Source organism: Calonectris borealis, chromosome 7, assembly GCF_964195595.1.
Source record: "Calonectris borealis chromosome 7, bCalBor7.hap1.2, whole genome shotgun sequence".
NCBI lineage: Eukaryota > Metazoa > Chordata > Aves > Procellariiformes > Procellariidae > Calonectris > Calonectris borealis.
Genome location: NC_134318.1, coordinates 10,186,268 through 10,474,625, shown reverse-complemented (window position 1 = coordinate 10,474,625; position 288,358 = coordinate 10,186,268). Strand labels below are relative to the sequence as shown.

The 288,358-nt window shown below is 43.0% G+C and overlaps 2 protein-coding genes across 3 annotated transcripts; both read left to right on the top strand.

The window, feature by feature from the left end:
- Positions 1-50,014: 50,014 nt before the first annotated feature.
- CABCOCO1 (ciliary associated calcium binding coiled-coil 1) lies at positions 50,015-104,628 on the top strand. The gene is made up of 8 exons (XM_075155418.1): positions 50,015-50,056; positions 58,304-58,416; positions 61,311-61,480; positions 64,652-64,796; positions 69,815-69,887; positions 100,364-100,486; positions 100,881-101,021; positions 103,781-104,628. The coding sequence occupies exons 1-8, from the start codon at positions 50,039-50,041 to the stop codon at positions 103,856-103,858; spliced, it is 861 nt and encodes a 286-aa protein (XP_075011519.1). The 5' UTR covers positions 50,015-50,038; the 3' UTR covers positions 103,859-104,628.
- Positions 104,629-146,290: 41,662 nt separating this feature from the next.
- ARID5B (AT-rich interaction domain 5B) lies at positions 146,291-266,989 on the top strand. 2 transcript variants are annotated; one of them, XM_075154273.1, is made up of 10 exons: positions 146,291-146,329; positions 146,555-146,815; positions 160,031-160,256; positions 195,264-195,494; positions 230,727-230,839; positions 237,294-237,498; positions 239,862-239,914; positions 247,574-247,671; positions 260,277-260,475; positions 264,371-266,989. In XM_075154273.1, exons 1-10 carry the CDS (start codon positions 146,309-146,311, stop codon positions 266,519-266,521), a joined length of 3,558 nt encoding a protein of 1,185 aa, XP_075010374.1. In that variant the 5' UTR covers positions 146,291-146,308; the 3' UTR covers positions 266,522-266,989. The 2 variants fall into 2 exon arrangements, with proteins under 2 accessions (XP_075010374.1, XP_075010373.1); XM_075154272.1 differs by lacking the exon at positions 146,291-146,329 and having other exon boundaries at positions 146,513-146,815.
- The last annotated feature ends 21,369 nt before the right edge of the window (positions 266,990-288,358 follow it).

The window sequence follows — 288,358 nt, the reverse complement described above, 5'->3', positions numbered from 1 at the left end:
AGGGGCTCTTGTAGAACAGGATACATAAGATTTGTCAGTTCTCTACCTAAAGTCCCTTCCAGTGTCTCAAAGACAGACAACACAGTTTTGACATGCTTGTTGGAGGATTTGAGGAGAGAGGTAACTTCTTCACAGAAGGAGCTTTTTTATTTTGACTGCACCAATTAAAACCAAAATCTTTTAGAATAAGCCCATTAAAATGTAGAGCTCAGAGTCTCAGCCCAAAGAGAGAGCTGCCATATTCAGAAGTTCTACAAGAATGGGCCACAATTACAGTTACATCAGAAAAACCTTGCTTTACTAATTACAGCTAGTCTGTGGGTTTTGAGTTTGGTGTGTTTGTTTTCGGTATGTGGGAGGTTTTTTGGGGGGTCTGTGTTTATTTGGTGGGGGTAGGAACCAGAGAAAGAGAGGTGAGCAAGGACGATGGAGGCCTGATGAAGCTGTCCAGAACTACTTTTACTGCACAGAGGTAGTATAAATCATATGGTAAGGTATGTTAGTTTGAAATGCAGCCCAAAATGCCCCAAAGCTCAGGATCCTAATTTACAGTACTGTATGAGCTGAAGACACTTTGCCAATTCTTTCATTCCTATGGTGAGTCAGGAAATATTTAGTACTTTTCTTGAGAATATTGTGAAATCTCAGGCTTTTCTTAAAGTATGTCTGACTCTGGCAGGAGAGAATTTTGCAACTCTGAGATTCAGAAAAACCTTTATTCTTTAAATTCACAGAACGTGTGGGGAGGATCTGGCTCCTGATCCTTGTAGCAAGGAATGTTGCCTTCTGTGACCCTGAATTGCCACGACTGTGGTAGAAGTCAGATAGGTAATGCTTACTCAGCTGTGGTAGATACAGGAGCGCTGAACAAAGTGAACCCCGGGTGCTACAGAACTGGAAACTGAAATCGGTATGCCCAAACTGAAGCACCAGTATGACAGAGTGAATGGCACATGAGCATATGACTTATAAATTGTAATTTGGCATACTTTGAGGAAACATAATACATGTAAATTATGTCCACATTCTGAGATACTGATGTTGCAATATAGATGGATGGTACAGTAGTTTTGGACTGCTCCAGTTTCTGCATAAACTTTCTATATATATTTAACTGATTAACTCATCTTTATGGCTTGACAGGTGGTGATTTGTGGTTTTTTTTTTTTTCTCTTAACTATCTTATGCATGTTTGATGGCAATAATTAGCTACAAGTCTGTGAACTGTCATGCACAAACGAAATGGATGGTTTCCAAATATGATACATTTCTAGAATGGAGAAGGTTCCACCAAAAAAAGAGACAGGGTTTTTTTTATACTAGTTGTCATTATTTATTATTTATGAACTTGTTTATTACATTGATAGGACAGTGTGAGGACGACTATACCGGTACTTCTCATTTATGATTCTCATGTTTTGTCATTGTGCATTAATAGCTTTCTTGACAGCATTTTGTTCTGCACAGTATGTTTAATGAAACTATCCCAAACTGGTTTACTGCAGATCACCCATTCAAAGCATTAAAGGGTAGTGGGACTGTGATTTGAAATAAGATGCAAAGTTGAATAAATTTCCTAGCTGTTGCTTCAGACGCTGAGAAGTCAGAGGAGAAAGTTGTTGTACCAGACGTAGAAATTAGGTGGTGTTAGCGTGTAATAAGAGGTCGGTCGTAGCTAAATTAGGAGCACCAAAACAGGCACAACTTGAGATACACTGAAAGAGGCATCTGTAAAGGAAGAAGGGAGCCTGGACAAGGAGAGCTAGACTCTGAAATGACTCATGTGCTGACTGCTGCTGCAAGTTCAAGAATCTTGCAGTGTGGTGGCTGGACATGCATTCTGGAACTTGTAATAACAGTCAGTTCATGAGCCTGACAAGGAACCAGAAAGGCAAGACGTGGCTGAGACTTCAGATAAGGCAGAATTGAAACTGTACTGGAGATGTTGAAGGGCAGATTTACAAATGTAGCAGGGGGTGAAAGAGGGCAGGATTGTTTAGGATGATGTCAGTAGTGAAGCATGAGTTAATATATCTAGCAATAAATGTAGTACATTGTGCAGTATCCTAAAGGAACATACTACATACTCTGGAGGATGCAGATGAACTGTCCACCCATTCTTGGCAAGCTCCACAGTTTTGAAGTCCTACATACCAAGGCTACAAAACTGAACATTTAAAGAATGAGGCATTTGGGAACTGAAACCAGAGCTGCATTATGCTGTAGATAAATATGTTTACAATCAAAGAGTCGAGTAAAATAAAGGAGAAAAGAAAAGAAAAAAAAAATTTAAAAAAAAAAAATAGGCAGAGTTGGTTTCTCATGATCTGGAGTCCCTGGCTCTTCCTTTTGTATTTCGAGGCAGTTACCTGAAGGAAATAGAGAAGTAATAGGATTACTGATTCGGTGGTAGCAGAGATGTTTTACAAACTCAGCTGGGGGTGGGGTGGGGGGTGTTGGTGCTTGGTAGTGGTTTTGGGGTTTTTTTTGTTGGTGGTGTGTGGTGGTTTTTTGTGGGTTGTGGGGTTGGTTTTTTTTTTTTTTTTGCAACCAGCTCTACTGCAGGTTCGTGCAGGCCCTCAAACTCATCCTTTTTCATCTTCCTTCTCAGTAACATGAATAGCTTTTTAGTACCAGCTTTTTAAAATGTTTCTCTCAGTAGTGCTCCTGACCTCTTCTCTTCAATCTGTCACTACTGGAAGTTAGTGAAGGGGGAGGAGGTTATGCCCACACTTACTCCTGATGCCATTTACCTCGTAATTTGCACGAATATCGCATTCCAAAAGGAGGATTTTCTTTGTTTTAAGAACAAGACATTTAGTCACTGTTACCCATGTATCGTACACTGGTAATAAAACTGGTAAGAGGAGAAATGTCACAGTAAAGCATATTAAGTAAGGGACACTTCATAGAATATGGAAAATATCATCATAAGTCAAAATAATTAGCCTTGAAAAATTGACAACTGCTATTGCTATAAATACAGCTGCACCAAAGAGGTTAAAAAAGATGTCTCCATGGAGGTATTTAAAGGTATTTTAATACTTCTGTCACTACAGTAACTACATGCCATCCACGGGTGCAGCCGTAAAATGTTCACATGTGTGAGAAAAGAGCTAAATATGAAATATCTAATAATAACATAAAAATCTTATGCATCTTTCTTTTGCCAGGTATTTCTTATATAAAAAAGAAACATCCTTTAAAATACAGGGTCTCTGTCCCTGGCAAACTTGCAGGGACTTAAATGGGTGGTTCTGGGTGGGTTCATTCCATTTCTTGCATTAGCCTCCAAGGGCAAGCTTTTAATGGAGTTTTGATCTCTCGTATTTGCATGTAAGCAGCTTTGAGCCCTTGCAGCAGCGTAGGCAAAGCTGGTCGATGGGTGTTGCTCAGGGACCTGTTCTAGACATGATGTCTACATGAGCAAAGCTACCACCATAGGAAAGGCAGATGTGCTGTAAAGCTTTGGCAGATAAACCATTGCTATGTCATGATGGTGTCTACTGGATTGAAAGTGGTTTAATGCATTGTTGTGTGCTGGTCTGGAGCCCCTAAGGAGGGAAGCTAAACATCAGACTGAACACAGGTTGATGAATCGAAACCCTCTTCTGGCTCTTGAGGAGATCTAGACCAGGAAATCCCTGCAACTGTCTGGGGCGAAAGGAAAAAAATCCCTGCAATGGTCTGGGTATGGCTTTACCATTTGTCATGGATGATACTGCATCACCCCAGGTTTTCAAGGACAGTCCTGTAAGCCAACATTACATGTAACGAAGTGATCAGTTACTGTGAAGTTACAGGTTGAGCCTGGATTGCTAAACCAGAGACCAGTTTTCAAACACTTCCTTATAAATAAAATACTGCTGGCCAAGTTTGAAATAATGTAATGTAAGCTTCATATTGCATTCCTAGAACAATCTGGACTTGGGCCAAGAGGTGAAACTGAACATGCTTTAGTAAAACTCTGGGGATGATCCTATTGGGGAGGGACTCACCCTGGGCTTTGACAAGCACTCTCCAAGCTTAACCCAGTTAGCTAGTCTGAGGCCTTCTTGGTGGATACTGGTGAGAGTCTGCACCTCCAACTAGAGCAAACTCTTTCCATTCCAATCTTTGTCCAGCTGTTGCCTGCAGAGGACTGGACTAGGCTATACTATGAAGGTGACACACATCCTGTTTGTCTTTTCCTACCTATGACCAAACACGCTGTCCCAATGCCATGCCATTGCAACATGGCATAGTTAGCTTATGGTTGAAGAACAGATGGGAGAAGCTAAACTTAAGCAAGGTGGCAATGACTCCAGTTAGCTGGTAAGAGCATTTGTAGATGCCCTTGTGATGAGACACCTTTGTAGGGGAGCTCAGCAGTACCTCACCATAAAGCCTTGTGAGTCTCAGGAGCTCCGAAGAGCACAGGAGCCTCCTCACCACCATGAGCTCCCTGAGCACATCAAGCCCATCTTCTCCACTGTGCTGACTTACTGTTTGGCACTGCATCAAGTTCAACTCCTCAGCCCTTCTATTCAGAGACCCACAGCTTAGGCTTGGGCCTGCTAAAAGGCAGCTGACAGCTCTGTGGTTGACAACTTTCTCTTCAGACCTAATGGAACGTTCTTATGATCAAGATACAGGCCTGTGCCAGAAAGCAGACTTTCCAAAGGGGGCAGTGTAGGACCACGTTATAAACTTCCCCAAGAGCCAGGGACCCTCACAGATATCATATCCTGCTCCAAGTGCAAAATACATCTCTTTGATCTTGGTTCCTCTAAGATAAACATGTAGCTGTGTGCAGTTTTTTCTTTTAATTTCCTACCAAAACAAAACACTTCACCGCAAAAGCTTTTCCCCTTGAGGGACGAGAGTACTAATGACACATGACAGATGTTAGTCATGGTTGCTTCGTACACTACTGGAAGGCACTTGGGTGCTACGGAGATGTTTATGGCATAAGAAGTTTTAGAATAATGCAACTGGAGCTTACATTGGTATTTAAAGTTAATCACTGGCTTTCAGTTTTTTAGCCACTGAGTTGACAATTATTTTCAAGCCGTGTGAAGGGCAGATCTCAGGCAGGAAAATAAGTTATTTTTCTGCCCGCGATCAGTGCATTAGCAATAGATGATTTATGTTCAAGGGAATTTGAAATCCAGTCCTTAATGGTGAGGTATGAGAAGTGCATGTGTGTGAAGGGGGAGAGAAAATTCAAAGAGCTACTGAGGGAAGCGAGTCTCTAATGTTCTTCCCTGGCCCACTTGCGGTGTTGATAAAGATGCTAATGGACCTCTATTGTGCATGCATCTATTTTGATAACCATAATGCAGGGGGAAAAAAGCATTAAGTTGAAGTGCTTGTTCTCCAGGGTATTTAAAAGCCAAATCTGGGTTTCCAGCTTAAACACTGGCTTCAGAGATTAAATTCTAGATATTGAGCATGCGGCATGACCCTTGTCAGAGAGGAGCTTAGGGCCTATTCTTAAGTCATCTGACAATACCTAGGTTTTAGTTTTATTTATTCTAGACTGGGTAAATGCAAACACAGGCAAGACCTGTAATATCCCAAAGGGAAGTTCCCATCTAATCATAAAGGTCAGCAATTCTTATATACAACCTAGTCTGTACTGCATCTCTCTTTCCCAAAGCCTTGCCAAAGAAGATGGCTTAGCTACTAGCTAGCAGATTTGGACTGTCATTTTGGTTGAAGACATATAGCACAAAGTTCTGCGTGCCTCAGCAGGAACATCTGTTTGGCAGCTGCTTCTGGTTTCAAATCAAATACCACATCCTACCTCCCCACTGTTACTAAGAACTGCAGATGAGAGGAGTTAGCTGTGGCTCGCTTCCAGTTCTGTTGTGTGTTCAGCTTACACACCAGAGGGACAACCAGTAATGCAGAGAGCACTCACCAAACTTGGCTTTTTAGCTGTCAGATAATCCACAACGTGAAATTCTGCAAGAAAATTGAGTATCTGCAGAAAGTACTTTCAAGTGTGTTTGAACTGACCATTCATTTTCATGTTTTGAGGAGATAAGGCCTCATCCAGTATCATGGAAGAGACCTGAGCACTTCTCGAGTCCAATAAACATGGAAGCAAGTCTTTAAATGCCCTGTGAAGAATCTACCTGCTCATAGAATGACACAGTGTTTGTTGCTATTCTTATTTCTTCTCTGTAAGAAGAGCTATCTCTGTAAAATGGCATTGAAAAAAGGACTTGTTGCTGGGAGTATTTTGATTCCGACTTGTTACCACATCCACAAGGGCTTACCGCATGATCAAGCGATTTCCCAGATCCCAGCTTGTAGTCAGTCCAGGCAAGAGCATCTCCCACCACTGCCAGCAGGGTTGCGCTGCCCCGGGGGCTGCTGGCTGGGCAGGGCAGGAGCAAGCAGGGTGCTGAAGCCAATGCCATCGGGCCTCAGCCACAAGTCAAGCTCAGCTCCCTCCTGCGGAGGAGCTATAGATTGCAGAGGGCCGTGGTTCCTCTTTGCTTTTCTCCCACCTGGCTCTGAGGTCTATCTGCATAGTTTGTGACTTATGGCCATGTGAAGCTTTTGCTGTGCTGGCTGACACCATCAGCAGTTATGATCATACTTCTGCAGTTTGCTGGTGTTTGCTGTATTTTCATGCATGCAAACTACATTTGGTATAACCTAATTTTCTATAAGTACTGTATACCTAACCAGATCTTTGCCTGCCTAACACCAGGAACAAGGAGGAATCCAAGGCAGGGAGACGACTAGGGGATGGAAGATGGTTTAGAGAGAGAGGGAGGAGCTGGGGTGAATTCCCATCATGTTTGCTATATATGAACCCCAGTGCTATTGGTGCATGGTTTCAGATACCTCTCAGATGGTACGTACAAAAATGTAGCAATTCCTGGCATGTACCACACTCTGCTTGAAAAATACAGTATTAAATGGTTTGTGCAATAATTCGGGAGTAAAGACTTTTTTTTAAAGAACAAGAGCTGATATAGGTGATTTGCCCAAAGACCAATTGGATAAAAAATTCCATTGTTCAATTCTTTGGCTGTTGTAAGTAAGCGCTTGTTTGTCTAGTTGTTTGCTAACAGTTGTTTGCCCAGTAGCTTGAGTTCATTTGCCTCAATGAGCCTTCTGGGTGCACAGCAACTGCAGAAATGGGTAACAAGTAGCTGAATGCAGCTTCTTCCACTGCTCTTGTTCAGCCTCTGAGAGAAGTACTTGCTGTTAAAAGGAAACTTCAGTTCAGAAAAGATGGGGGATATGAACAATGGGATTGGGTTTCAAACTATATGAGATTAGGGTAAATGTTATCATTAAAAGTACTTTTTAAAACAGAGCTATCTCTGAAACTAATTAGCAAGGGCTTTTAATTGGTGGGGGCATATTTTTAAGGACCTCTTCTTTAATCTTTTATGGTAATCAGGCTCTCACACTTACAATTCAGCAGTGTTCTCCATACAAATAACTAGTTAAAATTCTTAATTAGATTATAGTGACTATAGGAAAAAGTTGTTCTAAAAGTAAAATTGCAGACTGTTATGACTAATGCTGTGCAAATTAGCGTAAAGTAGCTCAGACCAAATTATCCCTGAGAGTTTGCAATTAGGAGCACCTGCTATTAGTGCACTTGCTAAACTTTTATCAATTAATCATTACTTCCTCGAATAACAAGAACAAAACTGAATGTTGTGAATATTGTGAGAATGATTAATTGCTAGTGGTAAATTGCTGACTAGCTCTATTATTACTTCTAATTTAAAGATTTTCAGAAATGTGTCTATCAGTTTTATGAATGCATAAATTACGCTAATGTACTCAGTATCAGTTGGATTGTTTTTGTCCTACTTAGCTGGTAGCATCTGTTCTCAAACTTATCTAAGTCTCGGAGACTTTCAGAGAATGAACTATGTAACAGAACATTATTTTTACCTTGATATTTTTTCTCTTCTCTTTTCCAAAATGGACCCTAAACTCAGACTCCTAAATCCTAATGCTAGGAGACTAAATCAATGGCTTTATTAATTATTTCAAGTATTGGGTTTAGGGTAATTCCCATCATCTGAAAACACTGACCTTTGACATTTGAAAAAATATTTAGTGTTGTTAACATCACTGCCTAAATTTATCTGTTTGTCCCAGCTTTATGGAACAGAACTGTCCTGCTTCTTCTTCAATACATACATTAGTAGATGAGGGAGTATTGTGCCACTGGTGTGTAACTAAAGTGGATGGTTTAGGCTTTCATTTTTCAAGAAGCCTCTATTTCCATGGGTCTTAGACATTCTGAAAAGGTCAGTGAAGTAGAATACTATTTAATGGTTCAATAAATGATGTTATTTGAAGCCTTTTTCTTTACATTAACTGGGGGTTGGAGTAGATCTTAAATTTTGCCAATTCAGGAGTGCTTTTAGTCCTGTGTAATCAGAGGCATTGCAGCTTTAATATAAATTGGAAAAATCTAAATTAGAGAACACGTCATTACAGCTGTTGAGTGAAACAAAAGCAGATTGCTAAAATGCATGATATTATGTTACCAGATTCATAAGAAATATAGGAAAATCTGGAAATTATCAAGAAATACATGAAATGCTATGAAATGGCTAGAATTGTTTATCTTGGCTGTTCTGAGATGAAGTCACTACATGGATAGAACAACTCTGAAATGCAGCTTGTGAAAACTGCCAGAAATTAAGATTTCACAAAGTTGGAAAAAAAGGTTCTAAATCAGTTAGCAGGGGAAGCAAAAAAAAAAAAAAAGCTAGATATTTTTGACATGCCTCAGAGATGTAAATGGAGAAGGTATGGGTGAAAGGCTCTCCTCATTCCCAGACCATCAGAGCTGTAAGGAAGAACCACTTTCTGATAATCCTTTAGCTTCCTAGAGAAAAATGTACTTGTAAATTAAGTCTACAGTTTTTACTATATTGCTGATGAACAGGTAGTGCTAGTAAATATTGCTTAGATTACATAGTCCCTTATAGTGAAATGGATACAATAGAGGAGCAGCAGAAAACATGTAGCTACCATTTAAAACTAACCTAGCGCCTGAAATGTTCTCAAAGCTTTATGAACATAATAAATGAGATAATAATAGCCTCTGTCCTAAATCTTGCAATCAAGAGCCTTGATATGGTGTCGTGGAAATTCCTACTGAGAGCTCATGGTGAGAGAAGCTTAGTGCCCCTCTATGAAGCGCCCCCTCATCTGGAGCACGGGGCTTCCAAGCAGGAGCCCAGCTGGAGACTGTGCTACTGCAGGCAAGGATGGCAGGAAGGCAGGCAGGGGAAGTTATGTCTGCAGGGCCTTTCTAGGGAGTAAAAGCAGTAGATTCTGGACCATTTCTCCCTACGGTTATTTAGACCTTAATGGGGGTTGAAGGGGAAATTAAGAGCAATGAGGCATTTCTGTGCAGTTACTATCAAGGGAACAATTGAAGTCAGCCATAAGCAGCCATGTCATCCAAAGCCATGTTCCTCTTCTCTAATGCTGTTCTGTCCAAACATCCGCATATTTTTAGGATCCTTTGTATGAGAGTACCCGGCAGAGCAGGTCTGCTGTAATGAACTCGCTGTTGTAGGCAACGCCTACATTGCATAAAGTGACTATTTGGAAGCAAATATGATGCTTACATGAGGTGCTTATCATGTTTCGATAATATATATGCACAAGTTTCAATTATTTAATAATGCAGTTATAGAAATTAATCTAAACTTAGACTTGAGGCATGTGAACCATGGAGGTGCACACTGGAGCCCTGCGGGGGAAGCCTGGCAATCATTAGCACAGAGGTGGCCATGTAATGCATAAGCATAGTGGCGGGGTCACTAGCAACACCCTCGGGAAATGCAATGAGAACAAAATGTTGGCATAATGAAATGCAATATTCATCAGAGATTCCCCTTGATTATTTCTCCTATGATTGATAAACTGGACAAAAGTATAGTTTCAGCAAACAGCGATGAAAATTACAGAGCACCTAATGAAGGTCATGTTCAAAAGCATGAAGATTTTTGCTGTTTCTCATGCTGACTTTTCCTTATCTCCCAGCTTAAAGGCCAGGTACTTTTGACAAATTAAAATTTTCTCCTTCTACACCTTGTCAAACGTAAGACAAACCGAATTTGTGTTTTTAAATGAGCCATTTTTATAAGGTGGTTGTGTGCCTGCCCTCTCCTTTTTAGTAGCCTCAGGGTCTGTAAACTTGTTTTCTGCCTTTCACTCCCTGTATTGACCTCACTCTTTCACCGCACAGCTTTAGCAAATGAAGCTGTTTTATGTATGATACAGCGCTGAAGCCGAAGAAGCATCTCCTTGGTTACTTTGATATACCCTGGATCCCACTCATATTTGCACAATGCTGCAAGTAATAAATAGCTTTGGTCATGATGGGTGACTGCCACCGTAACTCTTACTCACCTGAAGCTGCTACCACACCATAATGAAAGAAATGGGTGCTACTGGCTCTGCTCGGTAGAAAAAAAGTCTGAAATCCTTGGGACAGCTGCTGAACATAGCAGTACTGATTTTAAAGAAGCTGCAGTGATTGACATGAGTTGAGTATATAACCACATAAGCATATATAGGTCACTAGGGAGCTGATGTTTCAAACACTTCTGCTAGGCATTCATTTTGGCAGTTTTGTTGGCCTAGTTGGGAGCAAATAATGAGAAAAATAAAGTGATTCAAGTGACCACTGTGTGGTACTTTTCTCTCTCTGCTTCTCTATATTTACACAAATCATCAAATATTTAGTTTTAGTCATTCTAGATGCCTGTTCAGTCCCTTCTCTTCTAAACATAAGGCAGGAAGTGTCACAAGAGTAGATATTTCTCATGAGAGTTTCAGCATTTCCCCATTTGGACTTGGTTGAAAGTTCTGCTACAAAAGCTATTCTTGTCATACTGCCACTAGACCACTAAAATTAGAGAGAAAACAAATAGGTATCTTAACAAATATTTCCCCAACGATTGTAATGCACGTTCACTTTGCTCTAGTTTTTAGACCAAAGAATGCAGCTGCTCTTCCTTTACTAAGCTAATTCCCCACATTCTGACTACTATAGGCTTCTCTTTGCCATGTGGCTGCATTTGAGTTACGCTCATAGCTCATTTGGAATGAATAAATTGTAGTTGAAAGCTGGCCCCAAAATGCAGTACTAGAATGAGGGCTGTGCTTTGCCTCTTTTTGTGTGTGTGTGTGTGTGTGATTCATATGCAGGGGAAAAGTCAATATAAATGTTGGTGGGCGCATACCCAAAAAATCAGCTTTATGTGCCAATGCTTTTCTTGTTCAGTTCTGTTTCTACTGATCTGACGGCAAGTGGTGATAAGAGAGCTCTTGTATTTTTCCAGCAGACAAAGGGCTACTTCTTTTGATGCTACACCAGCACCTCCATTTCAAGTCATGATAGGAATGTAATCGGAATCAGAGGTAGTTATGGTCCTCAGCTAGCTGGCCGTACATTCAGATTAGAGCTAGTTGGCGTACGTTAGAACAGCCCCATCTGTATGCTAGACTGCTCCAACCCAATCTGCTAAGATGGATTGATCCAAACCATCAAGGGCTGAGAGCAAACTCTTCTGCCTGGTCAGGGAGCATCTGAGTATGAAGGAAAAATTGTTGTACTTCAATGATTTGTTGAGAATGTTCCTGATAGCTTGCAAACAATCGTGTATATGTCACCATTCATATATATGTTAACGTTTTGTGAATCTAACCTTTGGCATTCTTTCAAAAACTGCAGTGGTGGTTGGATCAGTTTTAGACTTATACAAACAAGCCTGTTTGGTTTTTATTGTTCTGTACCAAATAACCGTTAGTCCATTTTGACCAAATTTAATGGAATGATGGAAATTGGGGATCATCAAGTTTTTACATGTTTCACCAACCAGGAGAAAAGCTGTCATGTCACTTGTTAGATACCAGAGAAAGTCACAGAAAAGTAGGAACTGCTACAACCAAAGTTTGCATATGCCTTCCCCGATATTGAAGTCAATCAATTGCAACACACCAATCTTAAAGAAATGGGTTTGTTACCCTGCTAGTGTTCCTCGGGGCTGAATAAATTGGTTTCACAATACTACCCTTTCTGATCTTTTTCCTGTGATAATTTAATTGTCGAAAAGTTGGTTTTTACAGAATGTCTCTTGGAGATTGTCAATTGCTCAGTATCACTATGTCTAAATTTGTGGAAATTTGAGGCGGTCTTTGAAATACTGTTGTAGTCGCTTAGGACACATTTCAAAGACTTCCACAGCACTGCAGAGACTGAAGTACATGACTTATTGAGTAAATGTAGCTCATGCTAATTATGTGTGGACCTTAGTTTTAGCAATGTATGGTGTTTCCTGTTCTGAGAGATCAGTGTGGTCAGTAAAAGGCTGGTTTCTTTGAATGTAGGAAATAACTGAAATTCAAAATTGGGTATCATTATAATAGACATCTTAGGAACCCCACAGAACAAATGAGATTAGGTTATGTGCACAGGCCTTGTTAGAGGTGACTGACTCTATTCTCTTCCTGATAAAGTTGTTTTACTCGCACACATGCAGTGCTAAGTAATTGCCTTATATCATTAATCCATTTTTCAGTACGAATTGGTCTCATTAAAATTGGCTAGTGAGAGTTAATATGGCAAACTCTTCTAGAGAAATATGTTGCTGCATGTAAACAGGCAGTCTTAGATCTGCCTTTGCTGGCTGGCAAGGCAAAAATTGCAAGTATTCTGTTCCAGCAGTAACAACTACACTGCATATACCATGCCACAATGTCATCACTTCTTACTTACAGCAACATGGTAAGGCTCGCTGATATTACCAGACCTCTGAAAATACCCTGGAAATGGTTAAATTTCACAAGGACAAACTCTGTTCCACTGTACCCCTGCAAGTCATAAACAGCAAGAATGTTGTAATTTCTCAGGTGAGAGAGTTAAACTGTGGTGAGTGTCAGGATGATTTATAGATCTTGATTTGTTTAGGCAAAGGGCAGTGTGTCTCTGTGTCATGTATAGGTTGTGCATATCTGCAGAGACAATCAGTATTTGACTTTACCCTGTATTCCTGAGTAACTCCGTGCTCGGTACTGTTTGCCTTTAGCAAACATTCTTCACTGTTTTGCATTAAGTATTTCCAGTGATTGATAGTTTTCTTGTTCAAGGATTGATAAATGTGAATCTGCTTTTCATCTTGGCCTAAAGGGACCCTTGATGGAGTGGAGCTTTTAGGGTTGTTTTTTCTATAAGCTTTGAAAAGAGACGGAAAGACTTGATGTTCAGTCACTGGGGAATGCGAGTTATAACGTGTGGCTCGGTCTATCACTCATTATGTAGCGTAATCAACTAAGTGACCAGTTCTGATGGGAATAAAAATGCTGTCAGTTTTCTTGGAGAACATCAGTGGATGAATATCCTTCGGCAGACTTCTAGCCATACTCCAATCTGAGAAACAAACTATGCTGTCTTTATAAGTGAAGAGCAAAATCATGGGAGGCTTGTAGAGAAGCAGTGGAAAAAAGAGCAGTGCAGAGAGGGCATCTGTGTGCAGATCGGAGCAACTATTTTGCCAGGTCTTCAGTGGTAGCGGATTTTGAGGCCTTCACTAGGAATAGTGGTTTGAACTGTAGAAAAGCCCATCTGCAAGGTTAGATACGTGTGAGATCTAGGAGTCAAACCAATGGGGTCTGTCCCAACGGTACGTGATGAGAAGGGAGCAATGCGGGAGGGCACACTGATACACAGCGATTCCAGCACCAGCCTACAAGGCACCTGGCCAGTAGTTGTAGTTGTTGCCTCCTCGGCAAAAGGCGACTCCAAGCCTGACTGCTGCTTTCCTCCTCCAGCCGTGCCCTGCAGTGTTTGCCCGGCTGGCTCTTGAGCTCCCGGCCCCCGCTGCCTGCCTCAGCGCTGGGCTGCCGCCGGAGGAAGGCGGCCCGAGGGCAGGCCTGCAGCACCCCGGCTCTTCTCCTCGCTGGCCCTGTCCTGGCGGCCAGCCCAGCCACGCTGCGGACAGTCAGCTGCTTCCAGAGAAAGCTGGGGAAAAATAAACAAGGAAAAATATGAGACAGACTTGTTTGAAAGTAAGGGCAAGGAAGATAACTAAGGTCCTGCAGTCCCTTGCCCCCAGGGAAAATTTGAGGTATATGAGTAAGCTTGGGGACTGTGAGCTTTTTATTTGTGGTGATACAGGGTTCAAAAGAGAATAACCTGTTTCTCAAAGCTCTGTGCCATGTATCTAGGGTATAGTTTTATGGAATTCTGTGATTAAAAAAAAAAAAAACAAAACACCCCAAAACCACAAAAAACCCCAAACTCAACAAAAAAAAAACCCACCCAAAAAAAAAAACCCAAAACAACAAAACCACCAGGAAAAAACTAAGTCTTAACATGATGAAAAGGGGTTCATATCTGTGCCCTAAAACTGAAATATGCAGGCCTTGGAACATCTGAATATAATTTGGAAACAGTGTTCAACATAAAAGGAAACAATCAAATAAACAGATATTAAGGCTTAACATATAAGATGCTTATTTAAACCAAAACATCCAGGAAAATTTTAGCAATGAAAGTGTTAAGTGAAAGTGAAGAGAGAGCATTTAAAGGAAAAAAAAAATGCCTTATGAAGTTACCAGGATAAAAATCAAAACCTTCTGAGTTTTTGCATCATAAAAATATAAATGAGGAGTATTTATTGCTAAGCCAATTTAAAGACTCAGCTGAACATTAAATACACTGTTACACTATCAAAAGGAGGTTAGCCATGGCACCAGTGGAGAACAACTATAATTCTTCAAGCTTAAGGTGGCAGCTTTGCCTAATACCTGTAACCTCTTCCTTCTGCTCTGATGGATTCTGCTTTCCCTGCTGGCCTAAGAAATCTCACGTCTCTTATTGTGAATCAGGAGGGGGAAAAAAGCAACCAGAGTGGTAAAAAAGTTGATTACACATACGAAACAAACAGTGAATAATGTAGCTGCTGCTGACAGCAGGCAATGAATAATGAAATAAATAATGAAAGGCTTAGTTTCAATATCATGCAAATGATATAAAACATATAAACAACAGGACCCGGAATGAAAACATCTTGAAATGGAGGTATACCGGGGTGGGGAGAGAGGGAAAGAAAGTGTCTGATATGTACCATACTAGCTTAAATGGAAACGTTCCCCAAACTAATTCTATTGCCCTTGTTTGGCTCGTTCACTTTTTGTTTTATTTTGCCTTTTACCCTCATCTTATTTCCTGCCTGAACTTTGTGTCTGGAAGGAAGCGGTAGTCCTCAGAGCCACACGGACTGCAGTTATCACTGTAGTACTGCGACTGCTTTCTTGGAAGAGAAAAGTAGCACATTAATGCAGGAGCTACTCTGGGCCAAAGGAACCAGGATTGTCGTGTGTGGGAACAGTGAATCACAGAAAAGGAATATACATGTGTTTCTCGTTTCCCTAGATGAAGGGACACCTTTTTAGGTACTATTTGAATGGCAGTGATGAAAGAGGACTTTCAGGTTAAATTCAAGTACTCCAGTTTCCTGTATACAATGGTGGATATGAATTTGTAGTGGGTATCTTGCCATCCATTAGGTAGCAAACTTGTTTGCTGTGGAAGGAAATAGTATCTTTTGAACCCTTTTAAGTTGTCAAATACATGTCACGACGTAAATAAAAGTTAAAGAAAAAAGTACTGATAGAAGTTATAGAAGAAATTATATACAATAAGCATCTCAAAAGATGTTTTTGTTTTGTATAGCGGTGGCATTTGAATTTCTCAAAAAGCAATTTCTTTAAAATATCAGGTCTGAAAAACTTTTGGTATGGAATTTTAAAAATGCATCAAAATTTTGAAGTTTCACAATGGATTTTCATTTGGGGATTTTCATATTTACGTGATGTGAAACTAAGTGATGAGCTGTTTTTCATTGCAAGGAGCAAACATTGTGATCAAAGAAAGGAAAACCACATTTGCATTAGAACCAAGAACTAGCTGCTGTTACTGACTCTTTACATCCGATACAAACAAAAAAATTGCAACTATTATGTCTTAATGCAACACTAGTAGGGAGCATGTTATATTTGCTATTATTGGCAAGCTGTGAAATAACACTTATAGATCAATTTACATTACTTTAAGCAAAATATTTCCAAGAGACACTTTTTAAAAATAATTTAATTTCAATGTGCTTCTTTTTCCTCAATAGCAATTTTTGCTAAGGTATGTTTTTATGTTGGGGTGAGAAGGCAGACTTTGCTAAAAACAGCATTGCCAAGGACAAGCTTTTATGCATGTATTCACATATACGCAAAATCTAATTGATTATTATCAGAAATTAGTCTAATACCACAGAAATCCACGCAGCTACATGAGATGAAACTGGCAGGTGCCACCCAACCCTTAAGCCTGTGAACAGAATCAAAAAAGTAACCCACGTGAAACACTGTGAGTCGGACTCTCTGAAGGTTTACAGCAAGAATGGCCAATTTTTTTGCACACACTGAGATATCTTTTGTTCCCATGCAGGTGATGTGGGGCTGGACACACTGTGCTGTCTTTCATATCCCAGCACCTGACCCAGTAACCTAATATTTCCTCTCCCTACCCTAATAAGGTGCTGAATTTATCCCCACACACATCCTTTTTCTGGTTTTTTTGAGTTTTGTTTTTTGTTGTTGTCCTACCAACAGTTCAAGTCTGACAAAAGCTTCCATACAGGTCCACCACTTCTTGGCCATTCCCGATTTGAACCAGTGCGGTTCCAGTGATTTCAACTGACCTGTACCTTCCCATGCTCAGACTGTGTCTCAAGACTCAAACAGGATGAATGTGGGTTGCCTAGTGTGCTACCATCCCAACTTTTTCTGGAGACTGAAATTTTACTATATATAACACAGAAAAGTGGAATGGAAGTCCTGTTTCAGGACTTTTTTGCTTCTTTTTTTTTTTTCCACTGTAGCCTTTACCACTTTCCAGAGAAAAGAAGTTAAAATGACCAAAATGAATCTCTTGAAACCTTTAATCAAAGTATTGGAATGAAAACAGGGAGCCTTAAAACTCAGAAGTCTTATCTGCAGGAGGCAGCTAATATCATCTATTCTTTAAAAAAAATATTCATATCAAACTGTTGAAGCGAATTTTCTTTGGGAAAGGAATTAAAGCAAAGTAATAGCTTAGGGCCAAATGCACTCCTTCACATTCCTTGATTTTACAGAGAGGCAGGGCAGGTGCAAAGTAGCTGAATGATTACAGAAGATAAAAGCAGCAGTGGTTCAGGTCTGTGGCCTGCCATTTCATCTCAAGATCCAGCAAAAGCTTCTTCTCGCTCCCTCACCTTTGATCTTTTAACAGGAACTAGGGAGCAGAGCTAGGGGTAAGGACACTAAGCAGCCCATTTCTCTTGCAGCCTTTAATTGCACAAGCAGCAGATCCTGGTCCCTCCAAACTCGGCGGGGCCAGTTCAGTCCTGTGCCTTTGGCGGGGAGATGAGGAGGGATGGGGGCTGCTGTGGCAGAGCCCCCCGGACAGTGAAACAAGCCGAGAGATACCAAGTCCTGCCAAATGCGCAGAGTAAAACTGGGGCTGTGTGTGTGCGGGATGAGAATGTAGGCTGAAGTTACTGTAATGATCTTTGTCTCAAGATCATCAGTAGCAGATAAAACAGCTTGTGGAAATGTGATATTTAATCAAATACCCCAATACTTTTGGTTTAATGCAGCCTATATTTGAGTAGGGAGCACCATGCTGAACTAGTTATCCTAAGCTTGTGTTTCATGCACTGCAGCTTAGGCAGGCCAGCAAATAGCTCAGTAACACCGTCTGAAATATCCTGGCATATATCTGACAGCTCATTGAGAGAATATCCTGTAAAATTGATGACCTGACTCCATTACTTAAGAATAAAATTGAGTTGGTGTAGTGAGGTAAACATTGGTAAGGGTGTTTGGATGCTGTTACAGGAAATGAAATCCTCTGCATATATGGCAATATTTATTTTACATTTTGTGTGCTTCAATAGGAAATGAGCTCATATTTATCTTCTTTCTATAGTGAGAGGAATAGAGCTCTAGAGAAAGTACGGCAGCAGTCTCTAAAGGTTTTCATCTTAAAAAGCTGTATCCCTGAATGCCTGTTGCCTTGCCTTACACTTATGCTTGTGCATAGGATGGAGGGCAAAAGCCCTTCGAGATGCCCTTTTTTGCTTGCAGGCTGACTTGCTGCAGTATTGTTGGGGCAAAAGTGGGGGAAGCAAGAGCAAGGAGCAAGAGTTCTTGCTGAGTAAGGAGCAAGAGCTCAGTCCTCTTCTCGTGTTTAGCAGTGGAGGCTCACCCTGGATCCCGGTGCTGTAGTCCAGGCGCCAGCTTCAGCAGGGTGGGCTGGGAAGGGAGCTCTGCTGTGGTGGATGAGCACAGACAGTATTTCAGTGCCTTGCACCACGCCACACATTGCTGCTTTTATGGAGGTTTGCTACCCCAGTGGCACCGATGTTGCCTTGGTCAAGTTCTGTGCCCCACATCTCTAGTGTGGATTGCCCCAAAACAGACTTCTTTTTGTCTTTAGGGAGATTTCAGCAGCCAGCTCAATTGCCATGCTCCAACAACAACAAAACACAACGAAAAAAACTAGACTTCATAAATTATTTCTGCACTTAGCTGGGATAACTTACCCTCCTGACTCTCCTCAGATGTTTGGCCAGCAGGACTTTTCTGTCTGCATCTTCAATGTCATCAGAAATAGAAGTACATAATGTGTCACTCAGGGACATAGATATCAGGTAAACTTGTGACAATTCTGGACATCTTTGGATACATGAATGAAATTGATGTTAGTTCTCACTTACTAATCAATCCAAATAATTCAGTAATACAAAAATAGGAGGAAAAAACCAACTTTTGTAATTTATTTTCTTCATTTCCAACTCAGGATCATCTTTCTACATTAGAAATTAATATTATCTTTAAATACCTCTCTTGATCTGGTCCTGCTTAAGTGAATAGCAAATCGTAAGCTGGAATGGAATATAAGACTTGCTCTATTTCTTATATTGAACTCATTCATATACTGTACTTTATTCCTCATTCATATGACCATACTGCCCAGGACCTGAAATCTTTTCCCCAACAAAACACAGTTAACCTGTGCTTGAGAAAAGTTTGCAAGTTTGGACCTTAAAAGGGAAAGCAAATAGTGGAATGGAAAATGTTTATAGAGATAATTGGGTAATACATATTTGTCAGATATGTTAGAGTTGAGTGCCTTTTTTTTTTTCCTCTCCTTACTGTAACACTCAAAAATGTGATAGCAGAGAAATTATCTTATCCTGTTTCTTTATTCCTAGCTCAATAGTTGTTTGGGCTCCACAATTTAAAACATACTTTCTCACAGAAAGCACTTATCTCACATATGGCCATCATCACTGCAGTGACCAACTGCTTCATAAGCATAAATTGACTTTATTTTCACAATAGCAGCACCCTGAGCTGAGAAAGTTTTCAACCCTGCTAAATAGGTGGGGAAGAGGGAGAGAGAGGAAATTAAGTGCCTTGCTTATTTTTGTCAGCTACCTGTTGCTAAGAAGCCAGCCTTTGCTTTCCTTGTCTATAAAGGGGCAGTGATTTTCATAAATGCCAGGAGGATCTTTCCTTTCCTCTCTATACGTCAGGCCATCGGGGATGTGGAACACAAAGCCACCAGTTCATCACCATTAGTTTAAAAAGTGAATATTGAGCCTGGGCAAACAGGACTGTAAAATATCTGGCCTTTGAGGCTCAGACTGAAACTGGGAACATTCCATTTTAACCAGGTTTAGTGTTATAACAAAGTAGTGAACAGGAGCTAAGGCAAAAGAGATGTAGCTCATGCTCTTTCCCCTCCCAGCAGCACCTGCTGGTCAGTGTTTTTCTTCTAACACTTTTTTAGTCTACCCATTGTATTAAAAACATACCTTAGTCAGACTCTACATCAGAAACCTTACCTGGTGGTTTAGCAACCACCATCGTAAGCACGAGAGAGTGCGGCATCTCGTCCGGGCCACGTGGAAGTGCACAGAACCCAGGTGTGTGTCCCAGTCACTCTTAGACAAAATGCTGATGTAGGCGTTGCACCCAAGGACACATCTGCAGAAATGAAACAGCACAAGTGGAATGTGTTCTGCCTGCTAGTGAAATTGTTACTGAGCTCCTTTTATCTTCCAAAGCAAAGAATCCGGCCAACAGCCTTCATGTTAGCATTTTAAACAACCCACCATGAGAGCCGGATCACCAGCTAGAGCTTCTCCTTTTGGCCAGTGGACGGAGAGTATTTGACTGTACAGCCAGTGTTTTTCTGTTATGTCTTTTCTGTATAAAAATGTGAATACTCAGCACCAAATAGCTGTAATTAAGCACTGAAATATTTTTTTTCCCTGAAAGCCCTGAAGTATAATAATATGTATCCAAAATGTATTATAAGTGGGTTATACATTTGTTTCCGTTATGCTAACAACAAATACTTGATTACTTTAGGCCTCTCTTTCCTCTTCATAGCAGTTCCTAAGCATAATGCAACTCTGTTTTCCAACCTGTCTGTAACCATGGCTTTAATTTTTTGTTTCCTTTGCTAATGAAAAGAAAAATCAAATCAATTTTATCAAGTTACTGGTAAAGTACAGGGAGCATTTACTGTAATTAGGACATTGCATTACAGAAGTGATCTAAAGAATCCTGTTCAATGTCATTGCTCTTAGCAAAGAGACTGCAGAACTTGAAATGGAAATGGAATTCTGAAAAGGAGAGTTGAGTAATTTACTTAGCTGTTCAATCATGTTCGCTGATGTACTCATGAGCTGTGTTTTAATTTAACAAGTTGCTTTCTTCAGTAAAAGATTAGGAGAAATCTTTGATATAAACCAGGTAATTCTACGCCTGCCTGCTCTTTGTTTAGCAGCTGTTACGCCACCCTCCATTCCTTTTGGCAGTTGGCACAATGCAGGTAATGACGAGGTGCATGATGACAAATACCTTCATTGTCTCGTTTCCTGTTGACTTCATATGCCAGATTCTTCAAACCACTACAGAGTAAACCCAGTGCTGATTAGTCTCTAATTCTCAATCCTTTTCAAGTTTATTTTTAAGGAATATAAATTTTCTTCAGAATAAGTCCAGTCCTTCAATCTTATCTATATGGATGTAGCCTGGGTCATTAATTCACTGGAACTAAGTGCCTATCCTCTTGGACACAAGAATGGCCACTGTTGATTGGATTGCAAGATTGGAGCCTAAATAAGAATCCCTGTATTCTGCAGCGTCCTGGTTTCGGCTGGAATAGAGTTAAATTTCTTCCTAGTGCTGTGTTTTGGATTTAGTATGAGAAGAATGTTGATAACACACTGATGTTTTCAGTTGTTGCTAAGTACCCTCAAGGACTTTCGGCTCCCATGCTCTGCCAAGTGCACAAGAGGCTGGGAGGGAGCATAGCCAAGACAGCTGGCCCAGCCGGCCAGCAGGGTATTCCATACCATGTGACGTCATGCTCAGTATATGAATGGTAGGTGTGTTCCAGGAAGTAGCGATCGCTACTTGGTTATCGGTCAGCGCGGGTGGTGAGCAATTGCATTGTGCATCACTCATTTTGTATATTCTTTTTTTTTTTTAATTAATATTATTTTATTTTCCCTTCCTTTTCTGTTCTATTAAACTGTCTTTATCTCAACCCAGAGTTTTCTCACTCTTACCCTTCCGATTCTCTCCCTGTCCCACTGGGGGAGGGGGAGTGAGCGAGCGGCTGTGTGGTGTTTGGCTGCCTGCTGGATTAAACCATGACATGCAGAGAGGAAATATCATATGATGAAGATCTGCTCACAATATAACACCATTTGGGAATTAATCTTGCAACCAAATTGAAAACAGGATTAGCTCTGAAACCCCTTTCTTATATCTGACACACATTCCACTAACCTCCATTTCTAAGAGCCAGGCGGCTCCTTCAGGAAAGCGTAGTCATTGTTCAATTTCTGTGAGTTGGCAAATACACAATGGTAAAGGCTTGGCCCTGGCTCCTCCTTTCCGTGCTTCAGAACTGGTGAGAGCAAACCTGGCCTGCACTCAAGACAGAAATGATTACATAGTTCATGGAATCATTCAGATAAATTTTATTCTGCTTACTCGTTCACCATGCCTGCTCTAGGCTTACTTGAATTCCTCACACCTCCGCTGTACATGTGAAACCCCTCATTCTGCAGAGAGGAATTTGACCTTCTGTTCTTACTTTCCTCCATGAGTAAGATTATATCCTCTTGTTAGCACAACTATGTAGCCACATAAGAGCCCCTGAGCAATGTACAATGTGGAGGTGGTGATTTTGTTTAAAGTATTTTATTTTTTCATCCCTTATAGAAACATTTCCTTAGATGCCGAACTGTCTGTATTTTATAACATAAAAATCAAATGCAGGTTGGGTTGTGAAGGAACTTATCCCTATAGACACAGAGTATAACACTGAATATATCAACTATATCTCTCCTCAATATGTGCAGAATTTTGAAAGAAAAGGATCAAGCAGTTCTTTAAAGTTCAGATGCTGAAATCGATAAATTTTCATCTGCCTCCATCTGCCCTCCCCCACCTGCTATCTAATGATCTCTAAACACCTTTAGACAGAGAAATGCATTGTAGTGTTTTGGACTGACCTGGTTTGAGGATAAAGTACACTCTGCAGAAGAAATAGGAAAAGAAAGTGAAAAGAACGCAAAGGCAGACACTCGGGGGGATCAAACATGCCATATTTGTAGACAGACAGGATGTCAGGGTGAAATAGATTATGAAAGCATTAAGATCTGGCAATTGAAAGGAAAGTAAAGAGTGCTTTTGATAGTTAAACATTGAAACTTTATTGAAAAGGGGTTGGGGTTGTAATGAAAACAACATCTGGCTGTGATTGCTAAAACTTGATTGCAAGAGGGAAAACTGAATGATGTTATCTCATACTGATTGACATAAAAAAAAACTTGAAAAAATGGACATTAAAAAGGAAAGTTAGACAGATGTAGCAAAGCAACAGCTGCTGGAGATGGACAAGCTTTCCCTGGGGACACATTGCCAACGAAAAATAAGAGCCTTATTCTGATTGCCTGCTGCTACAAATCAGCATTAGCTCCACTCAAGTCAAACTAGTTGTGCCAGTGCAGATCGGAATCAGGTATTGAAAGCAAAGCAAAGTGATAGAATATGGCAAATTTCTATTAAGAATCTAATTAGTTTGGCATTATTGTCACGTGTAACTGAGTTTGTAACCAGGTTTATTTTTTATGATTGATGAACATACTCAGATATTGGCAGCATGGTCAGATATTCCACCAGGTGAAACACCCAGAGGACTATTCTAGACATACAAAGTGGAGAAAAGGGTAGGCACAGATTCCTCCTGTTGTACGGTATCTTGGTGAGAGAAAATCAGAGCTTACCTATTCTCAGGGATATTTGGGGGTAAGACGGGGGCAGAAGGAAGATGACTCGAGCCTGCTGTGCTCCTCATCTTGTTGAAGGCTCCTCAGCAGTGGTTTCCACTGATGGAGGGTGGGTGTTCCCCAAACCAGGACTGCCTGGCTTTGAGACATATCCAGATCCCCAGCTCTGGCGCGCTCTCCAAGCTCTGGAGCTCATGCCTCCAGGCTGGAGGTGCACAGGCTCGTGGCAGAGCCATCAGTCAGGTTCTGGGGGTGCTGCTTGGGCTAGAAAACCTGCGTACCAGCTTCCTGCTGCTATCAGCAGTTATAGAACTGACTCCAGTATCTGCTTTGCTGAGCTTCCCCCACTCTGAGGAACTCCTCATGTGTACCAGTTTCATTCCCAGCTGAGTTAAAATAAACAAACAAGTAAATAAAGCCTGCAAACATGAAAATGTGCTTTCCAGCCAGCCTTCCACATTACATTTTTCTAAATAGTTCTTTTGTTTTATAGGCAGTTGTTATTTTTCACTCTAAACTGTGACCGTGTGTTAAGAGAGAGCAGTTTCTTAACATCTTTCTTAACTTGCTCTAAAGAGTATGGGTGGGGGCCCCTGCGCTCTGCTGAATAATCCCTTATCCTCTACATCACGGACAAACTGGCTGCGAGACAAAGAGTTAGAAGTGAGTGTGAGCAGACTTGTAAAGCTGTGGTAGGGAAAGGGGGATATGACAGAATTAGGAAGGGACAAAGTATTGGAAAATCAAAATGGATTTCCAAAATAACCTTTTAAGAGGCTGTTGGTAATGAAAATGTTTTAACACAGTGTTTTGTTTTTATGTGATACAAAAAAGAATATGCTCATAGCACTCTGATGCAATTCAGAGAAAGAGGGCAGGAATGGAAATGGCTGGGAGAAAGTTGATATTTAGAGGAGAATTTGCATGGTCTGCTTTATAGAGCTATCTTGTGTTGGTAAAACTGAAATCAGGAACACGCACACACAGACGCCAGCTCAGAGCAATTTATTGTGTCTTCTCTCCTACTTGCTGGAAAACCACAAGGACCCTAGAGAGACTTAGCCCTCCAGCAGGAGCGCAGGCGGCTAGCTGCCCCAAGCAGTGACGGTACCCTATTAGTGCCGCCCCACAAGCGCAGGGTAGCAGCACAGAATATAATTCCATTCAATTTTATCTGCTTGCAGAGAAAACACAAGATTAAATAAGTCTCACCGCTGCTAACTATTGGCTAACAGAAGAAAGGATGAATGCCCTGCCTCCCTTTCTCATCAGGCAGTTAACTGCATGCTTTCTTTGCCAACTATATGTACTTTGTGCTTCAGCAAATTTCTTTAAGCTGACAGGAATAGAAGTAATGTGTCTCATCAATCGGGCTTTCATCCTGTTTCATGAAACTTCTTAAGCTTTTTTCCCTCTGGCTTTCGAATTTGTTTCTGAATCTTCTATCTCTTCCTCTTAGACCTCCTCCAAAGAGTGCGTTGTACAGTGGTTTTCTTCTACAGAAACTAGATTTATGGGATTTATAGCATAGGGGGATCTGCCTTACAGTGACCGTTAGCCCTTGGGTATCAAGATATGCTTTCTATGCTAAAGAAAAAGAAAATCTATTCACTTTTTGTATTGTGTGCTATTGTTCAAAGTGTGGTATCAAGATCAAGGGGGTCACCAAGCTGAAAGCTATCATATAGTAGTGCTTTCCCGCTTTATAGACAGAATAATTTCCAAACAGATTATTGGCCCTGGCAAGAAATAGTAAAAGTGTGCACAAACCCTTAGTAAAAGATTCTCTTCAGGAAACTAGTATCATCCAAGTAGTTCTGAGGCTTTAACTGGTAAGGCAATGGCACAAAATTAATGTCCTCCCAATTTGGATCCATTTATGCTGATTGATTTCAAATCTGTTTTGTGATATCGGGAGGCGGCAATCATATCTGGAGGCCTGGCACTTGTGTTAGTTGGTTGTTTAATGCTGTCTGTAAATCTGCCCTTTCTGCTTCTCTGAACTCGGGGATTCTCATCGTAAGGTTTATCACCTTCACAGAAATGTGCTGTAATCGGGGTTTTCCTAGGGCGGGGTACGCATGTGGGAATCTGTCTGCTGGTCATCTCAGAAAGTACCAAAATGGCCCCGTGTAGGTAGCCCGGCGTGTGCTCTCCCCACCGCCCAAGCTGATGCCCAAGCAAATGCCAATCTGGAAATCACAGTCGGGCTTCCTCTCCGTGGCCCTGATACCAAGCTGGCACAACTGCCGGGAACTGGCTTGCATCCAGCTGACTTGAATGCAACTAGAACTGCCTGTTTCCATAGGTCTACCTTTACATGGTCTTACACTTTGCTCTATGATGAAAATAGGCCGTTTTGATAATGAATATTACTCATACAATGATATTTCAAGTCGCCATATTCTTTCTGACATTGCACGTTGCCTAATCATTTTCTTGGCATTTACAGAAAACTCCTTTTCTCTTTAACCATATATCAAAGGTACACATTTCTGATGAATTTGAATTCATGGCTCACTTGGCCTTCATAGGAATCTAAAGAAATGGTGGCTGCTCTTCAAGCATAATTTCAGTATTTAGTTGCAATTCCAGTTTATTACAGCTGGTATCAGTCATAAATTCTCTCAGAATTCCATCCCTAAGTGGAAAGCTCATCAAATTACCGATTTCCATTCGCTGTGTTTAGTGTTTGCATCTAAAATAGTTTAGAACCTTGTAAATAAGTTCTGAGCAAAAATTCAGCTTCATTTCATTAGGCTTGAAACATGGAGATGAGTCTTGCAAGACCTATAATACATTGTTGCCCAGTGTTTGGAAGTAGTTTATCACTTCTTGCTTGTCTTCTGTGTCATGTACTTGAGGTCTCATCCCTTTCAGAAAGTCAGCATTTTTCTGCCTGCCTGCAATCATAGGGACTTTTTTTTTATGTGAGCGTAGTGATGGATATCATGTCAGAGGCATTTGATATTGCAGCTTGCAAGGTTATCATTGGGGAATTTACCTGCCTGATGATCTAATTATTATTTTAAAAATTATTTCTTAAAACTTGCTTTTTGTGGCAAAGGTTACCCCTTTTATTTTTGAGCAATGTCTAAAATAATGGATCCTTGAGCTGGACTGGAGTTGATGATAATTTTATGCATCATGTACATCTTTACATAATGAAGTGCTTTGGCATTCATCTCACGCAGTTATATTTGCTTTTTGATGACAAACTAAACTGTCACCGGTGTGTGTAGCATTCCAAGTGCCCTCTACCATTCCAGCCTGATTTGCTCTGAACTTGTGTGGTTGTATTTTAAAGCAGGAACGTAATGTTAAAGCATTTATTGGGAATACCAACTTCTCAATACTTAACCCCTCCCAACTGGAACACCTGTGGGTTAAGTGTGGTTTTGATGTAAAGACGTGCTACTTTCCTATTGTCTCTCAAAGGATTTGCTCGCTGTTATTCCACAACTGAATTTGACCCTCAGTTTGCAAGTCCCCACTCTTCTTTCCTTCTCATATGCAATGATCTGTGACAATAGAAATAATGTTCGACCTTGTTTTGTCTTGTTAACAGCGTGTGGTTAGAATATTGTACTGCCATTTCGGTAATATTTTTACACTTGTCCCCTACTGTCTTGGCTGGTTGCCAGCACGGCGATTTATGCTTTGTTTGCCTCCAGATGTGATTATTGCTTTTCTTTCCTGGATGGGCTATCTGAATGAGTTCTTCACAGATTAAAATGCTGGAGCTCTCAAATCAGAGACTTGCTTAAACTAATTTTCAGTGAAAATGAGCATAAAAATTCCTAAAGGAACAGAAAACACCTGGACAAAATTTTGATTTCAGTAAAAATTTTGAAACTAAATTATCTTGGCTTTAAATGATGATGTAAGCTAGAAGAGATTCCAAATATGTAACCTCATCTTTTTAAATGCAGCCCTGGGCTGCGTTTTCCAGTCAAGGGAAACTTTTCTATGACTCTTAGTATATTTAGTAAAAACTCACACCTTTATGGTGAAAAGACAGCTTAAATAGAACATTTTATAAGTTGATTTCTTTCTTCTTTCACTTTAAAAATTACTTTAATGCCCACTTTAAGATATGTTGAACTTCAAGGCAGTTAGAATTTTATATTCCTAAGCAGTGCTGCATTCAGAGCACTTAACCTTATAAATATCTTCTGTTTGAAGGAAGACTCCCTTTTCCCCCCATCTTTCCCAAGGATCTGCGGACAATAGTTGACCTAAACAAGTTAAGATCAGGTATGTTGGAGGTGGACACAGAACTAATCATGCTTTAGTGACCAAAGCAAAAAATTTTGAAGAAAAAAAGTATTAGTTTTTATCCTTCTATCAAGCCCCCCCCAATATGCATGCTCCTGAGTTTATTGGTTTTAAATCTGTATTGCCTCTGACTTCAGTATGAATGATATACTAGCATAGTTTTCCATAAGATGTCACAAGAAAATGCATTATTAATTTGGAATACATATGAACATCTTTAGAGGAAATTACTTGAATTCAGACATCTGGAAAATGAAAGCATTATGTATTGACCTAGTGTAATTTGCTATGATGCTAGTAATTCCCTATTCATTTGCCTCAGTACCAGTGAAAAGAGTATTGTATTTAAAAACAGAATTGCTTGTACTGTATTATTTAAACTGTATTATTTATTCCAAAACCAGAAATGACTAAGGAGAACCACTACAGCTATATCTAATCAAGCAAGACACATTCCAGTTCTGTTGCCTTTACGTGTACAGGGTCAATGTGTATTTATTTGCGAAGGCACCATCACTTCTGTAGCAACAGGAGGCAGATCACCTCTGTAAACTGATACCAGCTGGTGCAAAAATGCCCCACCAGCTACAAGAAATGGGTGCTTTTTAGAGTAACTGTACGTTAGCCTCTGAAAGTCCCTGACCCAAGGCAAAAAGGACTTTTAAATAAATAACTGAAGAAAAAGGTGAAATAGCAATGTGCATATCTAGCTTGCAGTTCTTTTTATTAACAGTAGAACTGTGCACCGCTAGTTCTTTAGAATCTGTTTGCGCTACCTTCAATTACTTGCTGAGAGCTGCTCAGATCCGGCTCCGTGTCATTGTTTGTATTGCACAGAAACATGAATCAAGTCTGTCAGTCTTTTGATGTGTACGCCAAGTCAACAGTGCAGTCATTGTAAGTACTTATCAAAAACCCTCCGTGTTTTCTACCAATGAAGACAGAACAATTTTTGCCCCTTTGCTTGTTTTTATCACTCTGTGGAAGATTCCTTTAAAAGTGACATTTATTTGTCAGCTGGAAAAAATAATCTTGTCAGGTGTTGTTCTTAATTATAGATTTTGAGATTTATGAAGTTTACATTTTGTTTTTCACTTCAGAATATAACATCTCAAAAAGCATAAAGTAAATATTAGAGCTAGCATTGCATTTTTATGTTTTCTTACTTTGGCAGTTACCTTATAAAATTTGTCTACTTATAAAGAATCAGATCTAGCAATAGTCCTTCCAGAAAGCAGAGGTTTGGACAGGTAGACATTTACTGAATCCCAAAATACAGTTAAATACAAGCTATCCTAATCTCTTTATGGGAGAATATTAAGCTGACATTGTCAGTTTAGTTTCATCAAAGCAATAAATGTCCTGTTGCCCCAGGGACTCCAGGAAAAGGTATTTTGAGTTTTGGTCATTATGCCAGGCATAATAGTCTCTTTTCTTCTGAATCAGAGTTACGGTCTTAAAATAGGAAAAGCAGCAGCATACAGAAAATAATATATCAAAAAACCCACACACTTTAATTTGGGTTCTCTGTAATGGACAAAAACTCTGAGACAAGATAAAACTATGGTAAAATTCCAGCACTGGAAATTAGGAGGCCTTTGTTTCTGTATCTAATATTGTTCATCTGGCAGCTTTCATTAGACCCACAGGTTTGGTTCTGCACTCCTTAAAGTTCAAAGCAGTCCTAATTGAATAGTTGATGCCGGTGTCACAGTTTAAGACCAAATGATAGTGCAGAGACTAAATAGATTCGGATACCAAAACAGTTCAATCATATACAGTTCAATCCTAGATATAGACAGTTCAGTCATAGATATGTACAGTTTTGGGAATTACACATCTTCCCTGCACTGCGGAGGAGGTGGCATGGTCCAGGAGAGAAATCAATGGGTTAGCTTAATCGTTCCAGCCATGCCACACGTCCTTCTCTAGCTATGACCATCCTCTTCCTCGCAGGCATCCCTGGAGATTGAAGAGATGGTCCCAAGACCTGTTGCAGGGCCGTGGGTCCCCTGGCTTCTCTCCCTGTGGGACTCAGGCGCTGTCAGTAACGGTGTCAGGCAGAGAACACCTGATTCTCGCCTGGCTCGTTCTTGCACTCTGCCCGAGAACTGCCTCACTGTTGCTGGTGCTCACAATCTGCCCCTCTCAAAGGTTCCCACCATAAGCGACTTCTCCATTCTTATAACTAACTTACTCCCTTATGCTATAGGGTTAACCTGCTACAGCAGGTTATTCTCTTTAAAACAGGTCTGCAGTGAATTTCTCAAATGTGTACTCGTTCATTAGATGCTAGGTGTTAACCCTGGAATTACTGTATTTAGATTCTCACCTACAGCCCATTACTCTGATACCTAATAATAACTATCAACAGTCAATTTTTTTATCCCTTTTATTACATTTAAAACAAACAACAAAAAAGCTAACTACATTGCTGCTAATGACATTTGCCATGAAGCTTCAGTTGTACGCTTAGTACAAAAAAAAAAAAAAAATCAACCACACCAACAGCCACCCCCACATCCCCAGCCCCATTGAAACAACAACAAAAAACCCTGCGGCTTCATAGAAATCAAAGATTTCTCAGTTGGATTTGGTCCAATTTATTTCCAGTAAGTTTCACAGTCAGGAGGAAAAAAAAAAATGTTGCTCTGTTTAAAGCATAATAAAAAAAAAAAAAATTAATGGATTCATTTGCATTTTTCTATCAGTTATCTATGATTCATACTTACATCTTGGAATACAATACATAGATGAGTCATACAGAGAAACAGCCTCTGCATAGGAAATTACACTGTCATTTTAGAGTAACATTGCTTTCCCAAACTGAAACAAAGATGGGCCACTAGTGATCACAGATAAATCTCCACAGAGTTGGAGTACTTGTTTAGAAAACCCACTCCCCTCTGTGTACGCAAAACCAGAGCCTGATTCAGAGCATATGGAGTACACAGTTACTAATTCCCATTAGCTCTGGCGGTCCTGGCAACTTCTATGGCTCACCACTTCAGCTTATGTTTTTTCTAGGAACAAATATCTTAAAGGACAGCTTGAACTTCAGTGTTCTGACTGAGCCTCCTTCCAGGGCTGTTCTCTCTCTCTCGGAGCTGAATGTCGGGTAGTTAGGCGTCAGACTTCATGTCTGGTACATGCAAACTGTTACAGAGCACCCACTTAGCGATCTTTAAAAGCAGCTTGCTGAGAACAGCAAAGTCAGATGTGTGTGCCAGGACAAGGTCCCTCTGAAGTGGAACTCTGGTGTGACAGCCGGTGGCTGTCCCACACTCCGCAGGACGCTGAGTGGTATCTGCCTGAAGAACTGCGGTCACTGAAGCACACTGTCTAGGGAGATGGAATTACTACTTCTAATATAAGACCTCTGATGAGGCAGTGTCCTTTGTACATTAATGTGTCCTCTTAAAATTGCTGGAGGCTCAGAGAATAGCCTTGTCCTCTTGTTCTCTTCTGCATGAGATCATCATTCAAGACAGAAGGAATGAAGCCCAAGAGCTTCCTAGCTTATCCGGGATGCTCTGAATATTCCTGAATGATGCAAATGGTAAAGAGAGAGAGGGAAAATATCATACCAATAGCATCTGCTCACTGCCAAATGTGTTGTAATTCCCTAGCCTTTTAAATAAATGCTATTCATATGCACTGCAAAGCCTGCAAGAGGAGGAACTAAACATACCAAGATTTGAAGCTCTGTACTCAAGAGGCTGGATATCATTCAGACTGTGGTTTCTGAGTCCAAATGTGAGTAAAACACAAATTTTCCCAAATCCTGGAAACAGAAGACTGCACACCTTTAATCACTGGTATATAGTTTACCTGATTAGTGTTTTCAGAGCATTAGTAAAACTCACAGAGGGAAAACAGACATGAAAACTAGAGTGTATGCATGAAATATCAGTGATTATGTTATATATGCATCTGAGAATTGTCCTTTATTCAAGTCAGGATCCAATCCAGCTCCCATTAAGTCAGTGGGAATTTTGCCAATGAAAACAATAGTAACAGGATCTGGCCAAAATAATTTAATCCACCCTCTTCAGCTGCTGTGCTCACAGCAAGAATGTTGCCATTAAGAAGTTTATATGGACATAAATATTCACTTTAATTTCCTAGAGTTTGTCTACTTGCTTAAAATTGCATTTGTGATTAAAAAAAGAGCAACACAGTGTATTATGGCTGCATTTTAATCACTATAGGTTCAGAAATAAATAGAAAAACAGCTTAAATATTTTATACAGATTATATTGCAATCTCGAATTAACAATTCATTTTGGAGTTGTTTATTTCTTTTTCTTTCTCTGTTGGCTTATTTTTCTTCTGTTGGTTCAGGTTTCCAAGCTACTACGTGAGGGTGACTGTGATGCGTTTGGATTTTTTCTCCCATAATTGCATTCTGGAAAATTGTCACTATGCATGTTGTATCACTGAATCACATCTTGCCTCATGCTGCGATTCCATTCCAAGAGGAGGAAAGGTTTAGGGGTGTATCATACTATAAGACTATGTTTAATAGGCTGCTACAAACCTTTGGAGAATGCAAGACACTAACGTGGGGAAGTCTCCATAGCTGAAGACTTTTTGAAAACAGTGTTCAAAGGTTTACAAAACCAGCCTGTCAGTGCTGCCCATCGCCCATGAACTTCATTAGCAGCGGCCCAGATTGGGAATTGCTCCGGTTTAGCTCCTTGGCTTGTAACTTCCTCAGGGAGGAGAAGATGCCTCATTTGGAGACCTGGTGGCTTGTCCCCCTGTGCCTGGCATCTGTTCTGAACCGACTACACTTGAGTAGTTCTGTAACTCTGTGCCCTTCTTTTTCCTCCCTTTCCAGGCCACAACACTGAGTCGTGAGCTGCGTAAACACTGCAGCTGCAGTCAGCCCTTCACAGAGAAGGCAAGCACTGCTATGCTCCGATACGGGCTTCAAGATTTCTTGGGAGTGTGGGGAAAATGTAGTTCTACTATTGGCTGGACACGGAAGGGAAGAGCTTGGGAATCTGTAGGGGCTGACCCGGAGCGGAAACGGGTGAGTGAGGAGCTGTGGCAGCTGCTTTTGCTGCTACTGGGGTACTGCCTCACTTTACAACCCGCCCTGCGCCCACCTACAGTCACCAGTGCGGGATCAGGTACATTATGCCTCGGGAAATTGCCGCTGAAAGCGTTCAGGATTTGAAACAATTGTCTCTGGTTTGTTTCCATGACAGCTTCGGAGAGAAAGGAGGCAGAAGCAAACGAGACAGTATGCACAGTGGTTGCCATTTAAGAATAACCATGTGTCTCATAGTACCTTGCACTTACAGTGGCCATCTCCTGTTCTAGCTAACTTCGGCGAGGAGGATAACCGTATCTTCCATGCCTCCCCTGCCTCTCGTCCCTTTTTTCTCCTGATGCCCCCACAACCTTGTACTATCATCTTCTCCTTTGTTACTGAGGTTAAAAAGTCACCAAAACTTCAACCCTTCTCCTCCCTCCTGCCTCCTCTCTCCTCTTTTTCTCCTTTGCGTCTAGCTGTACTTCCTCCCATTTCTGAACCCTTGAAAATCTTTGGAGGTTAAACTAAGGCAAAAATGTACCATGCATCCATTTTAACCCCCCTTTATGGCCCCACAACAATGTCTAGGATTCTTGTTCTTTTTAGGAAACCTGTTGATTTTCCTATCTTAGTTTTAAGTACCAAGCAAAAGAAAATCTTCTCAGTGAAACCTAGGCCAGGCGGAGGGGAATGCAGGAGGCAGTAACATGCCTGCAGTGTGAACCGCCACGCAGGTGTATTTTCATTGCCTAATGACGCCGCTGAGGAATTGTGTATCCAGACCCCACTTCCTCATAGGCCAAACTTTAAATTCACTTTTGGATTTCTCCATGTTTCTTATTCTTGCCAGGGTCGTGGTGGTGATATCTGAACCCTTCTCTCTGCCGTTTCTGCTGACTTTGATATTGTGGCTCGCTCTCACTTTCCCCTCGTTGTCTAGTCTTGGTTTCTATGACTATCTCTGCAGTGTAGAGAGATGTGCGTTAGCTATGTATTTTTAAAAAACATTAATATTACAACTGCAAAGGCTGTTACTGAGGAAATACTTGGATCATTTCACAGTAGATATCTGAATCCTATTAGTGGATAGTGAAGGTTACAAAATTCTCATACTCTTTCTTAAAAATATTTGGAAGGATTTTATGTGTCTCTCTGCAAAACCATTTAATTCTGCATTCTGACTATCTGGTTATAAAGTTGATTGTGTATTAGATTTGGTTTATGAAAAAGAGAGCGAAATTCAATGGACTGAATTAAAATCCTGAATAGGAAATGAGATATATAAACATTCCTCCTGGATATATTGAGTTATTAGTTCTGCAACTGAACATTATTTTCTATTTATATTTAGTGAATTATTTATTCCAAACAGATTAATTACAAAGATGACTCTGAAAACAAAACAAGATCTCTCAATGTGTAGTTGCTTGATTTTGGGGAGGGGGTTGGTGGGTTTTTTGATTACCTAACCTATTGAGAGAATCCATGAATCTTTATTATACTACTTAATGGCCTGGAAACACATTACAACAGCATAGTAGCTTATTTATAGCTATATAAAGTTGAATTACTTTTAATGAGACATTTGCATACAATTATTGCAATCACACTGAAATGGAACAGCTACCTCAGCACATTTTTGAGATTTTGAGTGAAGAACTCTGAGGATTTCCCTTTGCAGCTGCTGGGAAAAGTAAAGTTCTGACCCGTTCTCCAGGATGCGGTACATGCACTACCGCTGTTTCTGGAAGGAGGGAGCCCGTGTTGTTCCAAATTAAACTGTAAACACCGATTCCCCTGGCAAGTCCAATAGGCTGGGTGCAAAATATGAGTAACTAATGTTTTCATGGATGTCAGCTCTCATAGTAAGTCTGTTTTCTATTTCAATTAATATTTTGCATAAATCAGTGTCTCAGTAAAATAAGCAATACCAGACTGAAAAGAACACAAGGCAACTGTAATTAAGCCACATGTTTAGTAATGTGCTGAACAAACAATGGAAAAAATTACTCTTTGGTTACTAAATCAATTGTAATCAACCTCATTCCGCCCACTCATCCACCTCTATGAGGGGATAATACAGCTGTAGATATCAGGAACAAATCCAGCAACTAAATTAATAAAACAAAATTGGTGGTTCAGCTACACGTGTTGGCATGAATGTGTTACTCCCTACAGCTTTATCTCTACAAACATCTTTTTGCTCCCAGAGGGCACTTTAAAATACATACTATTAAAAGAAATATAAAGAAATGACTCAGCCTTACAATTATAGCATCTTTTAAGAGTTTCTCTGCCTGTTGCCAAATAGTTTGAAATATGACGGATTATTGCTAACAAACAATTTATCTCCAATAGTCAAATATAACCTATGGGCTTATATTGCTTTAATCTATATGAAGTGAATATGGCTTTCAGAATATCTGGTGTCAGTTTGCTGTCAGGCAGCTTGTCAAACTCAAAATGGTCGCATAAGATAGGGGATTCAGTGGCACAGTGACTACCGTCAAATGGTATGGGATAACAAGTCAATATGATTCTGCCACTTCGACGTAAATACAAGATAGTACAGGGCCATCATTCATCAAACCTCGCCTAATAGATGTGGCAGAAGAAAGGCATTTCCTGCCTACCAGAGTGAGGGGGAAGATGCAAAGGGGTGGGTTTAACATCTTCTGTAGCCTGAAGCCAAAAATTACATTCTTGTTAGCTACATGGAAGGCTTGGCAACTGGTCATGGCTGCTGGCTGTTCTGCTGTGGTGTGTCGCTTGTTCCTGCCAAAAAGGAGTGGTGCTGATAACTAGAAAAGCATTAAAAAAGTGACTCCTCCACGTCCATGTGTTTGCAGTAAGGAGCAAGGCAGCATCCTTGCCGCAGGGGAGGGAAGTGTGTTTAAGGCGCTGATACTCGTGTACCCAAGGCAGCTCTGCTGCGCTAGTGTGAATAGAACTGGACCACAGGCTGAACCCTGACACTAAATTTAAAATGTGTCGTGCCACACAAACATTGGTGGAATACATACACAAGCTTTTATAATTCTTGCTAGCTGCAACAAGAGAAAGTCAGCCGAGTTACCAATGACTCTAGATTTGGTTATCTGGCAAACTGCAGTATTCACGGATGGTATGAAGTGTTTGGGAATTCATCTCGGGTGAAAAGCATGCAGAAAGCATGCTTAATGCTTTTTATCTTATTAACCTGTAACTATTAGTCAGTGAACTGTTTAAAAAGCTAAGTACTATTTAAAAATAAGGGACATCCTCTTGCCAGCTATTTGGTAGTTTTCGAAGAGTAGAGATGGCTTGTGGGCATGAAAGAGAATGAAAGAAAGAAGCAAAAGTCTCTAATTCCTGGGTTGAAATTCCCTAGAGGTGCTTGTCCAAAGAGGGAAAATCTAGATCCCCAGAGCCTATTCCTAAAGAGAATACAAAACTGCATTACTTTTCTATATTTCTTATTTAAGATTCCACTGATCAGGATTTCCTGGATAAATGAATGTCAGCTAAATCTTAATTTTTGCGGGCTTCCCAGAGTAGCAATTATTAAATCCAACAAATACCTTCTACAAATATGTATACACAATGCTAAAGGAGTAATTCTTATTGTAGGAAAAAAGCTTTACAGCTTTACTTGGGATTTATAAATATTAATGAAATAATTTCTCATAGATACTTGTGAACTTAGAAGGTATCTAGAAAGTGTGTGCAATTATTACATAATGAAATCAAGAATTTGAAGGAAGTGGAGACAAATCTTGAAAGAAAATTTAAGTTTGCATGAAAGGTTCAGATACATATCTTCAATGATTTTTAAAAACACTTTGAGGTCTAAGTTACATTAATGCCTTGATGCTTTTGAAAATCTTGGGTGCCTATTTTTATATTGAAATCACTTTTTAAAACTCTGTTAGTGGCTTGACCAAAACCACAAAAATGAGTGAGAGGCAAAGTTAAGAGCTGGAAATGAAAGTCTTTATTTACATTTTTAAGATCACTCTGCCATAACCAACCTGTGTGTGTATTGGACTGATTTTGTTGCAGCTTTCTTGACTCCAAAGATCTACAAATGTTGCCCGTCTAACTGTCTTGAGGTGCCAGCAGGTTCAGCTTTGAATATTCAGTGAAATTATGCCATGAGGTCAGTGGATGACAATGAGACACCAGACACAGACATCACTGGACCTTGTGATTATATGCAACCAAGTTAGCTGAGGCGCCAACTGCAGCAGCTCGTGCTCTCACGCACCTGCTTTGAACGGCTGGTGACAGAGGCTACAGCAACAGCTAGATAAAGGAAACATTAAACTACAGAGAAAGCATTATAGTATGGAAGAGTTGTTGGTGCCTGTGTTTGCAGGTCTTCAGTGGGAAGTGGAATAGGACAGGTGCCCTACTAGGCCATTTATTTCTTTCAACATTGTTATCTTATAAGGTAGTCGGAATAATATAGAGCATGCAAATAATCCTGGCATTGGAATGCAAAACTATTCCCTTGGCATAAAATTGCTCTTCTAGGGAGGGAGTTGGGTGCAACAATGTAGATGCTGCTGCACTAAGGAGAGACAGGTTTACCGATGAGAAGCAGCAGGCTGAGGCAGGAGCCCAGATAAGTACATCTTTCTGTGCTGTATAGGCCTTATAGGCAAAGGGTTAATAATAAGCCCAAGTCTTCTCACCAAACCTGAAGTCACTGCAGAGTGAGTAGCAGCCTACCACTTCTTTCATTCCACCTTTTCTTTATTGGCAAATGGAGAGTACATGAAATAGATACTGTGACCATGTGAAATAAATCCAGGTGAACCTGTATCTACAAACTTACCCCATGGCAACTTGTTTGAGATGTCAGTTCGGAGTTGGTAGAAGCGGCCACATTTGGTTTGGTGTCATCGGCTGGCAAGGGGCGGAATGTACTGCTAGCAATCATTTACTGCTACATTTACAAAAGCAATGCCAAGAAGTGCTCACGCAACTGAAGGATGGGAGGCTGAACGGGATGTGAGTCAGCCCCTGAGTCAGCTATCCTCCAAACAGCCAAACGCTGCTTTATCATGTATTGCTGCCAATGCACTTGAGACGTGCGCACCACTCTAGAGGGACGCTGGTTACTGCTGGGGAGGGGGATGTGGGAGGAGCCGTTACACCTTGTTCCTTGGCACCCTGCTAGTGGGTGGCTGTAGGGCCACTGTGCCACAGCCACAGCTCCTCTTGGCTTTCTCAAGCTGTGCTTCAACCCATTTGAAACCTTTGTGTCTTATGGTGGTACAGGCACCGTGGAGCGAGGGATGCTCAGGGGACTGTCTGAGTCTCTCCCAGCTAGACTGGTATCAGCCACTTCCTAGGAGTGGTCCTACTGAAATCACATAAAGCTCAGTGGTCTTAGTGTGCTTATATACGTTTTAAGTAGAGTGAATCAAACAAAAGTAAAGGATAAAGAGAACAAATGCTGACTTCATCAAGATTTATAACATGTCAAAACCCAGGAGAAAAATTTGCAGTAATGATCTAGCAGATGAAAATAAGTTGCTTTGCATTACTAATGGACAGTTTACATTACAAAGCCACTATCCCATATTACACAATATGCATACATTATATAACGTCCTTCCAATCTCGAGTGGATAAATAACATTAGCACAAAGCCAAGAAGATTTATGGCAAGAATGAATCTCTATTACTCTTTTCTGACTAAGTTTCTGTAAGTATTTCTATCGCGTATGAACTACTTCACCGGCCAAGCTAATTCCTGGAGTAACTCCCTTGGCTCCATGGAAGCACTCCAAAGATGATTTTGTAGCTGTACGCTAAAATAGGTCATACATCAAATAGATGGATGTTATAAAACAAAGTACTCATGCTAATTGGCAATGACATCATCCCATCACCCCAGAGCAAGTGGATTGCTTCTAGTCTCCATTACAGCTATTTCTATCAAAGGCCAGTCATTTCTTTCTTTTCTTTTTCTATTGCTTGTATTCTAAAGCAATTAGCTCCTTGAAACCTATTTTTCCTTTCATCTGGAGACAGATTTTACTTCTGCTTATGTTTTTAGTGTTACTAGCAGCTAATGTGACTTTGCTTGTTCCGATAGAAGTGTACCCTTGTACTTATACTGCCTGTCACCTTGCAACTGAAGATCTCAAAGCACATTACCAATCTTACGCCTCGTAACACTCAAAGGTAAATAGGTACTTTTATAGATATTTAATAGACAAGAGAAGTTAAAACTCTGTCTTGCCTTGAAAATTCTAATGGGTATAGAGTGCTTGCATGCTGGGAATGGTCCTTGTACATTCACATATGAGTTGTTCCTTCTGGCGGAAATCTGAACATTGCTTGGTGGACTGTGCATCTAAACGGACTTCATGTTGTGGGTGGAGGTTACATCAGCACACTGACAGTTTGTGTATGGTCCTGGATCTGCTGCAACAAGCTGTTGCATTTCTCCCTAACATGTGTTTCAGATCACTGCAGAATTATCACATCATCATACAAATGATCAATGCTCTTTTGAATCCAGGAGGGAACCAAATATAAAAGGAAACTGCGCATATGCACAATTTCAGAATTTTAAATGGGAGCTGCTGCTAAAAAGCTCATAGGAAAATCCTGCTACACACTGAGGTGAGAAAAATGTCTTTCTAGTTTTAAAATTTCAGACCCAATTTTTCCAGAGAGCTCAGCAGCATTAATCAAGGTAAAAAAAAAAAACACAAAAACAAAAACAAAAAACCCCAAAGTTGTGTTAACTATGCATGTACAAAAGTCTGGGAAATGTGGGAAATCTTGAAATTGTAAGAAAAGAGTTTGATGTTCTATTTAATATGCAATTTCGTTGACACATCCCCATAATTAACAAAAGCTAAATGGTGCCTGAACTTCTTAAAATGCATATGGACAGACACTAAATATGAACATTTTCAATCTTAAAGGAATAAAATTGAGAAAATGGCAGGCAATCAGAAACAAAAATTACATTACATGCCCTAACTATTGTATCTATCGTGGCCACTACTACTCCTATTATAATACACAAGAGAATTTGAAAGCATTTAGACTTGCTTTTTCAGCTGACAATCTGCCGCAGGTGCTGCGCCATTATAAATAACTATTCAGCTGTTATGCATTATTGTCTAAATCACCATTTTGAACCTGAAGTATAAGCTGTACAACCCATAGATCAAATCTAAGAAATTGGCTCTTGTTTACAATGTAGTTATTTTAAAGGAAGAAAATACCCAGGAAATCAAACTCACACAGAATTTTAATTATGCTACTTGTTCCTAGGAGCAGTATTACAGTTTTGCATTCCGACACTGTGTGCATGGGAAATGAAACACACAACACCTGTTAACAATACGTACTCTGATGAATGCTTGGCTAAAAATTGGTTTCTGTTTTTTTTTTAATTATACAGAGAGGGGAGAAAGAAGATTGAGTCCATTTTTTCTATAACCAGAAAAATATTATCAACTTAATGTAATGATATACATTTTATTAACATCAGATGAAATAATACAGAGAATTTTTTGGGACTGATACAGAAATAATTATGATTACTTTACCATTATGACATGAGTGATAATGGTATTCATGAATAGCAGCAAAAGGTGTAGGTAAGATTGGAAAAATGGTTTCCATTATAATCTCCTACTTGCAGCCTCTGATTTTTAGTTCTCATTTGGCATAAAAAATTTACATGGCTGAATTCAACTTAAAAAATGCTTTATTTGGATTGCATTCAATTTCTCTATATTTTCAACAAAATAACTTTTCGCTGTGGCTATGAGAAAAAATATTTCTCGTATATGTATATAAAACATCCAGTTACACTTTATACTTTAAAATGCGGCAGAGGCAGTTAAAATTTAAATAGTCATTTATCAAGACTATTGTCTTTGTTGGCTTGGGTAACGTGGAAAAGGTAGTAACCAAAAAGTACTGAGTGATCCATGTGATAGCATAAAAGCAAGAGGCAAAAGAAAAATTAGATTGTGCTTGATAGACCCAGGAGATAAAACTTTAAGTCAGTTTTGTGTAGGAAAGCCTATAATCATCTTTCGAAGCTAAATCTGGTTTTGGAGTTTGATCTTCTTTTCATCAAAGGGAGTTTCAAAATTCACATCAGAGGAAGTAAAGAGGAAGAAATCACAGTTGAAAGAGCATCCCCGATCCTCCATTTTTGGGACTGTCCATTTTTACTGCATTCAAGTTTTAATTGCTAATTTTATAAATAAGTAATGGCTCAGTCCTACCATCCTTGTGTAGGCTGAGCTCCTCTGGATTTTGCTGTAAATTGAGCTTGCTGCCCTGCTCAGGTGGCTGCAACGCTGAGTTAAGGGAGCCCTGACTAGGGATGACAGCGGGCGGGTGCGTTGCTGGTTCTGAGCAAACCGAAAGGTCGAGGAGAACAACTGGAAATATTACTCCTGCTGCCTAACAAAGCCGTGTGCTTCTGAAGGCAAATGATTTCACTGCAGGGTTCCCAGGGAACAAAGGAAGTCGTGGCCTTTACAAAGCACACAAATGGAAGAAATACTTGTATGCAAAGTCTGACTCGCAGCTCGTGTAAAGAATATGACAAACTTCTTAGTCTAATTCATTAGCTCTAAATAATGTCCTTTCAAATGCCATTCCCAGAAGCAGTTTCTATTGGAGCTATTTTTTCTCCTTTTGCCACAGATTGTTTGTAAAGAATTATGAGAAATGACAACAGTAGAACCAAAGTTCGATTTTTCACAGATGAAACTACAAAATGCATGGAGTAATGTAATCCAGTCAGACAAGTGAGTAAATTATATCTTGGTTGCAACAATGCACCACTTGCTGAATATCAATGAGGATATGTTCCCTTCTTTAGAGTAAAAATAATATTTGCTGTTAATGTAAATGGTTCTGAATGTCCCTGGCAGTATATGCACAGATGCCAAACAGCATTACAACTTGAGCAGAATCTCATACGTTCGTCTGTGAGGAAGACTGTTCACAGATGTTCAAACAAGGAGGATGATTCATTTACATTGCTTCACAATAATGAAACTCCATTAACTTCTATTATCTTCCTTCAAATTCAAGTAAATGAGAAAAGCATAAGCTCGTGTTCAAGGAACATTGTCAAACAGTGCACCGAGGTTTTCATTCTAGTTCTAAATTTCCTAGGATAAGCATGTGGGTGACTCTGCTCCCTGCGGACCAAAATATGCCATTGTTCTTCTTAACTCAGCAGTCACAAGTATCAACAGAGTATGTCTGGGTGCTCGAGCTGAGGGAAAGACGTGCTGACGTAAGCTGTGCCCCATCTTTGTCTTCCTTTGAATTTTGAGTTCCAAGATACTGAAGAACTCAAGAATGGGTTAGACGGGGTTAGACTAATTAGACCTTCACTCTCCAAGAGGCTAATTTTAGATTCTGCCTCAATTAAATCAGTAAATTACTCTAATAAATATCTTACGGAAGCATTTGACCCCAGTTCTAGAAGAAATCCGTGAACGTTCCGTATGACATCACAGGCAGAGCTGGTGTGCAGTTAAAGTGATATTCTTAGCACAAATATATGTGCTGGCCTCAGGTCCTCTGCTCAATGAGTTTTATTTTTACTAGGAGTAATATACTTAAGCTCTGTAGAGCTCTGCAAATCGATTTTTTACATGCAACTACATAATCTTTTTGGAGTGAATATGGACATTAACTCCTCCTTGCAGCTCTCTATAAACATCTGCTTGCACAGCAGATACTTCAAATTCAGAATCTAGGAAGGAAAGTGCTCCCAGGACCGATTACTGAGTTATATACCCTTTTATTTTAATGTACTCTGCCAAGATGGGTCCATAACCTCAAATAAGTCAGGGAAGAAAAGGGGAAGGGCAATAACAAACAGCTTCATCGTAATTTTAACCATATTGCCTAGTGATCACAGAATAACCTTTACGCTTAGATGTTTAAGGAGACTACACGGACACATTCTTCCTGAGCGTGCTCATCCACTCATTGGGATACTCTGTGATTCCAAGTACACACGGAGAAGACACATGTGCCATTTACCCCAATTTTATTACTTTGTTCTGGTGGCAGGGACACTTAGGATTTTTTGCAAGACTGCAGAGTGACAGATTTCACTCTCTTGAGTAGACCTCGCTCTGTAAACTGGAGATACGCTTGCCGAACTGACTCTCCAGGTATTGCTGCTATAGTTGTGATCCTGCTCCAAGACATCACTTGAACATTATGTTACGTCCCAGTAATTCAGGCTTGCCAGTCCATATTAAATAAGTAAAGAAATATCGAGACACCTTGGAAGCTGTTTGTGTAGTCCAACAAGCAAACTGTTCACAAATGTACAGAGAAAAAATACAGTCCATTTAAACTGGAAATAAGATGAGCTTAAAGTTGCACACAGATCCAGGCTGGCATAAAAGTCACAGGGCTTTTTTTTTTTTTTTTTTTTTTCCAAAAGATGGTTTTGTAAGCTCCAGTATACAAGCCAACTTGTGTCTTGGGTAATTACGGTTTCTCTATTGAAAATCCCCCTGTAATTTCAGCTGGATGTATTTTTTTACTTACTGCGCTAAATTGTTATATGTTATTCTAAAAGCTGGTTAACATCATATGGAGAAGGTGGCAAAAAATCAATAGAGCTTCACAACAAAGACATGAAAGAAGTAAAATATGAAATCTCTGAAAGAAATGATGTTCCCATTTGGGGGCAAAAGGGCAAGGACAATGGAATCAGTGAATTTATATTCTTTTGCAGGCTTTGCTATGTTATTAAGATGTAATAATAGTTTCAGGCTTTTACTTTATACAGTTGTGCCTTTCTATCTTCTTTGGTCCGCCAACAGAATGAAATAACAGTTCAAACTGAAAAGTCAAGTTTTGACTATCAAAATGAAATTTGAAGACAGTTTGCCCAAAAGACGAATGTCTTGTCTTTTGCACGGAGTTTAATATTCCAGTTCACGCAAACTTGTCAAGATGAATGGTAGTTTATATCTTTAGGAAAGACATAGAGGAGATGGGAATCTGAGCTCAAATGGTAGTCTGAAGAAAGAATATATACATGTGTATTATATAAAAACAATACTTACATATATATGTTTAATATATAATATATATTTTATATATAATACAAATATATGTAAAATTGTATTTAATGCCTTTTCTCTCTGTTTGCCATTATAGTATGTTTAATTTGGGTTATTCCTTCTGGTAAGTTTCCTTACTACATTAATTGGCATGTTCTGTACTGAACAGCTTGTCCTCCTGAAGAATATAGCTCTCAGTCAGTGAAACGATGCTTTCCAATGCACTCTCAATAACCCCAAAGACCTACATTAAACTTATGTTAAATTATTTGTTCGTTCATTGTCACCATGGCTGTATAAGACTTAGAAAGTCAATTCCTGTCCCAAGGGGCTTAGAGTCACTCAATGGTCAGCGCTGTTCTTTTTGCCTCTTGTCTTGAATTTGGGAATTGTTCTGGTCTGAATGCTGACTGTGAGGAGTCCTTTAGATCTACACAGATTTTGGTTTTGTTTTGGCAATTGGTGACCTTGGGTAGTCTGAAATAGCTGCGCTCTAAATTATCTATATTGCTTCATCTTATGCATCAGGTATCATAGTTTAGATTCTTGAACTAAAAGGTACTTAGAGGGGAGAAAATCCTAAGCTTTCTTAGCTCATATTGATAGCATGCTGCAATGTTAAATGCACATTTACATTACTTCTACAATGTAATACATAGTAAGGGACTGTCTTGAACTACTGAGTTAAATAAATTCATATTTCTTCTTGAAGTTCCTGTTGGCAGGAAGAAGTACAGGTCCCCTGGAGATGGACTACATGTCCTTTTAAGTCTTTTCTATCTAATTTCTAGGATTTCTATGAACCTCAATTCAATTTCTTGGCACTAGATATAGCAGTCTCTTGGCTAAGATCAAGAATAGAATCAATCTAATATTTGCTTTTATCCTCCATTGAGCCACTTCTCTTTATGGGGAGAGGATAATGGAATCATTGATAAGAGTACATGTTTTACTACTTTCATTTCTCTGTATGCGTATTGTTTTGAATAATTGAAAATTTATGATTTGCTAAATTTAACTTGTACTTTCTTATTGCTGGGCCAAGTACTAACGTTACGAGTCTCTCAAAATCGCGACCAAATCACATGGAAATTTTGCCTACCTATTAATTAAATAGACAGGGAGAGATTCTGAGCTAGATTGTATCGAAGAATGGTGAGCTCAAAGAAGCAGCATCTCCCCCTAAATAACTTGGGATTCTGTCCATCCTGCTGCTGATACGCTGAAGCAGTTACCCTCTTGTACTCATATCTTCCTTGAATTGGATATTGCCTGAGAAATGGCAGAATTATCTTTTTGTTTTCAAAAAAAGTTTCTCTGACAACTTGGGATTTGTGTGTTTCTTTTTCTAGTACATAATCATGCCCTGAATTTTTCTCTCAAGATATATGATATGTAAAACAGAAGAACATTACCTAGAGGGAATACTGTTCCCTGGATAGAGTATCTGTGATGAATGTTATAAAGGAGCCAGGAGAGGATGATTAATTACTATGTTAATGCACCTACGTACAATAATGCATGACTTGTTATTAAGAGCCATGTAGCACTAATGTACTGTTGCTTTCACAAATTATCCATTTGTTACTAAGAGGGTCAAACCTAAATACCGTGTGCAAGATCTCCATCCGTGCCCATGGTTTTTTGATCCTTGTCCCACAGGGCCAGAATTTAAGCAATTTGTTGTCGTGAGGGCTGGCAGCCAGGGGAGCTATATGTCCACCTGATGTTGTTGTAACAAGCAAGGCTCCGCTAGGAATTTCCATCTGCTTTTCCTCCTGAATTTGCCTACGTATAATTACCGTGCTTGGTGATGCTTAACTAAAGGTGAATGGAAACATGTTTGGAATTGAACGTTTTCATAGGATCGCTATCAATAGAAGAACGTGCAAATAGGCTTGGAGCTTTGCATTTTAAAAGCAGGCTTCTGAAAAATCATTCATTTTCTTGAATTCATAAACTTCATGAGCTGCTGAAATGCGAAGACCTCTGCAAACAAGTAACAAAATCAGACTGAATCACCTTGGTTATTAAAACTGGAGGACTCAGTGGAATATTTTGGAGCCCTCTTGCAGCGGCTGTTTTTGTTCCAATTGCAGGTGGCCTATACCTTCAATGCCCTGTAAAGCTTCACATGCAGCTGTGATCTTTCCCCTTCTGACATGGACTTGGGTGATGCAGGTGAGTCTGCTCCCTCCCCAGAAGATGTGATCCAGTGAGGAAGAGAAAGGTATTTCTAGGAAGACAGTAGTGTAGTTTATTGTGCAGGAAGCAGCTTGGAACTGCTGTATTCATGGTATTGGGACCGGCGCTGTTTAACATCTTCGTTGGTGACATGGACAGTGGGATTGACTGCCACCCTCAGCAAGTTTGCCGACAACACCAAGCTCTGTACTGCGGTCAACACACTGGAGGGAAGGGATACCATCCAGAGGGACCTTGACAGGCTTGAGAGGTGGGCCCATGCGAACCTCATGAAGTTCAACAAGGCCAAGTGCAAGGTCCTGCACGTGGGTCGAGGCAATTCCAAGCACAAATATAGGCTGGGGGGAGAATGGATTGAGGAGAAGGACTTGGGGGTGTTGGTTGATGAAAAGCTCAACGTGACCCGGCAATGTGCGCTTGCAGCCCAGAAGGCCAACTGTATCCTGGGCTGCATCAAAAGAAGCATGGCCAGGAGGTCGAGGGAGGTGATTCTCCCCCTCTACTCCGCTCTCGTGAGACCCCACCTGGAGTACTGCGTTCAGCTCCGGGGCCCCCAACATGAGAAGGACATGGACCTGTTGGAGCGAGTCCAGAGGAGGGCCATGAAGATGATCAGAGGACTGGAGCACCTCTCCTATGAAGACAGGCTGAGGGAGTTGGGGTTGTTAAGCCTGGAGAAGAGAAGGCTCCGGGGAGACCTTATAGCAGCCTTCCAGTACCTGAAGGGGGCCTACAAGAAAGCTGGAGGGGGACTTTTTACAAGGGCATGGAGTGATAGGACAAGGGGTAATGTCTTTAAACTGAAAGAGGGTAGATTTAGATTAGATATAAGGAAGAAAGTCTTCACTATGAGGGTGGTGAGGCACTGGAACAGGTTGCCCAGAGGAGTTGTGGATGCCCCACCCCTGGAAGTGTTCAAGGCCAGGTTGGATGGGGCTTTGAGCAACCTGGTCTAGTGGAAGGTGTCCCTGCCCATGACGCAGGGGTTGGAACTAGATGATCTTTAAGGTGCCTTCCAACCCAAACCATTCTATGATTCTGTGATGCTTCCCTGCATCATTAGAAAAGGAAAATCTGATGACCTGATGAAAATTGAAGAGAGCAACCAGGTTTTTGCCCAGCCTCTGCCAGGGGTGAGTGTAAGTGGGCCACGTGGTTATCTTTAACGGGCTAGAGGTGGCCCAGGCACCATGACCTGAAAAGATTTAATCAAAGATACTCATGCTGAGTGATACCGGCCTTGGCCAAACAACCTCAGAAACCTGAACTCTGGTTGCTTCTCAGATAAGTAGAGGAGCACTTACTGTGTAACACTGTGTAAGGCCAGATTTTCAAATATGTTCTGTTTAAATTACATATGCTGGAATCGACACTTTCAGGGAACTTTCATCTAACACAGCTACATCAGTGGAGAGAAGAAGGAGCTCTATAGCAGGAGCTGTTCTTCTCTGACCTGGAGTGTCTGTGACCATTAGCAATCATAGAAGATCTACCGTGGTTACCTGTAGTAGGACAGGACTAGATCAGAGTTTTAAGATCACTAGTTCTGTATTGCGCTTTGTCCTGCATTTGAAGGAAATTAAAAAGCTGCCTTAAATACTCACATGTGCATACAAACGTGGGTTTTGTAAATGTGAAGGATCCACATGAAATTAGAAGGAATGGCTTAACGATACTGTTGAACCTTTTTTTGTTGGTATCTTTTTTATATCTAACCTTTGTCACACTGACTATCTAAAAATTTAAATTGAAAAGTAGGAAGTTTAGGAGCTCACTACTGGAAATGTGGGCTAAGCTTCAATCAGTGCTCAGCTTCAATCAACCTGTGCAGGTTTTGTGTAAGAAAGAATACAGTCCTTTAATATTGAGTAAGAGAAATGGAATTAGTTCCTTCTAAGGGCTTTGAGCCTTCATGTCCTTCACATTGAAAATGTTCATGGAAGTCGGTGGGCATTTTCAGTACCAGAGCAATTCAGGGTTAAGTCCAAAATCTACCTGTTACCGACTAGATAACATCAGAATGAACGTATAGAATGTTATATTGCATCCAAATATCACATTTAATTCCCCAGTTTTTACACCTTACTGCGTGTGGTGCTTGCAGCTCTGAATAATGTTCTTATTTGGTTAGATTTATATACACAGTAAAAGGGGAAGTAACTGCAGCTGTACTGCTGTCAGCTACAGAGCACGGCACAAATTGTAGGAATTCACAGTGTGGGCTCTACACAGAGCTAAGCAATTCTTTAAAATACTATGAATAATTCTACAAAACACTGCAGGATCCAGCTCTCTGAACCTCATTCAAACAGATTTCTGACTCCTTTTGGAAGCGCGATTGGTGTACGTGTGTCAGTGAGGGTAAGGTGTTTGAGCAGGAAGAGGAGTTACGTACATGTTGAATCTCAAACTATAAATCGGAATCTTAGTGGGTAATGGGCAGGTTCTCATCTCTTGTGGCCCAGCTGAGACACAGGTACTGTACTTAGTGGTTTGCACATTTTAAGAAACTGATGATGACAACCTTCAGAAAGTGGCAAACTGCGCAGAAACAGTAGCAGACCTTGAAACAGCTGCAGAAATCCCAGGAGGTCCTTGCTTTATGTGGGGCACCGCGAAGAAATTGTTTTGTCATACCAGCTCCCTCAGCACATCAATAAACTTCGCAAAATAAGTTAGCTTTTTCTTTGTTCTCATTACTGTTCACTCACGAAATGCTTGCATTTTACTTGGTCTTGCAGGTAAGTGCTATTACGCTGAATTGTTGCTGCTGCTGTGTGTCTGCATGCAACACAAATCTGACAGAGAAAATGTTTCAGCATAGCTTTGTTTATTAGTCTTCCAAGTTTAAAAAAAAAAGAAGAAAAAAGGACAAAGAGGAGAAACAAGAAATACTGATGTATATCGTAATGAACATGCAGTTCAGTCTCTAAGTCTTCTTCCATTTACTAAAGTTTGTAATTATTCCCAAATTGTACATAAAATATGAACATTTAAGTCCAGATCCTTAGCTGGAGTAACTCTGTATCCCTCCATTGGTCCCAACAGACGTGCTGATTTACGCCTGCTGACATCTGAGCTATAGAAATTGGTGTTGACGTTCTTGGAGTGTATTTAGGTTTAGGTATTTAGTTCTAACAGGGTTTTCAAAAAGCTGAAAAAATTGGGATGTTGTTAGGGTAACTGCAGGGATAACTGCATGATGCTATCCTTATAATTGGTATTCAAACAATGCGTACAGTAGTTACTGGCACTATTTGGATTAGGAAAATGGTAAGATCTAAATTAAAACAGGCATGGAAACATTGCTTCATGGTGCATGATGTTCCTATGCCACTGCCTCATAAAGTCTCTCCACACAGGCCTGGAGGCGGTGGCCACTGGATCGGGAGGGCAGACGTGGGCATTGGCCCTGAGGCGGCACAGCCCTCGGTGCGCAGGAGCGCCTCGGATCTCCTCTGCTGCCTTCTTGCCGGGACTGGTCTTCCCACACGCTTAAAAAGTACACCACGTCCTTGCGCTCCTGCGCTCTCCTCACAAACACCACCCGTGGTGTCTGCTGTGTGAACTGCAGTTCACCCATACTGGTGTGGCAGTGACCGGTTGGACATGTTAGAGGATCGGGTGGAGCCATTAGGCAGATGGATCCCTCCTCATGAAGGCACCCCACCGGGCACCCGAGGGACCTGTAAGCTGCGTGAAGGCAGCTCACCTCAGCCATGGACAATGCTGGGCTACTCTCAAGGCATCCGCCACAGAGGCCCACCAACCTCCTGCTCCCGAGCCACCGCCACTGTGACAGTGCTGGACGTTGGCATCCTGCGGACGGGAAAGGCCACCCGCAGCCCGCCATCAGCCCATGTGGGAGCACTGAGGTAAGTCTGCCCGGGAGCCAAGATGGCGCCCGGCCAGGGTGAGGGCCGGCGACCGGGTCCCGGGGGAAGGAGCTCCGCGCCCCGCCAACCGCCCGGGCCCCGCCCCCGTTCCCTGGGCGACGGCGACGCCGAGCCGCGGATAACATGGCGGCGCCGGGGCAGGTACTCCCCTCCGCGGCGGTTGTGCAGCGGCGCGCCCGGGCTTCTGCTCGCCCCCCGTGCGTTTCACCGGCGTTGGCTCATCCCGCGGGACCGGGGAGACGGTGTGCGGGGCCGCGGCGCTGGCACTGCCGAGGCGGCGTGCTGCGGGGGCAGGGCTGGGGCAGCGGTGCCCGCGCCCTTCCCCCGGCGGTGGGGGAAAGTTTCCAGTCGGTTACAGGTTCTAGTTTTTAAGTGTACGGTTGGTTGTTGGCTTATTCGTGGTGGTAGGAATCTCCTAACTTCTGATGGCTGAGGGAAAGGCGTACAGTTTCAAAGAGCACGGAGGGGGTGGAAGCCAGCTCACACCCTGCTGCCAGCCACATCACGATTGTATTTCTCACCTTTCATTGCTTTAGGTAGGCAGAGTGCTCTAGAGGATTTCACAAATCCACACCATTCTCCTTAATATTTGCTTTTTTTCTTGTCTTTGGCCTCCTCCATTTTTTTCTTGGGTTTTTTTTTTTTTTTGGATTGCAGTTTTTTACTTGGTTGACAGAGGTGTGATTTCTGAGAGTCAGGCAACGCATCTCGTGCTGCATGTCGAGAGAAATATAAGATTACAAGTTATTCCTCCCAAGAACGTATGAGGTGTTGCGTCAGCTCACAATTTCTCCCTCAAGCCTGTCTATATGGTTGTAGCTACTAGGAGATAATTTTCTTCTGGTTGAACTGCTTTGCTGTCTTAGATGGCCGAGAAGTTACTGTGACTGCTGTGGAAGTGATTTTAGCCACTTTTAGCCAGGGTAACGGTTGCATCTGTTGGCACAAAGCTACCCTAGCGATTGCCGGTACAAAAGCTTAACATTTTGGTTTCCTTAAATAAATAAATCCTCTTCCACGTGAAATGTGTTATTACGTATTCTAAATGCTTTATGAAAAATATATGCGTCTTTCACAGTATTCTGTTAGTGTTCTCTGTAAATATTTTGGCAGTTGGAACAGCGTAACATGGGGGTAAAGCAGTCAGATCACAGTAAAAGGATACAAGGTGTACTGTATGGGAAACGACAGGCTGTCAAAAATATATTGTACATCCATTTGAAATGTACCACTGAAATTTTCATCATTTTTACTTTGTGGCTTTATAAAAGGACTCTTTAGAGGAATTCAGTGAACGTGGTTTTTTCCACGTATTTTTCATTCCTTATGTATTGAACTTTGTTTTTTGATAGCTTACCTTTTGTGATATTTCCTACTATCCTTTATGACTTATTTTTATTGTAAACTCTGTGGAATTGTGCGTTTTTATAAATTAAACTATATAGTCTCCAGTTTTGGCTGAAGCTAGCTTTGCACGGTCTATACGTAATTCTGCCACTATTTTTGTTATATTGTTTCTTAGATCTTGAGGCAATTCCTTTTGATTTAAATGGAATATTTTTATAATTGTTCAGACTTGTAATTACTTTCAGCAGAAAGCATGTTAGACAATCTGAATCCTGATCTCTGCAAGTCTTGCCGCCGCTTTATTTTTAACAACGCTTTTTCCAATAAGTAGTCTGCAGCTGTGAAAACATCAGTAAAGTTTAATGTCATAATACATTTGGTCATCCATAAATCTTGACGTTTGGACTGTATGAAATTTTTGAAACGTATTTTGTTATTAAAAGGGCACTATCGGCATCTGTTGCTTATAATGGTCCTCTGAAAGCTTTCCTTCCATATAGGTTTTGTCTTTTACATTTGACATATCTGCATATTTCTCTTTTGACTGTAGCTGAAATTAGTGTTACTATTTTTATTTCCTTATTTGTTTGACAACAAAAGAAATATTATGACTAAAAATAGCAACTATTGATTTTAACTTCCCACTGTGGGAGTGGACAAGTGGGGCTTTTTTAAAACAAACAGGAACAGTGAATGCATTTCTCTTTCTGCCTTAACTATTTATATAGACAGCTTCAAGATTTTCTGCTTCTGCTGAAGTATTTGACAGCTTGATAACAAAATGCATATAATAGTACAAATAACAGCCTGTGTTGCTGGTGTGTTGGTTTTTTTTTTTTAATTCCCATTTTGATTAAAGTTGTGGCTGATATGCAACACTCTTTCAGGGTACATCTGTACTGCTGTCAGCAGTATCGCTCAGACAGAGGTAGCTGAGCTAGTTTTAAATGAATTAGCTCAGGTACTAGAAACTATCTAGCTGTGGCAGCAGAGTTTAGTCCAGTCGAATTTCCCTGATGGAGTGAGGCTAGGAGGATCTTGGGTTCCTTACAATTCATGTCTTTACTATAATTTAAGAGAGCTGGTAAACTATTCCTTTGTGAGCGTATTTTTGAAAGTCATGATTTTGCAAAGCATGGTGTTGTATTGTCAAACAAATACAAATAAGTAACATCTTCAGCCACTGCAGAGGGCTCATCCCAAAGGACAAGCTTGTTTTCCTTCAGGAACTGCTGCCAATTCCCATTGTTGTGTTTCAAGGTTTTGCCACTCTGGAAAGGCCCTCACCAAAACTGCAGATAGTGGGGCATTTTTTCCAGCCAGGGATGACTCACTTGGGGGTGAGATTTTGAGAGAGTGTTCTTTCCTACCTCCCCAAACACAGAGGTTTTTTGCAATTTGCTATTTAATTATATCACTCTTCTGCGAATATTTTCTGCTTCATGGTGGTTTGTGAACATTGGCTGAGAGATTCAAGGAAGATCTTATTCTTTTGTTTTAGAATATCTGATCTGGTATTTTGATTTGATGCTGCTGACAATGGGTGCCCAAAGCATTTGGAGTAATGTATTGAACAGCCACAAACATACTACACATTCAGAACAGCTAAAAATTCTTTGAAGGAAAATAAAACATCAACAAATAATTCTCTAATAGTAGTCTGTATATCGATAGGTTAAGTCTACTGCTGGCAGTATTGGAGGGTTGGTTTGGGTTTGTTTTTTCCCAACACATGAGGATAGTGTTACCAGAATTTACTCACCTTGGATTACCTCAGTCTGTCACTACAGTTAACAGTAAAATGAATGGTAAATTCTTTGACATCAGTCAACACATATATAAAATAACTTCCCTTTGAATAATCGGTGGTGGTTAAAGACAGCAATCAAAAGACAAAACAGTATTCAATCAAGATAATTATAAGCTTTTAGTCGTGTGTGTGCATAGGTTCTGCCCAAAAAGAACCTTTCCACAAATATGGGATTGTTTAAATGATTCATGGACTTTCACTACTTTTTTAAATTACAGAAACATTGATAATTCTAAAAATTAATTTTCTAAATTATGTACTTTCTCTCCTGTAATTCCTCATTGGTCATTTGGAACAGTATTTTTTATTATCTGATACCTGTGCTTGTTGTAGTGGACAGCAGTAGTGGACAGCCATAAATCCATCCTTATCATGAGCAGTAACAAAGATAGTAATACACTGGTGAGCAGTGTTGCTGCTGGGAATACCGTTACAGACGCTAGGTGATGAAACGGTGAAAGGGGAAGCGTTCACCTTGCCATGTAAACTGTTGGATTTTGATGTACAGATTACAAAGCCTTATCTGCAATACTGAGTTACAACAGCTTGAATATCTCTTAAGTGTAAACTGCAAACTTTAGTTGGTTAAAGAATATGTTTCTAATCACAGAATCATAGAATGGTTTGGGTTGGAAGGCACCTTAAAGATCATCTAGTTCCAACCCCTGCGTCATGGGCAGGGACACCTTCCACTAGACCAGGTTGCTCAAAGCCCCATCCAACCTGGCCTTGAACACTTCCAGGGGTGGGGCATCCACAACTCCTCTGGGCAACCTGTTCCAGTGCCTCACCACCCTCATAGTGAAGATTTTCTTCCTTATATCTAATCTAAATCTACCCTCTTTCAGTTTAAAGACATTACCCCTTGTCCTATCACTCCATGCCCTTGTAAAAAGTCCCCCTCCAGCTTTCTTGTAGGCCCCCTTCAGGTACTGGAAGGCTGCTATAAGGTCTCCCCGGAGCCTTCTCTTCTCCAGGCTTAACAACCCCAACTCCCTCAGCCTGTCTTCATAGGAGAGGTGCTCCAGCCCTCTGATCATCTTCGTGGCCCTCCTCTGGACTCGCTCCAACAGGTCCATGTCCTTCTCATGTTGGGGGCCCCGGAGCTGAACGCAGTACTCCAGGTGGAGTCTCACGAGAGCGGAGTAGAGGGGGAGAATCACCTCCCTCGACCTCCTGGCCATGCTTCTTTTGATGCAGCCCAGGTTACAGTTGGCCTTCTGGGCTGCAAGCGCACATTGCCGGGTCACGTTGAGCTTTTCATCAACCAACACCCCCAAGTCCTTCTCCTCAGGGCTGCTCTCAATCCATTCTCCCCCCAGCCTATATTTGTGCTTGGAATTGCCCCGACCCACGTGCAGGACCTTGCACTTGGCCTTGTTGAACTTCATGAGATTCGCATGGGCCCACCTCTCAAGCCTGTCAAGGTCCTTCTGGATGGCATCCCTTCCCTCCAGCATGACTGCAGCACACAGCTTGGTGCTGTGAGGGCACCTCAGGCTTCGGGGGAAGCTGGTCCTTGCCATTGCAACTGTCCATTCTTCTGTATTATTGCCTCCCCTCCCTTCTGCATGTGCTGGTGGGGGAGTTTTTGGCTGTTTGGCTGTGGGTCTATTGAGACTGTGCTTGGAACTGGCTATCTATCTCCTCCTCCGCCTCCCTGATGTTCCACAGCCTTCTCACCACCTCCTGCAGCTCAGCCACCTGCTGCAGGAGCTCCTCCACTGGGCACACCTTTTGCAGGCAGGTCTGTCGCCTTCCCTGCCCCAGGAGCAAGGTCTAGGCACTGCCCGCAATCTGAGGTCTGCGCTGCGGCCTCTCCCTTCAGCAGCTCCGGCGGAGGCATCGGCCACCGCTGGGGTTAATGGTGCAGACCCCCCAGCCGGAGCTGCAGCCTTGCTCTCCGATGAGTGCCCGCCATTCTGCCTCGAGGGTCAGGTAGGATGAGTGCCCTTGACCTGTGCCGATGGTCACAGATGGTGCCCGGTTGCTGCGTTACGTGTACGCCAAGTCTTCCACTCGGCCAGTGGAAAGCCCCTCCTTCGAAGAGGTGCCCTCCCGCGCCACGCCCTGGCTGATGCGCCACGCCCTGTTGGCAGAGCTGCCTGTTGTGGGAGTGGGGCGTGGCCGCCATTGCTCCTGGCCCCGCCCAGGCCTCGTTAGCCGCTCTCGTGAGAGCTGCTGGCTCCTGGCAGGCCTCTGCGCTCCCCTGGGGTTTCCCCGGCTCAGGAAACCCCCCTGATGCTAGAGGACCTTTAAGTGTGTGGAGAGAGATTCTAGGTGATGGAGTGCAAAGCACCTGGAGTTACTTTTAAATAAATCTTTGTAATCTTCTATAGCTTATATGTTGCTATAATACAACACTACATACTAAGAGTTCAGCAAATTTTCCCAGAGGTCCTTCTTGCTGTTGGTAATTCAGAGAATGAGATGAGCCGTAGCATCAGCATGGTAAGTGTGCTGGGCCCGACAATACGATGTGGGTTAGAAAGTTTCATACTGTAGTAACCCGGGTACATACTGGAGACAGGAGAAAATTCCTTTTTGGACAAGCTTTTTCTGACATGATGGATGTTGCCTGATTATCTTTCAAGAAGCAGTGAGGAGTAAGTTTGGATAAGATTCTTGGGAGTTTAGGTAAAAAGTTGCTTTCCGGAATGTTCAACTTTTTGCATACTAACTGTTCCTTACAGCACGAGATGTAAGCAGTGGGAGGAAAAAAAGGACTTTTGATGCCCCTCTATTTACAGGGCTACTGCTGTGATCTTGAATGGTGGAGGACTGTCGTGCAGGTCGTTGAGAGTCTTATGGGAGGGTTTTTGTTCTGACTTACACCTGGCCTGTAACCACAGAGGAGAAGCTGGAAGATAGCTTGATGAGAACAAAACCACTATGGCTTGAACTTTCTTATGCTTTTCTTTCTGATACAGTGTTAAATTCCTCATGCTATACATAAAGTCCATCTGGGGTGACACCTGTAAAATGTTAACATTTTGCCGTATAAAGAAGTATGGTCAGTAAGGTGTTGACTGACTGACTGGTAATATGCTATTTCTGTAATGGTACAAAAATACATAGTAAAGTATCCTATGTATTGGACATCCTGAGAGACAGAGATGAACTAGTATTAATTCAGTTTCCAAAACATCAATATCAGTTATTCTTTTAATTCAGCTCTCACTACTTCTAAAGAATCTCCTGTTCAACAACTTTCTAACACCACTGGTCACTTCTGGAAAGCATTCACATTCTTCCTAATTATTCAAAAATATCTTTCAATAATTGATAATATTAGCATGTTGAGCTATTAATTCTTTTTTTTTTTCCTAGCTAGGGCATGCAGGTTCAATTTATATCAACATTACTGACAGTAGGAGTACTTCTTTTTATACTGCATGAATTATTGCTAATAAAAAGAAAAGCAAACTAACATCATGCTCCTAACTATGTGAAGGAAGCCTTCGTTTACTTCATTCCTATTGTTCTGATGAGACATTGTATCCGAGACTAACTCCTTTACAGTTGGGAACAATAATTTTTCATATTAAAGTACATGTGAAAGTACTCTAGTACGTTATTACAGGAAAAAAACGAGTCTGTCCACTAAATGTTCTTTGTTGCTCTCAGTCTTGTTTCATCAGTCTTGAATGTTGTAATTCAGCTGGTCCTAGAGTTTTAAGTGTATCTTGCAGTTTGGCAGCAGCAGGGGGAGTAGTGTAGCTTTGTTTGGGGTCTCTCCTTGACCAATGCTAGAGTTAGTTGATTATTAGCCCAGAACAATGCCGCTTAGGCTCAAAAATCAGCTCATGTTAGGAAATCTTCCACTTCTCTCTCTTTAGGTGAGCTACAAACATTATTCTGCAAGCTTTGCCTTGCAGTACTTCTGTAAAGCCCAACTCCCACAGATGTAGAAGTGTACCTGCTATGAGTAAATTATGTTCAGGTTTTACTCAGACTCTTTTTGTGCCCTGGTGCAGAAGCAGGTCAGGCCAATTAGACTCCCAGTCATGAGGCTGGAAGGGATCTTTGGGACATGAGCTAGTTCAGCTGCCTGCTCAGAGCTTGGCCAGCACTGAATGCAGACCAGGGCTTTGTCCAGTTCAGTCTTGAAAACCTGCAAAGATGGAGATTCTTGCACCTTTCTGGGTGACCTATTCTAATGCTTAATTATCTTCATAGTGAAATATTTTTCCTTATGCTGTCCCATGCTAATGTATTGTAGGTCCCTTCCAACTGAAATATTCTATTCTATTCTATTCTATTCTATTCTATTCTATTCTATTCTATTCTATTCTATTCTATTCTATTCTATTCTATTCTAATTACCATTGTCCCTTGTTCCCCTGCCATGCACCTCTGTAAAAAGTCTGGCTCATCTCACATTTTGTAACGTGCTTTGACAGCTCACTTTGTTGCCTACATATTCTATTGCAAAACAAACAGAGGGGGGTTCCACTGTTTTATTTATTTCATAGATTTCTTACTCAAGTCTCTGGTCGAATGTTTTTGGTCAGTGACACACACTAAATAAAATATCATCAAATGTTCCTATTTTTTGTAAGACCATTGCATTGTTGGTTCATGCTCAGTTTATTTTCCTCTATAACATGTACATCCTTGTATTTCCTGTAAGGAACTGCCTTCTGTATTACAAATATACAGACCTTCCCTGAAACAGTAGTGTCAGATCCTTGTATGTGTATCATTGTGTTGCAGCAAACATCTTGGACTTTTTTTTGGTTAGGGAAGGAGTCAGTGTAGACAGTAAATTTGAAAATGCAATCAAGTACAGGGTGGAGAGCAAATAGCACGGTAATGTGTATGTGTGCTCATAATATCTTAAGCAGAAACTGATTTTAAAATTTAATTACTGTGCAATCTAGTATCATGTTGGTCAAATTTAGATTCATGGATTTTTTTTCACCTTTGTATTTCTATTGTTTTTACTTAAAGTTAATTTAATCTTGTGCTGCACATAATATGTCACTATGTTCCCACATGAATTTAAGATAAAAATATTATTTTTCATGTATCTGCCTAGCTTTTCTCTAGTGAAAATGTGTTAGGTTATTGTGTTGCTGCCCTGTAATTATAGCTGTGTTAGATTTTTGGCATTTGTGGAATTAATCCCTTGCATACTTGCTTAAAATAAAAATGTTATTTAGATAAGTTACTGACATAATAAAATAAATCTTTTAAAATTATATTCCTATATACATATGTGTGTCTAGGAAGAAGATCAAGATCAGGATGCCATAGTTGGAAAGAAGATTATTAATCGGACGTTTCTTTCTCTTTCCCAAATTACTGCTTTGTCAGAACAAAATGTAGAAGGAGTTCAAAAGTAAGTGGCAATGATAATAATGCTACAACCAATATAATAATGAAATAAAAATTATAGACCATTTGTTAGATTTCTTTTGTAATGGTTACGTCATTAGTTTTTAATTGTTCAGTTAAATCATTGATATTTAATATGATTCATGAAAGACAGGAAGAAATATTGTTGATCTCGGATTCACTTTGTTTTACTTTATTTTCTATATCTCCTGATTCTTCTTTGACTCCTTTTTTTTTTTCACTGATATTTCACATTGATATAGTTTCTGAGTTTACAATAGTATTTAATATGCTGTAAATGAAATACTAAGATGTAAATAAGAACAGGCCAATACTGAGCTTTTTTTATAAGTCTCACTTGGTAACTTTTTTGCTAAAACATTTAAGATTCTGTACTGTAACATGAGTTATTGAAAAATCAGAAAGGTTTTAAAAGTTCAGAAAGGGATAGAAAGCTTAAGAAGGTATTAGTAGGTAGCCATTATGGTGCACTGGGGAAATAGGAGGCAGCCAAAAACTTCTGATGTAAGCCCATCTTGTCTTTCCTGTAGCAACACTCTCACTTGCTATTAGTGCTTGTTTGCAGCTAAATTTAGGAGGCCAGGAGTTCAACCTGAGACTCTAGACCTATATATTAAGGATGGGATTTTTCAGAAGTGCCCAAATTATTTAGGAGCACTTGTGTCCCCTAGCAAATTCTTAGTGAATTGAAAGCCGAAGGGCTGGTCCACTGGACTGGTGGGGGAGCGGAAATAAAAAATCCAACCTTGTCCCTCTGAATAGATAAACCATTTTATAGAGATTAAAAGATTCTTCCTGAAATATATTCTGTTCCTCCTATTTGTCACTGTACTGAGGGGAAAAAAAAGTTCTTTCTGGGATTTTTTTTAATAAAACTGGAAAGAGAATTTGTTCCCATCAAATAATAAAAAAATTTCTTTCATTTACTGTTTTCTCTTGCACAACAGGCCTCTTATTTTAGAGGAGGCTGAAGCGTAGAACTCACTGGAGACTGAAATGTGCTTAATGACTCAATTTATTGTGAAACTTTCTCATTAAGATTGAAAAGAAGAGCATTGAAAGATCGTACGTTTCTTCTTAGTCTCAGCTGATCACATACGTATTTATATATCTACGTATACTGTACAAGTGGAACGTAAAGTATATACTGCATCTGACTGAAAAAAGGATAGTTACAGCATATTTTATGCACTCTACGCAGTTTAGCAGCAGCATTGAAATTTTGCTAGTTTACCACAGTGCATCATGTCTATACACAAGAGCAGTTTGAAGGCCACAGCTAAGGTTAGAAAATCAGAACAGATCTGATTCAATATGAGACTTTTGATGTCCTGCGTTCCCATCTATCATGGAGTTTTATACTGCTGTCTGTCTCCGTAGGACTTGAGCACCTTCCGTGAAGGAAGAAATAGCAATCAGGGTAACTAGGAAATCTAAATGCCCCATCATTTCCCAATCATTTATAGATACTGTTGTCAGTGACATGCCTTACAGAACATTGAAAAGATGAGTACTGGCATTGTTAGCACCATCAGAGAAAATCTAAATCCCTGAGAAGCTCTGATTATGAAAACACAGAGTTGGCAGAAGCTTCAGAAAGAAAGGATATGGACTGTTTCAAACCTTGGAAAGTTCAGCTGGCCACGTTCCACTTCTATTTCAGTACAGAGTTAAGTGTTTTTAAGCGACTTGCATGTGTACAGCCGTACAAATTTGTCATGCAGAACAAAGGAATAGATGTTTTAAACAAAATCCAAAATTGATTGGATTATATACTTTACTTTGTTAGCTATTGAGGCTTTAATTAAAAAAAGAAACTCATCTTATTTGACAGTGTATCTCTACCGGCTTGGTGAAAACCCTGAAAAACTAATGGTTGCCTATCAGTAGGTCTGAGATTAATGCCCTTCTTGGGAAGAATGAGAAGCAGGGGAGGGAAAAAAGACTTTACTCTTTTACAGGGGACTAGAAACTGTGATCACAACTGGCACCTGTATTGTCAGGTATAGTTAAGAAGCCAAGGATTGCTTTAATGTAAAACTTAACTACCTGAGACATGGCTGAAGTTATACTGGAAGAACTGCAAACTGAAGTCCTAGCTCTGATCCCCTCTCTTCATGTGGAAAAATGTGCACAATTATTATAAAAGACGTAACTAATTCTATGTTTGGATAGAGTAGACATAAATGTGTCAGCAACAGCATGGTTTCCTACAAGGGAGTGTATTTCTTCATTACTTTTTAAAGTTAAAGGAAGTGGAAAAATTTCCACAGTGTGCCAGTAAAATAGGATGAGGCTCTTCTTAAATGTCTTGACCATTATGAAAGTGGAATTTAAACTTCTAAATATTTTAGGTACTTTCAGTAATTTTATATTGTATTATTTACACTAATTTTCAAATGTAATTTTTCTTCAGAGGCTACATGAAAAATAATCTTGAAAGCGAAGCAAGATCTTTTTAGTACTGTAACAACGAGAGTGAAAGAGTGGTACTAGAAAGTGGAGACTAATTGTTCCATTTCATCCTACAAACCCCTTCCTGAACAAAAACTGATTTTTCTCTGGGATTTTCAGTGTATTTCTCTTTGTTTTTTGTTATGCTCTTATTTTTGTTATTTCATTAATCATATCTTAACATTTAAATAGTGTCCGTTGAAGCCTGTAGGTGTTTGTTTACTTTTTTCAGTTAATATGTCCTCTGGTCATAAATGTTCATATCTAGAAATTGATGTAGCTAAGTTCCAGTGAGATATATACGTATATGTATAATATAATAATAGTAAATGTTATAGATACAATTACAAGCAGACTAAGTTAAACTTTGGAATCTGTAATTTATTTTTTAATTTCATTATTTTACTCTGCAATTTATTCTAGAAAACTGGAAGAATTTCTGAATTTTAAACAATTAAAGACATCTTTGAAAGAAGCTATTTTGCTAGATTATTATACTGCAGGATTTTGGTGGGCTAAAGAAATGAACTTCAGTCTTATACAGCTTTCAGGATTCATGGATCTATTAAATTTCCTGTTGGAGAACCTCAGTGGTAAGTATAATTAAAAATTGTAGAATAAATATCTGAAGTGGAAGGCAAGAATTTTTTCCAGTCATTTTAATAAAGTGATATTTAATTACAAGTAATTGTAAAATTATTTATTTTCCTCTTGAATGTTGGCATGTTATATCTTGTACCTGAAAATAATTCTTATTGGCAGATTTAAACTTTCATTAGAGAGGACTGTAGTCTTTTTAGCATAATATCCCTCATTCTTTGTTTGTACAGTATGTTGTACCAAAGGGCCAGGTCCTGAAGAGACCTCGTCTTTGCTATGGTAAAATAAATAATAATTACAATAGAGTAAGAGCAAGGAGCTCCTAAATTCCAATTCCAGCTGTCTCAGTGACTGACTCGCTGTAGCCTTGGGCACATTTCTCTGCTGTTTGAGATATTCAGTACATCCTGTAGCATTACAGCAGGTGAATTACATTTATGTTATCCTTGGAGGTCAACTCTCAGGCAGCTTTCTATATGGCAAATGCTGCACTTCTGGCACAAAATATATCAGTTAACTAAAGACTGGTGAGGGAAGTAAACTGGCATCACTGCCGAAGATGAAAAATGACAATGAAAGGACTGTAGCTCTTGTGGCTATGAGGAAATTTTGCAACAAAGCATGTAGCTTGGGTCTAGTGGGAATAAAAAAGCCAGAAAAAATGGCAAAACCAGCATCCTCTAAAACCCATTTTTCAGAGATCACAATGCTTACTTAACATTCACTTATGTGATTATGTTGAGAAAGGTCCATCCCAGAGGAAGAGCAAAGGACTCAGCCGTTCCATTCAAAGAGAAGATGAATATTTAAAATCAAGCTCGTAATAGTTATTATACTCTTTCATTGTAATTTAATTCAAGGGCCTTTCTGACTTGGAATTTTGACAGAATATGTACGTGCTTTATGATCATTGGAATTCCAGTTGTCCTTCCTGTCTCCAATGAGAAAGTATCTTAACATATGCTAACTATATTAATATAACAATGGAGAAGAATGGAAACATGTCAGAAATTAGTTTTATGAGACTGTATGTAATGCCTGTGTACTAGACAGGCTGGTAGCACAACCAATTATTAAAGCTGACTGACGTTTTCAGGAATGTGATCTTAGTTGCATAAAGCTTTGCCAAACTTTAACTCTTTAAGCTGAAATTTTCTATGCCAGTGTCTGCCTCTGATTAATTTTTATATTTCAAATTACAACTAAAACAGTTCAATGGGCTTGCAGACAGAGGCTGTGGGGAAAAAAGTATTATTTTGCGCCCTTTTTTTTTTTTTTAACAGCTCTAAAACCTCTATGCTTTGAAGTAAAGACATAAGGTTTGGCAAGCAAATGTTGTGAATTTGCTTCTTGCTGTCCTGTGAAAATCCATTCAGATTTGCCTAAAATACATGGCTTTTAGGAAAAGAAAATGCAGTTTGTAAATGCTTACAGGAGACTACTTTTTTTTTTTTTCACAGCTAAGTTCCCTGAGTAATCCATCTTATAAAGTATGCTGTAGCCCAGGGCTGAGATGAATTTCCTTATAATTACTGTTCTCAGCTGGTGCAAGTTCCAAGACCAAACATTTCAACTAAGAGCAAAATGCTAATATCTTCTATATTAATGACCATTTCCTTTCCCTTCCCTACACTGGACCCAAGCGGCCTGGAGAATTAAGCTGATTTGACCATAACAGCAAGAATAGTATGGAGCAGGAAGAATGGATTTAGAGAAGAAGGGTAGTGGAAACTCATTTAAGGCTGGTAAAGGAGAGAGGAAAACTGAGGTTTGGAAACTGGAGGCTTTGGTTGATTGGGAGCCAGAAGAATTACTTACACGATTTCGTTCATTTTCTATACATTGAGGGTAAAGTGCTCCTTACCTCACAGAAGTAGTGTGAGCGCCTTGCTGAGAGAGGTAGTTGGGGCTGAAAATCAGTTATGCAGAGGAAAGAGAAAATTTGGACCAGCTGGCGACAGACCTGGGCCTGGGTGTTGTGACTTCTCATGGTCTTGTTATGTGTCTTCACTTCCCTACTAACTGTGATATTTCTGGTTCTATTGTTCTTTCTCATTTCCCATGGCTTCTATTCTATTCTGTTCCATTCTGTTTCCTCCACATTCTCTGTATTTCTTTCTTGTTTCTTCCATTATGGTTATTTATATTGTGCTGCCTCTGTTACTGAAAACGGAGGTGAAATTTTCTGGGTTTTGATTGCTGTACCACTAAAGGGCAAAACTATAAAGACCAAAATCTTGTAAGTTTTTTAATTTGTTTTCTGTACAAAGAACCAAGGAGCAGATCAGTAGAGAATTAAAACAATAAGGAAAATAAGTCTATTTCACCACTGGTGGATATTTCCCAATTTTCTACTCTAGATTTTTTAGACTTAAAAAGAACAAGTAAATTGTATTCAAAACTTTTTTAAACTCCACCATGGTTCTAGTGATGGCACACACTGTACACAAATCAGAAAGTTGAATCCTTTCTTTTTAAAAGTTCAGCGAATACTGATATATTTCAGATTTTCCTCTTTGTCAAGACAGTTAACAAAAAGAATTTAAATTTTAATTCAAAGCTGTTTCAGCATTTGGTTTTGATTTCCAGGGTAAAAATGTGAAGTAATTATCTGTTTTGGGGGGGTGCAAAAATGTCTCCAAGTTTGATGATACATGCAGAGTATTATGCATATTCATGTTTAATCAATTATGACTGTAAGCACTTAAAAAAATTTGGTTACCCTTTATAACATCTGTTTCTGTATTACTGGTTTATATTGCAAGGGGCGTGGTCAGAAGAACAATCTTTTACAATACATAAACAGTAGTAAATTTATTTTAAAGATAAACATACTATGCATCTCAAATTTACATACTATTCTGCCTGTGGTTATCTCTGCATAAGTAAGAGGCTAAACGGTAGTATTTTAAACCCACTATTGTGATCCTTACATTTTGAAGGTAGATCAGTGATTTTGTGATGGAATTTTAATGCACCTTTTATTGATAAGAATAATGGCAACAGACAAAAATGTTTGACTGCTGTTACTTTTTAAGTTTCTACATGGCTCATAACGTAACTTCTTAAACTTCAAGACGACTTATAATTAAAATGGGCCAAAAAACCTCACCCCACCCTGTTGTGTTTATACTTAGTTTTTGTTCTGTGGGATTACTTTGCAGACAAACATATGACCTTAGGAGATAATTTAAAAGAACTTGGAAAAGCAATGGCTGGAATAGGAGAAACTGATTCAGAAAGAAGTGGTGACTTGAATTTCTTCAGCATTGAGCAAGCTAAAGCAGTCATTGATTACTTGCATATCAGGTATTTATTTCTACAGGATCCGTTATTTCTTATCTGAATAATTTAATGTGGCGGGAAATCAGCTGATAAAAATAAGTTAAAATTATTTAATTGTATACTGTACCAACATACTGCAGACACCAAACTTTAAAACATTACAAAGAAGAGAGAATATGCAAGTGGCAATAAAGATCTGGCCTCAGATGTCAAAGCCCAGGAAATAAATTTAGACTGGAAGTTTATCTCAAAATATAAGATTGTGCTGAAAAGCTTCCTTCTGGGTTTTGTTTTGGGTGATAAAAGGGAAAGGGGAGAGTAGCGTATAGAGAATATTCTTGGTTTGCTGTTAAAACATTCTATTTTTAGATTCCAGTTGAACAAAATCCTAGGTCTTGTCTATAACTTTAAGTATTTGTCTGGCCTTGACAGCTGTAGTGGACTTCTTAAGTGGTTTAAAGTAATGTACTTCACAGAATTAAGGCTACGGTCATATATGAGTCACAAAAATCTTGCATGTCAAAGTTTGCAAAAGTTCAGTATATGAAAAGGTTTCATGGCAGGTCTTGGCTTTTAAACAGAGACACAGAAAGAGATGCAAACAGCAGTAATTCAGTTATTTATCTGAGAAAAAAATTAAGGGTCTCACAGTAGCCAATCACACCTCTCCATGTAAAGTCTTAACTATACAGGATGTATACATTTCTCCACTGAAATGCTATAGTTAGGATGGTGGCTATACTCATATACCACTGTTTCCAGTACATGATGGACAGAATGGTTCTCAAGCTGTTGTTTCACCCATGAACATCAGGGGCAAGGAGATGGAAAATGGAAAAGGTACTATTGTAATATATGCTGATACACGGTACTACATCTGTACCTTTCAGCTCGGTTTCTGACCTGGATGGTGGTTAGAGGGAGAGATTTTGTGGCAGATGGGCATAAAAAGCGAGTAAGGTCATGACTGATCCGTACATAGAATTGTTGGGAAATTTCTGACTGTTCTTTTGCTAGCAAAAGTTTAATACATCAAAGAGGTCTTTTTAGAGTGTTTTCTTGGATGCAGAAAAGTATTTCCGCTTGAAGACAGACAAAAATACTAGGATAGCTGATAGCCTTCCAGTTTAGGGTTTACTCTGATTCAGTCTTGGGATTTAAACCCATCATAGGTGATTTCTCTTACAATCGGGCTATAAAGTTTGTCTCTTTCTCCTGCTCTCTAATTTTTTTTTCTTTTGTTTCTTTTTCATGGAAAATATAAAAAACTTCAGATTCTTCCCATATGAAATGAGAACATCTCTTTAAATCTCAAATTTCTGTAGTCAAGGCAAACCAAAGTCCTGCCAAGTACTAGCCCTAAACAAAAAGGAAACTTGGCATTTAAGATGTCTCACTCAACTTCTTTTACTTCTCCCTTCCTGTCTGTGCCTTTTGTATATTTATTTGGAACAAATATTCTTTCCAAATAGCATGTCTATAGCTCTTGTGTAAATTATCTGTTGAAAGATATGTTGTCCATGAAGTAATTCCTTCACAGTTGCAAGAATTTCATCCAAGAGATTAGGTGCTCCATCCTACTACCACCGAAGTATTAACTGGGTGGGAATACAATCAAGCCACAAGACTTTTGCAGCAGGATGGTATTTTGGCCACCAAATACGTGGTTGTATGTTCAAACTGCTCGATTTATTACAAGTATGTGCTGTTGCAAAGTCATGGATATATACACATACACTGAAATGTGTCATATGTGTCCAGTTTATACAATCCGTTATTTCAGTTATTTGAATATTTTTTTCTAAATAAGAACTGAATCAGTACACTTATGTGGGTGTATTTTGAACTTTATGAACTCAGAAATAGATTGACTGAGTTTTATTACAATTCAGGTTAATGTATCAATTGAACATTTTTTTCTTGTTCTTCACTTTTTTGTTTAATTTTAAATGATAGGCCTATAGCTTTTTTTTTTTTCTACTCAGGATAGTATGACATATTTTAGTTCAGATCACATGTTTGCAGATGAGCTATAAACCCATGGGATTTATAATGGAAATGGGGACAAAAGCTTAACCACATTGGCACAAACCGTGCAGCAACTATAATGACACCTTCAGGTTTGGTGGAAGGTGACAGTTATCATCTTTTTATCTTGTCTCCTTGGGCAAACACACATCAACATAGCTTTTGACATTTTCTTTCAGGAAGCAGTGGAGCTAGGGAAATATGTCGTTGTTAATCACCTTCAGATTCTCATATGACATCATAAGAGGGTCCATTCTTAACAATCTTACTTGCATGAGTAAAATTATTTTGGTGAAATTGCTAAAAACATTGTATGGAATTTTTTAATTGTTCACAACAGATATAAACAATAAGCATTTTGTATAATGCCTGACGGAAGAAAGAAAACTACACTTGTTTCAAAATAAATACTGATGTATAATTTATGTGATTTGATTTAAAGAGCATTAAGTGGAGGATTCTTTCCTTGATTATAGGATTAAGGGTGCCAGGTTGAACAGAGTTCTGTTTAAAAATAAATAAAACTCAGAAATGCCAAAAGTAATGACTTCTACTTTGGGGAATATTATAAATTACCTGTACCTGTAACACAGTCCATGAAGAATATCATAACACATTTAGAGGGGAAGGAGAAGAGCTGATTTTCAGGTGCTGTAAATCTGGCTCCTTTCCAAGGCACTGGAATAAATAAAAGAAAAAAAAGGTTTGAAATGTTAAGTTCTGCCAGTGCAGTTTGAAAGATGTATATCTTATTTCTTGTGTGTCTGTGATGTTCAGAAAATATTTTTTGTCTTTTTCAAATAATCCCTGTTAGAATTTTACCAAATAATAGGTGTGTATGTGAGGGGACATTTATATTTTCATAAATTGATGTGAGTCATTTCCAGGTGAAGTCCTGAAGTCTGCTTAAACATAATTCCTACATCTCCACTGAAACATGGCAGGAATTCTTTGGTGAAGTACTGCAATAAAAATGTGCTGCAATTGAAATGGCAAATATTGTAACAACTTAATGAATTGCCTATGTGCTTTGGGTTTGGGGGAAGGGAACTTGTAGTTTATGGTAGCCAAACTTCTTATGCAAGTTGGTAAGCAAACTTGTTTTTTATAACTAATAGTAATCGAATGGCTGAATTAAACGTAACTGTAGAATAAAACTTTTATGTGGCACTTAGAGCCAAATGTTCAATGAGGCTGCCATAATACTTTTCACCAAATTAGGAAATGCATCTGTACTTACGTGCAAAAAAATCTGCGCCCATTCGGGTAAAAATGTATTTGCAAGTTTCACAGATGCATGTGAATAACTGCTGGAAGACGTACTGTTGTCATGCAAGGGAGGCAGGCCGTGCCGCCATTTTAGTCTCCTAATTCCGAGCTGCTTTCATGGGCTGGAAGAACCACTGCTGTACATTAGTCGGCGCTTTAGCACTGCTTAAAGTAGCGCAAATCGTTCCTCGTCTGCAGTATTTCGTGGAACCTCTGGTCCTGTGGCAGTGGCCTGTGGCAGTGTGTGGTAATGGTGGGGAAGCTAAAATAGTGTGTGCTGAGCACCGACTCCCACAGCTGGCTTCCCCGCTACCTCCCAGAGCCAGGACTGTGTTTCAGGCACCCCTGTCCCACCGCAGCAGCCTCTCGCTTTGCACGCAGCTGCCTGGTCGAGCCCTTCTGCCGGCCGTGCCGGCGTGCGAGGCTGCCGGGTGGGAGGAACGCCTCAGAGCCGCGGGGCGGCCAGCCAGGGTGGCACCTGCGGGGGCTCTCCGAGAGCCTCGGGAGCGGCACCGCTCCAAGAGCTGCCTGCGCCGGGTTGTGTGGCCAGGCACTGGTACTGTAAACAGGTTTTCATAGCATTTGCATGATATCCTGCAGATCGTAGCCGTGTCTTTAGCATGAGCTAGATAATTGCGTATATTGGGTGTAGTAGGTGCTTTCATAGATCCATAGAAAAATTGAGGTTGGAAGGGACTTCTGGAGGCAATCTAGTCCAAAGCCCTCCTCACAGGGGGCCTCAGGGTTCCAGATGCAGCCTTGCAAGTGCCAAGCAACAGAGGCATTGCCATCCCAGTTGATGGCTCTCTTAAGAAAAGAACCTGTGTCCTATCCTTAGCTGGAAAGCACAGGAACCAGTTACAGATGTTCCCTGCAAATATTGCTGTATCTTTCATGGGTACATCAGCAGGAGTGTGATAAACTCTTGGAATCATTCCTCAACCTGGACTTGCTGTGAAATCACAGAGCTGTGTTTTAAATCGTATGTCAAAATGACATGACGGAAGCCAGAAGTTCTGTATCATGATTTTAAGAGAACAAGTAATTGTAACAGATGGACTGTGACAAACCAAACCTTTGATTAAACAAATGCCATATCATTGATCATTAGGAAAGGGAACAAGGAAAATTATTTAAAACACGTGAAAAGGAAAGCCATATATGTTTTAAGGAAAATAAATATTTTAGGCCATTAAGAAAGTCTACTTAAAGTTACTTTTGTTGTAATACACAAAACTCCAGTGTGTCAATCTAGTTTTTTAGTTTTTCTTTGAGGAAATACTGTGCTGACTTTGAAACATGACCTTGAGAGAATAAATGCTTCCATTCTTGATTGTTTTGGTGTTCCAAGATCAAACTTGCTCCCTGGACTGGCAGCCCATCCCAGAATCTGAAAGCTGATTTGGCTTTGTTTCCTTCTTGTCCACCATTGCTGATATTAAAGGCATAAGTATCCTGGTGATAAGTGTTTCAGGAATTACTTTTTTCAGAGTAGAACTTTGTCTTCTCAGAGTTCAAAGAGGATGTATTTTTAAGTATCATACTGTATTTTCTACAGCCATCTGATAGTAAATCCTGTAAATTAAATATTCTGCATATTGTACCTGAAGTTAAACAACCTCTTCTTTTTAAAATTTGGAGTATTATCATGCTGGAGAGTAACTCCTAGTTTAACAGAATTTTTAATATTGTTACCTTTCCAAAGATTTACAGCTGTAATAGTATTATATTCTCTTGTTTTCCAGTTTATTTAAACACTATAAACTATATGAATACCTCTTCCACAGTCCTAGAGAAGAACTTGTGATAAGTAATGAGGTAAGTCATTTATATAGATGGAACTCATTATGCAGAGTTATTTAATGAATGCACCGTGGCATATGTTTTATATTGCTCAAAGCAACTTCATGTCAACATTACTGCATTACTAACATAAAATGGCTGATTAAAGAATACAAGTTAGATGTTTTGATCCTCAAATTCAAAATTAATTTTGGATTTCAAAAAAGTGTAAATGTATTTCTTGCTTAAGATGTTAGTTGTGTTAAATCAGGAATACTTTTGTGTATGTATTTATAAGTTGATGCGTGTAATTTGAATTAGCAATGCATGAGTCTGACTCTATTTTAAAATCAGGAATCAAAATCAGAAAAGCTTGTGTACTAAGCCTAGTCTGACCACAGTCCTAATATTTATGTATGCATGTGTATGTACAGAGTTTTGTTTCTACCGTAGCCACCAACAGTTAATTACACTGATTGTAAAGAAACAAGCTAGCTTGAAATTCAGCATTTTGAAAGTATTCAGTTAATAATAGTGAATTGGCTTGACTTGGTAAACTTGGTCGTGTATTCTAACTTATATGTGAAAAAATACATAGGAAAATATATTGATGCAGGATGTGGCCTTTAATCAAATGGACAGATTCAATTCATCAAATAAACCTTCCTTTAGCCTGACTGTGCGTTTTGAGGATATATGTTACAATACATTGAAAAGGATTTACATTTATAATTTATATTAGGAGACAACTGGTTGCTCAGAGAGGCACAGTAGTGGAATTTTTTTGATGGCATTTATATTTTAGCTTATCAGTACACAGTGAAGTTAAAATGAATGCACTGGAAAACTTTCTTTACACTTTAAGCTGGAAGTTTGACTCTGTAAATGATGTGGGATCACTTCTTTCTGTGTTGCTTTTAAATAGCCATATTATAAAAAAGAAGGACTTTTCTTGACATGGATGCAAATATTTGGAAATTATTCTCATTATTTGTAAGGTGGGTTAAAATTCCAACTATGATGAAATCAGTGACAAAACTGTCATTATGTAAGTAGAGCAGGACTTCAGCGTTACTGTGTTAGGGTTGTTTTATATTAGCTAATCAGATCAATGGCTGGTTAGCACTTTCTAATTGGTAAAATTATTTTTAATGAGGCTTTGATTAAGTAATTCTTGTGTAAATTTGGTTAACGTATCCTATCAGTTGTAGACTAGCCTAAAAGAAATGTCTTTGTTCTCTTAAAACCCATTTCTGGATGGCTGAGATCAGTGTACACTTCCCAGCCACAGAAGAGTGGTTGCTCTGCACAGACTGTCTGCTGGGGAGCACTACCTCTGCTGAAGGTACCGCCTCCACTAGGGAATAGCAGAAATGTGTTTCTGTGCATTACTTTGGTGATGATCCATCAAAGGAACAAGGGCAATCTACAATTATAACTGTCACAAAAACCTTCATGACAATTTTTAGCCATACTCTTTTATGGCCGTTTCTTACCTATGCGCCAGTTCAGTTTAATCCATCTGTCTTGTATTCTGAGTTCCATGGCAGAGAGTCTTTAATTTGTCCAACCACACTGCAACGCCCAAGAAAATCAATGCTTATATTCCTGTAGAGTTTATTTTGATAGGGTCATACATTGTTCTTCAATAAGTAACAGTTTAAGGCATTGAAGCTACACATACAAATTTATGGCATTATTTGCACTTGCTTTATGTGTTAAAATGTGATGAGAGGTGAACCCAACACAGACTTCAAGTTATTTTGCTACAACTTTGTTATATTTGGAAATGCTTTTTATATTGCTTTATGTATTTGTTTATATTATATAATATATATAATTTATTTAATAATATATAATATCTATAAAATATAATATTTATTTATATTTTTATATATATAAAATATAATGCTTTGTTATATTTAGAAATGTGGTTTGGTGTGTATGGCTATGGCAGGAGCACGCCTGGAGTCACGTGCTCTGCAGTGCATCTGTTCAAGGAACAGAAGGGGGCAGGAGATCGACTGGGAAATCTGCTTGCTGAAAGGAGACAATAAATCTGTGCTGAAAGGCTGACTGCTGTCTTGCTATGTAGGTCAATGTCTTACCAAAAAAAAAAAAAAAGCCCATGTAGACACACCATGGCCCACAGCTGGGTGTGATCCTTACTCTAAGTTGAGCACTGCTAATGTCTGAAAAGTTTTCTTTTAGCTCCAGCAATAAAAGTCTGTTCTTTTGGAATAGGGGACTGTAAATTGTAATGGCCAGATTTGCCCAAATAACAAGAACGGTGGTGTTCCAAGAGCTTAATTACAGTATTATCTCCTTTTGCAAATGACAGCTTTGAGACAAGTCAGTGAAATGACTTGCTTCAGCTGAAATGATTTGCTTTGACTGAAATGGCTTGCTTTAGCTCAGTGAGTAAATTTGTGCTCCACGTGTGCCGAAAGTATTACCTACTGAATAAAAATCCAATAGCCTAATGAGAAGACCTGCTTCTTTAAAAGAGATGCAGCTACAACAAATAAAAGCGGTACTTAGTGTTGTAATGGATATCCTTTTAGAGAAACCGCAGTATGTGTTTTCCAGAGAAATCTTACAGCGATGGATTGTAAACTCATTGGACTTTATTTTTTCTCTAGCACAGGCAATTATACACTGTTCTCAATCAGTTCCTTTTTGATCTTTCACTGCAGTTATTTCCAAATGACCCTGTCATTTCCTGTGTAGAATAAAATCAGACAAGAAAAGGGAAATGACTCAAAAATCAGTTAGATTATGCATACAGTGTCTGTGGACATGCCACTTAACAAAATTTTTAAGTTACTTAAATGTGGTACATCATTAGTGGAGCTTCACAGTCTGATTAATATTCTGCATTTGATGCAGCTAGCGTAATAGAACCACCTTTGTAAAATACAGATGGTATTTAAGTCTTTTTAAAAAAAAAAAAAGTAACCAAATGCCTGGCGAATTTAAATATATTTTTACGTTGGCTAAAGCCTTTAAACCAAACTGCTTGAGGCGATCATACTGCCTAGGGAAAAAAAAGGTTAAAACTGAAAGACATGAATGCTTAGTTAGATGATGAAACACACATCATATATCTAACCTACTTTGGCAGTATTTAAAATTTAAAACTTGCCTTTCCAGCTATCAAATCCCTTACTTCTCCTTCATTCCAGGTCTACAAAGACCTGTATATTATGTATGCATGAATACCTGTTAGAAAACATGACGGTACAAGGAATTGCTGAGAAGTGTTAAGATTGCCAAGTAAATTGGTTGCTTTTTTTCTGTTACTATTATGAGCAGTTCCCCGCATTTAGAATGATTACAGAAGCGTGCTTTAGCTGTTCTGTGGCTATGATCCAAAATAAAATGCATGTAGTGCTAACATACCAGAGTTCTTCAGCAATATTGTTGTTAAAGATACTGTTTTTTCCTTTTGCCCGTTTTGGAGGTTTTACTCTCTAGGTGCAATTTAGTACACCTATATTGGCCTGCTATTTCAAAGAAAGCAAAAAGAGTACAGACTAAATCTTGATGTGCAGGGATTCAGTGGAGCAATCCCTATTAACACATGTCAGATCTTATAACAAAGGTTTAAATTGTTAATACATTAATTGTGTAGAAGTTTTCATTCTTTTCTATTTCTATGTTCAGTTAATTTATTTTGCTTTGATAGGATGATATATTACAGCACATCTTGTATTTTTTTTTCTCACATTTACAAATTGTACCTTATACTGCAGTTCATGTTTTTGCTGCTCTCTGTTGTGTATTTTTGGATGGAATGAGGCTAAGGTCTTTTGGGATTATGTCTGCTTTGAAACATTTCCTAATAAAAATAATGTGGTTGGTAAATCTAGTTTTATTCCTAGTTGCTTTAGCCAGCCTGATGGAGTAATCTGCTATTTTATGGCCCAGATGACTAGCTAAGTTTGACTTCTTGAAATAGTAGTGTACAATGTAATTTTCTTTAGAGATGTCATAGTGGGTCAGGTTGCAATAAAAATATCGAAGATTAAGTTTAATGGCAGTGCAGATTCAGTATTATAGCAGTCACTAGATATCATCCTCTGTACTTAGAGTTCCAAAACAGTTTCCATTAATGCCTTCTTTCCATGTACTCCTTACTTGCTGAAACATTAAGCTTTCAGAGTATGTCTGGTCTTTATCCAATTGTGGGTTGGGTTTTTTTTGAAAGTTTGAACAAAATCCCTTCTGTGTTTGAATTTAAGGGGGTGGAGAGGAAGAATATACTATTTGAAAGCTAATAAAGCTTTTTTTCTGATCGCAAAAGATCTGAAGTCTGGGACTTGACTTTGATATGTAACCCTCATTAGGTGTTGCATGTTTAGATTTGTTAATCAATCATTGTTTAAATAAATTTGCTCGATGATTTCTTGAGAACTGCATTTTAAAGATGTATGAAACCAGAACATTTCCATAAGCATATCAGTTCACACTAGAGAGACTCATTCCCCAGCTAATGGAGTGCATACTTTTCAAGCTTGGAGGTTTCAGATATTTGTAATGCTTAAAAACCACTGAGTTGATTTTCTGTAGCTTTGTTTTGTAAATATCACCATGGCAAAGACATCAAGACTACTTTGAAGGAAATAAGAGCATAGGACTGGAAGGGACCTCTTCAACTGTCAGCTCTAGTGCCACTTTCTCATAGGAAAACATATATAATCCTCTTCAGAAACCTGTCAAACTCCGGCTTAAAAAGTTAACTTTTTTGTCTTTGCTCTTCCCCTTAGAAAGCTGCCCTGGTGCCTGGTTTCTGTAATGGTTATAAAACTTCTAATTTCCAGTCTAAGTGTACTCATGACAAGCTTACATGAGTTTGTCTTTGTGCCAGTATTGACCTTTAGTTCGTGTTCCATCCCCAGTGTTTATTTTTCTAGTGTACAAAGAGACAGCAATCTTATTGTCAGCCTTCATTTAGCTAAACTAGAAAAGCCAGCCTTCTCTAATCTTTGCTTTTAAGGTAGGCTTTTGATACATGCATTCTTACATATGTACCAGCCTCTAGTCATCCTGTTGGCCTTTTTCTATAATTGTTCTGCTTTAAATCAGTTTTGTTTGAACATAAGTGACCAAACTGACATAATATTGTTGCTGAGATAAAAGCAAGGCCTTGTACAATATCAATAGTGCTTTCTTTTTCTCTACTGGGAATAGCCTACATGATAGGTCCTAGAATCACATTTTATACCTGTATCATGCGGCTGTCTCGTTGTAGGTCTGCTATTCTGGTTCTCCTTTATTACTGTATTTTCCAGCTGAGGTATTCCCAGTGCACAGTAGGTTTTAAAAAAATTATGTATCTACAATGTCACCTCACAATTTGTCATTGAATACAAGAGTGAATAGTCTTCAAGGTCAGTCAGTCCCATCTGTATGATATTCCTGCCCTGTCATGAATTGATCATGTCTCTCACATTTCTTTTGCCTAGAAAATTAGTTATCTTATTAAATAAACTATGAAATTAGCCTGGCATTGTGTATCTTTGATAAACCGATTTTGTGTTATATCCCATTTTTCTTTAATTTCCATGTCCTTATTTATTTTTTCCTTCAAAACATGTTCCTCAAGCCTTTACTGCTATGAAGATCAAAACTACAGCTTCAGGAGTAGGTTCATTATTTCACAATTATGAATGTTTAAAACTAGCAAACTGGTACTTGGTCTTTTGATGTCTGAGGGGAAATTTTTGATGTCCATTACAGAAGTGTTTAGTACCCAAGACCGGATTACTGAAGTAAGCAGTTGGAGAGCCAGTGGGTTTTGTGACAAAAATCACTGATATTCAGTCTTTTGATCCTGAAGCTTGCTATAGGTACAACCGGAAGGATCTTGAAGGACTTGTGATTAGTCTGAATGAAAAGCGGAGTCTGTTGGAATTGTATGCAGTATTACTTGAAATATTTTAAGCATATCTTGCACAGTAGAAACCACCCTTGTTTTTCAAAGACTGTCTTTGGTATACTCAGTTGCCAGTAGTGGAGATATACTGACCTTTAACAGTTAGGTTCCCATGTAGGTCACATGCTGATGGTCTTCTACAGCAATTTTAACATTACTGAGTTTTGGTAGCTGAACTGGGCTGCCCTGAAAGCCAGTGAGAGCTCCAGAGAGTTGTGGAATTCGTAAGGCCGGTGCTGAGTACTTTTACAAATCTTGCTTTAGAGAATGATTGACAAAATGTTTTTAAAATTATTTTCTTAGGAAACACCAAATACAAAACAAACCTGCTTTTTAATTCAGTAACACAAGTCACGAAAGTAAAAATTCAGGCAGGAAAAATGCCAAGTAGCTGATATAGGCTATGCCTTCAGTATGCTGAGCGCTATGGTTCTGACCCAGCCAGCGTTTAAACAAGTGCCTCTTTTTAAGCACTTGGGAACTTTCATTTCAATGAACCTATTCACATACACAGAGTTAAACTGAGAAGTGACTGGGGTCACATTGCTCAGCACCCTGGAGGATGAAAAGCTAAAGACACTAAAGCAAAAAAAATTTTGAAGCTCATCATAACTTCTTATTTCAGTTGTACAGTTGACAAAGCATCACATTTTTTGACTGTATGATGTTAAGTAAGAGAGAGAAACAAAACTTGAATTGTTGGCAGTAAAATATTTCTGGAACTGTGCAGGAATTAATATATACACAGACGTGCTCTCTGAGTTTTTTAATTATTTATTTAGAAAGTGGCTTGATTTCTGTATGCGCCTGTGTGTATGTAAACATACGTAGTTCTGATAACAGCAGTAATGGCTTATTTGCTAGAATGCAGGTCAATTAGGAATTGTAGGCTTTGACTGGAAAGACAGACAGTATATTAATGACAGCATGTTTCTGCTATTCATCAGAATGTTCTAAGATCCAAATGACTAAGTGCTGTATCAGAAGACTATAGCACACGTTTAAAAATATTTCTCAATCAATATGTAAATTTTAATGGAAGACACTGAGATTGGCAGAAATTTATTGACTTGGGGAAATTTTAAACTGATTAAACAAAGTACCTGAAGGTAGACTATTAGGATATGAATTTTGTTTTACTTTTCTAGTATTCCTGAATAGCTTACTCTGTTGATGCCCTTTGGGAGTTCTTGTTGTTTCACTTGACCAGCATAAAACAATATAATTGGAGCTGAGCAAAGATCAGTAATTTTGTTTCATAGGAGATCCTGAGATTTTTGCAGTTTGATTTAATTCCAGTTTAAAACAAAAAATAAACACTTTCAACAGAATTGCTATTCTTACATGTCTCTGTTTAAACATGTCACACCAAAACAGTGCTCTTGAAGGCCGTTTCAGAGCCCAAGCTCCATCCTGGCGCCATACAGCACAGTTGCATAGTTGGCTCTGCTGGAGCAAGCTCCGCGTGATTCTGGGGTCTGCGATGTACCCTCAGCCGTCCATAAGGCATGTTGTTGGGGAGCCAGGAATCTAGAAAGCAGCTTGCTAGGTCAGCCAGCGTGGCAAACTGTGTCAAAAGAGCTTTGTACGTAAGCTGGTGAGAACTAGGTAGGCTGCTGCTGGCATGTTGGTAGAAAGCAATTTGCGCAAACTCCATCCTAATTTTTTAGGTAATTTGAAGAACAACATTTGTAAGGAATCTGCCAAAAAAAAGGACACGTTTTATTTTAATTAACCCAATGTATTACGTCCGCTGCAGAACAATACTATTTCCAGTGTTAAACTCTTCCGTGTAACATAGCATGGATCAAGGAGTTATTCAAGAAGGTATTGTGTTTCATTTATATTTTGCTGGTTCAAATTTAACTGGTCTTTTCTTTTTTTTTAAATTGTTTGCCAGCAGGTACCATTTTGGTACTTGCTGGTCCAGTGTGACTTACTGGAGACTGATTTGCCAGAGCAATTGCCCTATTTCCCAAATTTCCAGCATCATTTTTGTTAATTTGCAGGCAGAGATCCATGAACTCATACTACAGTGGACAACGCTTTTTGTACCCCTACCTTTATCTGCAGCTTTTCATCATCTTGAAGATTAAATTGTATTCATAGAAGTATCTGTGGAATAGACAAGTGATGTGATATTTCATGGGAATGTATCCCCATGGGTGAATATTTATGTATCAAATTCATACATCTTGTGACCTTATGTTATGAATAACATGTTGACCTTATTCATATAAATAAACAGCATGGCGTTTCTTTACTGTGATGATTTATGATCAATATACATTTTTATTAATTTTTATCCTTTTAGTTGGTGTTATGAGGACAAATGTATAATAGACAAGTTTTGCAATCCTTTAAAGTCCCTTTTTAAAATGCACCAGAAAGTTTGTATGCTTTCTAATTTCACCTTGAATTTTACGACTTGTCATAAGATACAACATAAAGTATTTTTACTGAACATTGAATCTGATATATTTGAATATTTAATTCATAAAACGTTATTTTGATTTCCTATAAATATGCTAAGCTCAGCAAAATGCGGTGTTACTAATTAGAAAGCTGAGTTTTATAGGATGTCTGGTTGGTATGTGAGGTAACTTATATTGCTACTTAGGCTTACATTTAATAAACCTTAGCTAGGAAAATTGTTTAAATTTCAAAGAAAAGATAATAAATAAAACGAGGGCATAGAATATTAATGTGAACTGTGCCTTTATTTTGTTAAAGCATTCAAAGTTAAATAGTGGTGGTCTGTTAACAATCTAGGGCTATTTGGCAAGTCTTTAAACTTACTCAATAATCAAAACATAAAAGGACAATGGAAACTTTTCACAATAAAAGAAAAAGGAGTTGAGTACAGAAACCAAACAAATTATTCGCTGCTTTTTCTTGGTAAGGAGGTGAACTTTATAGGAAGGGCAGCAAGCTCTGAGTTAGGGTTGCCTTTTCCTGTCTTTGTTATAAATTACATCTGTCTGTGAAGAATCCTCTCCGGTTACTTTGTGGTTCGTGGCTACGGGGGAGGTGTGCGTGTCTATCTGGAATGGAGCAGAGAAAGACAGATTGGGGGGGGAGCCTTCTTTTAATTTTACTGTTTTTTTTTTCACTTAGGAAATGTCAATTTTTCGCAGTAATTTGCCTTGCTTACTAAATAGATAAAATTCCTAAGATCCCAGCTGTGTAAATACAATATTAACAAAACAACTGTTTTCTTCAACATTTGTATTTGTTCTTCATAGCTTGCTAGACTTTTGGAAGACTTTGACACCATTTAGATTCCATGTAATTATTCAAAATGTTTTTATTAGGGCTTAAATGGGGAAAACGTTTGGCAAAGGGATGGACTTTATCCAAAGCGTAATGCTTGATTCTTTCATGAGAGTCTGAATACACTGCAACAATATTATGAGGCACCAGAAATATGGGAAGAAGCTGCCAAATGGTACTGGAAGCAGAGCCATATGCTTGGGCTTAGTGCACTCTTCATGTCCTCCTTTCCCCATACCTAGTGAACCCCTAAAGAGGGCAGGCTGAGGTAGCCCATGTGCAGCTATGCAGGTAGGAGAGAAAGGGGCCATGACCAAGTTCCTATACTATTTCTTTCACCATTTGATCCTGAAGCAGGGGTCATTTACAGGTTGCTAGCGACAGAGCAGGGGGGGAAATTTTGTCCTGTCAATCCCCTTCTTCAGTGTGGGCTGATGGCCAGCTCCCACCAGCTCCAACCCACTGAGCTTCACTATCTCTTGTTCTTCTGTTTTGGGAAATTGGTTCCTACCTGTAACTTTCATCAGCCTTAACTAACCTCACGCTTTGTGAGTCTGCCTCAAAGCCACTGTGTTGTTTACAGAAGCGAAGACTTCATTACGTATTTCCAGCTATTGCACTCAGAAAAACAACATCAAATAGGTAGACTATGCTGTATCTCCTCAGGGTGGGCTTGAAAAGACAGCAGCTGGAGTCTTAGAGTACTTCATGATTAAGACTATTATCTGAAATATTTTATGGTTTGGCTTCCCATTGCACTGTTGAAAATTTCGTAGTGAAGTCATCCTGAGTCTCCTCTTGACCAACTTAAAACAGCTGAGGAGGAATGCTTGTTTATACCTAATGTTTGCTTTTTGTAACTTGTAAGAGTGGGCAGAATCTTTGGCTGACCTTAAGATGCTAAGGTGGTGAGTATTTGTATGAACTTTATTCCCTTTTTTTTTCTATTTGACTGATTTCATCCTCAAATTTTGTCTTTGTCTCAGATTGCAAAGCCTATGCCACAGCCCGCATAGGTTCTGCAGAGTTACACTGCAGATGGTGCTGTGTCCAGGATAAAACCCAAACAAACATGGATGTTTTCAGCTGAAATACATTAACATTGTGCTCTCCACTTTTTATGATGAGTGGTCCTTCTGATCTTTTTGCTTGGTTCAAACCAAGAATCCAACAATATTGTAAAAACATATTGCAGAAAATATCGTTACTGCTCTCACAGCACAGAACGCTTTGCATGAATTACAAGCTAATACATGTATACTATTTTCTTAGTGTTAGAATTCATGTGCTTGGTAAAAGTTTTGTCGTCTCTGTTCTATTCAAATAATGCTACACAAGGAACAATATCTTCTGTGCAGTTGCTCTGTAGTTTATTTTGACTGTGCATATCAAATTTGGCTTGTGAATAGAGTCTAAGGAAATGGCATAGATTCTAAGTGATAAAAATGAATGTTGCGTGCTTCGTTTATAGCAAGACCATCCAAATATGGTCTCAGAGTTGTGAAAACATCCTGTGCTTGAGAAGTCTTGAATTTTGGATTGATCAAGACTGTGGGCAAGTTTGAGGGACTAACAGGGTGGAATTCAGGTCTATATCTTTAGATTCCCTGAGTGTTGTGTGTTGTGAATAGATTGCAATACATTGCAACCATTGACAATGTGTGTAGTAGTCTTGTTTAATACAACGGAGGAGTGATAGGGGTGTTCCTTAGAGCTTATTCTACTTTGAATATCTGCCTAACATTCTCTCAGAGTTTTTCTTAGCATTCATTTTGTATTCATGACACCCACTTATCATTTTCATCTCTGTCTGTTATACATTTAGGACTCTTAATGATTTTCTTTTTTTCTAAGGAAGATACTTTGCCAGCTTTTTGTATTCTTCAGGAGTTAGGATGTAGTTGAAGATTTACATTTGGAGAAATGTTAAATTACCTGTAATGGTCATATTTCAAATGAAGTATTTAAAGGTTTTACCCTCATTTAGGCTTGTTGCGGGAGACTGGTTTCAATTTTTAGCATTACTGTTGTCCCTGCAGGCCTAGATTAAAAAAAAGTGAGGGCTAGAGGCTAGGTTTTCTTTTTTTTTTTCTCAACTCCTACCACTGTACATTGTGGTGCCCTCCGGTGGGATTTCTAAAAACATTGTTACGTTTCTGTCCATTTTGAGAGTGACCTCTTGAGTCTATTGATAGGTGCATGTAAGCTGGTATGTAACTCAGTACTGAACCATTCATTTCTGTTTAATAATCACATTTTGTTTGAGAAATCAAGAAATTGTCAAGATGGAAGTAAGGAGTCAAACGTTACTCATTTTGCCATGACAGAGATTTTATTTTTTGTCCCTCCCTCCTTGTTGCGCTTGCAAATATAGCTCTCTGAATTACTGAATGTAAAAATAATATCCTTTTCTTTGCAACCCTGGCACAGCAAAACACAATAGGAGAAGTTAAAGACAGGATTTCAGTCTTATCTCCATGTTTCCTAACTGCTGCTGGTTTGACTTCAGTTCCTATTCTTGTTATTCATACTGGTTTTATTGCAGTGTATTTAATTGTGTCTCTTTGTTCTGATCAATCCTCAGTTAAATGGGTAAATAATAAAAGAAAGAGGGTACATAATCAAATTACCAGAAGTAATAGGTCAGTCCAAGCATTACTGGAACTTCTGTAATGAGCGGAAAGAACAGGGCTTTGGTATCAGAGTCATAAAGGCCAAGCCTTTAAAACTGACAACGTAAACACATTGCTACATTGGCACATTTTTTGTGAATTTAAATTACAAATTATTGTGTATAATCAGAATCAGAGTAACTGAAAAATCATACGGCATGGACAGACTTTATTAATTTTGGATAAAAATGACAGACATTAGACAAGTTTAGAAGTCTGACAGACTAGGAGAATCTTAATATTTGACAAGTGCAAGATAAAATGAGAACTTGTCTTGTGGATTTTTTTTTTTCTTTCATAGTAGCAGGAACATTACACAAACTAATAAGCAGCAAACCATATGCATTAGAATAAAATGTAGAAGTCTGCGGGAAGGGACCTTATTTAGGAAACAGGAAAGTTTAAAGACTGTACATTAAACAGCCAACAGGACATGGTATATTAAACAGGGGACTGTGGGTTGCTCTGGGAATTGGGAATTAGACACTAAAGTTTTTCAGTGCTCAATTGCCATTTTAATATAACATTTACCACTTTGCAAGACTATCAAGAACGTGAATTGTTCTTGTTCCTTTTCGTAGTGAAAAATACAATTAGAAAGATAACCTGCTTTCTTCCTTAGCACTTATCTGTTAAAGTACTACCAATTTTAGAAGCAAAATTAGTTGCATAATCAGATAGGTGTCAATAACTCCAACCTCTACAGAAATATAGAATTTGATTTTTTTTAATTGGTTTTTTCCCTTTTCTCTTTCTGCCAAATCAGTTGGGGAAGAATGGATGAAGAGTAAAGAAAAGGTAACATGACTGTTAACAAACTAAACCCTGCTCTGTGGAATTCAGTTGTATAAAAGGCCATTTTTATAGATTTGTGCCACTTACAGAATTCTGTGTGTCAAGCCCAGTAAAATCAGTGTGGCGGGGGGAATAAATAAAGGTTCTCATTAAGAGTACACTAAACTTGCCCAATGCTACAATAAACAGTAGTGGTGCAGCAGAGTATTTCTTCCTTTTTACCTGGGGTTCAGATTGAGTCTGTCAACTAGTTCCCTGTTAAGGCCCTCTTTACTTGGGCTGCATAAAAACTTCGATGTGACGCTAATATTCTATTGAACTCTGTCTTTGGGGAACAGTAATTTCTACTCATCAATGCCATCTTGAATTTGAAAATTAAAGAAATTGTGGAGATGGAGGCTTTTGGATCCCAAAGTCATCATAGGATAACCCATGAGAAGGCTTTTAATGTCTGTGCTTCTTTTACTCCTGTCGGGTATAAATTTTGAGTGTGCAGCTAGGATTTACAATCCAATTCAGGTATTCTCAATCCACTGTACCCCAAGTAATTTCAGGGGATCTACTAGAATTGTATCTAAAATAGACACTACATTACCACGGTATGTAATGGTAGCAAAATTGGGCCTCAAACTGAAGACTATTACATTCAAAAATATTCTTGCAAAAATGCAAACATCCCATATTTACAGTTGTATAAAATACTGCTATAGCTCTGTGATGTGTGTGTATATATAAGTAGAGTAGGAAGTGCTGTATTGGTTCATCTTGTGGATAATTCCCAAGTAAGACTTCATATTCAAAATATTTTAACTAATTTTGCTTTGTATTTTCTGTAGTAAATTAAGGACCTAGTTAGTTTTCAATATTAAGAGAAGGTTGCTGCAGTATTTCTGCAATATAACAGGAATTATATTTGTTAATATACTTTGGGAGCATTTAAATTCTAATCACACAGACGAAAGGAAATTTCAAGTAATGGCAAGTAAATTTAAATTACACAACAGTAAAGACTTTCATACCTTTGAAAATATTTCAGCACTGGCGTTTTTTTCACTCTCTTTGATTATTCATGATCACAGCAGCAGAATTCTATTGCTGTTGCCATAATTTCTAAAGCATAACTGTGCTAACATGAAATATGTATATATAGGTACATTTGCCAACTCGTTTTAATTTTTTCATTCGCTTTCCACCTCATGTACTGGAAGGAGCTGCTGATCAGTACACTGTCTGAAGGAAAATGCAGAATTGTTGCAGGAGAAAATATGCAGGCATTTGCAGAAAAAGTAAGCTTTTTTACCGTGGTTTCTGTCCCATAAAACCTGCCTCTCAGACCTCTGGGACCCCTCAATACGCTCGCCAGCATTTGCTGGCCATGCACTTGCAAGTGTCTCACAAGCATTGTGTAAGAGAGTATTCTTATGCCACATCAACTTGCCAGCTTTGCACCCATTGAACATTACTCTGGATCAGGCCTCACAAGCTATGTATGTCTAGTCATCTAATTCATATAGCTTGGCTCCTCCTGCAAGCCGGGTCTTGGCTAAGATAAAAAGCTGCAATACAAGACACTTAGTGACCGTGGAAGGGAGGAAGATTCTGTCCAAGGAAGCATTTTCCTACCCTTCTCCAGCTTGATGCCTTCCTGTCATGAGACTTTCCACCTCTTCAGCAGCACCTGCTTATTGTAAAAATGAGAAAGGGGAACTAAGCACCACTAAGTGACCAAAAATAGAATTCCCCCGTTTTTTTATTGCTGTGTTTAACCTCTGCCCTTTTAATCATATGCACAGCAGGAGAAAGGGGATGTGCTTTAACAACTTGTCAGGTATTAAGCAGTGCAAATTTTTAGCTAGAAATCATGCTATCAGTTGGAAGTAAACAATAAGGCCACATATATTTGATTTTTAATATATTTTTAGTTATGCTATTCTTTTAATTACATTAATCAGGCAGGCTCCAACACTGCAAGCCTTAGGGCTTGAAGTGCAATTTCTATGCTTTGTAATAAATTTGCCGAACTTTGGAAAAAGATGAAATGGATTAATATTAAACATTTGCTTGATTTAAATTTTACTAACCCATGCACTTTACAATTCATTTTTTTCAGTGCAATGTACTGCCACAGCAGAAGGATCATAATAGTAATTGTGAGTAAGCATTCCTTTTGCACACAGGTTTTGCTTATAAACTAGATGAATAAAAGGGCCTGGAGTATCGAGGGAATGCTAAAGATCTACAGAGCCTTTCACTTCAAGGTCATTGGTTCAAGCACACATCATTAAAGACAGAAAGTTAACATCTGACTGCTGCTTCATAATATACATGAAAAGAGTTAGTGGTGTCAGTGGAGACAAGGAAAGGATACAACCAGTTTAATAGCAAGAAAAGAGGTAGGACTGATGCATAGGTCCAAAAAAGACAAGGAATCAGGAGATACCCAATTTACCAGGCTCCTGTCTTCCCCTGCATGCAGTCCTAAGGGCTGTATTCATTCTTCAGTCTGGAAAGGTTAGAAAGGTTGTAGCCACCCTACTTGGTCTCATTTGATGTCGTAAGCTTAATTGAGTTGAGCTGGAAAAATACTAGGTCGGAAAGGATCCAAGGAAAATTCAGGTAGAAGATGGTTTGATGATGAAGTAATAGTGAACCTGGTTTGATGCTGCTAAGGCACTGCGCAACAGGCTCTTTGAAGGAAGCTGCAAAACTGATGTCCTGACCACTTGTCATTACCTCAAGGGTATAAATCACAGGCAGAAAACTCGTGACCATGGTGTCCTCATGACTGCCTTCCAAGTGAGTAATTACAGCCTGCCAATGTTAATTCCCCAGTAAAGTTAATCGAACGAGGTACTCTCTCTTTTGATCAGTTATGCAGCATTATTGTTGTTTAAGGCTTTTTTAAAGAAGTAGTTGCTTTTCAGTGATGTGAGACCTCTAAGAAGATTAGGTGTGTTTAGAGGAAGCAGTATGTGTAACATGACAGTGATTTTTATTAGCCATTTCATATTTAGTGGTCAAAACAAAGTAGATTGCTTTGGTCTACTGTTGTAAAACATGCATTATTTTTCCCTTTTGTTCTATGAACCACTGAGATTTTAAAGGGTACTGTTCCGCAGCTGTCTTTTCTCATCCTTTGGTCTTGTTTTTGTCATTATTTGTTTTGAAATCTGGGCTGAGACTGGACCCAGAATGCCTTTGCTCAATGTATATGGTTTTTAGTGAAATAAATTATTTCAACCGTTGTAAAAGAGCCCTATGACTACTTCTCCTTTCCATAATGGCTTTAGTTAGGAACATATACAAAAGTAAAAAAAAAAAAAAAAAAAAAAAGAAAAAAAAGAAAAGCTTCACATAAGTGGTTACTTTATTAATAAGCTCTCTTAAAAACGTTTTACGAGTAAGAAGGGAAATAAGGTGAGAAAGACCAGAGAAGGAGAAACTCAGCCTTCTACACAAGGGGAGATACAAAGGAGTTTGTGGGAAAAATAGAGAGATATGCAACCCTGGATTGGTTTGGCTTGTTTCTTTTGCCCTTTAGCCCTTGTTACTTGTATACTTAAAGTTTTTATACCTTTGGAAGAGGTTTTAGTCACAGGTTTTTTATGGTTTTAATATGTGTAGACATTGAAAATATTTAGTCATATTTTATATTTAATGTGGAATTTTCTTTTTATTCTCAACACTTGTCTGGAGCAGAAAGCATTTTTTGAAGAACTCTTACCCGTCTGAGCCATTGAATTAGTCTAATGTAGCAGTTGTTAATTTATGGGTGGCTTCACTTAATTGTAATGGGGAAACGCCACTGGAAGACTCTGTAATAGAATTTTATGAATGAAATTGCGTTTACTTGTAAATAAGTATGTGATGCTTAGTGAAAGGATCTCTGGAACTTTCCTGAATTTTTCATTCAATAACCTTAGCCCATGTTTGTTTTTATGAGGAAAGTGAAGTTCCAAGTATTTCATTGAAGAGGCTAGATGTCTTTTTGAGTTAATATGTTATAAGCTTCTTTATTAAAAATACATTTCAACCTCTAGGTATTCACACATTGCAAGAATATTATTTCTTTTCATAAAAGATTCCATCTAAATTCACATCATAACTTTATTTTTGGCAGTGACAGTTTAAAACCTAATCAGGGCTGAAAAAAGGAAGGAGTCAGAGGTTAAAAATTAGATAATTTTGCAGTAGTCCAGGGGGAAACATGCATAGTGTATGTCAGTGCTCTTCCTGAAAGAAAACATGGTAATTAATCCTTCACTTCGCACCTTGGTTTTTTCACCTCCAAATTTGAATACAGAACTTTTTTGACATAAAAATCAATTAGGATTTAAAATTGTTGTCATCTCTGTAAGAAAATGACACAGACTTGAAGTAATTAAAAAAAAAAAAATTCTCAATCACAAGTTATGGCAACCTGTGATATTTGGTTGGAGGTTTTTTAGGGATTGAAAGAAAAAAAATGGATCCAACAAAACTCTAACATTTCAAAATATTAGTGCATCAGCTTTATTGGAAAAAGCTGAAATTGTTCAAATGACCTCAGTAAAACAATTTGGACTACGATTCCCGGAATGCTCATGAAGCTGACATGTCTACATGTTCTTAAAAAGTCATAATCCATCATTCTGATGCTAGATCGATGGATTATGACTTTCTGATGTCAGATCTGTGAATTAAGGCTTTTTTGAGTACAGCCTGCTATCCAATTATTGCCCCTATTCATATATTATAAATCATTATTCCTTCGCCAGGTAGTCAGCAGTTTCTATTTCCTAACGTTTCAGAGCCTTCTTTTTTTAGCCATTGTGGCGCTCGCATTGAGCAATCAAAAACAGAGAGTGCTGACCTAAAAAATAAAGCTTCTATCACAGCAAATTGTTGAGGGAACAACATTCATTTCTAATTCCCGTAGTTTCTGTTGAAATAAAGGGAATTAGATTAGATTGAAACAAATCTCATCCCCTTCCTGCACAAACAAGCAATATAATAAATTAGCACAAAAGTTGTTGGCATGTATTGACTTCATTTTTAAGCACTCATGCCTGAGTTTCTTAAAAATGATGCTTTCTTCTGATAAGTTGATTTTTTTTTTTTTATTATTGTGTGAAGACATATCGGCTTCTGATTTAAAGCTGAAATTTGCCAACGTGCTACCTTAAGTGATTGTGTCTATTAGGTGCTGTTAAACTGAAGTTCCTTTGAACAAATTATTTATAGAGTAATAAACTTACTTCTAATGCAATGGAGTATATGATAAAAGTAGAAAATGCTTTACTGTAACCAGTTTATGTGTGTCAAATCAAAATGCATCTTAAACAACTTTATTAAAAGATACTCGGAAAAAGAAGAGCTATTTTAGGACCTATCATGCATCCAGAGAAGTCATTAAATGAAATGTAATCATGCTATGTTGGAGCGTTATCTCAACAGATTGCTCAAGCTAAGGGAATTTAGCTCTAGTCCATATGTGGATGGAAAAAATCAATAGTATGATCTTGTTGTTGTTTTTTATTTCATTTTGCTGTGCTGATAGTTCTTCATTAGGATGCAGTTTTCACACTAGATGGCTGTGCATAAAATATGTCCAGTCAGTACATTGCTAGCAGACTTGTCAAAAAGGATAGTAATCGATGAAAGGGAGGGTGGTGTAATGAATGTGGTAGAATTAGTCTTTTAATAACTATTTTTTCTCGTCCTGTGTCTCTCGTGAGAGAGCTGTCACAGCGCTGCCTTGTGCCTCAGTTTCTCCTTTATTTGAGCAGCCACGTGGATTCTAAAATCTGTGTCCCAGGCACTGTTTCTGTGGCACTTTTCTGGAAAACAGATTTGCATATCTCGTGTTACCCTTGTTCAGTCAAGGATGTTATCTGAAACCGCATGAGAAAGTTGACGTAGTATGCATGTCCTGTCATTGAGTAGTCAGGGGGGTAATGCTTTAATATGCTGTAGTTTAATTCATCTTAAAGGAAGACATTGTCTCGGCATATTCATCTCATTTCTTATTGTTTATTTCAGGAGCTCTGGACATTAATGGCATCCTTGCTCTCACCTTGCTTTTCCCGTTACATCTCTTTTATCTTTTCCAATTTTGGCCATTAAGACTTCCTGGGTGCTGCAGTGTGTTAGAAAGAGCTGGTTCGTTGGGAGAGCACAAAAATAGATATTGTATGAATGCTTCTGGAGAAAACATGATTTCAGGGGCAAATGCCAGCACAGCGATGGAACCGCCAGCGGGGCTTCAATGCCTTTCTTGCTTTAGATAGATTTCTGACGTGATACAGCTTCAGAGCCCAGTTCTGCTGATGGCAAGTCTAGCGAAGCTCCTTCTGCCATCCATGGAAGTAGACTCCAAGCCATTTTCAAATTTCCTGTTAGATGCAGTTGCCCACTAGATGGAGACATAATATTTTATACATTAGTGGATATACAGACGGTAATCAAACCCACCAGCTGCTGCCTGCTCTTTCCAGGCACCTTGCCAATTACTGGCAGTATGTTGACTGGGAAGCAGACAGTGACACGCTTTGATCGAAAAGCTTGTATGATGATTTTTTTTGTTGTAATATTATTGTTTTTTTAAAAAATGATAAAAGAGATCAAGATGTGTATCTTGATCAAAGGGTACTGCTGTCTGCTTCCCCATCAGCAACTTCTAATTTATAGAAATCAGATTGCGTGGAAAGCAATCAGCAAAGGTTTGAGGTCTTTCTTGTTCTCACTGCCAAGAGATGCTGACAAGTGAGAAAATTAAAATCAGAGAAGGTAGGGAGAGAACTAGTAAAATACTGGTTGAAATAATTATTTAAAGTTCACAATTTTATTAATTTTAGGGCTGTAAAAAAATCCAGTTAAAGTGCTCAGATTGGCTATCGCTTGTATTATAAGAGCACCTTAAGATCTTTCTCTGATGGAGGATGTTGCTTTGAGACTAATTTACCATTGATAGGCAATTATATCTGTTAAGTTACTTGTCACAGAGAAATAACCCGTCTCTGGTTTTGGGACCAAGTTTTTCAAAGGTATCTCCTATCAGCTCTATTTCTTCCACACGGAGCTGTGCATCCAGTATGATTTATTAGAGTGTATACATGATATAATGAACACCTGCAAAGAACACTTAAACCAGTCAGTCCTATAAATGTGAAGATAGTGTGTGCAGAGGGATTATACTGAAAATTTGTCTACTATATTTGGTAAGGTCCTTTCTCTTTAGGATCTCCAGTAGGGCCTTCTTTTTTTTCAGCTCTTGGTATCGATTCCTTTTTTAAAAGCCATTTTTTGTTTTGGGTTTTTTAGTCCTTCTGTGCTTAAACAACAATTAGCAGTTACAGATATATATGTGTGTGTGTGTGTGTATATATATGGATTGTGTCAGCTGGAGAAAAACTGTGTTTTGGTGCATAGGTGAATATTTCTGGCCAACATAAAAATGTAAACCCAGTGGCAGTGGTACGAGTTGCTTCACATTCTGCAAAATGTTAAAATCAAAATAAAGAATTGTATGACAGGAGGACCTAGGATATGTGACATTTTGTCTGGATGGAGCAAGGGATTATCGGAGGGAAATAGCCTGATGTAGATAAGGAAGTGAATAGGGCCCACCTCCGGAAGTCTTTGGAGTGCCATCTTTGATATGATCTTTGGGTTATGAATCTATTGGAAAAGTAAGTTAAAATCTTGATTTGTTGACAAGAGATACCGTTGGAGCCATGCTAGACATTCAGCTGCTTCGTGCAGTCTGGCATGCTTGGCAGTTGGGGCCAAAGGGGAGTTTGAGACTAGAATAATAAGCGTTACAGTGCAGCATTGCACTCTGCTGCCGGAGTGGTGAAGATGGATCTGTTCAGCCTGACTGCCTCTCCTCCGCGTGTGAGAAGTTCGACTCTGTTGTTAGCTACTTCCCATTCCTCCTGCTCTTTTCCTCTGCACATTGACTCAAGCTTTCCCTTGAGCTGCTGAGTAAGTCTTTCCTTCCACAGGACCAATTTAATTCCTGTGTCCCCATCCACCCTGCCTTCTTTCTCTCTATTGCCAGCTGAGCTTTCCGGCCATTAGTGATTTTTCTACCCTCTCCTCAACTTCTCTGCTTGGCAATCCAGACACATTTGATGTTCCTGATAGGTGTTGTCTTCTGATGATTAGATCGAAAGATAGTAGCTTCAGAGTAGGCAATGTCATGTTTCTGGGTATAGCTGTGCATTCTTAAAAGAAGGTGCTGCTGTTTGGCATTTGCTCCCTCTAGGTACTTATGATGTTGCTATTTAGGAAAGCTGCCAGGAAAAGGTGCTGCTAAAAGGAATAAATAAATAAATAAATCCCTTTGACATCATTTCTTCATTTTTTTCCATCAAAAGCTGACCATAACAGACACATTGTCTTTATCTCATTGGGTAAACTGTGTGCAAACTGTGTGATCACATTGTCTTTGCCTATTCTTGTAGAACAGAATTTCTCCAAAAGGCAAAACACAAGGGAGGAGAGGAAAGGCTATAGTGTACAATTCAACCCAGTACCCTTCGTATTCACTTTTCTATAGCCGACTCAAGATTTTCACTTCAAAGTTTGAAGCATTTGCTCTTGATCCTGACTTGTGTTAAAATTCTGTATGATTGTGGAAACTTTCTTTGAACAAATGTCAGGTTTTTGTTGTTGGTTTTGTTACTTGTGTGTGTGGTAATTTTCTAAAAGATGAAGTTAACTTAGAGTTTATAAGGGATAAGGAGTTAAGTGAGTGATGTTTGGGTTTTTTTTCTAATTTGGGGAGAAGTTATTCAGTAGAAATGCTTGCCTCTTCTCATCCTTTATTTAAACAAATTTTGAAAAGTCCACATTTGATCATACGATTTGTCACGAGCTTCCTAACAAGTCAAAGCAGAATGAGATTTACACGCTTTTGCACCAGAAACCATTTCATGCCCCAACAGAAATGGGAATGACTCTTCTTCTCAGAAACCTTCCAAGTCAAAGTGGGAGGAGATAATCTGTAAGGAGATGTTACCTTCTCAAAAACAACCGCACATCATCCAAGGTGTGGCTGGCTTTGGCAGTTTACCAAGAGGAAACTTACTGGATTTCAAATCACCCACCAAGCCAAGCTATGCTGAAACAAAGCTTTGTTTAACTCTTGCGTTCACCAGACGAACCCTATCCACAACTGCATTTTGATTTAACGTGAACGGCAGTATTATAAGATAGAGTTAAAACTCACCCCAGCATTCAAGCTGAGATCCAGTATAAACAGATTTATGAACGTGTACTGTAATAAGGAGAGCCTGTTTACAATGGGAGATTAAATTCAAGTGTGATACAAGGAAGTGGTGGTTTCTTTTGACTAACAGGCTATGGTGAGAATACTGCAGATTCAAGTTATATAGAAACGCAATTGTAAAGAAGTACTGATATCTTAGATTTATGTGGGGTTTTGTGTGTACTGATCAAATATTCTGGTGCTAAAATAGACTAGTTTCACATAGAGAGGTGACTGAAAACTGTAACTCTGAAATTTGAGAGAAAAATTGGCTTACTTCTGCATTCCCAAATTGGAAAATGTATGTTAATAACTTAATTTTGATGATAAAAACATGAAAAATAAGTCCTTAAAATAGTGCCGAGTCAATTTTCTGATAAAGTAAATTTGTTTTCCCATTTGTGATTAAAATGACCTACAGTAAGATTTTTTTTTTTTAACTAGGTGTTAATTAAAAATATGGAAATGGATTTAAAAACCATTGCAGTTCACAGTGGAAGAATTACTAGAACTGATTTGTTCTCAGAGCCATGCCTGTTTTGAGATGTTTTTAAGATGTCTAAGTTACTGGTTGTTTTTCTGCATGATTGTTTCCAAAGCAAAATGTGATTCCAATAAAAACAGTAATTGAATTTACAGTCCACAGGACAAATTGTTGTTTTAACAGAAACTTACACACTCAGGCAAAGACTTTATGTTTTAGGGATAATAACAAAGAACACAAGCTCCCCATTTTTATGTGACCGTATATCCTGAAAAGTTTTCTAATGTAGCATATTTTTAAAAATCTCTATTGTAGTTTTTAAATTGTGTGAGCAATTTTTTTTTCCTCTTAGCTCAGAATCAATATTCTTTAGGTTGTTTGGTTTTGGTTTGTTGTTGGTTTGTTTTTTTTTTTAATGCAACCTTTTAAATGTTAGAGCAGCTTTTTTCTGTAGCATCAGCTAGGGGTGAATCGATATAGACAAACCTATTCACATCTAATGCACCTGATGACTGAGAGGAGTTTAGCGAGAGCTTGTTGCTTTGTCATTTGGTGGTGCGGGAACGTACAGAGTATGGGGCAGTTGTGTGAGGGGCTTGTCCATGACCAGTCTTGCATGGAGAAAATGCTGGTTTCAGAGGAAATGGATAGGAAGGGAAGGCTGTTCAAGAGTGGCAGCGGACAAAGGCAGGAGGTGGGACATCTCTCCAACTTGAGGCAGTGATTACACATTACTGTATCAACAGCAAAAGATTATTTTTCTGCTGTCAGACTTTCTCAGCAGGGGCTCCCAATCACTTCTTGATCCCTTTCTGTTTCAAAAGTTTCTTTCAAAGTTTTCCTGTTTTTGGGGGCATCATCTTGGTGTCTTTCTTTCACGTACATTGTACTCAGGTTTAGATGAAGCCTGAAGACTGTGCTAACCGAACTAAGAGAAATCAGGTGGGGTAACACGCAGCTCCCTAGACACATGCCTGCTCTAACCGGTGTGTACACAGCGTGAGACATGCCAGAGATAGACATACCTGCTGGAGATAGGCATGTCTACATTAGCATTTTTTGGCAGTCTTAAGGCTGACCTAAAGCCCTGTGGAACAGTAATAGTTGGTGAGACATTGCTGCATCCTGGATATAACACCTGGAAAAAACAGCCCAGGATAGTGCCAACAGCCGCCTGACTTTTACCGTACGCGCTCGCGGCTGCAGGAGGAACGTGTGGTGCTGTTAATCCCCACTGAGTTTCTACAGTGGTCCTTTGAATAAAAAAGGGAATATTTCGTATTTTCCAGCACCAGGCAAACTAGGGAGCCTGAGCGAGGAACCCAGCTTTCCTAGGTTCCCTATACTGTCAGTGGGAGAGGTAACAGGCTGTGCTTGCTGTGGTCCAGGGCAGGTATATTAAGCAATTGTTAGGTTCTTAATTTATCTTACTTGCTCTGACTCCCTCAGGAGATGCAGTCGTCTTTGCGCTTACTACAAGGATGGGTTTAGGGGGTTGACAAAGCCCCTAAAGCAGGTGTGAGAATACCATCCCCCTAAGCAATTTAATTCTTATAGGCCATTTTGTTGCCAAAGGCATGTGCTCTCATGCAAATTGATTTTCTGAGAGTATGAGACTGCAGCAAGTCTTTATAAAATGTATGAAGCCTCCTCCCAGAAAGAGGTACCAAAATGCACCTGGCCAAGTATGCCTTCACATTTTTATCATAAAGTTTTCAGCATTCATATGAGATCTTTCCTGATTAAATGATTTGGAAAAAGAGATGTACAACAAGAAAATGTAAAGCTCTGGCCTGATAAGGTGTATGCCACCAAAATATTATACTGCCTGTTGTGCATTGGGTTCAACAGAACTTACTTTTATGGTCTTATAATTGATCACATGACTAATAAAAAAAAAGCCTTGCTTTTTTTTAATCTTTGTAGATCCAGCTAGGTGGTTACTGTGGGAAAGGTTCTTGTGGTTTTTTGGGGGGTTTTTTAATGTCTTTAGATCCCTGTTGAGTATAACTGTACAACCAGAATCGGAGCTGCCTGCTCTTTGCTTCTTTTTATGGGCCCCCTTGAAATGGAAAGGGGGGCTGGCACTTTGAAGACGCCTGACATGCAAGAGTTGCACTTTCAGGTACTGAAAAAAAATCCTTCACCCCTCCTCAGAATCTGTATGCATTGTTTTTAAAAGGGATTTGTTAATCTCAAGCATTTAAAATGGTGAGACAGATCCCAAAAAATCATGAGACTTGCTTAAAAATAATTGTTGTTTGGTTCCTTTTGCTTGCAGTCTAGTTTTTGAGCTTTCAAGATTTATGTTTTCAATCTTTCCTCTGCAACCATAAGAGCTAGACACTAACTTCATTTTTAAATGAAAGCTGAGATTCTCTTGTAATCCCATAACTCTAGGAGATTTGGCAATGCTAAACACAATGTGAATTTAGAGTGACCATTCCAAGGTGAATCATTTAGTGATATGCCCTCAGCATGAAATCCCAAAAGGGGATTTTTTTTTTTTTTTATGTCTCCTATTTTGTGTTTCTAAATAATCTGCGAATTGGCAGTAATAATTGGAAGCTTGGTAAAAGCAGAAGTAGATGACTACAGCCCAGTAAAATCAGTATTTATTTTTTTCTGCTATGTTAGGATATTCTTACAGAATCTAGGTATTGAGGGCATTCTGCATTAAGATATCTCTAGAGAGGAAGGCTTTGGTTGTTTTTGTAGAAGCACCCTTTTCTACTCAGTCGAGCATTAAAATTGGCAGCAGTTCCTGGAGTAGCAAGAAAATTGTGGTTGTTGCCCTCATATAGTTACTGAAAACAGTAAGAGGATATGTAAAAGCTTTAACTCCAAGGAAAAATATTTATAACTGTGACAGTGTGTTTCCTTACAGTAATTTATGGGCAAAATGTAGGAAAGGAGGAACACAAGCTATAAATAATATTCTGTATGTAAACATAATGGCAGTAGCAAATTCTTTTTATTTAAAAATTAATATTGATGTTCATTAATATAAATTACCACATTTCAGATGACTCTGATGTCCTTGAGGCCAGATGTCACTGCCTGATTTACAGCTTCCTGGGGGGAGGAGTAGATCCTGTTTTGTCAATGTAGGCACCAAATTGCTGCAGATAGCTATTTTGGACTAGATTAATTACTGATGTATTGTCAACAAAGTTGATTCACATCTCAGCTCAGAAACATGGAAAACTCTCTTTAAAGCATGTTAACTTGAATTCTGAAATGCAGGAAAAAGAGCATAAAGTATACCTTTGACTTACTGAACTTTTGTCTGATTTAAGGAATAGTGGTTTGAAAACCCCTGCCCAGGAACATGCACACAAAATTTCCATGTACATCATTACCAACTGGGGAACATACTTCAGAGGCCAACTTTAGTCCCTCATTGATCTTAATTCTGCTTTAAATATTAATACAAACGTGTACGGTGATGGCGTTCAGAAGGAAGCTCTGCCATCTTAGTCACACTGCACAGATCATACATCTGGATTAAGTTTTTGAGTGCTTCATCATATCCTGCAGTCCTTTGGACCTTATGTATAGCATTGCTGCAAAACAGGATGGCAAATGTATTTGTAGAGCTATCAGCAGCCTCCCAGAAACCTCCTCACCTGTGAGCACGCTGGTGGGCGATGCCTTAGAAGTCATATAGGGTGGATTTGTTGTGTTTGCATCTGCTGGCAGGTTAAACAGGGGTGGGGGGGGAAGACAGGATGGTTTGAGTCAGTGTGAGACAGTGCATCTCTGTCCATTAGTTATTCATTCAAATTCAGCCACATGAAATACAGGCAGCTAACAACCGTATCTTGTAAATGCCTTTTATTCCAGCAACTGAAATTCAGCGCATTTGTAGGTGTGCAGCTGGGCATGCTTAGCATGAATGGCAAACTAATGTAAATCCTGTAATAAATATTTTGGTTCGTAGCAAATCTTGCATATGATCATATGTAAGAGAGAAGTCTGTGCAGGTCTCTGGTAGCATAAGGTCCTTTGGCATACAATTAGAAACTACACAGATGATATGAATATAGAAAATAATACACAAGGAACACCCTTTTTTAAATGCATCTGTCATTCATATAAAATCAAATCATTATCCATTGAAAGGCCATTGAAAGGCTTTGAAAGATGTTACAAGGCTTTAGAAATGGTCCATACTGAACGTGGGATATTTTTTCCAATCCTGATAAATAATTATTTTTCTATGTTTGGTAAGATTAGCTACAGAGAATTTATGTTAAGACTCTGTGGAGAGGAGTACCGAATTTCAGATAATATTAAGCTAAGTGATTTTAAAATGTTTCTGTGATACAAAAGCCTTGTATCAGAGGCAAATACACCACCCCCTCAGTCTCTTTTCTCATTTATGAAATAAGTAAGCATAAACTATAAATTCTAATTTTCAGCAAGTATGTTAGTAAATCCAAACTGACCTTGACCTTAGCTTTGCTAATTTCCAAACTCTGATATTTATTCCCCGAATAGATTGTTTCCTTCATACCACATACATAAATACTGCAAACCTTTCCAATGACTTGAATTAGAGTGTAAGTAAATAACTGGTTTTAATCTACATAATATTTTGAGAGCAGACGTTCTGTGCTATGACTATTAAGATATACCCAGCAGCCATTTGTATAATACTAAAACCTCTTACATACATTATTAAAAGTAATGCTATCAGCCAGGGCTTGTTTTATGCCACAGAAACTTAAATAATAAAATACAGCGTGGATAAAATCTGCAATAATAATAACTTAAGCAAAATTAATTTAAGTAACAGATAACATCTGGGGGAAAATGTAATGGTATATTGGTAAGTTATGCAAAGCTAATTTTATAATAACTACCACATCTGTGGAACTCGTTTATTAGAATGCTTTACCAATCTTCTTTCCTGCCATTATTCTGTTTTAGAAATTTTCCTGTATACTATTTTATTGTCTTTGCTCTGCCTACATTTGTAAAAAGGTAATTTGCTAGCTCTCAACAACAAGAAAAGTATGTGGGTTTATGTAGAGAACAACATGACACTTTTTATACTTACCTCTCTTTATGCACAATTTTACTAGCAAGAATTCCAGAGAAAAATTGTGGCATGGGGCTGTACATTGAGAGCAATGTTTGAACACCAGCTACAGTCCTCAGCTGTGACTACGCCAAGGGTGGGGTGGGAAAGTAAAGGTGGCGCTGAGTATTTCCCGCGTTAACCTCTGCTGAATGTTAGAGCAGCCTCTAGCCTGCTCTAATTTGTCCAGGTTCAAGTGGCCTTTTGGCACCCCACCGCACCTAGGAATTAGTAAGACTATTGCATTTACCTTCTGCTCCCTCCAGTCTCTTTCAGAGCACCCTTGTATCGGCAGCTGACACTGATACGCCCTCTACATTTGTGCAATTGCCTTACGATTTCTTTATGTTTGAATTCTCATGGACCCATTGGACCGCAATGTGCAGGAAAATATTGCCAATTAATTTTAAGGCATTATCATCTTGCCAAACTGTTTCTCACATTTCGATAGTTATATTGATTCAAGAGGACACTTTGAGTAATACATCTTTGTCATAGTGAATAATGCTCACATAATGACAAATCTTCAGGAATTAAAAAAAGGAGGATGGATTTTTTAATGTAGGTCAGTGGAAGTAATTCACCATAAATTTACTCAGACTTCAGGAACTAGCAACGTTTTTTAAAGCCACTGTACCTGTGTAAAACTTACTGTGTCTCCTTCTCTGTTTTTAAATAGATTTTACTACAGAGCCATTGGTGCTATTAAACATGAGGTTTTGTTCAAAGGAAATACAAAGACTTAATTGTATTTTTTAAAGGAAAGTATTGCATCAGAAGGATTCATTTAAATACGTTTGTTGGCTTCGGGCGTTCACCGCAATTCATTCATTCTAATTTTCCCCTGGACTTGTTAAGGACACAATGTATAGGAAGGAGCAATGCAGAATGGCATTTTTAGGTCACTATATCTTGGCTGTAAACTGTAGTACTGCTCGTAAACTTATTATTACTAAACAAAATACTTCATATTCTAGATTGAAGTTTCACAGTCTTTTAAAAAAACTTTTGGCTGAATGTTGAGACTATTATGGCTCATTAAAGAGGCTGGTTCTGCTGTAATTTAGTTATTTCTTAATGATCCAAGGGTTATTATTAGACACGGAACAGATGAGTAAAGAATGGTTCTCTTTAAAAGGACGCAGTGAAGTAAAAATATTATTCTAAAACAGAACCTCTGGAAATCTTATCCATGCTACAAAAATGTATTTGATCAGCCAGGAATTGATTTTAAAAACCCGGTCCAGTTTTTTTACATTATTTCATTTTTTGAAATTTGGTCTGGAGGGTATAAATGGAATAATGATTTAATCTAAATAAAGAAAATATTTTGAGTGAATAGTTAAATAACTAACCAAAAAAATGTTATTTTAAAGAAGCAGAAAGTAATTGTGAATTCTCATGCAATTCAGCTAATATTTTTAATAAGAAAATACAAGGTAAGAAATCAGAGAAAATGGAAATATTTGCTAAATCAAAAGAGCTCTAGTTTAAAAAAAAATAGAATTTGAAAACAAACCTTTTTATTTTAGAAAAAATAACATTTAGCTCAACTTAAGGCTTTTTCATTTTGATGCAAAAACTAAACTTTCTGACTATTCCTTTTGTGAGTCTGTAGGCACTAGCACAGTGCTGTAAAATTTGAGACAGAAGTGATGCAGAAAAATGCTTCTATAAAATCTGGTTTTCTCCTTACTTAAATTCTGGAAACCTTTCTGTCAGCCTTTTGGGTTCTTATAAACATGGGCTAATACTGTCTACCTTTTTTAGCGAGCTCACGCATGACAGGGAATCTTGAAGATAATGACAGAGTCCAAACATAACTTCTGAAAAGCTTTTAGGACTACAAAAGAGATTTTTAATGCAATGAAGTCCAATGGCTAGGTCTCACTGTTTATTTTCAATTGTTGCTATCACTTTTGCAAATGTATAAGAACCTTTAATATCTCCAGCATGTTTAGCTGTACCAAGTAACTAAATAAACCAAACATCAACCTAGCTATGATTTCAAAGGTATGAGGAAATTAATTTATGGGAGCTGCAATTACCCTGATGTGAATTAATGTAGTTGACTTACACCATCCAAGCAAAATCATGTTTGTAATAGCTGACTCAGAACTGGAACATCTGCCTGGTATTCTTGGTGGGAGCTTCCCGTTGTAGAGGCCCCAAACATACCATTGTAGTATTATATCCAGTTCCTTGCTTGTTCAAAAATGCCTTTTGTCACCCTATTTGGCATGTATGTTCTGTCATCGATTTAAAAAAAAAAAAAAAACACCACAAAACTTTGTCCCTTTAGAGGACGCAGGGCCGCCTTCTGCATCACTTGCGAGAGCCCGAGCAAGGACTAGGTGCTACTTCCAGCTACTCCGGAGGGGGAAAAGCCATTTCCTTGTCAGAGCATTCCTGGAGCTGCAGTTCACACGCCAGCAGAATACCAGTGTGGTTCCCATGTTCACAGGAAAGAGAAATGGGAGCAAGTTGATGAAGCAGCAAAACTTGGACCGTCAGCAATTCTTATAGTCACATATTAAAATATTTTTCTTAGGGCCTTATTGGATACAGTGTCACTACAACTTTACTCCAGCTGACTCCTTTGAAAGAATACCCTGATGGTCAGCTGGGCCCTTTAATTCCAAAATGCAACAAGATCCCTGTTCAGAAGTGACAAATTTGCATTGGGAAGACTGCATGTTACCCAAGCTTTGTGTTTTCTAAACTTAATTATCCACATGAGTAAGAAGCTGTAGTGTTATGAAATTATGAAAATCATCTGTTCTTTCCAAGTATTATAAAGAGGGCCTCTTGAGATGCAGCTAGAAATTAAAGCTGATCTATAATCATTTTCAGCATGCTTTTCAGTTCTGAGCACCTGGATAGTAACAAAAAAGGTATTGTTTTTTGTTGTTTGCCAGCCATTTCATTTCCATTAAAAAAATTCTGCAGTAAACCTCTGAGCAATAATTAAACCTGAATTACCTTTTTTTTTTTTTTTTTAATACTGCCAGTGTGTGACGGAACTTGCGCAACCTGCAGTTCCCCCCTTCCCTGCTCTGCTGGAAGAAGGCATACCTTCGGATATCCATTCGTCATTCATAATATCACCAACAGCTGCAGAGACAGAATCTAAGGTACAGAGGTTTGTTCCTTTTTTTTTTTTTTAAAGCTATTTTTCTATGAGTCTTCTACCTCATTTATTCCCATTGGATCCCAGTCACTAATGGCATTTATTCCCCCAGAATATAGCATGCATTCTCTTCTAAGATTGAACGAAGTTGCTTTTAATGCATTAGTCAGTCAACAGAGGGCATCTGAGTCCGCACCTCTGCACTCTTTCCCCATGCGACCTCAGGATCTGCCTGGCCTGGGCAGTGAAAGAGAGGCACTGACGGTCTCTGTCAGAGCAGGAGTTCTCAAAAGCAGGTTTCATGTATTGTTGCGTGTCTTTGGGCTGACGGTGTTTGGTCTTGTAGAGAGCAGGAGGATGTTCTAACTCACGTATTTCTTGTGGTTGGTTGCTGCTAGGGGTCTGATCGAGAGGGTTACCTGGAAGAGCCCTGTCCAGAGGTAGAGTCCTTCGAGGCAGATGCTGTGGCTGGTGTCACTGCTGAAGATCAGAAGGCTGCAGTGGGTGAAATCCCAAATGAAATTATTGGCAACCTTGAGGTACTATTACTAGAAAGCTATTCACTAATTCTGTCTATGGTTAATTAGCTAGCTCAGCCTTAATGAATATAAACTGTATTCATGCTGAAGCTGGCAAAAAGCACATCCATATGCTGTAAAAATGTGAATTAACCTCTATAAATAACTCCTAGTTTAGTCAGCTTACATGTGATAAGATAAAAAGTATTCAGTAATATAACAACATATACCTTCAGCATTACTATATGTTAAGAAACATGGGCCAAATCCTGCTCTAGGTGATGTCAGTGATAAAATTCCTTTTCGGGGCTTCAGGATCAGCTGCTGTGATGGAGCATATGCAATGTGTGCTTAATACAAATTGTTAGATGCATCTATGTTAGATATTCTTCAATCTGTGTAAGAAATAACATGTTTATGCCAATTCTAGACTTCCGTTGGTAGGTGCATAACTATACAAGAGTTGCCTTAATGGAACAGATCAGGTTTCAGTATGTGATCTGCAGGCTCCGAGGAGTCCATGAGTCCTTTCCATGAGGTTCATGAAGGGGAAGGAAGCTATTGTCAGTGGACTTAAATTTCTTGTAGGGTGATCTGCTTCTCTACAGAGAGGTCTGTAAATTGAAACATGTGGAAAGCCACCAGAGTAGATCATTGTTATTTTATAAACTGCTCCCTCAAGCATATGAAATTATTGAAAGCAAACCAGCTAGGACTCAGTTCCAGCCAGGAACTGGTAGAATGTGGTCTTGTTTGCCACAACCAGGTGGCATTGGGCACTTTAAACTTTTGATGCAGCACGTTGGACATTGTTGACCAAGCAGCAGTTTATTAAATATCTGATATTGTCTGAAAATAATGTGATATTGATAAATTGCTTTACATGGATTATGTATGAATGAGGAATATAAATTGGAATAATGATGTCATCATTAAATTGGAATAATGATGTCATCATTAAATCTACCTATATGCTTTCATATTCCATTTCAACATGTCTTTAGAAACAGGAGGGAACCTGGCCTATGTTGTCTTATTCCTGTCCCTACCTACAGAAAAAATGAAATGCCGGGTTTTCGCTTGACCTTGATTTCCTTAGCGTCAGTCTAAGAGCTTTTTTTCTTCACAAAAACTGCACAGATTAGAAAAATGCTTTTTTCCTTCTTCTTTTGCAACTCTGGTTACATACACAGAAAATAATTTCCTTTTCATTTTTAAAAGTCCTCCACCAATATATCACCTGATTTCTCAGTTTGTTGACTTCTGAGGTAATCTTATCATTAGATTTTTACCTGATACATGGTCAAATTCATACCGTTTTGTTGTTACGTGTGAACTGTGATTTCACAATCTGCATTACATCTCTAGGGGACATAAGGCATCTCTTGCTCTAGTTGAGTCTAGAAAATAACTTCTAGTCTGAAATTACAGTGCTGACACTCAGCGATCACAACAGCAGCCATAGTGACTACGGTGGCAGCTGATTTTCACTGGAGGTAGAATCGGAGAAAGAGGGATATAAAAACTGGAGAAGAAAAGGCAGCTGGGGTGGCTGGGAGAGGATTAGCCCGGAGGATCAGTGTTCCACAGCAAAAGCAGCTAAGTTTACATATAATGTAAAGGGATACATACTTGTTGACGCTTGAGGATGGATTGAATATGGTGAAGGCCATCTCTAAAGATAGAAAGTTGAGGTAGAAATTCCAGCTTTTTGATGCTAATCTGAGCTACTGAGAAAATTGAAAACATTTTAGCTGTGGTTATCCATTGATAGGTTGCAGTATAGCATTAATAGGGATTTCTAGGACTGGCAAGCCAAAAAGTTCCTAAAAGGGCAAGTTACTGCAAGCTTTTCTGGGCCAAATCCATTCACTTTATCAAAATTACGTGAAGTCCATTAGAATGTAACTCAAAGTTTTGCATCAGTTTATGTGGAGTCTGTAAAGGGCCTTTAAGCCTGTTCCAGTTGTTTGGACAAAACTTTGTGACTCTTGGAAAGACTGTCATTGTACTCCTTCCATTTCTCATATATTTTTGCAGTGATGAATGCTGATATTGAGAAATATATATAAATTCCCCACAAACCCCCAGTATTTGTGGCCTTTTTTCTAGTGATCCCACATTTCCAAATGTATAGAATTATAAACTGCTACGGATTATCACTGCCAAAGATTTCACTAAAATATGTCCCAACCCTAGTACCTTCCCCACAAATGTTAGTTTGCAAATTAAGCACTCAGTGCCTACAGCAGTCTGGATTTCCAGAGTGAGATACACATTCATAATTGTGTTTGTAATTAAGGAAGACAAGCAACATCACAGAAATATGTTTTTTTATTGTTCATTTTCAGTAATGCTTTCTAATTCCAGCAGTGTTTCAATAAAACGTATTACACTAGAGCACAAACATCTGCAGCAAAGGAAAACAGTGGCAACAACCAAATCCCAACGCAATTTTTCTGATTTGGTGTTTATTGGTAAAGGCTGTCTGAGAATACAGGCAAATTAGCCTATCTCCCAAGACAAGGTTACGTGAGAAATGGCTGTCCCAGATCACTTCCTGTTCATGGCAGTCATACCGTGCATCGGGATTGTGCGCAGTAATATGATAAAGTGTTATCACGTAAGTACAGGCTGAAACACCGTTATGTCTGCAAAACAGGAAGGTGTGTAGGATAATGTCTGTCTTACTGCACTACAGCGTGTCAAAACCACAAAGACAATGTGCAGCCTAAGATAGCTCCGTCGCAACCACTTTTTTCTTCTGATTTTCTTCACAGGCAGAGATAAATGAAAAGCTGCAAATGCAAGAAGAAGCTGATACTTTGAGAACAGAAAAATTAAAAAGTCCTAAATAGCCAGATAAGAAAGGTGGTGTTGAATTTTACAGAAATTGGACAATAGGGGATGGTGCGCACAGAAGACTGGCTCCCTGCCTGAACGTAATTATTTTTGTATAAAGGAAAATGGTTCTCTTAACATTTACCTGGAAATAGTTCATCCCAGTTCCTCAGATTTACTGTGTTCTGCCAGTGTTGTTATTTAGTTTAGACTTAAGTAGTAGATTATAAACGGAAGGATATGTAATTAAAACATGTTGAAGTTCAGTTTATTTCTGAATAGTAATCCTAATTTTTAAAAAAATCGCTGTAGTTTCATTCTCTTTCCTTTGTCCAGTTGTGAAATATGTAACAGTTTCTGCTTTACACCTATGGCTTTTTTCAGGCAATTTTGGTAGAAGGAGAATACATAGAGAGAAAACATCATTTTGAGGCACTGCAGATATAATAAGGAGAGAACTTAATTAACATGTAATTACACACTTTTCACTTCAGTTATTCATTAATAATATATGTTATTTCATTTTAAATTGCTTCCTAAGCTTTAAAACAGATTTAATGTCTGACACTTCTTTGTTTCCGCCATATTAAAAATGCATACATGAAGAGTTTGCACTTTTACAGTATTCCCAAGAAGAGTTCCTTTTGATTTCCCTGGAAACTTTTCTGGAATGCGTGTAACCTTTCATCTGAGAACGTTTCCATGTTTTGTCAGACATTATAGAAACTCAAGAGGAATCTAACCAAATAAACGACCTCAGAAGAACCGGTTTAACATCTATGTTTCCAGATCGTAGCCTGTACCAATTGTTGTGCCCTAGAAAGCGTGCTGGGCACGAGTCCCGCTCCCGAGCGCGAAGGCTGGATTGGATTGCCTGTTTAGTGGAGTATTTGAGGAACAGAGTGCTTTACTCATTACAACTTCGTATTTGTTTCCCAGTAAGTAGAAAGTTAAGTTTTGTTTCCTCCCATCCCCGTTTCTGATGGTGGCGATGCGAAGGTTCGCAAGCCGGGCTCAGCGCGGTCAGAAGGGGAGAACAGCCTGCCGCCCTCTTCCCGGGGCCGGCGCGCCCGGCGGGCGGGGCGGCTGCGCGGGGAGCCGCGGCCACGGCCAGCAGGGGGCGCTGCCTGCACGCCCGTCGGCCGGGCGCGGTCCCGCGGCTGCGCGCGGGGAGCGCGCCTCGGGGGCGGGCAGCGGGCGCGCGCCAGGCGGTGCCGCGAGGTGTGAGGGGGCGGGGCTGCCCGCGCTCAGGCCTCGGGAAAAGTTCTCCCGCGGAGCGGGGCCGGGGGGCGGGAGCTCCCGGGGGCTCTGCCGAGTGTTCCTGGCCGGCCCGGCCCGCGCGGGCCGGCAGGTCAGCGAGAGCGTCCCCCCGGCTGCTAAAAGCGAGCTGGTCTGCTGTGAACGCTGGGGGGATCCACGCAGAATTACTAGTCCTACCTTTAAAACAGTCCTTTGAAAATATGTTAGTCTTTTACAATTGTTGAGCTTCCCGGTTGTGTTCTTTGTTGTTTTATCGCTTTGAAATACGATTTTTTTCGTCACCAGAACTTTCTGAAATCAAAATGTCCTTTATTTTGATACATAAATTCATCTCCCAACACGTTATGCTAATGTCACAAGTTTCCCTGGTTTTGAACTCAAAGGTGGGAACAGAACTTCTGAAGAGAGCTGTCCGTATGAAAAAAAAAAAAGAGTATTTTAAATACTTTTTAGTGAAAATGTGTTATTGGCAATTTAGCATTGTTTAGCACTTCAGACTTAAATCTGAAGACTACAACATTCCTGCTATAGCGCTAAGCAGCGAGGGACTATGATTTATGTTAAGACCAATGCTAAACAAAGGCTTTTGCCCATATCTCTTCCTCCCTCTCTCAGATTTTGTAGAACCTCTGGAAAATTTTACAGTGCTTTGAAGATGAGAAATTGTATATGAACATCAGGTATTACTGCAATGATTTGTTAGCATTCAGTCTTAGTACATATGCATAACAGCTGAGGTATTGCAGAAATCCAAAGTGAAGTTCAAATCCCACAAACCATGTTTGTAACTATCTTTCTGCTGAAGTAAATAATGCTACCAATAAAAATAGCCCCAGGGATTTTTTGGGAGTGGGAGGGAGGATGGTTAGGAGGCTGAAGAAGGGAAGATGAGTAAAAGGTAGACATAACGTGTCTCTAAGCAGTCAGAGTGCGTGTTCTGACACAGCATATGAACATCAAATTGAAGAATCCTTTAATGTCTTCAGAATGTTAATATGAAATGCAAAACGTCATGCTTTGGATAGATGGGTAGGAACAGAATGTTCAGATGCAATATGGTGCATTAAGAACAGTCTCCATTCTGCATTCCTGGCTTTTCCATTGGTTTAAATCAGGCTTGCTGTTTCTCAGGTCTCTCGTGTCATGTTGAGTTACTGCTATAGTCATCTCTAAAAATAATTATGCCGTCATTCCTGGGACCTACAGTTGACGCTTTGGTATATTTGGTACAACAATCTTTGATTTTTTTTTTTTTTTTTTTTTTTTTGCGACACTGTTGATGTAACATAGTTCTTTACAATACGCATACTTAACGTAGTTCCTAACGGGTTCCCACCCTACAGAGCTTTCAATTTAAATCAGACCGGAAAGGAAGGAAAGAGGTGTTATGTTCTACCTTGTCTGTCAGAGAAGTGGTGGTTTTCCAGGGCATGGAGGACAGGTGAAACACTATAGTTTTTCCTATATAAGGTATAATATTGATGCTTTTTAGCATCTTCATGATAAAATCCTGGTCTTTACTAGGATTTTATAATGAGACAGTGAACAATTAATAATTATTCTGTAGTAAAAGAAAAGCTCTATTTTCAGGCAGTGCTTTCCTGCATTATACTGGCAGAGTGATGGAAGTTTAGAAGAGGTGGAAAGCAGTTTTTCTAGTAAGAAGCTGGCCTGAAAAAGATGGGAAAGGAGACAAAAAGAGAAAACAGTTTTTTACCTGTTTCATTGTTGTTTGCCGTGACCTTCTCTTCTCAAGCCTTGCTTCTCTTCTGTGCCAAAACTTGATTTGAATTTGAAGATTACCACATTGTTTCCTTCCTAAAATTGTAACTGGCATTCCTAGAAAATTTGCTTTCCCAGAAAAGCCACTGTGCGTAGGCTTCAAATTCAGCTTTTCACAAGTGAGAAAAAGACATTTTCTTCAATAACCTACACTGCCAACCTGACCACAAAACGTGTGTGTTAGTCCATTTAAATCAGACTCTTAAGCACATGCTTCTGTTGACCACCAAAACACATTTATCCAGGTGTACATATCATACTTATTTGAAAAGCCTCCAGAGCATAGGTTTGAGCCCTGGGTTATCCCGGGCAAACCCAGAAGTGTGTAGAAGAGAGCTGTAGAAGAGAGCTGTAACATGGCGTGTACATGGCAGGGCTGGTAAAGAATTCACAGCTAACACCTATGGATTTACTGGGGTGTGAAAGGGATGTTTGTACACTTATTAGCACCAGTCAGTGTGGCATGTCGCGCAGCAGCGAGAGGTACTGCAGGTAACTGGACAATTCACCCTCTTTCCTCTCCCTCCTCCTTCATCTTAGGATGGTGTTATACCTGCCCCTGCCACAGCGTGCAACCACATAGCTCTCCTGTATGCTGGCGGCCTAGGGAGGGTAGCGTTTGAGGTGAAACCTCCACTTCTCTGCCATCGCTCACAAGGAAGTGACAGCACTGACAAAACACGCAGGCAGCGTTGCTTGCCATGAGCAACTCAAAACTGAATGTAACATTTCAGCCCATTTTGTTGTGGCACTTCGAGTGTGCAGAGCAAGCTTCAGGCTCCAGCAGTTGTGGATTCAGATTACATGTACGTGACAAAAAAAGGAAAAAAAAATCAAAGGATAGTTGCAGTGATTCATGTAATTGAGAGTCCCATTCAGATGCATAGCATTAAACAGAACTTGACATTATTAATACTGCAGAAAGAACAGAACGTAAAATACTTCCAGGGTAGAAACAGCCTGACTTTTTACGTAGTTGACTTAGTAGCCCACTGCTTTAAAGCTTGCACTGTCACTGTCACAACAAAGACAGAATTAAACATGAGGTTTGTGTTCATATAGAATTCTGCACTCACAGTGCTGCCTAGGCCTGATGATAGTTATACGTATTTTCCATATTTACGCACCTGATTCAAAGAACAAAAAAGGAAAAGGTGAGTTGCTACAAGCGCCCCGGCCAGGTGGAGTAGGGGAAGCAAGAGGGGAGACCTGTGGCCTGACAGAAGGAGATGGTTTTGAGGCTGCGAGCAAAAATGGTCCATAACAGTTATTCACCTAAAACAAGTATAGTCCTTCTCTGCTCCTGGAAAAAGGCTACTGGAGCTGTATCAGTTTGGGATGCTGATGTGGATGGTGATTCATGCTGGGAGCCTCTGCAGGGTGCTCTGAAGCACCTTCTAGATGATGAGCCAGTTCCTCCAGTGACTGCAAAGGCAGCCTCGGGATTTCTCCTCCTTCCAATGAGGTTAGTCTATATGAATATTTCAAAGTTTTCATTTAGCTCTTTTTAACTCTTTCTGAAGATGTCTCATACAACACCTTCTTAAAATTTGAACATTACATCTTTTAAACTCCAACCAACACAATTTTCTTGTCTAAACAGTCTATTTTTATGATTGCATTAATTATAGTGTAAGAAATGTCATGTCAGGACAGAACAGGATCCAAGTGTCCCAGGGTCCTTCCTTTGGCATTGGCTATGGGAGGTGCTTAGGGAAGAGTATAGGAACGTGGCACCCTGAAAGCGACCCCCACATGAAGGCATACCCTTCCATTGATCAGTGCTTTAGAAACTTGTGGAGCCAAAGTATGCACCCAGACTCAACAGTGGTTTGAAATCAGAGGATATCTCCTTCATGAATTTGTCTAGTCCTTGTTTGACCTCAGTTGTACTCCTGGCCACCATACTGTTTCATGGCAATAAGTTCCACACTTTAATTTTGTGTTGTTGATTAACCCCAGCTGGAACGGATACGGGAAGCTCAAGATTACTCATCTCAGAGGCTCTCAAGGTCCTCAGTTTTATTGGTTGCTTCTGTGTGTTGAGGTGGTGTAAGTGGTTAACCACGAAGACGCTGACTTTTCTTGTACACCAGGAGCAGCTGAGATCCAGGTAAGAGAAAGCATGTGGTGTTCTCTGCAAGACCAAGCCTAAATTTCTGCCACCTGCCCTGTTACTTTTTGTCATTTCTTTTTGTGCCATATCTAACTTAGAATATAATCTTCCTGAGCAGACATGCATCAGTCAATCTTTATTTGTGTGTAGAGGGACACACACGTGGCCCTGCCTGAACAGAAAGGTACTGCCAAAGGGAGGAAAAATGACCATCTTTGGTCTGTCAGGCAGACAGTGAATATTTTGCTGTCCTAATCATCAGAGTAGCAAGTTTCTCTGGAGCATGTAAGTAATGAATTACCATGCAGCTCCAAGAGGAAAACTTTGCCCTTTGATTGTTTTCCAAAGAAATGTTCTCAATTTCTTTTCTGCCAAATTCATATTACAGATCATACTAACAAATTTTCCCAAGCCTTCTTGACCTCCTCCCTTCTTCACAGTAGCAAAAGAAATTTCACTCATCACTGAGAGATGTTGAAGATTGCTAAATTTTGCTGATTTAGGAACTGAGTGAATGAAACAAGCTTACAAAAATGTAGATACCACATTGCAGAATGCAGTTAGCTCCATTAATAAGAAAAATGGAACTTGTGGTATTTCTGCTATTTCACGGTACGTTAGTAAATTGCCTGCTAATGCGTTATTAGGTTGGGGGTCTGCAGGCGCTCCCTCATGTCAAGGCCAGAAGTGTGCATACGGCACTGAGGAGTGCTAATTTGGGGAGGATTCTTCCCACCAACCCCCCCGCCGCTTCTCCCGGCAAATCTGTGCCTGGTTTTACCGAAGTAAGATAAGGTAACAGCGATGCTTACTGCGTTGCTTTGAACAAGGTGGTTTATTTTGATTGGACTTTGGAGTCCTCAATGTTTAGTGGCACCAGTTCCTCTGCTACTAAGTCATTTGTAGACAGCTGAGTGAGCCTGCCAAGCCTCTAGCCTGAGTAAGGGTTTTTGGGTTGTTTGTTTTCTGAGTGAGCAAGGTGAGAGAAAGCCACCTCTTTGCTGGACTTCCCTGCTCTTCGCAATTACAGTCACATGTAATTGTCACAGACAATTTTGCCACTAACACCAATTTTTCACTGGCATTTTCTTACCAGGTGCCAGTTGGGATAAAAGCAGGATTCAGATTTTGTGTTGGTTTTGCTCTGAGATCATTCCAGCCTTTTTTTGAAATGTCACGTTTCAACTTAACAAATCATCTCCAATGACGTACTATAAAAGCAGGACTGATACAGATCTCTTGACTGCATTTCAAAGACATACCTTTGGATTATAGGGTTGCAGTTGAGACTTTAATTCTGTGGAACTCAGTGGAGAGATGTTCATTTGCTACCAAAGGCTTTTGCTTTATTTTTTTTTTTCTTCTACTCCAATTTTCTGTGAGTAATATAAATGGGGGCTGATCTATTGAAGTAGTCGAATCAATTATTCAACTGAATTCAATTACTATCAATGCCAATATTTCTGTGAAATTATTATCGTGTAGGGCTACATGAAGGTATGTCTTTGTTATATATGACAGCTTTTGATACTGTCTCCCAAATATAAATTATGGGGCTGACTTTTAAGCCCTGAATCTCCGTCTTACTAACTCCCTACTCAGGCAAAATTTCTTGATCTCAGTAGGCGTATTTACCTTGGCGTGACTCAAGTATAGCAGAGGTGTGCTCGTGCTGCTTGAGGCTGTCAGGCTTGGACACCAGCAGCAGCCTGGGTGGGGGTAGGCATGAACCAGCGCTCGGGAACCCGGAGAACCAGGCTGAGCCCCCTGCTCCCCCCGCCGCACCATTACCCACACCCACCGCGCGGTGTAAGGCGGGTGCAGGTGCTCCCGTGCGGTGGGGGAGTCTGGCATCCGCCGGTGGTTTTCTCTGAGTCAATACAGAGCTGTAAGCGTGAGTCCGCCAGTCGCGAAGCAGGAATTAGGATCTGTTTGCACATCTCTGCACTGCGCTCCTAGCAGGTTAAACGCGTCTGTGTGTCACGTTATTGAGAAACAGAGCGATTTAGATGGATGCGCGTTATTGCTCAGCTCTGTGTCAACAATCAAAAATGAGCTTTTGGATTTATTAGTTCCCAATCTTGCACCTATCTTAAATCATTACCATATAATAAGAACTCTATATGGTGCATTGTCAATAAAACCTAATATTGAGAAGATTACTGATCGTCTAGTGCAAATGGAGAGCACTGTAAATGATTTAGAGAATACGTGTCAAACGTTAAAGCTATCTAATACCTTCTAAAGTAGGTTGATACTCATAAATCTAAGATAAACGACCTGTAAAACCACTTAAGAAGAAATAATACTCATTTAATCAGGCTTCCAGTGGAAAGACTAGGTGGGAGAGAAATTCATAAGGAGTTATGAAATCTCTTCTAATTTAGTACTTTGTTGATAGAGAATGCAAACCTACATTTGATAAGCAATTTCAGTTACCTAAAACTATTGTTGTAATAGCACTGAATTATGACCCCACTGAAAAAAGGGAAGACCAAAGGGCATCTCTTTTATGGCTTATTGAGCTCTCATTTTTCCAGATTCAGCACTGTGCATATCAGATGGTGATATAAAGGGTATTTATTGGAATTAGCATTTTGCTGGATCACAGGGGCGGGGTGTTGGATTATCTTCTGTCGGTGTGGCTGTTCCTGTTCACTGATAACGGTAGGCTTGTTTAATGCATTCCCCTGGGAGGAGCAAGACATCATTTCTAGGGACAAGCCTGCTTAAAATTATAGTGAAACAAACTCCGTGTTGTCGCGTAGTTGAGCGGTAACTTGTACAAACTTAGTCTATTGAGTTTAGTGGTATTTTCTGCACTTTGATCCTGAAGGAAATTCTGTTTCCTTTTCTATTTTTTTTTTTCTCCCCTCACACCTGTTTGAAAGGTGGCTAAATGTGGGTGGTGGAAAAATTAGGTCATGATTTTCATTACTAAATTTCTGATTGTTCAGTTCTTGTGCAGACAAAACTTCCATTCTCTTCAATAGGTTTTTAAGGCCACTTGTTAATTCCTGTTCATCCTTTTGGCTTTATGACTGCTCAGAGCTCAGCACCGCTGCCAGCATTTATTAGAACTTGACGCAGAGCTTTTCTTGAAGCGACTGTAATAGTATATTTAGCCATGGAGAAATCTTTCCGAAGAGCAGTGCGCTGTGACTCATGTGCCTCGGCTGCTGCTCTGTTGACCCTAGCAGACTTACTCATCGTTTACATAGTGGCAAACAAGATCAGATGCTGGCTTGATGCCTTATTTCACTTGATCCAATAAATGTGCAACTTGTAAATGCGTTTTACTTCAATTCACATTTTTTAAGATAAACTGGGTATCCAACTTCTTTCCTCTTATTGTGAAAAATAAGGCCGCTTAAATGCTGCTCTGAGTGGAATTAGTGAATGAAATGCAAATGCATCTGGTCCATATATAACCCATTTATACTGCAGAAATAACCACAGGATGACATGGTTGTGGTCAAAATGTATTATCACCTGCTTTATTCTTGCTTACCCTCACAGAAGGCAAAACATACGTGCAAGCATACATATGCTTGCCATGCAACGGCTGTAGTCACACCGAGTTGTAGCAGCGGTGTTTGAATTTGTTGGTTTTGTAATAGGGGTGCAACCTTGGTTACAAATTTCCGTTGGTTGTCAGTTTTTGAGATACTGAAGTCTATCTGAAAAAAAGCTTGTTGATTTACTTTCTACTTTCGCTTCAGCTGGCATAAAGCTAGAGTCATTTTACTAAAATACCAGTTAAGCTGAGCATACATTAAAGATCATTTCAGAAATCTGTCAGTCTTGGGAACATTGCTTTTCCATTTCCTGAGAGTACCTAGGAGTAATTTTGCTTGCTGAGGCAGAGCTGTTGCTGCGTGTGTATGTTGTATGTGTGTTGTCTGTGTGGTGTATTTGTTATTAGTTTAAAAACAAAAAAATCAGAGGCAACAGCTGGACTGACTTTTACCCGGTGGCTGGTGGCTACAGGCGCTGTGGTGTCTGGCTGTTGACAGAGAGCAGGGAAATACTCACACGTGATTGAGAACTGGAGAAGCCTCTGAGAACTGGAAGCTGAAGTCTTCGATCATGTAAAATGGCTTGTGAAGGGCAGAATTGCTTGGAGCTGATCAATTTTTATTTTTATGTCAGTGCTTTTTAAAATCTATGTTTTGGGTTTGTTTTTTTTTAAACAAACACTAAGGGATGGTAGAGGATGATGTCAGGTAACTAGTTATTAGTTATTTTATGGTAGTCAAGTAGAAGTTATTTTATGGATGTCAGGTAACTAGTTAACTAGTTATTTTATGGTAGTTAATTTATCGACAAGTCTGGGAGATGCCGATGGCTCAGACCAGCTGGAAGTGGAAGGCCATTGGCTTTTGATTGGGTACCAAGAGTCTGCGTTGTTGAACCTTAAGGGGCAGCTAAACAAGCAAAGAGGACGGTGGGGCACATCCTCCACTTACGTCAGCTGCAAAAACCGCCTCGGGGGGCCTTAGCAAGGCTTACACCAGCTGAGGACCTGCCCCCTCCTCTTCCAAGCTGCGTATGGGAGAGACCCTTACCCTCACTTATAAGCAGGCAAATCACACGTGCACACACACTCCTTGGTTATAATTAAATAAAAATCTCGCTAATTTGGAAGCATACCTATCACGTTCTCTTCTAGGAAGAAACTATTATTTCTTCCTTTATTCTCTTCTGCTTGAATCCTAAGCTATCAATGGCTTTCAAAGAAAAAGGAGTTTTTCTTTAGAAAAAAGTCTATTCAAATTATTCATGATTTATATCAAGAAGGGACCTTTCCTCTTTCAACTAGCAAAAAAGGGGGAGTTTGATCTTCCTCGAAATCATTTGAGAACCTTGTACGTTTCTTTCCAGAGCTAAAACTTTCTTACAAAGCTTCGGATATTCAGCAGAATAATGACTATTACATAATTGACGCTCAATACAATACCATGGGGCTAATAAATGGTCTCCTGGTTCTATAGAAAATGTAACAAATCATAATAGCACTTATTGGGACTAGGCCAGGCACAAATGACAAAGCTGCTTTTGAAAGTGAGTTGTGGCCAGAAATACTCTTGGACCAGAACCATTCTCTTGACTGTCAGGGGTACATTTACCCCCTTTAATTTTCAGCCTAGATTTTGTGTTGATCCTGCAACACTGAATAAAATCAAGCCCAACAGAGCTGCTACTGCAGCTGTTGCAGATGTAAATGTGAAGAAGGCCATTTAAGGCACCTCTGTTTCCCTCGATATGCTGTTTGGAAAGTATGCAGATTATATTAAAAATGGCTTGATATGTCCTTATTGTGTGTTTTTTAAAGGAAGAAAAAGATGCTACACTGTTAAGTGGTTTATTAACATTTATGATCACAGCTCTCTTACTTAGAAAATAATTGTTCTATTATGCACTGCAAAGCTGCCTGTAAACAACTGGCAAAGGGGTATACTGCTTTGTATTCTCTGTGGAGAAAATATCAAATTCAATTGATTAATCAAAGGGGACATTCTTTGATGGAAGGGAACCTTTTCAAACTTTATTAAAAATATTGAATAAACCATGAGCAATCAAAGTTCATAATCTGAACTCCTGCTCTACTTTCTTGGATACAGTAAACCTTCAAAATAACTCATAAAGCAGGAGATGAGATGTCTGTAATAAAAAAAAAAAACAAACCAAACAAACCCTCAGAGCAGCATATTCCAAAACCTCTATCTTGATCTGTATCTCAGCTACACCATTGCAGCTCCACTGATTGTACTGGAGTCACTCTGTGTTTCCACTGGAGAGATTGATAATAAGAATTGAGCCGTGGACCTTTTTTCAGTGACTAATTCAGAAGCATCCTCGCACCCTCTGTCTTTTCATGGAGGGTTTTTCCCTTATTCTGAACGAAGAAATGAGATTGCTATCAGCGAAGCTGCCTAGTGATTAAAGATAATCTAGGTGTGACCTGCAGGCTGAATGACTGTCCCCTCTGTTCCAGGAGGAAAGCAATCATATGGCCAAACAGAGGATGGCTGGTGGGAATGAAGACAAGTGAAATGGAAATTCCCAGAGCTGAGGAGAAAACAGAGCTCAAACAGGTGGGACTAGCACGTCTCTAGCTTGCAATCGGTGCTGAAATCATGGGCCCTATGTGAAATATTATGTGTAAAGCCATCGCACTGTTCACGATCAAATTCAAGTGGACATTAGCAAATAAAATGCTCATATTTAGCAGCAGGAAAAAGTTATTGGAATGCTTCCAGGTATTTGATGGGAATGAAAAAACAATTGAGGGAAAGAATAATTGAAGGTATACAGGCAAAGAGTGAATGAGAGGAAGGGAACACACTGATTGATCATGGCATAGTAATCTGATGCCATTTTTAGTTAGGTCACAAGGTAGAGCACGCTCAGAATAAGAAGCATAGAGACAGCACAGGTTGAGAGAAAGGTGTCCTCTGTAGCCACGGGGGCTCAAATGTACAGACTTAGTGAGACCCTGGGCAAGCAGTTAGCTATCTAGGACAGCAACAAGGAGAAACGTGAGGATGATGGGCATCCTCTGCAATCTTTTTTTTTTTGTAGTGCCTTCCTATATCGTCCCCTCCCTGTCCATATTCCAAGCAGAGTGGTGGCACAGCGCTGATCGCTGTGCCTCCGTCAACAGACGGGCTGAACCTCACAGGGGGATTCTCACAACCGCACCGGACAAGGAGGTGAAGTGGGTAAGGTGGGGCTTGCAGCCTGGGGAAACCTCTAGCTGGAAGGTGGGATGGAGAGCAGGAGAGGGGAAGGCGTCTGATGGTACCCAGCAGAGGCTGTCAGAGACTTTTGCTCTGAAGGCAGCAATACATAATTTCTTTTGAATAGCACCCCTGTCCCAATAGGGAAACCAAACCAAAAAAACAAAGCAAACCAAAGAAAAAAAACCACCCTGAGAGCTTTTGGGCCAGGACTCCTGCCTGAAAAGAAGTGCTGGGGGTCTGTCAGCAAAGCCTCTGTCTCTGGTTGAGTCCTCCTTTGCTCTGGAAATGAAGACTGTCCTCGGGCACAGAGAGATTTGCAGTGAAGACCCTTGCCAGTCCCCAGCCAGGGTAAATACAAAACCCGTAGAACTCTGATTAGTTGTTTGGGTCAAAAGAGATCATACTATATAAAAAGCAGCCTTCCTACATGTCATCCTATCCTATGCAGTACTGCTGTTGAAAGGGCTTATCCTAAATACTCCGTACTGATACAGCAATGCATTAAAAAGAAAAAAAAGACACTTTATTAAAAAAAGAAGCCCTTTCACAGAGTGACAGATGAATGTAGTGACAGATTAATATACATTTTAAAACCTGAACATTATCCTCCAAGGGAAAAAAGCTCCTAAGTACACATGCAAAACAAAAATGGCAGAGAAAAATCTCTGACAATGCATTGCACAGAATCATTTATTAGATCTCTGTAAGTGATCATTTACATGAAACTTGCATTTGATCTAGTATTCAACCATTCCCTTTTATCTTCTGGCTGCATGTGTTTGTGGGAGACAGGGGTCCCTCATCCGGTCTCATCTCCCTTCCCGTACCAAGCTGCTTTCTTTTGCTGGAGTATACGTGCAAGGGGACATAGGGCAGAGAAGGGAATTTGAATATCCCAGTTTCAAACTCATCTCTCTGATTCTGGCTTAGACCAAAAGAGGAAAATGACCACCTCTGCTTTAGAGGTGAGCAAGTTCTTTCAAAAACAAATAAAACCTCAATTGTCCTCTTGGCAGTACAGCCCTTTTGGGTCAAAGCACAGGGGAACAGTCTGTAAGCTATAATGTGGTCTAGGGTGCACAGAAATATTAGTTTCATTACACTGTGCAGAGGTACTCTTTCTGGGATGTTAGCAATGGCATGTGGGCTAACTACAGAAATTATTTACTTGTGCTGCTATTACTAAAGCACCCAAGCAAGGTATTTCAGAACTAGCCCCGGGTATCTGCATGTGTGGTAATCACTGAAATTGTTGCACTGTGAACTCAGCTTAATACCCTGGATTTCTTTAACCTGTTGCACACCTGGGTTGAGATCTAAAGCCATCTCCTTGACCTGCTCCTGAGAGTATCCTGCTCAGGGAAGTCGGCATGATGTGAAATTGTCTCCCCTCTCACAAGAACGTGGCTCATGGCTTCTCTAGGCCATGTTGACACCTCTCGACAAACGTAGGTTGATGGCACAGGTATAATTTCACTTTGGAGAGCTCCGAAAATCTGAGTGCTTCTTCATGTGTCCCCTTGTGTGCGTGCCCAGCTGCCCTGCCAGTCTCCACCACTGATTTCAGTGAGTGACAACCAAAGGGATTGCAAACTGAACGGAGGTGCTTAAATACTGTCAGGAACAGATAAAATTCCCTCAAACAATCCCATATAAAGTCCTTTGTTATTTTCAAAGCACTTTCCCAGCTTGACACCTTTGCTTTTTCATATCCAATATAAAATTCAAAATGTTTTATTCCAGTGCAGTACATGAATATAAAATACAAATATATCAAACCTCACGCTACTTTTTTTGTGCTACTGCTTTGAAAAAGGACCTGAAGTAAACTCGGTGTAAAGATCAAGAAAATTATCAGGAAAATTCCACTCCTCAAACTTTTGTTCCCCGTTGTCTTGTATGCATTTGGATAGAACTTTTCTCAGGGACGCACGCTTACAGCAGTAAGGAGCAGCCAGGATCTGGGTGGCTCTGTGGGCCACAGCTCAGGGCTGCTTGGGAATGAGCGCGCTGAGCTATTGCAGGTGTCTCTTGCACTGAGGTCCCACACAGACAGGCTGGCTCTCCATTACCTCCCCTAAAACACCATCCCCCCGACACCGCCGCTGCTCCTCCCCGTGCCCACGGCTGCTTTCCTTTACATATCTTGTTGTTGCCGCACACCAGTTGTTGCCAACCTCTTGCCAAAGCCAGAGGTTGCTCTTGCACAGCTGCCAAAGGGGTAGAACCTGTTCCACTCGCCTTAAATCCTCCTAGGCTCTGTACTGCTCCAATATGACTCTCAACACCACCTCTCCTCTCTCTTTGTTACTACCATTACCTGCGTTATTGGTCTTACTGGAGAACTTACTTCCACACTGCTGCTGCCCTCCTGTCTGGTGAATGTGGCATTCTGCTGCTGCTCGCTATTTGACAAGGTTTCTTCTCACCTGCTCAGGTGAGTACAAGAAGCAGCACGATGACCTTCGGCTCAGCGCAAGTCGGTCCTGCTGGTCAGGAGCAGGGGAGAGAGCTGGAGTGAAGAAACGCAGTCCCATCTCTCAGAAGAGCGTCCGGGTTTGCGCCGTGAGGACCAACACAAAGGTGCAGGGGCTGGCAACCCCCCCTGGTTTCCTGACGCCCTTTCTCTAGGATGCCAAAGGTCAGTAGAAATGGTCTGTTGTGGTGCTATGCCCAAAAGGTTGATATCTGATTTCTGCTTTCTCTTCTGCTAATTGCTGTGCTTAAATGGCTTTGAAGTTACATCAGAGTAACTGGGTACAGGTTTGGGGCCCGTGTGTACACAGAAATTGAAGTAAATCAGTTCAGAGATATTTGGAATAGGCATAGCTGGCAGCACGCAGCAAAGCAAATAGTTGGGTGAATTTGCATCTTATTTAGTACGTCAAAAAAACCTTTAAACTGTGACTTGGAGAAGTCAAGCCAGGAACAATAAGCTTGTCTGGAGAATTCTGGTATTAGAAACTAAAGGATACGGAACTGTGTCCAAGGTAAATATTGACGTGACTCAAGATGAACTAGTAAAACATTTAATGAAGCTGAAAATAAGGCATTTGGGATAGATGTTTATTGTTAAAAACGAAACTTTCGAGAAAAAGTAGCACAGTGATGATGGAGGTTATGCATAGGGAAGCCAAGTTGGGGAAACAGCATCATCTGAAAGAAACTGACTCCAGCTATTTGTGAAACATGGAAAAAATTAGAATTATAACAGAGCTAAAAATGTAAGTGAATAGCAAACAGTCGTTATGGACATTCAGAGTGGATTTTGGAGACTGAATCATACCGAGGGACAAATTACTCAGGTGTCCAGAATAACTCTATTGACTTTGACAGATTTCTCTGTATTTGCCTTTGTGTAATTGAGAGTTTACTCCCTTATGCCGTATGAGGACTGAATATTAAGAAACTTTGAGAAAAAATATTGACTTTCATTCATTCCAGTATCATTCTCCTGATGATAGAGAATAAGTCACATTAACTTCACAAGGCATTTCAGGAACACGTTAGGAGCTTTTCCCTTTTGTGCAGAAGGGAAAAAAACCCTTACACAATGCTGTGAAAATAATCAGAAAGGCTCCATTAAACTGGAAATGGGAATAAATTGTGCTGCTGTATTAGAAGTCTTACTCACATGTAAGTCTACAGTGTTATCAGAATGCTCTGTTGTAAAATCCACTGAACCAGGCTGTGGTGAGACAACATTACATTCACACACTCACCAGTAGTGGAGATATTGGGGAAGAGATGTCAAAAATTTAATCACCTGCTTAGGTGTGCTCTATAAACTAGCTTTTTTCTACCTTGGAAATCCAAGACTAATGCATAAGGACTGATTACATACAAAAGGTACACTTGAGCCGTTCCCATGTAGCATGCCTCTAATTGTCGTGGCATTGCTATGTTTTTATATATATGTATATATATAAAAATTCAATAAACTATCTGGTGATTATGCACATGCAGCTGCAGTGCCCCAGATGGCTTCGTAGTGCAATACAAGGGCGCCCATTCTCCCAGCCCCAAGGCACAGGATAATCCATATGGCTGACTGTGTGGAAGAAGGAATAGCGGCAGGGAGGGATGCCCAGGGAAGATAGCGATTAGGAGAGCCTGCCATGCTGGGGCAGTGCATCCACCCTTGCTCCTTGGCTGCTTCTGATGGATTCAGGAAAACAGCAATTGTAGTGTTTGGCTCTGCTCCATCTCTCAAAACCTTCATCCTAGGAAGAGGCAAATGCTACAATCTCTCTTTGTCCTCCAAGCAATCTTTTGGAAAGCTGGAGTCCGAAATAATTTAAGACTTTAAGCATAACCATCAGCTTCTTGGAGTAGGTTTAGAAAATCCACAGACAACCCATCCACTTTCTTCCTCTCCTATTTATTGAGGTTTCCTTTGGCTAGCCTTCTTGTTAAGGCCACAATCAAATCATAGTTGCCAGTAGATTTTATTACTAAAATAAACAAATAGCAGGTTATTTTGTTATTGTCCCGAGCTTCAAAGCTGAAGCTGATCTTAGCATCAGTAGGTTCTACCAGTACTGACATGCAATTGGAATACAAAGGAGATGTTGATAATATAAAACATATGTTGCTTATGTAGATCACTGAGCGTCACTTAAATGCTCTCTGCAAAGCATCGCAGTATGTTGCTCGACCAGCAGCCTCAGCCAAAATAATGCTAGAGCTGCAAATTCTTTGGGACGCTGCACAGCGGCACAGTGGCATCCCAAAGGGCGCTCTTCCCAGCGCTGCTCGCCCCAGAGGAGGGTGTTGACACAAGTGGCAGATATGTAGGATCACTGCTGGCATTGCTCTCTGAAACTCATGCGCAGCAAAGGTCTTCTCTGGGCATAGCAGGAAGGATTTAGTGAATATAAAAAATACCTCACAAGCAAATAAGGGCTTTTTGTTGTCATTCCCCCCACACTATTTTATTGGTTTTGCGCTCATAAAAACCTTAGCTGATTAACTCACTATCAGAAATGCAAAGCTGCTAACTAAAAGATGTGTGCAAAACCAGATATGTGTAATGCCTTGGTAGTGGTAGGGTGAGATTTTTCTTTTTCCTGCTTCCTTACTTTTAAAACCCAGCCAATATAACTTTTTTCTGTCATCGTAACATTTGGCGCTATTCCCATATGTACAGATTGCAACATCTGCAAGTTTTAAAAATTAATATAAAGTTCCGTAATTGTATAAGCCTTGCTCATTTTATTGGTCCTAAACAAGCAACTTAGCTTTGATGTAAACCAAGATGCAGCCAGTAGATAAAGTGCTCTACTTGTCCAAAGCAAGCTGCTCTAATGGGGCTGATATGTCCGTGTAGTTGATGCTCATGTGGATGATGATCGCAGTGTGAGGTCATGCTGTTGAGGAACAGAATGTGGACTTAAGTTGGCACACAGAAACTTAATAGGTTACTAGTAAGTGGAATCACAGGTGATAAATCGCAAAGCGACTGCATTGATTTGAGGAGAGCTTATTTCTGTCACCCGCTGTCCATGGAGATCCAGCAGGAAGGTGCTCACAGGTGGAGGGTGACCTGCATTCTTCCATACCGCTAGAGATTTTGTCTCGTTGTGCAATGATCACAAGGTGATGCACAAGCAATAGGAGGCTCTGTGGGAAAGAGACAGTCACGCAGGAGGTGAAAAAGCAGGCCGTGAGTGTCCTGGCTCTACTCGTTAACCCAAGACAAGGCGCTGGGCAGTGTTACGCTGATTACCGAGGAGCTTGCCCAACACAAAGGGAGAGAAACCTCATAATCTTCCTATTTGCAAGTTACCATTTATTATCTGTGCTTCTTTTTGCCATGTGGCTGTAGTGTTAAATACTGAAAGTTAAACATTTAAGACCTCTTTTAATTGTGACTAAAAATATGGTGGCCACATTGTGGGTGAGAATTTGCCACAAGAGAGGGACTCCTGGAGCTGCCTGTTTATCTGTGGCTGTGGCCAGTTAGCATCCTACGCTGGGCAGCTTGTTGTCACCGTGGTGCATGCTCTGGAAGCAGACAGGCTGCAGTGCAAGACTCTGCTTCCCAAGAGCAGCTGCCCCTGAATTTGCAGCTCTAGCACTAGTTTTTGGTGCTGTAGTCCATGCACTTTCCTCCAGGGTCTTCCTGTGAAGAGGGGACTTAGCGTCAATGTGGCTGATGTTACGGTCCAGATACTTAAAAAGTTAAATCAAACAAGAACATAAATTGTGGGCCATGTGAGACACAGCACAAGTAATTGCTGCTGCTGTGTTCCAAGGAGCAAGTCGCCCATCTCTTGGCTTCTTTTTTTCCTTTAATTCCTGTATTTCTAGGCTTGGTGTGTGAGGTTTCATTTTGTCCGTTTGAAAAGCACATTGTATGTGGATGTGTACTTGACTTTGCATGTATCTTATTGAAAGCCATAAAATGACCTAGTCATTACAGACTCAGAGGTGTTGCAAGTATGGCTCAGCATTTCCAGGTTTATTGAAATAATGGTCCCTTGTTTGTTTTTCTAGAGGCAGGCAAAGTAGAAACATAGCTGTGAACAATAACATAAAGCTTGCTGTTACCAAGCACTTGGCAAGCAGTTTTAGGAATGCTTCTGCTTTTCCTATGTGTATATAAAGCCTTAGAGAACTCTCTGACTGCAATGTATTTCAGCGTGAGGGAAGCAGAAATAAAATCAGGCCCTATAGTTGATATGCTCAGTAATGGCGGACTGAAGCAGGAAGAGAGAGGTGCTTTTTTTGAAAAGAATGAAAGATCTGAGCAGCTGATTCATGGCGAAGTAATATGCTTTTAGCTGCGAAGGGTTATTGTAGCTGAACCTCATGCTATCCCTCTAGCCAATATCTTAGATGAATCAGCAACTTGCTATTTTTACCTCAGCTGTACCAATAGAGTTTATAATATTGTTCTGTCAGTGCTATTTATACATCATCACATGCCTGACTATGCTGGGCTGTGCTTTTTTTCCACAGTCTTGGATGATGTCATCGTGAAGTAGGCAGTGGTATTGAACAAAGGCTTTCTTCAGACCAGCAATAATTAAAGCTTACGGCAGAGTACAACACCAGAAGCCACTGAAATACAGCTCCCCAGTTTTAAGGTAGCTCTAGACAGGGCTTCCCATGCTTCAGTAGCTGTCCCCTGGGGAATGGCTTGAAGAGAAGTCCTACAGCTGGCAGTGCCACACCTGGCCCGGGAGTTGGGTAGGGAGCAGAGTGCTTTGAAGTCTGGGACTGCTCTGCACGAAGAACTTGCTACTGATGTAATTATTCAGGGGAAAAAAAAAAAAGAAAAAAGCTCCTCCAAGAGGGGAGATTTTCTACTGTGAGCCCATTCTACATCTTCTCATCCACAAACAGAGAAGCAGGGTTTCTCTTTTCTCTTCTTCTGCCTGAAGATATACATCCACCTTAAATGTTTTTGCTGTATTGGGAGGTTTTGAGGACGCCTGTGCGTGCCTGGCCAGCCTGGAAGCCTGCAGCCTTGCCGTGTGTGTCTTCCCGAAGCCAGGGGACTGAAGCCCATTGTAGTATGAAGCAGTGAAAGATCTACAAATGATTTGCAAATGAAGAATTCGGCATCCTCAGTTGATCGCCTTTTCGTTTGTGATGTTCCAGCAAGCCTGAAATTCTTCACTCCGTCCCTATTCCCCAGTGCGTCATGTGCATTTCCAGCTGTTTATCATCGTTCCATAAGGCCAGCAACGTGTCAACATCAACAGCTGTGTTCTTCTCATCTGCTACTTGTATTTGAGCTCTTGGAGTTTTAACCACCGAAACTGTCGATCGGCGCTGTTCAGACACGGCGTGTGTAGCTTTTCCCTAGAAGCCGTTTCTCAGGAGCTCCATATGTCCTCCAGCCAAGCCACGACAAGCGTGTCACTGGGTCACAGATGGAGGCAAAGGAAAGAAAGTGTTACCCCCCACCCTCTGCTTACGCTTTGCAGTATGATCACAATAACTAAGCGATTTATTTCAGAAGTACTCATCAGTTGGACACAATTACTAGCTACCTTGGAGACAGAGCATCTTCTCACATGCTTATGCTGTGGTTTTCAACCTCTCTTGATTTGCAGACCTCTACCTCCATTTTCCAATGGAGGTTCAGACCCAGGTGTGGAAAGCTGCTGCCAGCAAGGTTAGTTTTTTCCCCATTAGCCTTCACAGACCCTCCAGTATGTTCCACAGACCCTCCAGTATGTTCCACAGACCCTCAGGGACCTGCCTCCCCCAGGCAGGAGAGCACTGGCCTAGCCCTGGGGAAAACTGGCCCAATTGCCTTTTCGGAATTACGGTGGCCACCCCTCGCTTGGGAATGGCCCTTCCCAGTGCTCTGACATTTTTAAGCTCCCCTTAAATTACTTCTTTCCAAAGCCTCCTTCCAAAGTTTGGCTCTGCACAAAACATGTCAGCATCCGATAAAGGCTCAAAACAGAAACAGAATGGTATAAATAGAAATTAAGTAAATTAGGAAGAAGTGCCAAAGCAGCAAAACCCTAACGATAGCTGTGGCTGCGTGTGCAGTGCGGCTTCCAGCACTCGCCGGAGTGCCAGGCTGCCCCTCAGTATTCTTAGAAACATATGCATCTGCTCTGTCACTGGCACTGCCGCTCAGCCTTGGACCGGCTTCCGCATCTTCTCGCAGACTCTTTAGAAAGCTTGGGTTTGTGCAGAGATTTGGTGCCAGAGCCCCAACCAAGCCAGCAGCAGCCTCTCTGTGGCTGGATATTTTTTCCACGCTTGGTAAACTGTGCTTGTGCCATCTGGTCAATGCAAATAGCCTTACCCTCCCTCCAGCCAGATTTTGTGGAAATTGTGGTCTACCTGCCTCGTCAACTCAGAAATGATACTATGTGGTTTATTTCCTTCATGAACCAAAGGAAACTTGGGCCAGATTCCCAGCTGGTAAAAATCAACATGACTAAGGTGAAGTAATTTGTACCACCTGATGGTCTTCATTATAGACAGGGCTGGAAAGATAGAGCACATCGTTTGCTACTTATTCATTATTGATGCCGTTTTTCCATAGGGCCATTGATCACAAGCGAACAGGAGATAAATGGGTGACAGCCATTCCCTGTAAGCAGCATAACGACGGTGGGCTCCAGGTTGAGGTCCTTCCAGAAACAGCAAGTGGTTTTCAAACTGTGTGCGTGGTGCTGGGTCTGCTCAGGCAGCCCTGGGCCGGGCTCCTGCCCTTTTTTACTTTTCCACAGAGGGCAGCTCGCAGTTCGGTGCCCCCAGAGCTATGCTGGAGGTCACCCACCCCAGCCTTTTGTGGGTCTCATTTTTCACCCCCAGTTCTCTTTATTGTGCAAATTAGAACATGTTTAGTTTGAAAATACAGTCAAGCTTTTAGAAAACCTTTGGGATGAGGAGAGGATATGGAGTCAGGGAAGAGGAATGAAACCACACGTCACTCGCATGTGTTTTGGCCCTACCATATACTGAATTGAGACCCTGTGCTTTTGAGGGAGGAAACCTCGAAGGGGAGGTTTATGAGGTCTTTATGTGATGCTGCCTTGCTTGAGTTTATGCTGATACAGATTGCTGAACCTTTGTTGCCTTTTGCTGTGTCCTGATGCCCCTCCTTGCCAGCTTGGCTTGCAGGTATGTAGGGGGGGACTCTGGGGCAAGGGAGAGGTCAGAGCTGCTCTTCTGTGAAGAGCTGTTGGTCTCCTGAGGCTCAGGGGAACTGCCAAGAACGAGCACAGTCAGCCTGGATGTCGTCTTCTATGCTGCAGAACAAATGGTGAAACTATTAAGCAGTGTTTTAGGGAAAGGTAACATCTTCTGTTAGACCAACTCATACACTCAGGAAAAAGTGGACAAGGTTTTGGGCACACGGTTCTGTCTAATTAAAAGGAGCGCACGGAATGAATGGGCCTGGAGTAAGGGAGGCAAAAATAGAAACAGCCATCTGTCAATACGCTACTGGATGGCTAATTGGGAAGCCTCAGGTCTCAACGGCTGATGTCCGGCCTCATTTCCTTACAAAACAGAGACAGCGGTAGCCATCTCTCCTCGGGGAGTGGACACAGCGCAGCGCAATGGGGCGTCTGGGGGAGCTCCCCTAACGCGCTTCTGCAGCAGGTGGGACGCTGCTGCAGGTGCCAGGAGGCATTGCTGTCCTGAGGACACCATCTCCCTGTGGTCAGCAACAGGAAAAGTCCCCGCAGCAGAAAAGGTAGGGAAGGGACTTGGGGCAGGTTCCTATCTGTTGTCTCTGCCTGCTTGGGCAGGAGAATTTCCTTCACAGCGAACAGCCCAGCTGCAAAGCCTGCAACAGAGAGGAGGCAGCCCAGCGGGGGCTGTTAGATTTATCAAGATGAGATCCTTGCATTGCTTTGAGACGTTACCTCTACAAATAGTACTTGAACATTATAAATATATATGTAACGTGTACTTAATGATTGATTTCATAGTCACCACGCACACTGGAAACATTGTTAATGCGATGCTATAGACAGGATTTAGTCCAAATTAAAGGCAGGAAATCCCAAGGTATTGTTCTTACGGTAACTGTGACAGCTGAATTATATGGGCTTGTTAAGGAACTAAAGATAACCCCATTCAGAGTAGATAAAAACATTATGTATGAGCAAGGAAACTGAGTTACAATTGCAGTGGGAGCCGTAAGTCTGAATATCTTGACTGTTGTGTGCAGTAAATGGAAACTCCACCATGCTGTTATATTAATTTGGCACTTTTTATTTAGGGACAACTCTTGAAATTCTTCACCTTAAAACTCCAGTGGAGGTAATGGAGAGTTTTGAATCGAGAAGGATTCAAACACGGGGATTCAACGCCTGGTTTGTATAGGTAGGATGAAATTCCATCTTGATTTTCTTCTGTCGTGGTTTGGTGGCGAGCGTAACCACGGAAAGCATCCTGAGTCGTCTTCAGACTCGCTGGGAGGAGACTGCACAACTTGTAAACAAATACTGGAATTCATTTCTTGCTGATACAGCCTCTTCTTCTGGGACAAAAACCATGGCAGGATCCTGGAGAATAAAAGCAATCTGTGAGCATCCATGGCGCAACCTCAAGGGCCCGGTACCCCTTCCCACGACAGCACGCGCCTGCTCACAGACAGGGGCACTCCCAGGCTGTAACAGCTTCCCGACAGCTCTTGGGATGACCGCTGGGATGAAGGACCCAACATATTTGGCTATTAACCACACTGCACCCTCGCAGCTGCCAGGTATCAGCTTGACAGAGCATCTCAGGGGAGTACTTTGGACTGAGGAGAGCAAACTCAGTTGGGTTCACTGTCACCTTTGTTTGGGGACCACTGAAAGAGGCGATGGGTTTTGGTACCTGCTGCCCCTGCTAAGTGACCAACCCCAGGGAGCATCCTGGCAGCCACTGACCCCTGCTCCAGGCAGGCAAAGGGAAGGGACGCCTCTGCCGGCAGATTTGGGAGGGGATGCTCTCCTTTGAGCATGAAGTCAGAATTTTACAGGAAGAAAATCTGATAAAAAATGTATTTCAGCTGGTTGTTCTTCATCCAGTATTTGAAACCTGGCATCCGTGCACTGGCTGGGCTTCTGAGACCAGGGGAGCAGCCGGTCAGTCGGGCTTTCTCTCTGGGCTGGGGCTGGGCTTGGGCTCTGCCTGAGCTCTGGCAGAAAATGACGGCTGGGTTTTCCAGGGTGGCTATGGGAGAAGTTTTTCTGTAATTTCCCTTCCTTGCCACTAGTTTACCTCCTCTGAGACAGTAATCGGTCTAAGTTTTGTTGCCATAACGTTACGCACGTGGACTTTGAGACATTTCGCTTCTGCTTTGCTTTGTTTTAACCAGGCTTGCTTGAAATGTCATATTTAAATGAGAAAAACAGCAAGGCTGTAGAAATCCCAGCCATAGACTGTGAGGCAGTAACTGTGTGCAGAGCTTGGCACGAGGTACTTGGACTACCTGAGATCTCTAATTGCCACATATAAATATCAAATACCAGTATGTGTAGAGAAGGTGAGTGCAGAGGACAGAAAATAGTTTTACTCTATGCTGTAGTATGATTCATGCTTTTAAGATCAAGATTAAAAGTCTCTGTTAGGTTCCAAACTATGATTTTATTTTCATTTACATCAAAGGATTTAAGAGCCTTCAAAACCCAGCATTTTTAAAAATAACTTAAAACATACTGTCTGGCAATGTGAGTCCCAGTTAGCGCAGAAGCAGCCAGGCTCTCCTCATATAAAGCAAATAACTGAAAAATGAGAATTAAAGAAGTAATACCTTGTCCTCAATTTAACTCTGACAGCTTGTATTGTATTTTTGTTTCAGGAAAAAGACACTATGAAATGTGGGGCCTTGTAGCCAGGACACAGCCCTGGGTGATAAGCCCTACAGATCAGCAAAAACCATGCACCGTAAAAGCTTGTGCAAAGGTTCAGAGCCTTGATTTGAATTTTTGGGCTTGTTTGTGTTTCAAAAGCAAAGCCACTGAATTGCGTCTTGAAAAACGTATTCCAGTGCAGGTTTCCTCAAAACACAGCCCAGGTTTGATCAAAAGGTTCTCAAGTCTGCAAACCTTTTGACAAACCCGACGAATGTTTACACTTTCAAAGTAAACCCCAAAGCAAGTGCATTTGCATGGGCTGGCATCTTGCTATGGAGATTTTCCTCCCCCTCCCCCAGTTCTTGCCAAAATCCCATCCGTGCCCTGGGACTGGGCTTTCAAGGCTGGCATTCTAATATTTTTATTGATAAACATGCCAGCAGGCACAAAAAATAAATATCTACACCCAAACAAAATATTTAGCTGTATTTGTAAAACCCCAGATAAAAAGCAATTTTGTGTTTCGGTTTAATTTAATGTCCATTCATGTGGATCAGACTGCACAGTGTTCGCTTGTCCAAACCACTAAGATAATCCTTACTGCCTATAGAAATACATTTTAATTACGGAGCAATAAATATTGTGTCTTTTTTTTGCTGTATGCATTTTTTTATCAGCAGACAAAAGCTGACATTTATTTTACTGATAGCCCTGTATTTCCCCTCCCGCTACCACCGCAGCAGAATTTCCCTTGCCCAAGGAAATTGAGAGGATCAGAGCACATCTGATGTTCCATTAATTTAAAACGGCTGCCAGGACTTGCATATTGTAACAGCTTTAAAGTGATTGAATTTGGATTATTTCAAACTCTGGAAAGTCCTGCCTTGCCTGACAGAGGCGTATCAAGTGACAAAATAAAATACGATCCCGGTGTGAGAGTATTGGCACGTACACGCGTTCTCTTCCTCGCGCACGCGGCCTCGCAACAGGCAGATCAGAAGCAATGGAAAGAACAACCTTAATTTTTTTTCCTTTTTTTTTTTCTTTCTTGGTGGCAGGCCCCTCTTTTAAGCTGTAGCCCAGCTAAGTGGAGACACCTGGTGTTTGTTGCAGCAAATTCACTGAAAGCATGCGGCAGGGGGAGCGCGGGGGCGCGCGGGGTGCCCGGCCCGGGGCGCAGGGCTCGGCCGCGGGGCGCGGAGCTCGCCCCCCCGCCCCCCGGCAGGGCCGGCGCCCGCCTCTGCGAACGCAGCAGCGCCCGGACAGCGGGGCCGGTGCGCAGGAGCTGCGTGTGCTGGCGGGGGGAAGCTTCGCCTTCGCCCTGCCGGGTGTTAAATTAAAGCGCTAACTTTCGGGTAATAACTGTTTTGTAATGCTTAGTGAGCCGCTTGTGTAACGTCGTTCCAAAAGCAGGAAAAGTTCACACACGGCCAAAGGAATATTAAAGTTTCACTACAAAAGAAATACTGAGGCTGCCAAGGCCTGATTACTCATAAAATCCACAGCATTATCACCATCCATCACTGCCGGTCTTTTAATGACCAAACTACAAAGAGAGACATCAAAGTTGGGGTGGTGGTGTCGTCGTCATTTTTCGAGAGTAAGGTTCCCTAAATATAGGACGAATGCTAGAGCTCGACATATTTTTTGACCAAAAAAATTGAGAAATCATTTGAATGAATCACAAAACATATGTTATGTTTTGCTGTAAAAGCCATGAAGTTTATGCAGTGCTCTATTATGGTGACTGCTTGGCTTTTCATGCATTCCTAAATTACCATGTAATCTAAAACCTTGTTTTCAGCTGCTCTATATTGGAAAGTCCCTTGCAATAATCAGGATGATTACAGGCTAGTGCGGAGAACAAAACTTGTTTGTATTATTGCAAATAAAAATGTAGTTTATCAGAAATTTTACCTTTTCAAGGGGGAAAAAAAATAATAATAATAAACTTTCTCTTTTCCCTGGCTGGAAATATTATAAGCATGGAATTAATTTTGGCCACTCTACGACTTAAAAACACATGGATACTCGGTGTAAAAATGTGTTTCTTTCCTGTAGGGACTTGACTCTAATTGGTGTGCCAAAACTATCTCACAGAGATTTCATTGTCTTATCTACTTACATCATCTTAATGTGATTTTATTTTACTTTGTCAAAGTCATATTAATGTAAATGTGTTCTTGATAGCAAACAGAGTTCTTTTTTTATGCTAAACAGGATTCAGCTGACTCTAATAAAACAGCTTGCGATCCATTAGACTATAACTGTAATATAGTTATTTTGTTTCCCAAATAAAGACTGTGTCAGAAAGCTGTATAAGGATTTTTGTCTTGTTTTTCCACAATAATTGCTTGGGTGGGGTTACATTCTGATCTTTAAATGAATAGTATCGCTTGGAACAAACACTTCATATATCTTTTATCTTCCCCTTGCAATACAGTTCTGAGTTTTCTTTGAAAATGCAAAGCTACTTTTCCAGATAAGTCATCAAAATGTTTCCAAAGTATTTTAACTGCCAGATTAACTATATCTTGAATACAAAGATAGATGGCTTACATTCTTTATGCAGAAATCCTGCCAATGCATAGCAACTAGCAACAAATTAATTTCTTTTGCAACAGTGGGGGAAAAAAAAAGAAAACCCTGCTTTGCTATGCAAAGCTTGAAAAGGTAAATAGATATTTAAGAAGAAAATAAGGTTACTTGCGCTGTAAAGGGTAATCTGAAAGCAAAGAACAGAGGATTAAACATACATTTGCTCTCTTTACCGAATTTGTGTTCTAGCCTTCTCTTAATGTATTCAGCTAATTAAGGACTGCAGTGACCTTGTGGCAGATTTTGAAATCTAGGAATTTCTATTTTTCATTTTATTTTTTATTTCTTTTAACGCTGCCTCCCCCACAGATTTAATACAATCTGTTTCAGGTCAAAGTCTGTTTATGTCAGCAATGTTCATACTACACAACTAAAATGTTTTAATGCATTTATCAACTGGAAAATATTGCAAACATTTCATTTCCTTTGATACAGACACAAAAAACCCTCTGCCTTCATTGCAAATTCTTGTTCATATGAATCACTCTGAGTAATATTTGCTTTAACTTTCGTGTGGTTCTACAAACAGCCTTTATATGGCTGGACTTCAAAGCTGGTAGAAATAAAGGTTAGAAATGTGATAGGAGTAATCTATTATTAGGCATGAAACATTAAACCACTTTTAGTTATAAGCCTTAAAACCTGAATAATCTGGGTTTTTAACTTGCTGCATATTTATTGTGTTTTCAGTTACTTAAGTCATTTAGTGTGGAGGGACTGTTTTGAACAGAAATATTTTCCATAGGAATACGAACCACAATTGGGTTTAATTTTTCCTAATATTTAATTTAGAAAAACGGCAATATTGTAACAGAGGTCTCATATGTCAAAGTTGAAATACTCTGCTCGGTGTTTTTTGCAGTATAAAATTAATCTCTTACCAGCGTGCTGACCCAAAAGGCAGGTTTTAGTGAAATAGGCATGGGGTGAAGGGGGGGTGGGAAGGGAAGATAAAATCTCATTCTTCAAACAGCAGGGAGGGGAAAAAAAATGACACAGAGGAATGTCACAGCCCGCCATTGACATCAAATGACAGAAACCAACCCAAATGCGTGCGCGAGAGAAGTTCCTTTCACCGAAACGCCCCGCGCCCTCGGCAGTTCGTCCCTGGCCGCCCCCGTGGCGGGACGTGCGCTGTCAGGTCTGCCCGGGGCAGGGCGCGGGGGGAGCGCCTCGCGCCCCTGCCCCCCCGCCGTCGCCTCCCCTCCCCATGGGTGCGGTGCGAAGGACGCGCCGATGGTCAGGGAGGAGCTGGATGTCGCGGGCGGATCGCGATAGGTTTGGGGAACTTCAAGCCATTCGGCGGATGGAGCGGGTAGGAACAACGCTCCGGGTTGGTAACGTTTTGTTCGTGGTGACGTACTGATAGAGTAGATTAGAAATAAGTCTGACAGTTGAAAACGCGTAACAGTTCAAGCTAAACAGGCCAGCCAGAAGTAAACCATCGCCTGAAACCCAGCGTTTTAAATCCTCGTGAGCCTGGAAAGCACAGGGGTGCAGCCTGGGCCCGATCCTGGGCCTGCGGGAGCTTTACTGTTGACGACACAAGCCCCATTTCCTTTTTCTCTTGATTTCAAAACAAAAAAATTCATTTTGTTTCCTTAGGTCTCGCTGTGCCGAGCTACTACGGCCACTGGCTTGCCGGCTGCCCGCGCAGGGTGGGACGGGGGGATTCGCTCGCCCCTTCCCGCAGGGGCGCAGCGGGCTCAGCACCGCCGCGTGCCCCCAGCCCCTCCTGGGGACGTCGGCCGCCTCGGGTCGCATCGCCAGGGAGACCTCAGCAACGTGGAAAACGAACCCAAAACACCACGCAGAGCGGGTAATACTCAGGTTTACAGCGCGTGTGTGGGGAAGGCGGCGTCTCTGGGCTGCCCCGCTCCCCCATCCATCGGTGTCGGGGGGGGTTGAGGAATTCGGTGGCTTCCCTCACGGCTGCCTGGGGACGGTCCCAGGGCGGGCGCAGGGGCAGAGCCCAGGGTCCCATCTAGGCCGGGTCTGAAGGAGGGAGGGGTCCCGGGACCTTCAGAGCGACTGGGCAAAGTCGCCCACGTGTGACAACTGGAGAAACCAAGCGAGTCCCCGATGGCGTGGTGTTGGGAACGGCTCGCTCGGCGGCGGTGTGTCCGTTGGGGAGTGGAAAACACTCGGTAGCTATTTATATTTTGGTCCGTGAAAGAAAGGGGCCACTCCCACCCATCTCATTAGTATAAAAAAGGCATCGACAAGACTCTAGTCTCCGCCTTTCCTTCTCCCATGCTGCTCTAGCGCGCCTGGTCCTGAGCCCCCCTGGTTTAATAGGTTACCCTGCAAGCGCTGGGACTGCGGCGCTGTGCGAGGTTGCACATTCGCAGGAAGCAGATGTGCACAAAGCCGTAACAGTTGCAGGCTGAGGAGCGACAGCCCTGGCCAGCAATGGCGAGAGATGTTAATATTGCTGGGGAAGGTGAAAACATAATTGAAACCATTTATTTGGGGGGCACGTGGGACCGAACGAGGCAATAGTTTCTGAGCAACAAATATCTGTAATTCACTTGTCCTGGTCTTAGAGACTTTTAATTTGCTCTACAAATTTGGTTAGTTGGAGAACATGTAAACACCAAAAACTGTACAGGGCAATCCATTAAACATTTACTTATTGTAGACTTAAAAAAACCCCTACTCTTACGATATTAAAAACATAAGGGGAAAGAGATGCCAGGCTAGTGAATGAAGCCAGCTGACTGCTGAGAAGAGGCTATGGTTCTGCGCCGTAGCTTTGCCGTTTTCCGTAATCTGACTCACTGACATATTTTTAGACACAGTAACAACTTCCATTGTCAAGTAATTTTTCATTTGAATTTTCCTCCAATTAGGCTGTCCTCTCGGCCCCCAAATTCCTTTCTTCAGCGAGGCAGTGCTGCCCTCCACACCCCGAGGAGGAAGGGGAGCCGTGGAGGACTCTGATGATTCGGACCACATGGTGGAACAAGATAGATCTCAGCGTCAGGTTGGCAGGATATTTCCCTTTCTTCAAAGGTCTCCAAACCCAGCAAGCTTTCCTTTGATATCTTTCCAGACAGATTTATCAGCATTGGGGCATACATTTGTTTAGATTGTTCCTGTAGGGTGGGACTTTCAAAAGAGCAGAAGAGTGCCAAGTGCCAAATTCTCACCAAGTTCTCCATAAAGATTTCCTTCTCTTCCTTTGAAAATCCTAGCTGTGCTCCCCATCGCTCTGCGCATCCCCGCTGGAAAGGCGCCCGTGGTGCCCTCACAATGTGGGCACGAGGGATACAGGAAAGATTGTGACATTTCAAAAAACAGGCGGAGGAAGAACTGGCTCCAGACAGAGGAAATGCGTGAAAACGTGGAGGTTGGGGAGGAAGCAAAGAGGGAAATGGAGACCACATTCCCTAGACCCATCATCTTTCTTTTTCTTTTTTTTATCCTTCCTCTCTGTTTACTGTTTCTCTCAGGTTTTTCCCGACATGTCTTAGTTAAACAAGAGGTGAGCGTGCGCTGGGTCTCGAGAGCACGGGCAGAACTTGGGCCCCACAGTCAACTTCTGCTCGTGCTCTGGGCTTGGGACGCGATGGAACAGATGCCGGTGACCTGACGGCGCCAGGCGTCGGTCCGGTCCTCCTCTGGGCTCCTAAAGAAAAAGCAGAGGCTGCTGCCCTAGGACAGGGGCCGTAGGAAAGTCAGAGGTTTGGCGACAGGCCATCTTACGTACTTTTCTATAAAGCAGTAGCTAAGACCTCACTAATCGTAGCGCACTACCTCAGAAGTAAGCAAGAGATCTATAGGGGGCTGCGGAGAAACGTTCAGGCTGGTAGCTACCGAGTAACAAATGCACTGATGGCCAAGCAAGGACTGCCAGAGCTATTTGTTCTCCTGCCCTGGGGAAAGGGCCTGGTGAGGGCTGTTTGGAAAAGATGTCAGAGAAGGAATTTTTATTTTATGAGTAAGGAGATACAGAGGCTATTTCTGATCCGTTAAAGGTGCGTTAATGATTTGTGAGCTACAGCAGGGTTTGTGGGTTCTCTGGTTTGTTTGCAGACTGAGAAGATCCTTCCAAGTTCTCTAAAACCATATTTGTAGTCATGGACCTGGCTGGTTTTTTAAGATGGTAAGTACCTAGAGAGCCACAACGTGTCTTAAATCTAGTTTTTCCTTACTGCCTCTTGGTTCCCAAATAGAATTTAAGATGTTGATTTTGCCCCCAGACCCCCACGGCTTTGTCTTGGCAAGGAAAAGCGGTTCTGTTAAGGTTGGTCTTACATCGCGAGCTAAGTAAGCCTCAGCTCATCCCTTCTCGTCCCACGTGGATCCAAGGATTAGACGTCAGCTCCCTAATTCAGCGAGGTCGGGCATGGACCTGCTGCAGCAGCTGTGCCTGGTGCTTCTGAGGGGGGCAAGGGCAGCGGGGTGCTGGGGCAGGGAGGGCGCAGGGGCCCTGGGGTCTGCATCGCTCGTGGAGATCCAGGAGGGCAGAAGGGAGAGCCCGGAGGGAGCTCTTGGAGAGACCCCCAGGCTGTCACTGGACAGAGCCAGCATCTGGCCTGGGAGGTCCTCGGATCTCGGCACAGGAATTGTTTTTTGAAAGGAGCTTGGGTATGCGCTCCTGGCTGTAAGCTTTGGGAAATCGGAGTTTCCCTTTGATTTATTTCAAACATTCAGCTACCAAGAATAAGATAGGGACCTTTCTTGTGTGTTTTGGAGATCTAATAAAACATACAAGTCTGCAGAAGTCCTTTGCTGTGCGCAATCAAATCAGCATTGCAAATCTATCTGAACGTGGTGCTCCGGCAGCAGCCTCCAGATGACATGTAACGCGTTTGTGGTTTGATGGCCTTCACTCAAAACGTTGGCCGAAATATTTTTATCTTTAGATTTATTTTTAGAGTTTATGGTTGAAAGATTTCAGCTCTGGGCAGTCCTTCCCGTGGCTTTGAGCAGCAATGCTTGCCGTTGTGTTTCACGTAATTAAACAGACAACAATACTTAATGAAGAAATAAATAACATCGCCAAAGTAGTAAATAATTATATGCAGGCAAACGCCGAAGACGTTATCCATCAGGCAACAGCTGTGAGCATTAGTTTTGATTAATCAATAACGTTGTACAATAGGAGCAGGAATGCTGGCCGGGCCTCTGGGGGAATCACCTACGCTTTTCTAAGCAGCGAGCTTTGTTATTTTAAGCAGAACTTTCCACAGAATCCTTAATTAAATGTAACAGCCAGGAGCCCCTTCATCAGCAAATGCCCCCCTCCCAGAGCACGCCGAGCGGCAGGAGTCTAACCAAGACCGATTTAAGGCCTCGTGGGTAGTGCGTGAGGTTTGCCGGTAGGTCTGCGGGGGGATGCTGCGGGGGGATGCTGCGGGGTACCACCGGCGACGGCGCTGCTCGGCTGAGGGTGCTGCGGCGAGGTTTGAGCCACCCTCCCGGCAAGGGGCCGGCGGGCCCGGCTTGTGCCGCCCGGGAAAAACGAGCCAGCGCTTTTTGGCTCTGCCTGCGGAAAGGCGGCAGCAGCAGGGCACGCCTGGCCAGCCTGCGGCGGGTGGCTGCGGGGCCTCATCCCAGCCCGGCAGCTATCGGAGCAAGCGCCTGCTCCGTATTTTGTTCCAGAATGTAAATACGGTTGAAATTTCGCACAGGGGCTGCGGCTCCTCTGGAACCCAGCGTGTGCCGAAGTCGGAGAGGTCTGGCTCATCTTTAACCGTACGTCCTGGATGGAGGAGCCTTAACGAAGCTTTCAGGAGAAACGGCTCTCCTCCCCAGCACATCCCCCTTCCCGAGAGCTGCTGCCACAGCCCATGGGTTTCTGCGGTGCCGGCTCCTTGGGCAGCAGCCCCGGGCTGTGCCGAGAGGCTCCGGTCAGCCGGACTGCGGGCTTCTTCCTTCCCTTTTTATTTTTTTCCTTCTTTAATTTATAAGGAGCCTAAAAGAATGCAAACCTTTCAGAAAGACTGATCCCAGTGCTAGATCCCAGCCTAGATAACAGGCACAAGGTTTTATAGCCCTTAACCCATTAAAAGAGAAAGAGGAGAAGGGACAGGAAGGGTTTCTGGCGTGTTGGGGACAGGTTTCCAGAACCCATGCTCACATCTTGATGGCTTGTTCCTCTGGAAGCCGATCACTGACTTCTTCATGGCACCTGAATAAACAACAGCACCGCATCGCTTCCACCGTGAATCCAGTCCTGGTGATCCCTCTCCACCAAAGAGACGGGAGCACAAGGAGGAAGCGGGGAGCGAAGCGAAGGGCTGGAAAGACGTGAAGAAAACAGACGTGTGAACCCACATCTGAAGGGTTATTTTAATTCTGTGCGATGGCAGATGCACCTACAAATTTCACAAGTACGAGGCACACGGGTTTGTTGAGCTAGAAATGGCAACGCTTCGGAGAAGGAAGGAGAAAGAAAGCCCTCAGCTCTTGTTTGAGAAATGGAGGTTTGCAGAAGGCAATGGAGGAAACATCTGCTCTGCTTAAAAACCCTTCCCAAAGATCAGTCTTGGAGCCTTTTCTTCCAAACCCTGCCAGAGGGAGGACCAGGAACAGAAATCTTCTTGCATGGTAATTGCTGATAGCACAACAAACCCCAGAGGGTTTCCTTACCCACTTCCCAACACGCAGGCACGGACCATCTTCTGTGATAACATTAATATTCCTGGTAGTTTCTGTGGGCACCTTCTCCCAAACGTGAATCTCATTATCGTCTGCAAACCCAAAGTAAATTTGTGGGCCTGTAAAGGCATAGCCGGTACGTTGTGGCATGGTTGCCTGTTCACAGCCCCTCATACGACCATTTTCAAAGCGTACGGTAGCGCTGCCTGCGCTCCTGGGGTCTGGCACGGCAAAAAGGTATTGCCAAACCTACGCGAATCCGGTTCGGTCCCAGATAAACGATACCACATGAAATCAAGTGAAAAGTGCTCACGGTTCCTCTTCCAGATCCGCAGATACGATTATGGCTCTCCTCCTTCACCTGTGAAGTTTGTTGGGCTGCTGATCCCAGCGCTGTGCAAAGCCCGTTTGGGTGAATCATCCCCCACGGCGGCTGCCGCGCTCCCAAGGCTCGGGTCGCACACATGCATTTCTCTGTGGGTACGCTAAGGCTGGCGAGGATATATCGAAAAAGTTTCCTGCAAAACAAAATCTCGGTTGCATGCTTTTAAATAATTAATGCAGTGTAGGTAACCTAGAAAATTCATGGCTTTTCCTTTCCCTAGAAGACAGGAAAGCATATCAATAAGCCAAAGGTAAGGGCAGGGTTTGGGGTTTTTTTTGAGTTCTTGGTCAAATTCTTTCACAGAGTACCCCCACTGGCTTCAGGGACAGTATTTATGGCAGGTATTAATTTGTTCAATGAGATAAATCAAAAAAATACAGGGAAAGAAAAAGCTTTTGGTAAGACATGGATCAATCTCTCTTCAGAAAAGCAGCGTCTTAATAACGGAAAATATATATTGACATGACTTCAAAATAAATCCTTTTTCTAGGTCCAATTATAAAGTACCTTAAATAATATATTTTTCTTAACGGGAAGACCTTTTTTCCCAAGCAGACAATATTTGGCGTCTTGTGAATCGCACCAGATAAGACAAGGGGATGACATTCAGGTATTTCTCCGCAGTCCTGTTACTCCCGCTTTGTTTTACAGAGACGAAGTCCTGTATTTCTAAACCCAGGAAGGGCAGATCTCAGCAGGCCGCCTCCTTTCTCGCTGTCCTGAGCCCGCGGTTCCCACTGACTCTGCTCAAAACGGGTTTTCTCTTACGTTACTCTGTCCTGGTTGTTTTCGTACGGGGTGGAAGCAACCCCCCAGGCGCGCAGTGCCGGGCAGCCAGCTCCGCTGAAATCCAGGGGTTGGAAGTGAGATCTTTTTGAAGGACTGCAATTTTCAGAGCCCTTTTTACTTGAAAAGCTAGGTAAAGCACCTCTCAAAATCATTATTCAAATGTGGCATATGTTTTGCTGCGAATTTTCAGTAGAACTCTTTCCAGTGATTTCCAAAATAAATGAGACTTTGCATAGTACTTTTTCCGTATTTAACATTGCCTTCCCAGCATTGCAGCCAAGGCTTCCTTTTAAAGGCATGTGCATGAGATTATGCAATCGTGGTATTCCGGATACCCAGAGCAATTAAAATAAATCAGGCTAGGTATAATGAAGATGAGCCAAAGCATCTGTTTCTCAAGAGGATTTAAAAAAAAAAAAAAAACCCACACCAACTCTATCATCCCCAGAGGCTTGGATCGGTGGTGGTTAGACCTCAGAGATTCTTGTACTCTGGAAACGTGTCCAACGCTCGCTTGGGTAGGGAAAGGAGTTGGAAAGGAGGAGAAGAAAGACTCTCTGGCATGGCAGATATCCCTGCTCCCTGGAAACAGCGGCTGGATAACCCCGTGTGTTTGGCCTGGACTTACAGGTCAATTCCTTCTCCCTTCTAGTATTTTAGTTTGACCTGTGGACCTGAATTGAGAGGAGGAGGAATGATTTCTGTGTCCTCTCCAGGGTTTACCAGGCAAGTCTTGTGTTTACAATTTGCAGTTATTTCAGCCCGACTGTAAGGGCGGTTCAGCGGGAGGTGCCGAAACGGCCATCCCCCCTGACGCCCGCGCCGGGGACCACGGCGACCCGGGCCAGAGGAGCGCTTGCCTATGGGGCCGGTTGTCCTGCGAGGCAAGGAGCAGCCTTCAGGCCCTAGAGTTGAGGTACCAGGAGCTATTTTGCTTTGTTTCTCCTCTATTGCTGCTTGGCGCCAGAGGCCAAAAGCCTTTTTCAGGCAAATTCGGGAGGAGGCGAGTGGCAGGGCAGGCCCCAGCAGGTTTGCTGAGCTGCCTCGAGTACATGCTTAGGTAGGGACGGCTTGCGGACAGCTTAGCCAAAGGTTGGACCTTGCTGAACTGTGCTAGATGATTGACTCATCAGTTTTGTTGCGTTGGTAACTCAGATAAAGGATGAAGACATGGGAATAAATGCGTAGAAGTGACTGCTGGAGCTTACAGGGAAAAAAGTCTGCACGGAAAGGGAAGAGCGAGGTCACGGTGGGACACACCAGCCCTGCGTCCTCCAGCTGCAAGCGCAGGACTGGCCCGCAGCCCTGCAGGTCCTCGGGGGACTTCAGGAGCCCTTTCTCTGTGTCACTGCATCTCATCCTAGTGCTGTTAACAAAGATCTCGATAACCAAGAGGTCAAACGTCCTTGCGCAAACCAAACTGGGAAAAATGGAAGAACTCAAACCCAAAACAGAAGAGCAAGAGTTGCCATAAGCGCCTAGACGTGGGCAAAGTATTCAAAGTCAATGAGGAGGTGAAGTCCCCTGCTCTCCAATGAGGGCAGGGCAGAAAAAGGCAAATTTTGAGTCCGGCTGGTGCATCCCTTGCCTGGGACACCCACCTTGCCCTCCCTGGCTTGCTCCCCGGCAGCACCGGCTGCTCCCTCCAAGATAGCTGCTTACCCTCCTCTGGGGCCCACCAAATTTATTAAAAAAAACATTTCCTCAGAAAAAAAGCTAAGACCCGTTAAGTGGCAAGAGGTCAGCTTGTTTACTTGAACCGATTTAAATCTGGAACACCAAGAATAGCAACTTGCTTTGACCACTGACTTGGGTAAATATGGCCTGGCATTCTTACGACAGTATTTCCAGCTCCAGCTATCCCCATCACGCAGGGATATATATACACATATGTATATTTTCACTAAAAACAGTTGAGGTAAATTATTTGACAGGAGCTGGATGTGAAATGGCTGGTGTGCGTGTTTCCTGCGCGCCGTTTGGGAGCTGAAGCCCATCTACAGCCCTACCAGGCGACGTCCCCTTCCGCGCTTCATGATTAAAAAGGAAATAGTTTGGTCGCATTTAGGACCATTTCCAGTGAAGAGATTTTATTTGGGGTTTTGTGAGAAGGCAGCTATTTTTAGCAGATAAATTAGCATGTTTTCTGAAGTGACATAGGCAAGAAAGGGTAGCCGGGGATAGCTCGCTGGACAGTGATGGCGTTTCAGCTTTGAAATGACAGTTCAGCCCTTCCGACTCCAGACGAAACGATCTCTGCGGCCTCGGCTCCCTCTTTCTTTCGCAGCCGTCCACGCCACCACCACACATAACAAGGCATAATTTTACATAAGTAGAGGACTCTGCTCTGAGCCAATATACAAGTCATACCTGATTGAATATTGCCATTTCAGAGCCGCCACCTAATCACATTTTTCAGGCTGTGTGAACAAAATAATGTTGTTATAATTACACACACTGTTTGTGTGTATGCGCGTGTGTGTATTATATATGTATAATGACATTAGGATGATAATATAGCTGTTTCTATTAGCTCTGTGGTATTAATAAGGTATGACAGAAAGTTATTTGATACCATTTGAAATCCCACTTGCATTTTCATATTGCTCTCAGATGTAATTCAGGGACTTGATTTTTATGAGTTATGGCTCTGATGTCACTTGTATTTTTGCCCGTAATAGGTCCCACTGGAGCAAAATTCATCAGACTCAATTAACAGCATCTGAAAAGTGTATCTTGGTTAGCAACCGATCAGGCAGGAACTGCGTGGGCTCTGTTTTAGCTGACCTGTCACCCTGTGCCACCCCATGGAACCAGCTTTCCAGGCAGCAGCCGCCTCAGCTTGCTGCTACCGGGAGAGTTAAGCAAGTATTTTTGGGGCTGCCGAACCGCCGGCTCTTCCCGTCCCACAGCTGCACCCCTTCTTACGGGGCTCGTAACACTCTGGCCGTCCAGGCACCCTCCTAGTTTCCGCATTTTCACAGGATCCAGCCCACCGCAGTCAGTTTTTTACTGTTAAATCTCTCGATACTCGGTGATGATTATTTTTCTTAGGGGAGTCCTGGGGCCGTGGGGTGCCTGTTCCAGGCGCACTCCTAGCAGTCCGAGAGGGGAGGTTAAAAACGCGATGCCTGGACGACAAAAGGAAATGCAAGGTAAATAAAAATAACTCCAAATGCCCATATGAATTAACGGCTGGGATTTGAAAGCTGATCTCACGTGGGGTTTTATGCTCGGTTAGGTCGCTGATTGGGGCTGGTGGATTTTTTAGAGGGAAGATAAACGCTCTGACTCCTGGTATTTTTAATGCTTCGAGCTGGTGATTTGAACGTCTGATCTAAAGGGCTCCCGAAGCGAGAGACTGGTCCCAAAACCTGCTGAAGGGAACACGGGGCCTCCCGGCAACTTCAAAGGGCTTTGCATCCCGCCCCACGCGCCGAGCGGGAGCAGGGGCTGCCATCGCCCTCGCAGCCCCGCCGAGGCTCCATCTCCCACCCAGGGCACTCCCCTAAAACCCCTCCGTGTCTTAAAAGCCTGGAAAAGAAAAGCTCGGAGTAGAAAACCAGTAAGTGAACTAAAGCACCCCGAAGGGTGCTGGCTCGCCAGCCCCCATGCAGGCACAGCCCAGCGCGCAGCGTGGGTCAGGCTGGGTTTCCTTCCAAGCGTAAAACCGGGCTTGAAGACTCCAATTGCTTCCTGTCTCCCAACATGCCCGACCGCAACTATTTTTAATTGTAAGGCATGAAAATAAAGTAATTTAATAAATTAACGCTTTCAATGCTTTTTGGTTCAACTTTGGCTGTTTATCGGGACCAGCCTTATTTTGGCTTTTATGCATTCATTTCCAGCTACCGCTCTGTCTGATCCCCATCTTATTTCCTTTGTAATCTACAGATCTTCTGTTGTTATCATTGCTGTGTTTTATGGTTTTGCATTACTTTATTGACTCGGCATACTGTAGGCTGCTTTTTTTTTTTCCCTCCCTTCACTGAAAATAGCCTTTTATGAGAAGCTTAAGCAAAAGCCTGGAATGTCCAAAGGAAAGCAGAGAAACATTACAACATTTTGCACATTTCTTTTGGCCAGAGAAAGATACAAAATATTCATACGAAGAAACTTATCCAGTGCCTGCAGGACAAAATCCAACGTCTGATTATATGTGGAATTTCAATTTCTGCTACAAACAAGCTGTGGATTTTTTTTTTTAAATTATTTTGAAGTATAAGGAGGTTTTTTGAGGGAGAAGGCTCCTATACAATGGATGTCAGAGCAATAATGAACACGTGTACCCTTGCTGCTGGGAGTATATGCTCTTCTGCACTGCCCCAGCCCCTGTTGCTATCCTATTCAAAATGCTACCGACATTGGAAACTTAAGCAGGGTGCTGACGGTCCTACCAGCCAGCAGCACTGGCTGAAGAGACACCATGGGCGGGGGGCTGGAGCCGCGGGGATGGAGGGTGAACAGCTCCTTTTGCCCGTGCTGGGATCCCTCCCCTGCCCCACGGGCACTGGGGGGTGGCAGGGAAGGGACCTGCGGGAGCAATGGGCATGGAGTGGTGGCTTGGGTCATCACGTATAACCCCTGCGTCCCGGCGTGCTGCACGGGTAGCAGTCTCTGCTGAGAGACCAAAACGTGCCCTTGCGTGGTTACCCAGCCCCACCACCTTATATATAACTGACAGCAGCTATACTGCCGTGGCTTGGAGGGAAGGATGGGGCTCTGCAACAGAGCCGCGAGTGATGCTCCGTGGAGCTCAGCGCCAGCACCGAGGCTGCCGGCAGTGCCCGGGCCCCGGCTGCTGGGACAGAAGCAGAGGGATTTGGGCACAAACGGAGATGGGAAGTTCTCTTTGCTACTTGATTATATATTGTGGGAAAGGAGCAGCCCTACCTGCCCGAGATAAAGAAAATGAATAAACAAATAAAAACCTGTTTGTGCCCAATATACTGTAACAATCGTTTGAGGACGGTTTTATCTGTGTGAGAATATAACCCTGATTAAACATGCCAAGGTCAGTGAAAACAAAGGTGAATTGCTGAAGAAATGCGAGTTTTTCCGGCTGGGAGTTCACTGGGGGTGAAATGGAGCACCACTCCCCGTTCTGCTGGGATGTGTCGAGGTGCGGGTCTCCCTTGCATCACCTCCCGTACCTACCCAGCCCCTGCAAAACATCCTCCCCTGGGTGACTGAGCTCCCGAGCACAAAGCGTCAGACTTTAGTGGCCAAAAGAGCTGCTATCCACAACTCTCCTGAGCCATTCTGCTGGTTTTGCCCATCCAGGACGCACACGAGCCACCGGTGCTGGGTGCCAGCTCAAGTACTGGTACCCACTGGCTTCCCGTCTGCCCCATCCAGCGTCCCAGCCTACCCCCGGCGCCCACAGCCCGGCTGCTCTAGCTCCTGCCCTGCCTGCTCCCGCTTCCTGAAGCCCTAGGAGAGCCCATCAGCTTTCCCACCCAGCCTGAGCTCCGGCCGTCTTTGGCTCTGGCGCACCAAGCACTGGAAGCAAATTCCCCTTCCCTGGCGCTGAAGATGTTGGCCTTCCACCTCGCGGCAGCGCGAGCTGAGAGGCTGCGAGGCCACAGACCCGCCAGACGCGCGAGGCATCTTAGGGGGACGTAGGGCGGGAAAGATGAAGCCTTTCACAAACTGGAACGAAGAATTTGGTATTTCCTCCACAGACTCCAGAAGAAAGGCAGCCTCCCCCTGGAGAAGCACCCAACATCCCACGGGAGCCTGGAGCAGCCGCCCGGCCGGACACAAGCGCTGAGGATGTCGGGGTGAAGCCCCCCGCCTGCACGGCACCATGGCGAGCGCCGCCCAAATTCCCCCACCTGCTCTGTGCCCTCTGCCCGGGGCCAAGCCAGCCTTCGCCCGCGCCTCGCACGGGGGTTGCTTCTTATTCTCAGTCCCCAAAAACCATCCACCCTGGCTCACAGCAGGGTGGCCCCTCGCGCCCAGCGAGGCACCTGGAGCGCAGAGGCAGCCCCGGCTGTTGGCGTGTTTATCCCAGCCATTTTGGCCATGGGCGCAACGCATGAATCTGTTTTTTTTGTGACCTGGAAGGCGCGTTTCTGCACCGCACGCCATCAAAAGCACCGTGCCTCCGGGCCCGCGAGGGCTGCGGCCCCCCCGGCCAGCGGTGCCCGCGCTACAGCCGGGGCGGCGGCGGCCCCGCGGTACAGCGGGCGGGCGCCAGGGGTCGCCCCGGCCGCGGCGCCGCCGCCGCCCGCACTTGTTGCTGTCCCCCGCGCCGCGCTCTGTCGTGATGCACGCAGTGCTGACGTCACCGCTGCCGTCATTATGAAGGATTCGTATTTATTTATTTATTTGCTTGGTTATTTATTTATTTATTTCCGCCCCCGCCGTTTCGAGTGTGTCCGCCTGCCCCCGGGAGCAGGGTCCGCGGAGGGAGCTTGGGGGGAAAAAGCCCAAAAAAGGGGCAGAAAGTGCCAGTACGGTGGAAGGGGGGGCGGTAGGTCTCCCCCGAGCCGCTTTGCACCGCTCCCCCCTGCCCCGCGGAGGCGCGGTGGGCTGCGCTGGCGCGGAAAAGGCTGGAAAGGGCAGAACCCCCAAACTGACCCGCCCGTCACTGATTGGGATGGGGGGGGCTCCGCGGGCGCGGAGGGCCGCGCACCGCCGCCGGCCGCAGCGGCATCTACCTGCGGGGCTGCAGCTCTCGGGGCCCCGATGGAAACTTTCCGTGCCCGGCGCTGCGGGCGGCCCCTGCGCGGGTGCGGTGCTGGGAGCCGTGCGCCCGCGGAGCCGGCTGTGCCGCCCCCCCCATCGCCGGGGTTGTCCGCGGCTGCGGCTCCGCGGCGGGGCCCCGAGCTGCCCGCGTTAGCGCGGGGTCGCGGGGCTCCGCGGGATGCGAAGAGCCCGCGGCTGCCCCCGACGTGCGGCGCCGCCGTGGGGGGGCGGGCGGGGCGCAGGTGAGAGGCCGCCCCCTTCGCGGGGCGCATAGCCGCCCTGCCCGCCAGCCCGCGCCCCTCCGCGCCCGCGGAGCCATCCCGCCCCCGCGGCGGCGGCTCCGGCAGCGCCCGGCGGATCAGCAGTGCCGGCACGTCCCGCTGCGCGCTCCGCGGGCGCGGAGGGAACGCGCCCATGCCCGCCGCCGCGGGACGCGCCTCCCCGCGCCCCCTCCCCCGGTTTCGTTGTTTTCTCTCGCCGAGCCCCGTCCCTCCGCGCAGCGCGGCGGCGCGCGAGCATTGGCGTGTTTATATAATCGATAACCCACTTCCCTCCTTTCCCGGGGAAAAACGATCGATACGTTCAGGACGAGCCGCCCGCCTCCGAGGGCCGCCGGGGCGGCCGGCCGGGCCCGCCGGGGAGCGGGTGGTGGGGGAGCCGGGCGGGCAGCCCCCGCTCTCCGCGCCGCTCCGCAGGGCCCGGCGGTGGGAGCGCGGCGGCCCCGCCGGGCGCGCGCGGGGACGAGCAGCGCCCCTCGCGCCGCAGGAAATGGTCTTTATATTAGACATATACAGGCAGGTCCTGTCAGATCCGCAGCGCGCCCGCCCGCCCTTTCGGCCCCCCAAAAATCGCCGGGCGCCGCGGGAGCCCCCGCCGCCGCCCCGCCGCCCCCGCGCCGCCCCCCCGGGGCCCGCCGCCGCCCCGCGGCATTTTTGCCGGGCCGGGGCGGGCGTCGGAGGCCCGGCCGGCGTCGGGCGTCGGCGTCGGCGGGGCGCGGCGGGGCGTCGGCGGGGCCTCGGGGCGGGGGGCGGGCGTCGGGGGGGGGCGTCGCCGCGCGCGGCGGGGCGGGGGGCGTCGGCGGCGTCGGGGCGGCGCGGGGGCTGCGGCGGCGGGGGGCGGCGGGCGGCGGGGCCGGCTTTGCCCTGCCAGGACCTGCCGGGCTCCATTCACGCCAACAAGTTTGGGAGAATGTTGAGTTCAATCACGCCGGAGCCGCGATGGAGCGCAGCGCACTGCAGGTACCGCGCCGCCCCGCGCCGCCCCGCGCGCCCCGCGCCCCCGCGCGCCCCGCCCCCGCCGCCGCGGAGCCTCCGCGCCGCTGCGCGCCCCCTCCCCTCCCCACCGCCCCCCCGCCCGCCCTCCTCCCGCCCGCCCTCCGCCCGCCCTCCCTCCTCCTGCGCGGCGCTGCGCGGCGCGGCGCGGAGCCGGCGCTGATGCCGCTGCCGTGTTGTTGTTCCCCGCAGTGGGTCGGCGCCCCGTGCGGCTCGCACGGCCCCTACGTCTTCTACAGGGCGTTCCGCTTCCAGCGCCGCGGCGGCGGCCGGGCGCGGGTCCTCTCCCTCGGCGACTTCTTCTTCGTGCGGTGCCGCGCGGAGGAGCCCGCCTGCATCGCGGAGCTGCAGCTGCTCTGGGAGGAGCGCACCAGCCGGCAACTTCTCTCCAGCGCCAAACTTTATTTTCTCCCCGAGGACACCCCCCAGGGCAGGACCAGTGACCATGGCGAGGTGGTAAACCCAGCGCCGGCCCCCCCGCGCCCGTCCCCACCTGCATGCCCGGGCTCGGCTACCCCCACGCTCCCCTCCCGCCCCCCCACCCGCGTCCCCCTCCCCGCGGTGCGTAGCGGGGCAGCGCGGAGGGGCCGCACCGTCGGGGCGCTCCGGTGCGCGCTGCCCGGGAACTTGTGCGGGCGGGGGGGGGTGTCGGGTGCGGGGCGCCCCCGGCCCGGCGGGCAGCGGAGAGCGTGCGGGGCTCGCCCTGCCCTGCTCCGGCTTCGTTAACAAAAAAAAAAACCGCAAAAACCCCAAAACACACAGAAAAGAGGGGGAAAAAAAGCGTTGGGGGGATTTCGATATTGTTCGGGGCTTTTTTTTAGTATTCGATATGTTTAAGAGGGCGGAAATTACGAAATGGAGGCTGAGGGAGATCAAAAGCTATTGAGCTGGCAGGGACGTGTTGAATAAAGTGATAAATGACAGGTACAGCAATAATACATTCAAATAACTTGCAGATATGCCTGGGCGTATTTCGGAGCCGCCGCGCGGCCGGCGCAAACACGCCGCGCGCCGGCACCCACCGCCGGCGCCCACCGCCCGCGCCCGCCCCGCGCCGCCCGGGATGGGGCCGCCGAGCCGCGCAGGTTGCGCACCCCCGCCCCGCCCCACCCCGCCCCGGGCCGCCCCCCCCCCTCCCCGCTCCCTCCCGTTACCGGCTTTTCGAATGTATTGCTTCGGCACGGCCGGTGGTCAGGGGAGGGGAAGGATGAGGGACCCAGGCAGGGCTGCGGGGATGGGGAGGGTCCCCGAGAGGGGCTGGAGACCAAGCGGGGGGCGGACGACGTGTTTTGGGGGAACTTCTCTTGGAGGTGCCGGGGGGGTGCAGGTACAAGGAGGGGCGGCTGTCCGCAGGGGCTGTTTTCGGAGGCACGGGTGGCTATAGGTGCCGACGTAGCCGTGTACCCATACACACGCGTACGCAGTCGGAACGCGTTTCAGAGCCACCTTCGCTCGCTGCCGCCGCTTCACTTTAATTTTCTGTGCGTGCCACTGAGATAAGGGAGCCTTTTCCTAAGAATCAGGGAGATGACAGTGAGCAATGGATGCTCTGAAATTGCCCGTGGTGACTATTTAAAACTGTGCCTGTGTGTGTCGCGTGTGCGTGTGTGTGTGTAAAATGAAAGATATTTGGAAGGGAGGGGAGGTGGGGAAAGGGACACAAATCATTTTAATACGCCTTAATGATCGGCTCATGTTACTGTGGTAGGAACATCGGAGAAAATTAATCCTACCATTACGAGTAAAACGCTGCTCCGGTACGAGAGTTCTCAGCTGCGTGTACCTTCCTAATAATATGCACAATTTTATTTATTTTTACATGCAAACACCGCTAGTAATTAGCCGTGTGATTATACTTGTGCATTTCATTGGGGCTTTAACTGATGTCATTCTGCATTATTCAACCATATGAAAACAATTTTCAATTAAGATAATGGCACGCCTTGAAATTATGCAAATGCCGGTCGTATTGTGTAGAATAATTATGACAAATGTAAAGCAGGTAAAAAGTTTCCTAATGCAGTTGTGTTTTACACCCCGGTGATGTCATTTCCCCTCTGGCCTAAGTTAGTCATTCATTAGCAGAGTAGCAGCAGCAGCAGCAGCAGCAACAGCAACAGCTCTGAGTGATACTTCTCTGGCAGAGAGCCTACAGAAACCGGCACTGAGAGCCAGGGCCTAGAGAGGGCAACATAACACTCCCATTAAGAAATGTACTTTGTTTTCACTTACTCCATTAACTTGTTTATAGACATCAGAATGATTTTTTATTATCGATTTTTAATAGTTTGGAACGATCCGAATTCTGCTCAGGGAGGCGCAGGCAGCCGACAGACAAAAGGCTGGGTGCTGGCTGGCGCTTTGCAAAGCGCTGTCTGGGGGTAACTGGCTTCATCGGCGCGCAGGGCGGCTCTTTCACCTAACCACCCCATGGTCGCGGTTCCTTACATAAAGGACATCCATATCTGTCCCCAAAGCGGCGGCAGGGCCACCTCTGGGGTCGCAAGGCTTCCTAATTCTGGGCTGGGCTCCTTCTGCGGGAGGAGATGCAGCTCTCAAGTCAGAGGCGGCTTACAGCCATCAGGGTAGACCTCATTCATGACGTGGGAGTGCCGAGGGGGTAAAACATCTTGTCTTGCGTTCGGGGAGCGGGGATGAAGTAACCGGTGCTTCAACACGTATTGCAAATCTGCGGTGTCTGAGGCAAAGGGCGACAGGGGAGCTCGCTGTCAGTAGAATTGTTGGTGAGGGGGGCGAGTGGTCAAATCGCAGGCTTGCCATTGAGCCCACCGGCGATTTAGGCATAGTCCCTAGCAGCTACCTGTGCTGGTGGCATGATTAATAGAAGCAGCTCGCTGCCTGTTTTCCGTAATAGCAGCATTGACACTGTGACAATATTCAGCTAGTGGCTGCGAGGAGGGAGGAGAAGCGAGGAGGTATGTAATGCTTCTGTTACTCAGAAATTTCTGATGGCGTATTTTATCTGATTGCCAAATGTTTGAGCTAATCAGCGATAAGTGTAAATATAAGTCTTTTTATAGCTAGCTGAATTCATCATCCAGACTTAAATATAACCCTGACTGCTGCTAAAACCGGATGTTTCCATACGCTGGGGCCCAGACCCAGCAAACTGTTCAAGCCCAGGTGTGCTTCCGCCGAGGCACCTCTCCCTCTGCCTAAGGCTGAGCATCCCCAAAAGCACAGCGGAGAAACTCTCCTTCGGCCCCAGATGGCAGCCAGAGATTGCTTCCCGGGGAGTGGACAGCAAACGTGGGATGGGGCCAGTCCGCGCGCTGCAGGTATGGCATCCCGGAGCAACACGCGTGGAGAGGCTGGGACCAGCTCCGGCATCGGGTTCAGACCGGTGGTCTTGCTGCACAGAAGAAGCAAAGACATTTTTGTGAGAGCGATGGTGCTGTTGGGGAGGCTGTTAGGTGAGCTAGAAGAGTTTTGCTCTATTTCACTGAAAACTTTCTTGCTGCTTTTAAAACATAGGGGCCCAGGTGTGCTGCCTCTGACCTCGCCATCAAACCCAAAAGCTGCAGCAGGTGCAGCACTGGTTGGAGAGCGGGAGCAGCCTTCTCCCCCGTCCCTCCAGAGGGGAAAAAGTGGCTGTCCTCCCTTCCTGGCAGGGCCACCATCTAAATGGGGAAAGCCAGAGGAAATCACCACCTTGCCCTGGTTTTCTCTGTTTCTCTGGGCGAGCGCGGTCCCCCGTGTCGCCTCCCGCGTGGGAAGGGAAGACCTCTGCGATGGCAGGCGCCTCGCGCAGGGCTCGGAGGAGGATGCTTGGGGGGCTGCGAAGGTCCAGAGGGAGCGGCTGTAGGAGCACACTGTCGCGCTTGAAACAGTTTCACGGGGCGTGTGTGGAAAGCAGCCCCCCCAGCTTTCCCGGTGCTCGACTGTGAGAAGTAGATGCCGGCTGGCTGCCGGCAGAAAGCCCCTGCCCTGGACCCGCGGTGCTCGGGGGGTGTGAGGTGGGCTCAGCCCCCGAGCCCTGCAGCCCACGGGGTCCTGGCCGAATCCTCCTCCAGCTCATTTACTCCTCTCTGCTCCAAGGGGTGGCGTGGGGCTGTGGAACGGCTGACCTTTGCAGAAGCAGTTCTAGAGCAAAATGCTTGTTAGTGCCTTGTATTTTCATGTTTTTAAAGGTGTTGACATTAATTAGACTGGGCTTAAAAATATATATCAAAGCCGGAGTTCGTTAAATCCAGGGATGGTATTTGATGCGATGTGTACAATTCCTAAAAAAACCCAAACAAGCAACTGATTTATTTTGCATGGTATGACATTCCCTGCGTTGCCCTGCGTCGTCGTGAATGCTGCTTCTGCTGAGGCTGGACTGTCGGTGGGGATCTGCCTTTGGTTCATTCAGCAGGAGCTAAGTTTACTACGAACTCATGTTGATTTCATCTCTTCTCCCAAGCTGGGGATCTGATGCAATGCTTTTCGCCTTGCAAATAATCCTTACTCATGCAAGTAATTTACATGAGTAAGCGTTGCTCATACAGAGGAGAGAGCTAGTTTCCTGTAATTATTTCCCTAGCAGTATTTTGCATTTTCAGAGTAATTGGGGGAAAGAAAAAAAAAAAAAGTCGTCACTCCATAAATGTATGGCATTTATAATTGCAGAAGAGATTCTTCCAGAAAGTTAAGGGAGGCAGCGGGTTTGTCCTCTCTTCATTTCGGGACAGGTGCTCACAGCATCCCTCGAAAGCCTGATTCGTTTCCGAGGGGCTCTCCGTGTGCGGAGGTCCTACCCCAGTGTGTAATGGTAGCACAGGCCGGCCCGAGTGCAGGTTCTTACGCCTCTAGTGGTTTATTGCCACCCCCTTGAAAAATGTGCTACTCCCTTTGCACAGAAATAGATTTTTTTGAGATGTAGGAATCTGTACACTCTTATTTGAAATGGGAATGGCCCCGTTTTAGTCTCCACGGCGTGTGCCTCGTGCTCGTATCTGTCAACACTGGTAATGACAACACGCTTCAAACATGCAGATTATGATTATTAAAGGGTGCTTTAAAAATCATGCTAATAGCATCAATCTCCAATGTACACTTGCTCAAATTAATTCAGCTTTGGAAATCAGGCGCACTGTAATAGCAGTGTTAGAGAAATGGCATTTGTCATAAAATATCATGGGTTTGGTAATTGCATATCCACTCTGTATATTTTTATCTCTCTCGCCACCGGTAGCATATGCTGGCAAAGGAAGGAGAGGGCAATGATATTACTCAGAGAAGCCACATGTTGCTAGCCATTAGCCAGCAATCTGGCGTATCTGGTCACTTAAGGCAGATTCCTTTTTTTTTTTTTTTTAAATTTTTTTTCCCTTTCCCCTTTCCCTCTGCTTCCCAGTGCATTCAGACTGTAAAATACACCCACTGCTCTCCAGAGTTGCTGTTCCCAGTCTGATCAGTGGCACTAAACATTAAACTCTTGTCTTTGGAGAATAATAGGCCTCACATGGTACACCCTCAAGCATGTTGAGATACTGTGCAGGCTGGAAAATAAAAATGTTCTAATTGTGTCTTTTAAATAAGCATAGGAGTGAATTAATTAGACTATATTTTGTCTTTAGTTGCTTAGTTACACAATAGTATTCCTAAGCACAAGTAAGATAAATTGGCTCTTTTTGTGCTGCTTGTCCCTTAATCATAATTACTGTATTGCTCAGGAGAGTAACGCATACATAGATTTTGCATTTTTAATAATATTCAAACAATATGCGAATGATACAGAAAGTATGTTCTGATTCAAGCTCTTATATGCTTTTATTCGGGGAGAAGTTCTACTGCTATGGGAGCAATATTTGCATTAGTTGCTCAGAGATGTAGTTCTGGGAAATACATAATTGAAATATTCTTGCAATGCTTGTTCTGGCCCTTTCATTCGCATTCAAAATAACAATGCCTTAAGTCTCCGAACAGTCATCCACTCTTGATTTAAGAGCTTTTTTCTTTGTGTGTGTGTATGTGTGTTTGTGCGTGTGCAGTGTGGGTTCACACCCAGCGTTAACCCTGCAGAGACTAGACGCTCGCGTGATTCATAGTGTCGTATCAAGTTGGGCTTTTTATTTTGTAGCTAAAATGCAGTCAGAAGGTCAGATGAACATCGGCATTTTATGGCGTTAATCCAATGACCTTAATGCTTGGCAGGCGTCCATGTTTCTATGCGAAGGTGCCAGGGTTATAGATAATAAAAGAGTTTGTTTTCATTTTCTGGATATTTTAATCTTGCTTTGCAAACCGTAGCCTCGGGTTTGGGGGGCTTGGGGCTGCTCCCGGGGGCCAAAACTTTAATTTCTTCCTGGGTTGTTGAACGTTAGCTGCTAATGATGGGCAGATTGATACAGATACTGAACAATGGAAGGTTCTGGCAAGAAACCCCCTAGACATGCTCAGTGGATGTATGTGAAAATTGGCTCCATTGTTCTGCTGTATGAAAAGCAAGTAAATTATTTACAGATATTTGCTAATTAAAGCACATATTGTTTTACCAGCACAATAGAACACAATATAACAAAAGACAAAAGAATAAGCTTGCATAATTTAAACCTGCTAATGCAATGTACTCCTTGTAAGAAAAATATAATTATGTAATCTACGAGGAAAGCTTTTCGTACTGTAGCTGTAGTAGGCAAAATTAGGAATGAATTGCTTGTCAACTTGCCTAAACTAAAACAACTCTTCAAGATCTGTGAGCTATCTGACGGGAAAACATTTTGACTGAAGCCTATTTTCTCTTTGGTCAGAACTTCTATCTGCAATGACAGATATAAATTCAATTTGAACCTCTGCTCAGGAGTGGGAGGAGGGAGAAAAAACCACCCCAGAAATAAAGGAGGAGGCTTGCCGTAGAAATGTCAAGTCGAGCTGCTCACAGCCATCCCTCTGTGCGCTCCGTCTCCACCTCACCTCTGGCCCAGATGTACCAGTATCCCGCAAAGCATCCTACAAAAACGCGGTGCTGCCCTGCCCCAGGACATTTTGCGTGTCCCGCTTTGGAAATACTGAGCCACGTGGAAAAAGCTGCCTGCTAATACAAGGGAAAGTGAATACCGTAGGACTTCACGTGCTTCACCTATGTCCTTTATCTTGGACTCTTCTTTTGGGTTTTGGACCCCAGCAGACGGGAAGAACACATTGGGATGTAGCGTTCTCCGTCGGTGTGAGTTTCACGCAGCTGTGTGCAGCTGTGCTTAGGCTGGGGAAATAGCGTGGTAGGCTGGGGAAATACCTGTCACCTGAATTTAACGAGATCATTATAGCCCTTTAAAGTAATTAGCGAAGGATTAACAGATGAAAGGTTCTGCCTTGGCCTCTTTAAAATTCTCCCGTGTGCCAGGTATATTCCTGGGCTGTGCGTGTTTCCATTCTCAAGGCTCTCCCTGTAGGTTCATGGGTGGAGAGCAGTGGTCTCTGTAGGTCCCTGCACGCTGGCATCTCCAGGGAGCATTGCAGGCCCAGACCCCAGCCGTCAGTTCCGCTCCTCGCATCCTTCGGGACACCTCCGACTGCCCTGGGCTAGGGGATGCTCAAGGAGATGGCACCAAATGAGGCACTTGGGGCAGGGAAAGGGGGAAAGAAAGCTGCCCCTGCCTGCGCCGAGCGCTGGAGCCTCTTGTGAGGCTTCCCCATCATTCAGTGATCCACCTGGCAGAGCTGGGCCCCGGCTCCCCAGGTCTGCAGCCTGCTTAGAAAGGTTGTCCTGGAAGAGCAACATGTAGCAAGGGAGTGGATGGCAGGAGAGTCCTTCGTGTGCCTCGTAGGGAGGCTGAACAGGCTGAACTTCCCAGAGCCAGACCTCTTCTGTGACACAGCCACAGTTTTTTAGCTGGTCTGTGATCTGCAGTCTTAAGAAAGCCCGTGTATACCCCCAGTCCACAGCAGGCGGCAGGGAGACGGGACCTTCTTACTCTGGAGAAAGTCTCTGAGAGCAAAGCAGTCCTGTACAAACGTTCTCTGCCCCTTTAGGGCTGAATATGGTCCCTGGAGGAAAGCTTGTGCTGCTTGTAGGAGATGACTGTGGAGACTTGGGTTCAGGTTCCTGAGTGACTTTTGGCAAGTGGATTAGAACTGAATTGAGATAGCCTGGTTTCCGTCACTGTCCTAGAGCCCTGTAGCATCCGTATGGCAGAGAAGAGCTCTGGACTGTAAAGTCTCTGCTAACAGGGCCTTTTGGTTTGACTGTGCTGCCAAGTAAGGGTTACGGTACTTTCCTCAAACACCCAGGTAAATGCATTGCTACGGGAGAGGGGCTTATTGGAAAGGAATTCTTCCTTTCTCCACCTCCACAACGCGACCTTCCTCTCTCAAAGGGATCTAGAGCAGGGAACCGGATTCCTGGGGTGTGAACAGCGTTGTTGTGCAAGGTACGGGAAGGTCCTTTTCACCTGAATCGCAAAAAACTAAAAAATACATGGGATGTAAAAAAAGCCCAGAATAATAGAGGCCTTTATGCCCAACTGAAATATGCAGTTCTATTATCCTCCGTGAATGCAGTCCGTAAGAGTCGCACTGTATTTTTTGCTCCTGTGGATGAATGTGTTTTCATCAGCAATGTACTGGGTTGTAAAATATGCATCCCCAACTATCTACCGCGCTGAAGGTTTCAGTAAAAAGGCTTGAAGATGTTTTCTAATGCAAATCGTACTGATCAGATAAATGACACTCAGTGTCTTCTGTAATTATCGGCAAGAGTTTTTACAGTACGTCTCCTGTTTCTCTCTAGGCCACATACTTGATGCTAGGAGACAGCCAAGCAGGTGTTCAACTCACTTGTGCCCTCCAGAATTCCTTAAATGACCTCTGGAAGCGCTGGAGTGAAAACCGTCTCAGCATGTCAAAATTTTGAGATATCTCAGTCGCCGTAATTCTTTTAAGGCTGCCTTGGCGTCTCTCAAATATAAATCTTTCCTAGTTACTGGCAATGAGTGAGGAGTTGTGACGTACCGTATGCGGGTGTGCAATCAAGATGTACGACCTCCCTGTGCTACCCTATGACTCCCTGCCTTGTAAGAGTTAATATTTCTTCTAAAAAATAATTATCTGCTTTAAACTATTCTAACTATCTGACCTCTTTCCCTGAATGTAAGTATTTCAACCATCTGCTGAGTCAGGCAATATAGCATTCTGTGCTTTCAGGAGGCTGTGATGGTTGCTTAGACAACAGTGACATAATATTTAAGCATAACGGCTCTCGAGAAGATACTGTCCCCTTCTCCCTGGACAATTTCTCTGAAAATGCAAATCCGATAAGCTCTTAAAAAACAAGAGAGGGATGAGAAGAGTTTTTATCACCATCTTTCTTAACCATTTCCCCATTTCCCACTTGATAGGTGAAAGTATCGTACTTTGCTCAGGAGTCTTGTAAGATGTGCTAAAATTGTAGGCTGACTAGCTACCCGCTTTTATAGAAACAGAAGAAAAAGTGCCTCTTTTTATAGTCAGTACTTATTTCGAGATTTAGACAACTTTGTGGCTGGGAAAAGCGTTGCCATTGGTCAGTCAGTGTCCGAAAAGGCACTTCCGAGATAAATCTCATTCCTGAGCAGAGCTGAAATCGGCACTGGCTGTTTCCTTCTGCAAAGCTCATCTTGCTGTAGCAGGAAAAAACTGCAATTAAAGACTTAACTACGCAATGGAGACCTCATAAACATATCACTTCAGAGCATAGCTAATACACGATGAGCTGATTTTTGTATAGATATATATATGCACTGTATGCGACGTGGGTGGTTTTTCATGTTTACACAGAGATATAATTATGAATGACATGAAGGTTATACAGCAGATTTCTTTAATCTTCTGAAGGTTTGTTAGTCATGTGTCACCATGTACCTGGTTTTTATTTATTCAACATCTGTATTCCTTTGTCATCTCGTTGGAAGGGTTTCTCTAGCAGGGCTGCGGCAGTAGGTGCGCAGCAGTTGAAACTAAATGGCTACGGGGGCTCCTCCGGCTGGTGGAGCCCTGCAGGTCCCCAAGCAACTTCCGTTGTGACACACGGCTGCAAGACATTTTTGCTTAACAGAAAAGGAGAGGGACCCCTTTGTCACCTGCTGCTCCAATAAAATAATAAAAAACCCCACGACTCATAGTTTGGAGCGCTTGGGAAGTTGGCTTAAGGATGTGTGAAAGCTTGGCAAGGCACATCGAAATCCCAAAGCTGATGAAGTAGTTGGGTGACCTCCGTTTGGGTGGCGTTGGGGCAGATGACCTCTTGCGTTAGCAAACTGCCAAGATGTGGGGAAGAGAGCCTCTCTGGAAGCTGCCGGTGGCTCGGGCTCCTCAGAAAGAAGGAGCCGAAGCTACCCGCCATGTTCGTATGATGAGGCGGGGTGAAAACATCTCTGGAGATGCGGTCCCTCGCTGGCGGGATCGGCGCTGGCAGCAGCGCTCGAAGGAGGATCGGGGTCCGACCCGTGACCGCTGCGGGGTATGGGGAGTTGGGGACGACGTGGCCGGTTGTCTCTGAATTGGGCCAAAAATGAGCAAGGGCTTAAAAAATGAGCTTAAAAAATGAAGTGAGAGAGAGCAGGTCTACCCGGTCCCACTGTGTGTAGGCCAGGGCAACCCAAGGCAGGCCCTGAAACGTATAGGGTAATTCTTCCGTTTTCTGGCTAAAAGCGAGCTCGGCCGTGTTTCCCTGGCGCAGCCGTGGCGATCACTGGCGGTACGAGGGGAGGACACGAGGCCGGTGCTGGTGTGGAGGGTGGCTGCTGCTCCCGGCCTCCCGCAGAAGGGGCTCGTCCTGCGGCCGCCGCCCCTGCAGGCCAGGCCCGGCCTCGGCCCCGCTTCCTTCGGGGCGACCCCAAAACCCCACAGCGGGGTCTTTAGTGTTAGGAACAGCTCTCGCTTTTGGGGGGGGTTGATGGCAGCGGAGCTGTGGTTACAACAGGTGTGAGATGGGCCCTCTCGGCCTGACGGCCATGAGGTGGCTGCTGCCATTGCTCGGCGGTGGCGCAAGGCCCAGCCTAGCAGCCGTGAGCGCGAGGCCTGCGGTCAGCCGCCCTCCTCAGGAGGTCCCAGCCCATTTGGGGGCCAGCCTAGCACCCTTAGGGACGTGGCTGCTGCGGGGGTGACGGGGACCAGGAGCCCTTGGGGACACAGCTGCTGCAGGGGTGACGGGGTGGCCGACAAGGGGCCATCGCCTAGCACCACCTGCATGGGGGTTTTCGGCACACAACCTCTGTCATGGCACAGTGGCAGCCTGAATTTCTTTTCTATTTTATATTCATGTACTCCACTTGCGTGCTCAGCCACTCTGTGGTGCCATTCTGGGCGCCCCTTTGCACCGCGGCAGCTGTATTTAGAGTCCCAGTGCCATTTTGTGAAGGGCTGAGGCAAGCGCACAACGGTTTTTTCGCATGGTCTTTTCCTGGCCCCTCACATCAGTGTGGGGATGCTAAACACCACGTGTTTTCATGGCCACGGCCGTGCCGCTGCCACAAAAAGCATATGGCTGGGGTGTGCTCTTCCCTGCCCCCTGAAAGCCACCTCTCCCCCTGCTCCAGCCTCTCCGGTTCCCCCTCCATGGCAGCCTAGGCAGGGCCGGCGAGTGCGCCGGCATCGCTTCACCCTTGTTACAGTAGGTTTTCTTTTTTTTTTCTTTTTTTTTTCCTTTTTTTTTTCCCTGTGTACACATCATGTGCGTGTGTGCGAAGGTTGTATTCTCGAAAACAAGTTTATTCATTGATGATGTAATAGTGATTGTACTTTTCTTTTGGTTAATAAATTGTCTGCTCAGCTTACTTTGTATGCCAGCCAAAATTAGTCATACCAGTTCTTGGAAAGGATATGAAGAAACTAGTAATTGAAATCATAATCATTTGATCATGAGAGCTATTTGGAAAATAATATTTTAACCAAAAACACGTCTGATCTCCAAGTCTGGTTTTTTTAAAACTGCTGCTAAATAGATTTCTCTAGTGTTGAATATTAGAAATTGTGTAGTAGCAGGTGATGGTATTCAACATCCTAAAAGAGGACTTCATCCAGAAATTGCTGAGACTGTCTGCAGGCAGGCTGATATTTATATATGTATATTTTTTTTCCATCCTGACATTTAATAATCACCATGTAATAGCTATAAAATGCATAGCAACTACAGCTTTTTAAAATTTCAAGTGGATGGTGTAATGAAATTGGGTGAAACCATCCATTGAAATTGTACTTTGTAGTACCCAATGCTTGTTTACAAAGTATTGACGTTTGTCATAAACAGAGATCTAAAACATCGCTGTTATTGTTTGTTATTCGGTGGAAGCTCTTATGCTGTGCAATGATAAAGGAAAAGATTTTATTACAAGCTTGCTTAGCATGTAAGCATGCTGTTCGTTTCTGACCAAATATTTGTTATTGCACTAAATGTAAGGAAGGTGCCTGCTTATAAAACGATTTTGTATTATATAAGGGAGAGTGGAATATCAGATCTGCTTTTTTACTAGAGATACTTCAGGTTTTGTATTGTGTGTAACTTATCACAATAAAGCTTTTTTTTTTTTTTCCTATTGAGCAGTATTTTATTTCCTGAGGAATGTGTTCAGTGGAAAAAAAAACACACAGAGAGAATCAATCGTGCTTTTCTCTTTGTTTAATAACTCAAAGAATTTCTCTCCCCTTTGCAAATACTTGTGTTTATTTGAGAGAAAAATTGGATTCTGGTTTATTTATTGCAAGAACCTGTAACCTTATTTAGTGCTAGAAATGCGTGGTGTGCAAGGTGTGGTGTGCAGCCAGCTCTCATTACAACATAAATTATTTCTGCTCTTTTAACTAAAAAATCTGGAGTGTATCTTGCTGGATATGTGTGTATGTTTGTTTGTTTATTTTTTTGAGGCTTTCTTGAGCCCTTGCTCACTGGAATCAGCTATAAAACATTCTGCTTATTCATCATGACTGAGAGGATTTGATTGTTTCCTGGAAGGATAAAATTCAGCAATTAGAGCTGTTTAATTTGAGTATATGTTCTGGAGGCTAAACTGAGTTTAAGTGCTTTTCTTAGAATGTATGTTTAAGAAGGGAAAAAAAATTACAGTTCTGATCTTGAAAAAGGTTTTAAGAAACATGAGAATGTGCAAGTTTCTTTTGGTGGGAAGCACATAACATTTATGTAGTATTTCTTTTGGGATTACATCACAGTTTTATTTAATTTTTAGGACAAAAGTTAAATTCAATATTTGTGTATAAGCCAAGGGAAAATGTACCATAAACACAGGAATTTTCTGGTGAGTCAGAGTTCCAAGAATCTGAGATTTACTTAGTCCATTTATTTCAGGACCAGCTATAACCATTAGTCATCCAGCCATGAATTTTTACATTTGCAGCTAATTGCACCTAAAAAACAAACTTTCCCTCAAGGCTTTGGGTTATACAGAATGTGATTTGGCAACCTGCATTTCAAATGCCTTTTAGGATCATTGCCCCGGTCCTAGAAATTGTCTTTAGATCATGTGTATTTGCTTCGAGTAAACAACTAATATTTCTACTTAGGTGGCAGGAGGAATAAATTAAGTACTAGCTATTCTGTATTACAGAAAAATTAATCTGCCGACGGCAAGATAGGCTTTTCCAATCGCCTGTGGGGGGGTGGTGTTAGGGGTTTATCCGTCATGGTGGAGCCCCGCGTGACGTGTCGTATTCTCGTTTGACCGCTCCTTGCAGGATGAAGTTATTGCTGTTTCAGAGAAAGTTACTGTGAAGCTCGAGGACTTGGCAAAATGGGCGCAGTCCGATTTCTCCAAGTGGAAGTGTGGTTTCCGGGCTGAGCCGGTCAAGCCGATGGATGTGGGGAAGAATGGGCAGAAGGAGGCCTTGATGAGATACAGACAATCCACGCTCAACAGCGGCTTGAACTTCAAAGACATCCTGAAGGAAAAGGCTGACCTTGGTGAGTATCCCTTACTTTCTCCTGTGGGAAGGGGCCCGTGGGTGAGCGTCTTTCGACGGCGGATGAGCCTGATCCTGCCAAGCCGTCGCCAGTTCCCAAGGTATGTCTGTGCTTTGGGCGGAGGTGTGGTGAGGAGGTACCCGAGCGGGATGGGTGGTGGTGGTGGTGAGGTCATCGCAGGCTCCTTCGAGATTGGCGTGGGGTAACTCCGTGATACCTGTCTGCTCCGTAGACACCTCCCTGAGCGCTAAGGTGCGCGCACAAGTCGTTGTCAGGGCTCTCCCTGGGGCTCCGCAGGCCGGGGGATCAGGTCAGAGCTGTGCAGCGCGGGGACACATCTTCCCGAGGCCTCCTCCGACAGGCAGGGGAGAGCACAGGCCTCTCACTTCCCGTGTCCCATCTTCCAGAAACGCAGGATTGTCACCTGCTTCTGGTGCTTGTCCTGTCTCCGTACAGTCAGCTTGGTGTCTCGTTGGCAGGGAGATGTCCCTTCCATAGCCTTCTATAGTGTTTCCTTGTGAGCTTTATGTTACTATACAGTGTAGGCCCCCTGCGAACACCCTGCTGTTCTCTCCAGGTAGACCTGTCCTTTTTTAGGGAGGGAATTGGTAGCTCTGCTACTTCGGATGGTTGCAGACAGGTTTGCAGCTCTGGGGCTGCTTCGGTGCGCAGACACACCTCTAAATCTGTGGTGGGGGCCCAAGGACCAAGGGAGATGGGCCTCCTGGTGGTAAACGTGCCTGTGTGTGGTATTAGGACCTTGGCTGCGTCCTAATAGATGTCAGAGACGGCGCTTTGAAGTGCATCCCAGGGACATTTCTCTGTTGTACCAAGCTTTTAACAAATATTCCAAGTTTGAAGAGCATCAGATTTAGGCTATAATGCGTGGAAAGGTAAGAAATTAAAAGCTAAGGGTGATGCACGTGAGGAAATGCTTTTGTACCTACGTGAGATGCAGGGCCAAGTTCAGTTTTATAATGGCACGACTGTGTTGGCATCGAAGCCAAGTTATGCTAAGCTGAAGATCTGTCTTGGAGGATTTATCTTCTGCATCTCGTTTTTCTGATCTTATCAAATGGTGAAGTGATTTTGTCAATCTTGCATTTCACCATTAGTTATGTAGGTTGGAAGATTAAACTACAATTGGAAGTTGACCTTATTTTTCGTTACATCTTCAGGAGAAAAAATAACCCGTGCAATTCTTTCTCTCTTCCTTTGCTTTTCTGTGTGGTTTCTTCTGGTTTGTAATTACATGCAGTAATTTTCTCTGCTGTTGCCCTGGCATATTCTTTACGCACTACATTTATTTGCATTTGTTTGTTGTGTCAGAAGAATCTTAATGTTTTTCAGACAGAACTTTTGTGTGTTAATGTTTTCTTGTTTTTGTTTTTAACAAACAAAAAAACCCTTGTGGTAAGTTATGAAATTGCTATTATCTACCCTAGGAGCCAAAGAAAATTATCTTTAAGCCTAAAGCTTATAGTTGCATTTTAAGCCTTTGAAAGTAGGGGTTGTACTGAAAACGCTCATGGAATGCAAACTATATGGTATAATTTTGATAACCCACATTCTGATGTTGCTCATTTTGGGTTGGTGGCTCTGACTTTATTGTTGGGTCTTTTTTTTCCAGTAGAAAAGCATATTTTGACTAGGGTTTGATTATGATTGCCTTTTTCTTCATCATGACTGGTTGGCGAGAGTGAAACGAAAGGTTCAAGAAGACCTATAGCTGATTAGGCACATTGATACAGACAACTGATCTAGCCTATGAAAGGCAAAGAAATTCCTTAAATCTAGTACTAAGATGATTTTTTTACTATTTGAAAGACCAAAGAATCTAAGCATATTTTGCTTCCCGGATCTGAGAAAAACTCAGAAGAACGGTGATCTCTATTGGTTGTGAAGCAGCCCTATTTGGTTGTGTCCTGTAGGCAACCCATGAGCTCTGATGTTTGACTTAACTATGGGATGGAGGTTTAACACCCACCAGGTGAAGAAGATTTACTTCTTTCATTCTGAGTAGTTGGTCAAGGTTGACATTGCGCTCTGGGAATTGCTGTCTCATTAGCTGTAGGCAAAGGCAGTAGCATAACGTGCAGTGTCCAAGGCATAGAGATTTGAGCTGCTGGTGCTGTATCTTTGCTGTCAAAATGGCAGGTTTAGTGCCTGTTACGATGTGTGCCCACAGACCTCTTCCAATATTCAGCATCTTGCCAACAGAGCAATGCTCAGCCGCGGTGATCAAAGATTTACTAGCAATAACTTCTGCAGTAGGTCTCCAGCTCAATGGGATGGGGTAGTTTTTCTCTTAAAATAGGGTTGTAAACTGTGAGGGAGCGCGATGCGCTGTTATGCAAAGGTCCCTCAGGTGAGAGCATCAGCACATCTATATTAGCAAGGCTAATCAGCCCAAATGGAGAGGTAATCTGCACATCCAGCGTTTCCCACCACCGCAGCACGGTTCCCCTCCTAAACCCTAAGGTACTCAGTGCTGCGCCCATGGGGATGTTTCCCAGAGGGTTTCCCTGCGGGGCAGAGTGGGGTGGCTGTGACAGAGCAGACCGCTTTGTACAGAACTTGGATCTGAAGGGAACAAATCCCTTCTTGTGCTAGTCTGGCAGGCCATGCATGAGTCTGTAGTAATGCCCACGTTTAACCCTGGCTGTAGACGAGGAAGTTGCTGAACCAGGTGTTGAAAAGGCCTAGATAAACAAGGTGATCTCCTGGACCCCTTTTTTCCTATGAAACGGCATGTTTCCATTACAGAAAAATCCCATAAAAGTGAGTAGATTCTGAAATTTTTCCTACTAGATGTTTTTGAAGCGAGCTGTAGAAGGTAATAGGAAATTATATCCCTACCAAAGAGCTCAAAAAAACTTTACAGAAGAAACAAAATCAGTTTTCACACACTATCCAGGAGTGGTGAAGGGTGAAATAACCCGGATGAAATGAAAACATGGCTGATACAGAACCACAGAAGTGGCACTGCGCAAACATACTTAATTAAACACGTTGCTGCTGGGAGCAGGGCAGCTTTAAACAATAACCGGGCAAAGTGGGGCCTTGTGTGAGCAGCGTATACCCTGTACCGTACGCTCTGTGGCACTTGCTTGGCCAAATCTAAGGCGACACCTGGTTAATCCACAACCCAGAGAAACCACGCACCTATAATTGAAAGCTGACCCTAATTAAAATTCAGTAGTTCTGTGTCCTTTTTTGTTCTCTCTTTTTTATCCTCTCTTTTTTTTCCTCTTTTCTTCTCTTTTTTCCTCTCGTCTCTTTTTTTCTTCTTTCTTCTTTTCTCTTTTCCTTTTCTCTTTGCCTTTCTTTTCTGCAGAAACTGGTTTTTTTCTGTAAAATGCCATTGTTTTTATCACTAGTGAATTATGCAGAACTTTTCCTTAGGACTGTATTAAATAAAAGATCTAGCAATGGCATTTTTTTGTGTGAGCTTCAAGATTTCAGCCTGAAAAATGATTTTTAAGAATTATTTCTTTCTGCCTGTTGAGGTATTTATGTTATACATTCTGTCCCTTTCTACAAATATGTCAATATTGAATGCTAGCAGTTTATGTCTTAAGACTATTTATAGCTTTCTGAATATTTCTTTCAAATGTTGAGAAAAATAAAGAGTAACAACAATGCAGCATATAAAAATAGAGTTGCTCAGGAATGCATTATTCATAATGAACATGAGAACCTGTTTTTCCAGAAGAATTGGTCTGATTAAATCATTCACTACTAAGGCCGCTAGTTATTTATTTTTGTCTTTAGAATTATTTAGGGGATTTTTCTTTGTAATAAATGGACTTGTATACCCATATTTGGTAAACCAGTGGGAAGTCACCAAATGAGGAATTATTTCGTTTTACAAAATTTTTAGCAACTAAGCAATGTAAACGCTATCGGTTAAATATGGCAAAGTTGCATATTTGTATTCCTTGGGCTATAGTTCGAAAAAAATTTCAAATTATTTTATATAACACTGCTTCTTACAGACTTCCTTTAAGTGAAGTATGAAAGCTGCAGTGTAAGCTTTATTGGCCTATAAATATGTCATTATAGTTGGACTACATTTATATGCTTTGGATTGTTGTTTAAGCCAAGAAAATATGTCTCTACAGGTTGACTTTTTATTGAAACCCTTTGAGGCATACAACAGAATGTATTTTAGGCCAAGGTTATTAAAACAGCATTTTCATTTTTGCAGCAGACTCATTGTCAATTATGCTGCCACAAACTGTCTGTGGATAGGCAGTTATGAATGGTTTCATCTCTAAATGTGTCTTTAGAAAAAGAAATAAAAGATAGAGGAGTCAGAGCTGAAATTGAGAGAAGAGACTGAGGGGAAAATGACTGAATTTAGTGCTCGCTGGCTCTCTTGGTTTGGGTTAGGCTGGGCTGCGGTGCTGCCTGGGTTTAGCCGGGGAACAAATGGCCCCTGTGCCTGTGCCGGGCCGGGGAGGTGGGAGCCAGGGCTGCCCCAGCTGGGCAATCTGCATCCCTCTGGCTCATGAGTCTGTCATGTCAGAGCTCTGGGTTTGGTCCCCAGATTGTCATTGCCACTCTTTTTATCCATCGTTTAGGAGTCTTTATCATGCCAAAATGGATGGTTGAGGTTGCCGCATGGTAGGCACTCCCATTCCTGCACTGGCAGCGTTAGTAATGGGGATAAGCCAGTTCTGGTGCTTGCTGAAGGGGTTTTTGCTGCAGTTACTGCTTGTTTGTTTGGGTCCAGTGAGGGGGAACCCAAAGTAAATTTAGCAATCAGTCCTCTCCTGTCTTTCATTCCCCACAGTCATGCATTTGGGAGTGTAGAATCTGGATCTTTGTGAAATCCAGGAAAATAAGTACTACTTCTAGCTGAGGTTTATATTTTAGCAGTCACCCTTTTCCAGTCCATAGGTGGTTTTCCAGCAGTTGTTTCCTACTTCGCTCTTTTGAACCCTCCAGCAGAGCTTGCCGGGCAGGGGCTGGATGCCGCAGGACTGGCTCACCCTCTCATTTCCTTCTCTTCTTTACCAGTCTCATAATTTGCATAGCTTCACCTCGGAGATCCCAACGCCTCATTGGATCTTGTGTTGCCTTATAAATTGGCCGCTCTGCAGCAGATTGCAGTGAGTTTGGAAGGAAAAGCAGAGCAGGGATGAGATATCTTGCGGAAGGTGCCGACCCCTCAGTGCCCAGACAGCCACGGTGCCTGGCCCCAGCGGGCACTGGGCTGTGGCACAGCCCTTGTGATTTCACTTACCAGTGGCCTTGCAACAGGCATGACTTCTCCAGATGAAGATTATCAAGTCATAATGTAGTCAAGCTGTAATGTTATCGAAACTGATAATCTGCAGCTGCAGTGTGCTCAGACACTTGCGGTGACTTCTGAACTGACGCCGACTCTCCTTTTTCATTGTTTGTCGCGTGCTGCTGAGTTCAGGCTCACCTGGCTTAACTCGATGCAATAATTTTCTGACCAACTAATTGTTACCTATTCAGGGTACAGCTACTTTGGATATTTTGTGCCTAAGTCATGCCTCTAACTCTCTTCCCCTCCCCTCCTTCCCTGTTTGTCTGCACTTTTTGCCTCTTCCTTGTGCCTTCCTGTCCCCATTGCCCTAGCTGAATGCCATTTTGATCTTGATCAAGCTCCTGTAAGTGTCCCATTATCCCTTTTTCCCCTCTCTGCCCTTGTGCACTGTATGTTGTTTTTTGTCTCGTGGGTCAGAGTGACCTCCCTAACTCATTTTAACCAGCCCAATTGATACAGCTCTTTTGCCATAGATGAGGCTATTACATGACTTGGCTGTTGTGCTCCATGGAGCCTGAGTGGAGGAGGACGGCTCCCTTGGGGAAAAGGACTGTGGCCTGGTGTTTTCTTCTGTGTCTGTGCAGCTCCTAGCACGTGCCGGCACTGCTGCAGCTGAACGAGAGCACCAGCAGGCTGCGGAGCAGTGCTGTTGGGGTTGCTGTTCAGAGAGGCCGTGGAGCAGGAAGGCTTGCTTTGGTTGTACATCTCCTTTCGGTTTAATTACCACTTACCTTTAGCGTTAGGGATCCCGTGTTTGGGATCGGAGATAACCTGAGGTGCTGAGCAGACAGACAATTTTGTCTGGTCTTGCGTGAACAGGGCAAGGTAAATGTTTATTTTTATTATTTGTCAACCAGTTGGTTTAAGAGAACTAATACTTGTTGGCTTGTTGGCTTCAGTTACTGGCTGCCTTTTAAATGCTGAAAAGTGATGCTCTTGTTAGGTGCGGTGTACCCCCAATAGTCCTGTGATAATGACATATTTTCTCCTGGAGGTGACCCTGTCTCCAGTAGTGCTTTGGGGCTCCCCCTCCTCACTTGCCCCCCTCTCCTGAGCCACTGCTGCTCTCCTCTGCACCTTCCCCAGCCTCCCTGGGAGAGGTTGGTGGGGTCCTCGGGAGGTTGTCTGCAGCCACCTGGTCCTTTCCGAAGCCGCATGTTTGCCCAAGCAATGCTGGGATGATTTAAGCGCTGTTAATTTCTTCCTTTCTCTGGGGAAAGTCTACTTCATTACAGAGGAAGCGTACGGGGGTGACAAAAACATTTTAATATGCAGCACTGGCTATGGAAGCCTTTCATTCGCCACTGGATTGTGTTGAGCCTCATCTATTTGTGGCTCTTGAAAGGAGTTTTAACACCACACATCTCAAACTTCAAGCGTGCCTTATCAAAGAGATAAAATTTGGATTTCTTTTCAAACTTTGACCCGCCTTTGAGCTCTTATAAAAGGGGGTGGTAGTGTTGCCCCTGGGAATTGAGGAGGTGGGTATTTTGTTCTTTGAAATGCGGAAGATCTGCCAAGAAATGTAAACAAAATCCCACGTAAGTTCTCTCTAGGTAGCCCCTAAATCACAGTGCCTGTTCCCCACCCCCAGCAGCTCCTGCAGCAGGAGCAAGCTAACATGATTATCAGAATTGTGCTGATAGCAGTTGTCACTGTGTCAGCGTTTTCAATTATGTATTGGTATGACAGGGCACTTTGTCGTTGGTGTAGAGCACAGCCATTTGCAATTGCAGTTCTGGTCTATTCAGAAACATCAGGGAAGGAATCACTGCTGCAACACAAGAGAGGAGGAAGAGTTAAATTTTACTGCCTTGTGAAGCTAGAGGGAACTGCCCCAGGTTCTCCTAAAGCCAAAGTTGCAGCAGTTTGCACCATCAATAAGAGTTTTGTTGCAGCCTCTGGTTGGAACAGGAGTAGCCTACATAATTACAAAATAAGTAGATAAAAAATAAGGACCATTCACAGACGGTGTCAAAGCGGCCAGTGTGGGACAGTGTCTCTTTAAAAATGTTTGACGGCTTTTTTTATTTTTGTCTGTTTTTAGCACCAAGATTGACCTTGCCAGGCTGTGTAATAACCCACATGTGTCTGCTCTCCAGGATTTTTTCCCTTCTAGTCACTGTTGGATCTTGCATTTAATTCTTACTGACCGTGAGGTTTTGTTCCAGTAACTGGAAACGTGTGCCTCCTGGTGCAGTGCCGCTGTGCTCTGAATCTGACTTTATCTCAATGTCTGCCTTTTTTCTTTTCTTTTTTTTTTTCTTTTTTAACTTTTGGGCTTAGAGGGTGCTGTTTTCCTCCCCAGCCTTCCCTCTAGTTTCCGCCCCTGCCCATATTGTTTCTGGGTCCCACGGGGACCCAGTTTAGGACGTCTATTGTTTTGTGTCCCTGCGCTTCCCTTGCCCAGCACCGTGGAGGGAGGTGATCAGGAGTCTCCTCTGTGTGCCATGGTTGCTGGTTAGAGCTGTTGGTCTCTCATAGATCATCAATGCCTTTTTCCTGCATTGTATCCTTTCCACGCAGCTAGCCAAAAATTGGCTGAGTACCAAGATCTGTAAACCGAGCACCTATATAATGTTGTGGTATAGTTGGGTGGGCCCCGAGGACGTCCTCTTTTTCCTGCCTGGCTGCTTTCCTGTGCTGTAATTCTGCGCTGCTGGAGCCCAGGACTTGGAGTCCTGCAGTCATCTTTGACTCCGAGCGCTCCGTTAATCAAGTCGAAGCTGTCTTCGTACCAGCTCATGAATCATTCTGGCTTGTGACCTGTGCTGCCGTGCTGAGATGCTCAGACACTTCTGTGGGTGCTGTTGACACACGGCCAGATCTGGGTGTCACTTCCCTTTCGGGAGGGGAGGAGAAAAGCCAGACCCAGCTTGTTCACCACCTCCCTTCCAAGTTGCTCTTCTGAGTTGCTCTTCATTACTCCCGTGCCCAGAAAGACGACTTGCCTTTTGTTTACAGGCGCACTGCGATGTGCCTGGCCTGTCTCGTCTGTCTTCCGAAGTATCTTAGTCCAGTTCTGACTGCCGTGTTGCAGGAAGGCTAGTGCTTGTTCTCTGAGATACAATATTCATCTTCTTACAGATGACCCATCTTGTGCCATGGGAGTTTGTCAGAGAAAGCATCCTTTGTGCATCTGAAATTGGAGGAGGGGACTTGCTTTTTCTCCCCCTTCTCCTCTTTTCACAAAATCGTTTGCTAGGACAGAGGCACACAGGAGCAAAAGCCAGACTATGCCCCAGACTGTGTGGGGCTGTAATGCCAGCGAGTGGCCATGTCAGTATTTATGGGGACCTCAGCAACAGGAGGTGATGGGCCCGCAGCTTGCTGAGATGGAGCTTTGCTTGGGCAGGCAAGGAAAGGTGGGAGATGGGTAAGCTAGAAAGAAAAGGAAGGTGTTGGGCAAGAGTGTGGGAAGGGGCTTGGCTCCAGCAACTGAGTGGGCAGTAGCAAACCTGCCTTCCCAACATGGGCAGCCCAGGGATCTCCAACAGCATTGTGTGTCACCTTTGTGAGCACCAAGAGGGGCTGTATGGGTATACCGGAGAAGACTATGGTTCTGGCATCCTTGCCCTTGTTAAACTGAATTTTAAGACTCTCGATATCAATATTCTGCCTGCTTAATGTCTTTCGGTTAATTTGGTTCATGCTTGTCTTTGCTGGCTTGGTGATCCTTGCACGATGAGACCATTGATAGATGAGGGTGTGTGGGAAGGGAAGGGTTAAACCTAGTATATGTATAAATTGGAGTGCACTTTGTGGGAGTGGGTGATAGAGAAAGCGTATATTTAAAAAATGTAACAGCATGAATTGTAACTTACTGGGTAGGTTTTGTATTGGAGAGCATTGCGGCATAACCTTTATTTACTTCATTTAGTAAAATCTGTACCATGTAAAATAAGTTCCTCCTTAATTTTACTGCTAATAATAATTTGCTTGTAAAAATGAAGCCTTAGCACTGTAAGCCTTCAGCTTGGGTCTCTCTTGCTCTGTTACATTGTGAAGGACAAATAGTAATACCATAAAGAAGCTTTTGTTAGTGATAGATAATGTGTATTATTTTAGCAGGAGTATATTTTAGCAGCTTGTGAAAAATCAAGGTGAATTTTTACATCTGCGCACTGCTGCATAATTGATATATGTAGAAGCTGAAATTCAAAATAAGCTTCTGGAAGAGCACACATTTGATTTTCCTAAACATTTAAATATATGTATCACACCCTCATTTTAAGATGCCGGTTAATGACTTTATGAGCATGTTGGCAGCCAGAGCATTACATGTGGTTTGAGAAATGTGTCTGGATATGCTTGGTAAGCAGTATTGTTCTGACAGTGTACTAAAGGCCATCTTCAGTTTGACTGTGCTCTACTTTGTTATGCTGTGAAAGAAAAAGATAATTCAGCAGAGTATTGTGCTGTCGGCTGGAGACGCCACACTTCAGAATACAAATATTACTAAGGATAAATGAATCATTAAGAGAACAGTAGCATAAAATATCTGATGAATGAACTTCAGAAGTCTCTGCTGGAAGAAATTTAGCCTTCACGGACAGTACCATAATATGTGAAATAATAGTATCAGTTCTACATTCAGATGCCAAAAACATTTATGGACCCAGAATAATTGTGAATTACAAGGCTATAAATACATAGAGGGGATTTGGTGATATCATAATAAACCATGAGAAATTTGCTAGGCTGGTTTCTAACGTTACCAGAACCTTGAGATATATTTACAACCTTGTTCACACTCCTGCAGTTTTAGGGGGCAATTCTCCTCTCACAACACGTTCGTCATTCCCATTAGTGCCAAGGGGAGTTATGCATGTGTGTCATGAGTGGAATAGATCCCCACGTGTTGTACAATTCAAGGATCCTATAACAAATCGAAAATCTAATTTAAGAAAAAAGTGGGAAACATTCCCTCTCGTCCTCCTCCAAGTTCCCCCATGTTGCGTTCTGCTCCTGTGAACGAGGCTAGTGAGGGGAAGATAGGTAAAGAATGACAAGGTAGCTGCCGTGTTCCTGAACGTTTTATCCACAACTGCATCATTTTTTTCACTTTTTATTACTGAGAAACAAAACAACCAAAGCCCAGATGTTCAGTTCCCAGGTTTCTTTAAAGAGCAGGCTAATGCATTTTAAAAGCATGTTGTAAATACCCAGGGAAGGCTGGGATTGTCAGCCTGTCCACCGAAAGGAGGCTTTGCTGTTGTGATACCAGATCCATGCCTGATAAGAACAGTTAATTAGGAACTGGGGCTGAATGTGATATTCAAGAGCATGTTCAGCTTTCAGCATGTCCCACGTCACCTGTTTGTAATTAAGCCTGGTGTCCCCTGCCTTCCTGAATTGGGGCGGTGACAGAGTCTCTGCAGGTACTTGGTGTCGGTTCACACATCTCAATATTAGATGGGTTACAGCTGCAGGACCCCTTCCCCTCCTAGCGTCTTCCCCTAGCCAGCTGTACGATGCTACTGGCCTCATCCTTCTTGTAAGTCATCGGCAAAATATGCATGTTCAGCGTGGTGCAGAGCAAGTCTGCTCAGTAATTCCACATTCCTAAGTGTTGCAGGAGGTCTCTTAACTGACCAAGCTGCAGTCTTTCTGCTCGTCCTTCTCGCAGGTTTACGCTCCTGGCTGTACATCCAGGCCTTCCAGGGCATTTGTGGTATTCACAGTAGGAAGGGTCTATGGCTTGGTTGACGTCCCTCCACACGGTTCCTGTTTTACTTTTGATGTCTTGGTAGACTAACCCCCTGATATCAGCAGATGGATCATGTCCTTGAGATACATCCTGGACCTTCCATCCTTGTCAACTGATGAAGCAAAGAGAAGATAATTACAGGACCAAAAAAATAACAACAGTGAAGTGGTCATCAGCGAGAGGGGGGACCTTGGCAGCCTTGTGGGTGAATTGTAGGCTTTAGCGTGTGTCAGTGGTAGGTCCTCTCCCAGCTAGTCACTGAGCCTGTATTTGCTTCGATCACCGCCAGTTTATTTCATTGTCTTTCTGTCTTGAATTCATGCATGTTTTTGCTATGGCAAGGTCATGGGATTATTGATTATTTGTTTTAGTTAATTACTAGTGACTTTAACTTGATATTCTTAGCAATATCTGTGTGAGCTGTCATGGCAAACCCAGTAGACAGGGTGTAATGCAATCTTAATGCATGTTTTTCTCTTTAATTATTTTAAAACCACAGTCTCCACTTTTCTTTCACACTGAGTATTTCCAGATTAAAAGCTTTGTGGGATGAAAATTAAATGATAAGGTACTATAAAAATCTATTTCAAGAATCTCAAATGTTTCAGCTCCATCTTTATTTTTAGTTTTCTTACTCCCTGAATGACCCTTACTTGTGACAGCGTTTCTCACCGTACACTTCTAGTTTTGTTGCACAGAGAAAATAGCTGAAAAAGTCCTTTTACGCTTGTGTTTTTAATCCTCTGTTCAGATACATAAAAATGTGGCCCCATAAGTTCTGTGGTACAGTGAAAAAAAAAACCCAACCCAAATAATTTTGGCAGTTCAAATGCAGAAACTAAAAATAATTTAATCTGCAGTGTGAACATAGTTTCATATTTATACTAGCATCTGGCCTCAGGAATTGAATACTCCATTCTTTAAATAGCTTCACTCTGGCTCTTGAATGCTTTGTGACTAGAACATTACCCTACAGTCATACACCTTGTTTACATATTTCTGTTAAAAGGCGAAAGAACTTACAGTACTTCAAAACATCGGTACAAGCTCCCTCCTCCCCTCTCGTCTTGGAAAAGAGAAGTCAAAAAACTAAAAAATGAAAGAGTGGTCTGAAAGTGCATTTTAAATTTAGTTCTTTCAATTTGCTGCTGGGTACATATTTTACTGTCGTTTGTATAAAAAACTGGAAGAAAAATTTTCCAAAGAAAATGTGTGCCATTCCAGATGCCCAACAGTAGTCAAACACAAATTTATGTATGCTTTGTTTGTATGTTTGTTTTTAATCCAGCAAATGCCTTTGTCTTTAAATACACTTTGCCTAGAGGCAATGGATCTTTTTTGTAACCCATATGGTAGAAATAAGGAATAGGTCCCTGCTAAGGAAAAATATCAGAATAATGTAATAAAAAGGTAAACGCTATAAATGGGCGGCTAATGATTAGCTTCTTGCAATCTTTAGGGACAAAGTATCTTTTTATAGTTTTATGATCCTTGCCCAGCCCGACTTCAGGAGGAATTGCATTTTCAGAATTATATATTTGAAACTTCAGCTAAGCTTTACAAATTTAGTAGATCCTTATTTAGTGTCTGTTGGTGAATGTAAGTCCAGCCTAATATTCTTACTGCTATTTTTTCATTCACATGTCTTGAGGTGAACTTCGGAGCAGAAGAGAAAATATCCCATTTTTAAACCTTAATCCAGAATCCATTCGTGTGAGTCACTAAAACAAAATCGTAGTGGTTTGGCTAAAAAAGGCTTCATGTCCAAAGGGAACGTTCCTTAAAATGCTGGCACATTTCCCACAATGTTTCTTGAATGTGTTTTATATGTTGTCTTTGTGCTATTGTAAAACATCAAAGATTAGATCCTGTAGTTTTTGTGTGTGGGAGGCTCCTGGTATTTCAGTGGCCTGGACAGCTTGAACGAGCGCAGGGGTCTCGCTCCTTTGAGAGGTGTTTGGCCCTGTCAGCCGCCTGCTCTGTTCCTCCCTTAGGGGAGCCTTCTAGCTCAGGTAGGGAGAGCTTGAAGGAGCATTTCTTTTTCTTGTGGTAATTAGTCAGCGTTGTACCACGGGCTTAGGCTTGCTGCTGTGATGCTCAGAAGCAAACCTTGCAGCGATGTGAGTGGCAGGAAAATCGGGTCCTGTGTGCCCTCGTGAAAAATTTCGAGAGTTGTTTTGTTTTTTCTACTCAGCTATTATATCCCTCAACAGGAAAAGAGCCTCCAGGATAATCATCCCACTCGGGTTTTTGGGTGGTCAGTGCTGTTTTCTGTAGGCTTCAGACTAGTCTGGGACGTGTGAGAAGGTCAGCGCCGAGGCCCTACTCTGCCACGACCTCCAGCTTTGATGCTCCTGTGGTGGAGCGAGAGAGAGGTGGTACAACGCTGGAATGGGAGCAGGGATGAGGATTGCTGGAGACAGCAATGAGGGCTGCTTCTCTACCTTGCCACTTGGGTTTTTTGGTGTGTGTGGTTTGGGGTGTTTTGTTAGTCTTCCCTGCAGGGAAGGTTGTGTGCTCAGTTTTTACTTTGTTTTTTAGACCTGGGCCCTCTTTCTTGCATATAATGAATGCGAATGGCCCAGGATTTAGCCTTTGGTGATTTCGGATACCATGTGATTCCAGGGCACAAAACATGTGATTTATTGGGTAAAGCCTATTTAATATCTTAAAAGCATAGAGTAGGAGATCAGATGTGAGCGTAGCAGCCTTAAAATATATTCCCTGACAACATACTTAAGAACATTTAGGTCTATATGAAATACACAGGAAATGAGGCCAATTTTGTCCCTGCTGTTTTGATGGCAGGGCGCGCAGGAGAGACGGAAGGAGTGTGGACAGGAATTCATGTGTTTGATAACATGAGCCCGGCATATTTGCACAAATTGAATTGGAGCATTTTTCACCCTCTGCAGCAGAAACTCTATTGGTAGCTTCTCTGCCTCGTTGAGAGACTTTTAACTAATCAGACATACCGGCAAATCCGTATAGGAATATGAAAAGTCATTCCCTCATTTCTGGCCAGTCGTGTACGGTGTTTGCGCAAAGCAGTACCTCTTTGCCACCTCTGTCAGCTTGGGGAAGCACAGGGAGCTGATTCTTAACAGGCGGAGATGAAGAAAGACTGCTATTCTGTATTAGACCATTTTTCCCTCGTCATCTTGTAGACAAAGTCAATATAAAAGAAAGAAAAGGTTTATATACTTTTTACTGGGAGAATACTTGTTGAGTGTTGCTTCTAAAACAAGAGACCCTCATGAGCAGTGCAGCAGAACAGCGGTTGCCAGAAGGACCTGTAATGATTTCTGATCATGCTAATGACTGACCATTGTCTTAATGTCAGACTACTTAGTGTATGGCTGATTTTCTTAAATAAGCACTTAACTTTCTACTTTTTAGGAAAACAATGCAATTTAAGTTCTTATTTGAAGAGGAAGATTGTGACAACAGTGCTGGGAAACTTTATTGTCCAGGCTCTGAAAATGTTTTGAGTGCATTTGTCTAAAAACATCATTTATACCTCGCTGGGCATGTGGCAAATTTCTTACTTAAAGTCACATAACATTTCTTGGGCAGCGGGTATTTTTACTTGGACATGTAACTAAGATTTTGCAGATATTTGGTTGGGTGAGTAGAAACCTGGAAAATATGCTGTGGTTCAGTTTTCTCTTGGTTTTGTCCCTTCTGCTTCTTACGGTCACAGCATCTCCAGCTAAAGCACAAGCTCTCAGTAAAAAAAAGTCCTTGGGCCCAGTCCCACAATGCACTGAGTGTCACAGGTGGTGTAAGGAATGCTCTGAGCTTGATGTGACTGGCAGGGCACTTTGTCTTCATCACTGAAGGCACTTTGTCTTCATCAAGACATGACAGAATGGGATAGTGTTCATAGAAAAAATGGGACTGCAGTTTCCATTTTTTTGTTCCTTTTCCTTCAGAGTGTGTCTGTGTGGATTGCATGTAGGAGTGGAGTTTTGTGTGTGCCTCATTGAGATCTTTGTCCCAACTATCCATAAGAATTTCCTACCATCTGAATTTCCCAGTCAGTTCCCTAGCTAGATTGCCCAAACCAAAATAGGACACAAGGCTCCTTGGAGGAGTAACTACAGCAACAACTTTCTTTGTCCTGTGGATTCCCTTTCACCAGATGAAGTGACACCAGTTCCATGCCAGTGACTGCTGACTTTAAAGCCAAGAAGCCCTCTCATGTGTGACAACCTGAACACAGAGACCAGATTTATAACAGAGTGAATCCTCAGTTTCATTTAGTGCAGGAACCGTTTGGATATCTCTACCTAAGATGCAGAGGCGTCATGGTACCAGCAACAGAGCTATAGTAAATCCCTGCCTTTGCTTCCCCTATTTGCAAACTTGTAGGGATAACGGGTACCTTATGGGTACTGTCCTGACAGCTGTTGACAGCTCCCTCCATGGTCAGAAAAAGCAGGTGTTGAGCACAAGAACGTAAACAAGAAACAAGAATTACTCATCTAAATGGAAGCAGTTTTTGACATTGGCAGTGCGAGATGGCCAGGTCTAGTGAGGATAACAAAGATGCCATGCTCTTGGAGCAGGCTGTCCTTTCGTTCCTTTTTTTTACAGGTTCCTTTGCAGCTCTTTCTCTTATGCCACTTGATCTGTCACTTTGGCCAGAAGACAAGAGCTTCAGGTACCTCTATCTGAATTAATCTGTACAGCTTTTTGTGAAGACTTGGTGGTGCTAAAACTTCACTCAAAAGCTGTCTTCAGAATGGCTTCAAGCTTTCCTTTTAAAACAATTAGTTTACCTACATGGCTGGCATCAGAAGAAATGCAATTGCACATAGTAGACTTGATTTTCCTTTCCAGGATCAAAATGTTGAGGTAACAGTCACTGCTAGGCACTCTGAAGCTCAGGCCATCCTGCCACAGTGTCTCAAAATGAACATCCTGATGTATCATCATGTGTTGCTGGCTACATGTTGTGTAATTCCCATTGAGCTTGGAGACCTGCTGCAGCAGAGCTCAGGTGATGTACTCTTCCAGTATCAGGAATCCACAAAGCAGCAAGAAGAGCAGCTTCTCCAATATTGTTCCTGGACTTGGCTGCAAGGTCAGGAGTTTGGGAGAGCGTTTTTTCAATAACTGTTTAACTGACAGAGATAAAGCTTCTTCATCCTATCAAGTGGAAGGGTGTGCCTTGGCAGTCACAGTGAGGACCCCGCTGTGGCACACACTGGCTTGAGTAAGAAAAAATCGGTTATTTGCCCTTCCCCTACTAATTATGACTTTTCTCTCTGGATACCGTCCATCCCTGTTCTTCAAAGCCCTCTGATATCGCAGGCTTGAATTGCAGGGGGGCTGTAGCATCCCCGGGCTTGTCATGGTGCTGGTGCAGGAGGAGGCAGCCCATGAGCCAGGAATGAAATGCTTTGCGTCTCTCCGAAATTCCCATCTCGCTTGGATCTGGCATAAATGCACCCTGCAATTTATTGAGTTGCTCATCATGAACGCCATGATTACTGTGCAGTAAGTAACTATTCTTTTGCATATTCTGTTCTTCCTGGGCATTGTAGGAATTTGTGCATCAGTTGAGTACTGATGAGAATGACTAGACGAGAGTGAAATGTTACAGGTCATTAAACAAACAAACAACTCCACCTTCATTTTATTGAAGGTACCTATAAATCTCATCAGTTTTCTTCTTTACAGCTAGTTGACCCGGGGATCTGTGTGAAAGATCAAGCTGTTAGCTTAGGCAAGTTAGAGTGCTTTAAGCAGCTGTGAACTAGTTTTATAGTGCTACCAGCCTATTTCATTTCCAGAAAGTGAAAGTTTGAAGTAGGTCCCAAATCTGGTTTTTCACATGCGAGATCATTTTGCTACCTGTGACCTAGAAACCAACAATGAATGTATAAATTACAGGCAAGAAGAAAATTCTGAATTGACTGTAAGGTGAATGGAAGTTGAATAATTCCCTGAACTTCAACTGGGAGAAGAAGAAAAGATCACTGAATTCTAAAGCAGACTTCAATATAGACAAAGAAAATGTTATTTTAGTATAGATTAAACTTATGACTAAGATATAGAGGGATTATTGTGTCTGTTTCAGATGTAATTTCATGCCTGAGAATTTACATTGAAGGCAAACTGGTCTGGATCACATTAGCAAGGGCCCTGTTTTGCTGTCAGTTTAATTAAATGGAAACTGCTGGCAAGGAGACCCGAGTAGGTTTATAGAAGCAATACTATTTTGTATGTTGGAACAGGAAACTGTTAGGTCTTCCAGTTTGAAAGGGACACAAAAATGAAACCTGTGATTCATTCTTGTTTACAAACTCCCAGCTAGTATACAATGACCTTAGTGATAAATTAACTGCAATTACACGTTATATGTAGTGGGCTTTACAATAGCTGCAGACTTCGTAGTTATGAAAACCATGACCTTTGACAGGGAGGTTAGAACATGAAGTTTTTCCAAACAGTGCCTAGATCTTCAAAAGTATTCACGTTTCCTTCCCCGTTTCATGAGAGTAGATTGACAAGATGTGCGGTGGGTGTTCTGTTTGCTTGCCGCAAGATTGTTGTCAGGCAGAAACCCCCCAAAACAAAAAAGCCCGCCCTTTGGGAACATTGATTTATCTGTTAACTGTGCCTGGCATGCTGCCTTTTGGCTTTGATTTCAGAGAGAAACATATTTGGTTACTTTAATAGGCAAAAGCACTGAACCTGACTTGTAGGGGAAAAAATTGTTTTCTTTCCCTTTTTCAGTTCTGTTTATCGTATCCTGACGTTCTGTATCATAATTGTGCAACAGTTCCAAGTTGGAGTAAAGAAAAGTAGAACTGGATCTCAGGCTCCATCAGCCTCATTATTCGAGAGCCAGCTTTTCTGGGTGACTCAGTGGGACTGAAAATGCATGTTTATGCCGGTTAATAGCCACCCTGTGTCACCAACTCTGATGATATCAGATGCTTTTTTGTTCTCAAGAATTGTTCACATCACCTATTCATATCTCTTCTTTTTATTTATACGTGTTGTTATCTTTTAGAAATTTTTGCTGAGCTTTAGTTGACTTCCTCCTCAAACTCCACCAGCCTCTTCCACCCCAAATCTGTTTGTTCCCTCTTTTTTGCTTATTTAGATATACTGAAAGAGAAGGGGGGTTTCTTCCTCTTATTTTTTGACCGAATAAATTCAGGTCTTACCTATTTTCAGCTACTTGTCCAATTTATGATGTCACAGTGTGCGAGAGTAAAAGTTGAGAATTTGAGAAAGTCAAGTTTTTAATCATGTTACAATAATTGTATCCTTTATTGTGTATGTATATACCTGTAGTGGTCTATGATGAAACTGCGAGTATATATATGTGTGCGTGTGTGTTTATACACCGCTGTATGTGTTGCTGAGCTCTGATACCCATAAAGCACTTAGCCAAAAGGGTATCTTTATGAAAGACTTAACATTCTTCACATAAGTATCAGAAGTAATAAAATGTATTGTTTGAGACCGACAAAGATCAAAATAAAAAGTAGGGAGAAAAAGAGATTTTTTTAAAAATCGCACCAAGAAAAACAGAACAAGAAGGTTCTTGGAGATCTCTGTCCCTCTGAACGCAATGGGTTTTTTCAGTGAAGCTGTAGGAGGAATCCATGTTTTAATATTAACTTCAGTGATGCCGTAGCCCAGTGCCTCCAGTGAGCATGAAGCTCTGCATGGCTGGAAGGCAGGTGGAAATGAGACTTGGAGAACTGTTGTGTAACTCTAGGTGAGGGAAGAAACGCCCCGCCACTGTCAGTGCTTTTGCCTCTTACAGTGACACAAAACAGTCCGTCCCAAAGCGCTCCGTGGTGTTTTCATACGCTGGCGGCAGGCACCGGGGGACACGTGTGCTCACCTCTGCTCGGTCCTTTGCCTCAGCTGGGCGATGGCAGGGCCAGGGCCAGCTCCCAATGGCAGTTGCTTAGCAATAATTAAAAGTAAACCAACAGGCAGCAAACTCTCCTCAAATCCAGAGGCTGTCCGTCAAAGCGGCCCCCTGGCTCTCGCTTATAGGTCCTGGGGGTAGGAAAAAAGCAAGAAAGGGTCGGTTACTCTTGGTCCTGACTGTGGTGAGGTAAGAAGCGCAAGAGAGGTCAGGAAGGAGTTAGTAAATTATTTTGTGCAGATGAGTAGGAAAATATTCACAAGCTGGGATAAAAAATGCTCAGTTGACTGCTTCCACAGCAAGGAGGGATTTCAGCTATCTCCCTCCAGGGTTTCCAGCATGACCAACTGCGCCAGAGTGGCGGCCGATACTTGGCCCCTGAACCCGTGGCCCGCCAGGCATTCGGCTGGCTGCGGGGGGCTCGGATCGCTTTGTCTCTTCCCAGCCCCGGCTCCCCGTTACCCTGGTCTCAATGGCTGCAATGCAGACTCATCCGTCCTACTACAGAGTTGCGGGATGCCTCAGTGCAGCCCTGCCGGTTGTGTTGGAAAGCTGTAAGGAAGCAAAATCTTTCTGGAGGAGATGCCTTTCAAGGCAACCTAGAAAGGAGAAAGACTTTCCCATTGTAGTGGTGGTGAGACTCAAAGCCAGTAAAAACTTTCAGTCCCTAGAAGGTAAAACAAGATTCTTTACCAGCTAGTTTATTTTAATTTTTCTTTTCCTGTTCTGCTTTGTGACAGAACTTCAAATAATTATGTTGATTTATGATTACAGGTATTTTAAAGCTGTAGTATGCTGTAACAAAGCAATGCCAGCTTATTGTTTCTGGCCCTATCCAATTATACAATTGAGTTTAGGCATGTAATAATGTTATAACAGAAATATCCATCGTGATGGATTGAATTTCATGAAGTACGGCACAAGAATATTTATAGCTCCATTCTTAAAGCCACTTTTGGGTCAGAATATACCTCCTTGGTATGGCCTTTAAAGACAGGAGAAAATCTGAAACTTTTGTCGTTCCAAACCTACCACAACCCAGTGCCTTCACAGGGAGGGGGGTGTAGGTTGATGGTAAGCAGAAAATGATAGAATAGAGTAATTATTTCCGCTAGAAAATGAGGATCCGGCATTATTTGTACAGTAACACAAAGTCATTATTTGGCTATGCCACTGTAATGAAACAATAAAGATCATACTTAATTTAAGTATCATCTCCCAAGAGGCTTCTTGCTCTCCTTCTACCATTCTGGCTATTAAAACAAATTTAAATTGCTGGTCTAGTTTCCCACTGCTTTTTAGAGAGCGGAGTGGGCAAAGCCTCCCCTCCTCCCAGCTCTGTTTAAATGTAGACCTTTGGCATTCCAGAAATCTGACCTTGTTTGTAGGGAATGGCTCATTTTTCTATAATGTAATATGAAGCACTCTTGTGTTTTGATTCCATGAACTAGAGGGTTTAATGTTCCAGCTTGCCATGATAAGGATATGATCTGGTTGAGATAGAAACACTAAAGGAAATTAGCTATTGTACTATTCTTTAACGTATTGTTTGCCTAGCAGTTTCATTTAGAATCATTTGGAGTAGTCTTAGAGTACCTTTTAAAACGTTTTTGGTTTGGGGTTTTTTTTTTTAATTTTTGTTGTTGTTGTTGGCCCGGATAAAAAGTGGGGCTTTAAGATATTTCTCCTCAAATAAATGTGAGGCCGCCTCATTTATAGTCAGCATGCCTTGATTACTTGCAGACATGCTGGAAATTTACATGCGCTTTTCTCCATTATAAAACACTGATCTGTTCAGATCATTAGCTCCCTCATGACTAGAGTTTGGCAGCAAGCCAAGGCAGGCTAAATCTGTAGCTGTAAATCGTGAGTTGAAATAGCAGAAAGTGGATTTGTAACTTAAAAAGTGTAAACAGTTTGGAAAATGAAGTAATTTTAGAGTATGATTGATTGCCTTAAGATTGCACTTTAAATTAGCCTAGGGTCTCCGATGCAGATACAGGCACTAACTGCTCGTTATATATTTTCACTTTTCTTTGGAACAATAGCGTTGTTGGTAGGCTTCTAAACAATGTATGCTTCTCCTAGAGTGACCTTTGAGGAAATGAATAGTTTTATTGTGTGTCCATTACTTTGCCTGAAACAACATTTTGGAGTTATTAATTTGCCGTGGTCTATAAATAAAGGAATCAAAATGCAAAGCAGCTGTATTATGCTGCATATAGTTCATCAAACTTGTGCTTAAACATCACCCTTTGAGATTGATAATGCACTGCATAAATAATTTTTTTCCCTCTGAAAAATAAGTAATGTTTTGCGTAGCCTGTAGTTGCTGGAGATTGGTTCTTGAATCCCATAGAAGCAAAAATTAAGATTATTTTTAGCCCAAACAATTAGTGAACGTTCTGGGGGACCGGCACATTGCGGTCGCTTTTTCAGGGACCCTGGTTCACTTAATTGCGTAGTTGAGAGTCACAAATGCACTGACAAGGGTGTCTGGAATAAGAAACGTGAGACTGGTATGGTCAGTACTGTTCTTCTCTCGCCTCCAGGTGGATCCTGTGTGTGTTGGTGCTCTCAGCACCTCTCTGGAATAGGAGCGGTCTGTGCAGCACCCTGCTCCGCAGGGTCCTCTGTCCTGGCCGGTGCTGGGCTGTTACCATACAGTAAACGTCGCTGGCCTGCCCGTGTGAACAGTGGGCACACACCGGCGAGGCCATTCCCCTGGCAGCAATGAGAGCAAGGTAATCCCGCTCCCTTGCGCAGGCGAGGTTAGGCTCTAGAGCCTGTGACAAGTCCAAGTTTCTGAGAGGCAGGCATTGCTGGGGAGCGAGCACCGGCCTGCAGCCACCTGATGCTGGTGATCCCCGGCAGCCATGGCTGGAGAGGAGTGAAAAACACGTGTATTAGATTTGGAGCCTTAAAAGTTCAGGGCATAATTTCCCCAGCTCGCTCTGTGCTGGTCGAGAGGAGTAGTAGTGGGAGATACAGCATGCTGTTGGTTCGAGGAAGCGTGTGCCACTTAGTATCTGGTATCTTGCGAGTTCTGGCTGTTCACGAACGGTGGCTGAAACCGTTTGCTGCTCTCTCCCAAAGAGATATAAAATCCATCATTTACGTGTTCCTGCCTACCAGGGCAGCGTGGTGTCTAAAGTCACAAAGCTGTCTAGCGTGGAACAGCACCTCAGTGTAACTTTGTGGGTGTGGGAGTGTGAATTACACATATATGCTAAGCATGTATATTCTGTGCATTCAGGACTGCTGCCTGCTGCCCTCGCACGTTCTTTAACAGTTGTGGCCATGCTAGAAATTAGGAGTCTAAAACTATTTGACTGACATTAACACTGGTTAGAAATCACAATAAATAGCTGTGACTCCTTGAACAGAATATATAGCAAAAACTCTTACACTTTTGTATCAGAGTGTGTTTTTCATCTGTCTCATTGTCCTAATTTGGTGTCTAGCATTCAGTAGATACAAGGCTCTTTTTTGTTGTTCTTCTGGAAGGTCCGTTCCCAGAGAGTATTTTTTCCCAGTGTTATCGTCCTTCCTTGATCTTTCTTCCTTTCTCCCTCCATGTTTGAAATGAAGATTTTGCACTTGTGAAGGAGGTATGGCTGAGAGGTCTGAGCACAGGTCTGGGAGCCAGGACCTGCTGAGAGCTGAGCTCCATGACTCATTCGGTGGCCTTAAGCAAGTCAGAACATCTCTGACGAGGTTATTTCGTATGTAAAGCAGGGGAAATAATACTTATCTATCTACCTGCCTCATAGGAATGCCCTGAGGACTAATTAGCGTCCATTAAGTGCTTTGAAATAGTGCTATCTATTATCAGAGCACGCTCCAGACTAGTAGATAGTAGTTAGGATTGTTTTCTACTTGGGAGCCTTCCTCTCCGCTGGGTGTCGGACCGAAGCCCATCTGGAGCGGAGCACAAGCCGCCTGGTGTTTTCTGGAAGATTGGCAGCACTCTGCCGGGCCCTTCCTGGGCAGATTCACTGGAGACTGACGCTCTCGCTGAAAACTTGGAAAGAGAGTTTGCCTAGAGAAAAGAGTGGGAGGATACTTGCTTGTTCTCCTCAGCTCATAGGCATAACTTGTCCTGAAATCCTTTCTCACCCTGCCTCCACCTGAGGCCTTTTCAGATAATTCAGGTAGCACGGCTTCTTTTCTCCAGGAATTGTTTCCTGGTCCTGCAGAAGAGGAAGAGAAATCCTGTATTAGTTCTCAGGAGGAGCGTAGGGCTGGGCTGGTAGGTTCCCATCGCAAGGAGCCCTTTCTTATTCAAAAGGCCATTCCTCTTTCTTGAAGAGCAAATGCTTATATTCTTTCTCTTCACTGGGTAACAGACTCCTCTGCAGAGTCCTTAGAAGGCAAAATCTAATTTTGGCGATAGGATAGTAAACTCTGCACTTGTGTGTCTGCTGAAGTCTGGGAGTCTTTTCATCATTGTAACAAGGAGGGTTGTCATCTGACCGGCAGCTCCTTTTGTTCTCTGGCACATCTTCTCTCACCATATACTTCTGTACCTCTCTTACAGATGCCATAATAATCTAGTTCAAAGGACCCAGCCCTGTTCTCACTGAAGCCCACAAGCCTGGTCTTTCTACCAGTGAGACTAGGACTCGGTCCAAATTGACTGGTGAGAAGCTTTATTTCTCTCCATTTGCTCCTCACACGTCTCTCAGGCCATGAGTAATGTGCAACGAGACGGGAAAGCCTGTGTGAAATTTTCCAAGGGAATTTTCTACATTTTAATAACGTTAATGAAATTGCTTAACACTTCATCAGATTTTTCAGCGTATGTTGCTGGGATTTTGATGCCTCCCTGTTTGGGCACTCTGACTTTTCTTCAGTACCAGAAGAGGCTTCCCTTAGAAATGGGACTGAGGGCTCGTATGAGCATTTGGTCCGATGATTGAACCTCAGCAGAAACCTTTTTGGCACAGGTATCGGTAAATGCCATTTTGAGGAGGCTCTCTGCACCTCTTCTTGTGCCTGCAGGAAGATGAAGGGATCAGGAGCGACTGGCCCACAAGCTCTCACATGCCTGCAACTAATTCCTTTTCCACAGAAATGAGGCTGTGCCACAGAGAGACCTAATGATACGACCTTGGTCACACGGGAAGGCTCTGGCATTGCTGAACTTCAGCACAGCTGGTTTGTTCGTCTTGTCCTGCATATCGCTCAGTTTTTGGTCCTCGTATCCTAGATGGGGGAGTACATTAGCTCCCTTTTCCTTTACACCTTCTCATTACTCCTCTTCAGCTTGAGTCTACTTCGTGATGCAGAATTGGATTAAATGAGCAACCACAGACTTACTCATATACCTGTAACAGCTATTGAAGCTACATTTGGTTTGTTTTTCAGAGCAACAATTTGGGGGTTATTTGGTGCAAGATGAGAAGTTTAGTTAGGAGGTGAGACTCCCTGAATAGCTGGGGGAGCCTGGGGAGGGGGGAGTTGGATCGGTGGCCTGGAGTTTGGCAGCTCCCAACTGGCCCTTCCTCATGATAGTGCTCATGTTGAGTTTCACCTCGTCACCCGGAAGGAGGGGAACCAGAGTAAGGTCGTATTGGGGAACAGGTGTGTACTACATTGAGATGAGATAAAGGACAGCAAATTCTTGGGAAAAAATATATGGCGCTAGCGTTTTTGTAATTGCAATTTTTTTTTTTTTTTAAAAAGAAATAGCATCATGCTAATTCTAATTCTGTGCCACTTCTGGATTTAAGCATTATTACGCTGCAGATGATAACACAAGTTTATCTGTAAAATTCTTTAACTGTGGTTTTTGTTTCCCAGTTTGACTTCTTTTTCTCTTCTTGTCTTTGATTGGCTTCCAAAAAAGTTATTAACATGTTGCAAAACAAATACAAGGGGCTGCTGAAGCTTATTAAAAATGGTTTCTTTTGTTCATATCTGGCAGTTGACAAATTGTCTTCTGCTCTATCTTACCTGCTCCCGTGTGAAAGGTTACGTGAGAAAATGGCTGCAAATAAATTGACATTGAATGTTGTTGAAGACTAAGCATACAGCTTCCCTATTAAGGACCTCTTTTAAAGCTCTCTATTCAGGCTCCCCCCTGCATGTCTCTCTAATACTTGTCTGTTATATTATGTTTGGCACAGAAGGAAACATTAAATAGAAAAGAAACATCTGACTGTGGTGTTTCTAAACCCTATTATCCCTCTGTCAAATGTCCACATGAGAATGGTACAATTTTTGTCCATATTGATGATGATTTCTGAAGGTTTTACTAACTGTCTTCAGAGTGAATTGTTAGAAACAAATGAAATCGAAAAGCATATTTTTGCAGCTTTGGAAATCTTACTTAAATCAGTGTAATGAGACGCACTCAGTAAAATGTAATTATTCTCACTTCTCCATGTGTCAAAGAAATCAGCAGTATGGTTGGGGAGCGGAGGGTTACAGTGAGCTTGTTATTTTTATATGGAGCCAGATACTGCTTGTGTGTAGTAAATTGTAAATAGCAGATAATGCAGTTTTTATGTGTACTAAATACCCTGCAAGAATTAACGGGGTTGTTACTTCATTAAGGGTTTCAAAGAGGGCATAAATGTCAAAAGCGGAGCTCGACTGTTTAAATCACTGGACCATTTCCACCCTCCACCCTCGTGTCACAGCTCTGGGACCGGCAGCTTCTGCCGTTGCTATTTCGAGGAGGGCGCAGTTCCTCCGAATTTTCAGAATGATAGTGAAAGGGCCCCGTGTGAAACACCAAGATAAGTCTTTTGACTCATACTTTTGGGGGCAATGGAAAATGAAGGCGGTTGATTCTGCCGTGTGGAAGAGGTGGTGTAACAGTCCCTTGTAAGTAAGGCTGCGTACGCTTTCTCTCATTTGTGTTTGAATGGCGTGCGGAGGTGAAAGAGAGAGGAGACAACGGGAGAGCCGGTTACTCTGATATTAAGCCCACAAATTCAGTTTAACTCTCAGTGGCTTTCCATTTTTTTTTCAGTTTTTCATGCCTTAAGATTTTCCCAAGCAAGTATGGATTTGTCATGGACCTCTTCAGCACAGAGGGCAAATAACAGACCACAAGTTTAAAACTCATCAGACTGGAGAATATCTACAGGAAAAAAAGATTCAGTCTTGAGCACTGGATTGGGGAACCTGTTACGTCCTTGAGCTCGTTGTTCCAGTGGTTAATTGTCATCACTGTAAAAATGTGTGCCCCTTTCTTGTCAGTGGCACTAGCTGCATGTTTCTCTGCGAGAGCAGGGTTTTTCATTCTCCAGTATTTTCTCTGTGCAGTGCTACACTTCCGAAGAAAGGGAGACCAAGACACATAATCATAGTAGTAGTAATAGTAATAAAGATGATGAGAAGATGTTGTAGGAGAAGTTACTGGATGTGACCCCCCCCGTCATGAAGGCACTTTAGGGAATGTGTAACTTCAGCTACAGCAGCACTGGAAGTACTTGTGTTTGTAGCATAACTCCCATGCTCAAGTATTTGCAGAATCAGGCTTTATGTGTAAGTAGTGAAGCGTAGTTCAGTGGTATGTTGGATGGTGTTCAGAGATTGCTGAAAACGGTGCATTAAATAGCACTTTGAATTGCAAAGTGCTGGTTCAGTTTTGTCTATGAGAATGATAACACTTATTATCTGATTGTTCCTTGTGCAAATCTCACCTCAGGAAAAATTAAATTATGTTTGAATTCAGCTAAAGCAAAGTATATCATTATTTCCTTTCGTTATTAAAAGGGATTTTTACTGTTTGTTTGTTAAAACTGAAGCAGCTGCCATGTTAGAGCCTTAGATGATTTAAAAGCAAGTACAGAGGCAGAGCCATTTACAGTACAATTGGCTTGTTTAATGTGATTTAATTCCTTTTCTTGGCTTCGTCATATTACCAAATTATGTTTTCAGCCCCCCTCCCCTTTTTAATTCTTTCTTCTTTTTGTTATCAGCAGAATTGAAGCTGCTTATCAGTAACCACGACAACCAGGATAAATACTTGTTTTAAAGCTGATGCATATTCAACCTGAATGGTCCACATGACCCAGAACATTCAAGAGGACAGGCAGCATGTGCTCCCTTCTACAATCAATCTCTCCCTTCCCCCCCGTCTCCATCTGCTTTAGAAAGCTAATAGGGCAGTTTAAAAACCTTTTTTATCAGAGTGGTTTTCTGCAGCCATCCATGGCTGTTCGGACATGGGCTAGCCCATGCCTGTGACCTGAGAAGTGAGGAGAGAAGGAAATTTTGGGAAGCAGGGAGACGATTTCACAGACGAGCTCTGTACTTGGCCGCATCCCCAGCGTCGGCTCACTTTTCTCGTGCTCCTCCAGCTATCGTTGCGGCAGTCACCTGCCATTCGGTGGCAGGGCGAACCGCTGCTTTGCAAACCCTCCATGGAGGGGGAAGATAATCCCAGCCGGGCAGCAGCTAAATAAAATGAAGGAGTGACTGGGATTGTGCGAGAATGGGAAAACAGTTGTGGTAGGAGAGAAGCCTCAAAAGAGAGCCCCCGCCTGGTCCATCCCCTGTCTCTAGTGGAGGCAGATAGGTGGCTGGAGACGGCCGCTTCCCTTTCGAGGAAACTTAGGAAACCCAGAAATCCCCACCGACAAGGATTTCTGCCTGGGCTGTTTGCTCTCTCCCTTGCTCTCTAAGTTGCTTGATGGTGTAGAATAAATCCTTCAAGTTCTCTCTGTCTCAGTTTCTCTCTCTGTGTAATGGGGATAATAATTTTTACTCATCTCCATAAAGCAGTTTGAGGCCTGTGGATGGAAGGGTAATATAAAAGCTGGAGATGACAATTGTCAGTCACTCTTCTTTTGAGTCTAGAAACACCTCATAAACCCGCTTCCTATGGCGCAGGAGGATCCTGGGAGCACAGGGTAGGAGCTGCAGTTATGAGGAGCTGAATATTGGATAAGGGTATAAAAAAGGATGTTTAATGCCTGGTTGGAAACTTTTTCAGTATTAAATTTATTTCGTCTCCTTCAAAAATTGGATTTATGATTCGAATTCAGAGTGATTAACGAGATAAATATTATGGAAGATTTGATTATATGGACCTACTGTCAGTCATCGATCAACATACTCGGTTTCGTCCCCATTAAGTAGGACTAGAACAACTCAGATCCAAATCACCGACTGTAAAATGTTCTTCAGCCGTGTGCTATCTTTTTTCCTTTTTTTTAATGACTGTATTGCTGTTGGGTTGAACAGTAGTTTCAATGTCCAGTAGATTTGTAAGTATTCTCTTTCTTTCAAATGTTAAACTGATCTTAGGAATTCTCTGAACGGCTGATGCTCTGCTGGTGCTGTGACAGCAAATGGAGGGCTGGGGAAATGGCACAAAATTCTGAGAATTAGCTCTGTCTCCTCCTTACAAGGGAAAAAATATCTGATACATGCAGAAAGCCTGGACGTTTTATTCTGTATGTTGGCGGAAATGGCTTTTGCCTTTTTGATCAATTTAAAAGCAAAATCAGGCAGGCAAATGTCCATGTAAGAATTACAGGCAACTTGTTAACATCATCATTATCTGGTAAACATAAATGTAATCACTGTGTTCCGTATCCTGCAACACGTTGCCTTTGTTCTTGATTACATTAGCATTCAAATAGAGGAGGGTTCTCAAAGCAAGGATGAGTAGCATGGGTCCTGCCAACAAAGCGGTATCCCTGTTGTGTCAATAATTTACCCAAATTTATTTAAACCCAAAACCACAGATTTCTTGTCCCATCTCATGAGGTTAAATCATTACTGTATTTGCATTTATCTGTGAGAGAAATAGGATTCTTAGATTAATATTTTTAGGTCTTGTGATTGATTAGCCAGCCAAGGCACACCAAGTGGTGTTGCTAGAGCGAACAAAGACCATGGCAATGAAAAGGCAGGGTGGATAGAAGAGCTGTGTTTGATAAGTCTTCCCTAATCACTGGAGAGAGAGAGTGGATGGGTGTGCTAGAGCATGCAGAAGTAGTTTCGTGACGACGATGCAGCTACCTGAACTCCTCAGCTGTTGCTCCTAGCTCACAGCAGCCTGGTGCAAAGGGACGTGGATTCCTACCGGGATTCTTAGCCTTGTCTCTGTGCAGGGGATTCGATGTGTGAAGTGGTCAAGCAAGGAGCCAGCCATAATTCTCCCATGAAGGTTATTTCATTGGGAGAGCCATCCTTTCTCTCACAGGAGTACCCAGAGATGTAGGTGATGATTGGCATTGCTTCTTGGCCAGCTGCAGTTGTCTGGGTGATGATTTGGGGGTATTTGGCAGGTTATGGCTGGATGGTGATACGGGAAGGTGTTTTCATTGCAAGATTCCTCTTAAAGGTTTTTAGGTGATAAAGCCCCAGTTTCTTCTTCCTTCTTGTGGCTACACTTTCATTGTTCTGCTGTTTCTGTTGCTCTTCGACTTTTTGAGGGATTCAGGTTTTTTAGGTAATTGTGTAGTAAGGTCGTTTCTGTCTGCTGGAAAGCTGTGCTGTTTCCCCTTGGGATGTTGTTAGAACAGGCAGCTTTGAGGTGTGCAGAGCCTGTCTGACCTGCAGTTGTTGGTTTTGAAGGCTCAGCTACGCATCTCGTCTACGCCTGTGTTCTCATGCCCGTACTGCAGAAAGTCCTTGCCAAAGGAGTAGAACAGGGGAAGGGGAACTGGATCCTATCTTAAGAGCTGGGAGAGCCAAAGTCCATTGTCACAGATGAGAGCAACCTTTTTTATCTTGATGGCGAGTGTATCTGCTGGGAGGGGATTTTTTAGCATGCATTTGGACCATCACTTTGGCATAGGGCAGACTGCGTTGTCACTTAGGTGGAATTCATTTCACTCACTCAATTTGATCTGCAAGTTAAGCCTCTAGACTAAGCTAGTTGTCACTGATGAGGGAGTGGTAACTCCAGAGAGTGAGTTGATCGATGTCTTACAAAACAGTAGGTTGGAAGGAGATCTCTGACGATACAGGGATTTGCACAGCTGTCGTAGACTAAAACTGCATTATTAGATGAAACGAGTCCCATCCTGGGTGCTCCAGTGGGCTGCTAAGGACCGGTCTTGGGAGGGTCATCTGAACACTGCCCTGCAATAGTCGAGAGACATCCCATCTTGGGAGTCACGGCCGTGTTCATTCAGCACAGCTAACGCTTGCCGTTCCCAGTCCCTCCGGACATCCAGGTGCATCCTCCATTACCTCTGTATTTGCTACATATTGATGATATGGTCAAAGCCATGCATACAAGCAATGATAAACTAATTATGATATGTGCATCCTCTGGGAGACCCCCTTAGTAACTGAGGGTAATGAAAGAAGGCAGAGTAGCGAGGGCACCGTGTGGGAGAGGAGCCTGACGGACAGAGCCCTGCAACTTCCTTCATTTTCACTCTATATTCCAAATAAACTCCCTTGCTCAATTTGCTACCCACACACCAAAGCATTGTCCCATTTTATCTGGTTCCCCTGATACTTCCATTGCTTATCTTATGAAGATCTGTGTTAACATTTATCAAAACAAATGGCAAGCCTGGGACCTTTTAAGTAGTTTTTTTAGTTAATAAAACCAATCTTCTACTTCTGTTATGTTAAAAGTACATTATCTTTTTATTACAAACTCTCTACAGCTCTGTCTGTTTTCCTTCTTGGCAATTTCATGACTGCTCCAGTTGATTGCTGTATGGAGAATTACAAAATCATTAAGGGTGGGGTTTTACCAGCTGACTTACAGTACAAGCCATTTCTCAAAATAACCACAACAGTGCAATACTGATGTGTAATTTACGTCACAGTATGTTTTTATGAAATAGTTTGTGGCTTATTCATTTAGATTTAGAACTGAATATCTCTTCTCTTGCTTTTTAATCAAGCTTTCTTCTTTCCTTTTTTTTTTTTTCTACTTTTTAATATTTTCCACTCCTAGGCTTGGCTTGCCTCCAATTTACCAGCTACAGTGAGGAGGAAAATGGTTTGGTTTTTTTTTCTTTCGCCTGCAGTTTAACTGCAAGTGTGTTTTCCTCTTTGATGTATACATTTGTGTTAACTGCCTCGGAAGAGATGGTAGATTTGTGGTAGAATATATCACACAACGGTAGAGCAGAGAATTGGTAAAAGAGATGCAAAAGTTTGGAATTTCAAACCATAGCAAGCGAGTGATGCTATTTAGCCTCCTGCTCTAGTACATTTCCTTTTTAAAAATGACTTTCTGTATAATGTCTTGTAATTAGAACAGGAAATCATTGAGTAACTGTAAGAAGAATAAGAGCACTTAAACTGAAAAGAAAATTACCTTCCGAGAAATTATATTCACAATTCTTTTTTCCTTTAAATTTTTTTTTTGTTCCCTTCACATCACTGTGTTGGTAATGATAGTAACAGATGTACGTACCCTTATCTATATCATTGTTCTGCTTATGTTTTCTGGGGAAAAAAAAATCGTTTTCAGTAATACAAAAAATGAATGGACAGCAAATGGGAAATGCCTAATTACAAAAAATATTCTGTGTCACAACAGAGTAGCAATTAAATTGAAACTTCAATATAATTATCAATAACAGTCGAGCCTGGAAGGGTGCCAGGCGCGTAAAGTTGGTGCTCAGGCTTTATGTGGTTGCTAGGAGCACGGCGAAAAGTATAAAGCTTAGAGAAAGGAATGTCTAATGTAATAAAGTAACAGAAGGTAGCATAAATCATTGTGAGAGCAGTTCATATTGACATTATTTTACTTAAATTGGGTCGAAACTAGACATTTAGTCTTACAAGAGGCACAAATTCATATTTCTTCTGCAGAAATAACTGTGTGCTTTCTGGGAAGAAGTGGAGTGTGCTTTCCTAGCACCAGTCTCGTACATATTTGGAATCTTTTAAGCAAAAATCTTTAAATGTTTGTTTCTGTTGGCATCCAAATGCATTTGCACTAATACGATTAAAAGAACTAAAGGGCAAAATACTTGGCAGCTTTTGCAGTTGAGGTAATTAGGTACAGGAAGGAACATGCATAGTTTTTCCATCAAGCTCTATAAAATCCTGGTGTGAAGGTCTTTTTAAAGAAAAAAATGCTTACTGATGTTGAGAGTAGATTATGGCAGTTAGCAATAACATTATAGGCTGATGTTTCCGAAACAAGCAAACAAAAAGCGAGTTACAGTTTTGTATTTCTCTGCTTTCTCTGTAAATAGTTCTGGCTCTGGACGGATTTGTTAGGAATTCATGCTTTTAGCAGGCTTTATTTTTTTTTCTTTTAGGGCTTTTAATTGTCTTGCGTTACATATTAAAAATGGTTGTGCTGATTTGAAAAGTCAGTTCTTGCATAGATTCATTGTGTTTGGCATTTCATGCATCTCTTACTTACAAAGACAACTTGAAGAACATGTAATCCAACATAAATGCCAGGCTGTGCCAAATCCCAGCTCTCTTTACCCCTCACAAAGGGAACTGTTGGATTACATCTATGCATATATAGGCAGCGCTCGGAAGGCAGGGGTGGAACCTTGCCTCCTAATTACAGTTTCTCTGTTTTCAGCCCTGAAATATATAAATAAATGAAAAATTGACATTGGAGGGGGTGGTTAAAACACACAATTATGATATAAGCATGGGATTAGAGTAATTTCAGTCGAGCCTTACAAACAGCATACTGTAGGTATTATCTTTTACCATGTTCTCTCTGTTGAAGCTAAAATGAGATTCAGAAATACAGCATCTTGGTTTTTTAAGAGCTCAGTTAAATGTTTTTAGAAATTTTGTTGTTTTTCTTGATTTTAATGGATGTGATCCACGTTTTGATCTCTCCTCCTCCTAAGAGTAAACTCTTTCTAATCATATTTATCAAAAATATTCAGCAATATACACTAAGCCCACCATTAAATGGCGCATGTTAAATTTTGCTAGAAGAAAAATACTTCTTCTTTGGGCTTGCATTTTATTAGGGATTGGTCTACTTTGATTTCCCTTTTCTCATGTGGGCGTGGTTGAGGAAAAAAGTCTTTGTTCCAGGAACACTCTGTTTGTCTTTCACTAAACAAATCTTCAGTTTATTCAGCCTTTGTTCATTCTTAGATTTATCTATTGAACCTGGAGTGAATAAAGGAAGGAAACAAATGCATCATAAAGTACTTACTGGAGTTGCACAAGCATGTGTAAAAGTGATCCTGTAAAAAATGACTTGATTTTAATTTATGCCAGGGGTTTGAGTTAAGTCATCAGTTGTCAGAGGTAGAAAGTTTGTGTAATTCTGCGCAGAGACTTGCAGCACATTTGTCTAGAAACTAATGGTTTACTACAAAGGCACATGGGACATACATTTATATACACCCTGTTTAAAAAGCTGACCACATCCTGGCATAAGAAAAGTGCTGTCAGATCAACAGATTCAGCTCACTACTATCTACACAAAGGTATGAAGTAGTAATAACTGTCAGGCAGGCGTATATGAAACTCTCGAAGGAGCTAAAGGGTGGATCATGTGCTTTTTAATTCCTAGAACAGTTTTCCTGATCTGATTTTTCGAGTTTCCTAATAAAGAAGAGAGCGCCTTATTCCCAGGAGCAATTGGCTCAATCATGCTGTTGTGTAGGCTTATGGGATACTTACTTGTTGGAAACAAAGAAAAGCATGACCACATCCTGATTGACCAAAAGAGGTTTTAGGGCCATAAATTTTATTTTCTCAAAAAAGTAATGTAAATGCTGTTTACCAAAATGTATTACTCTTACTTTTTACACAAATTGTTTGATCTCCCCACCTACATCAGGGTAGTGGGAAAAGTTCTGAGTTTTTAAAAGTGATGGCTTTCAGGAGCTGTGCTTGTAAAAACAGTACTTCCCAAGTCCGTCTGCCGTGTTGATTTTTTTTGCAGTATTGCATTCGTCTGCAGTGATGACATTCTAGGTGATATATCTGCTTCCAGAGACTTCTTAAAATTTAGCCTCTTATGTGTCAACATTTCCATTGCCTCACGTGAATCAAGATGAGTTGTGCCATCGTATTTAGTTGGGGAGAACTGATCTGACATTTCTTTCAATATCTGAAGTGATTTTTACCTTAAGGGTAAGAAAGATGATTTCAGTATTGGTAATGGGATTAAATAGTAGACCTTTTGTCTCTGGCAGAAGAAATAGCTGAGTTATTCAGTAATCAGAGTACAGCAGAAAACGTAAACTGCATGCTCTTGCTTTGTCTTCATTGGCATGCATGGAAAGCCATGCTCAGTTACCCCACCTGAGGAGATAAATGAGCATAAAAAGAAGTGCTGTTAAGTACTGGCTGCATACCTGCAAATGAGTAATTTCTCATGTTTGCGTCTCTGGTTGGGTTTTTTTGCTGTTAGGTTTCCTGCTGGTTATCATATGATGAAACTTGATTGTGATATTTCAAAATCTGCCGCCTTTATGTCTAATATCATCTAAAATCTGGGGGAATGGAACAGTCTGAGCTCTAGATTGCTTTGTATTTTGAGCCCATATTTCGACAGTACAAGCTGTTTCGAGATTCATTTGCTCGTTGTGCTCTGTAGGTGTTTTATTGAGTCCTGCTGCATTTGCAGTTAATGTGAGGAAAGTTATTTCCACCTGTTGGGGTAGCTTAGCATCAATGACCAGGTCAGATCAGCCCACCTCCCTTGCCCAGGGGTCCTTTGGTAGTTGCCAGTATCAGATACTTCAAAGGAGAATTAATAGCTGTATGCTCTGGGGCTTGTATATTATTATTTTTAAAAGACGTTAGCTGGTGTAAACATAAGTTCAGTAAGGCTGTATAGGGAGCTGAGTAAAAATGACAGATAATGTTTCTATCAAAGCAGCCAAGTTGGCAAAGTATGGGGAGCGCTTTGATTCAGGCCGTTGGCCAACTTCTGCGGAGCGGTGTTTTCTTACTCATCCAGGTAGAGTTCTTGTGGGTAAGCGTGGGAGAACTGAACAGAAAGCCAGAAAAGAAGCTGTTTCAATAAACTTTTTTTAAATTTCTAATTTTAACCTTTCTTTTGAAAACCACTGTGCTATAAAAGCTAGGTCTTGAGAAAAGACTGAACCAGCGGGCCATGAGTTTTCTGAGATACTTGAGTTACAGCCCTTGTTTTGTATTTTTCTGACATACTAAGGGTGTTTTTTTTTTCTTTTCTTCTTCCAGGTGAGGATGATGAAGATTCAAACCTGCTAATTCTCAGCTACCCACAGTACTGTCGATACCGTTCCATGTTAAAGCGCATTCAGGACAAGCCTTCTTCAATACTAACAGACCAGTTTGTTTTAGCCCTGGGAGGCATTGCAGTAACAAGCAAGAACCCCCAAATCTTCTACTGTCGGGATACATTTGATCATCCTACTCTAATAGAAAATGAAAGTATATGTGATGAGTTTGGTAAGTCACATTACAGCTATTTTCTTTTTCTCACAAGTAAAGACATTTTTCTTCTTTTTAAGTGTCCACTGATTTCCAAGGGGAAGATGTGATTCCTTTGAAGTGAACCAATGCTATTTATGTTTGAAATGTTAAGTACCAAATGTGCTCTTTCCTCTGTGAGACTGAAGGCTTCTAGCCACTAATGATCTCAGTATTGCAACTTGAGTTTATCACGATCAAAGATAATGTTACACGGGTAGAGTGTGTAGCACAGTTGCTCGGTATGAGTGAAAGGATCCCTTGTATGGATTTGAAATTTATCTACCTTAACCATTTGCCTATAGCCTATGTCTTTCCTGAAGGTTTACAAAGCGTGTTTTTTTTTTTTAACGTCATTGTTGGTGCAATATGCCAACAAATGCAAAAGAGGAGAGACTCCCTGCGCGTCCCGTTGCTGTTGCAGAGCACTCATCAACCGTGTCTATGCTCCCAGGGCCCTGAACAAGTGTGAGCTGTAGCTGGTGTGTTTCTGGCCTTCCTGGAACGTGGGCTTTTTCAGCAGGGCCTTTGCCAGTGCTAAGAGCTTGATTTTACAAGCGCAGAGGCACTTCTGGGAGGTGACCTCTTAATTCAAAAGGTGTAGAGAATACTCTGCAGCTCCAGAGGACTATGCAACCCCTTACAGCTGGGAGAGAGGGCTGCAAGATTCAACTCCTGATAGCTGCCAGGTGATTTCACACTTTTTTTGTATCAGATCAACCCAAGGGCAGTGGATGTGCTTCTGAATATGTGGCAGAATGTATGTTGTGTACACACCCAGGGTAACTCCAGTAATGGGTCCAGTGTAATTTCTTTAGCAGTGTACCTATGCTGTGCGAATTAAGTTTTATTACCCATATCACCAGGTGGATGAGCGCTGCAGCTAATGCTAACAAAGTCTGTTTGCATAGTGGTGGGTACACCTTTGCTCTGTGAGATCCCTACATCTCTGCAAGGAAGCTCTTGTGGTCTCTGAGAGAGAGAATTTCTGATTATGCATTTAACATATAATTATGGGAGTGAGAGAGAAGGGATTCAACGATGCCTGTGATGGGAGAATCATCTCCCCCTTTTTCCTAACTCCAGCATGCTGGCTTTGAGCTTGGCACCCAGTCCAGGTCTTGTGTTGGCAGAGAAACGCCAGCCTAACTGGTGGCATTGGGGCATTTTGTGAGGTACTGCTCCTCTGCTGCTGCACCGATCAGCTCTCAACAGGCAGAGAGATCCTTCCTCATGCAGTGTCATCACTGGAGCACATTACTGCTGTGAATAGTTTTAATTTTGTGATGTCAAGCTTTTGCAGAATCAGGCCGAAACTGTCAAGTCCGCTCACACTCACACAAAACATTACAGGCTTTGAATGAACTCGGAATGAAAGTGTTGGTTGCTCTTAAGGGGTAGAGGTGGTAAAAAAATGAATGAAATGCCCTGGAAGTTTGGTCCAATAATACAATAGTATCATGTTGATTTTTATTTACTCTGAGCTCCAGCTCAGAATATAAAGTTCCATTTTAATTGACTATCCTTCTTATATTGGAAAGATTATTTTAGGCTCGAAGGCGTTTGATGAGCGTACCATCTGCTTTCTGTGGAGTATTTTATTCAGGGTCATTCCTTGATTACAGGTTTGTTGAAATAGTTGGATCCATAATGTAAGTGTATCATGGAATATTAGTAATAGATGAATCAAAGAGATGTGGAGTGATGCAGAAACTACGCTTAGTGAACCATAGCAAGTGCTTTGTTCAGTCTCTGAAAGCTAACTGCCATTCTCTTGACCTTTGCAAGGCAATTATCTCATTATCAAACCAGAGCCACAGAAATCTTAGCCACAGAAGTTAATAATGTGTATTTAAAATTTAGTTTGATTTAAGAAGCAGATTTTTAAAAATGCCTATAAAAACAAAAAAACACTACTCTTTAAAAGTATTTCTTATGAAAATAATGATGTGGTAAAATTTGCAAGCCCTGCTGTGTTAGGAAGAAAAAACTGGCCGATGTATGGTTCCATTTCTGTATTGCAAAATGTATGGTGTCATTTATATTACCTTCATTGAAGGCAACAGGCAAAGTGCTATTTTATCCTTTTCTTTGCTGGCAGGACAATAAAATGTACAACACTTCGTTATACAAACAGTTTACGTTGATATCATGTAGATTGATGTCACATGTGGAAAGTGATGACTGCTAAAGCTAAACAGAGGCAGGGTGGTACAGTAGATAAATGGATTACTCTAATGCACTGGTATTTATCAGTCAAATCTGAGGGGACACCAGGTTACAGAAATGTGACTAAAATTCTTAAAAGGTGTCTATAAGGAGATCCAGACACATTTAATTTGAAGGGCTTGGCTATTTCTTACCTTGCAAATGAAAGAAGTGTGCAGAAGGAACAAGATAGGAACATGTGTATTTCCCCATCACTTGAATTTCTCCAAACTCTAAAGCGAGTACAAAATTTGGGAAATACAGTCTGCTAATACCTTTATGTGAGAAATGCTGGCTTCTGATACAGATGCCAGGTCTTCTTCAGAAATGTTGCTGTTGGGGAAGGTGTTACACGTTCTCTGAGTGTTAGAGTACTGTGTGACAGATACAACATGTCACAAGTGAGACACCAGAAACACCTTTACAAAGAGCCCCATTCACCGCAGCGTGTAAGCTGTTGTCCTTGTTAGGCAGTTTTAATAGAGAAAAAACACTTTTTCCAGGAAGTATTCTCTCTACTTTTATTATACATTTTTAACAAAAATATTTTGTTCAGCTCCTTCTCATCTGCCCCATTTTCTTCCCCATTCTGTGGGGGTTAACAAAAAATAAATAAAGCAGGAAATGAGGAAGAAAAATTAAGTTTTTTTGACAATAAATACTGCTTTTTGGTGTGGGATTTTGTCTTTTTTAAGTAGAAAAGATATGTATATGCTGTCTGTCAGGTCCTGCAGATGTGTCTGGAAGAGATGCTTTTATGCGTCAGGCGGTCCCACGTGGATGGCCTCTGTATTTCCATAGAGCTTCTGTAAGGGTTAGGTTGGGGAAAGCTTCCCCACCGGCTTCAGCGTGGGCTACCGCAGCCAGTACCTGCTGCCGACATTGCGGCTACCTGGGTCTGCATCCGTCCTGCCTGTATGGCACGTGCCCAAGTGGTTTGGGCAGGAATATTCAGGACCGATTTTCTCACGAAGTCCTTTTCTGCTTCTCCTCTAACTTGGTTCAGTGTGACAAAGCGTCCCACCGAGGAGGCGCTGGAGAAGCGGGCTGCCGAGGAATCGGCTCGGCAGCTGGAAGGCTCAAACATTTGCATCTATTTCTTTGCAGCCTGCCAGGGAAGGACTTGCTCTCCATTTGCAGAGGAAAGACTGCTGTGAGCGGGAAGCCTCCCGCTCCCATTCTTGTTGATATAACTACTGATTAGTTAATCTAACTGCCTTGGAGGGTTCCCCTCCAGAATGCAAACAGGCTCAGAAGCTCGTTTCTGTTCAGAAAGCAGAAGACATAAGCCATGCTTGGATGTCTTGATAGCCGAGGTTCATGGATATGACCACAGTCAGACTGTGTACCTCTTCCCCTCCTGAAGTAAGAGCAATTAGAGGTCCTCACCAGCACGAAACAGCCCAGGTGGATAATGAAATGGTGGTGTTGCTGGCTAGGAACAAGAAATCTGGGATTTTGAACCTGCACGGGAGGCTGGAGTGGAGTTGCCCACGGCAGAACTGAAGCACAAAGGCTTGAGCCCTGCCTGGTGGTGCCGCCAGCCCGTGCAGGCTTGCAGGTGGCTCTGAGCTAGGGCCACGGGAGACCTCGGCCCGCACCCGGGCAGCAGTGGCAGCGGAGTCCCTGCCACAGCCCCACGGGCTGTCTCTGCCTGCCCGAGGGAGGGACCAGCTGGACGCAGCAGGGTGAGCAAATGGGATCAGTTCTTCTCACGGTCTCGTTTTATTTCTCTGTGCGGACTAGAGTTCACCTACGCATTCCTTTATCTAACTGCTCCTATTAATTGGCATGTGGAAAAAAACAAAACCCTATTTCCTCATTCCCTTGCTCCCTTAAAATAAAAATAATATGTACCAGCTGAACAATTCATTTCCCTCCAACTCAAGATCATTGGTAAAGACATTTTTCAAAATCCTTTTCATTTATCAGCCTCTGGGGCTACTGTTATTGAATAACTTTTGTAAATGTGTATAATTTACTGGCATTTGCTGTGTGGTCATATGTGCTGCAAGAGAGAAGGAATAAAAAAATAGGGGTCCTAATAGTTTTCATTATAGACCAGAAAGATCTAGTTGGAGGCAAAGCTGCCTGTGCGGTGTCCAGAAGATGGATTTGAGGGTCACTGGGCAGAAATCAGGGTGCAGTTGTTGCTAGAGCAACATACGTCCTCTGCATTTTCCTGTCCGAAGGAGGTGTCTTGGCCTTCTACCAGACTTGTGCGTGCTCCACCGCATGGAGTGATTTCCAGGGCACGTGGAGGAACGTGGATCCTTTCGCGACCCAGTTGTGGGCTGCATTGCCAAATGCATGTGGGCCCCTACAGCAAGGTAGCGTATAGATGTGTCTATCGGCATGTCCTCCACCTTCTCCAGCCTTGGGGACTCGCAGGGCAGCAGGAACAGACACACAGCTTAGAAGCAAGAGGGTCAGGTGCTTGGGTGATGGTGGATTTCTACAGCTCCATTGGCTTCGCCAGGTGAAAATCTCGCACAGGAAGATTTGTCATGGTGCTTTGCTGGATAAATATTATAAATCCTGCCTGCTAAAGATGAACCAGAAGGCTCGCTTTCATTTTGTGAGCATGGCGTTGCTTTTTCTATAAACAGAAGTGTGAGAGAAAACTGAATACCTTATTTCATCTCGATTTTTAAAATCTATTTGGTAAATTTTAAATCATTCTGGATTATTTTTATAGCATGCTGGGTCCAATATGCCATTAAACAAGCTGTTTGGTCCCTGGGGTAGCGTAAACACTTGTTCACCCCCAAAAGAAGGTTAAAAGTTTTATTTTTGCATGTAAAGGCCAATTTTTTATAAAACATTTCATACCAAAAAGTGAGAGAACTACATCCTGCTGTGGTATTAATATAATTTTTTCTCTGAAAAATGAGACTTCTTCATTTTACCATAATGAGCAATACAGAGGGGAAACTGCTCATTGAAAAAATGATGTGTAAAGGGCATTGCAGTCCCCACTTCCCTTCTCTCCCCTTCCACCAAAAAATCTTAACGATATATTGCTTGTGTTGGGAAAAATCATCTATATTAAAAACAAAACCAAACCCAAAACCTTCAACAACTCGAATCTCCCCGTAAAACGATGCAGAAAGCAGATTCTCTCACTTCCAGGGCTGGCAGGGAGTAGTTAGGAGTGAGGGGTGAGTTACCCATCCTCCCAGCCGCCGGGGTTTTTGAGCCAATGATTTCAGGAGGATTTACCTTCCTTCTTGTCGTTGACCAGGGAAGCCATGGCAGGACAGCGCTTACGAAGAAGAACGGACTTTTTAGGGATAGGTCATGTGCCAGAAAAAATGTGTAGGATGAAAGCTGATGGCTTCAGGGAATAGAGTGGTACCATTACTTCTGGTATAGCTGAAATTTGGTCTTTGCTTTCGTTATACATCTCAGTTTACAGAAGTTTGTGACTCATAGATAAAATCAGTTGTTTAGGGGTAAAACATAACAAAACAAAACCTTGGCAGGGAATGAGACTTTAAAAAAAAAAAAAAAGAAGAAAGAATGTTTCCAGTCTAAATGAAATACAGTTTTCCTGTTGGTGACTTTCTTGATTTGTGTGAGTCAAAGTTAGCTTTTCTTTTTAAACCAGCTCTAGTACAAAAATTGTACTTAGGCCTGAAAGGGTGGGTTTTTAATGTTTTTCAGCTGATGTAAAGTATCAGCATTATTGCTATTGACTATTTTGGCTACCTGCAGGAAAATTTGTATCAGGAAACGCTGAAGTTTCCAGATAGGTGCTTCGGGCTTCTTTGTTTTAACACAGATGTTATGTTAGAGTGGAATCGATGTTAGTGCTCCTCTGCTAAGACTAGAATGTTTAAGCATTTAGAAATGCGATAGGAGGAGTATGGAGGCTTTTTATTAGCCTGGGTACTGGGACCTCCTTAGATGGAGCTTTACGGTGGCATCTCCAACAGTCTGAAGAATATGCAAATCTTTTCCAAGGTCCTGGGCAGGGTGGCTTAGCTAAATATTTCAAATTTTAACTCTCAAAACAAAAACAGGACATAGCTGGAGGGGAACTAATGATTAATGCATAATAGTGCTATATACAATATAGATAAATGTACATTTCCTCTTCCCTCCCACCCCACCTCTGCAAACAAGCTTTTAGCTTGAAAAAGCAAATCTGGAAACGTTCTGGATTCTGGTCAGACCTCTTTCTTATTTTGTTAATTCAACTGTAGAGTAAGATATTAATGATCCCCAGATGTTGTTTATAATGATTGATTTTTTGGTTGTGAAAAAATACTTGCAGTTTTTTTAAACAATTGATATTTTCTGGTGTGCTCTGCAGCATTTGAATAAAATGTCTGAAGGCAGAGCTGTTTATGTGCCCAACATAATTGCTTCTGTTAAGTGATTTCTTCATTCTTAACATTTTTAGCTCTAATTGCTTTTTCCCCATACATCTAAAAATAAATATTTGCAAGTTTTGCATTCTGTCACTCATTGAAATGCATAAAATATTTGTATACTCAAAGCAAAAAGGCACTGATAAGGGGTCACATTCTGTTTCACTTCGTGGCGTAAATCCAAAACAAATCGATCCACTTCAGTGGCTGTTACTCAAGATTTTCACCAGTTAACCAAGGGCAGAATCTCACCCAATTTTAACAGCAAGCTGTTAAGTGAACATAAGTAATGTGTGGTAAAGTAAGATAAAATACCTTCCTGTCTGCAAGAACTTCAATAGAAACAAATGCTGTTAGCTTCTACTTTTTTTTTTTTTTGGTACATTTTCACTAGCAACCACCGCTGTAACCGGGATAAATATTAAGATAGATTATTTTTCCCTTTATAATCAAAACTCCTTTATGGAGAACATCTACAGAATTGCTGATTTTATTTGGTTTGCATGTTCCCGCTGCCCACAGGAAGGCAGCAGATGCTGAGTGGAGGGGCAGGTGCTGCCTGAAAAGCTGCTTCTGCCCGTTTCCTCCAGCCCCTTGGCATCGCTTCGCAGCCGGGCTGGTGGTGGCCGTCTGTCCTGCGCAGAGCAGCGGGGTAGCTGCCCGAGAAGCTCGCAGTGGCCAGCCGGTGCTACTGCGAGGGCACGGCGAGGGCGCTTGGGAAATCGGTATGGCTCCTTCGGGGGCCCTTGGGAAGCAGTCCGGGAGAGAGGGGGGCTTACGCTGTGAGCATGTGGTGCTGCCTGCCCGTGGTGCTCCGGGGCTGCGCGTGGCCGCGAGCCGGCCGCTCAAGGCAGCGTCAGGGCTGTGAACCGTGGGGTGGCCGGTACGGCCTCCCTGCTGGGACAGCCCGGGCGTGGGGCTCTCACCGGACGGGGGTGAGGTATCCTCCCTCCTGCAAGCGCCTGTGGCACAGCCGAGAGCCTGGGCGTACTGCTTCCAGTCTGGTGCTTTTAACTTCTCCTTAATTTTTAATTAAGTAGTGGATACATGATGGTATTGTGGGGTTTACATGTTTTCTTAGCCAGAGTTTGGCAGAGAATTATGTGTAGGTCCAGCAAACGAAGGGTTAGCGAGTGAGCTGTTCTTCTGTGCCTGATAAATGTAACTTATCACATGGGCTTTGTCATCTATTACACACCCGTCTGTTTTATTGGTGCCCGTTCACTAACTGATTGTAGATATAAATGACTAATTCCTCCTATAGAAGATTTCCACTCGATGGCTAGTTTTATGATTCAGCTATCAAAATCACTTTTTGTCATTATAGTGAACAGTAAGGCAAGCTGCCTTCATCATGAGTGTGAGCCACGTCCATCATACGTGTTTTCATTTCTAGAGCCATCTTTGTTTTATTTGCAATGTGCCTTCATCCGAGCATCCTCGTTTGACGGTTCCCCTGCTTTCGGTGCTTCCCTTGGACCACCGGGCCTGCCCAGACTCTTGAGCTTTGTCTCAGGAGAGCTTTCGGTCCACCGGCATCCCAAGCCTTGTGAGCAGCATGCCCGAGGTGCCGGGGCTCAGCGGTGGCCGGGAGCAGGGGAGACCTATGCAGCCAGGGAAGGGCCCCCATTCCTGCACCCATACAATGGAAAAGAGAAGTGGTTTATGTCAGAATATGGTCACATTATTCTGATTAAACCCACTCAAAAAAGACAACATTGTAATATTTTCCAATGACTGTTTATCATGAATTACGTCAGCCTTAGTTTAAATTGCTATTATTTCTCCTTAATGCTTCTTGGTGCCTGCATAATTTACAGCATTGGCAGCTGCGGGACTATGAAATAACCCTTCACAACCACCATACAATAGTAAAGAACATGAAGTTTTTGTTGTTAATTATTATGGGACTCCTTTAACTTTTTTACAAAGTGACATAAAATATTGTTGAGGTATTTATGGTTAAAGCTACTTTTACATGGATCTATTTTGCTCCTGGCTAGTTCTTAACTAAAGCAGTCATTTGTGGTTATTATGCCTTGGGAGATATTATGTCAGAACTGGTTTAAGAGTATTATTATGTATCACATGTCATATATTACATGTCAGCACTTGAGGCTGTCTTTCAATAAAAACAAATGTAATTTTAGTTAATGGTCTTTTAGGTATAGGCCATTTGTAAACTTACCTGAGTTCATTTGAAGATATACTAAAAAGCTTTGTTCTGCCGGAGTGCACTTGAGTAATTTCATTTCGGCTTCAGATGGAATTTCCAAAATATTTGTCATTATTTCAATCAGAGGGTGCTGCCTCTAAAAAGCAAATAGTTTCCCAATACCAAGGTTAATGTACACATTTTAAGGAGCTGTAACTGTTACTCATTACTTCGTTTACTTTTCCCCCCTTTGGAGCTCACGCTTCCCAGGTTCCCTACTGGTCAGGCTGATAGGAGTATCCCGGGCAACTAAGCCACCTAATGATGATACTTCACTGTGCCGCTTAAATGAATAGCTTATACCTTCTAGATAATCCGTGGGTGAAGGGGGTATAAATTAAAGGTTGCAGGCGAGTTTTACGTTTCCTTGAAGTTTCATTTCAAATCTGGAAAACGCAAACCTACACAAAACAAACTTTGAATTAATATGTCATTCCCCTTGGTTCCAAATACTATGCATATTTTCCAGTACTTACGTATTTAAAGCAAGAAATGAAGCGTATAGGGTGTGCCAGAAAGTTTACAAAGAATGAAAACACATAAATGACTCATGTGAACTTTTTCTGATTTTTTTCTTAACATATAATTAGTTAATTACTGCTAGGGTGGGGGGAAAAAAAAGGCATGATTTCTCTCCCCCCCACAATCTATGTTTGAGCACCATAAAAATGATCAAAGCCTCTATTTGTCTCTAGTTACATTTTACTCCATGGGACTACTGGTTGTGGTGACTCTATTGTAGGGAACGGAAACCCTGCTGGGCAAAAAATCAGCTTCTATCCCCCTACAAATGCTCAGGCTGAAGATGTGAAGATGCAAACGTGAAATTAAAAAAGCAAGCAAAGAGCAGGGTGAGCATTTCGTGCGTTGCTGAGTTGGAATTTAATAAGAGGAACGTAAAATGGAGCTAAACTTGCCTGGATGCCGCGAGATTTTTTAATATTAGGCAGCATGCTTGATTTCCCTGGAAATGAGTGAGCAATCTGAATTTAGAGTTGTTTGGCGGGGGGAGGGGACGTTTCGTTCTCTTTTTTAATCAAAGGCATTTCACAAGCCGATTGCAAGTGAAAGGGGAATCTATCATTACGTAAGAATGTAGCAAACTTTTCCGTTTAATGAATGAATGTTAGGTATTTTGGGAGCAGGTAAAAGATGGTAGAAGAGGGAGACAGAGCTGATGTCTTAGAGATTTTAATAAAGGTTGAAGTTAGTAGTAAAAAGGTCAAAGTGGCATTTTTTGAGCCCCCGCTTCTGGCATGGTTTCAAAGCCCACAGTGCTGACCGGGGGGCTGTGATGTGCGTTAATGAACAGTTGTGGCACTTAACTAAGATCATGGGTTGGTCACATGAATATATATAAAAGATATGAGTGAGGATTTTGGTTTTCTCCCCTTTTTGCTGCAGTTTGGCTGTTGGAAGGACTAAACAACTAAAAGATGTTTGAAATGTTTGAACACCACATTAAGTCCCCTAGTCTGTAAGGAAAATGAGCTATGAATAATAGAATACTGCTCTAGTTAAATATAGTTATTCAAAATTGTTTTTAGCTACAGATGTTATGCCATTTTAGAAACTTAGACTAAATAATGTCAGATCTTGTTTGCTTTTTTAGTATGTTATTCATTTATTGGGAAATTCAAAATTTAAAACAGCTGGGAAAGGGTTTGGTGTTCACTAAGTAATCTTTAAAATGTGTACATTTCAGACTTACTCTTATAGAGCTGCTTAGAAATGACTGAATTGTATATTATAGTTATAAAGTTCTGTAAACATGCTCTACCATGTAGATGACAGGGAAACATGAAATGGGAAAATGAGATAATTCTGGAGCCAAATTTTATGTATTACAGACTTGATAAAACAGCAAATGGCTTTCTCAATTTAGATAATTTGTAACTTTCCAGGAACATGCATGGGTGTTATGAACAGTATGTCTGAAATAGCAGCAGAAAATAATGTTCATTCTCTTTTAATTCTCCCTTTGATGTTTATGTCAAAATGAAGGAGTTAATTTATCTAAGAGTTTCACTGCATGAGTTGGACTGTACAAAACCAATCATGTAGAAATAATAGACTACCATTGGAAGTGCTGTACTATTGCAGTTTTAATAGCTCTTCAGTTCTGCTCAACAATTAGTCCATACATTTTATGGCTGTGTCTTTAAGAAACTGGCACACTCAGCAAAATCACAGTAATTGGGAGATGATGCAATGTGGAGAGAAATCAGAGGAAGAAAATTAATTGAAAAATAGTGTTTTGTTCGGGTTTGGGTTTGTTTTCTTTTAAAATTTTAAACACTGCAGTAGTAATTACTGGTGGGTGAGACTTCTGCAGAATTTAAATTCCACGTGGCTGGGTTTTTGTGAATTTGTTTTTAAATTAAATTGCAAAAGAGGCAAAATAGGGCATTACAATTCTTGCTATAGTTTTCTCTCTCTGAAATCAAGTGCGGGCCTTAAGGGTGATCCAGAGGAGGATTTTTTCCCTCTATTGATACCAGTGCTGTTTGAATAAGTTCTCATTACCTGTCAGCATCTTCGTAAACCTGATCAGACAGATCACGGACAATATGTGAATTAGTTTATCATTTACGCAAACAGATAAAGAGACCTCAGCAATCCTTTTTTTGCTTGTGTCCACTGGAGAAGGTACCGATGTGTTACTGTGTGAGCATGTATCTTCCCAGTGGTAGCCAGTGGATGCTGGTAGTTTCTTCATAGGACCTTGTTTTTATGCGTAAGTTATGAATGTGAAGGCAAATTTTAAAAAAAAAAAGTGTTGCTTTTTTGTAGGTTTATCATTGGCAATTAGGACTTTGTAATGTTTTTTAATTGATTTATTGTCCATTATGGCCAAAGGCCAGTGAAGCTGTGAGAGTTTACATTTCAGCTGAAGTTTGGGCCTTGGTATTATAAATAGCTGTATCTTGGTCTTCTAGTGATCAGGCAAGCATTTCCTTGTGCCTCAGGGCTGCTGTGTTGGTCTTAATGCCATAAATTACTTGAGGGTAATGGTAGATAACCAATTGACTAGAGTAGGAGAGCAAACCTGGTTCCTAGATGAATAAGCAGGGGAATAGTGAGAAGAAATAGAAAAGTGTTACTACTGCTGCATGTAACGCTAGAGGAAATCATTATCAAACCCCCTAAGAGCTAACATTTTTGGTAAGTCAGTCAAATGATGATGGCTTTCTGCAGAAAGGGTGATACAATTTCATGGGATAACTGCACTACTAATACTTAAATGTATTATTCTGAACTGTGGGCTGCAGAGGAACATGGAAGAGCAGGAAGACTTCATTAAAGAGATTTTTCCCCACTTTCAGCTTTGTGCCTGATTCTGACACCCATGCTTTGTACGTTGTATTGAAATACTGGACAGGGTTAAGGAAGGACCCAAAAAACAATTCATGGCACAGAAAACTTGCCTTCAGGTGAAAGACTAAAGAATGTCAATCCGTTAGCGCATGGAGGAGAAGACTAAGAAGGGACCCGATCACTATCTGTTAGTGCGTCCACGAGGAGCAGACCTGTGACGGTAGAGGCCTCTCTAATTTGGCAAACAGACACATAGCAGGACCCCGTGCTTCAGAGTGGCAACAGATAAATTAATGCTGAAACTAAGGCACAATTATCTAGCAGCAAGGGGTAATTACCCGTGGGAACAACTTAGCTAGGAGTAACATAGATTCTTTATTACTTGAGTCTTTTAAATCAAGACTGCTTTCCAAAAGACGTGACCCTTACTCAAGGAAGAGATACTGTCTTCATCCAGTGGTCACTCTGACATCGTGTAGGCAGTATTTGCAGAAAGTAAAAGAGGCGCTAATATCCTACTAATTTGTTCTGGCCTTAAAAACTGTTACTATCTGTAATATATATGTAATTTGTAGCATCTGGGCTAGTAAAGACTGGATTGTGCTGGATCTTGTGTCCATTATAAAACAAACCTTCCTAAAATGTGCTTACTCTCTTAAGTAGACTAGGCAGAGCTTTGCATCTGCTCTGTGGACCAGAGGCTGAAGAACAAGGTTACGCAGGAACCTGGTACATTAGGAGCTAAACGCCAGTGTCTTCACTGGTCCAGCTTGGTGGCTGTTGATACCCCATGTCCTCTTTGTTCTCCTTACCAGTCTCCATCCACCATGAACAGTTGCCTGTCTCGGAGCACCGACTGGGCAGCGTGCTCCTCTGCTCTGGTCTCTGGGGGCTCATCAGTCCCTTGCCTGTTCTCTGTTCGGGAGATCAGCTCAGGGAGAATTGGATCTGGTCCATTTTAGGCCACTTCAGTAACTTCTACAAAGGGCTGTCTCCTCAGTTGAAGTATGGAAAATGTAACTCAATAGCATCTCATTTAAATGTGCAGCAACACACTGCGAGATCATCTACAGACTCACTGTACTGACTTCATGAGTCTTCCCTGATGAGTCCTGCACAGACATCTCCAGTCACCTTACCTTTTTGCGTAATAGCTTTAAAGAGCATGTTAATTAAAAAGCAGGTGTTAGCAACAAGTGAGTAATAGAAGAGGAGGAATTTATTTGAAATCAGCAGTTTCAGCCCACAGAAAGGGTAAGAGAATATGTGAAAAGGCTAATGGTGATCATCCTGCTAACGTGGGTGACATTCGCAGACGCTGCTGCTGCTTCAACCCAGAGGTACTGTGCAACCTTCCAGCTCTGTCATCACCCTCCTGTGTTTTACTCTGGATTTGCAACTGTAGTAGAAGTTAAACTCCCAGTGAAAACAGCTCTTTGCTGTGGGGTGGCATGTTTACTTTAAGTAGGTGTTGATGATTCTACTTCTCACTTCATTGATTAAATAAGTCACTTCATCTTCATCTTAAAAGTCTTACAAACCTCAGCTGAACTTTGCTGAGATGAGCCTGTGTCCCATTACATACTTTCACAGAGTTAGAGGACAAGTTTGAAAAACAGGGAAAAGATTATTCCCAGGGTCTTTAGCAGCTCTTAGCTCAGAATACCATGTTCAAAATTAGCAGTATAGTTGCCCTCATTCTTTTATAGCATCCCGATTTTGCAATGAACCATAATAATTTGGCTGATTTGCCAAAAAAATGATGGTTCTTCAGAGGTTTTTTGGTGTTGGTTGTTTTGAAAGGCAGCCTGTAGTTAAGATGAATACATGTACATTGTGAATGTTTAGTTATGGTAGAGATGGGTTTGTTATAAAACAAAAAAAAAACCAAAAATTACCTAGCTGCAAATCCTTGCAGTTGTTTAGTTTAGAAGTTTAAGTCAATTTATGGAAGTCTGTGTTTACTGTCTTTAGAGCTTGATCATGACATTGGAATGTATTTTGGAAAAAAAGACCCTATAAAATGAAATCCACATTTACGGTTAAGGAGCACTTAGGATCAGCAGTGAGACTACAGTATGTCTTTGAAGTGTAGCGAAGAGGAGTACTTGCCAGTGCCATTTTGGGTTTAGAAGGTAGTGAATTGATACACTCGGTAAGTTCTAACACTGTCTGTAACAGCAGCTGGACCCAACGCCATTAATTTCATGAAAATGTAGACCGTGATATCCCAATGACAGCAGTCAGAAGATAAAACTAGATCTGAAGCACTTCATTTAAAATAAAACTTTATAATAAAGTCAGGTCTCCTAAGACGCTGCTTTTGTGCTGCGCTGCATGTGAGTAATCTCGGTGACTCATCCAGCCTCTGACATACTGCAGCCATCAACATTCCCAGCCACGAGTGTTGCCCTTCATAAAGGAAATATCCTATTTTTGGTATGGCAATGTCCTCAGTTTTAAAGAATTTTCCTCTTTTAAAGTGCTCAGACAATTAATGCCTCATGCATGTATTCAACAATAGTTGCCTAGCAACCATCAGAAATATTCGGGAGAGCAAAGGAAGCCGGGATGAATGAGCAGAAACATCAGCTCCCATTTCAGGTGAGCTGGAGAAGGCATCAGGGCTGTGCTGACTGTTTGGGTCTAAGCATGAATAGCCATGAAATTCGGGCAATCCCGAAGTCGCAAATACGAGCTCCAAGTTGCATGTCAATCAGATGCAGAGATGAGGTGAGTTGCACAGCCAGAAGCAGTTGCAGGAGGTTGCAGTTGGTTGGGCTTGCTTAGTTTTGGGAGCCTAGACCAAAACAATGTAACAATGGTTAAAATAAATTATAGAAGGTCAACAAACACTTCTTAATGGCTGAGGAAAGTTTTGCCACCTTGTGCTGTATTCCACCTGCAGCTAGAGAATAGGTAAAGTTCGTGCTTCCTTTGGTGAAGATTTCCAGGCACGGGTCTAAGCGCCAGACAAACCCCTTGCGTGAGGCTTGGCTCCAGCCCTTCTCTGGCAGTGCCACCTCGTTCCCACTTCTTCTCGTTTTGCCTTTTAATTCTGGCCTAACTTTTACCTCACAGGAGGTTTTCTCACTCTTCTGAGTCAAGTTTTTGGTGCTTTTTTTGTCACTGGAAGATGCCATTTGAATGAAATGGAAACCTTTTCCACAGTAACGGCCCACAGCCACTATGTGTCTGTTTGGATTTTGGTCTTTTTTCCTCTTCCCCCCCCCGCCCCCATCAGAAAGGTTGAAAGGAAATGTTTGGCCTAGGGTTGGAAGGACTGAACTTTATCATGGAGTTGACATACTCTTGGGGACAACTCTGCCACAGCAATGCTAGTGTGGCCGCGTCCTGTGCCCGTCCCTGTCTCCGGATGAGATCTGGTGCTGCTCCACGATCTCCCCAGTGGTTGTACCATCGCAGCGGCACTTGGTGCCGACATGGTGGAGCACAGGAGCACGGGCCCCTGGGACCCATGGTTCAGTGGGACGCAGTTTAATGTCAACACCATTTGAGACAGAGTAGTTTTGATCTGTAGGAGTATTTTCAGTTGGTTTCTTTTCATTAGACACATTAAAATTAAAAAGCCTGATAGTTGCCCGTTAGTGTTGCTCAGAACTTTTTTGACTGCCTGCCCCGATTTGAAGAAAATGATGAAATTCTGACATTTTCCTGTTGGATAGAAAAATCAGATTTATGACCATCTCTACTTCAAAGGTAAAGGTTAAGAGCAAGATTATGATCTCCTTTCCATTCATGTAAATCCACAGGAGTCAATTACTTGGGATTGACAGTGATGTGATTTAGATCAGAATCTGGCATTAAAGCTTTTTGGGGTTTGCTCCTACACCCATTGACTTTGGTGCCACTTGACTGCTGACTCTTCGCTTTTGGTATGTGGTGGTGGTATTTGCATGTGGAAGTGCCTCAGGGGCCCACATAAAACATTGGTTCACTAGCTTTAGTGGGGTTTTTTAGATTAGATTTTAAAATGTTGAAATCAAAATATGTAGGGGGTGGTCGGGAAGTAGCAGACGCACAATGGTAATCAGAATAATGTGATTTTTGAGGTTGATATCTGGTGACTTAGAGCTGAAAAAAATCCCTTATGTATTTTGGAGGTCTGAGGCTTTCACTCTTTCTGATTATAAAAGGCATTTATTTCTGGCCTTGATGGTTGATGAGATATCAAACTTAAAATATGCCATGATCCTATAGTCTGGTAGTGCTTTCTGGCACTGGTCAGTGACTAAATATAGCCAGTTTTGAACTGCTGTGATAAACCTGGAAATAATGTTCAGCAGAAAATTCTCAGACAATTCCATAGACAAATGTGGAATATGAAATGACTTTTCTGGATCGCATCTGGTTCGTACTGTATATGCTTTTGTGCCCCGTCTCTCTCATCCCCATGTTTTCCAACTGCTATCCTACAAACTGGTTTGTGGTACAGATAAATCTTAGCTGAAGCATATCAGTGGTTCATGTTGGTTCATGCTAAAGCAACAAATAACATAAAGGGTTTTTAAACCCCAGCTATTTCACGCATTCCTTTTGGCTTTGTAAACCATTTTGCCTTGTTTTTACGAAAAGAAGGTGTATTTAAAAAAAAAAAAAAGCATGCATTTCCAAAAATCACTCATTGTCTTCAAATGAACATATTCCAGGAACATGCAGATTCTTGCATTGTATTATGGGATTAGTGGTCATGCGTAATGTGAAGGTGATATTCAGGGGAGGAAAAGAGCCTTTTTAAAGGATTTTTTTCTCTTTTTTTTTATTTTTAATGATATACTCGCATTTGTTTTCTTTCTTTCTTTTTTTTTAAACTCATATATACTTCTACCAGGCTATGTTTAATTTCAAGATGGTGTCTTTGCTAGAAAGATAATCAAATGTAATGTCTTCCACAACCTCTTCATATGCATGACTGCATAAAGCTTGTGTAACAGTTTATTATTATAAAATTAGTATAGCATAGCATAGAGCAAACTGGGCCCCTGGCCAGATGAACTAGACAATGAATAGTTATATAAGGTTTTGAAGCACATGTATTAGAACACAAGCACCCTGTATTTTCTTCTCAATTGTCTGCTGTTTGTTAATGTTTCCCTTTCAACGTGATTGCATCTCAATTTAATAGCACTTGCCATTTCAGGGTTTACTGTGCCAGCACTCACATAGTTACATCCCCTCTGTGCTACAAAGCCTGCATGTATATTAAAACTGAACTAGGCATGGTTAGCTAATGGGTACTTCGAGAGATATGCACTTACAGAATTAAGTGATGTATGTAATTGTTAATTTTGTGTTAACAAGTTTGAAAAATGTGTTTCACCAATAATTGTAATGCTCCGTTCTGTGCAAAGTGTGACATTTTAATTCTTGTTGAACAGTTTCCTACCTCTGCTCTGTGTTTTCATGGCAGGGTATTATTTTGCAATCAAGATAAAAGCATTATTTATTAAAGTTCTAAAATATTACATTACTGGAAGTTTTAAGCTGCAGATCAATCTCCTGTTTCATAAAAGCATTTCATTGATTTTTTTTTTTTAATTGGTCTTGGAATTTAAACTTAAGTTCCACATTATGGATCGTATGATTCCAGAAGCAGAGGGATGTTTCAGTGGAGTCTTGATGCTGTTTTAAAGGAAGCGATGTACCTGTCACAGAACTGTGGGAAAGACTTGCGTTTGGCATATGCATCTTTGGGACTGTCAGATCCCAGCCTGCTGCATTTTTGGCACAGGGAGCCCATTGACTTGGGCTGTGGGAAACCTACATTCAGCACTATCGGTCCTTGTGTCTTTTTCTGCGCCTCCAAAGGAACTTCTGTTAGAGACTTCACATCTTTGGGAATCAAATAACAACTTCTCCATGCTTTTGCTGGTGCAGGACAGCCTTTCCATGGCAAGAGGATGCTCAGTAGCCTCTAGCTGCAGTAGCCCAGGTGTTGCCCAGTGGAGGAGTGACACTCATGCCTGGCTTCGTGTGCTGGATTTATTTGCTTTCTGTGTGTAATCCAAACAGCCCAGAAGTCTGGCTTCCCCCACTCCCCATGGCTTCAGTCCTCCTGTTCCTTGGTTCCTTGGGCCAGGTGTTCGCCTTTCACCCCCCCTCACTGTACAGTACCATCCCCGTCCCCATCCCCATCCTGGTCCCTCCTTGTTACACCAGGATAATGCCTTTTTTCTCGTGGCAGCCCTTGGTGGTTCATCCATGCCATTGCAGAGGTGAGACCGAAGCCTACCTATTATTCCCTCTTGCAGAGAATAAATTAATTCTTCCATCTCTAGTAGGCCTAACTATGAACTTGCATAGAGCGAGGCTCACGTTTTTCTTCCAGCTAACAGGGACTTCGTTTGCGCGTTCCATGTCATCTCAGCTGTGGACTCTGACCTCGTGCAGACTTTTTGGTTGCCAACCAGCAGGGGAAGGCAATTGAGAAGGGGGGACCACTGCCACCCCCACTGAGTTCAGGAGCAGCTGTGGCTAGGATTTGACTTCCCAATAAAGTAAGATTTTCTCATTTGCCAGTAAAGATAAAGAAAGGGCAGGGTGGGAGGAGCATAATAGGCTCAAAACACAATAAAAATAGCAAAGGAAACAAACAGTTTGTGCCTAATTTGAAACCAACTGATCTCCATGGTGATTGCAACAAATCTGTGCTATGTTTGACTGTTTAGTGAAGAAAAAGGTTAGAAATAGGAGTTCACCTGCCATGCTAAACCGTTTGAATGAACAGAGGAGTAGGAGGGTTGGTACCTTTCCGGTCACTGAGTGTGAAGGTGGCGAGCGGAGTTCTGGGAAGAACCTCATTGAAACTCCAGAGGATTCGTGTGTCTTCCTTCCTCATGCATCTTCAGAAAAATCAGCCATTATAAATTTTCCTGGAATTTTTGTTTTCAACAGTGCTGTTCTGTGGAAAGAAGAATCCGTAGCGCTGTGGCTTCAGACAAAAATAGCATGGTAGAAGACCTTCAGAAATCAGGCAGTAAGCTTGAAATCTTAGATAAATAATAGGACTAATATACTTGCCACAGTAAATAATAGGACTGTAACTCCCCCAAAGCTCTTGATTGACATTGTCTCAAAGTAATTCCTTACGTGAAATAGAAGCCTGAGATAAAATTTCAGCCTTAATTTACAGATATTTGAGACGGGGGGAGAAGGGAGTGCATTAATCCTTACCAAAGAAGAAATTCTGTTCCTGGTAGTCTGAAATACTGTCATGCGATGAGTCAGAAAGTTTTTATTGTTCACATCTTCAGAGGTCAGGGCCACTGAGTTTTGGCATGCAGACTGGGCAGATAGCATTTGCAAATCAACACATCTCCTTTTGCTGAGGCCATAGGCACAGAAAGCTTCCTATTTGCATTAGGGGTGTGCGAGTTTCTTTTTTTTAATTATGAATTTTACATGGGTGAAGATTATACTTTTAAAATCCTTAGTTGTAATGAAAAGATCTCCAGAGGTAGCTGATGAAGACATTCAGAGTGTACGTTACACTGCATCAAGATTTAGAGTTTCTTGAGTAAATATTGACCAATTTGACCTTTGCTTTTCCTCAGTCAATATTTATCTCTTGGGACAATGAACTTTCATATTCACCTTAGTTGAAGTCCAAGTCTACTTAATAGTGTACTTGGAAATCCAGGAGAGGTGCTGATTTGTCTTGGTGCTACTTCTATCTGTTTAAAATTAGATATACAGAAGGTTTGGCCTCTCATGTCACTTTGTCATGTTTCCTAAACAAAGCAGCGTCAGGTCATGGCTAGTGGGGAGGCTTCTAGGAAAAACCTAGATCGGCAGCAGGCAGACCGGGTGAATCTGGGAGTGGAGCAATGCCTTTATTGGAAATGAGGATGAGGATTCCCATGCAATCTGAAAGCCCTTCCAGATGCTATCAGGAGGAGGGGACTGACCGGGATTAGTCAATAAAATTCTTGCGGTGTATTTCAGGAGGCAGAGAAAAGAAGTTTTTGAGCTTTCTCCCAGTCTTCCAGCAGCCTAATCCTACAGAGCACAACATCAGGTATTGTGCAGAACTAAAGAAAGGCACAGCCCAAGAGACCGGTCTGCAGGCAAGGCTTGCCGGGGGTCCCAGCCTTGCACTGAGATACGGGTCTGGGAGCAGGTGGGCCCTGACACAGCCGGATGATGCTGGGTCAGCGGCCAGTCGCAGCCCTATTGCAATGGCCTTTTACAGGTCAGTATTGAAGTTACTCCCCAACCCCTGCTCCCCACTGGGCTTGTTGTGTCCCTCTGGCTTGGGAGCTGGGCTTGGGAACCCTACAAGCTTCCTGCGACTTGAGAGCCAGGGTTCAGTCACTGGGAGCGTGGAGCAAGTAGCGTAGCCCTGACTAAGCCCTGTCAAACAGGGCTGTAATACCCCCTTTATTATTTCAGTAGCAGTTTCAGTATTTCAGGGCCCTGGCTTAGGTTGAGGCTGAGAGACAGCCTTCCCCTGAACAGTGGGGATGCTGGGGCAGTGCCTGCGGCTGGGGCCGCTGGGTCAGGGTCCCTGGACAGGGAGAGGGTCCTGGCACCTCCTGTGCTGCTTCCTTGCCCGGCTGCGTCGTGTCTTCTCTTCGCAGTGCCCCACAGCATCGCTGGGTGCTGCCAGCAAAAGCCTCCTGTCGCCAACGGGGGCAACACTTCGGGGTAGAAAGGGCAATTACTGCGCTTGTGAGCTAAGCTGTGAGAGCAAAAGCGACTGGAAAGTGCTCTTCAGGCGGTGGAGGAGGGCGGTGCCTTACAAATATCTGCTTATGCAAATCAAATCATTTGTCTTTTCAAATGTTCACTTTGCCTTTTCCCTGATTATATTTTCTGAATTGCCATATGTACTTCTTGTGATATTTCAGTCTTGTCAAATTAAGAAGAGAAAGCCTTATAATTAACTTAGGATATATACCAAATAAAGTAGTGTTTGTCATTTTTACTGTGTAATCTGTCAATAATATTACAGGTGGCCCGTAAGTTTCAAAAAAAAAAAAAAAAGTCAACTTGTTTTGGTAATCTTATAACTATCAAAGGTATTTGTTTGGGGAAAGAAGAGAATTTTAAAATTGCACAACTGCAGTTGAAAAACCAGAGCAGGCAACGTCATGCGTTTCTGAAGAGCACACTGTTTAATTTTATAGTAACAGTATTTTAAGAATGCTGACGGTACACAGGAAAGAAGTGAATAATTCTTATTGCAAAACCCTGATGGTTTAGTGTATTCAAAACGTTAAGACTTAATCAGCCCTGGATTTCTCTTAGGAAAAACAGGACATTTGGGGGAAAAAAAAAAAAAAAAAAAAAAAGCCGGCTGAAGCAGTAGTGATTTATCAAAGCAGCATTCAAATAAAATAAAGGTTTGGCATCCTTACTTAGGATAGGCTGGAAAATGCATTTCTGTTTTCGTGTACCTTTTTTTTTTTCCTGATGTGCCTGATTGACTTGTTTTAATACCGGTGTTATTTACATTTCAGGGATGGGCCTCTATTATGCAGGAAATTGTCCAAACCCCTACAGCTGTATTTTAAATTGAAATGATTTTTTTTATGAAGTGATTGTGCAGACTTAATTTAGTAATCTATTATTAAATTTATAGTTTCAGGCTGTATAAAGTCTTTATATAGAACGAAAATGGGCACATATGAAGATCTATGCTATATATACACCTGGTTCTGTATATTAAATCTTTTACATATGTTGTCCATTTTCAGAAACAAATAAACTGCTGCTTTTGAAAACTCAGCTTCTCTTCCATATTAGGGAATTCTGCAGACTCCCTATGTTCCTTAGCTTCAGTATAATGCTAAATCAGTTTGTACATTAGTCTATTTTTAGTTATGAATGAACTTTATGGAGTGCAGCGCGCAGAGTGATTTCAGAGATTCTCGCTCATAAAACCCGTGTGTCATGTGCCACAATTACAGTGGTAAACATTATGCAAGCTCTGGGCTTCCAGGGGCCCAAGCCCTGAAATTTCCAGGGGGGAAGAGCATCCCCTCTCGCCCCTTTATACGAAATATTACACGTATAGTAAATCTCATCACATGAAATCAGGTTAAATTTTGTGACCTTGGCTGCGGCGGGCAGGCTGCCTGGCATGGCAGCCGGGTGACACTAGAGGGCAACTGAGAGTTTTCTTTAAACTAACCAAGCTGGTGATGGTTTTAATATCAACTAAGTGTTTAAACTCGGTAAGGATTTATTTTCCTGTCTGCAGATTTCACATATGTAACCTCTGAGTTTCCATTGACAGCAAATAATAATCCAACTGAAGTTCTTCTGGGGAAAAATACAGCGGGAGCGGGTCAGAAGCCTGCTTTTGCCCAAATAAGGCTTTTTTTGCAGACCCCATGTGTTAGATAATGATCAACTGACAGTCGGTCATGAGTTAATAATGCTGGATGCTGAAATATGCATACCATGTGGTATACAACAGTTCTGCGGGGAGAGACAAACACGGCTATAATTAGACATCTGAAACACAAGGAAGTGTGTAAATTGTTTAATAGTCCCTCCACTTAATTCACTCAGATAATTTCCTAAGAACCGGTATTGGCTACGAAAGAATATTGCACAACCGACTTCATATTTAGTTTAAACCCTGCCCTGCTCAGATAAATTAATGAATACCCGCTCGGTTTTATTTGGATTTTTCCGAGTGCTGGAGATTTACTGGGGCTGTAACACAGAGATGGGCTCAATTCTGTTTGTGTTGATGTTTGGGACGATTACACCGAGTTACAGGGTTTGCAGTCGTGTAAACCTAGGCACATGATCTTATCATCAGGACATTAAAACCACTGCTTTTCAGGTGTTTTGGCGTTTATACAGATTCCCTTTCTACTCGTACGCAGCCTGACAAAGTTACCGGAGTTACCACCGCTGCGTTTTACTCATGAAGTAGCGTGGGTTCCTCCTCTGCTCAGCAATGCAAAGCGGCATCACCTCCGCACCCCAGCATTAAAGCGCTGTGTCAGGTCCCCAGGGTGCGAGGGCTTTGTCCCAAGCTCTCTGTGGAAGCAGTGCTATTCCTGAACCTCTTTTCGGCGGTGTGCGCTGTGACGGGGTGCCTGGCAAGGCCCTTGCCAACTGCTGCTGGTGAAGTTGATGATGACCCAGAGATGTGAATGGGAGCAGGGCTTAGGCTACGGCTGCTGCTCCTGTCCCCACCTAACGCGTTGTGTAGTCCTCCTTGTGGTGGCAGCTGAATGTAGGCATCGGGGGGGAGCTTAGTCTCTAGTTTCTGCATGTCACTTTACTAATATCTTCATGCAGGTTGATTATGCCTAACAGATTTTGATTACTTCGCAGTACAATCATCAAGTGCAAACAAAAAAAAGAAAGAAAATTATAATATTCTTACACTAAAAAAAAAAAAAAATTTCTTTCTTATATAATCAGTTACAAATCAGAAATGCAAGAGATTTAAATAATATATGTCATTTTCACGTTGTGCACAACTGGATGATCATAGCTTCCTACCTGATGTTGTCAATCCCAAAAGCAAGGTCTCAGGAAACCGTCCATTTTATGCTTCTTGCATGGATTTCTGCCTGTTGAGATTCATACACAGCGTCCATCCTCTATCAGTCAATTAGCCCATCTCATCTGCCTATCTACGTGGATATGACTGGCTATGTATCTATTGTATTGCCGAGGTATGTAGGTCACGTCTCCATTGGGTACTGCTGACTCTGCTAGACAGCAATTTCACAAACGCTGGCTTTTACTGGAGAGAAAAGGAAATATTGCTAGGAAAGCCGCCTTAAGATTTGCTGTGTGTTCTTATTTGCCTTTTATTTTCTGAAGCCCTCTAATGGGAAGTCTATCTTGGGTGTTCTGCTGAGTTTTGATGAGACAGACTGACTTGCATGGGTTTGCTGTGCATTTTCACTTCTCGCTGCCGTGTTTGTGCTGCTTTTGTCTTGGCTATTACATAATCCATTTGTGTCCGCTCGCTCTTTCCTCTCTTTGCTTTTTTTTCTTTTTTCTTTTTTTTTTTAACCCAGACTATTCTGAGAAGTCAGACATGCGCTTCTTGAGTATTGCTGTGACCCTGCTACAGAAAGTGAAGCCCCTGTCCACCGGGTGCTGCTTCCCAGGAGGTGACCTTTGGGGGTAGGGGGCTTGGAGGCTGGAGATCGACTGCAGATTTCTGAGGGAAAGGGAAACTTGATGAACCCATGCCTGATCCTGTGATGCTGCCCAAGCACATGCTGTTTCATGATGAGATACGACAATTTCTTTGTTCAGGGCTTGAATGCTTCTTTCCCATTAGTGACAGAGAGAGTCATGCTGGCTTGGTCGTGTTCGGTGCTTAACACAGGCTCGGCCTCAAAATGTGAATAGCCCCGGTGAGGTCATCAGAGGTCTTTGCACGCTCCAGGTCTTGGCGAGTTAGACATGTACTTTGCTGAATCAAGGTTACAGCTCTTCATGTTCCTTGTCCTGCATAGCACAGTACTTTACTGTATTTGATCCTATACTCATGCAGTTTCTCACCAGAAGAACCACTGAGTCATCTAATCTGGTATGAACCCCAAGTAGAGGCTCATCGGCCAAAATTACCGGCAAATGCTTTCATCCAGTTCACCACCTTTTTTCTGAAGGAGAAGGGAAACAGCTGTTTGAGCAAGGACCACAGCCAGACAGCTGGACGCCTCCTCCGTGCAGCCAGCCAGGCTGCTGCAGCCGCCCGCAGCGGCGAGGCTCTCCCGGCAGCAGCCTGGACCCAGCCCTCGCCGTGGCTGAGGCGGGACGCCCAGCTCCAGTCTGATATCTTGACAGAGACCCTCAAATTGCATGCATTTCTTCCTGCACTGTGCACACCAGCTTGTGTCTGGCTCAGGCTTTTCCTGAAAGGTCTTCTGAAAGCTGGTCATAAGCATGCCTCCGTATACTGGCATTAGATCATATATGTGGACTGCAGTGCCTAGGCATGCCTGGTTGTGCCTCCTCACTTCTGAGTACCAGCTTTTTCTCACCTTTGAGGCACGCATATTACCTGGTGAAGTCACTTCTCAGTCATTTTTGCTCAAACCCAGCACAGCTTGAGTTATTCAGACCTCCCCCTTGAAGGCAGACCTCTCTTTGGCCACAGCATCTTCCTACCAGGGTATGTTGAATTTCCAGTGGGGGGTCGCCTTGGCTTGGTCAGTGGGACCAGTAGTCCTTGCTCAGGGGTTTCATGCTGGAGCTGTACTGAAGAGCATGCGTGCATGGTCCTTTCTTCCTTCTGATTACTCGTTTGTATGACTCAGTGTTAGCATTGTGCCAGTCCTTGTGTCAGCGTGAATGTTACTGTCAGGGACCTTATATTTATTTCACTGACGAAAATGTTGAATACTAGCAAGGCTAAGAGCAACCCCTGTGGAATCCCACCAGAAATATTTTCATTTGGTAGAAATTCCCCTCTGATGCCTGCTTTCAGCTCTATCATTTAGCCATTTAATATATGCTTGAATAAAATTATGTAGTGCTGTTTTTTAATCAAAGTGTTATCTAGTATTAAATCAGCTGTCTTACTGAAATGCAGGTAAGTTCCATGTGTGCAGCTAGTTTCTCTAACCAAGTTTGTACCTTCAAAGTATAAAATAAGGTGCTTTGTTTGTTTTTCTTTTTTGTTGTTTTAAGATCTGGTTTCTGTAAAACCAAGTCAATTGACTGGCTTTAATTATATTCTTTTGCAAGCATATCATCTGGCTTCTTTGCAAATATGGAACAAATATTTACCAAACACCTCTGCCTCTTTTTGAATCATTAATAACAATCCTGTCATCTGTAGCCAGCAATAGGCCTACAATGGATTTTTTTATTATTATTATTTTAATTTGCTCTAAGGTCTACTTGAATGTCACATATTTGTCAGGCATAGATTTTTCTCTGAAGTCTTCAGCTTCCCTTTTCAATTTACTGCACTTCATAATTTCTAACACATGTATAGACTGTCAAAAAAAAAAACCTTTGCCATTTTTTTAAAACCCGAATTAGTCAGCAGGACATAAAGAAGCCCATATCAAGCAAAAGTCTTAACTTCCACCCATACTGAAATGAAGAAAACGCGACTCCAAGCCTCGTCCTGAGTCTTCTCCCCATCTTCCATGGAAACAAAAAACATTCAATTTTTGGTATAATTGGCCAACCTGGTATTTGCAGTGCTTCTAACTTTTCTATTAAAAGCAATGCTAGTCTGAACTGTAATCCATGAAAAATACCACCTTTTTGCTTTTTTCAGAGATTGTCTGGTCAAGAGGGGGGTCAAAACAACAGTCTGCAGCAAGTCATATGTCTCCACATTAATCCACACAAGGAAGTGTCTGTTTCACTTATTTCCAAATGAGGAATGTTTTCTTTAGAGAGGTAGCAAATTGATTTTCCCCACATGGCGCATGGGATATCTCATTTCCAAAACAAAACTTTCAGAAATGGCTACACAAGTCTGCTCTTTCTCCGTGTGGGTTAGAAAGCAGCATGGATCCTTAGGGTTCCCTGCAAGGTTGTTCGCTGCTGTACTCTGGAGTTTCCAAGTCAGGTCTGGCATGTTCAGTTGTAAAGAAAGGAGTAAACAAGTGTTTGCATTTAGAAAATGTCTAGTAAAAATAGTTTTAATATTCAAATTGTTTTATGTGCCACTTGAGTAGGCAAGAGGTGTGTGTTTGTGGAGAGGCTGTGTGACCTCCAGAGCTCAATAACAGCTTTAGTTGTTGGTAGGTGCTCATCGCTGACTTCCATAGGTGTACTTAGGATCCTGTGGAGAGTTTCCCTAAATTCAGTTGATACTGTTGTTTCCTAAACAAAGGTCTGTTTTTTTTAGTGTAGTCTGATCTTTTGCTTTATTTTCTGGCCACTTTAATTTCTGACCCTTTGATGCAATATTAGATTGGTTGCAACTTGCTTCTCTTCACCAGCTCTGCTCCATGTGCCTGGGCGATAAATGCCCCAGGCCCTCCTTCTCGGACCCCGTTTCCAGGAGGCAGAAGCTTTTACATAAACTTTGAGGGGTGAAAGGAAAATAAATGGAATGTAAGATCCTGAACTCAGGATGCAGAAAAGGGAATGAGGTGAAGGAGAGAAAACAAAGAGGTGGAAGCAACGAGAAAATCAAGGAAGCAGCTGGAACTCCAGAACAGTATGCAAGATTAACTAACCTTTGAACAGTTTTTGAGACCGTGCTTAAATATAGCAATATGCTTTTCTTAACTTTCAGATATTGCAGAATGCCAGAAGCCCCCTAGAGGGGTAAGTGTTAAAACCATTAAAACTGTTAACTTTCTATTCATTACATTTTAAAAGGTGCAACATGTAAGCATGTTTTTCAGCCAAGAGCTAACTTTTGCCAGGCTGCTTTAGGGGTGTCCTCAGCAACCAGCTATTTGCCACCTGCCAGCAGGCAGGGTCGGTTCATGGATTTTCTGGAGATCTGGGACCATTCTTCTCACCTTGACTTTGATGGCCAGGCACCTCCATATGCCACCTCCAGCTTCTGTTTGGCACCTGAAGCATGAATAGCTCTGTGATCTGACACATCCTGCCATTTCCACCTGCCTAAGAGGGAAAGTCTTCTAGTCTGTTCTGTATCTGCTAACGGTTTTGCAGCTTAGGGCCAAGCATTCTGGTATCGCAGCTTTTGTGCGTGTGTGTGAAAACTGGAAGATGTATGAAGGACTGGCACAGCGCAAAAGGATTCTGTGAGGAGACGTTCTGCAAGGTGGCCTACAGGGAGGAGAGACTGTTGATGCGTTTAGCAGGTGTGCTGCAGCTTGCCTCATGTGAGCACATTTCTCTTCTGAACCCAGCACCACAGTACATCCCTGTTTATCAACTTCTTGCACCTTCTGGTGCTCCACCTTAATCCCAGCTTTGTGATTGCCTCCCACCTCTCATGTTTAGAGCTCACCTGACTGTGTAAGCCCACCCTAGATGTAGACCCAGGTCTTCCACTGGCCCTTCTTTGCTGATGTCCCTGGACATTTTTACAAGCTCAGTTGGGTTTTTTTGTGTTGTCATACTCTTGCAGTTGGCAAAAATGCTGCTGTTCCTTCCTTTTCCTTCATCTTTCCACAGGTCACAAAAACAACAGGCAGCCAGAATTTGGTTGGCAGTGTAAGTTGTAAGTGCATTAGCAATGCTGAGCAGCTACCCCAGTACTCAGTGAAATGGCCGTCCTTCCCTTTTCCTTTTTTCTTTTTTTTTCCCTCACACTTTTGAAGTTGTTTCTGAGGAACTGGAGTACCAGCAAGCCCAGAATCAAAAGTCATGCCAGGAAATAGTTATGCAGATCAGAGAGGCCTGGAAAAGGCGAGAACTTTGATCATGGGCATTACAATTGCTTAGATGTTCTCTAGAGTAAGTAATGTGAAGGGAGCAAGAAAAAGGTACATGTTTGAGGCATGAGTACAGTACTGTTTACTTACATGGTTTGTTGAGCAGCCAACAAGGTCCAAGGTTATTTTGGACTCAGCATGAGTAAGTGATCCAGGTATGACAAATGAGGTAATGCATTCCAGGCTCATTAAAAACTCTTGGCTACACCACTGATTTTGACAGAGTGCCAGCATAGCTTGACCTCAGCTGTGTGAAGGCCACTATTTTTTTTAACACCCTCCCTATAACAACACATCTCTTACATCAGCCAAAATAGGCGCATCTAGAGAACAGTGTTATGGGGAGGGTTGAACTCATTGGACTTCCAATGATAATCAGACTCCTAAAAAGGGAATAATTCTACTGTAACTAACCTGCTAAAGTGAGGTACCCCAAAGCCACCGCCATTGTCTCTTGACTTATTTGTGTATCTAGGGGTGGCTGTGTGTACACAGTACGTTGCATTCTCGGCATGCACATGGCTCAAGCGAGGCTGACTTGGTAGCAGGGAGACGGTAAGTCCAGCGATCACTTCTGCTTCCTGGGGATGCAGATGAAGAAGGTGGCTGGAGGAGGTGCTGTCTTCTTGTGGCGGCCTACGCTTTTCCACCGTGTGTAGCGTTTAATCATGGCTGACCTCAGCAGCTCCCGTTCTTGGGTACTTCTCTTTCCCCTGTGTAGAACTTGCCATCCTCGGGTTTAACCCGGAGCTGAGAGTTGTACTGGGCGCGACGCTTGGAAATGCTCCTGTTTGCCACGTCCCGCTGAGCAGACAGTGTCCCTGAAAGCTGAGCAGCTGAGGGTGATAGTGGCTGGAGAGCAGTGGCCACAACCTTGTGAATTTTCTGAGTGGGTGGGCAGCGTAGCCATCTCCTTCCTTACCTTCTCCCTATTACCTATGATATCCTGATGCTGGCACAGGCTGATGAGAGTGCTGGAGGGGAAGATGGAATTTTTCAGCAATGATGCTGTTTCATGGCTTCATGAACAGAGAGGACCTCTAGCTTTGAGGAAGCATCTAGCTGGTCTGAGCAGCATTAACCCCGAGCTCCTCCCTTTTCTGTGTGGCTCTCTTGCTTTGTGGGTCAGAGCTTGTCTCCAACACCTGGTCTTTAATTCTCTGCTGCAGGTGCCTCTGGATTGGCCTTGTTTGATTATGGTTGTCTGTAGGCAGCTCACAAGAACAGGCTTTGGGCTTCAGGATCACCAGGTCAGCTTCTTCCTAGAGTACATTTTAGTCAGCAAAGATTTGCCAATCTACATCTACAGATAATCTAACTCCCTGTGCCATGCATAACACAGGGTTTGCATTTAACCTCTCAGGTGTGTTGGTTTGTAATAAAAACACATAGGGCATTGCCGGTGTTTTGGGTCTGCAGAGCTTGGCCACAGTTTGGGGAGGAGGAGGCAAGGTACAAGTTTCCATCTAGAAAGAAGAAAAGAGTAATTAAATCTTAATTTCAGATTACTGAGGGCAGTTACATCAGGGCCTATATGCTTTTTGGTTTTTTAAAGACAGGTGTGCATGTGAGTGAGGATTTGCGCAGAGGAGGTGGCAGTGGCAGCCTCTGCACCTCAGCTTCCCTTTCCCTCCCCACTCGTGAAGACCATGGCTGTGTGCTCCTCCTTTTGCCCTCCTGCAGGTAGAGAGGGAGTTTCTAGACAGCCCAAGGGGTGTTGGGAAGGAGCTCAGCATGGCTGTGGCCAGCGACAATTGTTTCCCCTACCCAAACCGAAAAAGCCGAGGGCATTACTCCTTCCCTCCCTCTTGCCCCAGAGAGCCACATGCCAGGGAAGGAGCAGCTCGGCAGGAGGATTGTGGCTGCCGCCTCCTGCACCCTACTGCCGTAGCACACCGGAGGCTGGCACAGCGTGGGGTGGCCGGCCATGGCCCAGGCAGGTGTGGGAAGTGTGTGACTGGGAACGAGACCTCTCGTTCCACGCAGCGCAGGAGGAGCGGGCCGGGGGCACACCTCCCACCTCTCCCCTCCCTGGCTCCCCGTCTCCCTCTCTCAGTCCGCTGGCACAGGCACAAGCTGTTCCCTCTTCTCTTTTCTCCTGCCCAGTTTCCTTGTGTCCCTCTCAATCACAAGTTAACGTTACGTGGCCTTCTGAGAAATACTGATCCCTCGTGTCAAACGGCAAGCAGCCATGTGATTTGCGGTGACTACCTGTTTCCAGACAACACCCAGGGACCCTTTCAAACACAGAGAAGAAAACATTCCCGTCTCTGGGCAGATTCCTATAAATAATTTTCTTTTCCCTGAGAATTCACAACCAAGATGGCAATAAAACGTATTCCAGAACGGGAAGAGTTGTTAAGATATGGTTATCATCATGGCTTGTGTAGCTGCTGATATTCATGACATACCCATTTCACACACTTTCACTTAATCGGGAGCACAAGACTTCTACCACCAAGTAGTAGTCAGCTGAAAAACAAAGTCCACACCACGTGCATACTAGTTAATAATCACATCTTTTGTTCTTTATGGTTACAAATGCTTGCGCATGTATTAGATCTTGTTCATCTTGGATTCTTGCTTGATTCCTTGTGAAACCCCATGTGACAGCCTCAGCATCCTCTGCAGTGGTAGGCAGCGTTGCAAGCGGTGGTGGTTGCATTGCGGGGCCAGCCGGGTTGGTGGGCTCCGAGGGACAGGTTTGTTTAAATGACACCAGCTGGATCTGCTGCTCAGGGAAACCAGGAATCAACATGCTGATATAAAACTGGCATCCAAGGAGTGCTGAAATGGTCCCTCTGAACTCCTGTTGATGGGTAAAGCTAGCAGACACAATGGTGACGTGTATGGGAAAGATAACCAGCCCAAGGTGGGAAGCATGTCCTCGTGCTCCTCCAGCTCTTCTAACAGGAGGAATGTTAGCTTGTATTGTGTGCGTTTTGCAGCTGGCTGTGTTTTACCTGGTCATACCTGAAATGTTTGCCAGGACTCAGCTGGTGAAATGGCTTTCCCTGCTGGGCTCTAGATTGCTATTGCACCTACAGATTTTGCAGGGAAGATAACTTCTTGTGCTTTGCCTTTTGCTAAATGAACTTGCCCTTTGTGATGACTAGCTAACTTGGGATGAGCTGTAATCTCAAGAAGAGGCTCCTTGAGTCAGCAAGGCACAGGCGTGTGTGGGCTTCAAGTGGATGAACACCCTTTCGCTTCCGGAGGTCTGAACTCGGAGGTTTGGGCCATTTCTATTGTACCGGGTGTACGTCTCTGCTGACAGCCCTTCCATGCCTGCCTGCCTTGAACAGCAGCAGCTCTGCTCTCCCGGGACGTTGTCACCTGCTGATTGCAGGCATGGGGGTGTTGTGGTTTGCATCCCAAACCTCGAGCGTACAGGGCACCTATGCTTATATTCATCCTTTGAGTCATGCCTAAGTAGAGGCCAAAAATTTCCCAGCAGCCCAACAAGGGCCCCAGTAGACATTTCAGTAGCTGAGTTTTCCCCTCTTTCAGATACATCAGGAAGTAAAAAGAAAGAAAGGAAGGGAAAAAACACACAAATTGGCAAAAGCAAACATATTGTCAAATGCACAGGAAAGAAAGTATTTAAACTGGTAGTATGTCTTCTCTCTCATACTCCTGTTTCAGGCACTTAGACTAAAGAGGTAGCAAATAAATGCAAACTTTTGTCTGTACTTATTCAATTTTTAATTTGCTTTGCTTATGTTCTCACCTTCTAGGAATGTATGAGTTATCAGGTCTCACTGCCACAAATGCTTTCAGAAAATTAATTCGAAAGACATATGCACAAACATGTGAAGAAATTGAATTGTTTCAGATATTCTTAGGTAGTCATGCCAGAAGCCCTTCTCCACCAGAAAGCAGAAAAAACCATGGGATATTCACTTAGCTGTCCAGTACATACTGAACATCCAATGTCGTCAGGAAAACTGACTGGGACTAAGCCACAACATGTTTGTAAAACTGCTTTAAAATAGTTATGAATAACAAATTCAAGAACTCTTCAGTGTGCTCATGAATATGTCATAAATGAAACAAAAAATGAAAAAAATTAAAACAAGTATGTGACTTGTAAATTATTCCTTTGGTCCTAGTCATATTTCGTAGCTCAAGAGAACAAAATGGATATAGCTGAAATATAAATAATCTTCGAATAATGCATTTATTTATCATGATTTAGGGAGCAAATGTTAATGGCTTTGTTTCAAATGTGACTGGAACTATTTCAAATTTTTTTTTTACAGAGTAGATACTAGAGGCAAGGGCCTTCTCTTCTGGTATTAATTCCTATTGCTGCTTTCTTGTTAATTGTGTGTCTGATGTGGAATAGCTTAAAGTGATTTAAAGTCGTACGGTGCCGCGTGTGGGACGGTCCTCGTGTGCGCTGCAGACAGACCTTCCTGGCTGCAGCTCCTGAGCCATGGGGAGAATGCAAATACCCCATTTCATAGTGGGTTTGTGCCAGTTCTGCTGTGGAAGGCTCCAATTCAAACAGTGTTTATATGCAAGCTCAATATACCTGGAATTTAGGAACAAATGCCTTCTTGCTTTTAAAGCTTTTAGCAAAACATTAGGAGTGCTTTATAGTGTGATACAAAGTACAGTGCCAAAACTCAGGATAACAAGTTTGGAAAACATTGAGCCTTGAACTAGTTTCTTTATTTATTAAAAAAAAAAGAAAGAAAGAAAAAGGAATTCACATGCAAGCGTGTTTGATCCTAGCTGAACCACATTTCTCTCCGGCCGTTGGTTGGACCGGGTCGGGGAATCCATTCATTTGAAGGTTAACGTTTTAACGCGTGTGCCAGGGTTAGTAAATGGAGAGAACATTTCTATTTTCTTCAGTACCTTTTTAAAGAAGGTGCAACTGCTGGGGCTAACCATGGTCAAGGATCTGTCCATCCCATCCAGGTCGTCTGCAAAAAAAAGTAGGCATTGGGAAGACATGAAAGGCGGAGGGATGAGCGGGGTTTATAAATAAGGCAGGGCGGCGTGGCCGGGGCTGGCAGTCTGGCAGCCGGCGCTGGAGTCCTCGGAGCTCATCCCACGCTCCCGCCGAGTCGCTCATCTCTGTTTATATGAGTAATGGAGCGGCTGGGGGAGGGGATTTGTAAGCACAGAGCAAATACTCTTAGTGTTCATTTTGTGTAAGACTGACATCCACACCAAGTCGAGACTTCCAGCGACGTAGTGTGCAGTCACATGCTGTAGCATTCATGAGTACAGATATAAATCAGGCAGATGTTTGTCGACTGGAATGGGTAATAATTTCTTTCTCTCTTTGTTTGATTTTGCATGTTAGCCTCAGATGACAATTTCAGAATTGCTTTCTGCAGTACTTTTCAATAAGCAGAATGTGCTTCAGTGGAGATAGATGGAGATATTTCTATAGGGAGATAAACATTTTTATATAGACACAAATACGGACTTACACACATATGCACATGCATGTATGTATATATTTACCATTTGCCAGTGCTGGGGGAAGAAAAAGGATGTGTCTTTTGGACTTTTGGTTTTAAACCCACGGCTTTTCTTTTTCTCTGAACAGACCAAATATGACACTGTTACTCAAACTATAAAATCAAATTAGCACCCTTTATTGTGTTTGCAAACTAATTAAAATGTAAAATGTCCTGAAACCACTGGCTTACTGTGTGACAAATGTAAGATTAGAAACAATTAGAAGGCACTCAAGAGGTTTGTGGTGTTTAGATTTCTGACATTGTTCTAATCATCCCTTTAAGTAATGAAAACAATGGTTACCTAGAAATTGAAGGTTTAAAGGAAATTATCTTCTTCGGTACAGTCATTAGTTAATGATTGTTTATCATTTTAAATGTTGCCATAGTAGTTGGAGGCTGTTTTTTAAATCTGAAAGCAGGCAGGACACGTAATTATGAGCAACATCTGCTTCATCTATTATTTCTATATGTGATCATAATTTATATTGTAATACCACTATTGAAAGATGAGTCTGATATTTTTTACGATGATCCATATCCCATTCTACGTATGGCTCAGCACGGTTAGGATTTAGTCACTGTGTTATTTCAGAGCTGTTTTATCTTAAGAATTTGACAAAACTGAAAGTGATTCATGTTAATTTATATGTGTGGTATGTAACCCTTATGAAACAATCAATCACTTATTTCAGTACTTGTCAACTTCCAGAACTAGTTGTTAAGGGGTTTTTTTGATCCGTTTCAGGACTCGGGGGTAATTTTTTTTTTTTTTTAACTTTTTTAGAAGAACTTTGACAAGAATGACAGGATATATAAACATTTCTTGGAGCTGTAAGGAATTTCAATATTTCAGAACATTTCCAAAACCAGATGTTTCCCAAAGTTGGAAATAATAGTTAGTACTCTTACTTGAAGATTAGAAATAATAAATGCAGCAGGCTGATTAATGCAAAGTTACCTATTAATATTCTATTTTGTTCTTTTTTGTACCATGGAGAAATACTTGTGCTTTCTCTCCGAGTCCTTCAGAGACTAGTGTTTGACTTTACATTAATTAGTTATGTGAAAGTGGAATAGATTAGCCTTGGGGGATATTCTATAGAAACGTATAGTGTGTCAAGATGTAACCCATGGAGGATGGGAATCTCGTAATAAGCATTTACTGTAGACAGATGTGTACATTTCTGTGACTGATTGTAGTGGAATTATTTATTACGCTTTCAGCTGTTAAGAATCCAGTATAAGACAATGTGCTCAAATTGTTCTCCATTAATTTTCAGCGCCAAATCTTAAAGGCAGACCGCGCAAGAAGAAGCCTTGCCCACAGAGAAGAGATTCATTAAATGGCATTAAGGATTCCAACAATAATTCTGAAAGCAAAGCTGTTGCCAAGGTAAATCACTTAATAATACTCTTTTCAGTACACTCTCCTTTTTTAGGTACAGCCCTGCCTTTGTTTCCCAGCATGCTGTTTCAAATTTAGAATGTAACTTATTTTCTTGGGGAGATAAACATAATTTCTTTCAATAGTTTTATTCACTTTAATTCATGTCTGTGTTCAAAGTTACCAGCAACTATAATCACCTAACAACCTAATGCTATCAGCTTGTTGGTAACTGGTAGTGCTTAAGCTTTCTTGGCATGTAGTGTTAGTTTTCACATTCTGTGACACACAAACATAGTTTGTGACAGTATCTTCGAATTAAAAATAAACCAGGGAGCAGCTCACCCTGTTACAATGTACTTCTAAATATAAGTTTGAAGATAAACAGACTGTGAAACAAGAGCCGCTTCAGTAACGGTTTCTAAGAAGCACACGCAAATGACATTACCCTGATGTTAAGATCTCGAATTTTTTTAAATTAGAAGAAAAAAGATAAAGGCAGAAATTCAGTATGAAAGCTTAAAAAAAATCTGGGCTGTTTCTTTAATACTTAGTGCTGAGCTGCATCTTGCAGGGTTTGTTGAATAGTGCATGCTTTTTATGTGCTACAGTGCTTAGCCCATACTGCAAGTAAAAATTGGATCGTTGATTTGTGTTTATAGACTTAATCTTTTAGATATTTATGGCTTTGTGTCTTCTCCTTAAAATATTTAAAAATGGAGTTTCTGTAGTGTAATTTACATCCTATTTTCTATGTTGTCTGTGTGGTTTTAAATAGTAATTTGGTTTTTCTCTTTAAAAAAAAGCAGCATAAATGGCTCCTTTCAAGATGATTTAATTTGAAACTGTAAGATGCAAAGATGGAAAATCACTTAGAGCAATACTTGTAGATTTTTATCTGAGGCAGAACTTTGTCACTGTGGTACTTTTGAACTAAACAGGTTTGCATAGACTGAATTTTTAGGCCAACTCCCCCCCGAATCCATTGTTTCAATAAATTAGATGGATGTGTATCTGAAAAACACTTCCATTGTTGTGACTATCTCTTTAGGAAATACAGTGAATCTATAGATCCATTTACGTTGGTATTGTTGTATGCAGTGAATGTCCTGGGAGATTAGGAGGTTAAAGAGGTCAAGTGGAAGTGTTCTGCTCTCAGTTTCTCATAGGAAGGCAAATTAAATTCCACCTCCTCCTCCTCCCTAGGAGTTCAGTTAAAATTGTGCCTTTTGTTGATGACGATAAAAGAGGCTGAAGTTCATGATGAAGCTCTGCCCTTAAGTCACTGTTTCTCTTCTTTTTGTGCCCCATTGTACTCAGTTAGAGTCTGTGCTATCGTATTAGACAGGCATGGTAAAAGGCGATGGAGCCTGGTGTGTTGAGTTGCGGGGTCCTGCCAGATACTATAGAATTTGCCTGAAATGTTTTTGCTCTGTGGAAGAATGTGCAAAATCCACGGTGTGAAAATGTCTCTATTTGCCTCAATTCCCCCTTCCCCCAAGCTGTTTTTCATGTTAAAATATTACCAGCAAACTGCAGCATGGACCGTGTTGTCAAAGCACCCCAGACTGTAGCACGAGTAGTTCTGCCTCTTCAGCACCTGATATATAGGTATTAGATAATTAAAAACAACAGCAACACTTCATACCAAATTGTTTATCCTCTCTGTTTATATTTGGGTTCACCCTCCTAGTCAAATGGGAGGATATTTCAGATAAGAAGTAATTCCGCTTATTTATCTAGTCATACTGTGCTCATCATTGTGCAGATATTAATAGCGTTAATTATCTTGGCCAGCTTAATTTCATTATAAATAATAGACATGCTCATGATATAATGTCCTTGCATGTAGTCACACTGACTTCACTGTGGCTCTTCACATCAATCTGTCTCAGGGCTGTGGATATACTTTAAGAAGAGGGACAGTGAATCAGAAACCCTCTACAGCAGATGTACTGCACTTTATACAGACCCTGCCTATGGGTTTCTGGGGAAGGAGGGGAAGTGTATTTGGGGAAGGGGGGGAATGGAGATCTACCTACTGTCTTCTCATTGTTAGGAACTGTTGGGAGTTTAAGTCATCATCTTAGGCCCCATGTTGGGCTTCACCATTGGTTTTCCTCCTCTGTCCGTGTTCTGTCTCCAACTAATGCTGACAATGGGTCCATGGAGAGCAGAGTTGAACATTGCTGGTGTAAACAGGACAAATCCACCTGTATCAGATGCTGAAACATTTTGGCAACCGTATTCCTGTTCCAGCTAAAATCCTTTTTGACTAGAAGTTGTGCTGCTTTCATCCTCGAATCATGGCACCCAGTGTCTGACAGCAGCCTTGTTTCTCGGGTGGCGGGGCGATGGCTCTGACGGAGACGCAGTGGCTGTACGGTTTGGGTCGCAAAATGGCAGAAGTAGCATTCTGAAGACTGTGGTTTTGAGCCTGTCAAGACCAATGCAGGCCATATGGTTGTAATGACTTGCTGAATTTCATGTTCTCAGCTGCCAATGACTAGAAAGCTTTGTACTTTCTTACAACTTAGTTCCCATTAGGCATGTTTACCTTGAACAATCAGCAGATCGTTTTGTAGGCTTTTACTGTTACTTGACACAGAAGAGTATTTGGTTGGGTAGGAGCAGCTCTGAGTAAATGCCAGTGTAGGTGGCTTGTTAAAAACAGAGCGATAGCAGGACAGACAATGTGGTCCTGGACCTGCGGGTTCTGTCGGGGGAAGCGGATCTTTCGTGTACCACTTCTTGCTTTTGATCTCACTGCATCCATTTTAGTACCTCCTGGGGAAGATCTCAGGGGAGTTCCCTCCCAGGCTGGGCATGTAAAAATCGCAAGAATATGAGGCCATCTACTGAGGCAGGATCAGCTCTCCTGGAGAGACATATATCAAGCTCTTCTCTCCAAACACTCGCCAGGACTCTGAAGGCTTTCATACTTCAGGTGTCGTCAGTGCTGGACAGGCTTTTGGACTTGCAGGCTCCAGCGTGACCCTCATCGTACCTGCTTCGTGCTCCCCAAGAGCGTTCCCATTCAAAGTGTGCAGAAATGCACTGTAAGATTTTTAAAAACTGGCTGATCTGACCATTTTGAAGAGCTGAAAGGATTAACTTATTAAACATGGAAATTGTCCCCAAATGAATCTACTCATTACATCTCGTAGTGCAAACGCTAAAGTAAATCTCTCACTTCATTTGTACAGCAAGATCTGGAAATTAGTTTAAAAGTTGCCAGGATATGCTTTTCCTGTGGCCACAGGTGGCCTGGCATGCTCTCAGACCTGGAGATTTATTCTGAGCGCCTCAGCCATTGTCTGATTGAAACTCTAAAATGCAGGTCTGTAGTGGTCTGTGTTGTGTGTGACCTCTGGCAGGAGAAGACAAACACACGGATGTATCCATGAGTGTTCACCGGCCATTTGGTAATGGATCATACGCCTCTGATGGAACACACAGCAGGAGGTGGTCAGATGTTCCCAGAGCCCGTCTCAGGACACCCCCAGCTTATCCACGCTGCGGCGCTGCATCTCCCGTCTGGGCCTTAGCCCTCGGTTTCGTTTTGGAGGTGTTACTCACACTGAGGTTACAATGAAAGAGCTTTAACTGCTCCTGCGGAAATTGAACTCTCCCTTAATAACGGAGTTTCGGGCTTTCTGAGCAGACCAAAAAAGAGAGCAGAGCCAAGCAAAACTCCGTGTTCACGACCTTCCTCCAGATCTTTGCCCTCTAGGAAGATTCAAAATCGTGTTTTGAGAGAGAAGGTTGGTTTGTGGTGCCTGGTGCAAGTCTGGCATTGCTCTGACTGACTTTGATACATTTGTGCTGGACTTACACCGGTGTTACCCAGAATGGCATTTGGCCCTTTTGGTTCTCGTTAATCATTGGTCATGGCATTCATCTGTATCTCCTCTCAGACGGTGGGGAGGTTCCAGAAGCGAGGCTTGTGCCTCGAACGCTGAGCAGATGAAGCATTGCAGCCTTCGTCAAAGCTTCGTTGAACCTGACGCTGCTTGGAGTCCGTCCGTTGCATTTTGGCACCCCTGAGTTCCACAGGCACTTTGACCTCGCTTCTCTGTACGCTGGAGAGAAGGAGGTTGTGTGTTACACAGTGTTTTCTCACTCCCAGTGGCTTTTCTAATGTTATTTTCTTTGTTTCCTTTTGTCTCCTTGCAAGTAACGTCTCTTGCCATTAGTTTGCTGGCATAGCAGTGAGCTTTGATTTCATTTAGCATTCGTACCCAGGCTGTCTTTGCAAACATAGTTCTGAATTGTCCAGTTTGAAAAAGAAAATCCGTTAAAAAGATTGATTGATTGACTTCACCTAGCAAGTGGGTGACAAAACTGAAAAATTGTTCCCAGGTCCAGTGAATTTGTTCCATGTTTTGGCTTGCAACAAATTTGCAGCTCAAATTAAAAATCGTAAATTTATTGAAATCGTGGGTTCGTATTGGGAGTGCTAGCCCAGTCTTTGGTATAGCATTGAAAACTATGACAATGTAATCTAAACTTTCTAAGGGGAAGCTGTTAAATAATTTTGCGAGGAGCCAAAGTAAAAAAGTCAAGGGATTACAGCTCTGAACTGAAAAGTGGATGAGGAAATCCAAAGTTCATTCAATAGGAAAAAAATCCCATTAGCTCCATTGAGTTTTGGATGAAACCCAGGATCTTTACAGCAGTTTAGTCAACGAGCATATCTATTACTAAAAGGCAAAGCATGGTGTCTTGTGCCATGGGAAGACAATATCTCTTTGAGCCATGCAACCAGAGAGTATCGAGCAGTACAGCAGACATACTTCAGCAGTAACTGATGAAGAAAAATCCCATAGGAAGTCCGTTTCCCAGTCCCTGCTGCGTTGCCTGGAAGGAGTGAGCCTGCACCCTGCGGTGTCCAACAGGCAGATTTTGCAGCAGCATCGATTACTTTGGAAAATTGTGGCCACTTCTCCCCTCTGGTTAGGAGATAGTGGTGCTTTGTCCAACATCTGTGGAAAACTATGGAGGCAGCTAATCTTAAGTCAGTGCTTTCTGCAAAGTTAATACCTTGGAGGAGTATAAAAGATTTTGCTTTCCCTGAGCCTGAACAGAGGGTAGCTTTATGGAGATAAAATAAGCGTATCATAGTCTTTCCAATGATGTATTTGTTGTTTTGTTTGCAAGCACTCACGTAATGCTCTTCATAGCACTTACTTCCAAAATGTCAACCAGTACGCAGGAAGCACCTGGTTTAGAAGTGGGGAGAGTGAAGGAGAATCTATGGCTTACTTGACCAAGAGCTCCTGCCTTCCTGTTCAGTAAGGTACCCTGCTCTCCTCTGCTATCCTCCTAAAATACCAAATACTGGCTCTTACAGTCTCCCTGCTCCCTCTGGGAGCACAAAGGACATGTCTTGGATGGGGTATGGAGCTGCCAGAAGGCTCCTCACAGCCTCAAAAGCACTGAAGGGACAGTGTAAATCCAAAATACATGTAGCCATCTCCGCTACCTTGTATTAGAGGACTTCCAGTGTTTCACTGGAAATGTATCGATCCCGCCTTGGTCATGGAGAGCTTTTAAACATCAGTTTGCAAGGTTCTGCTCTTTTGTTTTTTGTATACATAAATTATGGGAATGCTCGAGTTGTAATTTCCTTGATTCAATGAGAGGATTATCTTCAGGAGGACTGCAGGATTAAGCCGGTCTCACTGGATATTTTTTCCCATGTTTGAATACTGATGAGAGGTAAAGTAGTTCCAATTTGTTGACTTCTTGGCTGGCACATGTCTGTCGGGGAGGCCAGTGGGAGACCTGGAGCTCTGGGACTCGTGTGCATTGGGGCTGCCGGTGTCTACCAGGAAAGGCTCCGGCTGCCAGCCTCTTCCTTCTGCTAAATACTTAGGGCTGTGCTTAAGTTTAAGCAGATGCTCAAACCCACTTGACTTAAGTCCGTGCTACAGCAGAACCTCCACGCGTGTGTGCCGAGAGCTCTGCCTGGGTGAGGCTTGCCAAGGTTTGCATCTATTTTGGTGGGCCAAAGGAGAGAAAAATGTGTCATTTCAGAGCGGGCTGCCGAGCATTCCTGGAAGGGGCTGAGCACCCTCAGCTCCAAGGGTTGTCTACGGGAGCTGACAATGCTCAGTGTCAATCCTGGAACGAAGGTTATTATTAGACTTGCTAATGGCAAGTGTATGTGAGAGATGGGAGCTGTCTGTGACATAGCAATGTATAGTCATAAAAATGCAGATCTGGAGAGCATTACCAATGGGTTATAATGATTTAAAGATGTGGCTATTTAAAAATGTTGTGACTAAGATTCAGAACAAGACATTTAGCTCTATAAATAGGTTCCTTTGTTTCCCCTCAAACACAGTTGCATGGTTTGGCCTTCAGTTTTTCAACAATCCATTCTGCTAGGAGAGTATTTATTCCTTAAGTGAAAATTAAAGGTTACCCAGATCTGATATGACATCTTTTCTTTTCCCAGGTAAAATGTGAGGCTAAGTCAGCTTTGCCCAAACCCAAGAGTAACAACAGCAACTGTAAAAAAGGCTCAAGTGAGGATAAATCAAAGATTGCCGTAGGTGAAGAATGCAGAGCTGATGAGCAGGCTTTCCTTGTGGCTCTTTATAAATATATGAAAGAAAGGAAAACACCAATTGAACGAATACCCTATTTAGGTTTTAAGCAGAGTAAGTATCCTTTTTCTCACTTTCTTGTTGACATTTTAGAATGGTTTGGCTTCTCTGGAGAAAGCGTTTGCACACGAAGCCTATTTTAAAGCCTTATGGATGGGGGGACCATGTTTATATCTACACATTTTCCAGTCCAGGCATTTCACTGTCTTATGCCTAGATTTGCATCTCTTCCTTCTGGGGTAGTTGCTGCTGGATATTTATAGGTTTAAATCCGCTGATTATGACTAGAAATAGGCATGTTGAAAACTCTCTAGTTTTCTGTTTTGTAAATCTGCAGCGTCTGTAATGCCTTTCTTCTGAGTTAATAATATGACGTATCTTTATTGTGCCCAGATGTTCTTTATGAAAGGACAAATATTAAAGGAAGACATTTAAAGGTGGTCAAGAAAGGCACAAAAGGGGTCGTATTTTTAAGCCCCAGAATGTGTTTATAGTTAATAAATTACTGATTTTGGAGAATATAAAACCAGACTGTATCTGTTTAATACAGAATGCAATGTTTAGAATTGCTTTGGCATGTACAGTTTGTAGTGCCACAATCTGTAAAGCAATTGTAGGTGGAGAAGATACAGTTGTAACTAAATTTTACATAAATATTGCAGCGCAATGTAGATCTTTCAGAGTTTCCAACAAAAGCTGTAAATGGGGGTATGTTTCCTCCTTATCTATAGATTGAATGATACTTTATTTCCTTAAAGGGAGAACTCCATGGATTGAAATATTATTTACTCTAATTTATCTCCCAGATTAAAACCATGTGTTATTTTGATGAAGAATGTCAAACCTGTATGTTTTACATAACAATTTACATACCTAATAGCAATTGGCACTGATTGCAACAGGCCTCCAGCAGCCATTATAAACTTATATAACTCCGAATGATTACAGTGTTTGTCTGAAAACTGGCTGCTTGAAATGGAAGTAAAATTAATGTACTATGAACAGCTTCGTTGCATTATGCATTGATTCAGATTAAATCAAGGCCTAAGCAAAGCTCTTGATAGCTTTGAAACAGTACAAGGTTCAATGAGGCTTTCAGAATGTTTTGTCTTGAAGAGAGGATTTTTTTTCCCCCATTTTATGCTGCACTCCCTCAAGCATGCGGACAGGATGGGCTTGAAAGACAAGCTAAAGCATTATTTCTAAAATTCCTCATCGGGGTAGGGCCCTCTGCTAACATTTAGCTGAAATACACTGAAAGTTGCCCGACATTCATTATAAATTAGGGGCCTGATCCGGCAAATACTTAAACGCCAAGAGTAAGTATGCTGAGAAGAGCAGAAATGTTTGCAGGACGGGGCTCTCTATTTGTCCAGCAAGACTTGTGCAAACATTGCCAATATAAATAGGTTAGTGAGGAGAAGCAGTATGTGCACTACAACAGAGCATCCCCCCGCGGAGGAAGAGATCCCGTCCTCTGTGATCTGCAGCGTTATTGCTGAGTCTGGCCTGAAGTATTTGTAGTATGTCTGTGGGGAACCACTGCTTGTTGGTGGAATAGTGCATACATCTTTCACAGAGCTGTGACATCAATTTTTCTTCTAGCAATTAAAGTAAGATAAAATAAAAATAAAAATAAATAAAATAAAATAAAATAAAATAAAGTGAGACACTGGCAGCAAGCAGCGGCCCCACGGGACAGTGGGCCAGGGTGAAAAGCACGTGAGAGGGGAGGAGTTCTGCAGGAAGTAACAAGCATCTCCCAACACATCTTTTGAATTGAGTTGCGTCTGTTCCTCCCACCCCAGCCGTGGGCAAGGCACAACCACTCATACCATAATTATTATGGTAATTTTCATTTGTGCTTCCCCTGGGTTCATTCACACAGGACCCGTTAGGACGCAGCTTATTGTTTATTGATTATGGAGGCCATTATCTGAGCTGCAGTAAATATTGGATATTGTTGTTTAATCAATAGGCTTTCTCTGTGAGCCAGTGTGTGGCTCATGCTTGCTTCCTAATGAAATCAGTATTAAACAAATAATTAAAAGCAACATTCTTCCCAATGAGTAATTTTTATTATCAAAGTTATGGAAACATGCTACAGTCATTATACCGTGCCTCTTATCAGCAAAGTCAAATGAGCCTATTACCTTTGTCTCAGTGTATTTTTCCAGTCCTGTTAAGGAATCTAAGTGTGTTCTCTTATATGTAATTAAAAATATATATAGTATGGGCTAATATTTACTCTTCAGATTATGTAAACACCTCCTTGGAAAATGTTTCACAGGAGCTTTTTCAGGGGCTGTGAGCTTTTTTTCTCTATTTTTCTTTTTTAAAAACTGTTTAATTTACGTTTCTTTGAAATATGTTGGTTAATGCAATGCTTATCTAAATACTTATTGTCCCTCTAACAGTTAACCTTTGGACTATGTTTCAAGCTGCTCAAAAACTGGGAGGATATGAAACAGTAAGTGTTTAAGTAACTTAAATGAAATAATTGTGCAATCTAACTTTTCCCTGTTAGAAAAAAAATGTAAAAGCAAACAATCATTTGCTGCATTTTAGGCTAGCTGTACACATTGTGGGTTTATTGGACCATTTTTGGAAACAGTCCCAATTAGTTCCAGGTTTGGCAAAATTGTAAACTTGTCGTAAAAACTACAAGTGGAAAACATATGTAACTCTTCCCTGTCAAGGAAATTAGTTGGGTCTGTAATTTTTTCCCATGTTGAGAAAGGGCTATTATTGTACAACAAGCCAAGATTGCATAAAAGAAATTTCACTTGGCAACATCCCTGACATCTGTTCATGTCTAATATGGGAAATGTATTAAAGGCTTTCAGAAGTAATCAGCATTGTCCATTAAGGAATAGTACGCTGCAGTATCTTCTCTTATTCCAAGTGTAAAAGATCTTTATTAGACAAGGGTCAGTACCACGTAAACAGGAAGTTATCAAAGTAATTCAGAAAAGTCTCTGACACTTTTTATCAGCTAACCGTATCTGACAAGAGCAGTTTATTTTTAGCTCACAGGAAAATTTGATGGCCATGGATTTTACAGCATGTATTTTGAACCAATAAAATATTAGAGCAACAAACTTAGATTAAAATCTTGAAATGAGAAGAAAGAGCTGCATTAATATGGCACATCGAGATGACATCTGTAATAAAAACCAATTGACATAGGAAGATGTCGTCATTGGAAATATTTTCTTTGCACACAATGATCAGATTAAGTTGTTCAGTTCCTGCCGCAGTTGGATGAAAGAAATTATTTTTGCTTTGTTTACGAAGTAATCTGGGACATATCTGTGCTGTAGAGAAATGACAAGAAGAAATGCACTATCAGGAAACTGAAAGTCGTTTGAACCAAAATATAAAACTCACTGCTTTCCTTCCATACAATGAAGCGTATTGTTCTGTAAATCAGCAGCCCGGGTTGATTAGCATGGGTGTGGCTGGGATTTTGTGAAACATGAAATCTAACATTCTCCACAAAAATATATGCTTGATTTGGCTTTTATTGTTCCTATATCTTTCATTAATCAGCACATACCATGCTTATGTGCAGGGGTGTGTGTAGGTGTGCTCATGGGTATATATGAATGAATAGCTACCATAGATAGATTGTTACAGCAATTATAAGCCAACAGTAATTGCCATGAGTTGTAAAGTGCAATGAAAATGAGGGCTAAAATCTTGAACTTGATCCAGAGCACAGGGAAGGCGGGGAGGGAGATTGAAAGGAGAGCGGCGTGTGCAGAGTGCTCAGGGAGGAGGGCGATTTTCACAGCAACGTTCCAGATCTGCTTGAAGGGACCGAGGATAGAAGCAGGGATGCCAAAGTGGTGGCTTGCTGGAGAGAGCTGAGTTTTAGTGCCAGAATGAGAGGGAGAGGGATGGATTTAGAGGTGCTGGAGAAGGTGAGCCTCTGTGCCTGGGGCAGAGCAGGAATAGGATGGTGAGTTTGTGAACACAAGGCCGGAGAGCCAGGTCTACCAACAGTAGCAGAAACGTAAGAGGATCAGAGGGGAAGGATCCCATACGTGAGAATGTCATCCAGAGTAGCATCAGTCCACCCTTGTCTCAAAGCTCCTGTCCTTTTCTCAGCGACAGATATTCTCTGTTTAGGGGCATTTGTCACCTTTGATGAAAATGTACCAGTGGTGCTTATTCTTCATAGAGAAGAAACTAAGCAGTTGCTTGCTGGTCAGTAAATGGCACGGCAAGCACAGCTCACGCCCTCTGACATACATGGGAGCCCAGCTTTGGTTTGAGAGTACTCTGGCTGAAGTGATGGGCCTGATCCTGTTTTTATGATGCAAGTGGCATCTGTGCTCTCTGCAGAAGAGCTGAAGTTGGGAGGACTGTTGTAATGCAATTTAAGTTGTACATGGAGTATGAGGTTTCCTGACCTCATTCTCTTCTGTTAACAGTCTCATCCTCAATATGGATCTGCCTTTGCTTTATATTCCCTGCATGTTAAACCAATAGCTGTTGCAATACTTTGACCTGTGCACACCCTGGTTTTTATTATTTTATGGCCAGTTGATATTCATTCAGTTTGCCAAGCTGCATTTGTTTGTATATATTTTATCATGGCAAACATTGCTGAGAGGCTTTTGTGATTGATTCATGTTTCATTTTTCAGCAAGGCAGTGGATGACTGGGGTGACATGGACCTCAGTATCAGTTCCAGAAGTTCCAGACCTTCCATCTAGGCAGGTCTGCTTAGATGTAGAAATTTTGAGTGAGTGCTGTAATTCAGTACCGACCAGAATCCATCACTCACACGCACAATGCCAATATCTATAGATGATGTAAAGCCATGCACAGAGCAAAGGCTTTCTTGAACCTACCCTGATTAATACACGTTTACCTATACGGACCCTTCCATCTGTCTTGAACGAGTCATTTGTCCATTATAAGGGCTTCATCATCTTTAACTTGTTTTAAAATTTCACAAGTTTCTGGTTTGTGCATTGAGATAGAAATGGGTCTTTTCTCTTGGAAGTATTGTAAAGAATATTGAAAAGTAGATACTTGGCTTCAGCATGCAACAGCCATTTTATGAACAGGAAACAAATAAAAGATTGGTTAAAATCACATATGGGAACTTAGAGTGGTCAGGTGACTAGTTTTTTACTAGGAAGTGTAGAAACTTTCCCAGTTAAAGCAGCTGCAAACTTTACATCCTTGTGTTTGGTAGAACGACGATAGTCAGCCCATTTTCAGTTTCATCCCCTGCCCTGTCCACCTTGTCCATCTACAGATGCTTCGGTGGGGCTTTAAAAATATCTTTGAGAAACAACCAGAGATAATGTACAGTGTTTTCCAGCTTCTGCCCAGATTCACAGAACAGTGCAAGACCTCTGAGTCTAGTCCTGTCGGTTAAGGATCTAAAAGTGAATGAAAACAGCCAGGGATTGGATTTGAGGCGCAAAGAAAAGCTTTCTTAGCCATCTGTCTGACTTTCCTTTATTGTCATGTATCAGGGGCTGGAATGGATCCAGTGAGGCTTGACAGAGAGTATTGCCTGTACATGCAGCATATACATACGGGATATCTAGTAGTGTCAAGTCATGAGGGTGTGTCATATGTCATATTTAAGGGCTCTCCAGTTAGAGTACTTGTGGGGGTCATTTCTCATCTGTCCATTATCTGTTTGACTACTAATCCTTAGTTAGTTGTCATCTATAACTGTGTAATAGCACACTCCCATGTACTTCTTGTTGGACATAATACAGGCTTAATAAAAATAGCAACCCGTACAAATTGGTTTAAGTCCTTACCAGATGAAGCTGTCTTTTTGGAATTGGTGGGATCATGTTTCTCTTAAACAAAGATACATGAAATGAGCATCTTCGTTACTAATAATAGAAGAGTGCATTGGAAAGCACTCTCTACAGCAGACCTTCACAGTATGCATGATTTAAAATGTCCCCAAATCCCTGGATGAAATACAAAACAATGTCACGTTCTAGGGGGCTCAGCTGCAGTGGCATTTAACAGCCATTGCCTGGAATTTTCTCATACACCCTAAGTCAAGTGAGTAAAAGGTGCAGATGTTCATAGATGGGAAGCTTTCAGGCCTTATCTAAAGAGTTGTCCTTGGCAAGTCATGAAGTGGCATTTTTCCTTTTGAGCCAACACAAAAGGAGTGCCTTGGCTTGTTTGCAGAAGGCTGTGGTGCTGAAGGGACTCTACCTGGAGATGTCTTAGAAAGATAAAGGGTGAAAAGAAAATTAGGTGGAGCTTAACCTTCGGTGTGTAGCAGCTTAAATTTTGCCGAAGGTCAGGGGGATCCCGTTTAGCTGCTGCCTTCTGAAAGCAACAATAAAGTGCTTTAGTTTTTAAAAATTAATGATTGACACGTACAGCAGTCCTGCGTCTGGGCAGGCCCGAAGAAACTGATATATCAGTGGAATGCAAAGCTACCTGGGTTTGTTTCATACAGATCTAATACCCAGAGCTCTGTTTTGAAGAGCATTGTGAACATCACATACCATGACCAGAAAACCCCCCATTAGATTTGCAGCAGGAAATAAGCAAGAAGTCTTTTCATGAGGAAGGGAGCTGGGAGCTGGCATTGCAGTGCAGAAGACCTTAAGATTTCTCAAAGCAGAAGACACCATTAAAAGCATGTGTATAAACAGTCCTCTACTTCAATAGATAAGATCATTGCTTTTATTTGGTTGTTCATGAGTACCAGTCACTGCCTAATACTGTGCTTATAGGAACCAGATCAGATCTGCTCTCAGGTCGCTGGGCAGACCAGTCTCTTGCCTAACTCCAAATTCTGCTGCTTGGGAAAGATGTCACGGAGGTTTTCAAAGCTCCTGGCTTCCAATGGGCCCAGCTCTAGGATTGTGAAGCTGTAGGTTGGAGCAGATTGTGGGAGGGGTCTGCATACCAGAAGACTACTTTAAAACTAAAGCCAGCATTGGAATGGGAAGCTGTCAGAGATGAGACTGGCCTGTGCAATTGTCTTGATTAATGGGTGAGCCTGGAGCATCCTGCACTTTTAGAAACGTGGCAGGCACTGGGAGGGATGTATATACTGGTAGGAGTAGGGAAAAACAAATCGGAGAACTAAAGCAGCAAAGGTTCTTTGTCTTCTGTATGTTTTCTACTGGAGCCGGTCAGCTTACGTGAGGAAACTGAAGCTGAATTAATCAAAAGCGTGAAATGAACGTGCTCAGGACATTTGTTAAAGCTTTTGCAGGGTCTTAGTTGTCTTACACCACTATAGCTCCATGCCCTTAAAAAAACCCAACACTTTGCGCCTGGGTTTTTATGGGAAATTCCCTGCCCAGGCAGCTAAAATATTTTACCATTTTCATACCTTTTGTTATCTGCCATTGCGATCCTGATGTGCCCCAGTCCTGGACGTGTTACTAAGCAGGAGCACGTATGAGCCCTTTGAGAGTTAAAACCGCCGTGTAAAAGCAGCCAAGGCAGGCATTTTTGGTAGGAACAGCAACCATAAACAAAGCATTGCCAAGCACTGCGCTTCCCTGGCTCCTCAGGAAGTTCATAGTCACTGAGGTGGCTGGGAGGGACTTGTATGAGAGAAGAAAGCGGTCCTCGATTTGGATGTGGCCAGCATGAGCATCCAGCTTGAGCAGTGCTGCCCTGCATGACAACTGTGAAGTTTCCACAGTGCAGCATTTTGTTCAGATTGTTTGAGGATGTAATTTATCAGTTACTTTAGTCCTTTGAAGTTTATTAAGCATAAAAACTAAACTCTCCAGAGTAGGGGAAAACTCAACTCCAGGCTTTGTTAGAATAACAATCATTTCAGGGAATGTCAAATTTAAACTCAGCTCTGTACGTGGGAGGGCCCAACTCTGCTAATTGCCAAGGAGTTCTGGTCTGTTGCAGAGGCAGAATTGGATAAAGCTGGGCAAATGTTTGTGTAAATACTATTATTCTAAACAGCCTAGAGGAGGAAGTCACCAAAAATGATTTCAAAGGGATTCCCTTTTCCCCTCAAAGATGGTTGTGTTTACTGGTGTTCCAGCCTGCATATAGATTCTTGAGTCAGCTCATAGTTAATGAGACTTGGGCTCTAAGGTTACCATTTTCCTTTTAAAAATGGAGACCATGCTTCTTAGTCACATCGGGGTGTTTAAAAAGGGGACCTGCAGTAGTCCTTTTGCTGACTAATCCTTTGCTTTCGTTTGTAGCTTCTGCACACCATCACTGGACTTAGCCAAAGCATCAGGTCCCAGCCCACCGCCTTGGGAGCCAGCCGGGCTGCGGTTGCCAGAGGGCCAGAGCACAGTCCCCAGATTGGCTTTATGCATCTTTTTCCCCTGGTCTGTCAGGCTGCCATTTGCAGCAGTCCCCAGGGGATCTGTGATTTCTGGGAGCTATCAGAAGGCAAGGGCTGTCTGGCCATGCCTCTGTCCTTTGCCTGTCCCAAGGACCGGTGGAATAGGAGGGAGGCAGGACCGGAGGTAGCTTCCGATCCAGATGTTCCTCCACAGCAGGGTACTTGGTCCAACTCTTCTTTGACCTTTCAGGTTGCATCCATTCATATTCTCAGGAGGTGATGTTCTTTATGGCTCCAGTTCTTCAACACCTGTAGTAATAATAATAGGTAGAAGTGTAGGTAACCTGGGGAAGAGACAGCATAAGAACTTAAACCAAATATACTTAAAATGAACCTTTCCTCAGATGAGTGTTTGATTTTTATTTTAAAAATTTGTGCAGAATTTATCCTTGAATTGCCGTCTCTTTCTTGTGCCTGTGGTTGGCTACAGAAGACAGAAAATAAAATTAGTGAATGCAGTCAGTCCATTTTGCTTTGAATGAGCTTTAAGATAAGATACTCCTCCTTTTTTTTTTCATGTATCCATAGGTGCTAATTATGTACAGGTACTAAAAGTGAGTTGGAGGCACTGGTAGTTTCTAAGGAGAACTGTACAAACAATAAACTTGAAGAAATTGTAACATTACCTAATGATAAGTCTCCAGCCCTGCTTTTGGCTTCAGAGAATAATTTCTGCAAAGGAAGGATTTTCCTTTTCTATTGAGCGAAAAAGAAACGCCTCTTACCCTGTAATATTTAATGACGGTAGTTATCTCCTCTGTTTAGATTAAAATTACAGGCCTCAGAGTGCAAGTTGTAATATTTGTTTTCTTCTGATTGCTGCCTTTAGCTCCTCAGTAAACGCCATTGACTGCTCTGTGGGTAACTCTGAAGAAGCCTCCGGGGCTGAATATATTAAAATCCACAGCATTCCACAGAAAATGACAAAATTCTCCCCAAATTGCCCCCACAATTTTCCACTGGCCTTCTTTATGAGCTGCAGGCAAAAGAGGGTGATCTGTTGTGCTTGTCCTATTCTTGTTTTTCTTCCTGTTTTAAATATAGCGGAATATATAAAATAATGAAGTGGTATTCAGAAACAATTCTTTTGCCAGGTCTTCCATCTGTTATTCTGTATAATCTTAATTTCTGTACAAAAAAACAGAACCATGGTATGCAACTCAATATGTTACAAGATGTTTATTTTCATCAGCATGGTCCAATAAAGTACATAGCTCAAATATTAACATTGGAGTATGTTAAGATTTCATTACTATTTGATCTATATATTTTACTGACATAAATGGATAAAAATAAACAGCTTGTAACATATAGAGTTACGGACTATGCTTTTGTGGATTTACAGAATTCTGTGGTGGATTTGGGTTTTGCAGCAGATTTATTTTCTCTAATTCAGTTAAAATAACTATGTAATCATTATTTGTGCTGAGTATGGTTTGAGCTTCATTTTCATAATTCACCGTGGGATTTGTCTGCATAACTTCTGATGGTTAATGACCCTGTATTGATTGAGATTCTCTTTTGTGAGGCTGTATTGCTTGTGACTTGATAATGAATCAGTCAGATCACTCCATTTTAGAGAGAAAGAAAATAGACATAGTGTTAAGTTAAAAAAAAAAAAAAAAGACACCCAGGGCTCTGTGCACTCTATATATTCTGTAGGGGCTTTTATAGAGCTTGTAGTACATGCTGTTCTGAAAGTGTCACACATGCATTTGTTGTTGTGAACTCAAACGCTGTAGAATCTGTAAAGATGCAAGATTAAATTTTCCATTGCCATTTTTACAGATAACAGCCCGTCGACAATGGAAACATATTTATGATGAATTAGGTGGTAACCCTGGAAGCACAAGTGCTGCTACATGTACTCGCAGACATTATGAAAGGTAAGATAACAAATCTGAAATGCTTGTTTAATAATGAAAAAATTAATTTGGAGAGCCTTCAAAGCGTTTTATAAAGAATTAGAGAAAGAGAGAGAGAGAGGCTTCTCAAAGATATAGTAAATACTCCCCCAACAGTTTAGTCAGATAATCCATTGTAATTTAAACCAGAGTATGTGTCTCCAGTGACTAAATAAATAAAACAAGCATCTGATTTTTCTTTGGTACATATCTTAATTTTTACAGCAGCTTTCCGGTTAAAGAGGCTGAAAAATTGAGCAAAACATACGCAAGGAAAAATAAGAAATGACAGCTAATTGATGCAAACACTTGTCTTCTGTCGTTTTTTAGGAATACCAATTAAGCAAATTGTGGTTGTGATCAAAATAATGGGGTGGCCCACAATGCAGGGTGCTGTTAATGTTGTAGGTCATGCGGAGCGTTGCATTCCTCTTCTTCATTGCATTCCTTCCCTCCTCCCTGCCTGCAAGCTGCTGCCAAACACTCTTTCTCTGCAGCCATTGTTGCTGGTCAGAACTGTTGATTTCTTATTCTTCCCATGTAGATAATAACTTCCAGGGCTTGTGAAGCCAGCACGCATTGAATAAAATACTGGAGCTGGAATGTTGTTTTGGTTTGGTATGGTTTTTAGAAACAACTCTTTTTTTCCTTTTTTTTTTCCCTATTTTTTCTTATTTTTTCTTTTTTCCTATTTTTCTTTTTTCCCCTTTTTTCTTTTTTTCTTTTTTTTTCTTTTTTTTTTCTTTTTTTTTTCTTTTTTTTTCAGTTAGACAAGCAAATGTTAATAAAAGCTCTGCAATTTCAGGCTCAGATAAGGGAAGTCCAATCTCTTGTTCCTGGGCATAAACAAGTTACTTTGTGGGGTCAGGAAGAGATTGTACTTGCCTGTTCACAAGGCAGCAGAGCTATGCTCAGTGGGCAGTGTTTCACCTTCTTTTAGTGCCTTACGTGTTGGCCGCTCCAAGGGAGACGCAGCCCTCCTCATGGAGGGGGAGGTTGATCACCCTCGTTTACAGGAGGCATCTCCAACATAAGGTCTTGGGTGCACAAAGAAGTTGCATGTAACGCCACTGTAAAAGTTAGAGTTAGAAGCTTTCTGGATATCGAGCCACGCAGCAGAGCAAATTGAGTGAGTTGCTGTGCACGTCAGATGGGGCTTTTCCCTGCCTTTGTGTTGCGGACAAATGTTATATAGGTTGTTGTAATTGACTCAGCAGATTGTGGGTATTGGGCTCTTCCCCTCCATCATTACAGCCCTGAGAAACTCAGGGCTGCCTCTTGCACCCAAGCCAGCTGAGGGGTTTCACACTGGCCGTCTGGGTCTTCTCTCACCAGACGTGCTTTGTAGGATGTTGTTTATTTGACAGAAGAGACCCAGGCACACATGAGAATTAGGTCTCTGTGGGTGTAGGTTGCACAAGGAGCAAGCGTTGCTGGGCTCTGTGTTGAAATCCTAGAGTCACGGAGAGCGCACGTCTCTTGTAGTTGTGGAAAAATAAATGAGCCATTCAAAAATACTCCATGAACTCCTGTCTCTCTCTTCTGCTTTCATGCTACTGGTTTATTTTTTTACATGTAAAACCCTTGAATTGCACTCTTCCAATGCTTAGAGACTCGTCCATGTGACTTACTCAGCAGTTACTCAGGGGTATGGTACAAAGTGCCGCAAAGCCCATTGTGGTCACTGAGCAGACTCATGATGCCTTCAAGATTCAGAAGCTTTTCCACAGCAGTTCTGCTTGCCTTGAGACAGTCTGAGGAAGGAGGAATCTTTTAGTTTATGCTTAAAATGGGTCTTGGCATATTGAAGAACTCATATCTGAGTTCTTAGATGCCAGAATTGTGTAGTTCTTGGTTAGGTCTGATATGATGCAGAACCTATTATCCAGGTCTCTGTGGCAGGCTGTCAAAAGATGGCATTCAGAGAAAAAATCTTTTAGGATTTTTAGGTTAGCCCTGGGCTTGCCTAAAATATGCTTTACCAAATCTGGTCTGAAAAACCGAAACACGTATACAAAAACCCTCAGTGCCTGGTCCAATCTCTGAATTTCTAGTGTTAGACACTTTTTTTCCACCACAGGAAAGCTGTATTAAGCCTCAGACTTGGAAAAAAAGTAAATTAAATTGTCATGGTTTGTTTCAGCTGGTAATTCTGACTACAGCACCTGTAAATGTAATGCTCATTTATAGCCAAAGTGCTTAGATGACATTTAATCTAAAACTAGAACTGCAGTGCAGAAATACACGTTCATGATTCAGGACACACATACATTTTCTAACTTGAAGGTGAGCTGTAAAGCTAAACTGGAAATTGAATTAAGCCAGGAAGTAAATGCTGAATAAACCTCGTGATTTTACCTTTCTGAATCGCACTGGCCTTTCCTTGCTTACTGGAGGCAGAACAGGCAGTTCCCTGACTTCACTGATCCTGCTGCTGTTTGACTTAGCCTTGCCATTCATCTCTACAACTAAATCTCAAGGGCATCCATGTTGTGTTAACTAGCTTGCTTCCAAGATGACAGAGGAGCTACTAGCTGTTTGCACCGGCTTTAACATATCAAGGCTGCTTAGGTGGCAGCGACCTTTCAGTGACATCCTTAGGATGCTAAGGAGTGGAACAGCACGTATGTTCCATTCAGGTACTGCATCCCACCTTCCTGCCCTCTCCAAGTTCCCCTCTGCAAGGTGGAGTTTCACAACACTCCTTCAAAGGGCAAAAAGGAAAAAAAAAAAAGAAATAAAAACCAACGAAAAACCCGAGAAATGGAGAGGGCAGAATTGCCTCTCTGTCTAGCAAATCCCATGAGGAGATGTTTTTTTTCTCAAAAAGTTTTTTTCTCAAAAGGTTTTTTCCTCAAAATTTTCTCAAAAGGTGCTTATAACCTCTAAACCTTGCTGCAGACCCATGGTACCAAGGATGGCAAAAGCTGAAACAAAGCCAGATTTAAAGACTGTGGCGAATGCTTTGCTCCCCTCTCCACGCCCTTTTGTTTGGAGCAGGGTTGTGGTGGTTGCCGCCGCTGTGCTATAGGTAGGCAGAGTGCTTCGGTCGGTGCGGTGTTTGCTTTGTTTCCCTGGTAAAAGGGAAAGAAAGATTTTGTGTGCATTATCAACGGATTCATTTTTCATGTAGTATGGTTTGTGTTTCCAGTAACTGGTTTCATTTTAAAACAAGGCGAGGCTGCCAGTGTTTCAGTAAGTGTTATTTGTATATTAGTTAGACAACTTTTGTTTTATTAATAAGTATAATAATGAAAGTGCAGGTTGCTGAGTAGAAGCAATGGGTGTTTTTATTTAAAGCATAGCAGGATCATATAATGCCAATGAATGCATTATTGTCACTGTAGGCATGGCTGGTCTGAACCTGCCTCTGATTGGGTTATTCCAAATAGGCCCAAGCACTTCATAAAAATGTCTTTGTCAGCCTAGTTTTCCTTCCAAACCTATTCATCTTTGTCAGTTTTTAATATTAGTACCAGGCTCTTGGCTATAGTCCATTAGTACTGTGCTTAATTGCTCATGTTACAGATGATTACCAATATAAAAAGCATTAATGTTTTCCCATCGTGGGGCTGTTGCTCTGTGCACCACTCGGACCATACAGAGCTTATGAGTTGTTGTTGTTTTGGTCGTTACTGTCTTCGTTTGTGCTCCTCTAATACATTTACCTTGCATGATCACAGAAAGCTGGAGGCGTGTGGTTGGTATTAGCTGATTCAGCCTGAACCTTTCCTGTGAAACTCTTAACAGCCCTTGTCAGTACCCTACATCTCTCTCTCTTATCAAGAAACCCTCAGAAACAGCTACTTTTCTGCGAAGCACTCTTCTCCATGCTGCCTTCCTCTAATAATGCAGATGTGGTTTTCACATGCAGGGTTTGAGGTTTCTTTCGGTTTTACACAAAACACATGATCGGCAGCTTTAATTTTCTGGCGTGAACGATAGGCTGTGTTTCTGCAGTGCTGGTGACGTTGTTGTTAGGAATTTTTCGTAAATATTACGCCATCATGACCCCCTCAAAAAAAAAAAAAACCAAACCAAAAACCCCAACCTGCTATTTTGCAAGGTATATGAAGTTCCCAATAAAATGCATTGAACAAAACAAAAATACGAGCAGTTGGCTGTTGGGGCCTTTTTCTGCCTCCAGGTGATTCATCTTGGTTTCCTCCAAAGCAAGCCTTGTGCACGAGCTGCGCACAAACGCGCACGGGCCGGGGAACTGTGGTGCGCAACGGCATGCAGTAACGCTCCTCGGCTGCTTTGGTGGACAGACGTGTCGGTGTTCGAAGGTGGCGTGGCAGGCAGCTGGACGGTCCCATAGAGCTGTAGCCCCCCTGACCTCTGCAGGCAGCTGGACAGTCCCATAGAGCTGTAGCCCCCCTGACCTCTCTGGGTGCTGCGGGGAACCTGGTTCCCTTGGGGTCTCCAGCAGGGATGGACCCAGAGCCTCCCACGGGCTGTGCCCTGCTCTTCAGCGGTGTAGCTTGTACCCTGACCCTCACGAGTCATTAGCGCCTTGAAAACCAGACTGTCCTGGTCAAACCCTGCTGGAGGGGGATCTATTAGGTAGGCTCCATGCTCTCATCAAATTCAGGCAGCTGAGTGGGAAAGTGTTCTGCAGAGCCGCAACCACCTGGGACTTGATGAGGAGCAGACAGGTGAGATGGGTCCCTGCAGCAGGGAGTGGTTCTACACAATCCAGCAGAGTGGCGGTGCCCGCGCCTTGGACACAGACCCATGGAGGGTTTTATTCTGGCCCCTGGGCACCTGCAGAGGACCCTGCACATCTGTCCCTTCCCAGGGGACTAAACCCCAGGCGATACAGTTTTTTGTATAGCTCAGAGCCCGTTCTGCCATTTTTCTGTCTAAATCGCTCACATAAATATTATATATTATCAGAAACACAAGGCGGGTCAAAATAAGTCCCTTATATGGTTTCCCTTAACAGCCATAAAGTCTCTCTACCCTGAGGATATTGTGCAGTAATTCAATATGCAAGAGAGCTCTGCGTTCCATGCAAATGCTGTTTGGTTTTGTTAAAGCGTTTGGATAACTTTGGTAACGTGTAAGCATTTCAGTGGAGTTTTGTAGGAAATAGCAGCCAATCTTTTAGAGGGAACAAAAAAATAGGCTAGTATAGCATCTACATGAAAATGCTTATGGTTATCTTTTAATACACATTGTAATTAATAGAAGGTTTTGATTTACACTGTTAAGTGTGAAAACATCCTCAGGCAAAAATTAATCAAGTGTTATGTCATGCTGTAAACTACAGCTAGCTCTTTGTTTGACCCAAAAAAACTTGCCAAGCAGCCGTTTTTTCTTCTCGTACTGACTTGGTTGTTTTATTTTTGTCTTCACCCCACTTCCCTGCCCCCCTCCCGCTTCAGCTAGTCCCAGACTCCCAGAAAACTTCGCAAGTTGCAAATTGTCTCAATAGTTTTCCATCACGCACGAATTTAAGCCTGAAGATAGATGAGGTGTCTCAGTCCTCTCTTTCTTTTCCTGGGTTTTTGGTTTGTTTTTTTTTTTTTCTTTTTGATAAATAACAAGAGGTTTCTACTTATGATTTTCTGCCCTCAGGGCTTTATCATTAAGATTAAATAACTGTACTCTCAAGCATACCACTGAACAAACATCTTTTCAATTATGTGAGTAACAGATGCTTTAACAAAGGAGCTATTGAAAATTCAGAAAGCTTCCCCCCCTCCCCAAAATTTAAAAAGTATCAGATGACAGAGGAATGTAATTGTTTACCATTAAAACAGATCCTTAGCTGTCCATTCAAAACATCTGAGAACACACAGGTTTTTCAAAATTTCTTCAGGACTGGGTTTACAGCCTCAGAGACTTACTGGCCAGCACTGGACTCAGCGGGAGTCCTTGGGTGCCAGAGTGCTGGACAGTCGGGCACTGCCTTCCAGTGCCTGGAAACAGATGATCTCTCTCCTTGCAGGGAATTGTTTTCCCAGCCACATCCTTCTTTCCACCTGGGAGTTTGTCCCAGCAGAATTGGGGGATGCCATGTCCTACCCAGTGCTCCCGGGTGGGTTGTCACTCAACGCAGAGGGAGCTTCCCAGGCGTGCCCACCGCAGGCATGTGTGTTGTCACTTCACCGGCGCTGCGGCTGTGCGGGGTGCCCGGTGCTCTTGGGGTCCCGGCACTCCTGGCAGCTGAGCTGGGTGCTCCTGGTTGGTCAACATCAGGCAAAGTGTGTCTCGCATGGTAACCTCATTTCTTGACATCCAGGAGTAGGGACAGGCTCTACGCAAGGGGACAAGCCCCTTTTCCTTGCTGGGAGCTGAGTTGCCCCAGGAGGGTGCCGCGCGATGGGAGATGTGCCACTCTCCTTTGCAGGAGCAGCACCAGGGATGGAGAGTAAAATCTTTCCCCCCAGATTCCCCAGGTCCGCTGGGAATCTCCACCTTGCACTTTACTGTAGGAATTTGCTAACATGGCAGGGGTTGCCCCTGCATTGTTCAACTTTGTGCAATGGAGATGTGTCTCAGAGCTCCCAGAGAGGGTCGGCAGGACTTCGGAGCCCCTCCAGGAGACCTGCACCCCACAGACAATGCAAAATGGCATCTGTAAGCTTGTCCTGAGCATAGGCACCAAGCATTGCAGGGACTATATGGACCTACCGAGCAAAATGCATGTCTGCCTTTAAATGGTGACTGTGGCCAAAACAGAGGCTTGCAGCAATTTTGGTAGAGTGACCTGGGGAAGCTGCTCTGTCCCCGTCACCCTTCCTTTGAATCTTTCCCATGCAGTAAATCTGCACCGAAGGTAAAAGACGGGGGTGGTTCGTCTCCCCCTGCTGAGCCATAGGATCGAGAGTGCCTGAGCTTCGCTCGCCTGGCTGTGCAGCTAAATCAACAGCTGTGTTTGTAATGTCACTAATTTCCAGTTTACTTAAAACAAAGTGCCTGAATTCTCTTACAGCAGCGCAGTTCCCACCTTTCAGCAGTGAGCCATTCTCATTACCCACCAGCACTCCCAGTGGGCTGTGAGGAGTTGTTGATGAAAGGATGAAAGAGCCATTTCTTTAAGGAAGGAAAGTTCTTTGGGAAGAAAATTGAACTCAAACATATTTTGTCTTTGCTGATAAAATACGTGCCAGTTTTGTACTTCAGACAAATGCAAATAATCCTATTGCTATTGTGTTCTGCACAAAAGCACGCCAGGCTTGCTTTCATAACCTCTGGATTGTACAATGCGGACCAGGGAAATCAGGCTTGAGGAGCACCCTGCTTGATTTCCTCAATGTATTTTATATTCCCATTTCAGAAAACAGGCTGAAACCTTAGAGTTCGGGTTATTCCTCTCCCCTCTTCTCTGCTGGGAATTTGTCGCTGGTGCCCAGGAGAGCTGCCTCCTGCTCCTGGCCATCCCCACCAGCTGATTGCTGTTGAAGGTGCCTTGTTTCCCGTGCTTACACTGGCAGCGTTGCTCCAAGATTTATCCCTTTTGAAGAGCATCAGGGTAAAAAAGACAAGATTTCTCTTGGGATCAGAGGTCGGGCATTCCTGCTGGTCCCTTAAAACAACTGAATATTTTGCCACTGAGTTTCTAGGGAACAAGAATCAGGTTTCTCTCGCTGAGGTTATCGATAGGGGCCCTTTTGCACTGCAGGGGCTGTCACTGGAGCCGCCCGGAGCTGCCCCGGCTCGGTGGCTGCTCATCCCGGCCCTGTGCTCAGACCCTCTGGCTGCAGGGCGTGCGGGCAGCTCTGCCCGGCTGGTGTGAGGACCTGTTGAACCAGATGGTTGCCCTCTTGAACCAGGCAGACCGGCCGTCTCATCCCCCAGCTCCGGCAGTGCCTTCAGAGGAAGGAGCAAAAGCGGCTGTGGCATAATGTGCCCAGGAGGGAAGTGTTTTCCGAACTCCTACCAGTAAAGAGATTTATTGTCTGTCCCTGTTCAGTGTTTTTGAAACTCTAAGAGCTTAATGTTCTCATGATTTACATTAGCATCTAATCCTTCCATAATCTTACTAATCCTTGACCCCAAGATATCCATTGGCAGTGAGTTCCACGGGTTAACTGGTTGCTGTATTCATTTGGTGGAGCAGATTTAAATCTTTTTCCATTCCCATTGCAATCAACATCCTTAACCTTCTGGCCGAGCATGGGAATGGGGCAGCATCTCCCAAGGAATGGGCTTCGGTATTTTAAGTCCTTCCAAGATTATTCTTGTGGCTCAGAGCTCCATTGCGCCCTGTTTTGTTTTGGGCTTGCAGCCCTTGAGAAAGCAAGATGATGTCAATGAGAGTCGTGCTGGAATATTTTATTCTGCCAGAAAGAAAACAAAAATAAACACTGAAACAAGCGATATAAAAAATATTGTAGGGGTTGTGCTGAACTGCCTCCTTCCCTCCTTCACCCTGTGTGTCCTGGGCATATGGTTCCTCCCCGGCCTGAGAGCCCCGTCATACCCATACACAGTGGGGAGAATTAAAGAGGAAACTGGCAGCCTTAACATTTAATTTCCTTCCTCTTTCTGGGCTGGTCAGATCCTTTGCATTATTGTAACTACTTTTTTTATCATGTCTATAAATAGATGTGCTCTCATGTGTCCCGTGAAGCAGAGTCGGGCCAAAAAAGTCATTCATTCTGCATAATCAATACATGAAAATGTAGTGGTTACTGGCTTGGATGAGATCTTGTATTGTTAGTTCTGTAGCTGGGAAAAAAATGTTGACTAATAAAGATTAAGGGCTTTTTTTTCTTTTTATGAAATGCTAATGATGAAGACATGTTTGATATACTGTGAAATACATTTCTCTAATGTGAAGTTTCTGCTTTTTGTTGGGAAAGAGATTCAGTCCCCGGAGGATTTTAGAATTTGTAAATATAAAATTATCTGCTTCAGTGTTTTTTAAAAAAAGGTTGGCAGAAAGCCAGATTACTTACATTACTGTAATAGATTTGCTGACCTCTGACATCTGCTGCAGAGAAGTACATTGAATTTTTCATAATATCAGATGATGCAGATCTAAAAACTCAGTACACTCTGCACCATTGTTTAATTCAGGACTTAGTAATGCAAAATCTTTTTTTGAGTAGCAGTTTATACGTGATTAAACTTAATATTGCCGATTGTAATAAATCAGGATTAGTATAGTACTGATTTGTTAATCTAACTTGTATTGATTTTAAGTTGTCTTTATTTAAAAAAAAAAAAAAAAAAAGACTGGCTTTTCACAGTGACTGAATTTAATAAGAAGCCCTGTGATAGCGAAGACTCCCCTACTGTTTCTGCTCTTGGCTGGAAAATGTTATTCTTGTATTATTCCAGGGAAAAAAAAAAAAACCTCATGCTGCTAAAAATCTGCTGCCTGTGGAAAGATTTTTTAATACACTAGTGCTTACATATTCTATTTATGTTAATTGACTTATAAATAATACATTTTATTAATCTTAATATTGGAATCTTGATCATGATAAAGACCCTTTTATTTGGTCTCCTCGCAGGCTTTACAAGTAAATATTCTTTAGACCACAAAATATTCCCCCTCTTTTCCTTTTTTATGAATACTTTGATACTTCCCCCCTGCCACGAAATACAGCCACAGTTCAAAGCGACTGAAAACGTGGTTGTTGTTTCCAGGGTGCGATACATTCGAGGTATCCGGCTCCATTTTTTTGGACGTCATCTTTACCTCTCCTTGCGCAAAGATTGATTAAATCTTACCTGCGCTGCAAATATTTGACCAAAAAAAAAAAAAAATCTCCTGTTGGTTTCAGACATGTCACATTCTGCTAAATTATTTGGCCAACAGCAGATCGCATTCTTCCTGTGTTGGGCAATATTGACCTTAAATTGGCTAAGCCGGCTGCTTTCATGGCATGTGAGCCGGCTGCTTACATGTTCCGAGAGCTGTATTAGCTTTATTACTCCTGCGCTATAAAAACTTCTAATAATCAAATGATAAGATCATATCCTGTGGGTAATTGTGTTGTACCATGACAGGATAACTGAAAAAACATTCAGTGAAAATTGCAACCGACGGAAATCTCTACGTGAAGCAGCAATTGTTGGCGTTGCTCGACTTGGTGCTGCTCCCCGGGGTCTCGCAGCCCGTGTTCCTGCCCGGCTCCTCTCCCGCTGCCCCCGTGGCCCCCAAAGCCCATCTCGGCGGCGGCGGGGGACAGCAGCCTGCCGGCCTGCGCTGCAGACGAGGAGGGGAAAATCCTAGAACAAGCCATCCTTGTGTTTTGATTCAGTTTTACCTTAGTCATGCCGCCTCCCCGATACACGAAACATTTAATTCCAGATTTCCTGCCGCTGGCTCCGGGCCTTTGACCGGCGATGTGAAATGTATTTTTACTGCTGTCCGCCTGCCAACTGCTGAGCTCAGTGAAAAATAACTAAAATGAAAACCTTGTACTCCCACATGAACCCTTAAGATCAGAAAAGGAAATTTAAGCCACGGTTACTAATTAGCGCCAAAGCTAATGAGTTCTGGTGAGGTGCAGGAGGAGGAGGAGGAGTTTGCGTCCCGCGTTACCCTACAAGGCTCGGTGGAGAGCACGCGAGCGGTGATTAATCGTGTCGGCCCGGGCCTCGCGCCCGGCCCGGCCGTAGCCACGGGGTTAATCGCGCGGCATCTTTCATGGAAAGGCCTGCTCGTGGGCCGGGAGCGTCTCCGTCTCCCGTGGGGCGCGGGACAGCGTCTGAAACCTTTACGGGTGGAATATGTAGATTTTTAATGGGCGACGCGTTCCCATGGAAACAAAACAAAGTCAAACACTCCCCTCGCAGTGCTAACAATTATTGTAATAAAATGTGTTTTTATTAAAAGCGATTTTAAATATTTAACACATGACGGAGCGGCCTCGACGCTGCCCTGTGTGAAACCCAACCTTGCCTCTAGTGAAGTCCAAAGCTCTTTGTGCAGCGCAGGGAGGAATTCGGTGTTTTCACCAATATTTGCGCTTTGCGAATGAAATGTAGCAGCCTCAAGTATGAACAAGATTATTTTTTTCTTATTCTGCTTAGTTATGCTTTTTATTATATAAACATTAACTGTAATATTACAGTGGGAAGCAGGTATTTGGCAACTACGTATTATTTTGCTAAGTTTGCATAGAGGGAGCAGTTTCCAGTTTTAGCAGCTGTAACATGTTTAAACTCAGTTTGTAATGGGATCTGAAGATGAATATTCCCTGTGGGCTCTGCTTAGCTTCATTACTGGAGCCCTGCCAAATTCAGGGCTAGAAAGTATTATTCACGCCTCTTTGCACATACCATGTCAGAGCATGCTCAGTTAATGAATTTTGTTTCTAATATAGCATAAATTAGGTTTATATTTTAACATAATTTATGTTGTATTTTATTAAAATGTAAAATATTATGATCACGAGCAATCTAATTTCTGCTCTCTTAAGCCCAAACTGTGTTTGAACATCTAAGTATGTAAATCAAAATTGCATGCGTAGAAACTGATTCTAGGATAACAAACGAATATCTGAACCAAAGAGGTTTCTGCCTTGGAGTCTTAGATTAAAGATAATTAAGGATTCCTGGTATTTGAACAGATTTATGTTGTTTATAAGCAAAGTACATTTTCTTCATGGAGTCAACTTGTCTTTTTTTTTTTTAAAACAAATTATGTTTGCTGTATTAAAGTTCATATTTTTAAAGTCTGAGTCTTGTATTAATCCCACAGTGAGTCATTAATCATACCAAATGCATTATAAAAACTTTAATCACTGAAGTTGAAACTGAGATTGTAATGCAATCCATCCCTTTTAATTATATCAGTTATTTTTCCTTTCAGATCAAGAATTGCAAAGGGAAAACAGATAGATTAAACTCAGTGTGTTTGATGCTTTCGGGGGAGGGTATTTTTTGTTTGTCTTTGTTCCTTGCTTTTTTAAAGCGATTTCGTGCACTTTGTGGAGGACAGTTCCACAGTGAAAAATTCCTTCGCTTTTAACTCTTTCCCTCTCTCCTTCTTTCCTACAAAAAGACTCACTGGGGAAGGCAGGGGTCGTGGTGACTGTCACTGTATGGGTGCATTGGAGGGGTGGCGGTGGGCTGGTGCCGATTGCGGCGTGCCGGGTGCTGTGCCCACCGCCGCAGGTTTCCTGCAGCCCTGCTCTCTCGTCTTCTGCAGAGTTCCTGGCGCTCGCCCTTGCATGCAGGGGAACCACCAGCCTGGAAATGGTGTAGCTGTTATCAAGTTGGCTGTGGCTTTGTAGGTGTTTTCCTGGGGGTTGCTGCATGCTTTTAAGGATAGGGAGGGAAAATAAAAATAAATGGTGGGTTGTTTTTTTAAAATCAGTCTAAAACGTAGTGGCTTATATCCTCATCTGGTACAAATTGGTGTAGCCGCACAAACCACTGCAGCATCACTGACAACTGATCCACACCAACTCCAACTCTACTGAATTTACGCCGCATGATAATCTTGCCAAATAAATTGATTTATCATACTTGGATTTGTAGATGTAGAGTTTACACTGTTGCTTTTATGGCATGGAAGAAAATGGATTTATTAAGTAAACTGCTCATAGCAGATACATTTTGTTCTTTGCTAGAATGGCAAAATCTGATCAATTATTTGTTCCTTAATCCCCTAGATTAATCCTGCCGTATGAAAGATTTATTAAAGGAGAGGAAGATAAGCCACTGCCTCCAGTGAAACCTCGAAAACAGGATAACAGTTCCCAGGAGGGTGAAGCGAAAACAAAAGTGTCTGGAACAAAACGCATCAAAAATGAAAACCAAAAGAGCAAGAAGGAAAAAGATAATGCACAGAAACCCCAAGATGCATCCGAGGTTGGTTGCTTTCCTGCTTTTCAACTTTTCAATCAAAAATGTACAGCTTTAATCATGTGAAATCCAATGGTAAAATACATAATTTAAACTCGAGAATTCCAACCAGCTGGCCTTTGAGTTTGCTCGGCAATGGAAATTCAGTTGTTGCGGTACTGTCTGTGCTGGGATTTTGCTGGGCTACAAACAGCAACCAGTTAGCTCCATATTGCATAGCAGTGATGGCAGAAGACCAAGGCTGGATGTAACAAGTACCATTTACTGCTCATTGTATTATACAGTGGTCACCACTAAAAGATCAGCAGCTGCCAAAAGGAAACCACACAACTACCACAGTTATTTCCTAATCTAAGTATAGGGTGCGGGAACCTCTAATACTGTTGATAATACTGTGGTAACTGTTGGACACAGCTGATTTTTATAATGGTAACCTCTGGATCAGCCCTTCCATGCTCACAGATGTACGTATGTCTGTCAAAAAACAGATCACTCCCCAGGATTTTTATTGTGTTATACTAAATTTCTCTTTGGATTAAAAGGTCAGATTTTGAGGGAAACACCCTCCAAGCCTTAACTGAGACCGACTTCCCTCTCACATGCCACAGATGGCTTCCAGCTGAGATAGGTTCCTATTCTGTCACCTGCTTCACATGGGCAGGCCCCGGGTTCCACGTAGAGCTGCATTACCTGCAGTCATAGGACAGCCCTCTTGGAACAGATTTTATGTTCACAGCCCGGGGAAAGATAGGTCAGTAGAATTCATATTTGTCTGCAAATAAGAGTAAGTTTCACGTGTTGTTAAGTGATAGAAAATCAATGGGGTTTTTGCTCCGGTGTAACTTAAGCCCTTTCTTTTGCACACCCTGCCCACTCTCTCCCGTGCCCTGCTTGCACCCTGTATGAACGAGGTGTGAAGCTCCTCACACGCAACCCCTACACAAGACATTGCTTTTCCTGTCTCGGTCTGCCAGATCACAGCAGCCTTCAAGGCGTTGCAGTGAAAGTAAGTATTTAAAGAATGTTGAAACACATGACATGCCCGGCAGACTACGGCTGCTCCTTCGACTTCCTTGCCGTCTGGCAGGTACATAAGTCCTGTTTCTAAACCAGTTTGGAAATTGGTATTGAGTCAGCTACCAACAATCCTCCTCCTCATTGTTTAAAAAAAAACAATGCACGACCAGTAAACACGGATGCCTCTGAGACTTTGTGTACCCAATTTTGAGAACAGAAAATTTTTGTTTTCATGTCCCACTACCTTTTTAAGTTGTGCTTACAAGGATAATTTCATCTCCCATCCAAACCAGAATTTGTGTTTTAAATTGCCTTGATCAACAGTACCTTTAATATCTAATGTAAGAGCACCCCACAGAGAGGGGAGGGTATTTTTGTTTTCTCTCACACTGTAATTTTAAAGCAGGGAACCCTGTTGGGGGAAAACCTCTCCACTTCTGATGAAAAATACATAGAGAGGAGAGTGCGCACAGACCTGCTTCAGTCACTGGAAGGTTGCAACACAAGTTGCTCAAAGCAAGGAGACGCAAAGTGAAGGCTTGTGCTCCCTTTCCCTGTCATTCCTTTGTGCCTGGTTATTTATTGAGGGGTGTTGGATCAGCAAGATACGTTACACACTATCCGTACCTGCACCGCCAAGCACAACATAACAAGTCAGCAACAGAGCGTCAGCCTTAACTTCGAATTTCCTTGCTTTTGTTGTTCCCTATCTCAAACTTCCTGCTGCTTAAACTGCAGTTATTTTTGTGTGGTTTGCAGGAAGAGTTCTTAAGCTGCGCTTATCGGAAATGTAGGGAGCCTAGACGAGACAATAAAGATGTACAATTACAGCAGTTTCCCATTGTAAAATGGTTCTTTTTATAGCAGAATTAATGTCTCCTCCCTGACTGGGATGGAAGACATGTCCTGCCCCTGTTTAATCAGGGTGGGCGATTAAAGGCCTCAGCCTTCATGCAGGTCACGTACGGGTAGGTGGTCACACGAAGCCGCAGCAGCGAAGGGGGCTGGCAGGGGTGGATGCTTCCACCCTGGGCGGGTGCAGAGCTGCAGAGCTCCTCTGTGCTCTGCCGTAGGGAGGGCTCCGTGCCCAGGACGTGGCCCTTACGGGGCCAGCAGACAGGAGACGTCCAGCTCCTTTGGGTGGAGCGAAATCCAGGTCTGCTGGAGCCGGGCAGAAGGTTGCCTGTCCCTCTCACTCCAGCCGTCCCCCAGCAGTGGAGCCCCATGCCAGGCTCCACATTTGGGTGCAGTCCTCATCCAGGCATGGCCCCAACCAAGCTGCTGCTTAAACCATTTCTGCATGTGGCCTAGAAGCTGGCCGTAGCTGTGAGCAGTAAAAGCGTAATCAAGTTACAAATGTGCGGTCCGCTCAATTGCGTGTTCAACTCGTACACCATGAGAAGTATGCAGGGAGAGAATATAACTTTAATTTATTAGGGTTCCATTTGCTTTTGTACTCTTCACTGTTTTCCTGCCATCACAATGACATTGTCAATGTAACGAGATACCAGACAAAATGCTATTAGCCTTAGACTGCACATTTCCTCACAATAGCTGAAACTTCAATGAAAATGTTGCTTAACAGAAACAAAGAGCAGAATGTACAGTTATTAAATACGATTTCTTTCTTTTTTCTCTTCCTTGCTTTGCTCATCTGTCTGGTATTTTCCTGTAATTTTATAAGCTCAAGAGACTAGCGATGGTACTTTGTAAAGGACCTAATGATGGTATTTGGCTGCAAAAGGCAGCTATGAGTTTAAAAAGAAGTTAGGATGACTAACAGACACTGTAACTAATAGGCCAACCAAACAGACAGGAATATTTAAAAGCAGCTGTGAAGAAATAAATCTCTGAGCGGGTTAGATTTGTTAGGACCTTCTCCGATCCCCTGCTCCTATGACAGACGATAAAACAGCATTTAGATAATAATAACTTTCTCGATGCGTCTTATCTTTACAACGAAGAAAGAAAGAAAACAATAATAATAAAGGGCTCACACAATGCTGCTGTTTTATGACTGTCTTCTACCACGACATGTCAGAGGAGAGTGACAGCAGTTTTGAAAAGGGCTGTCAGTCAGCTGGATCGCAGATGGGACACTCTGGTGACCTCTGCGGGTCACAGTTCAGCCGGCTACATAATGGGATGAATAGTGTGAATTGTGCACACAAGCTTTATTAATGGGGGAGCAGAAAGAGCTGCAGTCCCATTGACGATAACGTATAAAAGCCATGTTTGTAATAGCGGGCACACACGCTTACTGAATGTTGACAACTTCATTTTAATCCGTTAATAAAAAAATGTGTGTCCTAGTTAAGCTGTGGCAGTGATTTGCTGCCTACAATAGGGATTCCTAGTATGCAATTTCTATCATTTTCACACTTTAATGCAGAACTGGGTGTGAATGATCTTCTCTGTGATCACTGAATTTTAAGATAGCTACGCTGGAGAGACTTTATGTAAGAAAAAACATGGGAATCGTTGTGTCATTTTCGTAGGTGAAGTTGGCTAGCGGGAGAAATTTCTATAGCCTTATCGTTTGTGTCATGAAATCTGCTCTCCTGCATTTGCCTAATTAATTTTAAGAGAGTATAACCTCAGCGTTTAGCTATCTGGTCAAACCACTGGTGCCTCTCGTCAGGTTACAAACATCTGCTGCTTTGAAATGCCTTATTGTGACCCTGGCAGGGACGGTGTGTTTCTTAACATTACGGTACATTTCTTTGTTTGAGTCCAGTAGCTGGCATTAGAGCCTTCACGTTCCAGCAAGGTGATTGACAAGTACTTCCCTAAAAGTAGCCAACAGTGTACTGTGTATGATCTTATGAACAGTCTGCCGAAACGCACCGCATTCTTATTACTGTCTGTTGAATCGTTTTATTAGATTTCATCAGAACAAGAGCAGGATCAGGAATCAGCAGACCAGAAAAATCTCCCTGAACATCCTACAGCGGGAGAGATGAAACAACCCGTGCAAGGCCCTCCATCTCTTTTACCAGAGGCAGCTCGGCCACTGCCTCTGGAAAAGACAGACCTGACAGAAAACAGCACAAACAGTGAGAAAGCCAAGGAGGAGGTTCAGCACTCGTCCTCTTTCTCAAGTATATCCATGCCTCCGGAAGAAGACACCGTGCTGGATGCCACGGTCACAAAACGATTACATCCCCCAGCAGATGCCCTGGAAGACACAAAGCCTGAACAGAGACTACACAAAGCTTTTACTGACAGCTTAGAAAGCGAACCTCCAGAAATGCCCTTCACGGCTTTCCCAGTCCAGCTGCCCACTCAGAGTGACATGGAAGACGACAAATTGCCAGAGATGGCCGATTACATTGCAAACTGCACGGTGAAAGTGGACCAGCTGGGAAACGAAGATATCCACAACGCACTAAAGCAAACACCCAAAGTACTGGTGGTCCAGAACTTCGACATGTTCAAGGAAAAGGAGCTGCCCGGGTCCATGAACGATGACTCCACTTTTGGTTACACGCCGCTGCTGTACTCAAAGGGTAATCCAGGCATCATGTCACCCCTGGCAAAGAAGAAGCTGCTGTCGCAGGTCAGTGGGGCAGCCCTGTCGTGTAGCTATCCTTACGGTTCTCCTCCACCTTTGATCAGCAAAAAGAAACTGAACGGCAGAGATGAGTTGTCCTCAAGCATATCACAAGGTCCCCACGCCCCTAATTCTGATCCTGTAGCAATTAATAGGCCCTCAGTCATACAACACGTACAGAGTTTTAAAACCAAGGAAGAAAGGAAATCGATTAATGACGTTTTTAAACATGACATGCTAAGTAAACCGGATCCTCAGCGCTGTGATTTTTCAAAACATCACCTCAGTTCTCTTGCCGAGTCGTACGTACCGAAGACGGATATCCAGGACTGCAAAGATAAAATGAGTGAGAAAAGGGCACTGCAGCACTCCCATGTGCCCACTTTCTTGGCAGATTTTTATTCATCACCTCATCTGCACAGCCTTTATAGGCACACAGAACACCACCTTAATAATGAACAGACATCAAAGTACCTCCCCCGGGACATGTTCAGAGAGTCTGAAAATATTTCTACTTTTACTCAACACAAACACCAAGAAAAACTAAATTTAAATTATCGCCCATCTTTGCATCAGCAAGAAAAAAAAGCAGCAGTGGAGGCCTCTTCAGATGATCAGCCAACAGATTTGAGTCTTCCAAAGAGCATACACAAACAGACTGCAAAGGCTCCGGGCTCCAGCCTCCCTCATTCATCCATGGCCCAGCCAGAAGGCAAAGGCATCTCCCCGTTCCAGGCTGCGAGCAGCCAGGCGGTGAGCCTAGACTGTAACCCCAAAGCTTGCCGTGTGTCCCCCATGGCCATGGCCGCCCCGAAAAAACACAGCGAGTTGCTCCACAGGGCTGGGAAGCAGCAGGCCCAGAGGCTGGAGAATCTGAGGAAGATGGAGGGGATGGTGCATCCTATCATCAGCCGCAGAACGAGCCCTCAAAACATGGGGGCTGCCCGGCCTTTAAAACGGAGCCTGGAGGATTTGGACAAAGTCATTTCTGAAAAAAAAATCCGAGCTGTCTCTCCTCTGCACTTACCAAAGGAGACCCCGGCGAAAGACAAGGTTCCCGACCCGGAGGGGGAAGGCAGCAAGCCGGCACACGGCCTCCATTCTGGCAGCATGCTGGAAAGCCACAAATTTCCCCTTTCAGCCCCCATCTTCCCCGGCTTGTATCCGGGAAGCCTGTGCACAGGGCTGAACAATCGCCTCCCGCCCGGGTATTCTCATCCCCTGCAGTACTTGAAAAATCAGACCGTGCTCTCCCCACTGATGCAGCCTTTGGCTCTTCACTCCTTCATGGTGCAGAGACAATTCCTCACGTCCCCTGCAAACTCTCAGCAACTGTACAGACACTTAGCTGCAGCAACACCTGTAGGAAGTTCCTACGGTGACCTTTTGCATAACAGCATTTATCCTTTAGCTGCTATAAACCCTCAAGCCGCGTTCCCACCTTCCCAGCTGTCCTCTGTACATCCCAGCACAAAACTGTAAACCCCCTCGCTCACAAAAAAAGGTCTGAGGAGAAAAGTTAAGTTAGCGACATTCCTCCCCCTGTGACGATGTCTCGCAGATTTAGCGATCTGTATTTTTGTCAACCAGGACACAGTCGTACCCCGCCCAGCGGAGCGCTTCGGAGTTTGGAGACAGGACTGCTTCTTTAATTCTGGGTCCCACATCAGCCCCCTCGCCCCTTATCCCTGCCCCTGCAAAAAAAAAAAAAACAAACCAAAAAAAAACAACAAAAAAAAAAAGAAGGAAAGAAAAAAAATCATTGGATTTTGCATATGTGTTTTCTGAAAGGACTTGTGTATGGTAAGAGCAAACGTTCAAAGGGAGCCATGGAAGTGCAGGCCCAGTCCGGAGCTCACTGAAATCCCAGGGGAGGGCTGCGTTTGCCTTTCACTGAGCCGAGGACCAGAGGCCGTGCCTTGTTGCAAATGAGTCAAGGACTCGAGATGAACCTGGAAAGGAGAAGCGGGCCGAGAATCCGTACAATCAGTGGATGTGCTTTTTTGGGTAACTTTTCCTGACTTTTAAAGATCAATCAATGCAATGTATAGTAAAACGGCAATAGATTTTTCATTTTAACACTATTAGAACAGAAGGGTAAACACTGTTTAATTTGACTGTACATATCCACTTCGTAAACTACCAGTGTCACATTTGGTCACAATAATTTATATAGTTTTGTTTGTCCAGTATATTCTGTGCTCTTTATGTTTGGTTTTTTGTTTTGGGTTTCTTTTTTTTTAAATTAAACAGTATCATTTTATCTGCAACTTTTTTTAAAGGCTGTGGCTGTCCTAATTTTTTTTTTTACGTGTTTGTAATTTTTCCAGTTTCTTTATACTTTTGAGCAGCGTTTTTGTTTTGTTTTTGTGGTAACGTTTACTGTTTACAAACTGAAGCAACTGGTTCAGATTAATCTTAATGGTTATAAACATACTGTAGGTGATGTTATGGTGCAAGGATGCAAACAAGGTTCCTTTCCCCACGGTCTGCCCCTGCGAGGTGCTGAGCACCTCTCGCCCTCCTCCTGTTGTTGCGATGGCTCCTACGCCGCTTCTCTTCCCTCCCACCGAGCTTTGCTTTCCCGTATCGTGGTCCGTGAATTTGTCGAGCGTTGTACTTAAGCTTACCTAGGCTGTGAAACCCTCCTGCCTACCAGAGAAACGGTCTAGAAAACAAAACCTCCCTGGCACAAGCTGCTGGATGACAAAGGAGTCCAGAAAACGCATTTGTGGTTTGCGAGAATGTCGAGAATTGCAGAAATTAGGACAGGCGCCCATGGTGACTTGGATCAGAGGCTTACGGGGCCTGTGCCACGCGAGCGGCCGGGCTCGGTGGGATGGCTAGGGGGTTGCGTGCCGTGGCCGGGACGGTCCTTCCACACCCCTGCGGGGATCTCAGCCTCTCCCTGGGCATCCTTTCGCAGGGGGAAAGCCCGGGCGTGGAGGGGCTGGGTTTTCCTGATGAAAGAGCTTCCCTATGGATGTATGTTCACTTAGAAGGACATCACCACCATGCAGCTGAGCACAGACATCGATAAAGCGAAGTGTGACTTGGAGGCTTTTTACAATGTGAAAATTGGTTGTGATTCAAACCATCTCAGTTACTGTTCAAAGACAGCGTAATCAATATGAAAAGAAAAATGGAAACTACTAAGAAACACTTTGCATGCCAGGCATGTCATTAAATTTTCCCGTGATATGAAGCCAAATACAATATATAATGTATCATACTTAATATCCAAAGGTGGAAACCAGAATAATATACTCGTCTACTGTTAAAGATCCAGCTTCTTCAATTAAATACTTTATATTCCTGTGGTAAAACTATATTTAATTGATCGATAAACAGACTAGTAGAACTTAGAACATGGATGTGCCAGTGCAGAGCATCCTGCTGCTCCACAAATCATGCAGGAGACAGAACCGCAGGCTCAGCCGGGCAGAGGCCGCAGTGTGGAGGACATCTCTAGTAAAGTTGCACTAGATCTGAATCACGTGAGAATCAGGGGTTTGGGGGCGGGGGGGAAGAGGGTGGGGGGAAGGGGAGAGAATATAAAAATCTACAGCAACGCAAACAGAAGCTTGTCGTGTGTGTGGCCAAGCAAACGCTTCTCTTTCTTGTTTCGGTTAAGTTGTGTGTCCTGGAGTCGTGCATTTGTTTACGCGAAGTGTCCAATTTCCCGTTTGGTGAGGTCCCGTTGGAGTTTGATGGTGGCCTTTTTCGAGCCGTGCTGAGGCAGCGCGGGTCTGGGGGACGGAGGGAGGGGAGGAAGGCTCCTTGCTTGCCCCGCGAGGAGACTGGCCGCTGCTGGCTGGGGAAGCTCGTAATATCCTGGGCAAAACGTCAGGGTGAAGGAGAAGAAATGGTAGCATAAACCCCCAACAGCAGCAGTGCATTATTTGTTTAAAAACTCTTAACAGAAATCTTGGAAATCTTTCAAAAGACTATTGAATTCTCCATTGGCTGAAAAGTCTTTTTTTTTTTTTTAATGTCTTAAATGGGGCTTTGTTTGCATTGTTTGAGTTCAAGGGGCCTTATTATTGAATGAAATTGCACAAGCCTTTCTTTGTGCAATCAAACCATTGTTATTGGTAGGTTTGTAAAGGAAACTGTGGAATCTAATTGGCAATAGAGTCATAAATCTATTTAGCAGGAGGCAGTTCCAAGAAATGTTGCAATTCAAACGCACTATGTCCAGGATTCATTAGGGTTGTGAGATTCAAAGGAAAAGGCCCGGCAGCAAACCGCTCGCGTGTAGCTTCTGGCCGCACGCTGAGCCGGACTTTGCGAAACGCGTGGGAAGTAGGGTCTGACTCCCAGTAAAATCCGTACCCCCAGCAAGGCTGGAGAGGAGCGAGCCGGCGTTTTGCAGCAGGTCTGTCTCGGCTGGGTGCTGGCTGACAGGAGAGGTTTGCCCGGTGTGTCGGGGCCGAGGAAGGGGTTTGGCCCAGCTGCAGAGGAGTTGGCTCGGCAGCCCCCGGAGCTGGTGCAGGAGGCGAATGTTGTGCCTGCCCCTGCCGACACCTCTGCCCCATTGGGGCGGCGCGGGGCTGCTGCCGCCGGAGACCGCCGCTGGGGTCCCCTCGCCCCCCGCCTGGTCCCCTCCTTTGCCATGGTCAGCGAGGTCGCGTCTGGTCCGGTTTTGCCGTTGTCGTGATTTTCATGAGCAGTGGGACTTCTGGCGCTGGTGTGAGGCGGGCGGCATCGGCAGCGCCGCCGCCAGCGCTTCCTGCGGTGTTTGCTGTGCACGTGGTTGATATCTCACTCGTTCTCTTCCTCCTCCTCCCCTCTCCCCCCAGCCCCGCAGTTTTAAATATGTTCTAATAATGGCAGCGTAATCTACTAGCTGTTTATACTTTTTTAACTTTCTTTTGTTGTAAATATTGTATACTTTTTGTGATTCAAGTTATGTAGCCTATATGCTCTGTAAGGTGATGATTTGTATATATAAAAATGGCCCAGTAATATTATATAGTTTCCCATTTAAAAGGTTATTGAGTAACCTTTGCGTTAGTTTAAACACTACCAGAAATAAAGCTGAGCCAACTATAAACACTCAATTTTTGTATGTTTTCCAAATTGTACTTATTAATGCTTTTGATACTGTATTATGTGCCAATAGTTTCCCAATCACATAGCAGGCAAAAGATATTTTGTACTTTTTGATCCACTGTAATATTTAATAAAAAATGTTACTATCTGTTCCCTTTTGTGTTTGATTAATAATTCTGTAAACAGCCCTTATCGCAATGGATTACATATTATCCCATCCGACCTTTCAGCCCTCTTATATTGGCTTTTCTACAGAAAATATCTCCTCCTGCAAATGATTAGATTAAAGAAATGGAAGTTTGCAATTTCCTAAAGGAGGAAGAGACAAGATCTTCAGTCAGTGCCCCTCTATTTTTGCAGTGTGCTCGCGTTAAAGTGTGGCTCTGGCCAGGCTGACGGGAGGAGTAGCTTTTGAGGGGATAACATCCATGCGTAGCCAGTGGCCCCAGTAGCAAATTTGCTTCATTTGCATCTCAGAGCAGGGTTTTTTCCCGCCGGTACTGCAGGCTCCAGCTGGGATCTGAAAATCGCCCCTTGTTCTTCCCAGCGCAACCATGAGTAAGATTTTGGAGTCGGCTGCTAACTAGTGATTTTGCTGATGACAGTAAACAGCCACCAAGTAAAATTAATTTGTACTCTGTTCCTTCATGGGTCCAAAAAGCCCCCCTGAACTTGGTGGCCTTTTGAGAAGCCGTTACCACAGCGAGCGCTGTCTGGGCGCTGTTACGCTCCACGTCTCTGGAGTTGAGAAAATCATTTGCTTGCTGTAGGTCAGGACTGGGTGCTGCCATCCCCCGGCACGTCTCGGCGGCGGGGCAGGCGTGCCCGGGTGGCTAGGGCCACCCCGTAGTCCAGGATCGTGGCTTAACGATGTGGTCCTGGGGGGTGTGTGGAGGGGGGACCTTCCCCGTCCGTGGGAGTCCCAGGAGCTGAAGCCGTGGGCCCGTGGTGGTCCGAGGCTGCTGCTGCTTCACGCCCTGCACCACGCATGGCTGAGGCCGTTTGCAGCGCTAGCGCCGGCGCCCAAGGAGCTCCTTCCCGCTCGGTGTCTCCGAGGGCAGCGCAAGCCACGGGCCAAGGCCGGGGTGCGGTTACGGTACGTGCTGCTGTGGGCGACGTAACCCCCGGCCTGTGGGGAAGTACAGGCAGCGGGGAAGCTGCTCCCCTAACCGTGCTGCAGCCGGGCGAGCACAGGCCGGGTTGACGTCACCCTTAGATGAGGCTTCCAGATACGCGCTGCGGTTGAGGGAAAGTCTCAAATAAAAAGCATTTCTTGTGTGTGCTGGGAAATGAGGGGAAATACCAGCTCGGGAGAAGCGGCGGCTGTTGGGCACACGTGAAGCGGCGCAGTGCCGTCGAGGGCCGTGTTGATGCACAGGCTGGCTGCACCCGGGGGAAGCCGGGGTGACGCTGGGCCAGCCCCGCACACAGCCGTGCAGAGCAGCTCCCTGCAGCCCTGCGCCGCCTCTCCGGTGGGGCCGGTCCGGGAGCGGGCGTGAGGGCAGGACGGGCGCCCGTGGTGTGGCCCACCGGCACGGCTCCCGGCGAGGCGCTTCCTGAGCCAGTGAGAGGGTCACTGCTGCACTTAATTGCCCTTGACAAGCTCTCTTCTCTTTTGATCTCTGAGTCCTCGGTCAATCATTTGCTCCTCAGAGCAGGCTGTGCAAGGACTTCCATGTTTTCAGTATGCACTGTGTATGAGGAGACAGAATAAACCTTCCTCTGGTTTAACCTGCTGCCTGATAATTTCCTGTGGTGCTTGTTTATTCTTGTATTGTGAGAAAGAGCAAATCATCACGCTATATGTGCCGTCCCCACACCAGCTGTGAAGCTATGCGAGAAGATGGGACCCTCTAGCAAACCTCTTCCCCCATCCACTTCTGTCTTTGCCAAGCTGAGGCATCTCACTGTTCTTATATTGAAAACGTTGCCTACTGGTGAACACCTGAAGGAGGTGGGGGGAAATGCGGGCACGTACGGATGATGGCCTTTGCAGTAGCTGCAGAGGCAGCCAACGCAACCTGGTTTCCAGCACCATGCTTGCTTCCTTGCTGTTTTTTTTTTAGCCCTTCCTAGTCTGTGGATTAACGTAAGCCAACGCTGCGTGTTCCTGCTGTGCTGGGGTGTGTGTCGGGCTGCCCTACCCACGCCGCAGAGCGTGGCCAGGAGGAAGACCCCCAGGAGCAGCACGCTGGAGCTTTTCACAGCCAGACGAGCCTGGCCTGTGAGTGGCACTGAGGGGTCGCGGCATCCTCCCTCGGCTGGGCTGGGCACATCCCAGGGGGTTTGTCGGGCTCACTCGGGTGTCGGTGCACCCCCGTGCATGTGCAAGCGATGGAGCGGAGGAGTCTGTGCTAACATCACCCAAAGGGCTTGCAGAGGAACACGGGCACCTCCTCGGGGCGCAGCGGGCCCCGCCGCGGGCTGGTGAGGTCTGCAGGAGGTCAGAGCTACACCTGGGAAAAGTTTGTTGCCGTATTAGTGACTCGCAACCACTTCTGGTTTTGAAAGCGAAACGTCCTGTGGTCTGAGCGAGGGCGAGGGGTGCTGTGCCGCTGGCTTGCTGCGACCGAGGGGTTTGTCACCTTGTCGCACCATTTTTTTGATTCAGCTGTCAGCAGTGGGAAATGAACAGTTTGGGGGGTCTGAAGCAAAGCAGAGATGCAAAAGGTGGTGGTGCTGACTGCAGCTTAGTTCTCCTGGCTGAGGGCTCTTGGTTCTGTCTTCTGCTGTCTTGCCTTTCTGCGATCACACAGCAATGCCCCGTGCCGCCCTCCTTGCAGTCGCGACCAGAAGGACCGGGGGCAGCGCTTCTGGTTTCTTCTGGCTTCTGGGCCACGGCAGCCCGCACGCCTGATGCACAAACCTGCTGGGTACCTCGCAGGACCTCCGCAAGCCTTTCACCAGCAGCCAGGGCATGGGAGGCTGGAAGCGGATGGCGGTCCAGGGGCAGGAGCCCCCTGCCCTGGATGCATCCCGGGGCGTGTGGCCTCTGCCGCACCAGCGGTGTCTCTGCTCCTTGCAGAAGTTTTCAGGAACATTTTTAGGAAAGTTTCTGCTCCTGGGAAGAGCAGCTCACGCACAGACATCACCGGTAATCCTCACTGGCACCGTAATTGCTCTGGGAAATGCAGTGCTCGCCCACAGGCTTTCCAGGAATATCAGACACCTCCGGCTCTTTCCAGAGCAAGAAAACCAGAGCCTGTATCTCTGCCTTCCCCAGTTTGGGTAGGCTCACAACTGAGGTGCTATCAGAGCATATTGCCTCCCCAGCTGAAGAGAAACCTGGGAGGGCTGAAAGGCCTCAAGGAAAGAAAAGGAGTGGCCAAAAAAGCATCCCCTGTCGCCCTCCTGTGCACCCAGACTCGTGACCACTCGAGGTTTGCATTTCCGCAGGAGAAGGCTGTGGCCGTGGCCCAGGCAATGCCCCTCCTGCCCCCGGCACGGGCGCTGCTTTTGAGGCGGCGCATGTCCAGCCACCAGACAGGGACAGGAGGGCTGCTGGGTACAACTTAATCTGCGTTTTCATTTAGCTTTTCCATTTATCCTTTATGGGATTAAAAAAAAAAAAAAAAACAAAAAACTATTCAGGCTGTTAGATGCTCCATCTAGTGTCTCACCTGGGGAATGAGCCCCCAGTGTCGGGGCGAAGCCTGGGCGGGGATGTCCCCTCTCCTTGGGTCAGTGCGTCGGGGCTGGACTCTCCTTCCCCGCAGCCCCCGTACCGCGAGGGCCGGCAGGCTGGGGCGCTGGCACAAACGTGCTCAAGACTGGATTAGACAAATTCACGAAGATTTTTGTGGCTACTGAAAACCAAGGGCTCCGGTACAAATGCCGCATTCAGGAGACCCGGAAGTCCTGAGCGGTGGCAGCTGCGAAGACCTCCCCGTGCTCCCCCGTGGGCAGGAGGTGCTGGGACGGGTGGCCGCGGGGCCGGCACGTGTGCCTTGTTCTTGGGTGCCGCACCCTCCGCCTCACCTCCCCACCATAACACGGGGGCACAAAAATCCTGGTAGCTCCCTCCTCCTCCTGCTCCTGCTCCTGGAGACAGAGCTGCTCGACAGCTGCTTTTTTTTTTTTTAGTGATGAGCATAAAAGCGTTTAACAAATTGCTGATTAGCCAATTAGTCGTCTCACAGCAATCACCGTGACTCCCAGCCCCGAGCCTGGTCCCATGGGGTGCTGGGGGCACCAGCTCCCGGCCACGCTGCCCCGCAGCCGGGGTGCGAACCTCGCCCGCCCACGCCCCGGGTGCCCCCCAGAGCCCGCCCAGGGCGGGCTGCTCTCCCGGGAAAGGAGGCGGCTGAGGGTGCCCAGCACATGGGGGTCTTCTTGAAGAAAGGGAGGCAAAAAACACAGAACTTGCTCTGAAATTTACTCAGGAAAGGAAAAAAAATCCCCCGCCGATGTCTGAGGCAGTCCCGACTCCAGAACATGTGTGTGGCCGCGGGGCAGTGGTGGTGGGCTCCCCGCCCCCCCAGCGCCCATCCTCTGCCACAGGCCTGTGCCACAAGGCAACGCCGTGCCGTGAGGTGACGCTGCGAGGTGATGTGATGCCATGCTGCGAGGCCGTGCCGTGAGACGATGCCATGAGGTGATGCCGTGTCGTGAGGCGACGCCGTGAGGTGATGCCATGCCGTGAGGCGATGTCGTGCCATGAGGCGATGCCGTGAGGTGATGCCATGCCATGAGGCAATGCTGTGAGGCGGTGCCATGTCATGAGGTGATACCGTGAGGTGATGCCATGCCGTGAGGTGATGCTGTGAGGCAATGCCAGGCTGTGATGCAATGCTGCAAAACTTCGCATCTTGTACAAGCCAGTAAGAGATGCTCTTTAGCCATTTTGGCGCCAAAACTGTTTGTTTGTTGAAACAGGCGGTTTGTGACCTCCAAGCGCTTGTGCACGCAGCAAACACCCCCTCATGCTGGGAGACACCAGAGGGATGAGCAACAGCCCCCGGTTATTTAGGGCCCACCGTACCAAGGCTCGGGAGCTGCAGTGCCAGCGGGCAATGCCACGTCCCCAGGGCCGGACGCCATGTCCCTCACGTGAGGAAGCCACGAGCCAGGCGCCGCGGCGGGGCTGAGCTGTGTAAGTACCTCGGGGAGGGGGGCGGTTTGCCTGGGGGGGCAGGGGGCAGAGGCGGAGGGCAGCCCCGCTGCGCTCTCAGCCCATACCCGAAGTACTAAGGTATGCGTAATGGACACGGTGGGATCCCACCCCAGGGGGATGAAACTCTTGCATCTCTCTCAGGCTGTGGATGGTTCACGGATACACCTAAATACAATTTAATTGAGTTCACCGGCAGCCCAGACGTGTTTAAGCAGAGATGAAGGGGTACCTGCAATGGGTGGTGCTCACTGGTGCTGCTCGGAGCAGCCCTTGTAATTCATGCACGACGTGCGTCTGGTTGGGGTTTACCCACTGGTGACCTGGGGAGGGGAGCCCAGGGGGTGCCAAACCCCTCCACTTTCCTGCTCGTGGGTGTCTGAACCCCATCCTGGCTCCCGCCGAGGCGTCTGGACCTGGGCACGAGCGGCCTGGGCAGTTGCACGGGCGGGCGGCGGCCGTCCGGCTTTCCTGGGCCGGTGCCCTGCTCTGGCCCCCTCTGCTCCCCGGTAGCCATGGGGGGCAAATATTGACCTGCTGGCAAAGCAGGCGCGCAGGGGGGGCCTCGTCCCCCACGCACAGCTTCCCGCACCGCGGCTCAGACCCTCTGTCCTCCTCTCGCAGGCCTTCCTCAGGTTTTTCTGGCGGTGTTTTTGTTTGCAAGCTCCCCAAAAACCAGCCGGGCAAAGCAAGCTCTCCCCCCGGTGTCCCCCCAATGTCTGTGGAGCTCTCAAATGAGGAATAAAGCCATTTGTTTCTAATTATATTTGGCAGCCGCTCAGAGAATTTAGGACTAAAGCACGCAAATTTTTTGCTCGTGATTAAAGCGCTTGACCTCATAAGCAAAAGGCAAAGATTTCAACACACACCGACAAGTAGGCTAGGAACAAACTGCAGAGAAAAGACCAAAAAAAAACCCCTTTGCTTAGATACACAAAATAATTCATTATGAAACAAAAGGCAGAATATTTAGTGCATAACTCGAGCTTGCCTAGGGCTCAGCTAACCACCCAATTACTGCTTTTAAAGCGGAGAGTGCTCACCCCGAGCTAACACGCGTGCGGCGAAGGCCCACATGCTCCGTTGAGCCCACGGCGCGCACGTGACCGAGACCCATTTGCTGCCTGTGGGAAGAAAGCGTCTTCCACGGGACCGCGCCGGCTCGCCTGGCCCCAGCACCCAGCCGGCAGGACGGCCGGGACGGGGCCCCGTGGCAGGGGGTACGTGAGTTGTCGTCATCTGGTTTTTCTCCCCATATTCCCAGGCTGAAATAGTTTCTGCCCATCAGAAGAAGGATGCAGCATCCTCAGTGCTTAATTTCAAGCAGTGGCTGCCCTGGGGTGCCCGGGATGGTGAGGCAGACCCTCTTTCCTTCCTCCCGCCCACGGACACGGGGTGACGCGGCGTCCAGCTCCCGTGTTTACTATTTTCCCCAGCTTTAACAACAGCGCGAGGATGTGTCGCAACTGCAGAAGAGGCAGCTGGCTCCCAACCAAGAGAAATAGCAATGATCTTGATGGCACCCTTTAAAATAGCAGAGAAACCAGCTCAAACAGAAATTAACTACCCTGCGAGGTTCTGTGGTCCATAAAATACTTCCCCTGGCTCCATGGTTTTAAAATAACATGAAAGAAATACTTTCCATAAAAAGTAGTTAACTAGCATACAGATGTTTTTTTCAGTCATAATTCTGAGAGTCATACCCAAACAAAATAGTTATACAAGCATTAAATTATACATTAAAGAAGGCTGATAAAGACAGTGAATTACAGAGCTACCATATAAGATTTCAGATATACAGATAGCAAGCATTATTAACATTTCTATTAAAGGTGACCTACAAAGAGGGACAAAAATAATCTGTGCCACTTCTGATTCCTTGCGATGCAGGAGAAAGTGAATGCGAAATAGCCCCAGTGTCATCATCCCCCTCTGCTTCCCCTCCCCATCCTCTCCCCCCAAAATTAATGAAGGCGAGCAGAGGATTGCTTTCTGCTGGGACTGCAAATATCCAGGCTGATGTTCTCTGTTTTAGCCGGGAAACTTCCTTGGAGGGCATAAAGCGGATGGTTTTCTCAGTGCTCACCTGAAACAGTAAGATGGTGAATTTTTAGTGGAGAGGTTTTTTTTCCCCTCTCCACTTGACTGAGTGCCAGAGGTTTGACCATGCGAGCAAAGGCGGCAGCGGGCAGAGCGGGTCGCAGCAGGACTGGGGAAGGCTGCCTTCTGACGGGCGGCTCCTCGCGGAGGGCTTGTTCTGCATCGACCCTGCGGTGCTCTTCCCCTGGGGTCCCCAGTGCCTGGGGGGTTGGTCCTGCCCTTCAGCCCTCCCTGGGGGGGTACCAGCGGTCTCGCCCCTACAGCCACCTGCGGGGTTTCATAACGCCTGTGGGAATTATGAAATATGTAATTATAAAAATGTATAATGAAATATGTGAAATATCTATTTATATAAATAAAAATATATATACTTTCATTATATAAATATATAATGGAATATATAATTACCTCCGAGAGTGCTGCTCCTCCGTCCCTGGTGGTCAGGATTGTTTAACAGGTATTTTGGTTGCTGTTAGTTTCAAAACTTATTTGGAAAAAACCGACGGTGCAATCAAAGTACCCGGGCACACACAGAAACACACCGCGACTGCGTAAGCAGACGTCCGTAGGTGCTCAAGCTGACAGAATGAGGCTGCCCGAGCGCTGCAACGTGTTTGCTATTCCCTGCAGCCCCTGGGCTTGGCTGTCGGGCGCTGCCACCGTCCCGTCCGCATTCCCCCCAGCCACCCGCAGCGTTCGAGGAACTGTGCCTAGAGGGGACCTGAACTTCTGGTGGAGAAAACAGTCAATAAGGAGTGGAAAATACTGATCTATATACAGCACTAACATATAGAGAGAGTGTGCGTGTGTGCTCGCTGTGGCTGCTGCACATCTCAAGACTGAGTCCCTGCCGGGGTGGTGGGGCTGCTGCCCTTGGGTGTGAGGGACAAATCATTTTCTAAATGTCTCATAAGCAAAAAAGTGAGACCAATACAAAATAATGCCGAAAAGAGGATTTCTGTTAATCTCTAGAACACCGAGGACTCAGCATTTGCCAGGAGGGCAATGAGGTTAAGAGGACCACTGGTATTTTTGCACCAGAGTGGCTTTCCACGAGGAGTTGGTGATGGTTTCTTGTGGTGATATTATCCAGAAATGAAGAATTCAGCTCTATTTTTCCTGATCTTTCAGTACAATTTTAGCGGGGCTAGGCTTGGGAAAAGGCAAGTGAGGAGGAGGAGGGCTGGGGAGAGGCAGAGCCCAGCTCCTGCTCCTGCAGGGATGCGGGGTCGAACACCGACACTTCGGAGTCGCACACCTGTCGGTGAGCGGTGTCCGTCCTGCTCTGCCGCTGCAAACCCAACACCTTTGGCCCATCAGGGACGTGCTTGAAGCTGGTATCTCGCTCTGGTGCTTGGTCTTCGGCAGCGCTGATCCTGCCTGTATAACCCACCCTAGTTAGGGGGGCTCGCAGGAGTGCGAGGGGCGGGTGGCTTTATACCAGCTTCTCTGTGCAATGCACAGCATTTGGGCTTTAACTTTAGGTTATTAATATACAATGACTTCAGATTTCCAACTGTAGCCTGTTTTTCTGTGCCATTAGTATCTGCTTTCAGGTGAGTGAAGCATTTCACGTACCATTAGTGTTTGTTTTCATCAGAATTTCCTAAATCCCATCACTCCCAGATTTTCGTCAGAATCTCCCAACTATTTCTAATACCTAGATGGGCTCCGAGAGGGCTGGGCTCGATTGCCTCACATTAGAAGTATGTTCCTCTTTCCACAGTTGTTCTAAAAGTTGCTTCAGCATTGTCTGCGAAGGCCGTGCGCTAAGGACAGTAAGCAGACAGGCGCTCTGCTGCAGCCAGCCGTCCTGGCCGAAGCTTTCCAGTGTGTCCGCAAGCCTTGCCAAAGCTTGCTGGATAGTTCCTGAGCTTCTGCCTCAGCTAGGCTGGAGATGTTAATTTTCATAAGTAAATGTTGGGTATCGCCATTCCTAGGAGCCCAGTTTGGTTTAGATCACCTCCTGTGCTTGTGTAGCGCGCTTTTATCTTACAGCATTTAATACTCAGAATGAAGCTTAAATAGAGAAAAAAAACCTACGTGGGCTTTTGAGCTGAGCAAGGAGCCTGCGAAGGAGGAACTAAGACTCAGGTCACCGTCTGCCTGAAGCAGCGGCGGGGCCGAGGCAACTTGTGCTCAGAGCAGCGGGCGAAGCCCGCCGGTCCCCCGAGGACACGGGGAGCGGGCAGCGGCCTCCAGGCAGCTGCCAAAGCCAGCGGGTTCCCGGGAGGCTGCACGGACACTGGAGCACTCGCCGGGCCGGGGGGTGACCTGGGAGCCGGGTGGCTCGGGGTGGCCTTGCAGCCCCCCCGGCAGCCTGCCTTCAACAAGCGCGAGAGGCCCTTTGGAGAAAAACTTTGTGTGAAGTGGTTTGTCAAACACTTCATCTTTTAATACTTACAAAAAGCATCCCCCAGCAGCAAAACCAGGAAAGGCTGCCGAAGCGTGCTGCGGCTGAGCATCCATCTGCTTTGCCATCACGGACGTCTTGTCTCAGGACGTGATAATTGCACAATAAAATCCCGTTCTCCGCTGAAGAGCAGGATGGGGAGGGGGGGTCGGTAAAAACTGCTGTACGGTTCTCTTTTCATTTATGGTACCTTTTGAATTAGGCGAAGCAGGTCATTCATCCAGCTGCAATTTTTCTTGATACGAAAGTGAGAAGCTGGCACTACTCCATCAAGGGATGGAGAAGAGTGGATTCCATTTTCCCACCTGGAGCTGTATTGCAGCCCAACCAAACACTAGCCAATAACTGGTATAAAATAAACTTGAAATAAATAAACAACCCACCGCATTATGAGTTTACCTTGGTGAGATCAGCCAAATCCATTTCGGTGTGGACAGGTTTCCAACCCGAACCAGATCTCCTATAAGGCTGCTGCTGCTGCGACTCTTCTCCAAACTTGTACAAAACATCTCTAAAAGGCAGACGAGAAGGGTCGGAACTGCCGCAGTGAAGAGACTGGCCTCTGAGGCAGGAATGGGAAGGCAGGGGTGTTAATTCATTAAGGTGTTACGTATGTCAATGGGAAGAGGATTTTGTTGCCAGTAACTTAAAATGTGGTGTGAAATACCTTCACCCCTCAGAGTACCGCCGCGCCTCGCAGCGGCAGACCCCGAGCCCCCGTACTCTCCATCCGCCGTGCCCTGAGCCGCAGGATCTCCAGGTCGCAGGGGAGCTCTGAGAAAGCAGCCGTTACCCCACAGTGCCTCCATCTTCCCCTGCATCTTCGCTTTCAGCTGCTAATGGAGACAGAGGAACAACTCCCAGAGTGGAGCCACCGGTTGTGTTTTCCACTGGCTGCAGTCGGAGTGTGTGTGTGTGTTTGTTTAACCCCCTCTCTCTCCACTGGTGCATGATAGCTCTGCTCAGGGGAGCAGCTGTTCTTCATTTAGAGCCAGCGTTAAGCTACTTTTGCAACGGGATTGATGGAGGCAGAAGGCGGTCAAATGATTTATCCAAGTTCAGAGGGAGTCCCACTAAACAGCTGGCCTTGTAGCACCTATCCATTACCGGTCCTCCTCCGCTCAGAGGAAATACGTGGACCAAGGAATTGAGATCAGCATGGCAGGGAACTGCGGTTCCCAACTCTGCCTGGCTTGGGCTTTTCGGACGGGTCCTTATAAGGTTGTGTAATGAAAATCCCAGAAAGGGCAAAGGAGCTGTACGCTAGTAGAATTAGGCTACATCTCCATATGGATCAGACGCAAAGGAATTACAGCTGCACGCTGGATACTTCAAACAAAGCAACAAGGTTACTTGGACCAGAAATCCTGCGGCCCCTCCGTCTCCGGTGGGCGGACTGGGGGCTCTGCGCTCCTGGTGGCACCCCTCGTCTTGGTGCCATCCCCGCTCCTCCTCCCTCTGGTGAAGCGGGGTTTGGATACGTTATTAATTTTCATTCTTATTATTCTTTCCAAAACCAACCTTTTTTTTTAAATTCCAGTGCATTGCTGTAGGCGCGGTGGCTTTGCTGTCTCACTACTCGGTGACTCGGTGTTAGGCAGGGTGGTACGGCCGTACCTGAGCTCTAGAGGCAGGTAGGATGACCAAAAGCTTCCCCAGAGATGCCCGTGCCCTAAGCAGGCATAACGAACCAGCGGTGGCCTCCGGACGCTGAGAAAGCGGGGGGGAACCAAGAGTACAGGCAGCAAGGTCAAAGTAATAAATTGTGGTGAAATACTTCAGCAATGGAAAATAACTTGGCCAGGCGCCATCGCAGCGATGGTTTTCTCGTGCCCTCCGCACCTTCCCCAGGCAGACGCGCACCCCCCAGGCTGAATGCCCAATAGAAATGGGCACTGCCTATTGGTTTTGCAGCCGGTGCCACTCTCCCCCCCCAGTCTTTTTCGGAGGGACAAATGGCTGATCTTCCTGACCATCAAAAAATATGTACTCTCCAATCTTCCCCTTTCTGAGGCCTTCCTTTTTCTCTCTATTGTTTTTTCTTGTGTGCCACATCACTTTTTGTTTTAATCTCTCTTCTTAGTTCCCGTCAAAGGAAGGTTTGCCAGGTTTTGCAGCCGAACGTCGTTCCTCGGAGCAGGCAGGCCGGTACCTGTTGCTCTGAGAGTGCCCGGCGCAGCTTCGCCCCGTGGGAGCAGCCACGGCCAAGGGCTGCGAGCTGCTTGCTCCGCGGGGCAGGGGAGCACCCACACCCGGGCCCCTGCCTGGGGTCCAGCACTGAGCCCTCTCTCTAAGATCCCCTTGGGTAACCGAGCTGCGCAGCATAGCTCTGAATCCAACTGCATTCACCAGGCAGTGCAGCTCCTGCTCGGCTGATTAGGCCTCCTGTATTTGCTGGAACAACGCAATGTACAATGCCGTGATGGCTACGCTGCTTCTCCTGCCCAGGCTGGTTGCTCTGCAGGGCCGTACCCATCGCCGTGTGCCAGATCATCCCGAGCTGAACTGGGCACCGCCGCACAGCACCCTGCCGCAGCACAAGCAGGTAGCCTCACCTCGACCAGCACAGAAAATGCAGCCGGCAAATTAGCAACAGTGGCCCGCGGCCAAGGGAGAATTGCTTCATCGACAGGGCTGTCTTCAGCAGGTGAGCAGCCCCGAGTTTTGACATTGGTGTAATCTAGATAGATGGTCATAAGAATTGGAAAAATTCTGCTCATGCTGTTTTATTTTATTTTATTTCTTTTTCCTTATCCAATTGAGAAAACAGGAAGAGGGGAAAGAATTAACGTGTCACTTCTTGGCTCCATCTAGCTGAGAAACAACAGGCAGACGCCGAAGTCGGGTGTCACGTTTTACAAGCGCTGGGCCTGGGCTGGAGGGCAGCGGCACGCCGGGCGCCCCGGCTGCCCGGGCTCCAGGGAGCGCCTCTTAAAGGGCTGCTGACTGTGCTAAAACTGACACGTGCATGCGGTGTGTCTGTGCGCGTGTGCACACATATGTCAGCGCAAAGACTTCAAGATTTCAACCTCAAGTTAATGGTATGATTTTTATCTGGAATACATAGGGATGCAGTCTCTGTTCCTCCGTCCCTCCTCTTCACAGGAATTACGTCTGTATACTGGAGCGGCCACTTTTTAAACACTGGTGTACATAGGTTATACTAATCTGCAACATTTTGATCTGGCTCTCAAGCTTGTCCAGAAAGGTTTGCAGTCTGGGCTTTGGATCACTGCACTGAGGAGTGACCATGCTGCAAACCTCAGCTCTTCAGAGTTCAGGTGTGACCTCTGCCTGCAAGGGCTGAGACGTCTCTGTGCTCAGGTATTGTACCTGCCCGTCTGTTATACCCAAGGCTTCCATCAGTTGTCCTGCAACACAACACGTGGGAGAGCTTCTGTGATCCACCCTGAACAAACGTGAGCTTGTGCTGCCTACAAAGATAACCATGTCAGAGTCGTGCTTTGTAACGCCCTGGCTTGTGCTACCCAGGTTAGCCTGCTGCGAACACCCCTGTCCCCCGCAGCGACAGAGGGAGTTTGGTGGTGAAGGAAAGCATGAGGGGTGCAGAGCAAAGCTGAGCTATTAGAAGAAAAATGCTCAAACACCTACTACTGCTGTCGTGGGGAGTGGAGGGGTATTATTCAAGTTCAGTGTTTCGTATGAAGACAATTCATTGCAGATGTCTCACAGCTGAGCCGGGCACTTCTCCTCTGCTGGACTCTCACCAGAAAAAAAGACCTGCTAAAGCGTATGTGCTCCAATGATTTCTAATTTCAAGCAGCTTGGAGGCACCCTTAATCAGCTTGGCTTGTGCTTACTGCTGTAGGAGCATGGGAAGACTGCGTGTCCACGGCCACGGTGAGAAACCTGACCGGCAACATTTCATTGACTTCCATCAAAGCTGTGAAGGGGACGGAAGGAAAACAAGCGCCTGACAAATCTCTCCAGGGCTACAGTGAACACTGCTGAATGGAGCTGGTTAGCCTTCCCAGGGACACTTGGATTTATCCAAATACCATGCTTTGTGGAGTCATGAACAACCAGATTTCACTGTAGTGCCCCGCTACGCGTGTCCCCTCCCCGGCTGTCCCCGCGCCGGGAGCTGCTGTCCTGCGCGGCCCCTCCAAGCTGTGCTGCGGGCGGCACCCGCCCTTCGCGGCCAACAACCTCCCAGCGGGTCCTGAGCTACTCAGGCCTGGCTTCCTGCTTTTTCCTTACGTGTGTGAACAGGCCTCGCGCTTGGAGCCTCCGGGCACGAAGGTGGCGTAAATGAAAGCATAAACACGGTTACTCTCATTAATAGATGTGCCGAGCGTGGTGTGCTGAAACTTGGGCGATCCTGCTTTGAACAAGCGGGAGGAATTCATAGAATCCTCATAAATCTTGATCGTTTCACTTTCATTGAGGGTTTTTATTATTCCTTTTTTAATTTTGTTTGCTTCCCCCCCCCCCATTAATCATTCTCTTGTTCAGAAGTTTCCTCTCTCCAGCGAGGGAGAATTAAAAAGCTCTGCTTGGCAGAGTCGGTGAACCGCACCAGCTGCATACTAACGAGGACGGCTCTCGAGCAACGTGTGGGCAAAGAAGGGCTGCAGCCACTCGATCCAGCACGTAGCCTTCAAGGAAAACCTGGACGCTCTTTGTGAGCAATGCAGCTGTCCGACGGAGTAACCTGGTGCTAACCTCGGCCTCAGCGGCTTGGGGGATACCACTGCCAGCATCATGACATTTGGCCACCTACGTCACGCTCCGGCTGCTGGAGCCCTGCCGTTAACCACATTCGTATGTGTATGATTACCCCTCGGCTGACCCGCTCACTTTTAAAAGGTCCAGTACCTTGGAACACCCTCTTAGGTAACCACCGTTGTTAGACACCACACCAGGATAGCAGAGGTGGGGTGGGGTGGGAAGAAGGGGGGAGTCAGAGTATCCCGTTGGGACACTGCGAGCCAGCCAGGAGGGAGATGACGAGTGGGACAGGCCCTGAAGGAAGCTGCAGAGGAGATGGGGCTGGAGCAAAACCGTGGGGTAAAGCTGTAAGTGTGCCGACACTGAAGCACAGTGCTTTTGCTTTAAACAGGTAATTTGTGGGGTTCCATATTCACGAATCTCAAGTTTCATTATAAAATAGCCTTGGAGGAGAAAAGCGAAGCCCCTGCAGTGTGACCTACTGGACTGAATAGCCAAAATGTCAATACAAATAATATTCCATGACTTTTTTAAAGCCAACTGCCTCAATGTTAGCATCCGGGGTTAGCGAAGAGGAATATTCTTAACGAAGAGTTGTACTTACAAACCTGCTTTACTGGCACGTACCTGGTAGCCTGTAGTCCCAGTCAAATGCTCATCTTGTGAAAAACATCAAGGAAGGGGCATCAAACTTGAGTCCTGCAGAAACCCAGCGCCATCGTCCCTCGTGCCAGCGGGGCACCCCCAGGGGTGGGAGCAAGGCTGCAAGGGAGCCCACAGACTGTGGCCAGCCTTGGCTCCCGGGCACCAGGGCACGGGCCCCGGTACCCCCTGCCCACCGCAGCTCTCTGGGCCAGGAGTGCGCCAGCCCACTCCTAAACGACTGCCTTCAGGGTACGTGTGCAGCAGGGACGTGAGGACTGGGAGCGTGAAGGGGTCTCATCCTGACAGCATCAGGGGAGGTGGTGACCGCTAAGCTCAGGAAAGCTTTGCCTCCCCCCGCCCTCCAAAAAGCAAACAAAAAAAAAGAGCAGGTTTTGGGCTATAAGCAGCAATGACCCTGCAGCCTCTGACCACACAGGGCACCACCGGTGAAGTGGCTTTGACACGTCCTTCGCCCCAGCATTATGTGCCCTGACTATTTTCTTTTTAATAGTAGTTAGGTGGTTAATTACCTGAAGGTTGCAAGCTGAAGTCTTATTTTTCATATGTGACTTAGTAATTAAATTACCCCAGTTCCTATTACATAATGTAAGTAACAGCTACATGATTTTAAAAGAATAGTCAAATTTGACAGACAGCTTAGAGTAATTTCGTTTTATATTGGAGCCTAATGCTAAGAGATTGCACAGAAAGCAGAAGGCAGCTGCCTGGAATAGTTTGAAATTAGCGTGTGGTAACCAACAACTATTATTATTGTATTACTGCTTGTAATTCCCAAATGGAGAATTAAATTTCTATAATAGATACAATTTTAACAAAAAAAAGTATTTTTTTTTTCTGGCAAGGAAAACTCTTTTAGGAAACGATACCATCGAATGTACATTTCCCAAGTGAGGGGGGGAACCCCAACCTTGCAAGATTCCTTTGCACAGGGCTTCAGCTTTCCACAGATGCCACTGCAGCACTGTCTGAGGTTTCTCCTAAGGAGCTGGCAGAAAGGTAGATTCATTATTTAGAGATGAGAACAAGCTAATGAGCTTTTTGAGCTATAATACACATTCGCTGTAACTGCATTTAGCTTGGAATTCAGCATTCACTTGCCAAAAATGAGACGTTCCCTTTCCCCCACGAACGACGAGCCCGAGTGCTCCGTTTCTGCTGCTTGACATGCATCTGACCAAGAGCAGTACGGAGAATTACAGGGCTGGCGACTAGGAACACAGGATCACATTTCAGGCTCTTGGAGCTTAATACTGGCCAGTAAATTTTTTACCTTAATTTTAATAGGCTTTTACTTCTGCATATCAGTTTACATGGGAAGGCTGGCTCAGGCACGGGGACCCGGGCACAAACCTGATCTCCCAGCCAGACCTAAAAGTAACTCAAACAATCAATGCATCTTTAATTTTAAATGCCTGATGACTAATCTCTTGTTTTCTTTAATTAATGATCTACAGTTAATCATTATGAATGGTAAATAGTCTATTTCAGCATTGATAGAAAGATTTCCTATGGGAAAATCTTCCCCTATAGCTTTAATTTAAATACGCATTTTCACATCGCACTTACCAAATCCTTACCTTTATGCTATTGCATGATTACAGGTCCATTAACTAATCACATTTGACAACTTGTTTATTGAGGGGAGCAACTATTTTACATCTCTTGCCTGGGAAAGAACATACTCTAACAAACAATTATTCAGCAGCTGCAATCATGGAGCACTGAATTAATTGCTTTGAAGATCTCAGTCAAGAAGATCTTGATAAAAATCAAAGAAAATGTTGTTTGACAGAATGCATGAATGAGAGCGCCAGAAGGGACTCCGGCTCGGTAAGCCGCAGCCCTGCTCCAGGGAGCACTCGATGAGGATCGCACCTTGAAACGCCGGACTGCAACAGAGGCGGCGGCCGTGGAAAAGCTCATTTGCTTGTTTGTTCTTTTAAGCTTTAGATTATCAAAAGCAGAACTTATACATATAATTTGATTATAGGATCAGGATGCTGCTAAAAGGGCAAACAAACCTGAGCACGATCAGGTGCATAAAGGCGGACACATGGGTATTTCATACATGTAACCTCTGTGGCTGACTTCTCCTGCCATACAACTAATTAACCCAGAGGGTATTGTGAGGCTTAATGATTATAAAGCACTTTAAAACTTTGTCCCGAAGGGAGCTGCTGTGTTTGCACTGGAGTGGGATAAAGAGCAGAGCAAGGCATGTGGGCATCTCGGCTCTGGACCTGGCTGGGCAGAAGTGTCCCAGTGCGCAGCGGGGCTCGGAGCCGGGCGCTGGGGAAGAGCAGCAGCGCCAGTGCCGGTCGCTCTCTGCCGCGTGTCCAGGGTGGTGTCAGGAGAGTTTGCACCTCGAGTGTGCGTATTGGTGCTTCGCTGGGACTAGAGCATTGTGGAAAATAGCGGGTCACTGCTGAAGCTTGGTGCAGGTACTGAAGACATCACTTGGAAAGGAGTTTCTGATCCCTCTTCAGCTCCTTTGTCCGCAGGGCATTCACCGGCGTGACTGCTGCGCCTTCAACAGCACGAGGAGGGTCACAGTGTCTCACACGAGACAGTCCCAAACTCTGCTCCATGGACAAGCCACAGCCTGCAACGCACTAGCCAAACACATGGCCACGCTTCCTTCTTTCAGCTGCTGTACCTCGCGTGCTTTGCCAGCCAGCTGAGATGAAAGATGTTCCTGCCAGATAAGATAAGACTAATTCCTACAGTGAAACTGAAAGGGAAGGAGAGCTTAAAGGTTCAAAACCCTCTGTTGTAAGGGGCGTCAAAAGTGAAGTACGAGGACTAAACAATATCATCTCCGAATATTATGTCACTATAAAAAGCTGAAAAAGTTGCTCAGTAAGCTGAATGGTTGTGATAACGTCAGGCGGCTTTGCAGAAAACATCCTAATTGAGCGTCTGTGGGTCACATGAAACTCCTACACAGTCAGCTTTTCAAAACTGCCCTGTTCTTACATTAAAAATATCTTTGTTAGCGTCATCTCTCTAGAAACAGGGAGAACTTGAATTCTTTTCCCTTTCCTGCATGCCCCCAGTTCAGAAGAGTCTGTGAGGATGGTGGTATTTAGGTCACGGTCATGAAACGATGCACTGTTTTGCCAAATCCAGCACCACTAAGGACTAATGCCTCAAAAAGTGTGATGGAAGCTACCGTCACTACTGTCCCTATTTATAGGTGAGGAGCTGAGAAGCTGTGGCCCCTGCATTGGCTCTTTTTTAATATAGGCAAGAGCCCAAGCTGGATTTATACACTTGTAACTAG

Coding starts and splice junctions, on each gene's coding strand:
- ARID5B (XM_075154272.1), top strand. CDS start 146,525: ATGCCGCTGCCGTGTTGTTGTTCCCCGCAGTGGGTCGGCGCCCCGTGC. Junction 230,840..237,293: donor AAAGCAAAGCTGTTGCCAAG/GTAAATCACTTA, acceptor TTCTTTTCCCAG/GTAAAATGTGAGGCTAAGTC. Junction 247,672..260,276: donor ACTCGCAGACATTATGAAAG/GTAAGATAACAA, acceptor TTAATCCCCTAG/ATTAATCCTGCCGTATGAAA.
- CABCOCO1 (XM_075155418.1), top strand. Junction 100,487..100,880: donor CTGCAGAGACAGAATCTAAG/GTACAGAGGTTT, acceptor GGTTGCTGCTAG/GGGTCTGATCGAGAGGGTTA. Junction 101,022..103,780: donor AAATTATTGGCAACCTTGAG/GTACTATTACTA, acceptor TTTTCTTCACAG/GCAGAGATAAATGAAAAGCT.